This window comes from Lepus europaeus, chromosome 2, assembly GCF_033115175.1.
Source record: "Lepus europaeus isolate LE1 chromosome 2, mLepTim1.pri, whole genome shotgun sequence".
In the NCBI taxonomy this organism is placed as follows: domain Eukaryota; kingdom Metazoa; phylum Chordata; class Mammalia; order Lagomorpha; family Leporidae; genus Lepus; species Lepus europaeus.
Genome location: NC_084828.1, coordinates 169,868,876 through 170,157,233, shown reverse-complemented (window position 1 = coordinate 170,157,233; position 288,358 = coordinate 169,868,876). Strand labels below are relative to the sequence as shown.

The window sequence follows — 288,358 nt, the reverse complement described above, 5'->3', positions numbered from 1 at the left end:
CCACATATGTTATAGTTGTGTTGCCACAGGTCGTATGACTCATTCTTCAAATCCCAGCACATAAACCACTCTTGACCAATTTTAAAATTTCTGGGGGCCAGCACTGTGGTGAGGTGGACAAAAGCTGCCACCTGCAGTGCCGGCATCCCATGTGGGCGCCGGTTCCAGCCCTGGCTGCTCCACTTCCGATCCAGCTCTCTGCTGTGACCTGGGAAAGCAGTAGAAGATGGCCCAAGTGCTTGGGCTCCTGCACCCGCATGGGAGACCTGGAAGAAGCTCTGGCTCCTGGCTTCAGATTGGCACAGCTGTAGCCATTGTGGCCATCTGGGAAGTGAACCAGCGGATGGAAGACCTCCCCCTCCCTTCCCCCTCCCCTCCCCCTCCATCTCTCCCTCTCCTCCTCCCTCTCTCTCTGTGTAACTCTTTCAAATAACATGAATAAATCTTTTAAAAAATTTTTTTTTTAAAAATTTTTTCTAAAAGGCATTTTTAGAACCTCTCCCTCTATTCATTGTCTAAGAGATCTTAGTAGGGTGAAATTATTTCCACTTGCCAACTGTTTTCTCCTGGGATGTTTGGATTTTATTTTCTCATTTGATTTTAATTTCAGCTGGAATACAGCTGATTTTTATATCTACTTTTTAAAATCATATTTTAATGGGTGCCCTGAAATCGTTATGATTGCATTAGTCAGAATTCTTTCAGTTCCAAGTGACGAAAAGTCAACTCAACTTAGCTAGAATGGAAAAGGGCCGGGGCCGGGGGGGGGGGGGGGGGCTGTGTTGTGGCAGAGTGGACTAAGCCTCCATCTGCACCCCGGCATCTTTTACTGGCACCAGCTCCTGTCCTGGCTGTTCCTCTTCCAACCCAGCCCTCTGCTTATAGCCTGGGAAAACCGCGGAGGATGGCTTAAAGTGCTTGAGTCCCTGCACCTGCATGGGAGACCCAGAAGAAGCTCCTGGCTCCTGTCTTCAGATCAGTCCAGCTCCAGCCATTGCAGCCATCTGGGGAGTGAACCAGCAGATGGAAGACCTCTCTCTGTCTTTCCCTCTCTCTGTCTGTAACTCTACCTCTCAGATAAATAAAATCTGAAAAAATAAAGAAAAGGGCCTTGGTTACCTTCAGCTACAGTTTGGTTCAGGGCTCAAACACAGTAGTCAGGGCCTCGTGTTTTTCTCCTGCAACCAGAGGCTATCTGTGTCTCAGAAAAGTCTCTTTCCAACAATAAGCAAGAAAGCCCTGGAGAGCACTCCAGTGGATCCAGCTTGATTCACATGCCTGTGTCTGAACTGATCCCTGCTGCCAGCGAGATGAATGGCAGGCCTGGTCACTTGTGGGTGAATGAGCATTGAGAGCTCACTAGAACCGTAAGAAATGGCTCCCCCCCAGGAAAGAGGTGTCTTGACACCTGAGCGCCTTCCTGCACCAGGTGGCCAACAGGTGAATACCTACGGGTCTTGGTAAGGTGAATACAGAGGCACTAAAGTGGGGACCCCACCCTCAAGGGGCTCACTCTCCCCCATTTTTTTCCTTTTCTCTTCCTGGTTCCTTTGACAATTTGGTAAATCGCTTTGCCTCATTTGTAAGGTGATACTGCAGACATAGCATTCTGGTTCCAATCTGAACATCTTTGAGATCTGGGAGTTTCTGTTTCTGAATTATATCCAAGAAAAATTCCTGATCACTTCCAAACTTTCTCATTCCCGTGAGAACAAAAGCATTTAAAATTAAAAGCATTATTTATGCTTTTTTAAAAGATTATTTGTTATTTGAGAAGTAGAGGTACAGACCGTGAGAGGGAGAGAGAGAGAAAGGTCTTCCATCCACTGGCTCACTCCCCAAATGGCTGCAACGATCCAAATCCAGGAGCCAGGAGCTTCTTCCGGGTCTCCCACGTGGGTGCAGGGGCCCCAGGACGTGGGCCATCTTCTACTGCTTTCCCAGGCCAGAGCAGAGAGCTGGATTGGAAGTGGAACAGCCGGAACTCGAACTCGAACTGGGGTCCATAGGGGATGCTGGCCCTGCAGGCGGCGGCTTTCCCCGCTACACCACAGCGCCAGCCCTGAGGCTGCCTTTACTAAAAGAAGTAATGCATGAGGAAAGCAGCTCTGAGCAGATTTCCTGTGCAGTCCACCAGTCACGGCCTAGGTGTGCCTCTGGCGTGTCCACACATGTCCTGGGCGAGTCTTCCATGTGCACATCATTCATGCTCACTCCACCCATCCCAGGAACCTGTAGAGTCAAGCTCTGTTTCAGTATTACTAAGACTTGGATAAGGGATTGGGTGGGAAGTGTTCATATAAAACTACAAACACCAAGACCTGTTCTCTACTGGACTGCCTCCTTTGTTTTTAAGATTAACCATTTATAATATGACTATTTAGTGAGTTTATCAAAACAAGCAAAAAAAGATTGGGAAGATGGATTTGTCTCTTCTCTTGCTTCAGGGGCAAGTCTGTGCCTGATGCAAGTTAGGAATTTATCCTCGGGCAATACCATTCCAACCGCTCCTGGTAATTCTTTGCAGAGGCCCATCCCTAGTACCCAGCCCAGAAGGTAGTTGGCTTGGAGAACAAGATGGGCCATAAGTGGATGGAAGTACTACCAAGTGACAGAGGAAAAGAGCAAGCAAAACAAAAACAAACAAAAAATGTTTTTTTGAAATGAGCATAGGATTCTTTAAAACAATCCTATGTGACTGGATTTTCAGTTAACCATGGAGGATAAATCATGGCTGTTTCCCTGTTGCATCCTGAATCCCCACCAAAATGACTGTAGTTGAATTAAAAAAAAAACCTTGATAGAGGGGGTGGCATTGTGGCCCAGCAGGTTAAGCTACCACCTGTGATGCCAGCAATCCATGTGAGAACCTGTCTGAATCCCAACTGCTCCACTTCCAGTCCAGCTCCCTGCTAATGCACCTGCCAAACAGCAGGAGATGGCCCGAGTGCTTGGGCCCCTGAATCCACAGGGAGACCCGGGTGGAGTTCCCGACTTCTGGCTGGAGAGTGATCGAGCCCTGGCCATTGTGGCCATTTGGGGAGTGAACTAGCAGCTGGAAGATTCTCTCTCTCTGCCTTTCAAGTAAGTAAATACATAAACATTTTTAAAATGTTGTTTGTTTTCATTTTATTTAAAAGGCACAGAGACAGACTGAGACATCTGTTGATTTTCCATCTGTTGATCTACTCCACAAACGCCTGCAGTAGCCAGTGCTGGACCAGGCTGAAGCCAGAGGCCTAGAACTCAATCCAGGTCTCCTTTGTGGGTAGCAGGGACCTACAAAGCCATCACCTGCTGCCTCCCAAGATGTGCATTAGCAGGAAGCTAGAATTGGAAGCAGAACCAGGACTTGAACCAGGGACTCTAACATGGGATGCTGGCATGCCAAGTGGGACCTTAACCACTGTGCCAAATGCCCACTCATGTAGTGGGATTTTTTTTAAAAAAGAGGGCTGGTTATGCCGGCGCCGTGGCTTAACAGGCTAATCCTCCGCCTTGCGGCGCCGGCACACCGGGTTCTAGTCCCGGTCGGGGCACCGATCCTGTCCCGGTTGCCCCTCTTCCAGGCCAGCTCTCTGCTGTGGCCAGGGAGTGCAGTGGAGGATGGCCCAAGTGCTTGGGCCCTGCACCCCATGGGAGACCAGGAGAAGCACCTGGCTCCTGCCATCGGATCAGCGCGGTGCGCCAGCCGCAGCGCGCTACCGCGGCGGCCATTGGAGGGTGAACCAACGGCAAAGGAAGACCTTTCTCTCTGTCTCTCTCACTGTCCACTCTGCCTGTCAAAGATAAAAAAAAAAATAAAAAAAATAAAAAAAAAATAAAGAGGGCTGGCGCCACAGCTCAATAGGCTAATCCCCCGCCTGCGGCGCCGGCACACCAGGTTCTAGTCCCGGTCAGGGTGCTGTTTTCTGTCCCGGTTGCCCCTCTTCCAGGCCAGCTCTCTGCTGTAGCCCGGGAATGCAGTGGAGGATGGCCCAAGTGCTTGGGCCCTGCACCTGCATGGGAGACCAGGAGAAGCACCTGGCTCCTGCCTTGGGATCACTGCGGTGCACCGGCCGCTGCGGCCACTGGGTGGTGAACCAACGGAAAAGGAAGACCTTTCTCTCTGTTCTCTCTCTCACTGTCCACTCTGCCTGTCAAAAAAAAATTTTTTTTAAGAAAAAGATTTTAAGAAAAGATTTATTTATTTGAAAGGTATAATTACACAGAGGAGAAGAAACAGAGAGATCTTCCAACTGGTTTAGCTCCCTAATGGTTTAGCTCCCCAAATGGTTGCCATAGTCAGAGCTGGCGTCTGGATCTCCCATGTGAGTAGCGGAGGCCCAAGCACTTGAGCCATCTTCCACTGCTCTCCCAGGCACATTACCAGGGAGCTGGGTCAGAAGCCAAGCAGCTGGGACTTGAATTGGCCCTCATGTGGGATGCCAGCATTGCAGGCTGCGATTTAACTCCCTGCACCACAATGCCAGCCCCTGCTGTTGGATTTTTAACAGGTTTGTTGAGGTATGCTTGATCTACATTTAAAACACACAGTTCTGTAATGGTATGTACACACCCCCACCCCTGCACAGTATGTAAGGAACATGTTTCTCACCCCACAATTTCCTTGTGCCCTTGGTAATCTTTCCTTCCAATTCCTCCCTGCCCCACATCTTTCCCCCAGCAACCACTAATCTGCTTACTAGTCACTATATATTAATTGCATCCCATCATTTTATAAAAGTGAAATCATACTAGCTTTTTTCAATTCTCCAACTAGCTTTTTATATCTGGCTTCTTTCACTCAGCTGGATTGTTTTAGATTTATCAATAGTCTGTTCATTTTTGTAAGATTAATTATTTGAAAGCCTGAGTGACAGAGAGGGAAAGACAGAGATAGAGATAGATAGATAGATAGATAGATAGATAGATAGATAGATAGATAGAATCTTCCATTCACTGGTTTACCTCTGAAATGTCTGCAGTAGGGCCAGCTAGGAGCCTGGAGCTCCATCTAATTCTCTCAGGTGGGTGACAGAGGCCCAGGTACTTGGACCATCACCTGCTGCTTTCCCAGGTGCATTTATCAGGGAGCAGGATCAGAAGTGGAGACAGGACTCAATCCCAGACATCCCATGTGGGGCTTCAACCACTGCTCCACAATGCCCATCTCTCTCCATTATTTTTATTCTGGAGTACTTCATTGACCCACTACTTATTGATGGACATTTGTGTTATTTCCAATTTTTGACTATTAGATAAAGTTTCTATGTACATAGGAGTATGTACCATAGCAGTTGCCTTTGCATATTTTTAGAAAATCAGTTTTCTGCATATGTGTGGATCTGTTTCTCTCTCTAAGCCAGTTCCACGCTGTCCTAATTTCTACAGCTTTATCAGTCTTGAAGTGAGGTGGTGTCTGTCCTCCAGCTTTGTTGTTCCTGCTCAGTCATGTCAACTACCGTAGGACATTCACATTTTCGGTTGAGTTTAGAATTAGTTTGTTGATTTCTACACAAAGAGACTGCTGGTGTCTTGGATGGGGTTAGATTGAATCTACTGATCAATCAATTCTGGGAGAATTGATATCTAGATGCAATGACCCTATTTCCAAATATGGTCATTTTCTGAAACGTAGAGGGTGAGGACTTCACCATATCTGCTGGGGGATACAATTCAATCCCTAACGATATCCCAGCCAGGAGACTGGAGGACTACTCTCTGGGAAAACTGACCAAGTCAAGAGAGAAAAACCTGCACACACTGACACGTGGTAGAGCTCCAAACACCCAGCTCCCTCCTGATCTGACTCCACCATACACCGCTTTTTGTTATCTTCATTTTGGATAAACATCTGAGGAACCACTATCAGCAGAGACAGATATTTTAAAAAAGAGTAAACAGAATATGTAGGGAACTTGGAAAAAATCTTTAGAGAGATAAGGAAGATATTATGACACAAGGAGAACTTTCTTAAAAGTATATTAAGAATGCTAGAAAGACTCTTGGAAATTAAAAATATGAGAGCCAATTTTTTAAAAAAGATCTATTTATTTGAGAGGCAGAAGTAGAGAGGGAAGGAGAGACAGAGAGAGAAAGAGAGAGAGATCTTCCACCTACCGGTTCATTCCCTAGATGGCTGCAATAGCCAGGGCTGGGCCAGGCCAAATCGAGGAGCTTCAACTGGGTCTCCCACATGGGTGCAGGGCCCAGGCACTTGTGCCATCCTCCACTGCTTTCCCAGGTGCATTAGCAGGGAGCCGGCTTTGAAGCACAGCCTCTGGGACTTGAACTGGTGCCCACGTGAGATGGTGTTGGTGCTGCAGGTGGAGGCTTCAGCCACTATGCCACAGAGCCAAGTTTTTTACTTCAATAGACAATTTGTAAACTAAAATAGAGGAATTCTAAAAAACAAAAAGATATAGGAAATAGAGGAAAAAAAGATATGAAAATTAGTGAATGGGACTCGTCCAACATTCAACAAATAGAAATTCTAGAAAGAGAAAACAGAGCAACTAGAGGGAAAAATTTTTGAAAGAAAATAGATAAGACTCCAAATTAAAGAACAGTATTTCTGGGTTGTAAGAGTTGATGAGTGCCCAGCAAAATAAATTCCAAAAAAAAAAAATCATATGCAGACACATCATTCTGAAATTGTACTACCGTTGAAATGAAATAAGCATTCAAAACTTCTCAACAAAAGCACCAGAATTCAGAAGAACTTCGAGCAATACTTCCAAAAAATATGAGAAAATTATTTACAATGTAGGAGTCCATATCCAAACCACTAAAGTATCAGCATGGAATAATCAGAAATGCCAGGTCTTACAATAATTTATCTTATAGGATTTGCTTCACGAGACAAGGATGTGAATCAAGAAAAACAGATCTACAGTACCCAAGATACGAGGGACTGGAGAAGGGAATTCCTTTCTTTTATTTACTTTTTTTTTTAAGATTTATTTATTTATCTGAGAGGCAGAGTTACAGACAGCAAAAGGGAGAGACAGACAGATAGGTCTTCCATCTGCTGGTTCACTCCCCAGATGACCACAATGGCTGGAGCTGAGCCGATCCGAAGCCAGGAGCTTCTTCCGGGTCTCCCACAAGGGTGCAGGAGCCCAAGGACTTGGGCCGTCTTCTACTGCTTTCCCCGGCCATAGCAGAGAGCCAGACGGGGAGAGGAGCAGCCAGAACATGAACCAATGCCCCTATGGGATGCCAGCGCCACAGGCAGAGGCTTTACCTACTATGCCACAGCACTGGCCCCAGGAATTCCTTGAACCTTGGTGAAGTAAAGACACAGGACAGCTGTGTAGCTCCCCTGGAAGGTACCCAGCCTCAGCTAGAACAGGGTGAGGGATTCAAGAAGGAAAACAACTGCTCTGATGAACTGTGTGTTTATCAAGCATCGAGAAGAGCCCTAGCATTCTGACAGACAGTTGAGAATGAATTAACGGTAAGTATATACAAGTTAAATGATCATACAAAAAACAAGGCGGTTCTATGTCATAGGCTGAATTTAAAAATTGTACCAGAAACGATCAGTACTCACGATTTTCTATGTGGCTCGGTAGTAAACAATAACTACACAGTCTGGGATTTAATAAAAGCTGAATGTTGAAGTAACCACAACTGTGATCTAAATGTATCAGGGAAATGGGATGAGAGGAGGTAAAGACAAGGAGAGGAAGATAGGAGTGCAGGAAAATAAACTGTCATTCTGGGGGCACGGCACTGTGGTGTAGGGGTAAAGTCGCCACCTGCATATGGGCACCCGGTTCAAGTCCCGGCTACTCCACTTCCAGTCCAGCTCTCTGCTATGGCCTGGGAAAGCAGTACAAAATGGCCCGAGTCCTTGGGCCCCTGCACTTGTGTGGGAGACCCAGAAGAGACTCCTGCCTCCTGGCTTTGGATTGGCACAGCTCCGCCATTGTGGCCATCTGGGGGGTGCAGCGGATGGAAGACTTCTCTCTCTCTCTCTCCCTCTCTCTGCCTCTCCTTCTCTCTCTGTAACTCTTTCAAATAGCCGTGGCTCACTAGGCTAATCCTCCGCCTTGCAGCGCTGGCACACCGGGTTCTAGTTCCGGTCAGGGTGCAGTTTTCTGTCCCAGTTGCCCCTCTTCCAGGCCAGCTCTCTGCTGTGGCCTGGGAGTGCAGTGGAGGATGGCCCAAGTGCTTAGGCCCTGCACCCCATGGGAGACCAGGAGAAGCACCTGGCTCCTGCCTTCGGAACAGTGCGGTGCACTGGCCTCAGCGCACCAGCCGCGGCGGCCATTGGAGGGTGAACCAACGGCAAAAAGGAAGACCTTTCTCTCTGTCTCTCTCTCTCACTGTCCACTCTGCCTGTCAAAAAAAAAAAAAAAAGAAAAGAAAAGAAAAAAAAATCACTACAGTCCTAAACCTGGCTTTTCTACTGTCTTAAAGAACAACTCATTTTTGCTACAGTTCAGTTAGCCAGATACAAATTGTCTCAGCGTAGTGTTTCTGAGTTATTGCATGCTACTGTTTACTTTTGTTAAACTTTACAGGGTTCTAGAAACCTAAAATTAATAATGAAAGTAATAACATAGAGTGGTCACTTGACTTAGGTTAAGACACAATTGGGGAAGCCTGAACCCTGTATCTGAGGTCCTGGATTCAAATCCCTGCTCCACTTCTAAATGCAGCTTCCTGTACGTGCACCTGAGAGGCAGCAGATGACGGCTCAGCTGTTGGATTCCCAGCCCCCATGGGGGAGACCTGGCTGAGTGCCCCTTCTTTGGCTTCAGTCTAGCCTCGCTCTGGCCACTGGGGGCGTTCAGAGTGAATTAGCAGATGGAAGACCTCTATCTACCTTTCAAATAAATAAAATTAATTAGTTAATTGAAAGAAAGTAGTAACTGGACTACTGCTAAGAACATAGCTGTTCTAGACATTCGTCAACATCGTTTGTCTAGGCTCGGACTGAGCTGTAAGCTTTTTCCAATGAGCTACAAATGGGCATCTGAGAACTCTGAGGGCCCAGTACCTCGTGAGCTGCTCTGTTGCTGCTTTTTCTCCATGGAAGAGCCGCACAGCCTTGCCTGCACCCTAGAAGCACCAGGGCAGTTCCTAAATTCCAGTCCCCGGGCTGCTCCTCAGACCAGGAAAATCAGGATTTCTGCAGGCGAGACTCAGGTTTTGGTGCTATAAAACCCTCCCAAGAGAGGCCGGCACCGCGGCTCAATAGGCTAATCCTCCGCCTTGCAGCGCTGGCACTCCAGGTTCTAGTCCCGGTCGGGGTGCCGGATTCTGTCCTGGTTGCCCCTCTTCCAGTCCAGCTCTCTGCTGTGGCCCGGGAGTGCAGTGGAGGATGGCCCAGGTGCTTGGGCCCTGCACCCCATGGGAGACCAGGAGAAGCACCTGGATCCTGACTTCGGATCAGTGTGGTACGCTAGCCTCAGTGGCCATTGGAGGGTGAACCAACGGCAAGAGGAATACCACACCATCTTCTTACTCTCAGCCGTCTACTTGTGAAATATTCAAGCAGAATTTGATCTTCTACCTTCTTGATGAGATGGTGTTAGGAGAGGGAAGTTTGTGGGTTTTTTATTCAAGATGTATTTATTTATTAGAAAGGCAAAGCATCAGAGAAAGAGGAAGAGATAGAGACAAAGAGAATATTCCACTGCTGGTTCACTCCCCAGATGGCCACAACAGCCATATCTGGGCAAGGCTAAAGCCATAGGCATGGAGCTCTGTCCAAGTCTCCCACATGGGTAGCAGGGACCCAAGTACTTGGGCCGTCCTCCACTCCCTTCACAGGCACATTAGCAAGTCACTGAATTGGAAGAGGAGCAGCTGGGACTTGAACTGGCATTCAAATACGGGATGCTGGCATCACAAGTGGTGGCTTAACCCACGGCACCACGGCAGCAGTCCAGGATGGGAAAATTTTACCTTCCACTGCACACCAGCTTCAAAGGAGATGGTTGGTCCAACCTGTCACATAACCTTATGTAGGACAATAAAGATTGGTAGAAAGACATCCAAATGATACTGACCCCAGGTTCTTTGACTCTCTTGCAATGCAAGTCAACAAAAGATCAACACACAACCCAGACGAGGTTTACTGGGTGGCTTGTGCTCCAACACAGGGGAGATAGGATGGCAGGAAGGGGTTCGCCCAAGTGGCTTAATTAAGGGAGATGAACAGGGCTTCTAATTGGGTTTGGAGCCACGGTGGGGCCCCCTTGGCACACAGCACTTTGATATGCCCCTGACCCAGTTTTCTAGCTCATCCCCCTTGGCATATGGCACCTAGATTTGTACCCAGACTGGTATTCCGAGCAGGCACTGTTCCTGGTGCACACAACACACTGACAAGGGTGGTGGTGCTCGGTACCACCACCTCTGGACGTCACCTGTTGTTCACCCTGGTCTGTCCTGGGGATGAGTGCATGCTAGAAGTCCATAAACAGGCAGCAGAGGGCCTGCTGTGCTTAGGGTCTAGGTACTCCTTGCCCTGATTGGTTTGGAGGTGGAGCTGGAGCTGGCTATACAGGTTGGGAGGGGTTGACTGAGTGAGTCCTACTTCTATCAGTCTCATTTCCCCCTGGGAGATTTAGCCTCATTCTTAGGAGGGAGAGTGGGCCAAAGGGCTCGTGGTTGGCAGCAGCTCCCTGCTGAGGAGGAACAGTTGAACCCTAAATTCTGGAGGCATAAAACTCTCTGTTCCAAAGACCTGTAGGGACTCGGATCTGCTGATAGAGGGATGGTTTGAAAGCTCCAGGCCAGCAGCAGCCTGAGAGCTGTTGGAGCCTAGAAAATGTAGCTTTCACCAAAAAGGTAGTAAGACAGGGGCCAAAGATCAAAATGGCATAACAACCAGGAGTCCTATAAGGGGTTAAAATACAAGTAAAATAGGAGATAGTCTCTTTAACAGTTTCCCAGAGAGTGGAGGCTGCGTCTTTTTGTTGTCCACTTTAATGTTCATCTTGACTTCCCCCTAGTATTCATCCAGGAACAATGAGATGGGTTAGTCACTGCATGGATTCCATCCTGTTCTGCAAGCAGATAGCCCTAGGGCTAGGACGTGGTCTAAAACGATGAGTCCTAGGGCTAGGCCATTGTCTGAAATGATGTTGGCCAGGGGGTAGAACGATACTTCCGAGTTTTTGAGGGCTTGGCCAGTAATAGATGCTTGACTCTTTTTCTTTTAAAGATTTATTTTTATTTATTTTAAAGACAGAGTTACAAAGAGAAGTAGAGATAGAAAACAAGGGCTTTCATCTGCTGGTTCACTCCCCATGTGGCCACAATGGCTGGAGCTGAGCTGATCTGAAGCCAAGAGCTTCTTCCGGGTCTCCCACATGGGAGCCATCCTCAGCTGCTTTCTCAGGCACATTAGCAGAGAGCTGGATTGAAAGTGGAACAGTGAGGACTCAAACTGGCACCCATACAGGATGCTGGCGCTGCAGGTCAGGGCCTTAACCCGCTACACCACAGCACCAGCACCTGGATGCTACACTCTTTAGAGACTTGGTTAAGGCCAGCACTGTGGCTCAGTAGGCTAAGCTTCCACTTGCATTGCCAGCATCGCATATGAGCACCAGTTTGTGTCCTGGCTGCTCCTCCTCTGATCCAGCTCTCTGCTATGGCCTAAGAAAGCAGTGAAAGATGGTCCAAGTGCTTGGGTCCCAGCACTTGTGTGGGAGACCCTGAAGAAGCTCCTGGCTCCTGGATTCACATTGGCTCAACTCTGGCCATTGCAACCATTTGGGGAGTGAACCAGCAGATGGAAGACTTCTCTCTGTCTGTCTCTCTCTCTCTCTGTCTCCCCTTCTCTTTGTCTGTAACTGCCTCCCAAATAAATAAATAAAATCTTTTTTTAAAAAAAGACTTCCTTAAATTCTGGATAGTCACTTCTTCGTAAATGAAGCCCCTGAAGGGGCTGCTAACCCTGTTGTCAACCAGTTCCAATCAAATTAGGTCAGTGGTCTGTTTAGTCCTTTTTATTGAAGATCAGGGTGTTATAGTAGATAGGTTGTGAACAGAGATTCCCTGATGCCCCAGCATCCCAACAGTACATTCTCCTATGTATCAAGAAGTGTCAAGGCATTGATGGGCAGTTGATGAGAGTGGGAACCTACATGAGGCTGAGGCCTTTGTAATCTGGGGACTTGTTAAGAGGGACCCACAGTGCTGGCTCATGTCCCAGCTGCTCCACTTCTGATCCAGCTCCCAATAATGGCCTGAGAAATGCAGTGTCCGATGGCTCAAGTACATAGGCTGCTGCCACCCATGTGGGAGACCTGGATGAAGCTGCTGGGTCCTGGCTTCAGCATAGCCCAGCCCTGGCCACTGTGGCCATCTGGGGAGTGAACCAGCAGATGGAGGATCTGGAGGCCAGGAGCCAGGTGCTTCTCCTGGTCTCCCATGGGGTGCAGGGCCCAAGCACTTGGGCCATCCTCCACTGCCCTCCTGGGCCACAACAGAGAGCTGGACTGGAAGAGGAGCAACCAGGACAGAACCGGCGCCCCAACCGGGACTAGAACCCGGAGTGCCGGCGCCACAGGCAGAGGATTAGCCTAGTGAGCCGCGGTGCCGGCCCTGCCTTTAGTTTTTACAACTTTCTTCTAAGGTCCAGGGCTGACTGAGTAAGACAATGCACGGCTCAGCCCTTGGCAGAAAGCGGGTTTGTGTTGGTGTGTTCCCTGCCGGCCTCAGAGAGACAGCGGTTTCTCTTCCCTTTCCCGAGTGATCGCTTTAACTTTGTCAGAGCTGATGGGTTAGCACACGCTTCTCCCTCCCTCTGTTTCACGGGCAATCGCGTGTGCCCTTCTGGCTGTACCGGCCGAGTCTTCGTCAGCCCAGAGGGCCCCTGATCTGGGACTGCATCCGTCCCCACCTGGGGTGCAGTGACGGGAAACAAGACTTCTGTCCCAGGCCTTCAGTGAGAGTGACAGTGACATCCCACCTTGGAAGCGAGAAAGTCACACTGAGCTTGGTCCGTTCAGCCATTTGAGGAATGAATCAGCAGATAAAAGATTTCTCTCTCTCTCTCTCTCTCTCTTTCAAATAAGTAAAGAAAACTTAAAAAACAAATGACTACACAGGCTGGTGTTGCAGCATAGCTGGTTAAACCGCTGCCTGTGATGCCGGCATCCCATACGGAGCATTGGTTCAAGTCCCAGCTGCTCTACTTACAAGCCAGTGTCTTGCTAATGCACTTGAGAAGGCAGTGAAAGATGGTCCAAGTACTTGGGGCCCTGCACCCACGTGGGAGACCAGGATGGGGTACTGGTTCCTGGCTTTGGCTTGGCCCAGCCCTGGCTGTTGGGGCCATTTATAAAGTGAGCCAGGGGATGGAAAATCTCTGTCTGTCTCTCCCTCTCTGCCCCTCTCCTTCTCTCCCTCTCTCTCCCTTCTCAGTGTGTGTTGCTCTGCCTTTCAAATAAATAAATTTTAAAGAAAAGTATTACTGCAAAGTATGACTATGATTTTCTGAACACTTTAGGGGGAGCTCTTTAATTCATTTGTCCTTAGTCTACAGTATTTAGTTTGTGGTTAAACTTTGACAATTATTGGTATGAATTTCTCAAAATACTAGTTTATTTTCAAAGAGTGACCTTGCTATTAAAAATTTGTTGTATTTTTTCTTTGTCTTTTTCTTTTTTGACAGGCAGAGTGAGAGAGAGAGAGAGAGACAGAGAGAAAGGTCTTCCTTTTGCCGTTGGTTCACCCTCCAATGGCCACCGCAGCCAAAGCGCTGCAGCCGGCACATCGCGCTGATCCGAAGCCAGGAGCCAGGTGCTTCTCCTGGTCTCCCATGTGGGTGCAGGACCCAAGCACTTGGGCCATCCTCCACTGCACTCCTGGGCCACAGCAGAGAGCTGGACTGTAAGAGGAGCAACCAGGACAGAATCCGGCGCCCCGACCGGGACTAGAACCCGGTATGGTGGCGCCGCAGGCGGAGGATTAGCCTAGTGAGCCACAACGCCGGCCTGTATTTTTTCTTGAGTTTGTTCAAAATAATGATTTCCTATACAGCTAATGGATCTTATTACAAACACAGATCCAATCAAAGCTAAAAACACACACGGTTACATGCTGTGTAAACAGAAGAGGGGTAGATTACATTATTGTAAAAAATCTTGGCAATGCATCCAGCAAAGTTAATGACGAATGTTAGTCTTGGAGAGCTAACAGAACTATTGGCAAAATTCATTCATCAAATTGATATGGGGCTTGGCATGGAGACTGGAACACAAGAGCTGGAAGATTTTCTGCAATTAGCCCTGCACCCCAACTCCACGCCCTTACATGCCAATCCAGCACACCCACTTTCCCACGAGGCACCCGAGTCGTCTCAGGCTTGGAGAAGACACCATAACAAGCGCATGTACACTGATCTCCATGCAGAGATGCTGTGAAAATTTCCCAGAGGACATCACGTGCACTGAGCCCTGCCCAACCATCACCAAATTTGCATATTCAATTAGGGCACCACCCCTCCCAATAAAGGAGTCCACTAAGCCAGGGAGGGGGTTGCTCTCCCACCCTTTCCTCATGAGCCTGCTTGCACTCACAGCTGAACGTGTACTCACCCCTGTCTCTCTTTTTTAAGATCTGTTTATCTGAAAGGCAGAGTTACAGTGGGGGCATGGGAGGGATCATCCATCTGCTGGTTCACTCCCCAAATGGCTGCAACAGCCAGGAGCCTGGAACTCCATCCGGGTCTCCCGCATGGGTGCAGGGGCCCTAGTACTTGGGCCATCTTCCGCTGCCTTCCCAGGCACACTGGTAGGGAATGGATTGCCCACAATGCCAGCCCCATTTTTGCTCTGCTTTGTGTTTAAGATTTATACCCTCACCCTTTAAATAAATCCTGTTCCCATTATTGAATTTTACTTCGGTCCCTGCTTTGAATTCTTACCTCCCACGGGCCAGGAGCCTGGACTAGAGGCGGCTGGGGAACTCATCCCACCACAGAACAACGGCACAGGAAATAAATCCTCATACTGTGTGCATTCTCACAGGTACCCGCTCCTTTGTTGGACAAAACTGTTGCTTGCAGAGCAGGACTCACTTCTTGGCACATATGAGGGGAAATCGCTCTGTAACTTCTTGTTCTGTTTATAATGGAAAACCACCTTAGAGGGGAACAGTTTTGTTTTCCAAGTTTGACCTGTTTCATGTTGGTTCTCTTGCCTCCTGCGGGGACTGGAGAGCCAGCCAGAGTCACCTGCTGCTCTGCCCACAGCACGATCAGTGCTCAGAAGCTCAATGCCTGTCCCCATCCCCAGGTTTCCTCCTTGCAGGAGCACTAGTAAGGAAATCAAGGGAGGCCATATGGATCCATAGATTCTTGGTTGATTTTCACAGATGGTAGCTGTGTCAGTGCAAGAAACAGCAGGTGTGTGTGATGGCTAAGATATCAAGAATCGACAGGTATGGTGGATCCCTTTGATCTAAAATCTGTGTCAGATGATTTAATTTTTAAAACGCTTGTTCTCAAACTCCTTTTATGTTTTTTAAAGATTTATTTTTTTTATTTGAAAGGCAGAGTTACAGAGAAGCAGAGGCAGAATGGGAGAGAGAGAGAGGTCTTCCATCCCCTGGTTTACTCTCCAAATGGCCGCAACAGCAGGAACTGAGCCAATCCCAAGCCAGGAGCCAGGAACTCCCTCTGGGTTTCCCGTGGGGGTGCAGGGGCCCAAGCACTTTTTGACTACAATATGTAGAAACTGTATCAACTCTTTCTTATTGTCATGCTGTGCCTCGAAATGTTCTACCAAACAGAGCATACTCACCTAATTCTACTAACTCAATGCGTTCATTTCACATCAAACAATTCACAAAATATTTTTCAACAATTTTTCCTGACATACATAAGCACATTTTCTTTTCTAAATCCTCTGCTACATGTAAGTTGAATATGTATTAGCCAACCTAATAAATATCCCAAATCCAATTAAATGGATTATTAATGTGGGACTGATGTTATGGTGTAGCAGGTAAAAGCCACCGCCTGTGATGCTGGCATCCCATATTGGTGGTTTGAGTCCCCACTGCTCCACTTCCAATCCAGCTCTCTGCTAATGCACCTGGGAGAGCAATGAGGACGGCCCAAGTCCTTGGGCCCCTGCACCCACGTGGGAAACCCACGTGAAGCTCCTGGTTCCTGGCTTCAGCCTGGCCCAGCCTGGGCAGATGCGGCCATTTGGGGAGTGAACCAGCGGATGGAAGATATCTCTCTGTCTGTCTGTCTGTCTGTCTCTCTCTCTCTCTCTGTGCCTTTCAAATGAACAAACATAAATCTATAAAAATAAATTATTAATGAATAGTCAATATTATTTTTGATACTATTTTGAGTCTGGGAAATGTGCTTTTACATCCCTACCGATAGCATACAGCTATGCACTCATTACAGGAGGGCACTGATGCCAGGGAAATGATGGGACTGAATGTCAACGTTCGCTGCTTTATCCTGTCTTTAGATGGGAACAGTATGCTACTTGACCTTGAGTTAGTACTGAAGGAAATCAAGAAAATAAAATTGGGTGGTGGATGTTTAGTGTAGCTATTAAGACACCATTTAGGATGCCTATAACCCATATCAGAGTGCCTGGGTTAGAGACCCAGCCTGGCTTCTGATTCCAGTTTGCTGAAATGAGCACACTGGGAGGTAGCAAGTGGTGGCTCAAGTCCTGCTACCCACACGGGGGACCCAAATTGAGTTCTGGGCTCTTGGCTTTGGATGAACACAGCTCTGGCTGTCGTAGGCACTTGGGGATGGAACTAGTGGTTGGGAGGCACATTTCTCTCTCTCTCTCTCTCTCTCTCTCTCTCTCTCTCTCTCTCTCTCTCTCTTTCCCCCTCTCCCTTTCAAGTAAGATAAAAAAATTTTTTTTGAATTTTTAAAAAAATAAATGAAATAGAAAATGAAACACAGAGCCTGGGAGACTGGAGAAGCCAAAGTGTTTTACATCAGGTAGGCAGTAGACAGTCATTGTAGACTGCAGTGTCTCAGCTGTTCAGAAGCTATTGGCACACAGACAACTCAAACTAACATGTTTTCTCAGCAAAGTATCTTTGGTTTAGTGTCAGACTTTCAGCTACACAGCGTGTGGAAGTGAGCAGCTGATGCTACTCACCTGCCTGATCATATAAACTGTCAGCTGATCCTGGCCAAGCTTGATGGTTTTTCTCACTCCAGTAAAGAAGATGCAGTAGCGAACTGGGATGACCCTAAACATTTGCCAGTGTCGACAGCTATCTTATACAGATCGCAGGAGCTGGAATTTGTTCTTGTCCTACAAAGTGAGGGTTATCACTTTATATTTTGGTATTTTTTTGTAATTTTAAATTTTAAACTATTTCAAACTTACAGAAAATAGAGAGAAAAAGAGAAAATTAAATGGTACAAAGAACTTCTATATACTCTTCATTGCAATGCACCACTTACAAATATTATCTCACATTTACTTTATAGCCTCTCTCTCTCTCTCTCTCTCTCACACACACACACACACACACGTATTATTTTCTGAACTGCTTGAGAGTAAATTTCTGATGCCCCGTCTCTTTACTCCTGAATTCTTCCCACTTATCCTGAGCTATAATATCTTCTCCAGATCTCCATTGAAGGAAAAACTCTACTCATATCCACTATTATCTTTACATCAGAGTTAAGTTCATGGACAGCAGAATGAGATATTGTGGGAATCTGTGATTAAACATTTTCTTCTTCTTAATTGTATATTTTATTTTTAAAATTTTTATTTTTTTAAAGATTTTTTATTCTGCTTATTTGAAAGGCAGAGGCAGAGAGAGAGAGGTCTTGCATCCGCTGGTTCACTCCTCAAATGGCTCAAACAGCCAGAGCTGGGCCAATTCAAAGCCAGGAGCCAGAAGCTTCTTCCAGGCATCCCACACAGGTGCAGGGGCCCAAACACATGGGCCATCCTCTACTGCTTTCCCAGGCCAGAGCAGACAGCTGGATAGGAAGTGGAGCAGCTGGGTGTTGAACCGGCGCCCACATGGGATGCCGGCACTGCAGGTGGCAGCTTCACCTGCCATGTCACAGCGCTGGCCCCATGTTTTCTGTCCAGCAGCTATGTAGTGAGAGAACATTGTGTGGTATTTTTAAAATTTCCTTCTATGTTCCTTTATGTTTAGGCCAAGTAGTCTACCTGTAGCAATCCAACGAGCTAACAAAAGGATGGATTATTAAGATGAAATCAGGGAAATATGTCAGTGATGTGGTCTTTAAGATATTTTGGGCTGTGGTCAATGCTGTGGCTTAGCAGGTAAAGCTGCCACCTGTGGTGCCGGCATCCTATATGGGCATTGGTTTGAGTCCTGGCTGCTCTACTTTCTTTCTTTCTTTTTTTTTTTTTTTTAAATTTATTTATTTTTTTGACAGGCAGAGTGGATAGTGAGAGAGAGAGACAGAGAGAGAGGTCTTCCTTTTTGCCGTTGGTTCACCCTCCAATGACCGCTGCGGCCAGCGCATCGTGCTGATCCGAAGCCAGGAGCCAGGCGCTTCTCCCAGTCTCCCATGCGGGTGCAGGGCCCAAGCACTTGGGCCATCCTCCACTGCACTCCCGGGCCATAGCAGAGAGCTGGCCTGGAAGAGGGGCAACCGGGACAGAATCCGGCGCCCCGATCGGGAGTAGAACCCAGTGTGCCAGCGCTGCAAGGTGGAGGATTAGCCTGTTGAGCCACGGCGACGGCCCCTCATACATACTTTAAAAGGGCAGCAGCAAGGTCTATGAAAGGAAAACCACAAACCTGGGGTAAAGAAATCAAAGAATAGTGGCTAGCATTGCAGTGCAGCTGGCCAACAGTGGCTTGCGATGCCAGCTCACGTTCAAGATCTGCCTGCTCCAGTTCTGACCCAGCTCCCTGCTAATGTGCCTGGGAAAACAGGGGAAGACAGCCAAAGTCCTTGGGCCCCCACCATCCACATAGGAGACCCAGAGTACCTGAGTTTGAATCCCAGCTCCGGTTCCTGACTCCAGCTTCCTGCTAATTCAGACCTTGAGAGCAGCAGTGAGGCTCCAGTGGTCGGGTCCCTGCCACCCACATAGGAGAGCTGGATTGCGTGCCAGGCTCCTGGCTTCACCTCAGTCCAATCCCGGCCATGGCAGGCATCTGGAAATGGAGCCAGCAGATGAGAAAACACCCTCTCTTTGATTTCTTCCCCCAAAATAAATAAACAAACAACGATAACAGCTAAACATGCTTTCAGGCCTGATGATCTGGAGCAGAGCTTAAGGGCATCTACTTTAGTGATTATAACATTGGAAAAAAATGTTAAAAAAAAAAATCCCACTGGCTATAGAACCCGCATTTCAAGCTGTATGAAGATTTCTGCGCAAATGTTTCAGAGAGCGTCGGCTGCTTCACACATGCCCGTCTATCCATGATAGAAGCAGGGTTAGAGGTTTGGCCCTGTGGTCAGGCCCTTGGCTGGGGTGCCCTCATCTCGCGATGGAGTGCTCCGTGTCTAAGTACCCATCGCACCCCCAATTCCAGCTTCCCTCTAACGCTCTCCCGAGACACAGCAGGTGATGGCTCAGGCAGCTGGGTGTCGGCCACCTGCGTGGGGTCCTGGGTTAATTTCCCAGCCCTGACTCTTGGGAGCATTTAGGAATTGAACCGTGGTTGGGAGCTCTCTGTCTCTGCCTCTCAAATATAAAAAAATCATTTAAAACTGAGATGAATATTTAAAGAACGTTTCCTAAGTTCGCGACCCACATGTGCAAACAGCCACCAAGTAAACTATGTATACAGAGAGTTTGAGAATCTATGTTTAACCATGAGACCTATAAATATTTTAGTCTAGTCTCCAACATAGTTTGGGCCACTAGGGTTTTATATTTTAATACATTTTTAAATTTTTAAATAAAGATTTTACTTTAACATTTTTTAAATCTTAAATAATCTCAAACGTGCAGAAAAATTGCGAAGTAGTACACATACAAAGATTTATATATATTTCACCTAGCTTCCTTAATTGTCAGAATTTATCACAATAAATTGACTTAGTTTTGATTTTAAAGTTTATTTGGTATTTATTTTCATTGTCTTTGAAAGGCAGAGAGAGAGAGATCTTCTATCTGCTAGCTCACTCCCCAGATGCTCACAACAGCCAGGGCTGGGCCAGGATGAAGCCAGGAGCCAGTAGTCAACCTGAGTCCCACGTGGGTGGAAGAGGTCCAGCTACTTAACCATCACCTGCTGCCTCTCAGGGTGCACACTAGCAGGAAGCAGGAATCAGAAACAGAGCCAGGAGCTGAATCCAGGAATTCTAAGATGGGATGTGAGTCCCAGATGGCCTGTTAACAGCTCTGCCAGATGCCCTCTCCAGTTTTATTTTAATTATAAAATTATTATGTGTTCTCTGGAGGAAATGGTTGAAATACACAGTAGAATAAAAAACATAGATATCACCCATAATCCACTATGAAGGGATAACCAGTGTTAATATTTCTTATATGCTTTTGTCTGTGTTAAATGTGCAAAATTTTTATCATTAACTTTTTTAAAAAAATATTTATTTATTATTTATTTGAAAGTCAGAGTTACACAGAGGAGAGGCAGAGAGAGAGAGAGAGAGAGAGAGGTCTTCCATCTGATGGTTCACTCCCCAGCTGGCTGCAACGGCCAGAGCTGTGCTGATCCAAAGGACAATTCTATGAGAAACTCTACATGAAAAAAAAGCTAATGTGTTTGTCACACCTGAGCGTGTTCTCTAGGATTTGCAGCCTGCTGTGGTTTGGTTGTGCTTTGAGTGTGTGCCCCCCACCCCCGCAGGGTTCTTATGGGAGGTGGTAGAACTATGGGAGATGGGGCTTTGGTGGGAGATCACGGGGCCACTGGGGATGCTGCCCTCAGAAGGGATTGGCATGGTTCTCTTCTTAGGAGATCCCAGTTGGTTCCTACAGGCAGGGTTGCTATAAAGGAGCAACATCGGCCCATCTCTGCTCTCTGCTTCCTGTCTTGCCTTGTGATCATCTTGCTTCTTGCACACGCTACCACCATGATGACGTCCATCCCGAGGCTCTCAGCAGAGGCTGAGCTAACGGGGCCACCTGATCTGAGGTCCTCAGAAGAGTGAGCTTGACTGTCTTCTTCAGGCATCACCCAGGCTCAGGGAATCTGTTACAACAATGGAAAATGGACTAGCGCGTGTCCATAACACAAGCACAGAATGGCCTCCTGGTCTGATCATAGCATATGCCCATGGGACATGAGCGGCTGAGTGCACGCATGCAGCTCTGTGATGAGCTTTTTTTTTTTTTTCACTTTGATGATTTATTTATTTCAAAAGCAAGGTAAAAGATTCTCAAAAGTGCTATATGAAGTTTCTAATTTTTATTGAATTTCAATTTGCTTCTAATACCTTATAAAATTATATGAATATATAGATAATAAAATGAAGAAATTGCTTTTTTGGAAAATTGCAAATACAATTCTTTGTTCCCAAGAATATGTCTTCATAAAACAGATCATTTTATTTTATGCATTTTTAATTTTTTTCTTTCTTTTAAAGTCAAGAGTGACACAGAGAGAGGGAGAGACACAAGTAGATAAATCCTCCATTTGCTGACTCACTTTTTTAACTTTTATTTAATGAATATAAATTTCCAAAGTATAGCTTATGGATTACAATGGCTTCCCCCACCCATAACTTCCCTCCCACCCGCAACCCTCCCCTTTCTCGCTCCTTCTCCCCTTCCATTCACATCGAGATTCATTTTCATTTCTCTTATATACAGAAGATCAGTTTAGTATATATTAAGTAAAGATTTCAACAGTTTGCACCCACATAGAAACACAATGTGAAAAATACTGTTTGGGTACTAGTTATAGCATTAAATCACAATGTATAGCACATTAAGGACCGAGATCCCACATGAGGATTAAGTGCACAGTGACTCCTGTTGTTGACTTAACAATTTGACACTCTAGTTTATGGCCTCAGTAATCTCCCTGGGCTACAGTCATGAGTTGCCAGGGCTATGGAAGCCTTTTGAGTTCACTGACTCTTACCATATTTAGACAAGGTCATAGTCAAAATGGAAGTTCTCTCCTCCCTTCAGAGAAATGTACCTCCTTCTTTGATGACCCATTCTTTCCACTGGGATCTCACTTGCGGAGATCTTTCATTTAGGTCATTTTTTTTTTTCCAGAGCATCTTGGCTTTCCATGCCTGCAATACTCTCATGGGCTTTTCTGCTGGATCCAAATGTCCTAAGGGCTGATTCTGAGGCCAGAGTGCTGTTTAGGACATCCACCATTCTATAAGTCTGCCTTGCATCCCGCTTTCCATGTTGGATCTTTCCCTTTTTTGTTCTATCGGTTAGTATTAGCAGACACTAGTCTTGTTTATGTGATCCCTTTGATTCTTAGTCCTATCATTATGGTCGATTGTGAACTGAAATTGATTACTTGGATTAGTGAGATGGCATTGGCACATGCCTCCTTGATGGGATTGAATTGGAATCCCCTGGTATGTTTCTAATTCTGCCGTTTGGGGCAAGTCAGCTTGCGCATGTCCCAAACTGTACATCCCTTCCCTCTCTTATTCCCACTCTTATAGTTAACAGGAATCACTTTTCAGTTAAGTTTCAACACTTAAGAATAACTGTGTATTAATTACAGAATTAAACCAATAGTAGTAAGTAGGACAGACAGAAAAAAAAATACTAAGCGGGATAACGTATTAAGTTGTTCATCAACAGTCAGGGCAAGGGCTGATCAAGTCACTGTTTCTCATAGTGTCCATTTCACTTTAACAGGTTTCAGTTAGTTGTCGCTGATCAGGGAGAACATGTGATATTTGTCCCTTTGGGACTGGCTTACTTCACTAAGCATAATGTTTTCCTGGTTCCTCCATTTTGTTGCAAATGACTGGGTTTCATTGTTTTTGACTGCTGTATAGTATTCTATGGAGTACATGTCCATAATTTCTTTATCCAGTCTACTGTTGATGGGCATTTAGGTTGATTCCAGGTCTTAGCTATTGTGAATTGAGCTACAATAAACATTAAGGTGCAGACCGCTTTTTTGTTTGCCAATTTAATTTCCTTTGGGTAAATTCCAAGGAGTGGGATGGCTGGGTTGAATGGTAGGGTTATATTCAGGGTTCTGAGGAATCTCCAGACTGACTTCCATAGTGGCTTAACCAGTTTGCATTCCCACCAACAGTGGGTTAGTGTCCCTTTTTCCCCACATCCTTGCCAGCATCTGTTGTTGGTAGATTTCTGAATGTGAGCCATTCTAACCGGGGTGAGGTGAAACCTCACTGTGGTTTTGATTTGCATTCCCTGATTGCTAATGATCTTGAACATTGTTTCATGTGCCTGTTGGCCATTTGGATTTCCTCTTTTGAAAAATGTCTACTGAGGTCCTTCGCCCATGTGATGAGCTTTGATCTCTCAGAAGACAGGAGCTTCTTTCCAGAACATCTCTGTCACTGTAGCTTCCTTTATCTTCCTAATCTCCCAGTTAATACACCCTCTACTTCCAACTTTTGGAAATCTTATCCGCCTTCTAACAGCCAGTGCATAAGACCCACTCCAGGCTTCTCATGATGAAGCTGCGAGCACTCCTTCCCATCTCTTTGGGATTCCATTATGTGTGCCTAGAGGATACGCAGTATGTTCCGCACGAAAAAGGGACGTGTGGCCTCATATCAGACTCTCTCTCAGTGTTGGAACTAACTGGTTTGAACTTTTCCTGGGTGCATGAGCTGTATCATACACAGAATCATGAAAATGTCTTATTAGTACCATTGCACATAAGAGGGTTCAATGTGTATGAACGAATTCTCAGGTTTTCCACTGGACAAAGTGGAATACTTCAGTGTTAGGGAAAGAGTTGCAGATTGGTCCCTCCTCACACGGGGCACCAAAATATTAGGAAAAGGGTCATAGAATAGAGAGCAGGATGTACAAATTTACAGCCAGACCGAATTTATTCAGAGAAAATAAATCCGCAGAGGTGGGTGACCAGCTGCCTGTGTGTACAAGATGGAGCTGTGGCAGAAGGCCCCGACCCCAGGGGCTGGGCCTTTATAAGGAGGGGCCGGGCCTTTTAAGGAGGGCTAGGGCTGGGGTGGGGGTAGGGGTCAGCAGGAGGGGAATTCCAGGAACTGGGCGGGGGCTTAGGGAACCTGGAAAATAATGCAAGGTGGGGTGTGAAGGCAATAGGGTGTGAGACCCAATTGAGTTTCAAGGGCAAGGAATACATTCAGTGTCTGAGATTGGGTTCTCCCAGAATTAGATAGTGAGTGGAAGTGGTTTATTTAGGAAGCGATTCTAGGGCAGATGAGTGTGGTCCTGTGGGAAGCAGGATAGAGACAGGGAGGCAGACAAGCAAGGGTGTGCACTTACATTAATTCCGAGGCCCAGTCCAATCCTGTAGGGAGCTCCAGAGCGTAAGCTACATCTCCAAGTTCATGCAGAGTTGAAGTGAGAGAGCTGGGTACACCCTCATAGTCAGTGGCTAGCTAGCAGTCCCCTTGCAGGATGTGAGCACCCAGGCATCTCCACACTTTTCACTGGAAACGGTTCGATTACCCAAGAGCAGTCCTTTGAAGAAGGTGGCCAGCGGAGCACAGGCAATGCTGAGGCGATCTGAGCAGAGTTCCCGTGTATTCCCTGACCACAGATCATCTTTGATGCCTTGATGCCTGCTGGGCCAGAGGCTTCTGCTACTTTTCTTTTTCTTTTTTTTTTTTTCTAGTTTATATTCTACTTCTTTGTGTTGGTTTATACAAAATAATAAAAAATTGTATTCTTTAAAAAAACCCAAATACCAGATAATGCAGAGATTCATTTCTAAAATAGGAAACCATAAATATCTGCTGGCGGCTTGGCGCTGCTTGGCAAAGCAGGGGCTGGAGGAGGTTGACCTACACAAGGAAATGGAAGGAATTTGTTTTTTTAGGTTGGTTTTTGTTTTGTTTTTTTTTTTATTCTCAGCACAGAGGAGAGTGAAATACAGAAACAAGGGATGTAGCCAAAAGAATGCTGAAAACAAGGGTCTCTGACATTTGATTATAGGAAGCTTATGTGGCTTCACTTCCCTGAACATTTTTGCTGTAGCCCGCCACCTCCTCAGAACCTTGAGTACATAAGGGCTGTTTTTGGTATGGAAACCGAGGGACGGACCGGAGGCAGGGTAGAGGTTACGCTGCAGAGTGGAGAACAGGAATCCAGCGAGGCAGCCAAAACCAGAAAAACCAGGAGACCACGGCTCCTCGGGGAATACACAGAGACCTTGGCTGGGACGCCGGCTTCCTTTTCCTCAGGGCATGGAATATGAACTTTCCAAGCAAACTTCTCCAGAGCTTCCTGGTAACTGGGTTTTACTAAGGAAGCTAAAAGCACTTTATGAAGTGTCTTTATAAAACACCACACAACCATCATACGGGAGACGTTCATGTGAGTGCTGTGACAGGGTGAGGCAGAGACAAGGACAGAACCAGAACCCAGCTACTAAGATGCCCGCTCCAGTCTTCTCCTGCTGTATGCTATTATTTCCAAGAGCTGTTTGCATTGTGTGTCTGAAGCTTCTCAGAAAATCTTAATAATGAAACAGGGAGCCTGAGAAATGGGTGTGTTCTGGGCCCAAGTATCTTCTTTATTCCAGGGTTTGCCCCCACAGAGATAAGAATGCCAAGCAGACCCTAGACAGAGTGCACAAGTGAGAGCAGGATTTATTTAAGAGAGAGAATATATTTTAGTGCATGAGTGTGGGTCACCCCCCACGGAGAGATCCTCTCATGCATGGGCCAGAGTACCAACTATGAGGACAGAGAGGGGATGAGGAAGGAGAAGGACCCCAGAAGCACAGCCCAGAAGCCCAGGGCAAGAGAAGGCCCTTCCCATGGCGTCTGTCTCATTTATGAGGTAGGGATGCTTCCCTATTTGAGTCTACAAATGGGATGGGTAGTGCACATGAGGCTTTCTGGAAGTTTCATGATGCCTCCACAAGGAATTGAACTCCCATGTGGCCATCCTTCCTGGTCCAGCCTGTGGATATACTGGATATACCGGTGGGTATACCAGTGGGTGTACCGGATTGTCAGGCAAGGGGGTGGAGTTACAATCAGGGCTGGCAGAAATCCCAGCCCACCTGTTCCTACCTAATCTTCCTGGCTAGTCAACCTGTATCAAGCTCATTTAAATCCTGTCTGTCTCATCGCTGTCTGAGAACCAGTACCCACTTACACTGGCTCAAATCCCAGGTGCCCTATGCACTAGGTAAAATCGACTAGCTGAAGTTTCCAGTGTTTTGAAACATGAAATTTCTTCTCTTTCCTTCAAGGTCTAACAAGTAGGCTTTTGTACCAAGGAAAAGTGCTGTACTTTTTAAAAATGGTGCAGAGAATGATTGGGACCAGCGAGTTACTACACATATTCCAGGGGAGTAAGAAAGGCTTTGGGGGAGGGGTGTGCAGACACTCTAATGCAGCAGGTTAAGCTGCCACCTGTTCCTCCGGCATCCCTCACGGGCACTGGTTCAAGTCCTGGCTTCTCCACTTGCAATCTACCTCCCTGCTAATGTGCCTGGAAAAGCAGCAGAGGATGGCCCAAGGGTTTGGGCCCCTATACCCATGCAGAAGACCTGGATAAAGCTCCTGGCTCCTGGCTTTGACCTGGCCCAGCCCTGACTGTTGTGGTCGTTTGGAGAGTGAGCCGATGAATAGAAGAAATTCATTCTCTCCCTCCCTCCCTCCCTCTCTCTGTCTCTCTCTCTCTCCCTCCCTCTCTCCTTCTCTCTGTAACTCTGCCTTTCAAATAAATAAACAAATCTTTTTTAAAAATGGAAAGGCTCTGGGATTGTCAAGAAATAACAGCTAGTCCCCTATGATTATGGATGTACTAGTACTAAGGCTGGAGAAATCATAGTAGCCAAGCCAGAAATTTACAAGTATAATCTGTCTGTTGCAATGAGTGGTTACTGAAGATTTTTGGGTAAAGAAGTAGTGTTAGGTTTTGAATTGGGAAGATCACTGGTTATAAAGTGCAGAACAGGTCAAGGGAAGTGGGTGTCTTAGCTTGGGCTGCTGTATCATAGGCTGGGTGGCTTACACAGCAAAGGTTATTTCTCAAAGCTATGGAGGTTGGAAAGTTCAAGATTAGGGTGACAGCATGGTTGGCTTGTGGTGAGGGTCCTGTTGCTGCTGACGGCTGCCTTCTTACACGGGTGGGACCAGTGCTCTCTGATCTCTTCTTCTCCTTTCTTTTTTTTTTTTAATATTTATTTATTTTACTTGAAAGTCACAGTTACACACACAGAGAGGAGAGGCAGAGAGAGAGAGAGAGAGAGAGAGAAAGAGAGAGAGAGAGAGAGGTCTTCCATCTGCTGGTTCACTCCCCAGATGGCCGCAACAGCCAGAACTGCACCTATCCGAAGCCAGGAATCAGGAGTTTTCTCTGGGTGTCCCAGATGGGTGCAGGGACCCAAGGACTTGGGCCATCTTCTGTGCTTTCCCAGGCCATAGCAGAGAGCTGGATTGGAAGTAGAACAGCTGGCACTCGAACCGGCGCCCATATGGGATGCCAGCACTGCAGGCAGCAGCTTTACCAGCTACGCCACAGCACCGGCCCCTTCTTCTTTTTGATTATGAAGATTTATTTAATTTGCAAGTCAGAGTTATACAGAGAAGGAGGGAGAGAGAAAGAAACCTTTCATCTGCTGATTCACTCCCCAAATGGCTGCAACAGCCAGAGCTGGGTTGATCTGAAACCAGGAGCTTCCTCTGGGTCTTCTTTATGGATGCAGTTATCCAAGAACTTGGGCCATCTTTTGCTGCTTTCCCAGGCACATTAATAGGGAGCTGGATCAGAAGTGGAGCAGCCGGGACTCAAACTGGTGCCCATAGGGGATGCCAGCGCTGCAGTCAAAGGCTTAACCTCCTATTGACACAGTGCCAGTCCCTCTCATCTCTCTCTCTCTCTTTTTTTTTTTTCTTAAAGATTTACTTTATTTGAAAGATAGAGTTACAGAGAGAGGTAGAGACAGAGAGAAAGGTCTCCCATTTGCTAGTTTACTCTCCAGATGGCTGCAACGGCCAGAGCTGCACTGATCCAAAGCCAGGAGCCAGGAGCTTCCCCCAGGTCTGCCAGGTGAGTACAGGGGCCCAAGGACCCTTCCAATGCCCTCCCAGGCTACAGCAGAGAGCTGGATGGGAAGTGGAGCAGCTGGGACTAGAACCAGCACCCATATGGGATGCCGGCGCTTCAGGCCAGGGCTTTAACCTGCTGAGCCACAGCGCCAGCCCCTCTCATCTCTTTTTGTAATAGCAAAAACTGATTTTTTAAAAATCTCCTTCCCTAGGATCCCCAGTTATGTAACATTTATGCTGTATTTATTCATCTACCAAAGGGTGATGACAATAACCAAACGATAGAGTTGTCGTAAGCGTTCAATGACAGGTCAGTGCTGTGGCCCAGCAGAGTAAACCACCGCCTGTGGTGTCAGGATCCCATATGGGCGCCAGTTGGAGTCTCTGCTCCACTTCCCATCCAGCTCCCTGCCAATGCACCTGGGAAGGCAGCGGAAGATGCCCAAGTACTTGGGCCCCTTCCACCCACATAGGAGACCCGAATAGAGTTCCAGGCTCCTGACTTCCCCTAGTCCAACCCTGGCCATCATGGTCATTTGAGGAGTGAACCAGTGGATGGAAGATTCTGTCTCTGCTCTCTCTATCTCTCTCTCAATCTGTAACTCTGCCTTTCCAATAAGAAAACAAATCTTTTTTTTAAAAAGAATTATATGACAAAACACACACACATGTACCTGAACGCCTAGGAAATTTCAAGGAGCAGATTAATATGTTGTGATTATCATGTAATTGGTGGGATATTTATTAAGCTAATTTAAAACTTAATTATAATTACTTCTCTCATAATTTAAAAATGTCAAAAATACTTGACATTATGTGCTCTTTCCTTTAAAGCAACCTAAAGTTTTTTCCTCCTCAGCTTTTCCACTTCCCCAGTGTTTATGGTTGCAAACTCTCCTCTGTCGTTCATGAATATTGTTTCACTGTGTGGTCTTTCATTAACTGGGCTAATGTGAATTGTCTGGAAATTTCAAAGCTTTCCCAGTTAACACAAATAAAAACAAGCAATCACAATGCCTTTCACTTCACCTTTCCCAGAATGCCAGTGCAAAACATCATAAATATATTCATGTCTTCCAACCACACTATAGATTTCTAGGGATATTTCGCATGTATTTAACTGGTTTGCCTTGAAAAGTGCGAGTCTTTAATTATTTTTCTTGGTCTGCATTATCAACCAAGGTGTAACTAATAATTCAGCCTTAGGGATACTTTACTGTGCTTAGCGTTTGTGTGTGTGTGTGTGTATCAAATTCTGTTCTGCCGATCTATCTATGACCTTTGAATAATTCAGGACTACAAAATACCTTGCTCCTCACCAGCTTGCCAGTTTATATTTCTTTTTTTAAGTTGTATTTATTTATTTGAACGGCAGAGTTACAAAGAGGGAGAGGCAGAGAGGGGGAGAGGGAGAGAGAGAAAGAAGGAGAAAGGGAGAGAGAGAGAGAGAGAGAGCGAGCTCCTCCATCTGCTGCTTCACTTCCCAAATGTCCACAACAGCAAGAGCTGGGCTGGTCTGAAGCCAGGAGCTTCCTCTGGGTCTCCTTTGTAGGTGCAGTTGCCCAAGAACTTGGGTCAACTTTCACTGCTTTCCCAGGGGCGTTTGCAGGGAGCCAGATCAGAAGTGGAGCAGCCAGGACTCAAACCGGTGCCCATATGGAATATGCCACAGTGTCGGCCCCCAGTTTATATTTCTTTTTTTTTTTTTTAAGATTTATTTATTTATTTGAAAGTCAGAGTTACACAGAGAGAGGAGAGAGGAAGAGAGAGAGAGAGAGAGAGAGAGAGAAAGGTCTTCCATCTGATGTTTCACTCCCCCAATTGACCGTTAACAGCGGAGCTATGCTGATCCGAAGCCGGGAGCCAGGATCTTCTTCCAGGTCTCCCACACAGGTGCAGGGGCCCAAAGACTTGGGCCATCCTCTACTGCTATCCCAGGCCATAGCAGAGAGCTGGATTGAAAGTGGAGCAGTCAGGTCTCTAACAGGCACCCATATGAGATGCTGGGGCTTCAGGCCAGGGCTTTAACCTGCTGCACCAAAGCGCCGGCCCCAGTTTATATTTCTTAATTTCAGAATGATGCCTTAGACTGTGTAACTTATAGCCACCCAAATGACAGTTTTCCCACCAAAAGTTAACACCGCATTGTAGTTAAGGCTAAGGTATTAGGATCACTTGGATTCAAATTTTGGGTTTGCTATTTATTAGCTGGGTGAACACGGACAAGTTAGTCAAACTCCTTTTGCCTCTGTATTCCCCTCTGTACAGTAGGGATACTACTAGTAGCTACTTTGTAACTGTTCTGTGAGGACTGAATAATATCTGTAGTGCTTAAAACAGTACCTGGCTCTTCATAAATGCTAAGAATTTGCTAGATAAAAATAGAGAACTGCGTGTCTGTTGACTGTTTAACATTAAATATGTACTTTCCTTCTTAGGATTGGTGCTTTGTGTGGGTCAGGTTGACCAGAGCAGGAAACCACTCTTCTTTGTTGGTATCATCACCAATCCTTGTCCAGACCATTGCATTGAATTCCTATGGGGTTGTATCTCTGATTTTCTTGCTTTCCAATTCTTTTCAGACCACATCCTCTGGCTGTTAGTAGCTCTTGTCATGATTCTAGTCTTCGCAAAACTTTTAAATGGCTCTTCGGTAGTCAGGGTTCTTCAGAGAAACTGAACTGATGGTAGATTTATATATAACATACACATAAATATAAACACACACACATACAGAAGAGACCTTTGTAAAGTTCATGGAAAAAGGAATTAAAAGACAAGTTTATTTTGGTGCAAACTTTTTGAAATTCATTCATAATTTTTTCATAATATGCATTTTCCATGAACTTTTAAAAATATTTATGTATTTGAAAGACTAAGTGAAAGAGAGAGAGAAAGAGAGAGGGAGAGAGAGAGAGAAATCTTCTATCCTCTGATTCTCCCCAGTTGGCTGCAACTGGGGAGGCTGGGCCAGGCTGAAGCCAGGAGCCTGGAACTCCATCCAGGTCTCCAACATGGATGCAGGGGCCCAATCACTCAGGCCATCTTCCACTCTTTTCCCAGAAGCGTTAAAAGGCAGGCAGCTGAATCAGAAGTGGAGCAGCCAGGACTCCAACTGGTACCTGCTGTGCCACAACACTGGCTTGTTTATTTGGGGCTAGCGCTGTGGTGCAGCAGGTTAAAGCCCTGGCCTGAAGCGCCAGCATCCTACATGGGCTCCAGTTCGAGACCCAGATGCTCCACTTCCCATCCAGCTCTCTGCTGTGGCTTGGGAAAGCAGTAGAAGATGGCCCAAGTCCTTGGGCCCCTGCACCTGCGTGGGAGACCTGGAATAAGCTCCTGGCTCCTGTCTCTCCTGTCTTTGGATCGGCACAGCTTCAGCTGTTGTGGCCAACTGGGGAGTGAACCATTGGATGGAAGACCTCCCTCTCTCTCCTCTCTCTCTCTCTCTCTCTCTCTCTGTCTCTGTTTCTCCTCTCTCTGTGTAACTCTGACTTTCAAATAAATAAATCTTTTTAAAAAAAGATACTGTTTGTTTATTTGAGAGGTAGAGTTACAGACAGTGAGAGGGAGAGACAGAAAGAGGTCTTTGATCCACTGGTTCATTCCCCAAATGGCCACAACAGCTGGAGCTGCGCCAATCCAAAGCCAGGAGCCAGGAACTTCTTCCAGATCTCTTGTGTGAGTACAGGGGCCCAAGGACTTGGGCCATCTTCTACTGCTTGCGCAGCTCATAGCAGAGAGCCGGATCAGAAGAGGAGCAGCCAGGATTAGAACAGGCATCCTTATGGATCGCCAGTGCTACATGTGGAGGATTAACCTACCACGCCACAGCACCAGCCCTGCGAACTTTTTAAGATACTACACTTGATCTTAGCCAAAAGGCCGAGAAGCAATAAACTTTTTAAGATGCCTTATATGCATGTATTCAAATTTTTTTGTACTGAAATAAACATTTTAAGTCTACTTTCTGTGAATTTTTTGAAACTTCCTTTATTTATATACCTGATTTATTATAATAAATTGGTTCATGAAATTATGGAGGCTAAGAAGTCCCAAGATCTGGGGCCAGTGCCATAGTGCAGTGGGTTAAATCCCCTGCATCCCATATGGGCACTGGTTCAGGTCTTGGCTGCTCCAATTCCAGTCCAGCTCTCTGCTATGGCCTGAGAAAGCAGCGGAGGATAGCCCAAGTCCTTGGTCCCTGCACCCGTGTGGGAAACCCAGAGGAAGCTCCTGGCTCCTGGCTTTGGATTGGCTCAGTTCCGGCCATTGTAGCCATTTGGGGAGTGAACCAGTGGAAGCAAGACCCCCCTCACCCCCCCGTCTCCATCTCTCAAATAAATAAATAAATCTTTAAAAAAAAAAAAAAAAAAGTCCCCAGATCTGTAGTCCAAAGGCCTGAGAACCAAGTGCTAGCCCAAAGCAAAGGCCTGATAAGCAGCATAGCTCATGGTGTAAGCTCCTGTCTGGGCCTGAAGACAGAAGACCCACGTCTCAGCAGGAAGACCTCCCGATGGAGAGCTGGGCCTTGCTCAGCCTTTAGGCCTCCCGTAGACTGCGTGAGTCTCACCCACCCAGGGGAGAGCAATCTGCCTCTATCAATCTGCTCATTCAAATGCCACTCTCATCCAGACACACCTAACAGACATGCAGAGCAAAGTGCAGCTAAGTAGCTGAGGACCCCATGGCCCAGTCAAACTGACATATAAGGGGAACCATGGCAGACCCCCCCCATTTCTGTGAGTACAGGAAGTAGCCAAGGGAGGCCTGCATGAGGGTGGTGAAAGAATTCCCAGGTAGCAGAGCCAAACTTATGGGATACAGGGCAAGGGAACAGCAAGCCGGTAGGACAGCTGGAGGCTGACGACTGCTGCAACAGAACAGGAACCGAGGTGCATACTCGTTCCAGCCGTCCCTTCTCGGTCAGGGTGAGCTTTCACGGTCTCGGATAGACTTTTGCAGATGGCTGATTTGCATTTCTGGGTGGAACAGGGGAGCCTGCACCGCCTTTAGCTCTGGGACTTTCCCAGTACCCTGAGGCAACCCTCCACAAGACCTTGCTTCGTTTTGTACAGAAGTATTTTTCCTAGCTACGTAGGAAAATGAACTCAGACCCTGGCCTATATATAGCTGGCTGGTGCTGTGGCATAGTAGGCTAAGCCTCTGCCTGCAGCACTGGTATCCTATATGGGCACCAGTTTGTGTCCTGAATGCTCCACTTCTGATCCCGCTCCCTGCCTATGGCCTGGGAATGCAGTACAAGATGGCCAAAGTGTTTGGGCCCCTGCACCCTTGTGGGAGACCCAGAAAAAGCACTTGGCTCCTGGCTTCCGATCAGCCCAGCTCCTGCCATTGCAGCCATTTAGGGAATAAACCATTGGATGGAAGACCCTTCTCTCTGTCTCTCCTTCTCTCTGTATGTAGCTCTACCTCTCAAATAAATAAATAAAACCTTAAAAAATTATAAACTAAAACAGCTGGGCAAGTAAGCTAAGGGCTGGCATTGTGGTGTAGTGGGGTAAGCTACTGCCTGCAGTGCCAGCATCCCATAGAAGTCCCTGTCTGTGTCCCAGCTGCTCCACTTCCAATCCAGCTCCCTGCTAATGCACCTGGGAAAGCAGTGGAAGATAGCCTAGGTGTTTGGTTCTCTGCCACCCATGTGGCAGACCTGTATGGAGCTTGCCCATCCCCCAAAAAAGAGAAGGAAACGCCTTGTTCATTGGGGTGGGAGCTCAGGTTTGCCACTGGCTTCATTTGTGATTGTTTTCTGATCGAATGACCAGGGCTCTGGCACTCCATTTCGAGATCAGAATCTTCCTAAACAGTAATTAAGGTTGTGGTTGCAGGGCTGGTGTTGTGGCACAGTGGGTTAAGCCACCAAGAGCTGACGAATCCCTGCTGCTCCACTTCTGATCCAGCTCCCTGCTAGTGTGCCTGGGAAAGCAGCAGAAGATGGCTTAAGTGCTTGGGCCCTTTCCACCTTCTTGGGAGACCTGGATGCAGTTTCTGGTGCCTGGCTTCAGCCTGCACCAGCCCCAGCCAGAGCAAATATTTGGGGAATGAACCAGCAGAAGGAATATCTTTCCCTCTCTCTAGCTCTCCCTCTCTGTTACTCTGCCTTTCAAATAAATAAATAATAAATCTTTTTTTAAGGTGGTTGTAGGAAGTTGCGAAAATTGTAATGAGCTCATTTTTCCTATTGCCTCTGGCAGAAAAGTGCCAGAGATAGCCTAGTTTTTTTCAGACCCCTGTCTCAATCAATCATTGGGACCCAGTGGAGAGAAAGCAGTGATTGATCAGAACTTGATCAGATGCTCCATCCACAATCAGGGAAGAAAAGGGTAGGTTCGTTGTCAGACCTTTATCATCCCAAACCCCTCACGCCTAGGCTACCCAGTGCTTCCTGTTTTTGCTGGTACTGAGGGGTTTCCCTTAAACAGAACTTAAAGTGCTAAAACCAGAACAACTAGGGACAAACCAGCATGGTTGATCCCCTTGACGTCATCACCGGAAGGAGAAGAGGTGACTCAAAGGCAGAACAAATCTACGGTTACCACAGTGCACCACAAAATCAAGGGGCATGTGCCTTCTTGGCAGACCGATTGCATACTGATTACTCCACCTCCCTTATGAACTTAGGATACTGTCGAGGGGACTTCTTTCTGTACGGATGGTTTTTGTTTGAGGGCCACACTTCTAAATCTCGTCTGATATAAATGAACCAAAAGTCTCAGCCCACTCATGGTCCCACCACAAACTCTCTTCTAACCCAGAAACTAAATCTTTACTCAGGCAGTCTTGTCGTGTGCCCTGAAAAACATTAGTTTCACTTTGTAATGGTCATTTGAGAGGTTAACTTCTAAAATACAAGTTAGGGGCTGGGACTGTGGCATAGCAGGTAAAGCTGCTGCCTGCAATGCTGGCATCCCATATGGGTGCCGGTTCGAGTCCCAGCTGTTCCACTTCCGAGCCAGCTGGGGCAGGGCCCATGATTGGATCATGGTGGTTTTATAAAGAGACACACGTGGACATGGAGAATGCACGGGCTCCCTCTCTGCTCCCTGGCTTGCCATGCAACCATTTCTCTTCTTGCATTCTGCTATCCACAGCTCTCATCAAGGGGACACCAAAGGGGAGACCTGCTCTTGGACTGTGAACCTCCAAAACCATGAGCTAAGTTTGCCTTAGTAAGTAGTTCTGCTCAGATGTTACAGCAACGGTAACAAAAAGCTGATTAATACGTATGACAAAGGAAGAGACTTGGATTCGATGAATGCATTCTTTGTATGTCTATTTGTAGATAAAAGTGGCTCCCAAGGGCTGGCACTGTGGCACACTGCTGCAGCACCAGCATCCCATCCCATACAAGCACCGATTTGAGTCCTGGCTGCTCCACTTCCAATCCAGCTCCCTGCTAATGGCCTGGCAAAGCAGCAGAAGATGGCCCAAGTGCTAGGACCCTATGCACCCATGTGGGAGACCCAGATGAAGCTCCTGGCTCCTGGCTCCAGCCTGGCCCAGCACTGGATGGTGTGACTGTTTTGGCAGTAAACTAGTAGATGGAAGATGTTTGTTGTTCTGTAACTCTGCCATTTGAATAAACAAATAAAGCATTTTTTAAAAGTAGCTCATAATGTTGACTAACTTTTATTTCTTTATTTATTTTTAAAGATTTATTTATGTATTTGAAAGCCAGAGTTACTGAGAGGCAGAGGCAGAGAGAGAGAAGTCTTCCACCTGCTGGTTCACTCCTCAGATGGCCGCAAACGCTAGAGCTGCGCCAATCCGAAGCCAGGAGCCAGGAGCTTCCTCTGGGTCTCCCACGCGGGTGCGGGGTCCCAAGCACTTGGGCCATCTTCTACTGCTTTCTCAGGCCACAGCAGAGAGCTGGTTCTAAAGTAAAGCAGCCAGAACTCAAACTGGCGCCCGTATGGGATGCCAGCACTGCAGGCGGTGGCTTTACCTGCTATGCCACAGAGCCGGCCCCAAAAGTTTTCAAAATTGATTTTTAAATATCACATCAAATATAATGGTTTCAGGCAACGATTACTCAGTGGTCTCATGCTTTAGGCTCATTTACATATCTGCGATGATGGAACTTCATATTATAAGTAAACGTCTGAGCACACCGTGTACATTTTGAATGGATTTCGACTGACTGCAATCATCGGAACACATCCCTGTCAAAATAATTAGAGGAAGCTGTTTGTAGCCTCAACAACTTCCAGTTTTTCTGAGTTTCTTCTATTCTGTTTCAAACTGAAGATAAAAGCTTTGTTCCTTTCCCTAGTGACTCATGTTTCCATTTGAAAACACAACGTGAAATGCGTTACCATGAAAGATAATGTTCGGCCATTGCTCAATGGTCCCCATGTTTGCCTCCAGTTTCTCACATCTTTTTTTTTTTTTTTTTTTTTTTTTTTAATTTTTTTATTTTTGACAGGCAGAGTGGACAGTAGAGGGAGACAGAGAGAAAGGTCTTCCTTTGCCGTTGGTTCACTCTCCAATGGCCGCCGCGGTAGGCGCGCTGCGGCCGGCACACCGTGCTGATCCGATGGCAGGAGCCAGGTGCTTCTCCTGGTCTCCCATGGGGTGCAGGGCCCAAGAACTTGGGCCATCCTCCACTGCACTCCCTGGCCACAGCAGAGAGCTGGCCTGGAAGAGGGGCAACCGGGACAGGATCGGTGCCCCGACCGGGACTAGAACCCGGTGTGCCAGCGCCACAAGGCGGAGGATTAGCCTGTTAAGCCACGGCGCCGGCCCAGTTTCTCACATCTTAGTCAGCTTCCGTGTCATGAACACAGTCAGGACAGCCCCATGGAGGAGACCAAGAGGTGCAAAACTGATACCTCCTGCCGACCCCCATGGATGGGAATTTCAAGAAAATGCTTTACAGGTTTTTTTTTTTTTTAATAATTTTTTCTTTCTTTCCTTTTTTTTTTTTTTTAAAGATTTATTTATTTATTTGAAAGGCAGAGAGGCAGAGGCAAAGGCAGAGACAGAGACATCTTCCATCCACTGGTTCACTCCCCAAATGGCCACAATAGCTGGAGCTGTGCCTATCTGAAGCCAGGAGCTCTCTTTAGGTCTCCCATGCAGGTACAGAGGCCCAAGCACTTGGGCCATCCTCTACTGCTTTCCCAGGCCACAGCAGAGAGCTGGATCGGACGTAGAGCAGCTGGCCACATGGGATGCCGGCACTGCAGGCGGTGACTTTACCCGCTATGCCACAGCACCAGCCCCTATGGTTTATTTTCAAATAACATGACCAGACTCAGTCCAGCCATAACATAGACCTCCCGCTGCAAATACTACAGTTCTAGAAGAAATTGGGGGATGCAATCTGTAGCCCCAAGACTCCTATTCCTGGTCTGAACTATCAACTGTAACAAGCCTTCACAACTACCAAGTCTTCCAGTAGGTCAGTCCTGCATTGCCCTGGCCCCTAATCCCAGCCAGTCCCCAGCAGCTGGTCTGGGTACCCAGTCCCCTGCCCTGTCTTAGATGGTGTCAGGGAAGAGAGTGACTTTCAAAGTGTTCGGCCAGTGAGAAAGTGGGGGACAAGACCTGCGCCCTAGAGGGTAAAGGGTGCTGGCTGCTCTCAGGTGTGCCTGCCCCACACAGCCGCCCTACAAGCTCGTGAACAGAGCCTCGCTTCTCGTGTCTGGGTCCATCCCTCCCTCGGTGGGCAGGTGCCCTCAGGTGGACGTCTTGGCCACCTTGACCGTGGATTCACCAGCTCAGGTCAGGCCTTCAGATGAGAGGAGCCCTGGCTGATGTCTTGGTTGTCACCTCATGAAACAACCAGAGCCCAATCTTCCAGGGGAGCTGCTGTCAAACACTGCCGAAATCTGTGTGACGCAGCACAGATCCAAGACTGGGCTGATCTGTTACACAGCAGTGCGCAGCTCATACAGAAAATCAGACAGAAACCAAAACTGCACCACGAACTTTTCAGTTCTTTTTTCTTATCAGTAAACTGTGCTAAATTAAAAAAAAAAAAGAAACACACGCAGTATTATTGGAAACAAATATCCAGATAAGTGGGACAGGAGTTTATTATTGAGTGAGAGTTGGTGGGTGATGTGTTGTCACACTATTCCTAAAAGAGTGTTTCATCAGGTGGGACTTTTATTTTTTAAAGTACTAGCTGGCGGCCGCAGGGGCGGGGTCCCAGAGTGTTTGAGACACTGGTTGGGACGCCCAGATCCCAGGTGAGAGTGCCTGGGCTTCATCGCCAGCTCCATTGCTGACCCTAGCTTCCCGCTGATGTGAACCCTGGGAGAAACTGGAAATGGAAGGGGGGGGGGGGGGGACCGGAATTGAGCTCCTGTGGCAGCCTCAGCAGTCTTGCAACTGTTGCTGTGGCCGACATCTGGGGAGTGATCCAGCAGGTGGGAGCTCTTCCGGTTGTCTCCCTGTCTCTGAAGAAGGAAGAATAAAACGAGGAAGGCAGGAAGGAAGGAGAAGGGGAGGAGGGATGGAAAGAAAAAAAAACAGGGGCTGGGGGGGTCCTTGCTGTCCTACCGAGAAATCCCTGGTACTACCACGGGTCTCCGTGATACGTCGTGGTCTATCTAACCACAGTCTACCGTGTCTTTGACATATTTGAAAGGAAAACACCACCGGACTGCACGACAACATCAAAGCTCCAAATTTTCCTATCATTCATTGAACATACATTTTTCTATTTTTCCAGGCATTTATGGGGAAAAGATTGGCTGCTACAAAAACATGCTTTATTTTATGTCTTCCTTATTGAATGCATGTGACAAAACCTTTTTGGGACTTAACAACTTTGACGAGGGGGGAGGGCATTTTACCCAGGGGTTAGGTCGCCTGCCTCCCAAGTCAGAGCCCCTGGGTTAGAGTCCTGGCTATGCTTCCTACTAAGCTCTGGTTAATGCACGACCGGGAGGAGGCAGCAGCTGATGGGATAAGTAATTGGGTCCCTGCCACCTTTGTGGGAGACCCAGACTGAGTTCCAGGCTCCTGGCTTCAACTTGGCCCAGCTCTGGTTGTTGCTGGCATTTGGGGACTGAACTAGGAGATGGAAAACCTCTCTCTCTCTCTTCAAATAAATTTAAAAAAAAATTTTTTTAAACTTAAGACTGCCAAGATCCCCTGCATTAGAAGTCCCGTGAGTGCTGTCCCTGGAATTCCTTCCCTGCCCCACCCTGCTGAGATCATGCCCATGCTGCCCTTCACCTCGTTTGTACCCCTGTCATGGGGCTTCTCCCAGGGGGCCAGTATTGTGCCACAGTAGGTTAAGCTTTCACCTGCAACTCCGACGTCCCATATATATAGTCACCAGTTCAAGTCTCAGCTGCTCCACTTCCAATCCAAATCCCTGCTAATGTGCCTGGGAAAGCATCAGATGGTGGTCCAAGTGCTTGGTCTCTTCCACCCACATGGGAGACCCGGATGAAGTTCCAGGCTCCTGGCTTCAGCCAAGCCCCAACCATTGCAGCCGTCTGGGGAGTGAACCAGCAGATGGAAGATCTCTATCTCTCCCCATCTCTCTGTAACTCTTTCAAATAAATAAATCTTAAAAAAAAAAAAAAAAGAATGAAGCTTCTCCTAACTTTCCCATGTAATCTCTCCTGCTCCAGATCATATGTGTTCATGACTATTCCTGCATTTAGCATTTAAAATGCAGGATGAGCATCCCTATTCCAAAGATCCAAAATCCAAAATGCTCCAAATGTAAACGCATTTTGAAGAATGCCACACTTGACCTCATGTGAAGGGTGACAGTCAAAACACAGGCACACTAAAAATGTCCTACAAAATTACCTTCAGGTTACATGTAAGAGGCACATGAAACATAAGAGAAATGTGTGTTTAGACTTGGGTTCCATCCCCCTCATGTACAAGTCTATGCACATATTCCAACATCTGAACAATCTGCAATCTGAAAATGTTCTGATTCCAAGGGTTTCAGATAAGGGTGCTCAACCTACATGTATATTTTTGGAGTTGGAAATTTTGCATTAAATTCCTCAACCCTAGAAGAATGTAGCTTCTGCCTGAATTGGAATTATTCTGTATAATACATAATATAATATTCTATAGAAGTATTCAACTCAAATTCTTAAAAATTATAGGATGCTCAAAGGTATTTCTCAACTGAAGGGGGAATGGGGGAGAGACAGAGAACAGGGAGGGAGGGAGGGAGGGAGGGAGAGAGAGATCTTCCAACAGCTGGTTCACTCCCAGAATGGCTGCAATGGTTCAGGCTGTGCCAGACTGAAGTCACTAGCCAGGAGCTTCTTCTTCCACGAGGGTGGAGGGGCCCTAGGTCCTAGGTCATCTTATGCTGCTTTCCAAGGCACATTAGCAGGGAGCTGGATCAGAAGGGGAGCAATGGGGACTTGAACCGGCAGCCATATGGGATCCCTCCATCACAGGCCAGGCTTCACCCTCTACACCACAATGCCAGCCCTACGGGCTAATCCTATACTGCTAATGTTGGCACTGAAATCTATTTACTACACTTATGGGTTTGATTTGATCATTATCAAAAAAGCCTTTGGTGGTAGGAGATGGGCTTTGATTTTTTATTTATTTATTTATTCATTTATTTATTGCTGTTGACATAGTAATAATGGTCTGTTACTGTTTCAAAGATGCTCCCAGAATACCCAAGCCCTCCGAGCCAGGACCACTAGACTTTTTAACTCATGGCACAGCAAGCAACCTAAACTCCATTTTACACTGGATCCCTTTGCCTCGCAGACCTCACGGGGCTGCGTTCCAGAAAACACTGACATTGAGATGCTGCCATTCTGTGTCAGGCAGCAGCTCTTTGTCCTGGAGGGAGATGTTACTGCATCCCTCAAGGGTGCTTGCTGCAAACAACCCTGGGAAATAGCAGGGGTAAAGAGTGGTCAGGCCTTGTGCCTCAGGTTCGTGGAGGAGCACCCGTTATTTGGCTGAAACATGGATGCTCAGGGCAATTAGTGGATGGTTTTATTAAGTTTACAAAGCCAATAATATCAGAACCTGGGTGTTTCTAAGGTGTTTTTTACATTTTAATTTATTTATTTTTACTTTATTATTTGAAAAAACAGAGAGGGAGGGAGGAAGGGAGGGTAGAGAGAGAGAGAAAGGGAGAGAGAGATTCCATATGCTGGTTCACTCACCAAATACAACAGCCAAGGCTGGGCCTGGCTGAAGCCAGGCTCCCAGAACTTCATCTGGCAGGGACCTAGGCATTTGAGACATCATGAGCTGCTTCCCACTGAACACATTAGCAGGAAACTGGATAGGAAGGGGTGCAGAGAGGACTTGAACCAGGCACTCTGATATGGGATGCAGCAATCCCAAGCAACAGCTTAATGGCTGTGCCACACACTCGCCCCAGCAGTTTCCAAGTTTTAACTGGTATGATTTTATCCTCTAGAGATTTGTACTATCTGGAATATGAAATATTTCATTAGTCATTTAAATTTTTTATCACAGATCTAAACGATACTTAGACATAAATAAATACATGTAAATAACATTAAATGCAATATTTAATAAGGCATAAATATGTTTAGAAGATTATCCTCTATGGTTTTCTTAAATATTATTTATAATATATATCTAAATTAAATATTAATAAATATAATGCTACCTGTTTCTTTTCACTTATTAAAAAGTGGCTACTAAAACATTTACATTACATGATGACATGTATTATGTGCTCAAATATATGAGGAGACTTTAAAAAGTTTATGGAAAATGAAATAAAAGTTTATTTTAATGCAACAAGTTTTGAAATCCATGTATTGCTTTTTCATAATACACATTTTCTATGAAATTTTTACAAAGGTTTATTTATTTATTTGAAAGGCAGAGTGACAGAGAGGAGAAGGAGAGAGAGAGAGATCTTCTATCTGCTGGTTCACTCCCGCAGTGGCCACAACAGCCAGGGTTGGCCAAGCTGAAGCCAGGAGCCAGGAACTCCATCCTGGTTTCCCACGTGGGTGACAGGGGCCCAAGCGCTTGCACCATCTGCTGGTGCCTTCCCAGGTGCATCAGCAGGGAGCTTGATTGGAAGTAGAGCAGCCAGGACTGGAACTGTCACAAGCAGCAGCTTAACCGACTGTGCCACAACACTTGCCCATCCGTGAGTCTTTTTTATGACTTTATATTTCTGTTGGGTGGCACTGTAATAGACCATAGTTGTTCTATCATTCTTTCCCTTTCAAACCCTTGTTCTTGACTCCCCCCACCCCCTTTTATGAAATAGAACACACATATAGTAAACACAACATGCATTTCAGCGCAAGCTTGTTGAATTTTTACCAGTGTATAATCGCCACCTACATCAAGACACAGAGCACTCCTATTTCCGCAGGAAGTTCTCCCAGCTCCTTTCTTAGTCTACACCCACTGACTCCCTCCCTTTGTGACAGTCACTGTTCTGACTTCCATCACCAACAGCAACTTTTCCTGTATTCGAACTTCATGGAAATGTTAATCACACACTTTACTTTTTTGTGTCTAGCTTCTCCCACTCAACATGATGCTTTTGAGATTTTTTTCCCCTCATTGTTGAATTTGTCAGTAATTTTTTTTTTTTTATTGCTGTGTAGAATTCCACTGTGTGGCTACACCACATTTATGTGTTTCCCAGTTGATGGACACTGGGCTGTTTCCAGTTTGAACTGTTATGAATGAAGTTGCTATGAGGATTCAGGTACACATCCCTCTTAACATTTGGGATAGATCTTTGGTAAACCACTCCCACTCAAACCCCACCCCCATCCCAATACCTAACACAATGCCCCTCTTAATGAGGATTTGTTGAAGGAGGGTTTCGAATCAGCGGTGAGGTATCAGTCCGATTGCCTTTATTTGGAAAATAAAGTCCCGTGTCAGAACAAAGTCTACTCAGAGTTTCCACTATTATCACAAATAATGAACAAGCAGGTCAGGAAGTCAGACTCCTGTATTTAAGTGATCTATTTCAGTCTTGTTGCCAGCTAAAAATAGCCTAGCATTCCCAGATACATTTTGGTGACTGACTGTGAAAGAATGTAGATATTTTGTACACCACTTTCTTCCCTAAAATGCCTGCTTGTTTCTTTCACCTCATTACCCCTCTGCAGAGCAATTCAGAAACAGGCTGGGCCTCAGTGTAGGTAGAATACAAGAATTCAAAGAGATACAATGTGCTATATGAAGAGTGTTATTATCCTATTTAACTGGGAGATCTCTCTCTCTCTACCATCACCTGTTTGGAAGACCACAGAAGACAGATACACTGGGTTTGAATCGCCGATCTGAAATCACAAACAAGGCAGGGGACTTAAGCTCTGAATCCCAGTTTCTCATTTCTTTTTTTTTTTTTTTTTAATTAATTTAAGTGAACAGAGAGGGAGAGGCAGAGAGAGAGAAAGAGAGAGAGAGAGAGAGAGAGGAAGAGAGAGAGAGTCTTCCATCTGCTGGTTCACTCCCCAGATGGCTGCCACAGCTGGAGCTGGGTCAGTCTGAAGCCAGGAGCCAGGAGCTTCTTTCAGGTCTCCCACATGGGTGCACATGGGCCATCTTCACCTACTTTCCCAGGCACATTAGCAGGGAATTGGATCAGAAGTGGAGCAGCCGGGACTCGAACCAGCATCCAAATGGGATGCTGGCACAGCAGGCGGCAGCTTAACCCACTGCACCATAGCGCCGGCCCCCAGCTTTCTCATTTCTAAACTATGGATGTAATGTCCCAGAGAGGGTTGTTGGAGGACTGGAAGACTGAACACACAATGAGGCATGAGCCTCTGTGAGGCCAGTTCTCAGTGAAACCAAACCTTCTTCCTGCCTAAGCTGTTTGTGTTTCCTGTACTCTTTGTCTTTCTGATAACTTGGGCAGCCTTTGAGCACCTGTCTGTCAAAGTTCCTCACTCTGGGGCTTGGCAGTGGACTCACTAAGAGCTCTCCAGGATATATTTTTTTTAATTTGACAGAGTTATAGATAGTGAGAGAGAGAGAGAGAGAGACAGAGAGAAAGGTCTTTCTTCCTTGGTTCACTCCCCAAATGCGGCCAGCGCTGTGCTGATCCGAAGCCAGGAACCAGGTGCTTCCTCCTGGTCTCCCATGCAGGTGCAGGGCCCAAGCACTTGGGCCATCTTCCACTGCCCTCGTGGGCTACAGCAGAGAGCTGGACTGGAAGAGGAGCAGCTGCGACTAGAACCTGGTGCCCACATGGGATGCCGGCACGATATTTTAAAATTTAAAGGAAAACAACATACTTGACATCTGTCAGACATGAGGTGGCTCCGAGGAGTTCACAGTTTCAACATTAGAGCGTGGTGCATTTCTTTTATCAGTGTCTTAGCCTCGCAAAGATTGTGATTGATCAAAGATCTGTGATTGATGATTAAAAAGCAAGTAGCTTAGTCCTGGTCGGGGCGCTGGTTCTGTATGGGAGACCTGCATGGGAGACCAGGAAGAAGCACTTGGCTCCTGGCTTTGAATCAATGCGGTGCGCCGGCCGCAGTGCGCCAGCCGCAGTGGCCATTGGGGGGTGAACCAATGGAAAAGGAAGACCTTTCTCTCTGTCTCTCTCTCTCACTGTCCACTCAGCCTGTCAAAAAAAAAAAAGCAAGTAGCATCTGAAACTCAGCCTGCAACAGGATAACAATGGTGGCATTCATTTCTCAAGGTTTGCGAAATTGGTCAGAGACCAACCAGTACATCCCACTTCTAATTGTGGCTGTTTAAGAATGAAAAAAAATATTTTTTTCAATTTATATATATTATTTTTTCATAGGGCTGCTAAGTTTTTAGAACATGAATACTCATTAAGTTGTTTGGAAATTATTCGGTAGGTGTCATTTTTAAGGTATTTTTTCTGGTGCAGGTGACAGTGGACAAAGGAGAGTTCATTTGAGGTGTCAACAAACAGCCTTAGGTGGGAGCTGCTCAAAGGACAGCCTTATTTAACTTCTGGAAGTAAAGACAGCAGGAAGGTAGAGTTCCCTAAAGAAACTGTCTCCCTGCAAAGCAGTTTGCTCGAGTTTGTACAGCTGGGGTTAGGGAAGTGTCAAGCGCGTGGAAAGGGGGAGCATGCGGGCCCTTCGTGCTTCAACAAGGCATCTTCACACCTCGCATGTTAAAGACTGGGCCTGGTGGTTAGGAAGCCGTGTGCCACATCAGAGCCTGGGTTCGACTTGATGCCCTGCTCCTGACTCCAGTTTTCTTGCAGTGCAGACCCTGGGAGGCGGCAGTGAGGGCTCAATCAGTTGGGTTCCTGCCACCCGACGTAGTAGACCTGCGTTGTGCTCCTGGTTCCTAACTTTGGCTTCTGTCCAGCCTCAATTGTTGTGAGCATTTGCAGGCGTGAACCAGTGGATGGAGGCTCTGTCTGTCTTTCAAATAAATAAAATTTAAAAAAATTTTAAAAATCCGACTCAAATTGGTCTCTTACAACCTTAACTTTGGTCCATGTTGGTGGTGGTCCAGCCCCACCGTGACTGTAATGTTGAGCAGAGGCTTGGGGAACACTCGGGAAAAACAAGCTCAAGGGAATAAACTGTCTCACAGTTCCCGTGCCCCTCCTTTTGCCTAAATGCTGCACTCTTGGTGAGATAAGGTGCTGTGAACAAAATGACTAAGAGACTAACAGTGCCAGGAACAGAAAGCTGGGAACTTTGCGCTGTAACAATGCTTACCCTCCGACAGACAACAGTGATAAAAGGATGTAGATTTTGTAGTAGGCATGTAATGTGAATCGAAAATGCTGAATCAAATAGTCATGACTATATCTTGTAGGTAGACCTGCCAGACCTTAGGAAACCACTTCTTTAGTTAATTCCTACTTATCCTCAAAACTCAATTTAAATATAACTTCCTCCAGAAAGCCTTCCCTAGTCTACAAGCCTCCTGCCTCCATACTCAGTGCCCTCTAGATAAGAAACCGCTCGTCTATAATTTTAAAATTCTCATCTTAGCCATTATAGCATCTCAGAAGTGCTGATATTCTTTTTTTAAAAAATTATTATTGAGGCCGGCGCTGTGATGCAGCAGGTAAAGCCACCACCTACAGTGCTGGCATCCCATATGGGGGCCAGTTGGAGACCTGGCGGCTCCACTTCTAATCCAGCTCTCTGCTGTGGCCTGGGAAAGCAGCGGAGGATGCCTCAAGTGCTAGGGCCCCTGCACCCACGTGGGAGACCAGGAAGAAGCTCCTGGCTTCAGGCTTCAGATTGGCACAGCTCTGGCCATTGAGGCCAATTAGGGAGTGAACCGGCATATGGAAGACCTCTTTCTCTCTCTCTGCCCCTCCTTCTCTCTCTGTGTAACTCTGACTTTCAAATAAATAAATAAATAAATCTTTTTAAATTATTATTAGTTTAATATTTATTTATTTATTTATTTGAGAGAGAGAGAGAAAGAGAGAGAGAGAGAGAGAGAGCTCTTCCCTCTGTTGGTTCACTCCCCAAATGGCTGCAATGGTTGGGGGTTGGCTGAAGCCAGGAGCCTGGAACTTCATCCGGGTCTCCCACGTGGGTGGCAGGGACCAAGCACTTGGACCATCTTCTACTGATTTCCCAGGCCATAGCAGAGAGCTGGAGCTGGGACTCGAATTGGCACCCATGTGGGATGCCGGCACTGCAGGTGGCAGCTTTACCCGCTACGCCATAGCCCTGGCCCCCTATGTGCTGATATTCTTATCACTATTTGAGCTCACGGTCAAAGACCAGTACAGCTGAGCGTTGCATCTACAGAACCTGGCACACTGTCTAGCACATTACAGGTGCTCAGAAGATAACTGTTAATTAATGAAACACAGACAAGTTACATAGGTGATAGCAACTAGCGTTTACCAAAAATTTTATAGGTGCATCCAGGGTTACTCACATGCCATTGTATTTTTTTTTTTGACAGGCAGAGTGGACAGTGAGAGAGAGAGACAGAGAGAAAGGTCTTCCTTTTGCCATTGGTTCACCCTCCAATGGCCGCTGCTGCCAGCGTGCTGTGGCCAATGCACTGCCCTGATCCAAAGCCAGGAGTCAAGTGCTTCCTCCTGGTCTCCCATGCAGGTGCAGGGCCCAAGCACTTGGGCCATCCTCCACTGCACTCCTGGGCCACAGCAGAGAGCTGGCCTGGAAGAGGGGCAACCGGGACAGAATCCGGCGCCCCAACCGGGACTAGAACCCGCTGTGCTGGCACTGCAAGGCGGAGGATTAGCCTATTGAGCCGCGGCGCCAGCCCCATTGTATTATAAGTTGAGAGATTAGTTATAACTTAAAAAGACCATCTCGTGATCCTTAAGTTACCTAAATTCAGACAGGTAAATGCACACAACTAAGGGTGCAAAGCAGCCATCACTGCTCCTGGGGACAGCTTATGGGGAGGACAAGAGAGCTGAACCTAGACTTCAGAATCTCACATTTTATCTTTTTTTCTGTACCACATAGTGTACCTGGTCAACAGCAATTAAGAGTGCAAACTTCTTGTGGACAGGATCCTTTTTTTTTTGCATTTGCAGCAACACTTTAAGAATGCTGTGGTGCAGTGGGTAAAGCCTCCACCTGCAGCGCCGGCATTCCGTACAGGTGCCAGTCCCGGCTGCTCCACTTCCTATCCAGCTCTCTGCTGTGGCCTGGGAAAGCAACAGAAGATGGCCCAAGTCCTTGGGCCCCTGCACCAATGTGGGAGACCTGGAAGAAGCTCTTGGCTCCCTGTTTCAGCCTGGCTCCAGCCCTGGCTGTTGAGACCACTGGGGGAGTGAACCAGCAAATGGAAGATTTGTTTCTCTCTCTCTCTCTCTCTCTCTCTCTCTCTCTCTGTCTTCCTCTCTGTGTAATTCTGACTTTCAAATAAATAAATAAATCTTAAAAAATATTTATTAAAAAAAAACCAAAAAACAAAGGAAGAAAAAGAATAGAACTTTTAGACACCCAAGGCATTCTTACCACAGTGTGCTGGTCAGGGCTCCCCAGAGAAACAGACCCTCCTTCGATAGTACAGTTCTAACAAAAAATAAATCAAGCCAGATGTTGTGAAGGAAGGATGCTCAGGCGTAACAGCCTGATCATAACGATCACAAAAGACTGCCAGAACCACAAGCTTGCACGGAGGCCGCCCCACAGCCTTCTACAAGGACATTTGCCCAGCAACTGACTGTTCAGCCTCAGATTGACGTCACCCTGGCTGCTAACCACTGTGTAGATTATTGTTTCAAAATATCTGATGGAAACCTCCTCAGTTTTGCCTTTAAAAACTTCCCCTCGCCTCAACCTCTTTCGCCTATAGTTTACTATGACATGGATATTCTCATTACACTGCTCGACCATTTCCAAATAAATATCAGTATTCTTTGGAGAATCTGAGGGTTTTTTTTTTTGGTGGGTTGACAGTCAAAATAGAAATAGGTTTATCACTGGACTTGCCCAGCGGTCCTTACAATCTGCTGTCTGCGAGCTGGAGACATGGGAGAGCTGGTGATGTAATGTGCTGTCAGCCAGTCCTGGTCTGGGGCCAAGTGTTTGACGACCAGGAGCACCCCCGGCCCAGGGAGGAGCAAACGGCCATTGCAGCTCAAGCCAAGGAGTTCTGATTCGCCTTCCTTCACACCGTGTGCAACTCAGGCCCTCGAGAGGGGAACCAATTCAGGACAGAATTTTGCCCACGCACTTTGGAGAGGGCCTTGGCTTTCTTCGCCCACACAATGATGCTAATCTCCTCCAGGAATAATGTTTTACCAGCTCCCTGGGAACCCCTTTGGCCCGTGTGACACGTGAACCATAATGCATGGTTTGCTTGATTGAGGAACATGCTCAGGGAAATTGAAACCAAAGATGCAAGAATCTTTACAACTCAATGTGAAACACAGAAATATTGGGGGGAAAACCTTCACAGCACAGAAAACGGTCAAGTTTCTTTGAATGTGGGAAGTCTTATTATTTTCATTTAATCCTTCACTCATTCAATTTAGATTGATCGAATGCTATCACTTGCCAGGCGCCATCCTAGAGAAAACAGAAATGTTTCTGGAGCTTTTGAGTGTCAGAGACTGATGCTATACAGATAATCTTTTAATTGTTGTTGGGTCTAACTGGAACATGGTGCCTTTAGAATGTGTTATAGACCACTTTACTCGGCCAGAATGGTCAGGACTATTAACCCTGCCTATACCGAATGTTGTGAAAGATATACAGCAGTTGAAGGCCGTGGCTCAACAGGCTAATGCTCCGCCTTGAGGCGCCGGCACACCAGGTTCTAGTCCTGGTTGCCCCTCTTCCAGTCCAGCTCTCTGCTGTGGCCCGGGAGTGCAGTGGAGGATGGCCCAAGTGCTTGGGCCCTGCACCCCATGAGAGACCAGGAGAAGCACCTGGCTCCTGCCTTCGGATCGGCGTGGTGCGCCGGCAGCAGCGGCCATTGGAGGGTGAACCAACGGAAAAGGAAGACCTTTCTCTCTCTCTCTCTCTCTCTCTCTTACTGTCCACTCTGCCTGTCAAAAAAAAGAATAAAAAAGATATACAGCAGTTGAACTCCCAAGCCCAGCTGGTGAGAATTGAGCACCATCCGGCCACCCTTGGCAGTTCCCCCAAAGACCTAGCAAGTCTAGTTCTTGGTAATTGAATCAAGATAAATAAAAACGTGTGTCAAAGACATGTCCCCCGAGCTTCCTCGCAGCTTTATTTACAACCACTGACACTGTGGAGCCACCCCAAATGTCAACAGGTGAACGGGTGAGCCAATCAGGCACTTGATAGGTGCAGCGGAACAGCACTCAGCAATGGAAAAGAAGGGACCACAGCACTCTTAACACATCAGCCGAAAGAGAAGGGAGCCAGCCTCAAAAATATAAATAAATAAAAAGATAAACAAGTAATCCACAGGTAAACCATCAAGGTGGCGTCGCCTGGGGAGGCGGCGTTGCGTGGCGGGGAAGTGTCCGGGCCTTCCCGGGGCGGCGGACACGTTCGCCGCACTTACAACTTGTCTGTTTGGCTCCGTGTAGGTCAAACCTCGGTGGTTTTGTAAAGCGCTCCAGCCACTGTGGCGGTCCCGGAGCGGGGGCCGCGCTGTATGTTAATGAGGGAGGATACTCCAGTGTATTATAACTTTTTTCCTTTTTTTTTTTTTAAGGCAGTGGGGGTGGAGCGGGGAACTCCAAGTACCGGAAACTCTCCCTAGTACGGACTGCGGGCGGCGGAGGGCTCGCACGCCACGCCGGGCGACAGCGCCCGCGGCGACAGGCTCGGCCAGCTCGGACCCCAGCTCGCCCCGCCGTCCCGTGACCCTCAGCGGCCGGCGCCGGCGCCGCCGCGACCCGGGAGCCGGGGCGGGCAGGCGGCTCTGCGGCGTCGCGCTGACGTCACGCGCGCGCTGACGTCGCGGCGGCCGCGGCCTCTGAAGCGGGCCGGGGCTCGGGGGGCGCCGAGTTTGACTCGTGTGGGGGCCCGGCCGGGCGCCTTGGCGCCGCTCCCGCCGCCCGCCGCGCCCCGCGAGCCGGCCCTCGGGCGGGCGGAGCGCAGGCCCGCCGGCTCCCCGCGCCCCGCGCCGGCGCCTGGGCGCGCGTCGGCCCCCGCCGGGCTGCCCGGCGGCCGCGGCCATGGAGCCCCGCGGCATGGACTACTTCAGCGCCCAGGTGCTGCAGAAGGACGTGGGCGGCCGGCTGCAGGTCGGCCAGGAGCTGCTGCTCCACCTCGGCACCCCCGGCGCCATCCCGGACCTGGAGGACGACCAGAGCCGCCTGGCCAAGACGGTCGATGCGCTCACCGGCTGGGTGGGCTCGAGCAACTACCAGGTGGGCGGCGGCCCCGGGCCGGCCCTCTAACCCCGGGCGTGCGCGCCGGGCCCGCGGGGGCTGGGGCTGCGGCCGGCGGGAGGCCGGGGGCGCCCGGGACCCTCGGGGGGCTGGGGCTGAGGTCGGGGGCGCCCGGGGCCCGCCGGGGGCTGGGGCCGCGGCCGGGGGCGCCCGGGAGCCGGGGGCGCCCGGGGGGCTGGGGCTGAGACCGGGGGCGCCCGGGGGGCTGGGGCCGCGGCCGGGGGCGCCCGGGACCCTCGGGGGGCTGGGGCTGCGGCCGGCAGCAGGCCGGGGGCGCCGCCCGGAACCCGCGCGCCTCGGACGGTGGTCCGCGCCTGGGACTCCAAAGAGATGTCAGACCCACTTCTTAATTATTATTTGCTGTTAAATCCTGAAATCCTGTCTTTAAGCTAGTTCCTGCTTTGGTCTCCCTCCCCGCCCCCCCCGCCCCCCCCCCCCCGTCTCCAATTTTTATAAAACTGAAAGTTGCAGTCTTCGTCCCAAACTTTCCTGGGGTCTGCGTTCACCCTTGCAGCGGACGACAAGGCGCTGACTCCGTGGCTTTTTTTTTTTTTTTAATTATTATTAAATTTAGCTTTTTTGTTTGTTTGTGTATTGACGACGGGAAGCCGCCGAACGTCCTCCATCCTTTTGTCTTGGCTGCGGTGAGGACCGAGTCGGGTTTGAAAGCGTGCGCGCCGGCAGGCGTGGCTGATGCCGCGTCTACGCGGAACCCCCGGGTGTTTGGGCTGCGGAGGCTGTGCCCGGCGGGCTGTAGAGCCGGCTGTTCTGTGAGCAGCGGGCCGGCAAGTTGTGAGCTCACTTTCCTTTCCAGACTCCTAGTGGCACTGTTGCTTTAACAAGCTGGCCGGAACCGCCCGTGGATGAAATAAGTTTTCCTTAGTAATATCGCTTTGTAACTCAGCAAATAGGCAGTACTCTGAAAACTTTTTTTTTTTCCATGTAGAGGAGAAAGGCAAACTGCGGAATTCTGCGTGTGTGAAGTGAATTTTGGGAAAGTGTAGGCTTTTAGAAAGATAAGAAGCCGTTTGAGAACTAACCACCTCCCTTACGGACAGTGTTTTTCAGATGTTTGGGGGAGATTAATATTTGATGTATCGTCACAGTTTGGGAATTTTTCTTTGGGAGAAGTAAGCTGCATTCGCTTACTGTGTAAAAGGGGTCTGCGTCATCGAGTTGATTGTATGTTGCGCTAGAGGCTGTTGTGGAAAGCTCTTTGGCAGTGTTGCTCTCCTCAAGTGAAGGCTGATGTGCCTATTTTTGTTTTTTTTTTTTCTAAGATTTATTTATTTATTCGAAAGGCTGAGATACGGAGAGGAGAGGAAGAGGCAGAGAGGGAGAGACAGCTTCTATCCGCTGGTTCACTCCCCCAAGCGGCCACAATGGCCGGAGCTGGGCCAATCCCAGGAATCAGGAACCAGGAGCCAGGGCTTCCTCCCGGTCTCCCACGTGGATGCAGGGGCCCAAGAACTTGGGCCATCTTCCGCTGCTTTCCCAGGCCATAGCAGAGAGCTGGATCGGAAGTGGAGCAGCCAGGACTAGAACCAGTGCCCATATGGGATGCTGGCACTGCAGGCTGGGGCTTTAACCCGCTGTGCCACAGCACCGGTCCCTTATGAGCCACTTTCTTGCACACTGGCCACAGAGAATTGGCTTTGGGACATTTCACACCCAGAAGTGCAGCCCCATCTCTTGGAACACACTCTGATACCAGAGGATCTCGACTTTCCATTATGTCTCTTTGCTCCGTTTCCACTCAGTGCCGAGCTTATTTCTTTTAACTGGATGTTGAGCATTAGCCTCCATCAGGGTCTGAGCCAGGTTCTCATCTGTTACTACTGCGCATGCTCTGTTCCTCCCTGGAGCCCGCACCCTCAGAAGAGGACCGCCACAGGCTCCCATCACCTGCTGCACACACGCCCATGGACATGCGCTCATACGGTCTAGCAGCGTATTTCTGAGTGTCATGTCAGTGCTCACAGATGATGCTTAAAATGTGACGTGAAAGGAGGAGGATCGGAGTGAGATGGCGCCCGAGTGCAGCCGCTCAGAGGGAAGTGAAGAATGGCTCAGGCGGAGCAGAGAGCGGATCTGAGGCCCTGGTTCTGCTGAGGAATGGAAAGAGGGGCAGCGGGGCTAGAGGTTGAGTGACTGAGCTGTTAGGGTATCTGGGGAGGGGACCGCGGATGGGAGATGTCTCTCTCTCACTCTGCCTTTCAAGTAAATTTAAATAATAAGGCATTTAAAAAGGAAAGTGAAATCGAGGAGGCAGTGGAAACAACCTTTTTGGATTTTATTGTAACTATGGTGGAGGGTTTTTTGCAGGGGGAGTGATCGGTCCACCAGAAGTCACCTGTTGGATTGGATTGAGGGTTGAGAGAATAGAGCATTTAGGAATAAATTGCCTTGGTTGAGCAATAAAATAATGCTATTTACTGAAATGGGAAAGACTAAGAGAAAAACAAATTAGGTGAAGGAAGTTAAAAGTTTGGTTTTGACTGTGTTAAGATTAACATCCAAACTGAGATGTTAAATGCATACTTTGAGTCCTTAGTTCAGTGGAGAAATCATAATTTGAGATTAAAAATATGGGAATGGGGCAGGTATTTAATATCGCAGTTAAAGATGGCTTTCAGATAACCTGTGTCTCGTATTGGAGTGCCTCTATTCAGTGTCTGACTTCAGTTTCCTGTGAATGCATACCTTGGGGGCCACTTGGTGATGGCCCAAGTGATTGAGTTCCTGCCACCCAGGTGGCAGACCTAGATTGAATTCCTAGCTCCTAAGGTTGGCCTGGCCAGCGCTGGCTGTCACATTTAGGGGAGTGGATCAGCAAATGGCAGCTGTATCTACATCTCTGCTTCTGTCTCTGTCGCTTTTTTTTTTTTTTTTTTAAAGATTATTTATTTGAAAGAGAGAGAGAGGTCTTCCATCTGCTGATTCACTCCCCAATTGGCCACAATGGCTGGAGCTGCGCCAATCCGAAGCCAGGAGCCAGAAGCTTCTTCTGGGTCTCCCACATGGGTGCAGGGGCTCAAGGATTTGGACCATCTTCTGCTTCCCCAGGCCATAGCAGAGAGCTGGATTGGAAGAGGAGCAGCCAGGACTAGAACCAGCACCCATATGGGATGCCGGTGCTTCAGGTCAGGGCGTTAACCCACTGTGCCATTGCTTTACCTCTCAAATACATTTTTTTGTTTTGTTTTTGAATTTTCTTTTTTATGATTATTTTTAAAATTTTATTTAAGGCATATAAGCTTCATTGCATTTCATATATACAAATTTAGGAACATAGTGATTCTTCCCTCCTTACTTCCTTCCCACCCATACTCTCATCCTCCTTTCTCCTCTCTCTCTCATTTCCATTCATTTTTTTTTTTACAAAAATCTGTTTTCAGTTAACTTTATACTCATAAGATTAACCACACTAAGTAGAGAGTTCAACAAATAGTATGAAGAAAAAACACAAAACAAAAATAAAAAACATTCCTCAACAATCAAGACAAAGGCTGTTCAAAATCAAATAAATAGATACATTTAAAAAATTAAAATATGGGAATAGGCATGTAATATATGTGCTCTGGTATTTGGTTTTTGCTAAGGATGGTTCTGCAGTTTTAGTAGTCCTCTAGTTTTAAGTGATACTATGAAAAGAACATTTCCTTCATAAAATGCTGTTAAGTGTGGTACCCACCGTTTGAAGAGGCTTTGGTGAGTAATCAGGCATTGTCTCAAGCGCTTTATTTGCATTATCTCATATAATCTTTACGCTATCTTAGGAAGTCCGTATTTTCCTCCTGTTGTAGAAAAGACAGAGTATCTTGCTTTAAGTCAGAGGCTTGGTCAGTCATTGTAGTGCCTGAGCCCACAGAGATTAGCATATTCAGATTCCTTTCATCTACTTTTATGAGCTTCTTCAGTATGCTGTTATTTGTCAGCTCGGCTTTCACTTTATTTTGAGGATTATTGACATTTGTGTTGCATCTACAAGCATAATAGTTAACTCTAAACATGGAAAAAGCAATAATTAGTATTTATAACTATGTAGTAGTGCTGGACTAAGTAATTTACTAGGATTTCATGTCTTGTCTTCGATCTAACATCACAGCCCCTTTGATGTTCTAAGGATACTTTCCAACGTCATTATTACCTCAGTTATATTTCCTCTAAGCTACTTGTTTCCTTTTTTTTTTTTTAAAGATTTATTTTATTTATTTGAAAGACAGATTTACAGAGAGAGGTAGAGACAGAGATATTTTCCATCCGCTGATTCACTCCCCAGATGGCCATAATGGCTGGAGCTGAGCCGATCCGAAGTAAGGAACCAGGAGCTTCTTCTGGGTCTCCCACACGGGTGCAGGGGCCCAAGGATCTTGGCCATCTTCTACTGTTTTCCCAGGCCATAGCAGAGAGCTGGATCAGAAGAAGAGCAGTCAGGACTAGAACCGGCACCCATATGGGATGCCGGTGCTTCAGGCCAGGGCTTTAACCTGCTGCGCCATAGCGCTTGCCCCTAAGCTACCTGTTTCTTAAAGTGTACCATTTTTCAGTTTGCCACAAAAGTTCATATGGATGGTATATTAATAGTTACAGCATAACAATAGTATATGAATGTGTGCATGTATTTATATATGGATCTTGCCTGTTCCTCTTTTTTTGCCACAGAGCGTGAATACCCAGATTGTTTTCAATTTTCTGCCATTGACATTGTCCTTTCTTATTGTCACCTCTGTACATATGCATGAGAATTTGCCCAGGTCAGTGATTCTCATTCCTTTCAGATTCAGTGCCCTCTTTACAATCTTGAAATAAAATTTCTGGAAAATGCCCAATACACATAATTTTTAAAAATCCCTGTAGTGTCCCAGCTATACCATAAAGGAAACTTACACATAATTTACTGTGAGATGAAATATATTTCCATTTATAAATATGTCAGCCTGACTACCCAAGAAATGTAATGACAGTCATATCACATCACTACTAGGACATTCTGCTATAAATGCTATTGCTATCAGTTAAGACCACTGATCGGTTGTGTGGTTGTTGGCAATTCAGACGTTGCAGTAACATTACTGTTGGTGATTGTGATATTCTGGAACTCTAAATTCTGAACCTTATCTCTTTGATATCCATTTAATGAGTTTGAGTACCCTACATGATATTCATTTCATTAAGCTTTTAGCTTCCCACTCTTGCTTGACTGAGCAAATAACATTAATCACAGCTTACATTCATTCTTTTTTAAAATTTTGCTTATTCTATTTATTTAAAAGGCACAGTGACAGAGAAGGAGGAGATCTTCTGTCTGCTGATTGACTCCCCAGATGCCCAGCAACAGCCAGTGTTAGGCCAGGCTGAAGCCAGGAGCCTGGAACTTCTTATGGGACTCCCACATGGGTGGCAGGGATGCATGTGCTTGCGCCATCACCTGCTGCCTCCCAAGGTGCATGTTCGCAGGTAGCTGGGTGTGAAGAGGAGCAGGACCTGTGAGCCAAGCACTCTGATGTGGGAGTCAGGCATCCCAAGAGGCATCTAACCACTCTGGCAACCTCCCGCCCTTTGCATTCATTCTTAATTCTCTCTTGCTTTATGGTCTTCATTTGGTAAAATGTAACACTGGTTAGTTCAACTCTGCCTAGCCCCATACCTGCACCAGTGCAACAAAGGGTGAATGGAGAAAAAAAAACAGAAGGCCTCTTTTACAGGCTTCATTTTAAACTCTTGAGCGTGAAGATGTTCATGCTGCCTAGCAATTGTGCTGTATTTTCTTGGTTCATTTTCTCTTTCTCTGAGACAACTGTTTCACCTTTTCTTTCCTCTCAGACTGACCAGTATCTCTCGTCTTTACCACTGTGAGCTGAGGTCTTGCTTCCCACATCACTGACAAAATTCTAAGAATTGAAATTTCTTGTTTAAGATGTATTTAGGCGGGCGCCGCGGCTCAATAGGCTAATCCTCCGCCTGCGGCACTGGCAGTCCGGGTTCTAGTCCCGGTCGGAGTGCCGGAGTCTGTCCTGGTTGCTCCTCTTCCAGTCCAGCTCTCTGCTGTGGCCTGGGAGTGCAGTGGAGGATGGCCCAGGTCCTTGGGCCCTGCACCCACGTGGGAGACCAGGAGGAAGCACCTGGCTACTGGCTTCAGATCGGCACAGTGCACTGGCCGCAATGCACCAGCCCTGGCGGCCACTTAGGGGGTGAACCAACAGCAAAGGAAGACCTTTCTCTCTGTCTCTCTCTCTCACTGTCTAACTCTGCCTGTCAAAAAAAAAAAAGATGTATTTATTTATTTGAGAGGTAGAGTTACAGGCAGAGAGAGGGAGAGACAGAGAAAGGTCTTCCATCCACTGGTTCACTCTCCCAGTGGCCGCAACGGCTGAGGCTGGGCCAATCCAAAGCCAGGAGCCAGGAGGTTTTTCCGGGTCTCCCACATGGGTGCTGGGGCCCAAGGACTTGGGCTGTCTTCAGCTGCTTTCCCAGGCCATAACAGAGAGCTGGATGGGAAGAGGAGCAGCCAGGACTCAAACCAGTGCCCATATGGGGTGCCACCATCACAGGCAGAGGCTGAGTCCACTATGCCACAGTGCTGGCCCTAGAATTAAAATTTCTTAGGACTCCCATTACTGTACCTACTCATCTGTCAGCATTTATACCCACAGCAAGCTCTCAATATTTGTTGGGTCAGTAAGTGAACACATCTGTAATTTGTCTGATGATTTCATTTCTGGAAAACTCTTGTATTAAAACCATGCCACCACCACTAAAGGAATTAAACTTTAGGCTCTTACAACTTCAAACCAAGTTGTCATCTACTTGAATGTCTGGCTGCAGGGTATCGCCATGTACTTTTGGGCTGTAAATCTCCAGGTAGTAATGTTGTTTTACCCTCTTCCCCACCCCTGGTGACAACCAGTATTCTTGGGTGCACAAGGATACTTCAACAAGTTAATGGAAAATGTAATTAAAAAATAAATTTGAGGCAGGTGTTTGGCTCAGCAGCTTACGTCTTGGGACACGTAAGCCCAAATTGGAATGCCTGGTTCAAGTTCTGGCTTCTGTGCTTCTAATCCAGCTTCCTGCTGGTACTCATCCTGCACGTAGCAGATGATGGCCAAAGAACTGGAGTCCCTGCCACTCACATGGAAGACCTAGATGGAGTTCTGGGCTTCTGCCTTGCCACTGCTTGACATTAGGGGAATGAACCTGCAGATGGAAGATATCGCGCTCTCGCTCGCTCTCTTTTCCTGACTCTCTCTCTCTCTGCCTTTCAAATAAAAAAATAAATAAATAAAAGATGCTTATTTTGGTGCAAAAGCTTTTTTGAAATCCATGCATAAATCCATAAGCTGTACTTTGGAAATTTATATTCATTAAATAAAAGCTTTAAAAAAGAAATCATGCATAACTTTCTTTTTTTTTAAAGATTTATTTATTTATTTAAAAGTCAGAGTTACACAGAGAGAGAAGGAGAGGCAGAGAGAGAGAGAGAGGTCTTCCATCCGATGGTTCACTCCCCAATTGGCCGCAATGGCCGGAGCTGCGCCGATCCGAAGCCAGGAGCCAGGAGCTTCTTCAGGGTCTCCCACACGGATATAGGGGCCCAAGGACTTGGGCCATCTTCTACTGCTTTCCCAGGCAATAGCAGAGAGCTGGATCAGAAGAGGAGCAATCGGGACTCGAACTGGTGCCCATGTGGGATGCTGACACTCAGGTGGCAGCTTTACCCGCTACACCACAGCGCCAGCCCTGCATAATTTTTTCTTAATTACATTTTCCATAAACTTTGAAGTACCTTTGTATGTCTGGAAGTGGAGGTATTGGGTTATACTTTCATTTCCTTTTCATGTCCCCCGCATTCTTTCTACAGCTAATCACTATGTGTAGTTTTATGTCACATATGTAGTTTTATGTATCCTTTTAAAAAATTACTTGAGAGAAAGCAGAGATACTGATGGAGCCCTCCCCTCCGTTGGTTCATTCCTCAGTACCACACAGCTGGGGTAGGGCCAGGCTGAAGCCAGGAGCTAGAAACTCAGTCCTGGCCTCTGCTATGGTGGTAGGCACAGGTACTTGAGCCAACGCTCCTGCCCCTCAGGGTCTGCATTAGCAGAGAGCTGGAGTCAGGAGCCAGAGCCAGGGATTGAGCTCAGGTTCTCAGATATGGGACATGGGCATCTTCACCACTGCCTGCTTCCCTTATTTTTTGAGGGGAGTTGTTTTATTGTTTATATATAAATAACCTGTTTCTTCAGGTTTGTAAGATTTTGCTCATTTAATCTGTGCATACATGCTCACTTACCATTCTTTTACCAAGTTTCTTAGATAGTTTAGTTTTGTGGAAAAAATGTCTGTAAGCCTACATTATTTCCTAAGAGGGAAGATCGCTATAGGAAATATGTTTGTTATGTTTAAAGATATGTGTTTTTTTCTGTTCTCCTTGTGGTGGAAAAACATTTCATGATTGTGAGTTTTTATTCTTCCTGGGGTCAGAAAACTCTTATTGTCTGGCTTTCTGACTTTTTCTTTTAAGGTATATTATGTATTTTATTTGAAAGGTAGAGTTAGAGAGAGAGGGAGGAAGAGACAGGTCTTCCATCTGCTGGTTTGTTTCCTAAATGGCTGCACTGGCGGAGTGGACAGGTTGAAGGCAGGAGCCAGGAGCTTCATCTAGGTCTCTTATGTGGATGGCAGGGGCCCAAGCACTTGAGCCATCCTCCACTGCTCTCCCAGATGCATCAGCAGGGAACTGGATCAGAAGTGGAGCAGCAGGGACTTGAACCAGCGTCCCTATGGGATGCTGCAGGCAGCAGCTTTACCTGCTGTATCACAACACCAGCTCCATCAAGGAAAGTTGTTAGTTGTGATTCTCAAATTGAGTATACTCATTACCACTGCATATAATTACTTACTTCTTGTCTGCTGATGAGGTTTCTGTTGACAACATTTCTGATCTAAACTATCTGGAAAATTATATATTCTACTGAATTGAAGCTGTAGCCAAGGTGACACAACTTCCATATGAATGTATTGGAATCAGATTACTGAAATGAGTTCTACCACCTGTGATTCAGCAGTGAAGAGACAGAATGAGAGAGAGAGAAAGAAAAGGCCTGGGGGAAATAACCCTTCAGTTCTGGGACTTCTTAGAGTTAGGTAGATTTTCATTACATTCTTAAAAAATTCAGTTTCATTATTTAAAAACACCCTACAATTTAAGATTAGTCTTAGCCCCAGATTTGCTTTATGGAGTTTGTTTTTCTGCTTGTTAGAAAGTATATTATGCATTCTTTTAGGGAAAAATGTGTTATATTTTAAAGGATCTGAGCCAGAGGCATTTTGATTCCTAAGGAAGTGGTGAAGAGCAAAGTGGAATGTTGCTCTAATTTCCTTTAAGGCTTTGTAATATTTTACTACTGAGAAGACTTTTAGCTTAGTGGAAAGATGTCCATATGGGGATTAAGGAAAGTTATTCATAATTCCATATGTAATTTTAAAAAAAGATTTATTTACAACCTGTGATGCCTGGGTCACGGCAGAGGTGCAGCAGGCGTCCAGGGTGAGCTGGCTGGGCCCAGGGCTCCCGTACCACCACTTCATCTGAACCAATGAGTGTTGGATTGGCCCCAAGCAAAGGCACTGTGTGTGTGTACAGCTTGCCCTTTTCCCTGATGGACAGTGACCCATACGGAATATTTTCCAAGTATGGCAGTGTTGTAAAGGTTACTATATGAAGACAAAGATATTTTGTTTTTGGATAAAGATTGCACAGAACTGCACCAGGGTGATAAACAATAAAGAGTATTTGGTAGAGTGAAAAAGCAAAAGCATCGCTGTCGACAATGGAAGAGCAGCTGAATTCACCCGAAGACGAAACTACTTTGAGAAATCCAAGTGCTACGAATGTGGGGAAGGTGGACACTTAAGTTATGCCTGTCCTGAAAATATGCTTGGAGAACGTGAGCCTCCAAAGAAGAAAGAGAAGAAAGTTCCTGAACTAGAAGAAGGAATTGAAGAAGCAGAAGAAAGTAAAGATGAAGGGGTAGACCCTGCTCTGGACAGCCTCACCAGGCCATAGCCTTCCCGCAAGCCCAGCTGAAGACCAACAAAGAAGATGGAGACCGGTCCAGGGGTCCCTCAACATCCGATGACTCAAGACGGCCGAGGATGAAGAAGAGCACCTACTTCAGTGATGCGGAGGAGCTCAGTGACTGAAGTGATGTTTACTGTGTGAATGTCCCTAAGACAGAAAAGCCCGGGAGCACACAGTTCAGCTGAGGGCCACGGTTACTTTTAGAATTTGAGATAAAAACACTTATACCAAACAGTGTTGTACTAGAAAACAGTTCAGCCGGCGCCAAGGCTCAATAGGCTAATCCTCTGCCTAGCGGCGCCGGCACACCGGGTTCTAGTCCCGGTCGGGGCACTGGATTCTGTCCCGGTTGCCCCTCTTCCAGGCCAGCTCTCTGCTGTGGTCAGGGAGTGCAGTGGAGGATGGCCCAAGTACTTGGGTCCTGCACCCCATGGGAGACCAGGAGAAGCACTTGGCTCCTGCCATCGGATCAGCGCGGTGCGCTGGCTGCAGCGCGCCAGCCACGGCGGCCATTGGAGGGTGAACCAACGGCAAAGGAGGGTGAACCAACTGTCCACTCTGCCTGTCAAAAAAATAATAAAAAAGAAAACAGTTCATAGGAAATTTAAAAATAGATAGAAAGTATTATGTTTCTCTCTTGCCTTGCACAGTACAGTTTGAGCATCCCCAGTCTGAACTCCTGAGCACTGCACAGTCTGAAGCCTTGTCAGTGCCAGCACAGTGTCTCAGGTAGGGCATCGTGACAGTGTTACACATCCTGTGTCCTGCTACCTTCAGGCTGTGTGCATAAAGCTTGATAAAACCTAAATGAAGTTCATATTTAGGCTTGGTTCCCATCCCTGTGATACCTTATTATGTTTGTGCAACTACTGGAAAATCCAGAAAAACCTAGAATCCAAAATACTTGTGGTCCCAAGTATTTCAGATAAGAGATACACAACCTGTACTAAAAATCAGAACTTACTAATCTGAAAAGAGCTAATTTTAATAAAAATAAGAAAATATTATAATAATACTGTTGTCATCCCATGAGAAAAGTGGTATTAAAGTGATTTATTTGAGATGTTCATCACAAAACTTTACTCATGTCTGATTGGTTTACATAGCTTTCAAAATTTAATCTTCAAAACAGATACTTCATAAAATGTTAATAAACTTTTTCAAAAGAATTTTTGTCTGTAAAAAAACAGATTTACTTATTTGAAAGGCAGAATGACAGGGTGGTTTGCGGGTGAGGGGGGGAGAGTTGGTGAGGGAGGCAAGATTGCTCTTCCATCTGACAGTTCAGTCTGCAAACGGCTGGAACTAGGCCAGGTCAAAGCCAGGAGCCAGGAGCTTCATCCTGGTCTCCCAAGTGTGTGGCAGGAACTCTAGTACTTGACCCGTCATCTGCTGCTTCCCAGGTGCCTTAGCAGGGAGCTAGATGAGAAGCAGAGTAGGCAGGACCAGAAGCAGGAGCTCTCATGTGGGATGCAGTTGTCCGAAGCAGCAGCTTAATCTGTGGTACCACAGCCCCCATCCCACATAACGTAGATCTTGATACTGCAATGTCAGATACACCTATCAGATTCTTTAGATTGCATTGGCTATTATTGGGTCTTTATTATCCCAAATAAATGTATTCATACAATTAAATATATTTATTTATATCCCAATTACTTATGTAACAAAAAAAGTTTTTGGTTTTTTTTTTTTAATTAGAATTACATCGAGTATCTTTTTGGAAAGAATCAGTGTCTTTATACTATTAACCTGTTTTTATCCATGAAAATTAAATTGTTGGTTTGTGGGTTTTTTTGTTTTTTAATTTTTTTATTTTTTGCTTTTATTTAAAAGACGGTTACAGTGAGAAAGGAGAGAGAGATCTTAGATCTTCCATCCTCCGGTTTAGGGTCACAGTGGCCCTGGGCTGGGCAAGGCCAAAAGCAGGAGCAAGGAGCTTCATTCTGGTCTTTCATGTGGGTGCAGGGCCCAAGCACTTGGGCCGTGTTCTACTGCTTTCCCAGGAACATTAGCAGGGAACTGGATGGAAATGAAGCAACTGGGACTCAAACTGATGCCCATTTGGGATGCTGGTGCTGTAGGCAGTGGCTTAACATGCTGCACCGCAGTGCCTGCCCCTAGGTCTTCTTTAATGTCTTTCAATAATGTTTCGTTATTTTCTCCAAGTAATTTTTGTTAGGTTTACTTTTAGTTAATTTATCATTTTTGAGAGTGTTGTAACTTTATACTTTTTAAATTGTTTTTTTAAGATTTTTATTTTATTTGAAAGGCAGAATTAGACAGATCTTCCATCTGCTGGTTCACTCTCCACATGGCCACAACAGCCAGTGCCGGGCCAGTCTGGAACCAGGAGCTTCATCTGGGTCTCCTATGTGGGCGCAGAGGCCACTGCATTCCCAGGCACAATAGCAGAGAGCTGGATTGGAAATGGAGCAGCCGGGACTCAAACCAACACCCATAAGGGATTCTGGCATTGGAGGTGATGGCTTTAACCCATTACGCCCCAACACCAGCCTAAAATTGGATTTCCCAACATAGAAAAATGAAACGGCTTTGGTGTATTGACCTTTAAAAGGAAAAAATGATTTATTTATTTATTTATCTGAGAAGCAGAGTTACAGAGAGAGAGAGGGAGAGACAGAGAACTGTTCCATCTGCTTGTTCACTCCCCAGTAGATAAACGGTTGGAGCTGGACCAATTGGAAGCCAGGAGCCAGGGCTTCTTCCTGGTCTCCAACTTGGGTGCAGGGGCCCAAGCATTCAGGCCATCCTCCATTGCTTTCCCAGGCACATTAGCAGGGAGCCAGATTGGAAGTGAAGCAGCTGGGTTTCGAACCACTGCCCATAGGGATGCTGGCTCTGCAAGCAGAGGCTTAACCTATTACACCACAGAACCCAACCAGTATATTGATTTTTATAGCCAGCCTATTTCTTACTGTGTAATTTAAAACTTCACCTCCAATTTGTGATTTTTTTTACATTCTTCTTTACATACAGTATCAAATAATAATGACAGTTTAAAAAATTATTTATTATTTGAAAAGGAGAGACAGAGAGACTGAGAGATGTTATGTATGCTGGTTCACTGCCCAAATGCTTGTAACAGCAGAGGTTGATAGAGCTTAGCAGAGCTAAGACACTGAACTCAATCCTGGTCTCCCATGTGGTGGCAGGGACCAGCTGTTTGAGGAATAACCTGCTGCCTCCCAGGATACACGTTAGCAGGAAGGCAGCTTGAAGCAGAGTCAAGACTCAAACCCAGGAACTTCAATATGGGATGCAGATGTCCCAGTTGCTGACTTAATTGCTGTGCCAAATGCCTACCCCATGGCCATTTTGCTGCTTTTCAGTCCTATAGTGGTTTTTTTTTTTTTTTTTTTTTAAGATTTATTTATTTATTTGAGAGAGAGAGGGAGAGGCCTTCCATCTGCTTGTTCACTTCCCAAATGGCCACAAGGGCCAGTGCTGAGCTGATCTGAAGCCAGAGGCCAGGAGCTTCTTCTGAGTCTCCCATGCAGATGCAGGGGCCCAAGCACTTGGGCCATTTTCTGCTGCTTTCCCAGGCGCATTAGCAGGGAGCTGGATTTGAAGTGAGCAGCCGGGACTTGAACTGGCACCCATTTGGAATGCCAGCGCTACAAGCAGAGGCTTAACCTGCTGTGCCACAATGCTGGCCCCTAGTCCTTTAGTTTTGCTTGATTTTGATATATTGGCCAGTGCCCTTAGAATGAGGAAAAATAGGGGCCAGCGCCATGGCTCACTTGGTTAATCTTCAGCCTGCAGCGCTGGCATCCCATATGGGCGCCGGGTTCTAGTCCTGGTTGTTCCTCTTTTGATCCAGTTCTCTGTTGTGGCTCAGAAGGCAGTGGAGGATGGCCCAAGTGCTTGGGCGCCTGCACCCGCATGGGAAACCAGGAAGAAGCACCTGGCTCCTGGCTTCGGATCAGTGTAGCTCCGGCCATAGCGGCCATTTGAGGGGGTGAACCAACGGAAGGAAGACCTTTCTCTCTGTCTCTCTCTCTCACTAACTCTATCTGTCAAATTAAAAAAAAAAAAAAAAGAATAGGAGAAATAAGAAAGTAGATATCCTTGAGTTGTTCCTGGGTTTTAAGGGTGTGCTCTAACATTCATTGTTAGGAGTTGTGTTTACTATAATTTTTCTAAAACAACTTTATTGTGGAGGATTTTGAACGTATGTGAAGATAAACAGTAACATAAATTCAGCCACAACACTCTCATCATCCCATAACGAGTCCATCACTGTCACAAATCATAGATATATCCCTAAGGCTTTTTAATTAGTGTCTCAAAGATAAGTGCCTTTTAAAAATGTAGCATAACTTTAGTATTACAATTATTACCACAGTTACAAAATAATAATTGTTTGATATCAAATATTCAGGGTTCAAATTTCCAAAAATTTTTATTCTTATTATAAATATATTTTAAAGATTTATTTATTCATTTGAAAGGCAGAGTGATAGATTTTCCATCCACTGGTTCACTCCCCAAGTGACTGCAACAGCTGAATCTGGATAAGGCTGAAGCCAGGAAGGAACTAGGAACTCTGTCCTGGTCTCCTAGTGGGTGGCAGGGACCCAACTTTTTGAGCCGTCTTCCTAATCCACTGTACCACAGAGCTGACCCTTAGTTCTTTAAGAAAAATCAGGATCCTAGTAAGGGCCACACATTGGGAATAGTTTCCTATTGCTGCAGTAGCAAATCAGCACACATTTACTTTCTTGCAGTTCTGGAGGTCAGAAGTTTGAAATGAACTTCACTGGGATGAAACCAGTATGTCAGCTGGACCAGATTCCTCCTGGAGGATTTAAGGGAGACTTGAGGACCGCAGGCTGCCTGCATTCTTTGGCTTATGGGCTCTTTCTCCATATTGCAGCAGTGTAGCATCTTCAAGCCTTCCTGGCCTCTGACTTGTCACATCTCCTTTGACTATGACTTTTGACTTCCCTCCAGTAAGAACAATTGGAATAAGCCAACATATACACGGTCAGCTAGTCTGGCAAAGGGGCCACGCGTATACAATGGGGAAAAGGGTAATCTCTGGATATCCAGTATAGAAAATGAAAGTGGACCTTTGTCTTTTATCAAAAGAAAATAGCTAAAGACTTAAATGTAACTGAAACTGTAAAATTCTTACAAGAAGACATGGGGGAACTATCCTTCACATTAGTCTGGCCAATGATCTTTCAGATTTGACATAAAAGCACATCAGCACAAGCAAAAATAACCAAGTGGGACTACATCAAACCAAAAATGTCTGCACTGCAAAAACAAAAAGACAGTCTCCTAGTTAGGAGAAAATGCAAACCATATATCTGATATCCATACATTAATATCCAAAATGTATAAGGAGCTTATACAATCCAATAGCAAGAATGTAACCAAAAACAAAAACCACCTAAAAATCCCACAGTTAAAAAGCAGTCAGAGGTGGGCATTGTGGCTCAGCAGGTTAAGCCACCACCGCTTGTGATGCCCACATCCCATATTAGAGTAACTGGTTCAATCCCAGCTACTCCGCTTCTGATCCCGGTTCCTTCCAGTGCGTTCTTTTTTTTTTTTTTTTTGACAGAGTGGATAGTGAGAGACAGAGAGAAAGGTCTTCCTTTTTGCTGTTGGTTCACCTTCCAATGGCCGCTGCGGCCGGCGCATTGTGCTGATCCGAAGCCAGGAGCCAGGTACTTCTCCTGGTCTCCCATGCTGGTGCAGGGCCCAAGGACTTGGGCCATCCTCCACTGCCTTCCCAGGCCATAGCAGAGAGCTGGCCTGGAAGAGGAGCAACCGGGATAGAATCCGGCGCCCCAACCGGGACTAGAACCCGGTGTGCCGGCGCCGCAAGGTGGAGGATTAGCCTGTTAAGCCACGGCGCCGGCCTCCAGTGTGTTCTGAGAAGCAGGAAGCTCAAGTGCTTGGGCCCCTGCCACCCACACAGAGGACCTGGATGGAGTTCCAGACTCCTGTCTTCGGCCTTGCTCTGCCATATCTTTTGTGGACACTGGGGAAGTGAGCCAGTAGGTAGAAGAGATCTCTTTCTTTCTCTGCCATTTTGCCTTTCAAGTAGATGAGAATAAACATTTTTTTTAAATGGACAAAAACCTGCATGGAAATTTCTCAAGACATGTAAATGGCCAACAGGTATATGAAAAGATACTCAATATCAGTAGTTATCAGGAAAGTGCAAGTTAAAGCCACAGTGAGACATCAGCTCTCACCCATTAGGATGTCTATTATCAAAAAGTCAAAAGATAATGAGCGCGTGTGAAGATGTGGGAAAAAAAGGGCATTCTTGGGGCCAGTGCTATGGCATAGCTTGTAGTGTCGCCGCCTGCAGAGCCAGCATCCCATATGGGCGTGGGATTGAGTCCCAGAATCTCCACTTTGGCCCAGTTCTCTGCTATGGCCTGGGAAAGCAGTAGAAGATGGCCCAAGTCCTTGGGCCCCTGCACCCACATGGGAGACCTGGAAGAAACTCCTGGCTTGGTGCAGCTCTGGCTGTTGTGGCCAGTTGGGGAGTGAAACAGCAGATACAAGATCTCTCTCTCTCTCTCTCTCTCTCTCTCTCTCTCTCTCTCCGTAACTCTTTCAAATAAATAAATTTTAAAGAAAAAAAGAAGATGGGGAAAAGGGGAGCTACTGGTCAAAGGGTACATATTTTCAGTTATAAGTGCTGGAAATCTAATTTACAGAATTGTGAATATAGTCAACGACATATTGTACACTTGAGCTTTGCTAAGAGAGTAGATCTCTGTTGGGAGGCTATTATTTTACCTCCTAAGAGGAAACATGCTTATTAACTCTCTTAATCTGTTTTCCATTCTGTAGTCTCTCTCTCTCTCTCTCTCTCTCTCTCTTTTTTTTTTTTTTTTTGCCAGGCAGCATTAGACAGTGAGAGAGAGACAGAAAGGTCTTCCTTCTGTTGGTTCACTCCCCTAATGGCCGCTACGGCTGGCGCTATGCCGATCCGAAGCCAGGAGCCGGGTATTTCCTCCCGGTCTCCCATGCGGGTGCAGGGACCCGAGCGCTTGGGCCATCCTCCACTGCCCTCCCGGGCCACAGCAGAGAGCTGGACTGGAAGAGGAGCAACCAGGACTAGTACCCGGCGCCCAACTGGGACTAGAAACCGGGGTGCCGGCGCCGCAGGCGTAGGATTAGCCAAGTGAACCATGGCGCCAGCCTCTCTTTGTTTTGAACAGTTGAATTTTACTTGTGGTAGAGTTTCCTTATAATCTGGATTTAATGACATCATTACTGTAATGACTTTTGACTGTTCCTTCTGTATATCCTATTATAGCTATTGCCAATTCTGTTGGATCTAAAACTTCTTTAGAGTCTGTCCTTTCCTAAAAGCTGTGGCAAGACTTCTTTCCTATTAATGTTCTCCCTCCCGTCAGAGGGCACATAAGATCTAGAAGACACATTAAGTCTGAGTCTCTTTTTGGTGACGTTGGCGGCCATTAATGTTCATTGTCCAGGTCTATTTGTTATGGTTTACAAAATGTGATATTACAGTTCTGTGATCCAAGAATACTTTTATAAACAGAAACTTTATTAAATCCTTAACTATTTGGTTACGTAGTAGTACAGTTATTACAGAATGGTAGTTATGTTTATATGGTTCTTTTTACTTACTGATTGTAAAAATAAGTTGGCTTTCTAGCATCCTCTAATGTTAACCAAATAGTTTTGGTTTTTGATACCATTATGAACTTGTGTATTTAAATATATCTAATGTGTTTCAGTTCAATGTGGTTATTATCCTTTTGTTATTCAAACTATCCTTTCTTAACATGACCCTAATATTCTTTGATAGTGTCTTTACTGTCTCATATCATAAGATATTGTCATATATGGATTCTTCAAAAAATTTGTGGAAAATAGAATTAAAAGTTAATTTTGATACAAAAAACTTTGCACTTGATCTTAGCCAAAAGGCCAAGAAGCAATACAAAAAACTTTGAAATCCATGTAGTTTTTCATAATACAGATCTTCCATGAATTAATTTTTTAGAAAGCTTTTATTTAATGAATACAAATTTCATATGTACAGCTTTAGGAATATAGTGGTTCTTTCCCCCATACCCAACCTCCCACCCCTACTCCCATCCCTCCTCCTACTCCCTCTCTCATCCCATTCTTCATTAAGATTCATTTTTAATTAACTTTATATACAGAAGGCCAACTCTATACTAAGTAAAGATTTCAATGGTTTACACCTACACAGACACACAAAGTATAAAGTACTGTTTGAAGACTAGTTTTACCATTAATTCTCATAGTACAACTCATTAAGGACAGAGGTCCTACAAATGCACAGTGACTCCTGTTGATTAAATAATTGACACTCTTATTTATTACATCAGTGGTCACCCAAGGCTCTTGTCCTGAGCTGCCAAGACTGTGGAAGCCTTTTGAGTCCACAAACTCCGTCAGTATTTAGACAAGGCCATAAGCAAAATGGAAGTTTTGTCCTCCCTTCATAGAAAAGTACATCCTTCTTTGATGGCCTCTTCTTTCCACTGGGATCTCCTTTACAGAGATCTTTCATGTAGGGCATTTTTTTGCCACAGTGTCTTGGTTTTCCATGCCTAAAATGCTCTCCTTGGCGTTTTAGCCACATCCAAATGCCTTAAGGGCTGATTGTGAGGCCAGAGTGCTGTTTAGGGCATTTGTCATTCTGTACTTCTGCTGTGTGACCTGTTTCCCATGTTGGATCATTCTCTCCTTTTTAATTCTCTCTATTGTTATTACCAGACCCTCTTATTTATGTGATCCTTTCACAGTTAATCCTATCTATATGATCAGTTACACACTTAATATGATCACTTTAACTAGTAAGATGGCATTAGTACTACCCAGCTTAATGGGATTTCCTCCATGAATTTTTGAAGACTCCTATACATAGATTTCAAAAAAATTTTTTGTACCAAAATAAACTTTATTCCATGAACATTTTGAAGTCCATTTTTGTTTCCTACTCCAGCCCCAGAATCAGCCATTTTGCTGATAAACTCTGGTCCCTCTTTGTGGGAAACAATGTCTGGAAACCGCTGTGTGGTTCTCGTGGGACTCAGTGTTACTTATTTGGCCATTGATTCTAGATTATTTTCCAGTGGACAGTCAGATTTTAATTTTAAATATATCATGAGTTCATGCTATTATTTCCAATTCAGATTTAAGACTATAGTTTAACCTCACTTCCATCTATCTTCCATCTGTACCTCATTCTGTCATCAAGATGATTTCTAAAAATAATTAACAGATTCTTTTTTGGAGTGTTTTATTTTTGTCTAGAGAGCATATACCACTGAGCGACTGAGTCAAATTATTGTGTTTTATAGTCACTTGAAATAAGTTTTGTGTGGCAATGCTACTAACTAGATATAAATTTTAGTTCACTAATTTTCAGTGAGAGCAGTTTCAAGTTTTTTTCTTAAAGATTTATTTATTTAAAAGTCAGAGTTATGGGGGGCAGCGAGGAGAGAGAGATCCATCTATGTTCCATTCGCTGATTAACTTCTCAAGTGGCCAAATCAGCCAGGGCGTGGCCTGGTGGAATCCAGGAACCAGGAGCTTTTTCTAGTCTCCCACATGGGTGCAGTGCCCAATCACTTGAGCCATCTTCCCCTGCCTTCTCAGGCCATTAGCAGGGAGCTGGATCAGAAGTGGAGCAGCTGGGACATGAACTAGCACCCATATAGGATGTGTCATCGCAGGCCATGGCTTTATTCGCTATACCACAATGCCAGCCCCATGTTTTATTTTATTTTTTATTTATTTATTTTTAATTTGCAAGAGTTACAGAGAGAGAGGTCTTCCATTCGCTGGTTCACTCCCCAGATGGCTGCAACGGCTGGAGCTGCACCGATCCGAAGCCAGGAGCCAGGAGCTTCTTCTGGGTCTCCCACATGGGTTCAGGAGCCCAAGGACTTAGGCCATCTTCTACTGCTTTCCCAGGCCATAGCAGAGAGCTGGATCAGAAGAGGAGCAGCTGGGACTAGAACCAGCATCCATATGGAATGCCAGCGCTTAAGGCCAGGATGTTTTAGGTTTTATGCTTATGTCTTTAATCCATATTTATTTTGTTTTGTAAATTATGTCATATATAGATTAAGGTTCTTTTTTTGTATATGGATGTCCAGCTATGACATCACCATTTTTTAAAAAAGATTTATTTATTTATTTGAGTGGAATAGGGGGCCCCGGCACTGTGGCATAGCCGGTAAAGCCGCCACCTGCAGTGCCGGCATCCCATATGAGCACTGGTTCAAGTCCCGGCTGCTCCACTTCCCATCCAGCTCTCTGCTATTGCCTGGGAAAGCAGTAGAAGATGGCCCAAGTTCTTGGACCCCTGCATCCCCGTGGGAAGACCCGGAGGAAGCTACTGGCTCCTGGCTTCAGATCGGTGCAGCTCCCTCCATTGTGTCCATCTGGGGAGTGAACCAGCGGATAGAAGACTTTTCTGGCCGGCGCCGTGGCTTAACAGGCTAATCCTCCGCCTTGCGGCGCCGGCACACCAGGTTCTAGTCCCGGTCGGGGCACCGGATTCTGTCCCGGTTGCCCCTCTTCCAGGCCAGCTCTCTGCTGTGGCCAGGGAGTGCAGTGGAGGATGGCCCAAGTGCTTGGGCCCTGCACCCCATGAGAGACCAGGAGAAGCACCTGGCTCCTGCCATCGGATCAGCGCGGTGCGCCGGCCGCAGCGCGCCTACCGCGGCGGCTATTGGAGGGTGAACCAACGGCAAAAAGGAAGACCTTTCTCTCTGTCTCTCTCTCACTGTCCACTCTGCCTGTCAAAAAAAAAAAAAAAAAGAAGAAGACTTTTCTCTCTCTCTCTCTGGCTCTCCTTCTCTCTGTGTCACTCTGACTTTCAAATAAATAAATAAAAATCTTATGCCGGAGACCAGCTCCAGCCAGTCCAGGGGCCCCAAGGTGTGAGAGGTGTCCATGCTCGAAGAAATGAGAGACACACTCTCAGGCTGATGGCATGGCTCTGGCTCTTGAGCACCAGACTTTATTTTTATATCATAAGTTAAATAGTGATTCTTTTTTTCTCAAATAAGAAGTCTGTTGTCCATTTTTTTCTAATTACAATTTCTTTGATTTTCAAGGGCATATTCAGAGCCTGGGTTACAATCACAGACAAGGTGTGCGATTACGGGCTGCCCACACAAGCCAAGGCCTGGAGTGCTGCTGAACTATGCAGAAATTGGCTGGCTACACAAGCTAGAATATACCTTCCTAATCTAATCTTTACTGGAATCCCCAAGGTCAAAGCAGACCCTTTTTAAAATGTATCCCCTCTTTGTAGTTCTTTCTGTAATTCTTTAATTTCTTTATTGTACTTATTTAAAGGTTCACTTAGATCTGTTCTACAGTTTTGACATCCTAACCATTGTAGTATTTGTAGCATATATTGAATTAAAGCTTTATTTATTTATTTATTTTTTTCGGGAGAATTAAAGCTTTATTAACATGTGTCTTTATTTTAGTGGGGAGTATATACCAGGGAGCCTGTTGTCTTTTAATTCTTTTCCACAAACAGCTCAACTTTACATAAAGCATTAACCTCTTCTCCTACACTAACATTCTGCTTGATTAAAATTCTACAAAGCAATGGACATTTTCGAGGTTATGAGACTAAGTGCTCTTCCCTAAAATTAGGAATACAGCAGTCATTAGCAGGACCACCAGGAAGCTCTGGCTTTCTTATGCAGAGTGTAGTTCCCAACAAACCTAGAACCACCAAGAGGACCGCAGCTGTCCTTTTCAGTGCCTTGCTGAGACAGACCTTCTGCTGTGACCTTGTCAGCCAGCTGAAGTTGCCTTGGCCTCACCATCTCCCCCTTTTTTATTTTTAAATTTTAAAGCCACTAGTTCCAGGTGAGCTGCTTTGAATCTTAAAAAAGTGGAACAGCCAGGACTCAAACGCTGGCCCTGACATCACCATTTGTTAAAAGACTTTTTTCTTTATTGAATTGCCTGTGCATGGTTGCTGAATATCAGTTTACTATGTATGTGTGGGTTTGTTTTATTTTTTATTTTTATTTTTTTTTTAAGGAATGAGCTTTTAGTCTAACAGTTAAGATGTCAGCGTCCTACATCTAAGTACTTGGGCTTAATTCCTGGCTCTAGCTTCTGACTGCAGCTTCCTGCTAATGCATTCTGGGAGGCAGCCATGATTGCTCAAGTAATTGAGTTCCTGACCACTCCCTCGCCACCCTCACAGCACCCACCTGAGACATATATTGTGTTCCTGATCTCTGGTTTTTTGCCCTGACCTAGCCTTAGCTTTTGTAAGCATTTGGGGGAGTGAAATGGGTGGCAGGAAAGTGCTCTCTCCCTCTGTTTTCCTCTCCTTCCCGTCCTTCCTCTACTCTCTCCCCCCCTTCATTCCTTCTCCCTCTCTGTCTCTGCCTCTCAGATGAGTCCTTGCTGCTCTGCTTCCAGTCCAGCTCCCTGCTAATGTGCCTGGGAAAGCAGTGGAAGGTGACCCAAGTGCTTGGGCCCTGCACCCACGTGGCAGACCCAGAGTTCCAGGCTCTTGGTGTTGCATCCATCTGTATATCTACCGTTTTTATAAATATCACATTGTTTTGGTTACTGTAGCATTATATTAAGTGTTGAAATCAGGTCATTTGACTAAACTTTGGTTTTCTTATTCACCAACAGTATATTCTAATTTATTTATACTTCAAGATCAGTTTGTTGGTTTTGGCAACAAATGTTGCTGAGATTTCGATTAGGATCACATTTACTCTACAGAACATTTTGTGGGTCTTTTTTTTTTTTTTTTTTTTGGACAGGCAGAGTGGACAGAGAGAGAGAGAGACAGAGAGAAAGGTCTTCCTTTGCCGTTGGTTCACCCTCCAATGGCTGCCGCGGATGGCGCGCTATGGCCGGCGCACCGTGCTGATCTGAAGGCAGGAGCCAGGTGCTTCTCCTGGTCTCCCATGGGGTGCAGGGCCCAAGGACTTGGACCATCCTCCACTGCACTCCCTGGCCACAGCAGAGAGCTGGCTTGGAAGAGGGGCAACCGGGACAGAATCCGGCGCCCCAACCTGGACTAGAACCTGGTGTGCCGGTGCCGCAAGGCGGAGGATTAGCCTGTTGAGCCACGGCGCTGGCCTTGTGGGTCTTAAAATTTAAAGTTCCAGGACTTGGACCATCTTCCTCTGCTTTTCCAGGAGTTTTAGCAGGATCTGGATTGGAAGCTAATTAGCCTGGACTTGAATTGACCCTCCAATGTGTGATGCTGGTGCCACAAGTGGTGGCTTAACCCACTGTACCACAGTGTTGGCCCTGTATCATATGATTTTTAATGGGAAGCTGGACAGACTAACATTTAAGACTGCATTGTGGAGCCAGCGTTGTGGAGTAGCAGGTAAAGCTGCTGCCTGCAGCACTGGCATCCCGTATGGGTGCCAGTTCGAGCCCTTGCTGCTCCACTTCTGATCCAGCTCTCTGCTAATATACCTGGGAAAGCCACAGAAGATGGCCAAGTCCTTGGGCCTCTGCACCCATGTGGGAGACCTGGAGGAAGCTGTTGGTGCCTGGCTTCACCCTGGCCCAGCCCTGGCCATTGAGGCCATTTGGGGAGTGAACCAGGAGAGGGAAGATCTCTCTCTCTCTACCTCTGCCTCTTTGTAACTCTGCATTTCAAATAAAAAAATTTTTTATAAAGACTAAATTAAATTTAATTTGTGCCTGGAAATAATACCTTTCTTCTGCTAAGCTGATGGTGTGGAGCTAATGTCGTCATCCTGGTCAGGGTGAGTCAGGTTTGGATGTCATGTTTGCTGCAGTTACCTCTGGTTCACTTTTGCTTCAGAGCCATTAGGTAGTTGGCTTTCTTCTCGCATTCTCTGTGCTTCTCTGATTTTAGGTCTTCCCTAGTTTTAGGTCTTCCTTCATTTTCTGTGCTTTGTGGATTTTTTTTCAGTCTTGCCCCTTCCCTGGGGGTGGACTGCTGTTGTAGGCAGGAGGTTCCTTGGTCCTGAGTGTCGAGGTGAGGCTTTACCAGAGGCACCCCTTCTTCAGATGGTGCAGCGTGGGTTTCTGCTTCTTCCCCGAGATAGAAGAGTTTGTATGTTTTTCCTTTGCCCAACAGCAGAACATTTTACCTGTTATGGGGTATCAGTGTTTGATAGGCTTTCCTCAGAAAGCTTCAAACTTCTGTTTCTTCCAGGACAAGGGTCCTGAGAGCCTTTGCCTTTCCTTGAGGGGCAGCTGCTTCCTTCCCACAGAGCTGTAGCACCAAGAGATGTATTCTCTCTCTCTCTCACACACACACACTTGTTTGTTTATTTGAAAAGCAGAGTTAGACAGACAGACATGGAGAGTGATTTCCTGTCTACTGGGTCACTCCCCAAGTGGCCACAATGTCCAGGGCTGGGCCAGGCTGAAGCCAGGAGCCTGAAGCTTCATCCGGGTCTCTTGTGTGGGTGTCAGGAGCCCAAGTATTTGGACCATTTTCTGATTCTCTACCAGGCATGTTAGCAGAGAGCTGGATCTGAAGTGGAACAGCCAAGACTCGAACCTGTGCTCACATGGGATACTGGTGTCACAGGCCATGGCTCAACTTGTGGCACCACAACATCGGCCCAAGATTATTTCATTTTCACTTATAATTATTTGGTTTTCACTTACTAGAAAGGGAGCGATATTTTGTTTGTTTCTATATCCAGGATAGGAACTAAAATTCCTTTGTAATTAAAGGTACCATTTAAAATTTTCAACTGTTTCACTTAGGAAACATTTCAAAGTTACAGGAAGGTTTCAAGTATAGTCAGAATTACTGTGCAGCTTTCACCTAATTTACCAGTTAACATTTTTGCCAAATAGGCTCCATCAGTGTCTCCCTATCTATTTTTAAGTCATTATTATTATTGAACCCTTTGAGAATGGTATATTCCAACCTCATGACTATTTACTCTGGAATGCTTCAATCTCAGTTTTAAAAACCTGGTACTGTATTATATGAAGATCTTTGTATATCAAAATTATAAACTGATTTTAAAGTCTGCGTCAGTAATTTGTATTCATTAAAATTTCTTTCTGTTGTAGGTATCATTAATGGGATTGGAAATTTTAAGTGCCTTTGTGGATAAATTAACAACACGATTTAAATCTTATGTAGCAATGGGTAAGTTAACTATTTAAAAATCACTGTAGTGTTTAATATAGTGAATGTTTTTTTTCTTTCTTTTTTTTTTTTTTTTTTAAGATTTACTTATTTAAGAAAGTTACAGAATAAGAGAGGTAGACAGAGAGGTCTTCCATCTGCTAGTTCACTCCCCACATAGCTGCAACAACCAGAACTGGGCCAGGCCAAAGCCAGGAACCAGCAGTTTCATCTGGGTCTCACACATGGTTGCAGGGGCCCAAGAACGTGAGCCATCTTCCATTGCATTCCTAGGAGCCTCAGCATGGAGCTGGATCCCAGCGTCACAGGCGGCAGCTGAATGCATTATGCCACAAGACCCTGGATGTTTTTCTTAGTTTTTATCTAACAGAATTAACTTTCTGAAAATTCAAACATTCAATTTTGTACAACCTAGAGATCTGTTACTCAAAATATTTAAACTTATTTTCAAAGGTAATTATAGTTTCTTTGAAGTTAGAAAAAAGAAACACAATGTAATGATAGTAGATTTTTACTTCACATTTTCAAACTTTTTGCTGTATTTTTTACTTTTTTGTAAAATACTACTATTTATAATATAACTTATAGTGCCAATTTTCAGACTATCTGTGAGGAAGGAATAGTTCGATTGCCAGCCTGTTGTACACCAATATTTTATAAAATACTGTAGAAATAAATTACAGTACAATGAAATGAAAAAACCACAGTCCAATTTTTTATTATTAGATTCAACAAATGAAACCATTTTACTTAAATTGATTCAAGATACCTCATAAATACTCTGAATTACTTTATCACAGATAGTTGGTAGAGTGGTCCTGGGCTGCTGGCCATACTTGCAGTAGTATTTATAATGTTTGCTGTACAGTAAAATATGCTAGTATAATGCTCTTCTTTGTACAGTAGTTAGGATTAGAAACTTGACTGTGACTTAGTTTCTAACTAGACATGCCTTTCAGAGTGCTTTATGATTAGATTTGGCCCTATTATTTAGCATCATTATAGAAGTGTAACTTCAGAGGTCTGTGAGTTTCTTTTGTGGATTGAATTAATGTCTCATATTATCAATGTATCATCACACTTATTTTCAAATCTTTGGTCAACTTTCTTCAGGTTTGGTATGCCACCAAATTCTGTGAATTCTTTTCTTTTTCTTTCTTTCTTTCTTTCTTTTTTTTTTTTTTTAAGATTTATTTATTTGAAAGAGTTACACAGAGAGGGAAGGAGAGGCAGAGAGAAAGCTAGGTCTTCCATCCGTTGGTGGCCACAACAGCCAGAGCTGTGCCAATCCGAAGCCAGGAGCCAGGAACTTCTTTTGGGTCTCCCATGTAGGTGCAGGGGCCCAAGGACTTGGGTCATCTTCTACTGCTTTCCCAGCCATAATAGAGAGATGGATGGGAAGTGGAACAGCCGGGACTTGAACCAGCGCCCATATGGGATGCCAGCACTGCAGGCAGTGGCTTTACCAGCTGTGCCACAGCGCTGGCCCCAATTCTTTTATTTTCTAGCTGTCTTTTCAGCAGAAGTATCTAATAGCTTTCTCTTGTCTGTTGTAATATCTTAAAAGATTTTTTACTGTCAGTTTCCTGCTTACAGACCTGTAGTAGATGATAAAAATGTGCTCTGTGAAAATATTTTCCTTGCTTGTATATTTTCTAATAATTTTAAATCAGCATTTAAAATTGGGAAGTTTTGGGGCTGGCCCTGTGGCATAGTGGGTAAAGCCACCACTTGTAACCGTGGCATGCCATATGGGTGCCAGTTCGACACCTGACTGCTCCACCTCTGATCTCCCTCTGCCCCTGCCTCTGCCTCTCTGCAGCTTTGCCTTTCAAATAAATAAATAAATCTTTCTTAAAAAATTGGGAAATTTTAAATTCCAATTCCTACTAATGTGCCTGGGAAAGCAGTGGAAGATGGCCCAAATCCCTTGGGTCCCTGTATCTGCATGGGAGACCTGGAAGAAGCTCCTGGCTCCTGGCTTTGGCCTGGCCCAACTTTGGCTGATAGGGCCTTTGGGGAATGAACCAGTGGATGGAAGATCTCTCTCTCTCTCTCTCTCTTTCTCTTTCTGTTTCCTTCTCTCCCTCGCTCTCTGTATCTCTGTCTTTCAGATAAATAAATAAATCTTTAAAAGTAAAGTAAAATAAGGCCGGTGCCGGGGCTCAACAGGCTAATCCTCCGCCTTGCGGCGCTGGCACACCGGGTTCTAGTCCCGGTCAGGGCGCCAGATTCTGTCCCAGTTGCCCCTCTTCCAGGCCTGCTCTCTGTTATGGCCCGGGAGTGCAGCAGAGGATGGCCCAAGTGCTTGAGCCCTGTACCCCATGGGAGACCAGGAGAAGCACCTGGCTCCTGCCTTCGGATCAGCACGGTGTGCTGGTCGCAGGAAGACCTTTCTCTCTGTCTCTCTTTCTCACTGTCCACTCTGCCTGTCAAATAAATAAATAAAAAGTAAAGTAAAATAAAATTGGGAGGTTTTACATAAAAATTCATATTTCTGGATTGTCTTGAGGAATTGACCTATGGAGCAGCCATTTTAATTTCCATTCCCCTGTTTAAATATTGGCTGAAACTGTGTTGTAGCTTCTCTTTTGACTGGGTCATGAGCTTTCCAGTTCCTGAGTCCCTGTCTCCTCTTGCCTCTTCAAATGACAATGTTGGGCTAACCATGCTTAGGTTTTTTTTTTTTTTTTTTTTTTTTTTTATCTATTTATTTGAATGTTAGAGTTATAGAGAGGCAGAGGCAGAGAGAAGTCTTCTATCTGCTGGTTCACTCCCCAGTGGCCACAATGGCCAGGGCTGTGCTAGGCCAAAGCCAGGAGGCTGGAGCCTCATCATGGGTGCAGAGGCCCAAGGACTTGGGCCATCCTCCACTGCTTTCCTAGGTTCAGTAACAGAGGATGGGAAATGGAGCTGGGACTTGAACGGGCATCCATGTGGGATGCTGGCGCTCAGATGGTAGCTTAACGTGCTGCACCATGGTGTCAGCCCCATGTGTCTCTTCCACTGGCTCAATTTTGACACTTCTGGCTCTGAGTGCTTGTGTTTGTGACCTCTGTCCTGTGTCACCTCGCTGTTATCAGCTGTCACAGATATTTAACTTCAGAGGCATTCTAGATATTATGTGTCTCTAATTTGTCACCATAAGGAAGGTCACATGGGACTTGAAGAACTGAGAACTGCTGTTGAGGCAGTAGGAATAGTGGGCCAGTTAGCTAGTCGTGGACTGCCAGCAGCACTCTCCTGCCACACGAACTTTGCCCGGTTATGCTGTCCTTGATGTTCCAGTTCTCTCAGTCTGTCTCAGACTTTTTCTTCATACTCTTCGGCAAGTAGCTTCCTCCGCTGTAGCTAGGCACACATTTGTTTCTTCTTTGTAAGTGTAGCTTACCCTGTTTATGCCTCTGCTGTGCTATTTCTTCTTTTTGAAATCCTCTCCTTTTCTCCATGAACTTTTTTTTTTTTCAAATGTGTTTGATGGCGCCAGTGCTGTTGCTTAGTAGGTTAAGCCTCTGCCTGAGGCTACAGCACCCCATATGGGTGCCAGTTCTGGTCCCGGCTGCTCCACTTCTGATCCAGCTCCCTGCTGTTGAGCCTGGAAAAGCAGCAGACGTTGGCCCAAGTGCTTGGGTCCCTGCACCCATGTAGGAGACCCTCCTGGCTCCTAGCTTCGGTTTGGCTCAGCTCTTGCCATTGCAGCCATTCGGGGAGTGAATGTCTCTGTCTCTCCCTCTCTTTGTCTGTAACTCTGCCTCTCAAATAAATAGATAAATCTTTTTTAAAAATTATTTGAAAAGCATTACAACAGAGAGGTGGAGAGAGAATGAGATCTTCCATCTGCTTGTTCAGTTCCCAAATGCCCACAGCAGCTGGACTGAGCCAGGTTAAAGCCAGGAGCCACAAACTCTGTTTGAGTCCTCCACATGGATGGCAGGGACCCAGGTATTGAGCCATCACCTGCTGCCTCCCAGGATGCACATTAGCAGGAAGCTGGATCGGAATGCAGGCATCCCAAGCAATGGCCCAACCTGCTGCACCACAGTGCTTGCCCCTGCCCACATGTTCTGTTCTTTTTCCTTCTAAAATGTACTTCGGGGGTAGGTATTTGGCCTAGTGGTTAAGATGCCCACACTCTGCCTCAGACTTGCTGGATTTAGTACTTGGCTCCACTCCTGACTCCGTTTCTTACTAATGTAGATCCTGGGAGGCAGTAATGATAGTTCATGGTTGTATTTCTGCCACCCACATGGGAGACCTGGATTGAATTTGTGTGTATTTGGGGAATGACCTGGTAGAAGGGAACTCTGTGTTTCTCTGTCTCTCAATTAATAAATAAATTTAAAAAAGAATTTTTAACTTCCCTAATGTACTTCAGATTTCAGTGGGAGGTTTTCAGATAACATCATCCTACACTGAATTTTTCTCCCCTCCCTTCCCCTCCCCTCATCTCCTCTCCCTTTCTCTTCTTCCCATTCTCCCTCCTTCCCTCCCTTTCTCTCTTTCTTTCCTTTCCCTCCTTCCCTCCCTCCCTGCTTTCCTTCCTTCCTTCCTTTTTCTCTCTTCCTTTCCTCTCCTCTCCTTTTCTTTCTACCTACCTACTTATGTATCTATCTATTGATCAATCAGAGTTACAGAGAGAGAAGGGGAGACAGAGAGAGAGGTATCTTCCATCTGCTGGTTCCTCCCTAGATGGCTGTAACAGCTGGGGCTGGGCCAGGGCCAGGCCAAGCCAACACCCAGTAGATTTTTCCAGATCTCCCACATGGGTGGCAGTGGCCCAAGTATTTGGGCCATCTTCTGCTTTTCCCAAGCCATTACCAGGGAGCTGGATTGGAGCAACCAGGACAGGAACCAGCTCCCATGTGGGAAGCCAGCTTGCAGGTGGTAGCGTTACCTGCCATGCCTCAACACCAGCCTCTGAATTTTTCTTTACTTCATAATTCTTACACCCCTAATTATTAATATTTTTTTGAGAGGCAGAGATACGCAAGGAGGATGTGAGGATGGGGGGAGACAGAGAATTCCATCTGTGGGTTAGTTCCCCAATGCTTGCGAAGTCCGAGGCCAAACTCAGGCCCGGAGCGGGGAACTTCATCCTGGTCTTCCGCTGGTGGGCGACAGTGATCCAGTTGAGGCATTACCTGCTATGTTTCAGGGTGTGCATTAACAAGATCCTGGGAATTATTGGGAATAGAGCTGGGACTTTACCCTAGGCGCTCTGATATGTGATATGGGTGTCCCAAATGATGTCTCGACTGCTAGGCCAAATGCCTGCCCCTACCTTTAACTACTTAATAAATTGCATCAGTTTGCTTGTGGTAGTGTTTCCAATGTGTGTTTCCAAATTAGATAGCATACTGATCACACATCCTCTTTTGTGTAGCATTTCTCTTATTTTTTAAAAGTTATTTAAAAGGCAGTTAACAGAGAAAGAGGGAGATTTCTTTTCATTTCTTCCTCTTTCTGGTTATCCTTGTGCATTTACCGTTAGTCAATAATTTTTTCATTTTGAACCATAAGTGCTTATCGTTATTAGTGAAACATGGTACAAGAGGTTTTTGTTTGTTTGTTTGTTTGCTTTTTTTTTTTTGGAGAGAGCGTGAGCATGAGTTCCGATCTGCTGATCACTCCCAAGATGCCTGCAGTGGCTCTTGTCTGGGTCTAAAGCCAGAAGCTGGGAACTCACTCGAGGTCTCTCATGTGGGTGGCAGGAACACAACTACTTGAGCCTCACTGCTGCCTTCCAGGGTCTGCATTAATAGGAAGCTGGAGTCAGGTGCTGAGGCCAGGTATCTAACCCAGGTATTCCGATGTACAATGCAGATGCCTTAGCCACTAGGATAACTGCCTGCCTCTGCAGGAAAATTTCATCAGAACGTTAATACCATTTATTGAACACCTACACTAGATCCATTTCCTGGGCCAATCTACTTTACATGTATGAAAGACTATCCTCGTATCATTTCTGATTTGGGTAACAGCTTTGCATGATAGGAAATATATCTCTGTACTCTTTAAAGAAGTATAGAACTGGACTAAGAGTCCATGGTTAGCTTTCTTGTTTTAGCCTTGTCATAGAGTTTAGACAGCCCCTTCAGGATCTTTTTTTGGTAAGCAGAAGGAATTGAATTATGTTTTAAAGATGTTTTGTACATAACTATAGATATATGTATAACTCTAGTGCATGTAACTTGAGTGAGTGAGTGATAATGTTTTGTTTGGCTGTACTTAGACTGTTAACTATCATTGTAAGTTATTCATGTCTTTTGTATTAAAAATGAAGAAAGGTAGGGAAATTGTCATGTTGAGTTTTAGACGCTAATTCAGAAAGTATAGAACTTACTAATGTAATTTTTTTTTTTTAAATTTATTTGACAGATAGAGTTAGACAGTGAGAGAGAGAGACAGAGAGAAAGGTCTTCCTTCCATTGGTTCATCCCCCAAATGGCTGCTACGGCTGGAGCTATGGCGGATCCGAAGCCAGGAGCCAGGTGCTTCCTCCTGGTCTCCCATGTGGGTGCAGGGGCCCAAGCACTTGGGCCATCCTCCACTGCCCTCCCGGGCCACAGCAGAGAGCTGGACTGGAAGAGGAGCAATCAGGACTAGAACCCGGTACCCATGTGGGATGCCGGCACCGCAGGTGGAGGATTAACCAAGTGAGCCACAGCGCCAGCTCCCAACTAAAACAATTCTTAAATATAAAGTCTACATATTGACGTACTGTGGACTGAGCATTCCCTGATCTAAAAATTCAAAATCTAAAAAACTCTGATATCTGAAACTTCGTGAGTATCATGTTGGTATTTCTGATTTTAGTTTTTCAGATTAGGGGTGCTCAGCCAATAAACTCTATTCCAAAATCCTAAAAATTCCCAAATCTGCACCACTTCTGATCCCAAGCCAAGGAGTATTCAATCTTTAATATAAAATATTTTAATTTTCTTTTGTGACACATATATGAGCATACTTCAGAAAGCACATGGAAAATGAAATTAAACAATTTTAAGGGCTGGCCTTGTGGCATGGTGGGCTAAGCCTCCTGTGATGTTAGCATTCCATGTATGTGCCTGTTTGAGTCCTGGCTGCCCCGCTTCCAGTGCAGCTCCCTGCTGATGGGCCTGGGGAAGCAGTGGAAGTTGGCCCAAGTATTTGGACTCCCACACTCTTGTGGGAGACCCAGATGAAGCTCCTGGCTTCAGCTGGCTCAGCTCTGGCTGTTGAGGTCATTTGGAGAGTGAACCAGCAGATGAAAGATTTCTGTCTCCCTCTCTGTCTCAGCCTGTCCCTGTAAATCTGCCTTTCAAAGAAATAAATCTTTAAGAATAATAAAAAAGATTTTAAACAGATAGTTACAACCCAAAATGATACAGCACAAAGAGAACTAGAGTAGTAAGGATTCTAGGACATCAATTTTGCGTCTTAGATCATGCTTTGTATCTTGTGCAATGCTGGGAGAATAAAATATACTAATAGTTTTGGTTCGACCTTCTCCTATGCTTCACTGTCCAAATCCAGTCTAATTTATTAATTTATTCGTTAAACATGTTCTTATATTGTAGACAAATACATCGGCATCAAATTACACATACATTTATTTACACGTACCTGTAAATAAGCTAGAAAAATAGATTTTCTTGATCTCATTTCTTCCACTTTCCCTTGTTGAAACTAGACCAAGTCCTTCATTGCCCCAGAGCAAGCTCTATAGTTGTATGTCAAAAGAGAATTGAAAGAAGTGTGTTTGCTTTTGCACATTTGGGATATTAGTGAGATGGTAAGAGTTGGCACGTTCCTTTTTTTCTTTTAAAGATTTATTTATTTATTTGAGAGGCAGAGTTACAGACACAGGGAGAGACAGAGAGAAAGGTCTTCCATCTGCTGGTTCACTCCGCAGATGGCCACAATGGCCAGAGCTGTGCCAATCTGAAGCTAGGAGCCAGGAGCTTCTTCCAGGTCTCCCATGGGGTGCAGGGGCCCAAGGACTTGTGCCATCTTCTGCTGCCTTCCCAGGCCATAGCTGAGAGCTGAATGGGAAGTGGAGCAGGTGGGACTCAAACAAGTGCCCATGTGGGATGCCAGCCCCGCAGGCAAGGCCTAGCCCACTACACCACAACGCTGGCCCGGCACAATTCTGTGTGGAGTGCTTATTCTGTGCTCTTCACTCTGTGTTGTGCACAGACTTTTCAGTGATCCTGGGAGGTGAGTGTTGCTGCCTACGTTTATGATTGAGGAAATAGACAAAACTGGTTTTATTCAAGGTCACACATCTAGCAAAACTGCCATAGATGGTAGTGATAAGGGACTCTAGGAAAGAATTTTGACTATAGTTTGCCCTGTAAACTGACTTTAGAACCTGTTCCCTCTGACGTCCCTTTCTGTCCTGTTGCTCATCAGTCCCCTCCCCCCGAATATTATTTTGTTGTGGCGCCTTGTTGATTTACAGTTACAGAAACCTTGATCATGAAAACTCCCAGGAATGGCCTCTAACCTGCCTTTCCTGTGCCGAACTTTAGGACAGGTTGGAGAAAAACCCCAGCCTGGGGCACCTAGGGATTTTGTTTTTGTCAGTTATGTCATACATGCAAAATAATGCATATCAAACATGTACAGTTCAAAGAGTAATTACAGAAACCAACACCTGACTATGCTCAAGTCAGGAAACTAGAACTCTCTGACAGTCCTTTAGATGTTCCTCTCTGCTTTTCCCCAGGACACCTTCCTTCTTCCAGCTGTAGTTACCTGTCGTGACTTTTGGCCTCATCATCCTCTCACTTGTCTGTGGAGCTTGACCATCTGTATATTTCTATAAGTAGAATGATGTTTACTTTTGCCTGCTTTTTGAACATCATTGTAAGTGCATATCAATCATCCTGTATGTATTTTTGAAATTTAGCGGCTGGTGCTGTGGCACAGTGGATTAAAATGCCTGCCTGCAGTGCCTGCATCCCATATGGGTGCTGGTTCAAGTCCCGGCTGCTCCACTTCTGATCCAGCTCCCTGTTAATGCACCTGGGAAAGCAGTAGAATATGACCCAAGTGCTTGGGCCCATGACCCATGTGGGAGACTCAGAAGAAGCTCCTGGTTTCACATTGGCCCAGCTCTGGCCTTTGCAGACATTTGGGGCAAGAACCAGTGGATGGAAGACCTCTCTCTCTCTCTCTCACTTACTCACTCACTCACTCTCTCTCTTTGTCTCCACTTCTCTCTGTAACTCTTTCCAATAAATAAAATAAATCTTTCTTTTTAAATAAATTTAGTTTTTTGTTTTTTGTTTTTTGATTGGACTCATGAATAAAGAACGTAAAGTTTTTAATTTCTTTACCTCATGAGTTCACTTACGGAAATGATTGCTGCTTATAATTTTGTACAGCATAATTTGTTATGGAGATGAGATGTAAGTATTTACTCTTCCCCCCACCCCTTTCCCTTTCTTTAGTTATTGAAGCTTTAATAGACAGAATGGGAGATGCCAAAGACAAAGTTCGAGATGAAGCTCAAACACTGATACTGAAGTTGATGGATGAAGTAGCACCACCTATGGTAGGCGTACATTTTAAAATTCAGTATTGCTCATTGGTGATAAACTATCAGTAAAGATAGATGGTAATCACAAAAAGTCTTTAAAACTTTAGGGGCATGGCAGCTGAAATTTTAAACAATGAATTACTGCATATGCCTTAAAGAAGTTGAAATATAAGGTAAAGTGTCAATGTTTGACTTTCTTGGATTTTGCATTTTATTTTTCTTATTTTCTACTCTGTAATGCTATTTTTATAAAAGGTTGATTTATAGGATATTTCTGATTTTCCCTACTTGCAAATTCTAAAATATTTCATGAAAAAAGCTTCTTTTGAAAATTACTGTTAAAATCTGCAACTCTTGCAGAACTAGGTTAAAATTTTTTTTTAAATTTTAACTGGTGTTTTCCAATTGTAATCAGGCATACAATTTATGACAACACCCTGTTTTATGTATACAGTAGAAATAATTTGCCTTATATAGGAATTTTGGAATGGAATAAAAAAAGAAATTGACATGTGGAGAGTAGTTCAAGTGGGAAAAAAAATCAAAATATATAATATGCATAGTGATAGCATGTGACTTGAAAGTGGAGCTTTAAAATGACAATAGTATGTGTGTTTTATAAAATGAAATCCAAAAAGTACTGGATGGTAAAAGTGAACTGTTTTCTCAAGTATTTTGTATCTCAGAAATAAATCCTTATTGATAGTAAGGTGGGTATTTTTTCACACTTATTTATTGATTTACATTTTAAGTTGTTTTTGGTTTTCTATTATTACAAACAATACTATAAAGGACATCCTTGTATGTATGTCATTGGGTGTAAATACAAAGGTACTTCAAAAAGCTTGTGGGAAGTGGAATGAAAAAAATAAGCTTATTTTGGTACAAGAAATTTCAAAGTCCATGCATATAAGGGGTCATTAAAACGATTCATGGACATTTCATATTATGAAGAAAAAGTATTTGTGAATTTCAAAAATTTTTACACTTTTAATTCCATTTTCTTTGAATTTTTGAAGTATCCTTCTGCAAGTATTATATATAATAAACTTCCAGTGATGTTACTGAGTCAAGTTATTCACATTTAATTTTTTTAGGTCAACTTTTTTCAAAAGAAAATTAATAGTAGGTAACTAAAAAATGACTTGCTCAAATATATTTCTGTTTTGGGGACCTGTATTAAAAGGAGAAAAGCCTTAGTTATACAGTGTTGAAAAAACTTGTTCCATTGTCAGTCTGTAATAGTTGCTAGGCAATGCTGGACCATTTAAATGTTTACTGGACTACTGGGCTTATAATGGTAGCATTGTTATTCAAGGTTTCTAATGCATAAAAAAAAAATCCCGGTGTCCTTAGTAATTCTGTGTTTTTAAGGTTTTAGACATACCCATTCTGAGAATAATTGAAATCTGAAGTGAAGAAAAGCAAATAAAATATAAAAATGTGATTAAGATATAAGTAAGAGCAAATGCAGTGTAAATTTGGCTTGGAAATATTTGTAAATACGGGTTGAGAGCATCCCTAATTTGAAAATTCAAAATCCTAAGTGCTCCCAAATCCAAAACTTTTGGAGGGTCGACATGATGCCACAGTAGAAAATTTCACACCTGATCTCACGTGGTGAATTGCAATAAAAATGCAGTCCACTCAAAATATCATGTAACATTGCCTTCAGGCTAAGTAAATAAGATATATGCGAAACATAAATGAATTTTGTATTTAGGCTTGGTTTCCATCTCCAAGATATTTCATTATATGTGTATAAATATTCCAAAAATCTGAAAAATATCTGAAACCTGAAGCAGTCCTGGTCCCAAGCATTTTGAATAAGGGATATTCAGCATGTAGTAGAGAAATAAACAATCTAATAAAAAAATTCAATTACTAGTAAGTTGGTAATAAGGTTAGGTTAAGATAAAAGATTATAAATGCATCATTTAATTTTTCGTTACACATGTTTACTTTTCTTTCAAATAGTATGTGTGGGGACTGTTGGCTTCTGGTTTTAAACACAAGAATTTTCGATCTCGAGAAGGCGTGTGTCTGTGTCTTATTGAAACATTAAACACGTAAGTTTATGATTACTATAAGTAGACTTGCTTTTTATTTCTTCAGAATAATTTATTTCACAAAGTCAAGGAAAGTTATGGTGGTACAAATTTTAAATAGTTATTGATTTGCAGCACACACATTTTTTATACCTTTACTCTTAATTGTGTATGTTATCTTCTTGTTAATTTTAAAATTATCATTCAGTGATAAGAAGTTTTCCTTTTCTCTTTAGTATGTTAGTAGTAACCACTCAAAATATATTGTCATAGAACTGATATAGGGATAACTTAGGATCTATTTCTGTGATGGAACCAACTTGAAATGGTTTGTAACTCAATAGTATTTCATGTATTATCAACCACTTTGCCACCAGCTCTTTTTCCAGTTGGCCCTAGGCTTCCTGTAGAGCAGTATGAGTAGCTACCAAAATCATGGACTAATAAGCCACTCCTTGCTGTGCCCAGATAGGAGCACTGGTTCAAGTCCCAGCTGCTCCACCTGTGATCCAACTCCCTGCTCATGCACCTTGGAAAGCAGTGGATGATTGCCCGAGTGCTTGGGCACCTGACACCCACATGGGAGACCTGGATGGAGATACAGGTTACTGGCTTCCACCTGGTCTGGCCTTGGCTGTTGTGGCCATTTGGGGAGTAAACAAGTGGATAGAAGAACTGTTTCTTTGATTCTCCCCTTTTCTCTATCATTCTGTCTTTCAAGTACATAAAAATGAATGTTTTGGGCCAGTGTTGTGGTGTAGTAGGCTAAGCCTCCACCTGCGGCTCTAGCATCCCTGATGGGTGCCGGTTCAAGTCCTGGCTGCTCTTGTTCTGATCCAGCTCTCTGCTTATGGCCTGCGAAAGCAGTTCAAGATGGCCCAAGTGCTTGGGCACTGCACCTGCATGGGAGACCCGGAGGAAGCTCCTGGCTCCTAGCTTTGGATTGGCCCAGCTCCAGCCGTGTAGCCATTTGGAGAATGAACCAGTGGATGGAAGACCTTTCTCTCTGTCTGTCTCTCTTTCTATCTGTAACTCTACCTCTCAAATAAATCTTTAAGCTGATGAAACTTTCCCAGGTTATTCAGGAGTCCTGTAGCATCTTGCAGAGTTCTGAAAGCACGGCTGCCACAGAGCCAAGACTCTGGTCCGAGACGTGTAAATTGGGCCTTTGTTCTCCTGAATTATTTTTCAGGTTCTGTGCAATGTGATAAATGCTGTGTAGTAGCTGAAAGCTGCTCCTGTCGTGCTCCTTCCTTTTCTTAACTGTGCTTTCATTTATTTCCTTTTCCTGCTCTGTGGTCCTTTCTGCCATCTAGAGCTTGTAAGTGCATTCAGTCCGCACAGCCTCTGTGGTTTTGGGCTCTCATGTCATTTGTTTCAACCCATGACCTCATCAGAATGTTAATAAGCATAAATAAAGACCTTTTAATTATCCCATTGGGATGCAAATTTATTTGAGACCCAGTCTAAAAAAATCATTATTTTAAAAATGAAAGTTCAGATTTTCTTAAGTAATTGATAGATTTTAGGTTTAAGAGTGCCATTGGTTGAACATTTTACCCTGTTTTATCATTTGTTACAATTTTCATTCAGTCATGAGTTTATTCAAATTTGCATAGTACATTATTTAGAATTATTTTTTGCTTGTATTTCATATCCTTCATGTTTTAATGATATGTGCTCATCTTCTCCACCATATTTGTTAGACTGATATTGATAAGAAGATACAAGTACATTTTGTTTGCTATTCTATTAAAGCTAAGTAATTCTTTTTTTTTTTTTTTTTCTTCAAATTATATTTAGTTTTGGGACTCAGCCATTAGTCCTCAGCAAGTTGATACCACATTTGTGTGTCCTGTGTGGAGATTCTAATAGTCAGGTAAGAATTTGTATTTGAGCATTTAGTAATTCTTTGGTTTCCCTTTCTTTTCTAGTGCTTTTATCCCACATTACATAAAGAAAGAAGGTAGAAAAGGGGTAGTGAAATCAAGATTTTTACCTCCTTTTTTATTTTTATTTTTTAAAGATATATTTATTTTATTTGAAAGAGTTACACGGGAGAGGTAGAGAGAGAGAGAGGTGTCTTCCATCCGAAGGTTCACTCCCTAATTGGACGCAGTGGCCAGAGCTGTGCTAATCCGAAGTCAGGAGCCAGGAGCTTCCTCCCAGTCTCCCACATGGGTGCAGGGGCCCAAGGACTTGGGCTGTCTCCTACTGCTTTCCCAGGCCATAGTAGAGAGCTGGATCGGAAGTAGAGCAGCCAGCTCTCAAACCGGCAGTGCCCATAAGGGATACTGGTGCTTCAGGCCAGGGTGTTAACCCGCTGTACCACAGCGCTGGCCCCATTACCTCCTTTTTTAAAAAATCCTCTAAAGTTATCTTTTAAAACCCTAATATTTGCCAAAGTTGTTTACATTTATTAGTTGTTTGGCTAGTATTAAGGACAGATGAGACTTAATGGCTTGTTCTTACATTTGAGAGATAAACAGAAACCTGTATTCCTTTTATAACTGTCATGTATGTTAATTGTGAAGACAGGTTTTCAGCTTCCTTTCTTTACTCCTGAATACTATTGGACAACCACTTTTTGCAGTAGTCATCATTCAACTTAAAGGGAAATTTGCATCAGTGGTTTATCATTCAAAAGAAACTTTACTGAGCTGTCTACACTCTAGACGTAATACAAGAATGTATTTCCTGTCCCTTCTGGTGAAGTTGAATCATGGCTGTAAGCTTTTTGGCAGAACTTAGCCATTCGGAGTGGTGCAGATTTACAGTTTTCTCTCCTTTCAGGTCCTCGCTGTCTTTGTAGAGGTTTGTGCTGACCCTCTGAAGGCTTAGAAAGCTTTTTTATCTCTTGAGTTGCTTTTTGACAGTGAGCTGTGTAAGGGAATTAGAGCCATCTTTTAAATTCCTGTCTTCAGACCAGATTTTTAAAAAAAATTTTAATTGTAGTGAAATAGACAAGACATAAATTTACCAGTCCAGCCGTTTTTAAGTGTACACTTCAGTGACATTAAGTATGTCCACACTGTTTTGCAACCATCTCCACCACCCATCAGCCCAAAGTGAAACTGTACTCACTGGACAGTCCAACTCGCCATTTCCTCCTTAGCTCCTAGAAACCACCATCCTGCTTTTTGCCTTCATGATTTGGCTGCAGCAGGTACTACTCCAGAAGTGGAATCATGGAATATCTGTCCTTTTCTGGCTGGCTTATTTCATTTAGCATAGTGCCTCCAGGTTCATCTGTGTTACCAAGTGTCAGAACTTCTTTCTTTCTAAAGCTGAATAACATTCCATTGTATGCATTTATACACACATGTGACACGTTTTGTCCTTCAGTTCAGCTGTGGGTAGATGTTTGGTTTGTTTCCACCTTTTGGCCATTGTGAATAATGTGCTCTGAACATAGGTGTAAAAATATCTCTTCAGGTTCAGGCCATATTCTTTAAAGACAGCTTTATTTTTGGGAAAATATATTAACTATGATAATTTGTATCAGTGCATTTATTGACAGTTATCTATATAATCTTATTACAACGAGATTTTTTTTAAAGCCAAATCAGTAACTTCTATTTATAGGTTTCTTAGACTTCTTTAAAACCTTCTTTTACTAGATTTCTCCAGAGTTTTGTTGGCAGATCTTCTTGGTATTTTGCCATTGACATGCCATAATCTCCAAGAAGTTTAGAATGATTAAAGTCAACTTGGAACTTGAAATTCATCTGCTAGTATAATACTACTTTGAGGTGAAATATTTAATTGTATATAAGTTTAGTAAAAAGTTCTAAATTCTTTGACAGGTGAGAGATGCTGCAATATTGGCTATAGTGGAGATTTATAGACATGTGGGAGAAAAAGTGAGGGTAGATCTTTATACAAGAGGAATTCCTTCTGCTAGGTAAGTCTTTTTGTTTATTTTTTCATCATTAATTTTAAAATTTTTCATTGGTTTTACAAAGATTCAAATTTTTTAAATGTTCTTAAGATTCAAAGACATAAAATGACATTTATATAAGTTATCACTGTTTAAGGAGTTCTTTAAGATCTTATTGATTTGTTTTGTTCACTGATTATATATCTGTTCATTATTTATTATTTAATATGTAAGTAAATACTATCCATTGATACCAGCTGGCAATAATTTGGAAGATGCTTAAGCAAGGGTTTTGTAAAATATTAACTCATGCATTAAATAAATGTTTATTGAATGCCCACTGTTGGAAGTGTCTATGCAATTTACTGGGTAACAGGCAGCTTTATAAGAATCAAGTACTATTCTTAAAACTTAGTCAAATAAAAAGGAAATCAAGAATATGGCCTAGATCAGATTAATAAAGGTCCTTTTAATAAGCTCCATGTGTATCAAAACACATTATAGTTCAGAGGTACTTTTTTTTTTAACATCTCAGAGTTTATGATTTTATTGAATATATTCCAATTTTCCTTACTTTTTGTAATGAAATTTTAGTGTCCATCTTAAGGAGATTCACTGAAAGGATTTTTTCCCTTTTTGTTATGGTATTTAGCGTTTTAAGTATCTCATAAAGTAGATGAAATAATATAATGAACCTTCACGTTGTGGCCTATTTTATATCTTTTATGCCCTGGATTACTTACTTTATTTTATATTATTTTGAAGCAAATCTAAGTCATCATAAAATTTTATCTGGAAATTTGTTGGTATATGCCTAAAAGATAAAACACTTTTTTTTTTCTGTTACAACCACAAAACTGTCTGTCATGACACTTTTTTTTTTTCCTCCAAATAATTTTATAATATCAGCTTTCTAGTTAGGGTTCAAATTTTGAGTTATTTCATAAAAATTGTATGTTTTTAAAAAGGTTTATTTATTTATTTGAAAGGCAGAACAACGAAGAGAGAGGGGGAGGAGAGAAAAAAAAGAGAGAGGGATGTTTTCTATGGTTGGTCATACCCTCAAATGACTCTAACAGCCAGATCTGAGACAGGTTGAAACCAGGAGCCAAGAATTCCATCCTGGTCTCCCATATGGGTACTAGGGGCCCAAGCACTTGGGCCATCTGCCATTGCCTTCCTGGGTGCATCAGTACGGAACTAGAAGCTGTCTTAGAAGCAGAGTAACCAGGACCTGGGACTCAAAGTGGCACTCCGATTTGGGTTGCCGGTTTCACAGGTGGTGGCTTAATGTGCTGCACCATATTGCCAGCCCCATTTGTATGTTTTGTTTTGTTTTTTAAAGGAAAGGTTTTATTTTCTGGGGGATGGGGGCAAGAGGGGGACCTGACTAGCTGGAGAGAGAGGGCAAGAGAGCTGTTTGTGTTTTTATTAGTTTGTTTGAATCCAGATCCAAGTGAAGTCTGCACTTTACAGTTGATTGATGTATCTTGTAAGTTAAAAAAATTTTTTTTAAATTTATTTGAAAGAGAGAATCTTCCATCTGCCAGTTGACTTCCCATAAGTCTACAACAGCTGGGGCTGGGCCAGGTGGAAGCCAGGAGCCAAGAACTCCGTGTAGGCCTTCCACCTGGTTGGCAGGAACCTAAGTATTTGTGCTGTCATCTGCTGCCTGCCAGACGCATTAGCAGGAAGCTGGACTGGAAGCAGAGGCAGGGATGGAACTGGATTGATCCCAGACACCCTGGTATGGGATATGTGTGTCTTAAGAAGGGGCTTAGCCTGCTGTGTCACAGTATGTGCTGCTCTTGGCCATTTTTTTTTTTTTTTTTCAAAAAAAAATTTTTTTTTCTTTCATTAATTCACTCATTTTATTTTTATATATTTGAAAGACAAAGAGAGAGGTAGAAACAGAGAGAGAGGTCTTCCATCGCTGTTTCACTCCCCAGATGGCTGCAATAGCCGGAGCTGAGCGATCTGAAGCCAGGAGCCAGGAGCTTCTAGTCTCCCACATGGTGCGGGGTCCCAAGCATTTTCCGCTGCTTTCCTAGGCCACAGCAGAGAGCTGGATGGGAAGAGGAGCAGCCAGCACTAGAACTGGTGCCCATTTGGGATGCCAGCACTTCAGGACAGGGCTTTAACCTGCTGGGCCACAGAGCCAGCCCCACTCTTGGCCATTTTTAAATTGGGTTGTTAATTTTCTTAATGTTCAATTTTAAGAATTCTTTGTATATTTTGCACAGCAGTAACTTATTAAATATATCCGCCTTAAATGCCCCCCCCCCCCATCTGTGGCATGTTCCTATTTTTTTTACAGTGTCTTTCAGAACAGAAGTCTAGAGATTGATGAAGTCTAGCTTACCAGTTACTTCTGTCATGGGCCATGCTCTTGGTGTCACGTTTTAAGAAGCCATTGCCAAACCCAGGGTCAACTAGGTTTTCTCCTTTATTATTTTATGTGAATCTTAAGTTTTGTGCTTTACATTTAGTTCTGTGATCCATTTTGAGCTAATTTTTGTGAAGAATACAGGATCTGTATCTACATTTATTTTTGTATGCGGACGTCCAGTTTTCCTACTCCTATTAGTTGAAAAGACTATTATCTCTTTATTGTATTGCCTTTACTCCATTTCCAGAGATCATAGATTATACTTATATGGGTCTATTTATTTATTTATTTTCATTTTATTTGAGAAAGAGAGAGATCTTCCATCTACTGATTCACTCCCTAGTGCTGGGTCAGTCTGAAGCCGGGAGCCAGGAATTCAGTCAGGTCTTTGTGAGTGACAGGGACCCAGGTACTGAGCCCTTGTTGGCTGCCTGCCAGGATAAGCACTAGCAGGAAGCTGGAATTGGAAGCAGAACTGGGGCTGGAATCTAGGCCCTTCAGTATGAGATGTGGGCATTCTGTGGCATCTTAACCATTGTGCCGAATGCTCACCTTTATGGAGGTCTTTGTCTGAGCTCTATATGCTGTTCCGTTGATGCATTTGTCCAGTCTTTCACCAATATCACACTGCCTGTAGCTTTATAGTAAATCTTCCAACTTTGTTCTTTTTCTTCTATGTTATGTTAGCTATTCTGGATCTTTTACTTCTCCATATTAACCTTAGAACTGTTTTATTAATATCTACTTATTGTTTAGGAAATAATGGCAAGAAAAATAGTTTGGGATATTGATTGGAATTGCACTTGATCTATAGAACCAATTGGAAAAAACTGACATTTTGACAATACTTAATCTTCTTTATCCACAAACATGGAATATAATCTCTATATCTCCTCTTTCTTTTTTTTCTGAGTTTTCTTTTCCTCATATTGTCTTGTACATATTTTGTTAGATTTATAATTAATATTTCATTTTTGGGGATGTAAATATATGTATTTTTAAAATGTCAAATTACCATTCACTGCTGGTTACATTTGGCCTTCTGTATCCAGGAGTTACCCACCCACGAATTCAAGTAACTGCTGATCAGAAATACTGGGAACAGAAACTGCATTTCTATTGAACATGTGCAGTCTATTTTTTCTTATTATGCGCTAAACAATAGCAGCTATTATATAGCATTTACATTGCCTTAGGTATTTATTTATTTGAAAGGCAGAAAGACAGAGAGAGAGAATGAGAAACAGACAGAAAAGGATTTTCCATCTGCTGGTTCACTCCCCAAATGGCCACAATGACCAGGGGTGGGCAAGGCCAAAGCCAGGAGCCCAGAACTCCATCTGTCTCCCATGTGGGTGGCAGGGGCCCGAGTACTTGAACTATCTTCCACTGCTTTCCCACACACATTAGCAGGGAGCAGATTGGAAGTCGAATGGCCAGCCCTTGAACCAGCTCTCACATGGGGTGGCAGCATCACAGGAAGCAGCTTTACCCACTGCGTCACAGCACTAGGCCCTGTATAGTGCATTATACGTAATCTAGAGGTGATTTTGAAGCATGTGGAAGATGTGGAAAGGTTATCTGCATAGATTAGGACGTTTTCTATAAGGGACCTTTTCATCTATAGATTTGGATATATGCAAGGCATTCTGGAATCAATCCCCTACAGATATAAAGAGATAACTGTATGGAAGAGCAGTCAGCTTTTGAAGGTTAACCTTGTGTCCTGCAGCTTTGCTACATAATTGCTTATTCTAGGAGATTTTTTGGTTGTTTGTTTGGATTTTCTCCTTATATCATCAGATTCTCTCTGAACAAAGACTGCTTTATTTTTTCCTTCCCAGTCAATGTACCTTATATTTCCTTTTCTTGTCTTACTGCATTAGCTTGGACTTCTATATGACGTTGGAAAGGAGGGCAAGAAGGGACATTCTTGGCTTGTTCTTGGACTTAGAAATTTGCTAGTTTCTTACCGTTAAGCATGATGTTAGCTTAATATTCTTGTTAGCTTAGATGTTCTTCAATTTGAACAAGTTCCTCTCTATTTCTGGTTTACTGAAAGTTTTTAAATCATGAATGGGTATTGTATTTTGTCAGTGCTCTTCCTGCATCTATTGATGTAATCATTTATCATTTATTATCTTTCTTTAAAGATATATTTAAAGGCAGAGTGGCAGTTGGTGGGGAGGGAGGAAGCTTTTGATCTGTTATTTTACTTCCTAAATGCCTACAGCAGCCAGGGCTGGGCTAGGCTGGGAAGCCAGGAACTCCGTAGGTTCTCCCATGTGGTGACAGGAGCGCAAGTACTCGGGCATCCTCAGCTGCCTCCCAGGTGCACTAGCAGGAAGCAGGATTGGCAGCCTGGAGTGGCCGGGCTTGAACCAGGCACCTAGATGTGGGATTTGGGCATTCCAAGCAACAACTTAACCTACTGCATACCACAACACCCACCACTATATTATCTTGAAATGTATATGGGATCTATAGTGATAGCCTCTCTTATTTCTGTTAACTACAGTTGACCCTTGAACAACACAGGTTTGAATTGTGCTGGTCCACTTACATGTCTGTATTTTCTTTTTGAGATTTCCCAGAATGTGGAAAAACTCATAGGTGAATGAAGTAGCTCAGAAATGTCAAAAAAAAAAAGAAAAGAAAAAGAAAAATGATGCATAAATATGTAGATGTCTTATCATTGACTCTAAAATACAAATAAAAATATTATACAAAGTTAAATTTTATCGAAACTTATGCATGCAAACAGACTACACATGGTGCCATTCATGATCCAGAGAACTGTGAAGATGCAGTATTAAATCGTAACTGTATAGCATTTATATCCTGTGCTACTGTAAGGATTTGTAGCCCCTCCTGTTGTTGCCTTGAGCTCAGGTCTTGTTAGTGTCTGCTTAAATGCCCTGAGATGCTGATCATCTCCGCCTTAGCAGTTCCCTCACAATTAAATTGTTCATAGCAGTGAAAAGTGATTTTGTGATTCTTGCATATTTTCCCCACATATAATACATACAATATGCAAAATGTGTGTTAATCAGCCTGCCCTATGACATTAATTTTAATTTGGGGAAATTCTTGATGATTATTTGAAAAATATCTGTCTTTTCTCTTTCTTGCTTTGGCATTTTCACTATGTGTGTTATCTCTTTTGTAGCTGTCCCATAGTTCTCATACATTCTGTTCTTTTTAAAATTTTTTTTTCAAAGATTTTATTTATTTACTTGAGAGGCAGAGTTACAGAGAGAGGGAGAGACAGAGAGGAAGGTCTTCCATCTGCTGGTTCACTCCCTAAATAGCTGCAATGGCTGGAGCTGGACGATCCAAAGCCAGGCGCTTCATCCATGTCTCTCACGCAAGTGCAGGGGCCCAAGCACTTGGGCCATCTTCCACTGCTTTCCCAGGCTATAACCAGAGAGCTGGATTGGAAGAGGAGCAGCCAGAACTTGAACCGGCACCCATATGGGATGTGGGCACCACAGATGGATGCTTAGCCTACTATGCCACAGCACCAGCCCCACATTCAGTTCTGAAAGTCTCTTTCTTCTTTGTTTTTCAGCTTTTAGAATTCTACTGAGATATCCTCAAGCTGAGAGATTTTTTTCCTTTGCAGTGTCCAGTCTACTAATAAGCTCATCCAAAGGCATTCTTCACTCCCGTTACTGTGTTTTTGATCTCTGCCAATTTGGGGGGAGACCATTTTTAGAATTTCTTTCTCTCTGCTTACCTATCTTTAAAAATTTTTTTTTATTTGAAACACACACACACAGCACACAGGAGAAAGATCCTGCCCACTGGTCTGTTATCCAAAAAGGCCACAATGGTGGGGGTCGAGACAGCTCACCAAAGCTGAGTGTAGGAACTCAATTCAAGTCTCTCACATGGGTGGCAATGGCCCAAGCACTTGGCCGTCTTCCACTGCTTTCCCAAACGCATTAGCAAGGAGCTGGATCGAATGTGGAGCAGCTAAGACTCCAGCTGGCCCCTGGGTGGCAGTGGTAATACAATGCTGCCCCCCCCCCCCCCAATAAAATTTGTGTGTGTGTGTTTTACAAAAACCTATATATGGGTGTTCAAAATTATTCGTATTGGCCAAAAAGTATTAATTTCACAGTCATGTATGTTTTATCCACTGCTGAATGGGGCAGATAAAATGTAGCACATCTATATAATGGAATATTATTCTTCCATAAATAAGGATGCTCACAACATGCATGCATCTTGAAAATAAAACAAACATAAAAGTTGCCTATTATATGGTTCTATTTGTGTGAAATGGCCAAATGGCAACTCTTAGGCCAGTAGAAACAGGAAGCTGATTAGTGTGGTTGCCTAGACCTAGGGGGAGGGGAAATGAGGAAGAACTCGTAGTGCACACTCTTAGGGAATGATAAAGTATACTAGAACTGTCTGTGATACTAGTTGTACAACTCTGGATATACTGAAAACCACTGTGCACTTCAAAAGGGTAAATTGTATTTTAAGTGAAGTCTCTCAATAAAGCTGTTACTGAGAAAATATAAGCTCTGAGGTAACTAGTTGCAGTTTTCATAGTGTACTTGTGGCTTACTGGTCTTACTCTAAACTTATGCATGGACTTGGGTTAGACTTCCTTTTCCAATTCTGTCCTTAACCAATGAGTCAGAGTCTCCCTACGGCTTTCCTGCCTTTATCTTATCCTCCCGCAGACCCTGCCTAGAGCTTTCCTGACCTCCTAAATTGTGCTTACCATCTTTTTTTCCTACATGCTAATCACAGAGTATTTTACTGAACAGTGTTATAAGTTGTATGAGCAGAAATCTGTAATCAATTACTTACAGGCTGGTTTTAACTGTTTTTTTTTGTGAATGTAAGAATTTGTACTTGAAAAAGTGTAGGCTCGTATTGAACAAGATGTATCTAAATTTTATAAAATTCTGTTATTTTTAATATGAAATATACTTGAGTATATGTTTTAAACATAAATATAATTGATTATAAAAGCTTATATTTCTACTCAAATGCACTTGTGAAAAGGAATTACAGAGGCCAGCGCTGTGGCACAGTAGGTTAATCCTCTGCCTGTGACACCAGCATCCCATATGGGTGCCGGTTCTAGTCCCGGCTGCTCCACATTTTTTTTTTTTATTTGACAGGTAGAGTTATAGTCAGTGAGAGAGAGAGAGAAAGACAGAAAGAAAGGTCTTCCTTCCATTGGTTCACTCCCCAAATGGCCACCATGGCTGGCACTGTACCAATCCAAAGCCAAGAGCCAGGTGCCTCCTCCTCGTCTCCCATGTGGGTGCAGGGGCCCAAGCACTTGGGTCATCCTCCACTGTCCTCCTGGGCCACAGCAGAGAGCTGGACTGTGAGAGGAGCAATCAGGACTAGAACCCGGCGCCCACACGGGATGCTGGCGCTGCAGGGAGGATTAACCAAGTGAGACAAGGCGCCGGCCAAGTCCCGGCTGCTCTACTTCTAATACAGCTCTCTGCTGTGGCCTGGGGAGGCAGTAGAAGATGGCCCAAGTCCTTGGGCCCCTGCACCCACATGGGATACCAGGAAGAAGCACCTGGCTCCTGGCTTCGGATCGGCACAGCTCCGGCTGTCACGACCATTTGGGGAGTGAACCAATGGAAGGAAGACCTCTTTCTGTCTCTCCCTCTCACTCTCTGTTACTCTACTTCTCAAATAAATAAATACAATTCTTTAAAAAAGAAAGGAAAAGGAATTACATCTTACCCATAATAATTTAGAATTCTCTAATAGTATCTAACTTAAATAATGAAATAAAACATCTTTTGTTTGAGAATTTAATTACAGTGCCTCATATTAGCATTTTGTGTCCCAAAGGTTATTAAAAGTTTTGAAAGGGAGACAAACTCCAAGATGCTGGCAGATTTTCTATTCTAAATTGTTTATATACTCATATTGATTACTATCTCTTACTTTAGAAAAATATGACTCCTCCTAATCTATGATAATTAAAAAATAAAACTTAGATACTGTTAGCATATTATTTCATGATGAAGACAGTTTGTATATGAATATAATAAAGGCATAAAAAAAGGTACAATTAAGTAAATTCTCTCTATGGTAGAGTTTTTTCCTTTGATCCCATTTGTGTTTCCTCATTTCTTTTTATAATGAGCCTGTTACTTTCTTAGTAAGAAATGTTTTTAATTTTTTTAAAAGATTGATTTATTTATGAGAGAGAGAGAAAGAGAGAGAGAGGTCTTCCATCTCCTGGTTCTCTCCCCAAATGACTGCAGCATCCAGGACTGTGCCAATACAAAGCCAAGAGTCTGGAGCTTCTTCTTGGTCTCCCATGTGGGTGAGGGGCCCAAGGATCTGAGCCATCTTCTACTGCTTTTCCAGGCCAGAGCAGAGAGCTGGATTGGAAGTGGAACAGCTAGGACTCGTGCCCATATGGGAATCTGACACTGCAGGCGGCAGCTTTACCTGCTACACCACAACACCGGCCCCTGTTTTTAACTTTCAAAAAGTGATAATAGATGTATAGAAAGAGAAATTATCTTACATATAAAGTGAGACATAACAGAGGAATTCATATTGCATGAAAATAGGTCAGTAGCAAAAACAGATTATCAGCATCACTTTAAATTCTGATGTTTTACATTTCACTATTTTTGTGTTTGCCCTGAGGTTCCTCAGCATGACTTTTGGGCTTTTTAAAGATGTGTTGGTGACCGAATGGATTTATTATAAGACTGGAACGAGAATATTTTTGATGAGTTTGTAAAATAATTTTATGATGAAACATGGGAACATACTTTGTGTGAAAGTTGTTTCACAAACTTACCTGCCAAGTATGTAGTCTGGCCTGTGTTTCATTTCTCCTCTCAACCAAACAGAAATGGCTTTTGTGTCTTCTTCCAGTGAGTTAGTTGAAAAGAGAACTAACTGAATCCCTAAAATTGTTTTTTCTAAGGGAGGTGGTCAAAGAAATTGTGTCTGTGTATCTATATGTATAAACAAACAAAACAATTTATTCTTTATTCCCAGATTAAAAATGATCTTTGCCAAATTTGATGAAGTGCAAAATTCAGGTGGTATGATTTTGAGTGCCTGCAAAGGTAAGAATAATTAAATTATTCCTTTTCTCAAACATTTTTAAGATTATTTGGAAAAGGTTTAGACATTTAAATGTGTTTTTAAGCCAGCTATAATATCACTGATTCAGAAAAGTTGATTTTGTTGTGTAAAATGTTAGTTGGGATATAGCAAACTATTTACATTGTTTTGATTATTACCTATCTTCGGACTTTTTGGAGTGGGTGAACATTTAATGATGGGTCTATAGTGTAAAATGATATTGTTCATTTGCTTTATTTTTTGTCTTCTGTATTGAATGATGACCGTGTTGCGTTCAACATTCCACAACATATGTGGCTTTTCTGTGCAGCGTGTTTGTCTTGCTTGGTTAATGGTGGGGGTGATGGGCTGCGTCCTCCTGTGTGTGGACCCTCAGTGGTGACAGTGACACAGAGACGTCTGCACAGGAGCATCACCAGCACTGTCATCTTTGGCTCCTTTGGTGGAAAGGGACTGGGCTGGAATTCAGGGAGGTTTGGATTTGGCATCTGGTGTTTATTTAGGTCTGTGGTTCCTTTTTTTTCTGTAAGGTTGATATTGAGTAACATTACTTAGATGTTAGCCTTTAAGTATTAACTAGTTAAATATGGGAAGAATAGATTCTGTTTCCAGAGATAATACAGATGTTTCTTCCACTGAGAAAGTAGCCTCAAAGAGAGTGTTGAATTAGGTTGGTAATGTAATGATGTTGGAGGATTTATGGGTTTGTAGTCAAGTAATAGGAGAGCATGTTAGAAATATAATATACGTTTTTCCTCTAGGTTAAACCAAGACTAAATTTTGTTGTGGTTGCAGGAAGTCAGAAAAGTTGATGTATGAAAAATTATGTCTATCTCATTCTACACTTAGTTCCATTAGCATGAATTGACTTCTCACCTTGACTGCCACTGTTTCTCACTTCTCTGAATAGAAGGTGTTCAATACCTAGTCTTGATTTTCCCAGCAGTTACCTCTGTTATTTCTGTAGAAACCAAAAACAAGAAGAAGAAGGAGAGTTGTTAAAAATTGCTTGAACTGAGACTTGTGTGTTTTCATAATGTTCTCGTTTGTGTATCCCAGACTATATTTTGTTACAACTCTAAGGGGAAGAAGTGTAATGCATATTATAAAATTTAAGATGTTATTTGGATATGGTTTGTTTTGAAAGCAGTTGTTCTTCTATTTTGTGAGATTGTTTCTGTTACCTTTAAAATGTAAGATTTTTTTTTTAATTTTTATTTATTTATTTATTTATTTATTTTTGACAGGCAGAGTGGATAGTGAGAGAGAGAGACAGAGAGAAAGGTCCTCCTTTTTGCCGTTGGTTTACCCTCCAATGGCCGCTGCAGCTGGTGCATCGCGCTGATCCAAAGCCAGGAGCCAGGTGCTTTTTCTGGTCTCCCATGCGGGTGCAGGGCCCAAGGACTTGGGCCATCCTCCACTGCCTTCCCGGGCCATAGCAGAGAGCTGGCCTGGAAGAGGGGCAACCGGGATAGAATCCGGCGCCCCAACCGGGACTAGAACCCGGTGTGCTGGCGCCGCAAGGCGGAGGATTAGCCTGTTAAGCCACGGCACCGGCCATAAAATCTAAGATTTTTTATCCTCCCTGTTCCATTTCTTTTTCTCTTGCTTATCTCTCTAAAAGCAGGGATATTTGGGTTTGAACCTGGCATTTATTTTTCTTGGAGGGAGTCTTCAGAGACTGTATTGGAGGTTATAATCTGGATATTGCAAGTATGGTCAAATGTTCAAACTAAAAGCCTGTAACATACATATTAGGGCATAGAACACAATTTTTTTTTCTTTTTTAAAGATTTGTTTATTTGAAAGGTGGGGCTACAGAGAAAGAGAGATATCTTCCACCTGCTAGTTAATTCTCCAAATGGCCACAACAGCCAGGTCTGCGCCTGGATGAGGCCAGGAGCCAAAATGGCATTCTGGTCTCCCACATAGGTGGAAGCTCCAGGTGCCTGGACCATCTTTTGCTGCCTTCCCAGGCACATTAGCAGGAAGCTGGTTGAGAAGCAGAGTGGTCAGGACTTGACCAGTGCTCTGATATGGGATGCTGTCAGCTTAACTTTGTGAGCCACAAGTCTATCCCCTGGTTGTGACCTATCTGATGACAGTACAGCTGGCCGTCCATGTCTGTTGTTTTTGTATCTACATATTCAACCAGCTGTTGATCAGAAATATTGTTAGGCCCACAATGGTTACTTTTGTACTAAAGTATGCAGGCTTCTTTTTTTTTTAAACTTGGCATTATTCTCTAAATAATGCAGTATAACAACTATTTACATGGCATCTACTTTGTATTAATAAGTAATCTAAGGATGGTTTAAAATATAGGAGGGTGTGCATAGCTGTAGGCAAATAGTGCATCACTATGTGTGAGATTTGAGTATGCACAGATCTTGGTATCCTGGATAAGCAGGGCTTCTGCAGCCAATCCCTTGTGGATACCTAAGGATGACTGGATTGTGCCGTCACTGAAAAACCCTTAATATGGGGGCCACCATCTGGTGCAGCAGATTAAGTTGCTGCCTGTGGGGCTGACGTCCCATCCCATCCACCTCCCTGTTAATGTGCCCGAGAAAACTACAGAAGATGGCACAAGAACTTGGGCCCCTGCATCCACGTGGGAAACCCAGACAGAGTTCCTGCTCCTGGCTTCATCCTGGCCCTGTCCTGACCATTTCAGTAACCAGTAGGTGGAAGATGTCTTTCTCTCTCTCTGTTACTCTACCTTTCAAATAAATAAAATAAATCTTAAAACAAATTAGGAATTCGTTAACAAGGAATGAGACTGGAAGAAGGAAGCCCATTTATCCAGGTTGGCAAGTCCTAGGGCCAAAGCCTTTCCTGCTTTTTTATTCGTTCCACTCCACTCCCCCTGCAAACTTATACTGCCTGAGACTCTTTAAAAAAGTATTTGTTTTTCTTTTGTGACCTCAGTGACATCTGGGTGCCTAGTAGGCAAATGAAGCTTCATAGGTCCAAAATGATACCCCGTTGTCTCTTGTTTCCCCTCAAACCTGTTCCTCCCCTGTTCTTAGCAATTTCAATCAGTGGTACCACCACTAGCTTACGCTAGAAACTGGACTTGATTTCCCATTCTAAAAAATCGTTTCTACTTCTGAAATACTAACATATCCCCCATTTTTTTTCAGCTTCACTGTTAACATCCTACTCAAAGTCTCCTTTAGCTTTTATTTGAACTATTGCAGTTAACTTCTGTTCCATTTGCTAGCCTGAAGTCAGTTACCTTCATACAAGGTAAATTAGATTATGTCACACAAGTGAAGAAGACAAAGTTTCTGTCCTAAAAGAGGCTGTATTTAGTAAGAAAGAATGATCATAAATAAGGAGACAGAAGAGTAGAGAATGCATACAGTGGGTATTGGAGTAACTGTAACTACTCTTGGTTTAGTAAATTTAGTCTCTAAATAGCCCTGCTAAATGGAGGACTGTTAAATGAAAGAATTATTTCCTCCAATATGAATGCAAAAATCATGGTGTGTTTCATCCCAACTCCAGACACTTGAATAGTTTTCTCAGGTAGAAATATTTCTCAGTTGAACACTGAAAACAACTTTTTGTAAGTAACAATTTGAAGACAAATAGTTTATATACAAAGTAATGTGATAAAGATTTGTTCAACGCCTTTTTTTATTTCTGCACAATTTTTTCCCCACAATTTCTGCCTTTTGTTGATTCATCACACACTCAAACCGAAACTGTAAAATAAAGTTATGGAACAGCAAAGTATTTAGGGGACAGTAAAGGCCTAGCGTGAAAGCTTGTGGAACTGTTCCGTGCATACAGCAGACTGAAAAATTATTATTAAAGGTACCACTTCTCCTCTCCCTTAGTACGCTTCTACAAAGCAAATAGTTTTGGCTTCATCCAAACATGACACAAAGTTCAAATTTGTTCTATTTGATAGTCTGTGACTGGAATCTGTTAAATAAAAATTAATGAATATTTTCCTGAAACCATAATAATGAGACATCATACTTCTTACAGCTTATTGATTTACTGTTTTGTTATTTTTTTTTCTTATTTTATTTTTTTTTTTATTTTTGACAGGCAGAGTGGACAGTGAGAGAGAGAGACAGAGAGAAAGGTCTTCCTTTTTGCCGTTGGTTCACCCTCCAATGGCCGCCGCGGTAGCGCGCTGCGGCCGGCGCACCGCGCTGATCCGATGGCAGGAGCCAGGTGCTTCTCCTGGTCTCCCATGGGGTGCAGGGCCCAAGGACTTGGGCCATCCTCCACTGCACTCCCTGGCCACAGCAGAGAGCTGGCCTGGAAGAGGGGCAACCGGGACGGGATCGGTGCCCCGACTGGGACTAGAACCCGGTGTGCCGGTGCCGCAAGGCGGAGGATTAGCCTAGTGAGCCGCGGCGCCGGCCTGTTTTGTTATTTTTTAAGTAAATTTTATTAAATAGATGGGAAAAACAGGATTTGATGTAAAAGTAGTATAATTTTTTTAGAGCCATTATAGTTGAGCAGTCATTAAGTGAAGTAAATATGGTGTTGAGGTGGCGGATAACTCAGTGATTCACTTTATATGACATAGTATGGCACAGGTGTCTCTGGGAGGTGTCATATTTGAATTGAGACCTAAGAATGAGCCAGTTAGGGATAAATGGTCAGAAGAAAGAGTGACCTTAAAACTCCAGAGTTAGACATGGGCTTGGTATATTTGAAAAGCAGAATGGAAGCCAGGGCTGCTTAGAGCCCAGTGAGGCTGCAGGGAAACTCAGGAGACCATGGAGGTGCAGTTGGAGAACTGAGCAGGACCCCTGACCCAAGGGCCTCTTGTAGGAGTTCTGATGGACTGTAGGAGTAAGAAGTCCAGGAAGGGTTTTGGGCTAGAGAGAGAGATGCTAAGTGGGAATGATATGGTCTTACAATCTCTTATTTGCATTTATTGTTCAGAGAAATAGTGTTTTCTTATTTTCTTCTTATTTTACCTTTTCTCCCCTTATGTATTGTATTTTTGTCTGAACTCTACTGTAGTTGTCACGTCTGTCCTCCTTTGAGTTACATTCTGAGTTCTTTGACTTGATCTTCTAGATCATTATTTCAGCACACTTAAGAACACAGAGTAAATTATATCATCAGAGATTTGAGTGTACCATTTAGTTTAGGAATAGTGGGAAATGCATCAGTTTTTCTCTTGAGAGTGTTTCGAGCTTGACTTTAATTCTCAAATTGTGAAAGTGAGTTAAAGGAGCGTCCCCCTAAGAGCAAGGAAGGAATCTGGATTTAAAATTAAGTAGATTGTGGCTGAAAGGAGGCAACACCAGCCTAGTAGGAAGGAGAAGACTGAAAGTTGGAAGCCCCCATGCTTATGGCAGAGTCTGGTGTTGTCGTGGAACGTTCTAGACAGTTCTCCTACGCTAACCGAGATGTAAACACCAACAGTGTTGGTGGCTGTGATTGTGGGTCTTTTTCTCTTTCACTGTGAAAAGAAAACACTGTGCATAATAGTGATTTGCCTAGTGTGTTTACGCGGTCTAATGCCGTCTTGGCATATAATCTTTGTAAATTGTCTTCCAGTTTCTCTGGAACAGTTGCTAGGAAAAGAATTATTCTTGAAGGCTGACAATAAAACAAAGCATAGAAATTAGGCTTTGGATTACCTTTATATTTGGTTTGAATGAGTCAATAAGGTAGCTTCTAATCTAGTTTTATATATTTTTATACCGTTTCCTTTAGTGAAAAGCCAGACAGCTCTTTTCATAGGTTGGTTTTGAACGTATCTATTTGTGACCATGAGCCCCAGGGCCTTCTCTGAGCTTGACCATGTGCTGATGATCGTACAGTTTGGATAGAGGGTGCTCTGCACCTCTGCAGCTGCGCACTGGTTAGATTCTGTTTCCTCCACCAGCAGCAAGCTTTGTTCCGTGTGGCCCTGCTGTCCGCACACAGAGCAGCCTTTGATGGGCTGTCTTTGACGTGATTTGTTTACGGCAGCCAGAAATGCTTCCTGCATAATGGGAGCAGTTAATCATGGAAACTGGGCTATTCCTGTGTGTGCACTTCTAGCGGTCTTCCGTTGTAAATATTAAAAGGTAATGACAAAAGGAAGAAAACCTTTTTTAAAAGGCACAAATCAGTTAATCCATCAGATCATGTGATTGCTACTGATTACATGGATATCTTTAGGGAAGCAGAAAATGATTGCTGAACACATGCCTTGTGTTTTGATGATTGCATTAAAAGTCCCCCCGTGGGCTGGCATTTGTTGGCTTTCAGAGCTTTTCTTAGATTAAATTTCAGGCAGCCAGTGCAAGGAGAAACATCGTAAGCTGTATCTAACAGGATGCGTACAGTTAAAGAACAATCTTGATCAAGCCCTGCCAGGCTTTGCCAAATAAACGAGGGTTTTCAGCAAGACCCCAGACTTTTATTTTGAAGTGGAGTAGCAGCTGTTGGCTATTGCGGTGCAGAGCTGCAGCGCGGCCTGGGTCACACAGTGCTCCGGGTGTCTGCAGGCTGCAGGCCGAGCCCAGTGGCGCAGGCACTGAGCTACGCTTATTTGCTGTGTTATTTGACCTATTGGTTTGAGAGAGCTCCCTGGACCATCTGAATGGCTATGGGAGATGGTGAGTACGATTTATTTTTCTTCTTTTACTGTGATGTACACTTCCTTTTAAGGTGACGATCATTTGCTGTGTAAGAAATCTCTCTCCCTAAAGAATGAAGGACACTTGCATGTTTGTGTATGTGTACATTCATGTATGCATTTATGCATGTGTGTGTTTGTCAATGGTTGTCTCATTCCACTTGATACATCTGTATGGGATCTGGCAAACATAAGGTGACAATTTACCTTGCAACCCAAACAAGCCTTCAGCCTTTGGTGCTGAATTGGAAGGGATACTGGAAGAAATATGAGAAATATGCAAAAGCTGTGGAGGGAGAACATGGCCTTTGGCGGAGTGACACATTTTGTCAAGGTTTGGTTAGCTGGCTTGACATCTTTCTTGTTGTATTTGACACAAGTAGAATTCTATGCCAATAAAATATTAAAAGAATCAAAATGGCTTGCCATTTTGTTTAATATGCTTATGATTTGTCCATGTCAGTAGTAAACAGTACTCTAGAAAATATTTAGCCTTTTAGGAATTCTGTACAGGTTGTAATTTGATTAAGAACTGATTTTTCCTAGTTTCTTATTTTGGGAAAGATAATTTTAAAAGCATGTGTTTCTGTAGTGCTTTATGGTTTTTCAAAGCACTTTCTTATACTTAATATACATGAACTCCTCAGGCACGTATAACTCTGTGAAGTGCTGAGAGTATTTGATATTTCACGGATTGGGAAACTGAGGCTTGCTGGGACGATAGGTGTCAGATCCCAGCATAGAAAGCAAACCAAAACCAAATCTAGAATCCCAAGTATGCATTTGGTACTGTCCTTAATAACACTTAATATTTGAGCCTTTTTTCACGATTAAACCTTTGTTAAGATACTTAGAGATATACTTTGTAATCGCATGATCATCAGAGATGTGTATAAGGAAGAATTTGAGCTTCTTCAAAAATGTATTGTGAGGTTTTTTTTTTGTTTGTTTTTTGTAAACTAGGTTTTTAAAGAGGACTTTCATGTATTTGAGGCTTTTCACGCTCACTTTCAGCCTTCCTATTACTGTGTAACGACCTCCTCTCTCTAAGGAATTTGTCCTCTGTGGGCTGTGAGGAATAGGCTGCAAACTCACCAAAGTGATGGTGTGGACAGAGTCACTTAAATCATCATGCACATTTAGATGGAAATGTGCTCATAAATTTGGTTTTACCTGCTATGATTTATACCAATAATGTACATAACTGGTTTATGTGGCCTTATAGAAGTAAATAAGAGTATAATTGTAACTACTGAGTTTTAAGGCAGAAGGCATCAGGATTAACATAGGATTTTTTTTGTACACTTAAAGGCATTACAAAGTTTCCTTCTGTCCTTTTTTTCAAACCTTAATCTGCAGGCAGCTCTAAATCTTAGATTTAGTTTGAGCTATATCCAGATTTAATTTTCTTTCTGAAACATTTTAGGTTCAATGACTGTTAGTATACATTTACTTAATTTTTCTTTTCTCAAATATTACATGAAGACATTCAGATTCTTTAGGAATATGCTGACTTTTTTTTTAAATCAAAGTAGTCTTTTATAAAGCTCAGCTGATCTCTTTAAAATAGGGTTTTTGTGGGATTAAAATATACCTTTATAAAAATAAAAAGTAAAGATGTATGTAGTGACAGGTTACTTTGGGTAGTTCTTAATAGTTTGATATAAACTCTTCTTTGTATATAAGTATGCTTACATAACAAATGGATAATTCTATTCCTATTTTATATTGTTTTTAATTATGAACGTAATATATAATTACCACCTCCTTTTTAATAAAATAATACTGCCTTCAAAACCATCTCCAAGCCCCAAACACAGGTATAAGTAAAGGTAAACAATTAATATGGAATATGTGTTTTCAGGAATATGTGTTTACTATGCCTTTACATACATTATATGCCATTACATACATGTGTATTCGTGCACATCATGTATATATTTCATACAATAATCTCAAGTGGAATTTCTGGTTCAGCATTTTTGTTTCAGTTGTATTAGCCGGGCAGGTGTTCGACCTGGTGTTTCAGATACCAGTGAGACAGTCATATCCCATGTCGCAGTAACTGGGATCAATCCTGACTTGGATGAAGCCCTGGGAGGCAGTGGTGATGGCTCAAGTGCTTGGGTTCCTACCAACAGTGTGGGAGACCTGGATTGGGTTCTCACCTCCTGGCCTCAGCCAAGCCCATTCCTGGCCATCACAGGCATTCAGGAAGTGAAACAGTGGCGAGGAGCTCTCCATCTGTCTGTGTTCTACCTTTCACGTAAATAAATAAATAAATAAATACCTTTTTAAAAGGTGGGCGGGAGTGTTTGAGGAGGAAGTGTTTGGCCTAGCAGTTGGATACCTGCATCTCACATTAGAAAGCCTCGGTTTGGTTCCCACCTCAGGTTTTTGATTCTGGCTTTCTGCTGGTACGGACCCTGGGTGGCAGCAGTGATGGCTCCAATAGTTGGTTTTTTGTCACCCACATGGGAGACCTGAATTGAGCTCCTGGCTCCTTGCTCCCAGCTCCCTGGCTGTGAGAGGCATTTGAGGAGTGGGTTGGCAGATGAGAGCACACGCATTCTCTTTCTCTTTGTGTCTGCCTCTGAAATAAATAGGAATTTTAAGTAAATGAATTCGATTAGCTATAATCAGCTTGCTCCAAAAGCGGCTTTACCATTTACATTCCCACAAATAGTGTCTGCTATCCTGTGCTCTTTTCAGTTATTGTTATTACTATTCTTTTAAAATTCTGCCTATCAGATGGGTGAAAAATGTAGAATATCTGTTTTCTGATACAGTTGGTAATCTTTGTGTGCTTGGTTATTCGTACTTCCTTTTCTGAGACTTGCTTCAGCATTCTTGGCGAACTTTTTGGCTGTTTGACTTTTTGTTGCTGTTGTGTATTTTTAGTTTCTCTTTGTGTATTCCAGCTATTCTGTTATCTCTTGAATATGTTATATAAGTTAACTTCAGGACCATATGAGAGAGTAGGAATTTCATTTCGAGACAGATTTGTGATACATTACAGTGGCTATCACTCGAAGAGTGTTAAGGCATGGTTCTGAGTGCATTTTGGTTTAGTTGTCTTCATACTTACCCAAGAGCATGCAAGCAAGCAGTCATGTGGTTATGTACTAACTCAGGGCCGTCAAGCCAGATAGAGTTAAAAACCTGTAGGATTATTGTGTAGTGCTGAGCCCTGCAGTCTGCCACAGAAGTGCTCCGAGAGGAATTTGGCCTTTTGTTGTTGCTGCAGAGTGGCTGGAAAGAAATAAGGTTTTGTGTTAAATAGACTATTAACATTTCAACACAGGCTGTTATTCCAAAAATGAATTTTTAAAGAATATATGGAAATGGTAGTCTAATCCTGGCTTCCCAGAGATCACCCTTCTAGACCATTCCAAACTAACTTATAGCTACTGATTTCGGGGAGGTATTGGAAAAACCAACATTTTTTCCCTCTTTTATACCAATACGGTCAACACTCCTGTGTTCCCCAAAGGTGTGGAGATTCCTCCTCATCAGCAAACAAGCAGTCAGTTCTGTATCAATAGCAACTGGGTTCCTCTAATTCCATTTAATTTTTTTTAAGATTTATTTTTATTTATTTGAAAGAGTTACAGAGAGAGAGAGAGAGAGAGGTCTTCCATTCTGTTGGTTCACTTCCCAAATGACTGCAGCAGCCAGAGCTGAGCTGATCTGAAGCCAGAAGCCAAGAACTTCTTCCAGGTCTCCCACAGGGGTGCAGGGGCCCAAGCAATTGGGCTGTCTTCCACTGCTTTCCCAGGCCATAGCAGAGAGCTGGACTGGAAGAAGAGCAGCCGGGACTTGAACCAGCATCCATATGGGATGCCAGCATTGCAGACTGGGGCTTTAACTCTCTGCGCCACAGTGCCAACCCCCAAATTCCATTTTACACGTTGAAGGCTAATCCTCAAGAATGCCCCTCTCCTTTAGATGCCAATCACAAGTCCCAGGTTGTTTTACTTGTGCTTCTGTAAGTTGGGATTCCTATAACACAGGTTTGATTGATTTGCCCGAGCGGCTCATAGATCACAGGGAGACGCTTATGTTTACTGGTTTATGATAAAGTACATTACAACACATACAAGTGAAGAGGTACATAGGGTGAGGGATGGGAGAAGGGAAATGGTGCTTCCATGCCCTTTCTAAGTGCACTGCCCTCCAGGAACGTTTGAGAGTGTTCAGCTGTCTGTAAGTGCTGCAAACCCTGTAGTTTGGATTTTTTTATGGAGACTTCATGGCATGGGCATGACCATGGATAGCCATGTAGAGATGTGACTGGACAAAGACAGTATGATGTGGTGCCAGAAAAGGGAGTCCAGCCAGGCCCATATGTTTGGATTCCTCTTGGCCTCTCTGTGCAGCATTCTTTCCTCCAGATGTGGAGCAAAACTCCTCAGATGGAGTTTTTAGTTGTTATCAGGCAAGGTAGGTCAGAGAATTTTTTTTTTATGGCCAGCTTAAAGATAGAAAAGTAGAGGAAGAGCACAGTATATTTTTAGTTTCTGTATCTGAACATCACAGGAGGTATGGAATAATAGCAAAAAAAAATAATGCTCAGTAGATCTTACTTCCATATTTGTGAATATTCTTTGTGATACACTCACATTTGGTAACTGAAATCACAGAAAGAGGGTAACCCAGCAGCGGAAAGGCCAACCTTTTCTTGTAGGAGTAATAATAGGAAAGAAAGAGTTTACAAGAAGAAAAAGAGAATTAAAAAAGACAAAAAGATTGGGTAATGGCAACAAAATAGATAGTAAGTAGTCAACACTTCAGATTGGAAATAGCCAGTGACTAAAAAAAGCAGCCTTGTAGTAGCCCCCTGCTGTTGCCATCAAAGACCCTAGACTGCCATCCTGTGGGTTAGTTCTGTGTTAAAGGTATCTAGTCTCTCAGTGCTGTACCGTTAAGTAAACAGTAGGCTTCTTGAAACAGCCTCATTTATTCCTCTGGGGCAAGGTGTTGGACATCAGTAACAACATATCCTCCAACCTAATGTTGTTAATGAACCTGAGTCTTCAAGAGAACGTTTACATCTTTTCCTTTGTACACGTGGATTAATACAGTTCATGTCATTAACAAGTGTTAGGATCAGCCTGTAACTGTCTTGAAAATTTAAGTACCAGAGATGATATGTTTTGCAAAGGTTTTACATGAACCTTATCATGAGCCTCATTTATTACTTAGTTGGATGTTAGGTTATCATGACATGTTATATACCGTGATAACCATGTGATTGTCCCATAGCTTCATTGAAGTAATTGATGGTTGGATTTTTTTTTGAAAGATTTTTTTAAAGAGGAGGATAGAAGCCTTCAAATGTATTTTTAACTAATCAGTTGTGTTTATCTTTGACAAGATATTTTATCAAATTTCTTGGCTTATATTAATCTTAGTATGGAATGTACTTATTTTTTGTAAATAAAATAATTATTTAGATTTTTTTTTTTAAAGCTGGGTTACCATGACAGCAGACCATTGGAGACACTGTCTGGTAGCCCGACCTCAATGTTTGTTTGTTTGTTTTTGTTTTTTTTTTTTTTTTTTGACAGGTAGAGTGGATAGTGAGAGAGAGAGAGAGACAGAGAGAAAGGTCTTCCTTTTTACCGTTGGTTCACTCTCCAATGGCCGCTGCGGCAGGCGCATCACGCTGATCCGAAGCCAGGAGCCAGGTGCTTCTCCTGGTCTCCCATGCAGGTGCAGGGCCCAAGGACTTGGGCCATCCTCCGCTGCACTCCCGGGCCACAGCAGAGAGCTGGCCTGGAAGAGGGGCAACCGGGATAGAATCCAGCGCCCCAACCGGGACTAGAACCCAGTGTGCTGGTGCTGCAAGGCGGAGGGTTAGCCCATTAAGCCACAGCGCTGGCCAATTATTTAGAATTAACTGCTGCTAAGAACACAAAAGATCTTATTTATTTATTTATTTATTTATTTTTATTTGACAGAGTTAGTGAAAGAGAGAGAGAGAAAGGTCTTCCTTCTGTTGGTTCACTCCCTAAATGGCCGCTACGGCCTTCACGCTGCACCAATTTGGAGCCAGGAGCCAGGAGCCAGGAGCTTCTTCCTGGTCTCCCATGCAGGTGCAGGCGCCCAAGCACCTGGGCCATCCTCCACTGCCCTCCCGGGCCACAGCAGAGAGCTAGACTGGAAGAGGAGCAGCCGGGATTAGAACCCGGCGCCCATAGGGGATGCTGGCGCTGCAAACGGAGGATTAGCCAAGTGAGCCATGGCGCTGGCCTACACAAAAGATTTTATCGTGAATTCTAACATTTATGCATCTTATTTTCAATTTCTAATAATTTTACAGAAATTTTTTATTTTAGTTTTCATTGAAGACTTAAATTTTTTCATTGACTTTTATTTTTGAAAGCTTATCATTTTCTTTAGCTCTAGAGAAATTTTTATTTTGATCTGTTTCTCCTCTTTATTAGCTTTGATCGCTCCTCATAGAATTGTTGTTAAATATTGAGCCTTCTGGGTTGATCCATTGTGTCTTGTAGTTTGTCTTCCTTCTCAAGTTGTATATCTTTGTCTTTTATTCTGTATTCTGGGAGACTTGGCTTCTATTGTCTCTTCTATCATTCTGCAAGGTAGATGAGGTCTCTGCTCTTCCAGCCAGCTTCCGAGAATTCTAAGTTGCAAGTTTGCTGTGATGTCATTCCTCAGTTGCCTTTCATCCTTTATATTTGCATTTTGAAAAAGAATTTGTTGTTGATCTTTTAGATGCTGTTTTCACAAATTCTCTGGCCCACCTCATTTTCTTGGCCCTTACGGTATAGATGAGAACTCTACTGCCGGGAAAAGCAAGGGAGTAAAATGATTCAGAGTAATGCTTTTTTAACAAAACATTGTAAACATACTCAGCTTCAAGAAGGTATCAATACACAGCAAATCTTTATCCATCTATAGTCCTACCCCTTCTTCCTCCAGTCCAACTTTCCTACTGGACTGCAAGGGAAGGAGTGTGTGTGTGTGTGTGTGTATGTGCTTGGACATGCACTTACACATATGCATAAATGTCCTTTTCAAAGACAGTCACAATACCTTTGTCACAGCTAAAACAAAATTAACCCTTAGTGTTAAATAGTGTTCAGAATCTCCTTAGTTGTTTTGTAAATATATTTACACTTTGAATTGCAATTCGCTGATGTATGTCTGATTGCTGTATTCGTCCATAGTATTGATCTCCTTTTTTTTTCCCCCTCTTGTCATTTATTTGTTTAAAAAAAAAAATCTGTTAAGTAAAGTTTTCTCACGGGGGCCAGTATTGTGGCGAAGCAGGTTTAAGCCACCGCCTGGGACACCGGTATCCCCTGTGAGTGCCAGTTCGTGTCCTCGCTGTTCCACTTCCAATCTAGCCCCTTGTTCATGTGCCAGGAAAACAGCAGAAGATGGCCCAAGTGCTTGGGTCCCTGCACTCATGTGGGAGACCTAAGTGGAGTTCCAGGCTGCCGCCTTCAGCCTGGCCTGGCCCCAGCCTTGCGGCCATTTGGGGAGTGGACCAGGGAATGGAGGATCTCTCTCTCGCTCTCTCGCGCTCTCGCGCTCTCGCGCTCTCTCTCTTTCTCTCTCCATCCATCTTCCTCTCTCTAACTCCGCCTTTCAAATAAAATAAAATAAAGCTTTCTCACATGTTAGATTTTCTTGATTGCATGGTCCTCCCCCACCCCATTGGTCCCTATATCCTCTGTTTCCTGAAAATTGACTTCCCAATGCATAGATGCAGTGAGCAGTTGGATACATAGGTTTAGAACTCAGAGATGAACATTTAAGAATTGTCAGCGTTAAGAGATATGCAAAACTGGGGTCAGCTCTGTGGTGTAGCGGGTATGGCCGCCGCCTGCAGTGCCGGCATCCCATATGGCGCGGGTTAGAGTCCCGGCTGCTCCACTTCCGATCCAGCTCTCTGCTATGGCCTGGGAAGGCAGTGGAGGATGGCCCGGGTCCTTGGGCCCCTGCGCCCGCGTGGGAGACCTGGAAGAGGCTCCTGGCTCCTGCCTTTGGATCGGCCCAGCTCCAGCCCCGTCTATTTGGGGATTGAACCAGTAGACGGAAGACCTCTCTCTCTCTCTGCCTCTGTAACCCTGACTTTCAAATAAATAAATAAATCTTAAAAAAAAAAAAAAGATATGCAAAATTGTCAAGAATGGATGAGGCAGGGGCGGGTGCTGTGGTGCAGTAGGTTAATCCTCGTCCTGTGGTGTCAGCATCCCATATGGGTGCTGGTCTAGTCCGGTGCTCCTCTTCCAGTCCAGCTCTCTGCTATGGCCTGGGAAAGCAGTAGAAGATGGCTCAAGTCCTTGGGCCCCTGCACCCGCATGGGAGACCAGAAGAGGCTCCTGGCTTTGGATCGGCTCAGCTCCTGCCGTTGTAGCCATTTGGGGAGTGAACCAACGGACAGAGGATCCTTCTGTCTCTTCCTCTCACTGTCTGTAACTCTACCTCTTTAAACAAATTAATAAAATCTTTTTTTTTTTTTTTGTAAGAAAAGAATGGGTGAAGCCATTTAGAAACAGAGAGGAGGAGGCTGATCAACAGTGCTTGGGTGAAGGAGGGACAGTCAGCAGAAGGGCCTGACCCAGAGGGGTCTGCGAGGTCACTGGAGAGCTGTGGGAGAATTTGGACAGAGCAGGAACCAGCTCAGGGGCCCAGAGTCCTCGTGTGCTTTGTTTTTAGGAGAATAAGGAAGGGTATAGCTTGCAAGTGAAAAGGGGAGCTTTGATATCAGAGCTACTTAATTGCAAATGGAGTATATTTTATGCATGAAAAACCATGGTGCTTGGGGTTCTTACTGAACTTGTTATTTCACTGAAGAAAATTCACATAAAATGCATCCTTTCCTGTGAGACATGGTGTAAAGTTTTGGCTTGTTCTTTTGTTTGCCATGTAAGATAGAGCAAATTTTCATCTTTTATATGAACTTTTGAAGCAGAAGTTTCAGGTTTTGGAATATATACACCTATAAAAATGAAGTGAAAAATTTAAAAAGCCACTTGAATATATGGTCTTGTTGCAATGGAAGAGAGTTGAAAAAGGGGTGGAGCTTGGTTACAGTGACATAAATTCACAAATCCTTATCTGAAGCCTTCTAGGCCAGTTGTGGTTTGGAATTCAGAATGTATCAGGTTTTAGAAAAGTAATATAGTCATATTCTTGATGTTACATAACAGTTCCTACTGGGCCTGGGCCAGCACTCTACAGTCAAGCACATTCATATTTTTGTAGCTAAATGTAAATAAATAGCCCCATGTTAATTCACATCATTGTTTTGCTATAAATTGAGTTCAAATAAGTTCAGATTTTGCTATCAAATGAATTTAAAAGACAAACGCTGGGTTTTCATAGCTTTTGACTTTTTGGTATGCAGATATGATATTGTGGGCATGTAGTATCTCAGTGTTTGCTGAGGACAGTTTCCAAGTGTTATTTGAAGGCAGCAAAAGGTAAACTATCCTGTTTGCCCTTTTTTCTCCCCCTCTTCTTCTCCCAGACCCTTTCTCCCCCGTCTCCTCCTCTCCATTCCTCCCTCCACTGTTTGCCTCTCTCCCTCCCCTACTTACATCTCTTCCTTTTGATCTTCTCCAGTTCCTCTTCCTCTTCCGTCTTCTCTTCTCCATCTCTGCCTGTGCCTCTGTGCCTCCATTTCCATCTCTACTGCAGCCTACTGATTTATTGATTTCTCTCCTCTAATACCCTTAAAGAAATTCTGTACTTATTTGAGAGACATGGAAAGGGGGGAGGGGAAACCTACAGAAGGGGGACAAAGACAGAGATGAGAATATGTTGCCAACCACTCGTTCACTCCCTAAATGCCTGTAAGGTTGCAGGGTCTGGATTAGCAGGAAGGAAGAATCAGGAGCTGGACCTAGGGATAGAACTCGGATACTTCCCTGTGGGGTGCAGAGTCCTAACCAGTGTTTTTAACTTGAGACCAAATGCCTGGCCGGCCCCTCCTCTAATATATTTGAATATACTTATTTTGTTGCAACATCTGCATCCAACCATAGTACTCTCTTTGTGAAACATTTGAGTAAGAACAGAAGTGTCAACATAGTCTTAACTTAGTTTCCTTTTCGTGTTTAGTCCTTGTTTTGTTTATTTAGTAAATATTACAGCATCTACTATATATCCTGGGTGATGTCTTCTTATTTATCTTTCAATTCACTGGAGATACCTTGAACTCTGTCTAATCTGCTATCAGGCCTGCCCACTGAATTTAAATTTAACATATATATAAAATATTTATTTAATATATGTTGTATATATTAAATACATATATTTAAGATTTATTTATTTGGAAGTCAGAGTTGTAAAGAGAGAAGGAAAGACACAGAGTGATATTCCATTTGCTAGTTCCCTCCCCAGTTGGTCACAATGGTCAACGTTGGGCCAGGCCAAAGCCAGGAACCAGGAGTGTCTTCCAGGTCTCCCATGAGGGTACAGGGGACCAAGCTGTTGGACCATCTTCCACTGCTTTTTCCAGGCCATTAGCAGGGAGCTGTATAGGAAGTGGAGCAGTTGGGATACGAACCATTGCCCGTAAGGGATGCTGGCACTGCAGGTGGCGGCTTTAGCCACTGTGCTGCAACACCAGCCCCTCAACTACTATATTTTCATTTGTAGAAATTCTTTTGGTGATTTTAAAGTTTGTCATTTTTCATAACTTCTTGATTCCCCCCAAAATTATTTTCCAACTTGCCTAGTAAACAATCATAGATGCTTTATAGTACATGCCTGGTTACCCCATGGAGCTATGTGCGCTTCAGCAGCACATATACTAAAATTGGACCGATTTTAATTGGAGCTGTTGCTATTGTCTGTTTCTCTTTGTTCTTATTGTGGTGTCTTGTTTCAGGCTGTATCTGATGACGTTATACAATTATCTGTGGGGCTTACTTGATTTGAGGCCGGAGACCTTCCAGGAAATTTTATATTTGCTTTCTCTGTTGATTAGAAATATCATCGGTCTGAGCCTGTAGTTTAAGATCTTCCGTGTGCTGCCTTTGCACTCCATTTGATTCACTTCCCTTTTGCCCATTTTAGAGAAAAGTTAGAAAAGAATAGACAGTAGGAGGATAAGGGCTGGCTTACAGGTCACTTTAGCCTCGGGAGTTTCTTAGATATACCAGCTCTTGGGTAGAAAGGGTCTCCTGCTAGACTGTGCTATCTTGTCTGAATTTTGAATTCTGTTCTCTTTGCTCCAAAAAACCCTTCAGAATAGAAGTTCCAACATATGATTTTGTTTTTATATTTCTTACAGTCTTATCAAGTATGTATTGCTTATAATGTTTTTAAAAGTATGTTTTTGATCCATTGTGTATAGTGGTTTACCTTCAGTATATGTTCTTTTCTGAAAGTCTCCCTACCAGGTAGTGTGCCACACCAGCATTGGACAGTGTGGATACAGGGAAGAAGAGCATTCACAGCACGGAGGCTGACAGGGCTGGATAGGAGAGAGAGGTGTGGAACAAGTAGGTGTGGGTCCAGAGGCAAGGTGGGGAGACCTCTGAGATCTAAGATCTTAGCGTCCTGGTAGGTCTTCAAAGTCATAGGAAGATTTTGAGTAGTGATGGATGTGATTTTGTTCAACTCAGGATGCTGTGTCTTACGGGACAGTTATGCTTGGGTTGTTCTAGGTAATGGAGTTAAAGCACGAACAAGACAAAGTTCCTTCTATTAAGAAGCTTCCAGGCCGGCGCCGTGGCTTAACAGGCTAATCCTCCGCCTTGCGGCGCCGGCACACCGGGTTCTAGTCCCGGTTGGGGCGCCGGATTCTATCCCGGTTGCCCCTCTTCCAGGCCAGCTCTCTGCTATGGCCTGGGAAGGCAGTGGAGGATGGCCCAAGTCCTTGGGCCCTGCACCCGCATGGGAGACCAGAAAAAGCACCTGGCTCCTGGCTTCGGATCAGTGTGATGCGCCGGCCGCAGCGGACATTGGAGGGTGAACCAACGGCAAAAAGGAAGACCTTTCTCTCTGTCTCTCTCTCTCTCTCACTATCCACTCTGCCTGTCAAAAAATAAATAAATAAAATTAAAAAAAAAAAAAAAGCTTCCAATCCACTTATAAAAAATCAGTGTCGGGGGCAGGTGTTTGGTGCAGTGGTTAAGGTATCACTCAGGGAACCTGTGTCCCACATTGGAGTGCCTGAGTTTGAGTCCCAGTTCTGCCTCCTTCTAATGTACATCCTGGGAGACAGCAGGTGATGATTTAAGTAGTTTGGTTCCTGCTACCTTTTGAGTTCCCAGATTGTGTCTTTGGCGTGAGCCAGCCCCACTGTTGGGGGAATTGGAGGAATGAACTGGTGGATCGATCTCTATCTGCCTTTCAGACTGACAAAAACACCTTCAAGTAAAGAACATGCATCAGCTCTAGAAAGCAAGTCCCCTGTAGCATCAGAATTTGGGGGGAAAAATCAGTGTCTATTACTTTAGGAAGCGATAGCTAATAGTAGAGTTTTGTTCTGATATTTAATAATTATTAAGAAAAAATTTTAATCCCCAAATATTTATAACCTCTATACACTTCCAAAACAAAGCTGTAATTTTAGGCCTTATGATGGTTGATAATTTTTATGAATTATTTTATATTATGGCCAATAAGATAATCTATTTTGAAATTATAAAAATTTACTTCCTCCTTGGGGCCGGTGCCATGGCACAGTGGGTTGGTCCACTACCTGCGGTGTAGGCATCCCATGTGGGTGCTGGATCTGGTCCCGGCTGCTCCTCTTTCAGTCCAGCTCTCTGCTGTGGCCTGGGAAGGCAGTGGAGGATGGCCCAAATGCTTGGGCCCCTGCACCCACATGGGAGACCGGGAAGAGGCTCCCCAGCTCCTGGCTCCTGGCTCCTGGCTCCTGGCTTCAGATTGGCACAGTTCTTGCCATTGCGGCCTTTTGGGGAGTGAACCAACAAAGGGAGTACCTTTCTTTCTGTCTCTCCCTCTCACTGTCTGTAACTATACCTCTCAAATAAATAAATAAAATCTTTTAAAAAATTTTTACTTCCTCCAATGTTTGTGGATTTATTTTTCCTTTTGGCTCTTCAACTTTTATTTTCTGTACTTGAAGCTCTGTTACTGGATACATATCTATTTAGGGTTCTGATTTTTTTCCTGTTGGTTGACCCTTTTGTCACTATTAAATATCTTTGTTTCTTGTAATGCTTTTCCCAGCTGCTTTGTTTGAAATTAATATAACTACAACAACCTCCTTTTGGTTGGTGTTCGCTATGTTTTTTTTTTTTTTATTATTATTATTTTACTTTTAACTGTCATGTAACTATGTATGTGTCTCATTTAAGAAGCTTTTTGATTTTCCATATAAGCACTTTATTTAAAAAAGATTCATTCATGGGGCCAGTGTTATGGCACAGTGGATTAGGCCACTGTCTGTTTGCAATGTCAGAATCACTTATGGGTGCCAGTTCAAGTTGGCAGCTGCTCCACTTCCTATGCAGCCTCTGTTGATGTGCCTGGGAAAGCAGCAGAAGATGCCCCAAATCTTTGGGACCTTAGACCCACATGAGAGATTCAAATGGAGTTCCATGTTTCTGGCTTTGGCCTGGCTCAGTCCTGGCTGGTGAGGCCATTTAGGGAGTGAACCAGCAGACAGAAGACCTCTCTCTCTGTCTCTCCCTCTCTCTCTCTCTCTTTCTCTCTCTCTCTCTCTCTCTCTCTCTCTGATAACTGTGCCTTTCAAATAAATTTTTTTTTAAAAAATCATTTTTTATCTTTTACTTGAACTGTTTACTTCATTTACATTTCAGATGTTATATATTTGCCTTTTTATATTTCCCATTTTATTTTTATTTCCTATTTTATCCACTTGTATCCTCCTTTAGTGCTTCTTTTTATTTTTCTACCAACTTATTTATGTGTACATTTACTCCTTTCTTTTATATATGAATATATGTATTTATTTGAAAGGCACAGAGATAGAAATCTCCCACCTACTGGTTCTCTCCCCAAGTGCCCACAACAGTCAAGGCTGGGCCCAGGCTGAAGCTAGGAACCTGTAACTCATTCTGGGTCTCCCATGTGAGTGGTAGGCACCCAACTACTCTCCATTTCTACCTGCCGCCTCCCAGGGTGCACATTACCAGGAAGCTAGAATGGAGAATGGAACTTGGACACAAACCCAGGCACTCTAATATGAAACGCAGATGTCTCAAGTGTGGTGGCTTAACAACTGCACCAAATGCCCATCCCACATTTGCTCACTCTTTAATGCTTACCCCAGAGCAGAAATTGGCAAACTGTTGCTTGTAGACCATATCCAACTGCTCTCCTGTTTTGTATATAAAATTTTATTGAAATAGTCACACCCATTTTTTCACAATCATGTATGTTTGCTGAAGTGTTATGTTACAGTGTCCTAACTGAGTAGTTGCACAGAAAGACCATATGTATATAGTTGACAAAGCCTACTCTACTCTTACGGCACTTTATGAAAGATGTTTGCCAACCCTAGCCTAGTTGGGTGGTAAGGGCCCAAACACTTGGGGCTATCTTCTGCTGCTTTTTCTGGGCCGTAGGCAGGTAGCTGAATCACAAGTGGAGCAGCCAGGACATGAAGCAGCACCCATATGGGATGCCAGCGTTGCAGGTAGCAGCTTTATCTGCTACGCCACAATGCCAGCCCAACTTGATTGCATCTTGAAGAGTTTTGGTTCATTAGGTTTGGGTGGAACCCAAGACTTTATATATTTAGCAAATTGCAAGTGATGCTCAGCTGCTAGTCTGGGGACCACATATTGGTCATTTTTTCGAGATATTACAGCGTGCATCTTTGAATTATTATATTGTAAAATTACTTATATGTTTAATATCCCTGAACTAAAATTTTTAGAACTGAAAGTATTTCAGATTTAAGGATATTTGCATAGACTTTCACCTGTTGAGTATCCCTCACCCAAAAATCCAAAATTATACGTCTTTTCAGAATTCTGTACTTTGTATTTTAAAGATTTATTTATTTATTTGAAAGTTATACAGAGAGAGAAGGAGAGAGAGAGAGAGAGAGAGAGAGAGGGAGGAGGTCTTCCATCCAATGGTTCACTCCCCAGTTGGCCGCAACCCCCGGAGCTGGGCCAATCCAGAGCCAGGAGCTTCTTCTGGGTCTCCCACGTGGGTGAAGGGGCCCAAGGACTTGGCCCATTTTCTGTCTTTCCCAGACCATAGCAGAGTGCTGGATAGGAAGTGGAGCAGCCAGTACTTGAACTGGCACCCATATGGGATGCTGGCACTGCAGGCAGTGGCTTTACCCCCTATACCACAGCACTGGCCCCTGTACTTTCAGTTTATTGATAAGTCAACCTGTATTGCGTTTACTACTCCCCCAATAATGCTAGAATTCCTAGACCTGTTTTATTTTGTTTACTTCTGAGGAGCAAAGTGGCAATAAGTCCAAATGCCTAATCAACAATGGGGTAGCTATTAATAAATTGTGATGCATTCAGATGCTTAGAAAGCTATAAACAATGAAAATGAATGAGTGTTCCAAACGTTGTCTTCCAACATCAAGTGAAAAGAACTAGATCCCAGAGTACATAATGTATGGTTCCTTTTTATATAAAGTTGAAAAATGAGCAAAAATCATTTCTGGTGTTAGAACTCAAAACTAGTTAGCTTTAGTAAGAAATAGTGACTTTCAGAGGGTGCCTGTAGGGTGTAGGTAGTTATTTATTGGTCTGGATACTGATGTGTTTGTTTTGTGAAATTCATTGAAGTGTGCCTACTTAATGATTTGTATATTTATCTCTGCTCTAGATTTTGCAAAAGCGTTAAAAATTATTTCCTTGTAGTTTGAGGTTGTTTAAGAGTTAATTTTTCTTAAATGGTAAGGACACTTACTCTCTTCAGTTCTTGTCTGTGTATAGGAACAGAGCAGTGTTGCCATGGGAACTTCTGGCTGGTCTGTGTTTGAGTGTCTAACTTTCTGTAGATTTGTGTGTCTACTGTGCCTCTGTTGACTGCATGTTTTCACATGGAGTGACAAAAATTTATTTGGAATTAGTGTTAAATAGAGCAATCATATAAAGCATAGGTCTTAATCCTATTCATCCAAAATTGCTCCCTAACAGTGTTATGATTAAAATTTTTTTAAACTATAAGATCCTTTTTCTCTACAAGTTGTGTTATTTGAGAAAAACACTATCTGAAATAGAATATGGCTTTATATTACTGTCTATTTGATTATCTTTTTTCCCCAATAAATAAGTCTTAGAACTTGTTTGATGTATTCTCTTTCAAATATATTCAGGAGTTGCGCCATCCCTTTTTAGGGCTGATTTCATTCTAGGTGATTGAGTGTTTGTGTAGGTGAGGCAGGGGATTGAAAGGAGAGTCTGGTATGTTGATCTGAAGCTTTGGTACAGCTGCTGCTTTGCCTCGCCCATCTTGTTTGTCGTGCTTGGTTTGTGCAGGGTCCTAGAGAAAACCATCTTCTCCAAAGAGTAAACTGCATATTCCTTGTGGGATTTTTTGGAGGGGGTTGGGTAGTGTTTCATTGGCATATAAGTGGATAATACCAGTGTGTTCATTCATATTGCAGAAGGATCCTTGTAGAATATTACATTTGTTCTCATAATGAGAACAAATTGTTGAGTCTGGTGTCTGTGGTCTAAATAAGCATCACATCGTGAGATTCTGGAGCTAATTACATGCTTTAATGAGCACTGTGATAGCCCATGCTTTACTGATGCAGTAATAAGCAGCCCAACAGGATGAATATTGTATAAAACCTTATTTCGTAGTCTTAGAAATCTTCATGTGACTTAAGTGAGAGAAAGCAAATTTAGATTTACAAACCTTTAGTATTGAGTACCTTTAAGATTTTGATAGAGAATAAGGAGTGTCGTTGCACAGAGAATGTTTTAGATGCATGGAGAATTTTTACCTTTCATCTAGCAGTAGCTGCCATAGGATGATGTCACCTTGCTGCTGATTGGCTGTTACAGCACCTAGGGCAGGGAGGAGAAAGAAAAATGCCGGCACAAACCTCAGTGGTGGTTCTGTGGTTGTTTCTATCTGTTTTTGATAGAATCTTTGATTAGTATCGAATTTACAGTGTTTGGCCATGTGAACCATTGGGAGCATCCTAGGGTGAGGGAAATTAAGAGCTTTCAGAGGAATGAGGCGACTGATTTGCAAACGGATCTGTGATTGTAAGTTGCAGAATCTGGGTATAAGGAATAAGACAGGGCGTGTTGGAAGATGCACTATGGGAGGAGCTGGTGGAATATGCTTGTATGAGTGGCAAGAAAATGAAAAATGCTTTTATTACCCTTACAGTTAATATGCTTGGTTTGGTGTTTTGTTAGATATATATATGTAGGAAATATGATAATACTGAATTTTGATTTTAAATTAGAGGGCTATGTAATGTTAGCCAATATATAAATACTTATTCAAAGGACTTCTATTTTGTATTATGTCTCTTACCAAAGTAATGATTTTTATATGGCTTTATACAATTTCTGAATCTTAACAAAAAATGCAGCAAAGCTTAGTTCTCCTAAATTCATTCTCCTAATGCTTGGTACAGATAAAAGCTTTGATGATGAAGAATCCGTGGATGGAAATAGGCCGTCGTCAGCTGCCTCAGCCTTCAAGGTTCCTGCACCTAAAACGTCCGGAAACCCCGTCAATAGTGCGAGGAAACCTGGTTCAGCAGGTGGCCCCAAGGCTGGAGGTAATGTAAATCCTCTCAGCGGGGCTGTGCCTGCTGCATGCCCCTGAGAGGGGAGGGCTATGTTTATTCATGACTGCAGCAGGATTGCAGATCTGGAGCGGCTGTTGCAACACGCCAAGACTAAGCTGCCTTCCTGAAACCTTGGCATGTTGGGGTCAGTGTGTTCTGAAACAGCGTGTCAGAATCGGTGTTTTCTTGGGAGTATTTACTTTTCAGATACCATTTTTAAAGGGAAGGATTTAAGAGTTTTTCATGGTTTGGTTTTTTTGTTTGTTTGTTTGTTTTTTAAGGATAGATTTTTCAGGATTTGGCTTTCAGTTTTCAGGTGATATAACTGTTACAGCTGTGAAATGTTGAATTCTGTAATGTATTTACACATTCATCTAGGTAGTTAAATGTGAAATATCCCAGTGTTTAAAAAATGATGAAAGATACAAGGTCTTGAATCATTTGTCACAATAGGAAATGGGTGGTGGTCAAGTAAAATTGCCTCAAAAATGGTTTTATATGTTAGAGAATAATATGAAATCAAGAAAAAGCAGCTTTTTATGTAATAATAAGACAGTATATTCTTTGATCATATTAGAACTATTTGTAGCATATTGTTTATCTTTAAAATTTTTAATGGATATTTCTTCATATGCTAATCTGAAAGCCATTAGTACATTTCTGGTGTTAGTTTCTGTTGAATCTTTCTGGGTAGGGAAAAAACCTATAATAATAATGATAAATATTTAATGCTAAAAAGTCAGTAATCTTCTTTTTTCTTAAAAATAATTTGTGTTTTAGTTATGATATTTGGGGAAAACAGATCTTTCCTTGTTTACCATATGTGGTGAGAGAATCATGGTCTTGAGGTTTTTTGCGTTTTCTATTTTTGTCTATAGTACTTTTATGAAAAACAAGGACAGAAAAGTGAGCTGTATGTCTTGACCAGGTTCTGTAAGAAACTGTGTTCCCTTGATCTTTCTATACAACCCCACATTTTCCTAAGTCATATAGTATTCTAAAAATAGGAAAACTATCATAAGTACTTTATTTTAACTACCTTTAACACTGCTGTGTATTGTGTAAATAGCAACAAAAATTATATAATATATATACTGTGACATATACACACATCCATGTATATAAATAAATACAAATAAGTAAAATTAAAATGTTTTACTTCTCTAGATGTTTTGAATAGTTTACATTTTAGAATTTTAATTATTTTCCTTTTTTATAATTATAGGATTGTGTTCTTATCCATATGTTAGTTATGATAGCTTAATACATGGTATGTTCTATCATACTTTTTTATCTCTAATAAAAAATATCATTCTTTGGTTTCTTTTGTAATAAATGACTGTCTTCAGTCATTACGAAGGAAATATTTTCTCTTGATTTTGAATTATAGAATTCCAGTCTGTATTACAATTTTGTGAAACTCTTATTTCACTTAAGATGTTAATATTTTAAGTACATGGTGATGATTTTAAAAAATTTTGTAAACCTGATCAGAATTTATGATTAGCTATTTTTTCATGATTTGCTTAGTTGAAAATTGAGATCATAGTATACCTATCACAAGTCATTTAATACTAATATTAACCAAATTAATATAATCAGATACTCTTTTTTTAAAAAAAGGAGAGACTGGGTGGGTGTTGTGGCTTAGTGGCTTAAGCTGCACTGTGGGTTGCCTGCATCCCATATCATAGTGCCAGTTCAAGTCCTGGCTACTCAGCTTCTGATCCAGCTTCTTGTTAATCTGCCCAAGAGACAGTGGATGATCACCCAAGTACTTGGGTTCCTGCTTTCCATTTAGAAGACCTGGATGGAGTTCCTGGCTCCTGGCTTTGGCCTAGCCCAGCTCTGGTTGTTGTGGGCATTTGGGGAGTATATAGAAGGTTGCTCTCTGACTCTTAAACTCTTTCTCTCCTTCTGTTGCTCTTCCTTTCAAGTAAACGCCCCTCTCAACACTGCCACCCAAACCCCAATAGCTGTAGTCCTACTGGGTACAAAAAATGTTAGGTGGCTGTCTTGACTGCAGTCATCCATTTAGTGAGCAAATTTTTGGATAAAAATGAAGGAAAGATATTGTTTTTTTTTCTCTTTATTTTTGCAATTACAATTTTTTTTTTCTTGCTCCAGCTCACTGAGGCTCACTGCCCATTTTTTTTCTATCTAGGAAAAGAACTACTAGCCAATGAATATTGATATTTATTCTGAAATTGATGCTATTCTTGGCTGTCAGTCTTTGAAAATTTACTTTTAGGTCTCCTAGTCTTGGCAAGCAGCCTATTGACTTTTAAAGTAGTTGTAGAAAGTTTTCTTAGAAGTGTAGACTCCTGGCCGGCGCCATGGCTCAATAGGCTAATCCTCCGCCTTGCGGCGCCGGCACACCGGGTTCTAGTCCCAGTCGGGGCACCGATCCTGTCCCGGTTGCCCCTCTTCCAGGCCAGCTCTCTGCTATGGCCCGGGAGTGCAGTGGAGGATGGCTTGGGCCCTGCACCCCATGGGAGACCAGGAGAAGCATCTGCCTCCTGCCATTGGATCAGCACGGTGCGCCGGCCGCAGCGTGCCTACCACGGCGGCCATTGGAGGGTGAACCAACGGCAAAAAGGAAGACCTTTCTCTCTGTCTCTCTCTCTCACTGTCCACTCTGCCTGTCAAAAAAAAAAAAAAAAAAAAGAAGTGTAGACTCCTTTGAGTTGGGAGGTACCTTACGGAGTCATAGAGTCCCTTCATAATATTCTTGACAGATAATTATTCAGGGTCTGATTAAAATAATATGTGCTTGGGATTAAAATTTATAATAAAATTCATCTGTGATATCATTGCATCTAGATATAATCAGCTAATAAATTTTGATGTACTTTCATTTGAGTACTTTTTATTACCACTTTTACACATATGATTATTTTCTTGGGAGAAACATAAAATTGACACTGTTCATTATGTAGTTTGGTTTACCTTTTTTCCAGTTAATATTTTACCTTAACCTTCTACCGTTATAGACTGTGTCATCATTTATATATATATGTTATATTTGTTATCTATTATTTCTAAAAAAATATATATTACAAATAATATATACATATACATTTAAAATATGTCTCTCAACACATCTCCAATCACTGTTTTGGAATAAATTTCTGAATTTTGCAGAGTCCAGAAGGTGCATGATTTTATAGGTTATTTCCATTTGGTAAAGTGTCTTCCTGAAAAGTTATAAGCTCATTTCAATTCTGAATAAATTAGTCATTTTTTATGCAGCATTAAAATCTACCTCCTTGTAACTTACCTGGGAAAAATCAGTTATTTGTTAATATGATACTTTAAAATATGTGAAGATTACTCTTTATAGAAGTGGAGCTGTATAATAATGTTACAATAGTGATGTAAGCCCACTAGGTTTGACAGATTTCTTTCCATGTAAGACTATCAGAATAATAACTGAATCTCTTTTTCAAGTTTTGAATTTACTTTTCAGAGATATATATGAAGATTTAAGAGAGGTGTGCTATTTTTAGCAAAGTATTCCATCCAATTAATGAAAGCTAATAAGACCTATGTTTAATCTTTAGTGGATATTAGTTTGCTTTGTACTTTGGCCTTAATGTGCCAGGCCAGTCCCATCATATTGTGACTGTGTGGCCTTTAATCCAAAGAGAATTGAAAACAGGACTGTGGCCTAGGTCCGTGCCTTTATGTCATTGCTGCAAAAATTCATATTATGTGGCTGTCATGTTTGCTTTACTATTTAGAATAGTGATAAGATGAATTCTCTTCAGTAGTCCAGTTCCTGAATGACATTGGTAATTTGATAAAAAGAACTTCGATAAACACATGTTGCTTGCTTTTGGCTTAATGGTTTAGAATATAATTACTAAAGGTATTCGTTTGTTTAAAATACTTTTATCTCTTTAATATGCTAGGTAACTTTTTTTTTTCAAAAGTTCTTCGCATATTCTCATAAATGGGGTACTTAAAAATTTGTGGGAAATGAAGTTAAAAGAGAAGTTTATTTCAGTGCAAAAAATTTTTGAAACCCATGTATAGTTTTCATACAAAACACATTTTCACAAACTTTTTGGAAAACCTGATTTCAGATTTTAATGATGAGAAAACCAACTTGGAGAAGTTTAGTAACTTGCCCAGGGTCACCTATCTATTATTACATTAAGCAAAGCCCAAAAATGACCTGGTTGTCCTGCTGTTCACAAATAAGGAATCTGAAATTGGCATCTAATGACCACAACGTTTGGCCTCCCCAGACCAGTAATTTTTAACCCCAACCAGTAAGATTCCCAGCAAAAATACATATTTGGAAATAAGCCTATAATTTTCACATTATACGTGAAAATGGTGTTTAGTATTTTCTTTTAGAATTTACCTTCTTGAAGTATATTACAATGTCCCTACTCTAATGTTTTTGAAAACTTATTTAAAACTCAATGAATAGCTTTTTTTTTTTTTTTTTTTTTTTTGACAGGCAGAGTTAGAGAGAGAGACAGAGAGAAAGGTCTTCCTTTTTCCGTTGGTTCACCCCCCAAGTGGCCGCTACAGCCGGCACATTGTGGCCAGCGCGCTGCACTGATCCGAAGCCAGGAGCCAGGTGCTTCCTCCTGGTCTCCCATGCAGGTTCAGGGCCCAAACACTTGGGCCATCCTCCACTGCTCTCCCAGGCCACAGCAGAGAGCTGGACTGGAAGAGGAGCAACCGGGACTAGAACCTGGGGTGCCGGCACAGCAGGCGGAAGGTTAGCCTAGTGAGCCGCCGTGCAGACCTCAATGAATAGCTTTTTCATACTACTCATCATTCTTGTATTATGAAAAAAAGATTTTTTGCATGAAAATAAACTCAAACTTTGAATTCTGTTTTTCCACTAACTTTTGACTGTAGTTGTTACTGAAAGAGAGAGTCAGAGAGAGATCTTTCATCTACTGGTTCATTCCCTAGATGCCTGCAAAGCCAGGTCTAGGCCAGGCCAAAGCCAGGAGCTGGGAACTCAGTCCGGATGCCAACGTGTGTGGCAGTGACCCAGGTACATCAGCCATCTCAGAGTGTGCATTAGCAGGAAGCTGGAATTAGGAGCAGAGACAGGACTCAAACCAGACACTGATATGGGATGTGGGTGTTCTCACCATGGTGCCAAATGCCCACCCCTCCATGGACTTTTTGAAGTACATGTGTGTTTACAATCTGTGAGACATATTGCTAAACATAGCAATTCTCAAAGTGTTCTTGTTTTCATTCAAGTAGACTATTTTCTTTCTATTGACAAAGACTACGTTAAAATGATTTTAACTTTGAATTCTTATAATACGGTAATTAACACAGCTTCAAATCCAGTAGTATTTAACTCATTTTAGGACATACTACATTTGTTTAATTTCTCTTAAATATTTTTTATTGCTTTATTTGAGAGGGAGAGTTACAGACAGTGAGAGGTTTATATAGAGAGAAAGGTCTTCCATCCCCTGGTTCACTCCACAGATGACTGCAGTGGTCAGAGCTGTGCTTACCCTAAGTCAGGAGCCAGGAGCTTCCTCTGGGTCTCCCATGCGGGTGCAGGGGCCCAAGGACTTGGGCCATTGTCTGCTGCTTTCCCAGGCTATAGCAGAGAGCTGGATGGGAAGAGGAGCAGCCGGGACTAGAACTAGCGCCCATATGGGGTGCCGGCGCTGCCGGTGGAAAATTAACCCACAGCACTGGCCCCCACATTTGTTTAATTTCATGTCTGTCTGACCTGAGAATGTCCAAATATCTGTTTTCCACAAATAATGCTTATCAGCCCATTTTCCCCACTATGCAAACAATAAGGTTAATTTTATTTATTTATATACTTTTAGATTTGTGTTTGAAAGTCAGAGTAGTAGAGAGAGAGGGAGAGACAGAGCTCTTTCATCTTCGGGTTCACTCCCCAGGTGACTGCAGGCTGAAGCCAGGAGCAAGGAGCTGCATCCAGGTCTCCGTGTGGGTGGCCAGAGCCCAGACACTTGAGCCATCTCCCGTTGCTTTTTCCAGGCAATTAGCAGAGAGCTGGATCAAAAGTGAAGCAGCTGGGACATGAACCAGCACCCATATGGGATACTGGCATCTCAAGGGAGGCTTTACCCATTATACCACAATGCTACCCCTAATTTTTCTTTTAAACAAATAAAGATCACAAGAATCAACCTGTATTTAATGAAACAGATGTCAAGAATTTGTTGTTTAATCCTGGAATCAAAACTTTTGAGTAATAGACCTCAATTTCTTCATTTTTTTACTCTATATAAAACCAAGTAATGTTTCTCTTTCTGTGTTTTGGTTTTGTTTTGTTTTTTTTTCCTTTACTTCTCTAGCTGACAGATGATAAAACCAGATTTTTTTTCCCCTGAAGAGGTCTTATAGATGATCTGACCCTGATTCGTAGACTGAGCCTGGATCAGTTGAGTGATATGCCAGAGATGAGTTAGTGATTAACAGGAATGAGATCAGAGCCTCAAGCCTGGCCCATCGTCAGGGAATTCCTCTTGAAACGTCTCTGGGTCATTTCCTAAGTAACAGTGCATTTGGTATTTATTTCTTATTTTTAATTTCATACAGCAGAATAGTATTATTGAAATATAGAATCATTCTATCTTGGCCGGCGCCGTGGCTTAACAGGCTAATCCTCCACCTTGCGGCGCCGGCACACCGGCTTCTAGTCCCGGTTGGGGCGCCGAATTCTATCCTGGTTGCCCCTCTTCCAGGCCAGCTCTCTGCTATGGCCCAGGAAGGCAGTGGAGGATGTCCCAAGTCCTTGGACCCTGCACCCGCGTGGGAGACCAGGAGAAGCACCTGGCTCCTGGCTTCGGATCAGCGAGATGTGCCGGCCGCAGCGGCCATTGGAGGGTGAACCAACGGCAAAAAGGAAGACCTTCCTCTCTGTCTCTCTCTCTCTCTCACTGTCCACTCTGCCTGTCAAAAAAAAAAAAAAGAATCATTCTATCTTAAATTACTGTGAATCTGCATCCTAAGATGCCCTGAGGCTTTCTTAATTTGGGTGGTAAATATGATTGCATAAAAGAAAAATTATTATTCGTAAGAAATCAATAAGTCACCTCACATCTATTTTACTTTGGTTATTTTCTTTAATTTCAGTTTTGTTTTACTGGCTTTGCAAAACATAAAATGATAAATTTTATTGTGACATGTTCATTTTTTGAGGCATTCAGAATGTTTAAGAGAGGAAATATTATAAACAGTCTTGATTGAATTTGACTAGGCCAGCTGAAGCCTCATTCTCTTCACAGATAAATCATTGTCTACATCTGTGTGAGAGAGCTTGCTGTATACAAGGCTCCATGTTACTCACTGAGAGGATCATACAGAATATTCAGCGTTTTAAAATTGGGAGAAAATTACAATATCTGCTCATTATTCTACCAGCCAGTATTAAATTTTTTTTTAAATATTTACTTATTTATTTGAAAGTCAGAGTTACACAGAGAGAGAAGGAGAGGCAGAGAGACAGAGGTCTTCCATCCGCTGGTTCACTCCCCAATTGGCAGCAATGGCGGGAGCTGCGCCTATCTGAAGCCAGGAGTAAGGAGCTTCTTCTGGGTCTCCCATGCGGGTGCAGGGGCCCAAGGACTTGGGCCATCTTCCACTACTTTCCCAGGCAATAGCAGAGGGCTGGATCGGAAGTGGAGCAGCCAGGACTCAAACCGGCGCCATATGGGATGCTAGGACTGAAGGCGGAGGCTTTACCCGCTACACCATAGCACCAGCCTCCAATGTTAATTATTGTTAGCATTCTGGTGCTCCCATACTTGATTTGCCTATACCTTTAGGTCAAAATTTAGGTATTAGAAAATTGTGAAGTCTTGGGGCCGACATTCTGGCATAGAAGATTAAGCCTCCATCTGCAGTGCTAGCATCCCTTACGGGCACTTGAGTCCCAGCTGCTCCACTTCTGGTCCAGCTCTCTGCTAATGTGCTTAGGAAGGCAGCGGAGGATGGCTCAAGTGCTTGGGCCCCTGGCTCCTGGCTCCTGACTTCGGATTGGCCCAGCTCTGGCTGTTGCAGCCATCTGGGGAGTGAACCAGTAGATGGAGGATCTCTCCTCTCTTTCTCCCGTCCCTTTCTCTCCTCCCCCCCATCTCTACGTTTCAGATAATTAATCTTTAAAAAGGGGAAAAAAAAGAAAAACTGTGGGCCGTCGCCATGGCTCACTTGGTTAATCCTCCGCCTGCGGCGCCAGCAACCCATATGGGCTCCAGGTTCTAGTCCTGGTTGCTCCTCTTCCAGTCCAGCTCTCTGCTGTGACCCGGGAGGGAAGTGGAGGATGGCCCAAGTGCTTGGACCCCTGCACCCATGGGAAACCTGGAGGAGGCGCCTGGCTCCTGACTTCGGATTGGAATACAACTTCATGTATTTAATGTGTCTCTCTCTCTCTTTCATTCTCTCTCTCTCTCTCTCTGTCTGTCTACAACTCTACTTGTCAAATTAAAAAAAAAGTAAGAAAAATTGTCTCATGTTGGAACACAAATTGATTCAAGGTTTGCCTCAGAAAGAGGGAAATATCATTAACATAGATCTCACTTATGAGAAATTTTCCATTAGACTGCTAGACTGCACTTGATTCATACAAAGCAGAAGTTTGTAATAACAACTGCAGTCCCAAGCTTGTGTTTTTTACAAGTGTTCTAATCGAATTGAATGAGTAAGAATCTTATTTCTATATTGGGCATGTTGTGAATTCAAACCTTTTTTTTCTGTTAACTTGTCATTTGTCTTAAACAATTTTATGTTTTTTACTGATGAAAAGAATTGAAAGACATAATTAGATTTTTTTAAACTATGAAAATCCTGCTCGTCGTTAAACAGTACAAATTTAGTTCCTGGTCTCTAATCCCATCACCCTGAGCTAACCAGTGTGAAACTGGGCTATCTACCATTGAGAGGAGTGTGTCCTTCCATGCATTGTCCCTTGCTCGTTTATATGGGTATCATGTTGGGTTTCTTTCCCCAACATTGAACGGACTAGCAAACATTTTACACCATTGGATTTAAGGAGCATATGAAGTTTCCAAAGCATGAGCATTTGGAGAACACATTCAAACCATAGCAACTGTATTCCCAATTGTTTTTGTTTGTTTTTTGTCTGTTAAGATTTATTGCTATATATTAAATGCATGAAGTTGTATTCCTTAAACAGATGTTAAAAAAATTGAAAAAAAAAATTATTGTACTGGGGCTGGCACCGTGGCATAATGTGTAAAGCTGCTGTCTGTGGTGCCAGCAAACCGTATGGGCCCCAGTTCAAGGCGGACTGTTCTACTTCCAATCCAGCTCCCTGCTGATGCGCCTGGGAAAGCAGCGAAGGATGGCCCAGGTACGTGGGCCCTGCCCCCACGTAGGAGACCTGGATGAAGCCTCTGACTCCTGGCTTCAGACCAGTCCAGCTTTGGCCACTGTGGTCATTTGGGGAATAAACACACAGATGGAAGATATATATATATATATATATATATATATATATATATATATATATGTTTTTCCCTCCCTCTATGTAACTCTACCTTTCAAATAAATACATAAAATATTTTTAAAAAAGATTTTATATATTTATTTGAAAGACAGTTATATATAGAGAAGGAGAGATACAGAGAGATCTTCCATCCACTGGTTCATTCCCCAAATGGCCACAACAGCTGCAGCTGGGCCAGGCCGGAGTCAGGAGCCTGTAACTCCGTCTGGGTCTCCCACATATAATCCACATTATCGATGCAAAATGATTTAATAAACTATTTCCCCATCACTGTCATTCAGGGTGTTGCAACTTCAGGCTGTTACAAAGAATACAAATCTCCATGTACTTACATATTTTGGCATGCTAGTTCTTCGGTTGTGTAGAATTGATTCCTCTCAATGGGATTGTTTACTTGAGGGTTGTTAAATATTTTTAATTTTAATAAAGATAGTATAGCCGGCGCCTCGACTCACTAGGCTTATCCTCCGCCTTGCGGCGCCGGCACACCAGGTTCTAGTCCCAGTCATTATGACACCGGATTCTATCCCAGTTGCCCCTATTCCAGGCCAGCTCTCTGCTGTGGCCAGGGAGTGCAGTGGAGGATGGCCCAAGTGCTTGGGCCCTGCACCCCATGGGAGACCAGGAGAAGCACCTGGCTCCTGCCATCAGATCAGCGCGGTGCGCTGGCCGCAGCGCGCCAGCTGCGGTGGCCATTGGAGGGTGAACCAACGGCAAAGGAAGACCTTTCTCTCTGTCTCTCTCTCTCACTGTCCACTCTGCCTGTCAAAAAAACTAACTAAATAAATAAATAAAAATATAGTTTACCTTCTCCTGTACTGAATATACAGATTCATTAATTATTTTCATTTTTATGGCTGAGGGATTTTATTTTTCCTTTTAATTAACATTCTTCTCTCCACCCATCCGTTTGGCTAACAGCTAGCAAATATTTACTAAAGACTTTTAGTGTCCTGTTAACTTTTGTAATCTCTGGGAAATGTCATTGAACAAAAACAAAGACTTTGTCTTCCTGGAGTTTATATTCTAGGGAGGTTCAGAAAATCTAAATGCATTGATAGGAATTAACATATCTTCTATTAATTATATGCTATTTCATCTTATCATAATTTCTTAGGTCTTTTATTGAAGCATTTAACTATTTCCTCAGTCTCTCCCTTGTGGCATTTTTGCATCAAACTGTAAAGTTTTTGTTGCGAGAGAGGGGAAAAAACCATCTGTCCTTTTCACATCCAAATTTACTGTCTTGAAGAAGGACTACTCCAGTCCAGGTCCAAGGTTATAAAAACAGTCTCACATGTTTTAAAAATTGTTTTACATTTAGCTTGGTCATTGCGTCTCGAGTTTTTGGGTTTTTTTTAAAAAGGGGTGATATATCCATTTTTATTTCTTCTTTATGCATCACTAGTTAAACCTGTGCAATGAAATAAAATGTTCTTTTATTGCGTTGAAATATCACCCCTCATATTTGATCCTTCTCTGGAGTTTCTCTCCTTTTTTTCTGACCGAATTGTACCTACTCTGGCTGTAGAGGAGTGATTTCCCATGCTCATTATGAAAATTTTGTGCCTACATCTGAGTTGATAATTAGTAAACACTCATCACCAAATTTATAACAGTGATTTCCCATATTTGAATTTAATCTATATAGATTTATTCCTACACATTTTTTTTAAAATCTCAACTACTGGATAGTAAGTTGTGGACATTATGACATTTCACTTACAAATATTTAATATGTACTCCCTAAGACTTACAAATATTCTCTATTACAACCACAACACCATTATTATATGCAAGGACATTCTGTCCTGTAATCTGTAAAACCGTCCCATAACCATTGTTTATCTCCATGACATTGACTTTTTGAAGACTGTAAACCAAGTATCTCTTTAGATTGTCCCATGTTCTGAATCTGTCTGATTTCTCTGTGACTTTCTTTAGCTTGTTCCTTTAGCTCTTTTATTTTCTGTCACTTTATTCTTAACCTATATGTACTTTGTTTCTATATTCCTAAGAATATTTTTATAGTTTCCCATTTAAACCAGGTTGTATGTATCCTGTCATGCATAATTGACAATTTAGTATTTATTTTTCAGATGTTTTTATCTTTTTCTAATAAAATTCTATCCTGACTTCAGCCAGCTGTCTTTTCATATCTTCTGTATATATTCAGAGTTTTTGACAAGTCTGAGTTATCTGGTTTTTTTATACCTACATTTTCTTCTTAATTGTATTGAATTCATGTTGGGGTATTTTGTTGAAAATTTTTTTTCTTGATGATTTGTTTTTTGGTTTTGTTTTTTGAGGGTGTTACTTTACTTTAATAAGCCACAGAACCTTTCAATCTTTGTTGTTTTCCTGTTGTAGCCCAGTGTAGATGTTGGGTTATTTATTGTGTTCGTGGGGGTGTACTGGATCTTCCTGGGCCAGGTAACAAGTCGTACTGAGAACTCAGTTTCTTGGTTCGAGCACGCCCTCTTCTGTTGGTAGGGTGAAAAAGCAGCTTCCTGACTGAATGTAGTTGGGAGGCTTTCTGCTTCCGGTTCTGAACCAGTGTCTTGCTTTGGTAGTGGTAGTGTTCTTTTCTTCGTTTTCTTTATCTTCGAGATTCAGAGGGATTCCTCTCTCTTGTATGTCTACTTATGTTTGGTGTTAAAGGAAACCTATTTATGTCCTTGTTGCACAGCTTCTGGGATGATCTTCCATACATTTTCCTCTGTTTTATCTCCATTAAAGCCTCTGTGTTGACATTGCTGGTTTGGGATGTTTGTATTCCCCCATTTACTTGTATATTGAAAGTTGAAGTGTTGTTTGTCTTTTAACTATCTGCAAGTAATTTTAAAAGTTTGTGGCAAATAGAATTAAAAGATAAGTTTATTTTGGTGGAAAATTTTTTTTGAAATCGTATATATGGAGGACCTTCAAGAATTTGGTGGAAAATGTGATTTATGAAAAAACTGTGGATTTCAAAAACTTTGCATCGAAGTAAACTTTTAATTCTATTTTAATTATTTTAATTCTATTTTTCCATAGACTTTTTAAAGTATCCTCATACTGCAAGCATGGACCATCGATGGTTTCATTTGCTGTTCTTAATCCCTGTTGGTTTTTCTAGTGTTTATTTGAGTTTCAATACCTGTCATTTTCACAGGAATCGGAATGTCTACTATAAGTTTTAATACCATGTAGGAAATGACCTTTTTATGTTTCAGCATTTTGTTGAATTTGGGAACACTGTTGTGGAATAATTCCTATATTCTCCATCAATACTGCCACATATCACGTATTTGTATGTCTATTTTTTTCAACTTCCCATTTTATTCATTTAGTTAGTTGGTCTGTCCTTACCCTAAAACTTTGTTGTGGTAATTATCTTAGTTTTAAGTAAATTGTAACATCTGAGATAGATATAGGTTAGCATTTCGTGATGTTTGTAGCCTTTTGTATTTGCAGCTTCTGTAGGACTTCTGTTTTCATCTTATTGTAAAGGCAGAGACACAGATCTTCCATCTACTGATGCATTCCTCAAATGCTGGCAGCAGCCGGTTGGGGGCCAGGCCAAAGCAGTAGCCTTGAACTCTCTCTGTAGGTCTCCCACAGGAGCAGGGGTCCAGGTGCTGGAGCCTTCACTGCTACCTCGGCAGGAAGCTGAATTGGAAGCACACTCAAACCAGGCACTCTGGTATGGGAGGCAACCATTCCGGCACCAGCTTGACTACGGAGCCTGTTGCCAGCTCCTGTGGGACTTTTAAAAGCCATTTAATTTCTACACTCCACCCCCGCCAACTCTTCTCTTACATATTTGGCCCCACTCAGAAGACAGAACTCAGTGGACTAAAAAGACATTGTGGTTAAAGAGAAAACAAAACAAAACAAAAAAGTGAACTGTGACTTTCAAAGTCAGCCTTCCCTATGCGTGTCTTTAATCAGTGAGACATTTTCCTGGCCCTGTTTAGGATTTTTTTTTTTTTCCCCCCAAATCTTTTGCTGCTTCTTCAATGCGTAGATGTTGTGTTTGTCAGGCTGGTAGGTTAGGCTGTTGATATTAGAGTCAAGATTCTGTTCTATGTATGATATTTCTTGTAAACTTCATATACTGTAGTAATGCTTCAAACTGATCTCCCCTTCGCTTGTCCATTCCTCTGTAAAAGGTCTGGTTTCTGCCCTTGAGCCCACTGAAGTCCTTATCTGTCTGTGCTCTGGTGTATCTGTACAAATCTCCAACGCTTGAAACCTGAGTGTTTCCCAGGAGTCAAATTATTTCTTCTTTTATTTGCCTATAGCTTGCTCTAGTTATTATAACAAAATCATTTTGCAAGAAAGTAGTATAAAAACAAACAAAATACAAATGTGGAAAGGAAGTTTTTTTTTTTTTTTTTTTTTTTTTTAATGAAAACTGTGTTGAATGTTTAAGAACTACTTGCTGAAAACAAGTCCCTAAAAGAAAGCCTATGCAAGACAACGGTGAAAGACAGGGAGAAAATGTAAAAATCTGGGCCTTTGTATGCTGTGTTACAGAGACCTGGTCAAACAAAACAGTAGACCCCAGCCAAGAGGTTGTCAAATGAATGTGTGTTTTGAGATGTTTAGTTCAGATAATGTGGTTATGAATCTTATTTTGTGTTTCTTTATCAAAATTTTTCAGCTAAGCAGTTAGGTACATGGGAACAGAGTTGAAAATATAGATTTTTTTAAATGTAAAAAAAAACTTTATAATTCATTATTATATTTGAATTTCCTACAGCAAATATGTATTAATTCTCCTTTCTGTTGATAAAACTTACTATCCTTTTTAATATTTATTTTATTTATTTGAAAGACAGTTACAGAGAGAGGTAGAGACAGAGGTCTTCCATCCGCTGATTCACTCCCCAAATGGCTGCAATAGCTGGAGCTGTGCCAATCCGAAGCCAGGAGCTTCCTCCAGGTCTCCCACGCGGGTGCAGGGGCCCAAGGACTTAGGCCATCTTCTACTGCTTTCCCAGGCCATAGCAGAGAGCTGGATCAAAGAGGAGCAGCCAGGACTAGAACAGGCCCCTGTTACTATCCTTTTAACTTAACAGTTTTCATTACAACTTTGTTGTCTTGTTCATTGGTCCATCTCTTACTGCTGTTAAAACTCACAAAGATCTTCAAAAGTTTTTTGTTTGTTTAATGTTTATTATTTCCTTCTATTGGAAAGGCATTGCCACAAAGTGAGATAAATTGTGTTCTCCTCTGCTGGTTTATTCCCCAAATGTCCACAATAGCCAGGTCATGGCTAGGCTTAACCCAGGAGCCAGTAATTCCATCTGGGTTTCACACATGGGTAGCAGGGGTGGAAGGACCTGGGCCATCATTTGCTGCCTCCCAGGATGCATGAGCAGGAAGTTGGATTCTAAGCAAAGTGGCAGGGTCCTAAACCTGCACTCTGAAATGGGCTAGAGGCATCTGAAGAGGTAGCCAAGCCTGCTGGGCCATAATGTCCATCTACCAAAGGTTTTTTAGGATAAGAAAACAAAATATTTCTAAAATACCTTTGGAAATCTTAAGTACTTTTTATTTGATACTGATTTTTTAGAATCATTTTCTTTGCTGGTTTATCAGACTTAAAATTGAGGAGATTTTTTTCAATTTAATTTTTAATTGCAGGAGTCTTGAAGTTCATTGTCCATGGTGATGTTCACTTAAATAGTTGAAGTTCATTTTATATGTTAAATTCTTACCATGAAGGGGCCAGTGCTGTGGTGCAGCGGGTTAACACCCTGGCCTGAAGTGCTGGCATCCCATGTGGGCACTGGTTGGAGTCCCAGCTGCTCCACTTCTGATCCAGCTCTCTGGTATGGCCTGGGAAAGAAGTAGAAGATGGCCTAAGTCCTTGGGCACCTACACCCGCGTGTGAGACCTGGAAGAAGCTCCTTGCTCCTGGCTTCAGATTGGCGCAGCTCCTGCCATTGTGGCCAATTGGGGAGTGAACCATCAGATGGAAGAACTGTCTCTCTGTATCTCCTCTCTCTGTGTAACTCTGACTTTCAAATAAATAAATAAATCTTTTAAAAAAAGTTCTTACCATGAAGAAATAAATATGTGAAGTAGAGTTAAAATTTAATATCACTTATCAGCCAGAGTTCAGTTAGGAGACAAATTAGTAGTTACGTTTTTTAAAAGATTGATTTACTTATTTGAAAGGCAGAGTTAGAGAAAGAGAGAGATCCTCCATCTGCTGGTTCACTCTCCAGATGGCCCCACCTGCTAGAGCTGGGCTGATCCGAAGCCAGGAGCCAGGAGCTTCCTCTGGGTCCTCCACATGGGTGCAAGGGCCAAGGACTTGGGCCATCCTCCGTTGCTTTCCCAGGCAGATTAACAAGGAATTGGATCAGAAGTGGGGAAGCCGGAACTTAACCAGTGCTGGGATGCTGGCACTGCAGGTAGTGGCTTTACCTATATGCTATATTGCATTGAGTGAACGTGGTGATTTGAGGATCTCTTTTTTTGTAGTTTGAGTTTTCCTACCCCTCTAGCCTACTTCCTTACTAAGAGTTAATACGCTGTAACATATATGCTACCTATACACTCTGCCTGTGTGAAGAACTATCGATGAGTTTTGATGAATGAATGGGAAAAGAGAGCAAGAGACTGTCAGGGAGGGAGCAATGATGTGAAGGAGCCACCACCCCCAGGTTTGTTGACAGTAGAAATTTGTGAGGCATTCATATAGAAGTAATTGAAACAGAGTGGACATTTCTGTAAATAAGAATATTTTTCCATGCCTTAAAAAGACGAATTATATATTGTACACATATTCTACAGCTTGGCTTTTTACTAGATATTTTTTATTTTTGCCCAATGTAAAATCTGTAAGCTTGCTTCATTCCTTTCATAGTGCCGGTCCCTACTGCAGGTATTTTTACAGAGAATATTTAATATAGGATGAGTATTCCTTGCTTGAAATGCTTGGGACCTGAAGTATTTTGGATTTTTAATTTTTCAATTTTGGAATGTTTGCATATGTGTAATGAGATAACTTGGTGATGAGACTCAAATCTAAACTTCATATCATCTGTTCAGACTTCAGATACACCCCATATGCACAGCCTGAAGGTAGTTTTATGTAGTATTTTGAATAATTTAAAATTATTTTGTCCCTTTAAAAAAACTTTCACTTTTGTGAAATGACTTGCATGAAACAGTTTCGTGATGCAGCATCTTCCATTTGTGGTGTCAGAAGTGCGCAGAAAGTTCCAGATTTCAGAGCGTCTTCGGATCAGAAATGCTCTGCCTGTGTGAAGAACTGTCAGATCAGTTTTGATGAATGAATGGGAAAAGAGCATGAGACTGTCAGGGAGGGAGCAATGATGTGAAGGAGCCACCACCCCCAGGCCTGGAGGACAAAATGAGGAGGTTAGCATTAGAAAAACCTAAAGGTGTACAGGAAGGAGCCCTGCAGATCTCCGACTAGACCTCCAAGGAGAGGGTACCAGCTACTGCTGCTGGTGTTTCTTGTGGGTGCAATGAGCTGATTCAGTGAGTGCTAGAAAACCTGTAAGTTAGATGCAGGTGCTGCTGCTGGAATGATCCATCTGTCAGAGTTGCTAGGATATTACTAACCAAATCACGAAGCAGTGAACAAGGAATAGGTCCCTTCTTCATTCAGATTCTGTTGTCTCTCCAACACCCCTCCCCACCACCAAGACAAAGCCTAACCAGAAACAACTAGGGTCAGTAGACAAAATGGTCTAAGCACAACGTCACAAGGAAGAGTAGATTTGTGGCAGAGTTAAGCCACTGCTTGGGACAGCTGTGTCCCGTATCTGAGTGCCTGAGATGGAATCCTGACTCCTCTGCTTTCAGTTCTGTCTTTCTGCTAGTCTGCACCTGGGGGGCAGCAGATGCTGGCTCAGATTCCCGGGTTCCTGCCACCACCTGGGAGAACCAGCTTGAGTTCTAGGCACCTGACTTTTGGGCCTGGCCTGGTCCAGCCCCAGCTGCTGTGGGCATCTGGGCAGTAAGCCAGTGGATGGAAGATTCTCTCTCTCTGTCTCTGTTCTGTATGTGCGCGTGATCTACATTTCAAATGATATTTTTTTATTTTTGATGAATTTTTTAAATTTTGATCTGGAGCTGAAATTCAGTGTTTAATTACTAACTCTTAAATAATATTATTTATACTGTTTTATGCTATTATTTATACTGTTTTATTGTCTATGCAATAAGATATTTGCATAAATAAATTTAATTTCCAGATCCTCGTTTCTCTCACCTGTGCCTTCCTGACTATAGCAGCATAGATAGATCCCCTTTGCCACTTATTTGCTGTCACTTATTGTTTCATTTTTCTCCATTTTAATAATTTGTTGTCATTTCTATTGAAATATGTTGTCATTTTAAATTGCTGTTTTTTCTTTTAAGTGTTTATCCTTTCACATGAATATATTGTGACCTTGCTCTAGTGCATTGAGTGAGCTGGGTGATTTGAGGAGCTCTTTTTTTGTAGTTTGAGTTTTCCTACCCCTCTAGCCTACTTCCTTACTAAGAGTTAATCAAATGGTCCTGTGTTCCTGACTTTATGAAAGTTTGAAGTGTTTCTTAATGCTTTACTATAAATTGGAATATCCTTAAAAATTTTGTTTTTACTGGTACCATGTGAGTTATATTTTTCATGTTCTCCATTAATTTTCTTTTAATTAGCAGGTGCTTCTAAAGAAGGAGGTGCTGGAGCCGTTGACGAGGATGATTTTATAAAAGCCTTCACAGATGTCCCTTCTGTTCAGGTAAGGCTGCCAGTAAAGTGAGCTCCTCCTGAGTAGCACCTGCGTGCCTGTTGCTGTCATTATCTGGTTTTGTTCCTTGTTGAAATTTCTTTGTCCTTAAGTGATTATGTAAATGAAATATTTGACTTACTACTACCAAGTAAGTATTTCTTGGTATATCTAGATTTTGAAGTGATTTTTTTTCTCCAGTGAGGCTGAAATAAAATTGAATTTTTATTATTGAAAAACATAACAGTGCAGTGTCCAGCTGAAAGTTCACATTCTTGAATTAATGAGTTTAGAGCCTAGAGAATGTTGGAGGTTTGTTGACAGTAGAAATTTGTGAGGCATTCATATAGAAGTAATTGAAACAGAGTGGACATATCTGTAAATAAGAATATTTTTCCATGCCTTAAAAAGACGAATTATACATTGTACACATATTCTATGACTTGGCTTTTTACTAAGTATTTTTTATTTTTGTCCAGTGTAAAATCTGTGGGCTTGCTTCACTCATTTCAGTGAGTAGATGGTTTGTTATTCTGTGTCATGCTGCAGTCAAAAGTTTTCTACATATGTTCATGATTACTTGTGGGAGTTTCTTTCGAGTGTAAACATAGGCATGAAACTGCTAAGTAATAGGAAAAATATATTCTTCTTCTCCCTCTTTGTATTTTACAGGGAAATATCAGTGTTGTAGAAACAATTAATAAAACTCAGTTGAACTTACACATTTTTCACTGTTCACCATAGTCATATTAGAATGGTTAACATCATAGTATCAGTGAAGCCAAGTTACCCATTGCAGCCTTCAGCCTTGCAACTGACTCTCCGCTACCTCCCTGGCTTGCAAATGTTCCATCCCTTTCATTGTGCCCTCTGGAATCTGGAATATCTGTTTCAGAAGCAACACCTCCCCTAAATCCTTTTTTTTTTTTTTTTTTTTTTTTTTTGAGGGTCTCTCTCTCTAATTTTCTTGCCTTAATTAAAATCTGATTTTTTTCCTTGAAATCCTTTAAAAAAGAGGCTGTTTATTCTCTTGACTCACATGCTGTTAGTAGTTTATAGAAGGTTTACTGTGCCTGCTCCCCTTGTAGTCACGTGGTGAGCATTGTTTCCACACATACTTACATGAGGGTTGTGCTCTGTGGTCAGCTTCTTCATTATTGCCATGTACCGAGGTGGACAACATCCCACAGCTGCCGAGATTGGAATCTAAGCTCCACCACACTAGCTGAATGACCTCGAACAAATTACTTAGCTCTCTGTGCTTCAGTTTCCTCATCTTAAAATAGGAAGTATTACCACATACTCAGGGTGATTGAATTGAATATGATAGCAGATAAAGTATGTGCCAAATACATGCTAGCTATTATTATTATGCTAAAGTTTGATGATTCTTGGTCAATGCTTCACTTGAATGACCCATCATATTCCTCCGTCTCCTCCCCACCTTCACCTTAATGGGATTTTTGATGTTACTTACAGGAGAGGGATTCATGAAACTAATGGGTGGAATGAATTAAACACTGGTGGTTAAGATGCCTAAGGGCCACATCTAAGTGCCTGAGTTTGATTCCCAGCTCCTGCTCCTCTTAACTTCTTGCCAGTTAGACCCTAGAAGGCAGCAGATAATGACTCAAGTAGCTGGGTTCCCGCCACCCACATGGGAGACCTGGATTGTGCTCCTGGCTTCTGTCCTGGCCTAGCCCTGGCCACTGGGGGCATTTGGGTAGTATCTAATGACTGGGTGCTCTCTCTTTCTTTCTCTGTCTCTCTACCTCTCAAATAAATAAAATATATGAAAAGTCTCAGAGGGACAATCTGACATTCATGCCCTGGCTTCGTTCCCCAGGGTAGCTTCCTGCTATGGCATACCCTGGGTGGCAGCAGGTGCTGGCTCGTGTAGTTGGGTTTCTGTTACCCATGTTGGAGACTCAGAATGAATTTCTGACTCCTGGCATCAGTCTTGCCCAGCTGCTTGCCTTCACATGCATTGTAGGAATGAACCAGTAGATGGGAAAGTGCATTTGTGTAGGGGGTGTGGGGTGTGTGTATGGATGTGTGTCCTCTCTCCTCTTCCTCCACTCCCTGTCTCTCTCTCTCTTTGCCTTTCAATTAAGTAAAACTAAATATTTTAGGAAAATTATGGAAACTGTATTATCTTTTAATTCCATTTTCCATGAAGCTTTTAAAAATATTTAATTGAAAAGCAGAATACAACAAAGCTGGCCCCTCTGTGAACTTTTTGAAGCCTTTCGTATGTTATTACTCTGTTTCCAGAATCGTTAATGAAACGAAACATCTCATTATTGACCCATGATCTCTGCTTGTTCCGAGTGCTCTTCAGAGATCCCCAGTCTAGTCTCTTCTACTCGGATTTTTTCATCACTACTTTCCTTCTCATCTAAGTTTTGATACCAGAAGTTTCTTTTGGTATGGTAGGGTTACATATAATGTACTAAATTCAGATCCCTTTTTTGGGGCTGGCACTGTGGCAGAGCAAGTAAAGCTGCCGTCTGCAGTGCCGGCATCCCATATGGGTGCCGGTTCAAGACCCGGCTGCTCCACTTCCGATCCAGCTCCCTGCTATGGCCTGGGAAAGCAGTAGAAGATGGCCCTGCACCCGCATGGGAGACCTGAAGGAAGCTCCTGGCTTCAGTCAGCACAGCTCTGGCTGTTGTGGCCATCTGGGAAGTGAACCAGCAGGTGGAAGACCTCTCTCTCTCTCTGCCTCTCCTTCTCTCTCTGTGTAACTGTGACTTTCAAGTAAAATAAGTAAATCTTAAAAAAAAAAAAAAAATCCCTTTTTTATTTAAAAAAATTTTTTTTGTAAAACTACAACTCTGATTTCCAACTTTTTATTTTGTCTGTGCTCAAAGCCAGAAATAGTCCTGCAGTAGAAAGTCACATATCAAGGCCCATAGTTTTTAATGGAATTCACATAAAATAAGCCGTCACCCATCTGAAATCCTTACTGTGTTTCTCTGGTCAAATTACTTCTCTGCTCTCATTAGTTATCAGGCATGTTTCTTTCCTCTCTAACCATCAACCTGGCTCTCTCCTCTTCTCTTGTCCTAATAAATAGTATTCTCGTCTTAATTTACTGAACTTGAGAGTATTTCAAAATTAACAGAGTGCACATTGTGGTGAAGCCAGTTAAGCTGCCCCTGGGGACACCCGCATCTCATACTGGAGTGCCAGTTCAAGGCCTGGCTTCTTTGCTTCCAATTCAGCTCCCTGCTAATGTGCTTGGAAAGCAGATGATACCTCAAGTATTTCAGTTCCTGTCACCCACGTGGGAGACCTAGATGGAGTTCCTGGCTCCTGGCTTTGGCCTGACCAACCACTGGCTGTTGCTACCATTTGGGGAGTGAGCCAGCAGATGAGAGAGAGCTCAGTCTCCATCTCTCTCTCAATCTCTCTCTCTCTCTCTCTTTAAAGATTTTTTTTTTTTTTATTTGAAAGGCAGAATCACAAAGAGAGGTGGAGACAGAGAGGTCTTTCATCCGCTGGTTCACACCCCAGATAGCTGCTATGGCCGTAGCTGCGCTGATCAGGAGCCAAGAGCTTCCTCCGGGTCTCCCACGTGGGTGCAGGAACCTAAAGACTTGGGCCATCCTCCACTGCTTTCCCAGGCCATAACAGAGAGCTGGATCGGAAGAGGAGCAGCCAGGACTAGAACCAGCGCCCATATGGGATGCCGGAGCTTCAGGCCAGGGCTTTAACCCGCTGCTCCACAGTGCCGGCTCTCCATCTCTCTCTGTTTCTTCCTCTCTCCCTCTCCCTCTCTTTCTCTGTCACTCTGCCTTTCCATTAAAATTAATGGAAATGTATATTATAAAAAAACTATGCTGGTTTTGAAATAATTTTTGCATCAAAATAAATTAATAATTTAACTTTCCATGAACTCTCTGAAGTTCCCTTGAAATAGATGCCATCAAATGGGAGCACCACCCTTCTGGTGCTTTCTTGTTCTCTCCATACCCCTGTGCCCTATGCTCCAGGTGCAGAGTACTTCTCCCAAACCAGTACCTTCATCAGTGTTCAGCTATGGGTTCAAGTTCTTGCTCTTTTCTAGAACCTTCCCACTCTGTTACGTATGGCTGCATTTCTTAAAAACTAACGGGACACTATATCCTCCTGATATCCAGATACTCTGTCTTGGCCTTCTCAGTAAGACTTACCAAAAGAGTTGTCTGACCTTCATCCGCTCCTGTGCCAGCTTCTTCCTCCATTGAAGTAGGTCTTGAATAGATCACTCATCATCTTCATAGCACCAGAATCAACCAATTTTAGTTTTCTCTGAATCTTTTTATAATATTAAACACTGTTGACCACACCCACTGTTTTGTAAATTTTTTAGGTAGTTGTGTTAAAATGTTCTGCCATTTTGTTTCCTTCTACCTCTATGTCCACTTCATCTGTCTCCTTTATAGACTCATCCCTCTCTACTTGGGTAGTAAATACTGGAATTTAATAAATGTTGAAAGTGAAAGATACACGCAGGCTGTTTGTTGAGGGCTGCGCAGTATCACTAGGACCCTGCTTCTCTCTCTCACTTCTGATTCCTTAGGATTAGCAACACACCTTCACTGCCTTCTGCCTCTCTTCAGGTGATCCTGTCAAACTTGCATGATTTGCCTAACGCCACAGATTTGGAGGGCAGATGTTTGGCATGCAGTTAAGACATCGTATCCCATATCGGATTACCTGGGTTCAAGTCCCAGCCTGGTTCCTGATTCCAGCTTCCTGCTAACACACACTCTGGGAAGTAGCAAGGGATGGCTCGCGTGCCTGGTTCCTTGTGGCCTGTGTAGGAGACTCAGAATGAGTTCCTGGCTTTGACTTCCTCCTCACCTAGCCCTGGCCTTTGTGTGCATTTGGAGAGTGAACCAGCTAATGGGAGTGCGCTTGCTCGCTCGCTCTTTCTCTCTCTCTACTTTTCAAACAAATAAGAATAAATGGAAAAAAAATCTTTAAACATTTAGGTCACATGCCTACCTCTGAACCTTGACTGTGTTGTAAAAAACATGTCTTGCACTGATTGCCTTAGGCCTGGGACATTGGCTCTCCTCAGTCCCCTTTGCACTCTTCACTCCTACACCACCGTTCAGTTTCTTTCGCAGAACTTTGCACATTGCCATTCATCCTCCAGGGAAAGCCAGGCTTTTTCAGCTTTGCCTAGGATGTCTTACTCACACATTAGCTCTCAGCTCAAGCTCAACTGTCCTGGCTAGATGTAAACCCTCATTCTGTGTAGGCTTCCCTGGGACTTCCCTTCCATGCTTCTTCGTGAGCTTCTTATTTTCTTTCTTTCTTTTTTTTTTTTTTTAAGATTCATTTATTTTACTTGAAAGTCAGAGTTACACAGAGAGGGAAGGAGAGGCAGAGAGAGAATCTTCCATCTGCTGGTTCACTCCCCAGATGACCACAGTGGCTGGGGCTGAGACAAATCAAAGCTGGGAACCTGGAACTCTACCTGAGTCTCCCACATGTGTTCCCGGGCCAGGGCCTAACCACTTATTTTTAAATTACAAAGCATTTTTTTTAAAAAAGATTTATGTATTTATATGAAAGGCAGAGTTACAGGGAGAGGTATCTTCCATCTGCTGGTTTACTGCCTAAATGGCTGCAGTGGCTGGGGCTGGCCAGGCAAAAGCCAGGAGCCTGCACTCTATCCAGGTCTCCCACTTGGGTTTGGGAGCCCAAACATTTGGGCCATCTTCCGCTGCTTTCCCAGGCAAATTAGCAGGGATCTGGATCAGAAGTGCAGCAGCTGGGACATGAACTGGCACCCATAGGGGATGCTGGCGTCAGAAGTGGCAGCTGAACTCACTGTGCCAGCCCCAAATTACAAACATTTCAAGAGTATATTGAAGTTACTCCTGGGGTTGGAGGTAGTGGGGACAGGGAATAGCAAAAAGAATAACAAAGAAGAAAAGCCCCATTTTATTATTGTGATAATGGATTTTCATTGTCCATTTAAAAAATTATGCTAGAATGGGAAATAACCCTATTAATTAAAAGATTATTTTACACAATAGAGCCTAATTTTGAATTCTGCATCTTTTCTTTAAGATCTATTCTAGTCGAGAACTTGAAGAAACATTAAATAAAATCAGGGAAATTTTGTCAGATGACAAACACGACTGGGATCAACGTGCCAATGCAGTAAGTTTTTTGAAATGCCCATGTATATACATGAGGAGAAAGAGCTATTTTTTTTTCATAAAGTGTGATAATGGTAAGATGGACATGATGATGGCTTATTGATTGTTTATTTTAATTTTGTACTTACTAGATTGCGGTAGTGGTTGCATATTATGAATTACTTAATGCCACTGAAATGTACAGTATACTTTACAATGTTTCATATGGTAAATTTTATGTTATTACGTATTTTACCATAATTTAAAAATGAGAGATTCCCTTAAAACTTGAAAGTTTACTGATCTGCATGTTTTTGTTCTGCTTCTAACTACATCTGTGATGCTGCTCTCCAGAAGGCCTTTTTCTGCATATCTATTTACCACATACATTTATTGGTACTAAAATAGCTGAATGTAGTTATGTAAATATAGTGAAACATTTTGTATTTAAGTTTTGGAAATTTTGTGTGAATATTTTAATTTAGATAGCTTTTTCTCCCCACTATCAAGTTTTATATCAGTAACGATAATCCTTTTTTTTAATCAGCTTAAGAAAATCCGATCACTCCTGGTTGCGGGAGCTGCACAATATGATTGCTTTTTCCAACATTTACGCTTGTTGGACGGAGCACTTAAACTTTCAGCTAAGGATCTTAGGTCCCAGGTGGTTCGCGAAGCTTGCATTACTGTCGCGTAAGTAAATCCTTTTGGAATTAGTATTTTTTATGAATGGGTTGAGTACTCATTGATTCAGTGCTCTTTGAGTAAACCAGTTCCAAGATGACCCCCCAAAAAAAGTATATATGATCCAGAAATAATTTGTATTATACATAGGATTCAATTTTTCAATTTGTATTATTATTATTTTTTTAATCTTTAACTCTTACACCAACCTTAAAGTGTGTTGTCCGTATCTGCAACCTACTGGTGGAATTTTACTCATTAACTCTACCTGCATAAGAAGAAAATAAAAGGTTTGGAAACTAGCTATATTCATTTTTATCATCACTAATTTGGATATTAAATATTCTATTTCTGATATTTTAGAGATTATCTTAGAATTATAACATGCATTATTAACTTGCCAAAATCTATATGTTTATATTCTTCCACAGAGCACTTAATTGACAGAACACTTGAAATTCCATTCACCACTAGATACTGTTATTATATATATTGTTGTTTAAGGTCTTACAAGATCAAGTACTTTCCTTTGAAGATAGGGGACACAAAGGTGCCTACTCTTGATACTTTTAATCAGGACTGTGTTAGATGTTCTAGTAAATAAAAAGTATGGTGATCGCAAGAAAAAGAACAAAACTACCATTACTAGCCAGTGGCATAATTAATTATCCTTGCAGGAACCATAAGAAAATGTATTATAAATGATATTTAGAAAGGTTGGTAGATAAGTTAATATACTAAACTGATAGAATGGCTTTAACTAGCAAAAAACCCAAAGTCCATAAAGTGTAACCTTGAAAAATATACTTAAAGCAGGACTAGCCCTCTTTCAGACAACTGGACAAAATATCTAAAATATTGTCCAGATAATGGACAATAGACAGGCAGGACTGGAACTCTTAAAAGCACAAATGTGTTGGACAGTATAATCGGCAAGGTTTTAAGCCAAGGCACTCTCTAAGCCATGGGCAATGGAGAGGAAACCTAAGCAGAGCAAGGCAAGTTCACTGGCTGAAATTTGCAGTGTAGAATACTACAAAGAAGAGAGACACATAGAAAAAGAGGTATAGAAAGCTGTGTGATCCCAAGTTAACTGAATACTCATTTGTGCATGTGAAAGGCATGGAACAATTCCCAGAGCTGATACACTGCTGGGCAGTGTTCCAGGTCTAACCAGCCAGGAAGAAGATCCCTTACTCAATACCATGACTGCAGAGAGGCCATTGTGAAATGGGAATGGTACTAACCCAGATGTAAACCAAGGCTACTCTGCTACCCCTCCCCTCCCAACTAGTTACAGAGATCAGACTGGTACCTGAGTTCATTACCTGTCTACCAGAACAGAACTCACACTCTTTAAAGAAGGACAACATCTAGATACCGGCAACACCTCTCTGCTTTTGATTTGAGGTTCCTTTTTGCCTGTGAGTTTAGACAAGGGAGAATTAATACTATAACTGAACACTAGTCATGGCTCTAAGTCGGATTACCTGTTTGAATCCAGGACCGAATTTTTGGAACTAACACTATCCTAACTGTATATTTTAAATAAGATATATCAGAATGTACCAATGCTGCAGTCATTGTCAGATCTAGAATCATACTATTAAAGGCTGAATTAGTTGTTCTGGTACAAATTCAGAAAGAGACAAGCAACTGTGCTTAAAATCACTGAACTCACTAGCTTATGATAGAGTTGTATTTTCAATCATGGTTTCTGAAGTCCTACCCCAAAGATATTGGAGTATTTGTGACTACAAATGCGGTGGTCCTGTTTATAGAATAAAGAATGTCATTAGGAGCATTGATTTCAGAGGATTTCAAACTTGTTTGTAAAAGATGCTGAATTTAAGATTAATTTTTAGAGCATCACAATGGAAATACTGATGGATAAAGATGAAGGGTCAAGAAGTCAGAGCTGGTTATTTCACCTGGCGTGTACTTAGCATTTGTAGTTGAGTTCTCAAACCAGATGGCTTCTGCAAGTGCCATTGCAAAGAGAGGAATACAATCCCAGATTTCAGCTTTGAACTATCAAGTTAAAGGATGAGGAAAAGAAGGGAATAATTGTGTTTGGACTTCCCTTTCTCATTTTTCTGCCATTAGAACTCATTAAGATAAAAATTCCTAAATTAATTCAGTATTTTAAAATTATATGGTCCTGCCTATGTTTAATGTTAAACTTACACTTCTTGTCTCCCTTTGTAGCCATCTCTCAACAGTTTTGGGAAACAAGTTTGATCATGGCGCTGAAGCCATTGTTCCTACACTTTTTAATCTTGTCCCCAATAGTGCAAAAGTCATGGCAACTTCTGGATGTGCAGCAATCAGGTTCATCATTCGGGTAGGTCCCCCCGCCCCTGAACTTCAGTAAGTTGTTGCCAGGTTTTATTAACCCTGAGGAAAATTGTTTTTAAATTATTTTTCTGGTAGTAGAAAGCAGTATATGCTCATTATAATGCAGAAGATGACAAAGGAAGCATTCTTGTGTATGGACCACAATACATATGTGCATGTACGTGTGAGTACATGTCTGTATGTGCTCCTGTGTGTGTGATCACAGATGCTACAAACAGCAATAAAAGGTGACAGATTCGGGTGACCTTTAGGACCACTCCCTGCTGCTGGGAGTTTTCTCTGTTTCTTTGAATAAACTTTCTTCGCTTTGCTCACTCTTCATTGTACCAAAAAATAACACAAATTCTTAGTATTTGTAATTGTCCGTATTTTGAGGATGCCCAAAAGAACAATTAAAAAAAAAAAAACCCTTTCCCCTTGAATTCTCCTCTTCTATAACCTATCACTTATCACTTTAGCCATTTAGTGTATACTTTTCCAGACTTTCATTCTGTGCCCAAACAAATTTACTACACAATAAGCAGTTTGTGAATACCCCATGTTATGGTGTGTGTGTATGTACGTTTGTGTGTGTATAACGGTCTTTAACTTGTTTGTTTACCAATATTGTCTTATTATCCGTTTCTTTAAAGTCTTAAATTTAATAAATAGAATATTATTATAGTTTGTATCTCCTGAATCATTATTTTTCCCTTTTAGAATTCTTCTGTAGATTGTCAGTTTATACTCTGCATTTTTAAAATTTATATCTAAGAACTTTTTATATACCATAAGGATATTATATATGTTGCAGGTATTTTCCACAGTTTATTGTTTCTTCAGATATCATTTAAGCTATCTTTTGTATATCAAAACGTTAAATTTTTATTTATTGAGGTACTACTCCTTTTGTGATTTTTGTTGTCAAAATGGCCTGCCTCATTTTATAGTTACAAAAAACATTGAATCATTTAGAACCCATATCATTTTTTTCTTAGTTCTTAGGTTTAGATACAGTACACTTTATTTTTGTGTGAAGTATAGATACCAGCTTCATATTCCCAACTGAATGCCTCTGATGGTTTGTAATGCAATCTTTCTGGAAACGTCCATGTTCGTGGAATAAATTTCCATAAATATGTGGTTCTGTTTTTAAATACCTTTTCAATGTTTTTCATCAGTTTATCTTTTTCTGTTAAAAAAAAAAATGAAGTTTTTTTCTAATACTGTTTACCAGAAGGTATTCTTTTTCAGCAATAAAATTCAGTGCTTGTTAAAAATTTATGAATATATGAAGATTGTCCTATTTTCTTGATTTAACTTTTTTTTAAGATCCTTTATAACCTAGAATCTTTGTTAACAATATTAGAAAAGAATGGAAATTATTGAAACTTGTTTTATCCCTGAGTGTGGTGGGATCATAGTTAACATTAACGAATTATGATGTTTGAAATGGGTGACTATGGAATACTCCATGTTAGATTGTGAAAATGCCCTTCTATTCATATTTTGGGAAATTTTTATCAGGAGTAGATGGTAAATTTTATCAAGCATCCTTTAATATCTTTAGAATGATTATGTTTGATTTTTTTCATTTGTCAATTGTATTGAACTAAATTCTGTTTGACCATTGTACATTATAATGCTGGTAAAATTGTTTAGCTAGGTTTAGTTAAGATTTTGGCATTCATCTTAATGAATAAGTCTGTTGTGGAATATATTTTAGTTTTCCTGTTTTACATATTTTTCTAATACATTACTCTGTTATTAGGGTCTGATAAGCTCTGAAATTATCTAATAACATTTCCAAAGTTTTGTACTCTGGGCATCTTTAACCTCTTTTTGAAATGTTGGTTATTTATATATTTTTTTAAGAATATCAGTTTCATATGGATTTAAAGAACCTTTGGTATAAAGCTTATTGTTGTGTTCTTTTAATTTAAAAAAACCGTACTAATTGTTTATATAACCATTTCTTCCTTATAGTAATATTATTTTTTACATATTCTTGGCTTTTTATTTTTCTAGACTAGCCTTGAGTGACATATTATTAGATACTTCATGACAGCTTTTTATTATTTTAGTATTATAAAGCTAGTGGAATATATCATCATTTTATATAGGTAGTCCATTAGCATTTGCAGGGAACTTCTTTGATTTCCTTTTTTTTTTTTTTTTTAATTTCACTTATTTGAAAGGCAGAGTTATATATAGAGAGAGGTAGAGAGGAATATATTCCATCCCCTGGCTCACTCTCCAAATCCTGCAATACCCAGGGCTGAGCCAGGCCTGCTCTCCCACATGGGTGGCAGGGGCCCAAGGACTTAGGCCATCTTCCACTATTTCCCCAGCCCATTACCAGGGAACTGGATTGGAAGTGGAGTAGCAAGAATTCAAACTGGCAGCCATATGGGATGCCAGTGCTGCATATATGGGGTGTTGGTGCGGCAGGCAGTGGCTTAACCCATGATGCCACAACACCGGCCCTGAACTTCTTTGAGTATGGAATTACTTTGTTCAGTACCAAATCTAGCTCTTGGGTTTTTTGTTTTTTGTTTTTTGTTTTTTATGTTATTCAAGTTCTTTATCTTTTTTTTTAAGATTTTTACTGGGGCCGGCACTCTGGTGTAACATGTAAAGCCACTGCCTGCAGTGCTGGCATCCCATATGGGCACCGATTCGAGTCCCTGCTGCCTCTCTGAAACTCTGGCTTTCAAATAAATAAATAGATCTTAAAAAAATAAAAAAGATTTTTATTTATTTATTTGAGAAGTAGAGCCACGGACAGAGGGAGGAAGAGACAGAGAGAAAGGTCTTCCATCTGCTGGTTCACTCCCTAAATGGCTGCAACGGCCAGAGCTGGGTCGATCTGAAGCCAGGAGCCAGGAGCTTCTTCCAGGACTCCCGCATGGATTCAAGTGCCCAAGTTCTTGGGCCATCTTCCACTGTTTTCCCAGGCTGTAGGCAGAGAGCTGGATCAGAGGAGGTGCAGCTGGAACAAGAACCAGTGCCCACATGGGATGTCGTTGCCGCAGGTGGAGGCCTAGCCTACTATGCCACAGCGCCAGTGCCTTTCATCTCATTTTTTAAAACAATCTATCTGGAAAATTCTAATTCTATTTTTATCAATTTCATTATCCTATCAGTTCTTGCCTTTAATATTTTATGTATGATCAGAATTGTTGATTGGTATGTTTGTCTTTTTTTCTATTTATTGTGCTTCTTACCTGTTTCTTTTTTCTTTCCTCCCCTTTTGTAATTTAAAAGTTCTTTATCAGCATCAAGAATAAAACCTTTGTTTCACTCCTCCCTGCCTGCCTCTTAAAAAGTGTACTTTTTTTCTCATTTGTGTAATTTTTCCTGCAGCCATTGGATTAAATTTAACAGATATTTTCAGCAATTTTAATCAATTTCATAGTTTTTTACTGCTTTTATTCCTGACCAGTGCTTATTTGTATATTCACACTTTTCATTTTTCAGTTGGGTTCAGTCCTTCTTGTATGACTTTAGTATTTTCAAGTTTTTTTTATCTTTGAATATTTTGAAATGGCTTTTCTTTATCCTCACAAATAAGGACTGAAAATTTGATTGTTAAACTTTGCAGTCACTTTCTTATCCCTCATAATTGTTTTCCTGACTTAATTATTGTCTGTAAATAATGAGGTATTATTTGATTGTTTTATAATAAGAAAACATGCTGAATGTAAGGATTGAATGCAAGCAGATCCCTCTGTTATATACATAATCCTAGACTTAAACAGCTGCAGATCTGTGGGTGTTTTCTCTCTGGTGGCTTAAAAAAAATCCTTTTTATTTTGGTTCAGTTAGTTGTGGCATGCAACTATTGTGTGTGCACGTCTGTTTTCCCAGCGCTGGAAGCATTGTTGGCAGCACGTCAGTTTTCAGGCTCTTTAAGGATTGAACTGGCATTACCATGATCTTGCCCCTCCCCAGTAACACCCATGTCTAATAACTGACTGATGTAGCTGTGTAACGGTTTGGCCATCTGGGGCCCATTCGAGAATATTCTGAAGGACCTTTTGAGCTCCAGAGCTCCTTAACGATATCCTGGGGTCTTGATATCCTGGGGTCTTATCACGATGTGATTTCTTCCTCTGTCCACGCCTACTTCCTTCTTCTTTTCCTAGTTTTGCTCTCAAGGGCACTTTTTAATAAGTGTTCTACAAACTACTGTCCATCTTAGAGCCTGCTTCCTGGGTAATGCAGCCTGTATCATTAGCTTAGAAGAAAAATGGGCATTGAAGGCATAAAATACATATGCATTGGTTATTGTTTTATTCTTAAGTCTGTTACGAGCTTTTTAGTGTTTGCTTCACTAAAGAAGAACAACATGAGAGTTACTCACAGAAATCCAGATTGTGCCTGTTGGACTTTCAGTTGAATTCTAGAGAGGTATTATTCAGCCAGAATGAAAAGTTCTGTTATAAAATTACCATTTCGAGGTGCACTCCCAGTGGTTAGGGATTTACAGTCACTCTGATCACCTGCTTTGATGGCATTGCATTACTCGTTTCTGCCAGAAGTAGTCATGGTGCTTGAGAAAATGCATCTGATACATGTCCAGTCCCTTCAGTTATCCCTGTCTCCAAAATTCTACTGTCAAACATGTTTTTGCTGCTATTCAGTTGTCTTTGTTACATATTACTACATCCACAGCTGTCCTTTTTGAATATTATCATCATTACTAATACCTAAATTTCGGAAAACATTTCAACAATGGTGTTAATTTTTTCAAATTCTGAGTTTTGAAGTGTTTTTGTTGTATTTTTTCTAATATGGCAATAAAAGACTACATGAAGTACACAGTATTTTTCAGCCTTTTCCAAAACATCTTTTTCAGCATACTCATGTACCCAGACTTATACCTTTAATAACAAGCAATTGCACATCAAAATCAGTTCCTGTGAGGAGGTAAGTTGTCCAAAAAAAAAAAAATTGGGGTGGGAAGGAATAACTTTAATATTGTCTTATGTTTAATTCTTTGGTATAAAAAATTGATTGTGATTAATTTCTTGCCCTCCACAAAGCCACAATAAAATATTCTTACATCAGTATCAAGAAAAATGAGTAAAGGAATTATTATGGCCACCCACATTTCTCAGTTTTATCATATTAAGCTTTCGTCTATTTAGGCTTGCTTTGCTTTGGAGAGAGTCTAGAAGGAGGCCTGGGCTACAGTCCTACAGCTGCCATTGCCTGAATATCCTGCCTGAACCTCATGTGTACATGTGTTAGTCAGGCTGATAATGTCGAGCTCACGGGGTTTAAGGAGCAGATGAGATACGTCCTAGTGGAACCCAACCTAGTGTTTGGGACAGGCCCAGTCGATCTGATCCGCCGGTCCATCAGTTTTCCCCATCACACCACCTCGCTGTGTCTGCCTCTTGAGGCTTCTGATGTCACCACTCTCACCATCAGTAATGAGGACAGGAAAAACAAGATTGTGCATTTGATGTTTAAGAAATTTGTAAGGAACTCTTTTCCTTTCTAAAACAGAATTGATAAGTAAACTTACTTAAATACCTTGAGTGTTAGGAAGAAGCTAAGTAAGATTTGATCATTGCCTTTCAGGGATTCAGTTTTGGCAGCAGTTCTCACTCACCTCGATCAGCAAACAATAGCCCACAGCTCAAATCTGAACAATAGCTTGGTTTTATAAAGCACAAGCTAAGAATATTGTTTACATTTGTAAAGGGCAGTAAAAAAAAGAGTGGATGGGGAAGAAGTAGTCGACAAAGTCAGCCTTTACAGAAGAGGCCTGTTTTACATTGAGAAACAGAAATATGATAGAGAAGAAGGAATCAGGAAATGCATCATAGAATTGCTTGAATATAGGGAGCAGGCCATGAATGGTAAGGGAAGTGGATCAGATACAGCCTGTGTAGATTTAAGGCTGTGCCACATGCTGTGGAGCCATCAGATAGGCCCCCGAGTCCAGAACACGGAGTCTAAAAGGTTTCTGTGGGAAGAGGCTGGTTGCTGGGTGAGTAGATTGAGGTGGTATTGTGGAGGACATTGAATGTCATGAAGAGGAATTTTGACGTTGTCCGTGGGGGATAGGAGTCTTTGACAATTGTAGATTTTTTTGTGAACTCAAAGATGTGATGTCCTCCGGCACAATTGTTATAATTTACCTAAGGGAGAGGCAGAGTATGAACTAGAGCTGTATAAATGGTAATTGATTGAAGGAGATTTTGTTTAATAAATGAAAAATAAATTTCATGTGTATTAAATGAATCTTAAAAATTGGGTATGAATAATGGGGTGGTGTCAAGTCAGACTGAGCTCTGGAGTCAGAGTGCCAGGGTGTAAGTCCCACTCTGTCACTCAGCCCGTCTAATGTGGGCTAAAACAGTGGATTTCACAGGGTAAGAATCAAGTCTTTGGAATGTTATGTTTGAATTCTCAGTCACTGCTTGTATGGAGATGTCCATAATCTGGTTGAAGCTTTGAACACCTGAAATGAAAACCAGTGCTTGAGATACAGGACTAGTTGTGAGAATTGTGTCTGATAATTGGAGCTAAGGGTACAGATGATGTTGCCCAAGTCAAAAGAGAAATGGACTAAGACTGGTACCAACCAGGTGAACACCAGTTTAACGTGGAGAAAAAAATGTTAATAAAGGAAGAAAATTAAGACAGAAATATGTTATTAAATGCCAAGAAAGAAGAGCTCAAGAACACGACAGTTAAAGAACTTGAGGACTGAAGGGCTTGGGAGAAATGATATGAACTTGATTTACAGAAACAAAATGTAGAAATTAAAGATCCAGGCTGTCATATCTTTCTCACTCACCATTGTATATCTTCAGTGCCTAGTGCACAGTAGATGTTTAGTAGATATTTTTTAAATTAACAAAATTTGTTAAATTTTCTATTTGACAGACATTTTTAGTTAAAATTATGGGGGGCTCTTAAGATCTTTATGAATTATTTAGCATAGGAATACTTGGATCCTTAAAGTGAGTCAAGAATTCCACAATTAAAATATCTAAAAGCATTTCTTATGGTTTAATTTGGGGGTCAAAGTTCAATATTAGGAATGTTAGTGTTAATGCATTTGTCAGTACAACATTTAATTAAAATTCACGTTTATTTTGCAGGCGTTCATTTGAATTTTTAGATTTGTTGTTGCAAGAGTGGCAGACTCATTCCTTAGAAAGGTATGCATAGCTGCTCCTTCCCTTCCCCGTGGCCGCCCTCAGTGTTTGAGAAGTGGGTAGTGGTAGTTATTTCTCATTTGGCCATAAATGTTATTCATGTTGTTTTTCCTTTAAAACTGTAGGCGTGTGTTCCTCTTTTTCACTGCACCTATGAATGATCTGATTTTCTTTGTGGAATCAGTGAAAGTCTCTTAAGTAGAATGGGTTATGTAACATACTCCGAGCTGAACTGGGCAAAAATTTGAAAATATATCTCTAGTCATGTGAGATTTCCTGAAGTGCCGTCAGTGTTTAGTGTGTGTTTTAAAGATTTAGGGAAGGGAAAGAGTTAGCCTTTTAGATTAAAGAGATATTCTTTATTAAAGAAAAAAAATGTGGTCTAGCATGGGGTAGTGGATAAAGCTGCCACCTGCGATGCTAGCATCCCATATGGGTTCTGGTTCAGGTCCTGGCTTCAGCCGTCTACAGAGTGAACCAGCAGATGGAAGATACCTCTCTCTGTGTAACTTTTTCAAATAAATAAATGGATATTTTAAATAAATAATTAAGTTGCTTATTTATTTTATTTTGTTTTATTTTATTTGAGAAACAGAGAAGCCTCCCGTCTACTGGTTCATTCCTCAAATGCCTGATAGCCTAAAACTCAATCTGGGTCTCCCACATAGGTGGTGTAACCCAAGTCCTTGAACTGTCACCTGCTGCCTCCCTGAATGTACATTTGCAGGAGGCTTCAGCTGGAAGCAGAGCTGGGACTTGAACCCAGGCACCCCAATACAGGATGTGGGCATTCCAAACATTATCTTAACCACTATGCCAAATGCCCGCCCAGAGGAAAGAGATCTTAGAAGAGATTTGTGGCCGGCGCCGTGGCTTAACAGGCTAATCCTCCGCCTTGCGGCGCCGGCACACCGGGTTCTAGTCCCGGTTGGGGCACCGGGTTCTATCCTGGTGGCCCCTCTTCCAGGCCAGCTCTCTGCTATGGCCCAGGAAGGCAGTGGAGGATGGCCCAAGTCCTTGGGCCCTGCACCCGCATGGGAGACCAGGAGAAGCACCTGGCTCCTGGCTTCGGATCAGCACAATGCGCCGCCCGCGGCGGCCATTGGAGGGTGAACCAACGGCAAAGGAAGACCTTTCTCTCTCTCTCTCTCTCTCCACTCTGCCTGTCAAAAAAAAAAAAAAAAAAGGTATAAAAAAAGAAGAGATTTGTTAGAAAGTTTCTCCATACTGGCAGACAGGCGTTGTAGGTCTAGTATTTATTGGGCAGATTTTTTTAAAGATTTATTTATTTATTTGAAAGAGTTACACAGAGAGGGAGAAACAGAGACAGGGAGCTTCCATCTGTTGGTTCGCTCCCCAGATGGCCACAGCAGCTGGAGCTGGGCCAGGCCAAAGCTGAGAGCTTCTTCCAGGTCTCTCATGTGGATGGCAGGGCCCCAGGTAGTTGGGCCATCTTCTGTTGCTTTTCCCAAGCCATTGGCAAGGAGCTGGATTAGAAATGCAGCAGCCAGGACTCAAACAATTGCCCACATGGGATGCCAGCGTCGCAGGCTCTGGCTTTTCCTGCTACGCCACAATGCCGGCCCCAAGGATAATTTCTACTATAAATGAAAGAGGCAGATGTGAGCAGCTGGTTAGTTGGTCCCTAACCATCAACATGGCTGTATTTTGTATTTGTTTCAAATTTGAAGTTTGGTATACTGTGTACTGTGTAATGATTTTCCATTTTGATGGAAATCCTTAAAACTGTCCACAGCTAATTTTTTTAAATAAAATTTGTTGTTTGATTATGTATAGTACGATTTCAAGTTTTCTTTAGGTTCTCTTGTGGCAGATGCTGTTGAGTTTAGTGAGACCATTACTGATCACATTCTCAGCAAGTAGTAGTTCAGCAAAGAACCGCACGGAAGATTTTCCTTTTTACCCTCTAATTCATTAAAAATTAAAAATTTAGGTACTGTATGCTTATGCACTATCTTCATTCCTTGTAAAAATAGTCTCCTTCAGATTTATAGTGATTGGATTATCTGAAGGGGGACCATACGTGCATGAAATATAGGGCAGATCATTAGAAAATCCTTCCATCTCAGATTTATTATTGTTCACTAATCTTTCTACTTCACTTACCCCTTTGTGATTGATATGTAGCATATAGACAATAAATACTATTTTTGGTGAAATACACAGCTTTATATGTGAATCTAAAGATGTGTTTATTTAATAGACATGCAGCTGTCTTGGTCGAAACTATCAAGAAAGGAATTCATGATGCTGATGCTGAGGCAAGAGTGGAAGCAAGAAAGTAGGTCTTAATGTGTTTTTGTGCCTTTTAAATATATGTTGGTCTTTTTTTAAAAGGAGTTGTATACAGAGAATGAAAATATCAGGCATGCACCATATATTCTACTTGACTAGCCCTTCAGTAAAATTGAGATGATTTTCTCCAGTAAGTCTATTCTAGACATCTAACAGCCTGCTTTAAATTGTCATTTTTATACTCATCAATATTCCTGTTTCATTATAACTGATCCACTTTCATTGTGAGTACAAGAAACTATGATTTATTGAGGCATGTTGTGCACCTGACACTCTGTGAGGCACTTGGTATGCATTATTTTCTAATACTAACATGGCCCTATGGAGGTGATATTAACTCCATAGATGGCAACCAAAGTTTGGAGAGCTAGGGATTTACCCAAGGTTCCATAAACTATATTTGGCACAGCCAGGTTTTGAACTGAAATTGCTTTTTTGAAAGGCCTGTTAAATTTATTTTTTCCCCAAAGAAATCTTTTATTTAAGGAATACAGATTTCATAAGTACAGCTTTAGGAATATGGTGATTCTTCCCACCATACCTACCCTCCCACTCCTACTCCCACCCTACCTCCTCCTCCCTTTCCCATTCCAAGTCCCATTCTCTATTAAGATTCATTTTCAGTTAACTTTATATGCATAAGACCAACTCTAAACTAAGTAAAGATTTCAACAATTTGCACACACAAACACATAAAAAAATGAGACCAAGTTTACAGTTAATTCTCATAATACAACTCAGTGAGGACAGAGGTTCTGCATGTAAGTAAGTGCACAGTTAATTAAACAATTAACACTCTTATGTATGACGTCAGTGATCGCCTGAGGCTCTTGACACGAGCTGCCTAGGCTGTGGAAGCTTCCGTCAGTATTTAGACAAGGCCATAAGCAAAGTGGAAGTTCTCTCCTCCCTTCAGAGAAAAGTACATCCTTCTTTGATGAAAGGCCTGTTAAATTTAAAAAGTATTGACTTGACACATAGCACATATATTAAATGCCTATTCAACCTTCTCGAATGTGTACATATTCTGTACTGTCTAATCATATAAAGCTATTTCTTCATGTGTTTTAATTTCTTTTCTTTCTTTTACAGGACATATATGGGTCTTAGAAACCACTTTCCTGGCGAAGCTGAAACGTTGTATAATTCCCTTGAGCCATCTTATCAGAAGAGTCTTCAAACCTACTTAAAGAGTTCTGGCAGTGTAGCATCTCTTCCACAATCAGACAGGTCCTCATCTAGCTCACAAGAAAGTCTCAAGTAAGAGCAATAAACAATAATTACTGAGTTCTTTCTTTCCCCGTCTTTAGTTCCTTCAGTTGGATGGTTGAGTATCTGCTTGATTTCCTAGAAAACCTTGAAAGAATGGAGGAATCTAATGTACTTGTTTTCTTTGGTCTGTTGTGTCAGGGGTCCAATTGCATGCTAACGTTAACTTACTGTCTTTGAGTAAAGAGTATAGTTATTCACATTTGTTTCTATTGTTCATATCTGTGAAAGTCAGCTAAGTACTGATTTATGTGCATTTTTTAAGTACTGCAAAAATAATTCATACAGTAAGTAGCCCATTTCCAAGGTATTTTAATGGATGAACTGTAATGGAGGTTCAGAAGTCATCTTCAGAGTTCAACACTGTGCAACTAGGAATGGTGTTATAGTGCAGCAGATTAAGCTGTAGCCTGTGACGTCAACATTCCATGTGGGTGCTGGTTCAGCCAGTTGCTCCTCTTCAGATCCAGATCCCTGCTAGTACACCTGGAAAGGCCGTGGAAGATGGCCCAAGTGCTTGGGCCCCTGCACCCACTTTGGAGACCTGAACGGAGTTCCTGGCTCCTGGCCTCGACCTGCCCTAGCCCAGCCATTGCAGTCATCTGGGGAGTGAACCAGTGGATGGAAGATCTCTTCCTCATTCTTTCTCTCTAACTGTGCCTTTTGAATAAATAAAATGAATCTTTAGAAGAGGGGGGAAAAAAACTCCTCTGTATGCGTGACGTAACAATTCCAGAAATCCTTGAAAGGAGCAAATTGATCTAGCTTCTCACTTTTCTGTAACTCCATATGCATTGTGGTATGGGTTACCTTAAATCCTTGTTGCTTTGATGTCTGTAACCCTATTTTCTATCTCTCTGGATTGATGATATTTCTAAAATCTTTGATGCATTTTTTTGCTTCTGTCCATTTTCTTGGCCTCTTGCCTCTGTCATCTGTCTGAAGATTTCCCCAGGGAAGGCCAGCTCACAGAATGTCAGTATGCCTTTCTGTAATGATTTCTCTTTGGGACCCTGCCCCCTGTGAAAATTGCTCGTTCCCTTGGCAGCTTTGCTGCAGAACTGGATTGGGGTGAACCAAGTGAGATACATGCATCGCAGAGTTGAGGGAGTTGCTCACAGGGTCTGAATCCTATACTAAAGTTCGGTTTCTTGTAAGTTTTCAGAATAAAAGGAGGTATTATTTGACTTCAAAAAATAATTATTGTAGGAATAATGACTCATCTAAACTTACATCTAAATTCCTACTTAAACTTCTGTTTAAATTTGCAGTAAGCCCCTCACCTCAAATGAACTCTTCGTTGCTTTTTTCCCCGATTTTTTTTGTTTCTTTTTGTGTTGAGACTTTAAAGTGCATGCATACAAATCACCTCAAAAATGATGTTAGATTACAGAATCTCATTCCGTGGCTCTGAGGTAGGCCTGAAATTTGCACTGTTTACACACTCCTGTATGATATCAACGCTGTTTGTCCATGGGACATATTGGAGTAGCAAGGCTCTAAGGAAGATATTTTATCTGTCTCTAATATCTTTAAATACAAACATCCCTAAATTCAGTAAACCTTGATGTGATCTGCTTCAGTTTAATAGGATAATAATTTTAGGAGAAAGTTCTAAAATATAGACTTAGTGACCACTCCTGGAGCCACCATTGTGGCACATGAGTCCAGCTGCCACCTGTGATGCTGGCATCTCATATGTGTGCTGATTTTGATCAGCTCCCTTCTTGGGGCACCTGAGACAGCAGAAGAAGATGGCCTGAGTGACCCTCATGGAGTTCCAGCCTCCTGACCTCTGCCTGGCCCAGCCCCCAGCTGTTGTAGCCATTTGCGGGGTGAACCAATAGATGCAATCTTGCTTCTATCTCTGTTTCTCCTCCCTCTCTCTCCCTCTCCCCTCTCCCCTCTCCCTGTCATTCTGCATTTAAAAAGAAAAAAAAAAAAAAAAAAAAAACACTACCAAAGTTGTCACTGTAACTTCTATCTACTGGTTCACTTTTTTTTTTTTTTTTCCCCCAAGATTTATTTTGTTTGAAAGAATGACAGAGAGGGAAAGACAGAGAATATTCCACCTGCTAGATCACTCCCCAAATGGCCACAACAGCCGGGGCTGAGTCAGGCCCAGACAGGAGCTCAGAGCTTCTTCTAGGTCTCCCTTGTGGGTGGCGGGACTCAAGCACTTGGGCCATCTTCCACTATTTTCCCAAGCGCATTAGCAGGGAGCTAGATTGGAAGTGGAGCAGTGGGTCTCAAAGCAGTGCCCATATGGAATGTTGGCATTGCAGACAGCAGCTTAACTCACTACACCACAGTGCAGGCCCCATCATTTGTAACTTGAGGAATATTTTTCTATATCTGGCATTAACCTGTTGGAGAATTTTGAGTCTCTCCCCTTCATTACCCTTTAAAACTTACAGGTACATGTATACTTTGCAAATATCTGCTGCTTACTTAGATGAATTATTCTCTGTGGGCAGTTGAGTACTACTGTAATTAAAGATAAATAAGAAAGTTGTTTAGACAGATGATAGATCCTTTGAGTGCCTAGAGATGTTTTGCTAACATCATTCTTTAATCATATATGTTATCCTCAGTAGTGCTTCATAGCATTATTTTTATTGTCCCACACGTAACAGTCAACAGCACTGTGTGTGAGGAGTGTGATGTGTACCTGGGAACTGCATGGATTTCCAGTGGCCACAACCATTATGGCTTATCTGGGAAGGACTTTGGCTACGCTTAGTTGCCTATGTGCTAGTAATATCATTGCCTCTTTCTCCTTCTAGGTAAAATATCTCAGGATACACAAAGTGCTGACAGTGCTATTATTGAGTCCTTTGTGGTGCACATTGTGAGGTGGCTGAGACCCAGAGTGAACTAAAGCTACCTGGTTCCTGTGTCTTAGCGCTTTGCAGACTCTGTTCATTGCCAGTTATTTAATTGTATCTCAAGGCTAATTGAGAAGCCGTTCATATGTGATGTCATACATATGTTTGAGAACTATTCTAACATGATTTAAAAACTAAACTTAAAATTAGAAGTTCCTCAACTTTTAAGAAAACTCAGTAGTGTGTCTAGTTATTATCAAAGGAATGACAAATTATCTTCTTGTATCTTCCAGTCGCCCTTTTTCTTCCAAATGGTCTACAGCAAATCCATCAGCTGTGGCTGGAAGAGGTAATTGCTTTTGTAAATAAGAATCATAACCCATTTTATCTCTAATGTAGTAACGTTTAAACTGTTTTGATGTGGTCCACAGTGGGAAATAATTCTGTGTGATAACCCAATACCGCACACGCACACTCCACCTTTGAATGTACAGTGCATACGTAGCAAGTATAAGCCAAAGTTCTGTGGAGTCGCTGGTGACATACTCTTTATCTTGCATTTCATTTCTTTAAAATTCTGGTCATTACCTACTCATGATTTAATGGATTGCGACAAGAGTTTGTAAAACTCCTCTTTTTTAAAATTAAAAAACTAGGGGCTGGCACCGTGGTACAGCGGGTAAAGCCGCCACCTGCAGTGCTGGCATCCCATATGGGCACCAGTTATAGTCCCGGCTACTTAAGTCCCAATCCAGCTCTTTGCTGTGGCTTGGGAAAGCAGTAGAAGATGGCCCAAGTCTTTGGGCCCCTGCACTTACATGGGAGACCTGGAAGAAATTCCTGACTCCTGGCTTCAGATTGGCACAGCTGCAGCCGTTGTGGTCAACTGGGGAGTGAACCAGCAAGTGGAAGACCTCTCTCTCTCTCTGCCTCTCCTTCTCTATGTGTAACTCTGCCCTTCAAATAAATAAATAAAACTAAAGACCAGGAATTTAATGACTTAATTTGCATTGCCTGAGAGCAGCAGAACCTCCATTATGTTTGAATATCCCTACTCCTGGACTACTTTTCCAACTTTTAATAGTAAAAAACAATAATGCTCTCATGTGTTTATCCTCTGTAATGCTTCATTTTCACAAATCAGTCAAAAACATCTCCTCCTCCTCTATGAAATACTCTTGTGAACTTTTAATCAAAATGTTATCACTTTCCCACTTTATGGGAGAAGAAAGTGAGGCAGGGAGATAGATAATTGCCCAGGAAAGCTTAGTTGGGCCAACATTCGGGGATGCTGTCTTCAAAGTACTTTATGGCACTGTTCGTTTGATCACTGCTTCCTGTCGTTGCAGATTATTGCAGGATGATTTCAAGTTTATAGAATTTTCACACTGTTTACGGTGATTTGAGTACTAAAGATTAACTTTGCTTATTTTCCCTAGTATCAGCAGGTAGCAGCAAAGCCAGTTCCCTTCCAGGAAGTCTGCAGCGTTCACGAAGTGACATTGATGTGAATGCTGCTGCTGGTGCCAAGGCACATCATGCTTCCGGACAGTCTGTGCGAAGTGGGCGGTTGGGGGCAGGTGCCCTGAATCCAGGTTCCTATGCTTCCCTAGGTAAGACATCTAATTATGTTCCTGCTTGCAGTGTTCTCTCCTTGGTCTCTGTAAAGACAAGAGCTTAGTCATTTCTAGTTCATTCTTCCTAAAGATAGTCCCTGTGTGTTAATATGATTCTTTATGGGGGCACAGTTCTGCGGTAACTGAGCTGCTTTGTGTTCCCTTTTTGCCATGTCCTTATAATCATCTTGGTCAAAGAAACGACGTTGACTCCATGACTGCTGATAGAATGTTTATGCCTGCACTTCTGCCCCATCCAGCCAGTGGTTACTGAAGGAGTTTGCAACGGGCTTGACTGTGCATCTAACTTCTCTGTTTTCTTCCTGCTACCCTTACTCCTTTACCAAAAATGTAAAGCCTTTGGGGGATATGGTAGAGCCGAAAAGCTCTTCTGTGTCTAATCCAAGCTTAATATTCCAAAAACTATTCAGAGTTTGGTTTCTTGATGTTTTTTCTGTCTGTCAATTTAAAGTTTAAGATTGAGTATCTGTCTTGTTTTTCTCTGTTTCATGCTTCATTTTTCTTTCTCTTGGGTAATACTGCTAGAACACTAAGTAAGCAAATCATTGGAACACAGAGATTTTAGGTATGAATGTAATATTTGATAAAGTTGGCATAGGGGCTGAGGAAGGATAGATAAATTCTTTTGTGAATGATGTTTAGACACATGAACCTGATATAAAATTAAATTAAAACTGTTTTATACACCAGGTAAAAATATATTTTAGTTGACTAAGATGTTGAACAAAAATATAAAACAACCTGAGGAAAACTTAGATGACTATTCATATAATCTCAAGTTAGGGAAGACATTTCTAAGCACAAAAACAAACAGTGAAGGAAAAGTCTCTTGAAGTTAAAGTCTGAAAATTTGAAGTCAAGCTGTTGAAAACTTAAAAGGAAAAAGTTTTTGCCACATACTACAAAAAGTTACGATGTCAAGAAGTTTTTCAAGTCTGTGAAGAAATAGATGAACTTTTTTGTAAAAATTATTTATTTTAAAGGCAGAGTGATAGATAAATATATTCCATTTTCTGGTTCACTGCAAAAATAGCTGTAAAAGCCAGGGCTAGACCAGGCCAGAGCCTGGACCCAGGAACTACATTTCAGTCTCCCATGTGGGTGATGGGGACCCAAGTACTTAGGCCATATTCTGCTGCTTTCCCAGGTGCATTAGCAGGGAACTGGATTGGAAGCAGATCATCTAGGATTCAGACTGGCACTCCAGTATGAGGTGCCGGCATCACAAGTGGCAACTTCACCTGCTGTGCCACCACACTAGCCCCATGCTTATTTTTATAGAGCAAAATTCTACATATGTCAAGAAAAGCTCATTCAAAATTGCAAGTAAACATCAGAACAAATGTTAAACCTTCAGCTGCAAACAAATACAAATTGGAAGACCTATATATTTAACAAGAAGGTTAAGGTCAAAGGCAACTACTGACAAGAAAGTAAGTAGAACCTTATCAAGCAATACTGATGTGAATTAATTATGGGACATCTTTTGCTACATGACTACTTTGTAATACCCATGGGGAAATTTATAATGCTCAGGATTTTTAACCAGGGAATCCAGTGTCCAGATAATTATATCAGGAAAGTTAAAAAATTCATTATGTTTTTCATAATATGTTATTAGAGTTAACTTTAGTACATAACAAAGACCAAATGATCAAATTATGATATATCCTTATGTGTGCTGTGTAGCCATTAGCAAGTTTTCATTTTCCTCTTTTTTTTTTTTTTTTTAAGATTTATTTATGGCCGGCACTGTGCCTCAATAGGCTAACCCTGCGTCTACGGTGTTGGCACCCCAGGTTCTAGTTCCGGTCGTGTTGCCGGATTCTGTCCCAGTTGCCCCTCTTCCAGGCCAGCTCTCTGCTATGGCCCGGGAGTGCAGTGGAGGATGGCCCAACTGCTTGGGCCCTGCACCCGCATGGGAGACCAGAAGAAGCACCTGGCTCCTGGCTTCAGATCAGCACGATGCGCCAGCCGCAGCACACTGACCACAGCGGCCATTGGGGAGTGAAACAACGGAAGAGGAAGGCCTTTCTCTGTCTCTCTCTCTTGCTGTCCATTCTGCCTGTCAAAAAAAATAAAAATAAAAATAAAGATTTATTTATTTGAGAGGCAGAGTTACAGACAAAGAGAGGGATAGAGAGAGAGGTCTTCCACCCACTGGTTAAGTCTCTAAATGGCCGCAATGGCCAGAGCTGGGCAGATACGAAACCAGGAGCTTCTTCCAGTTCTCCCGCGTGGGTATAGGGACCCAAGCACTTGGGACATCTTCTGCTGCTTTCCTGGGCCATCAACAGAGTAGAGCAGCCAGGACTCGAACCAGTGCCCATATGGGTTGCCTGCACCACAGGTGGAGACCAAACCTACTAAGCCACAGCACCGGCCCCAAGTTGTATTTTCAACAGTCCTCAAATGATAGAGGCTACCAAATAATGTGTGGTAATTTCACCACTTTTGTGTAAAATATTCATTGACGAAGAATTAGAAGGATGTATACAAACATGTTAACAGTAGGTTGATTAGTGCTTTTAATTTTAAGAAAAGTTTTCTATTTAAAAAGATTACATTGTTAGGAATACAATATGTGAAAACCTAACAGTGTCAGACACCATACTCGAAGACAGAGGACAAAATCCACACGATCATCTCAGTAACCACTGAAAAACCATTTGACAAAATTCAACACCCTGTCATAAAAAACGATACTCAACAAGTGACAAATAGAAGGTACCTTTTTCTGAACCTGATGAAAAGCCTGCCTCTTTGAAAAATCCACAGCCAGAGTAATACTTGATAATGAAATACTGACTACTCTTCCCTAAGGTGAGTAATGAGACAAAAACTTCCGCTCTCAGCCTTTGTAATCCAGCGTTATCATGGAGAGTCTAGCCTGGAGAATTAGATAAGCAAGAGAAGTAGAAGGTTATCCAGGTTGCAAAAAAAAAAAGAAGGAAAACATGATCTTGTATATGGGATTCTAAGAAATCCCAGGATTCAAGATCAGTACAGAAAGATTAGTTGCATTTCTGAGCACTAGCAATGAACTATTCCACAGTGAAATAAGGGAAGCTGTTACAGTAGCATCCAGAAGAATAGAATACTTAGGAATAATCACAGAAGATTTGTTTAGGACTTGTACACTGAAAACTACATGACATTCTTAGAAGAAATTAAAGAAGACCTAAATAAATAGAAAGACATCCCAGGTTCATAGATTAAAACTTATTAAAATATTATTTTTAAATTAAATTTAATTAAAAATTAAGATTGTTTTGGTGGCAAATCTGTCTGTATGGTCAATGCAGTCCCCATAGGTTGCCTTTGTATATAAATTGACAGACTGATCCTGAGCTGTCAGGGGTGCAGAATAGCCGAAGTAAGCTTGAAGAGTGATCATAGCCAGTGGAGGACTCGACAGTTTCAGAACTGACTGCAGAGCTCAGTAATCAGGTCCTCGTGGTGCTATGACTGCAGAGCTCAGTAATCAGGTCCTCGTGGTGCCAGTGTTAGACCTCGACCGGCGAGAGAACCGAGAGTCCGGAGAGAAGCCTACACGTTCATGGACAGTAGATTTGCAGCAAGAATGCCGAGACTGTCAAGTGCAGAAGGAGCAGTCGGATGCAGAACTATTAATTTGGACTCCTGCCTCACAAACTCCAATGTCAGAACTAAAACTGTGCACACATCTCCATGACTTTGAATTAGGCAGTGGTTTCTTAGATATGACTGGGCCGAAGATGCAGGTAACAACAACAACAAGAAAGATAAGTAGATTGGACTTCATTAAAACTAAACGCTTTGGTGCTTCAAAGGACACGTGAAGAAAGTGAAAAGTCAGCACACAGAATTAGACAAAATATTTGTGGAACATACAGCTGATGAAGGACTTGTATCCCAAATGGTGCAAAGAACTCTTAGAATGTATTAATAAAAGACAACCATATTTTTCAAATGGGCAAAGAATTTTAATAAACTTTCCTTCCAAGAAGATAAACAGATTAAGTAACCACACAAAATATGTGTTGAACACATGCTCAACATCATTAGTCATTTGGGAAATGCAAATCAAAAGTACAATGAGATAGCACTTCATACCCTTTAGCACAGCAGCAATCAAAAAGACAGTAACCAATGCAGTGAGGGTGTGGAAAACCCTCATACACTGCTGGTGGAAATATGCTGTCACTTGGGAAACAGTTCGGCAATTCATCAAAAAGTTAAATATAGGATTACCATGTGGCCCATCATTGCTACTCCTAGCTGTGTACCCAAGAGATATGAAAACATATGTTCTCACAATAACATGGATATGAATGTTCGTAATAGGCAGCAATTGGAAACAACCTAAATATCCATCAACTGATAACGTATGCTACAAGATGGGTTAACCTTGACATCACTGTGAAACTAGACACCAGCAGCACATGGGTACTCATATTACGTGACTGCAATTATTTGAAAGGGCTAAAATATACAAATCCCAGAATCAAAGTAAATATATTATTTCCAGTAATTAGAAGAATGAAGACTAGGATATGATTATGTGATGAAAATGTTCTAGAATTAGGTAATATTGAGGGTTGTACAATCTTATAAAGATGTTAAAAATACCAAATAGTATAAAAGGGTGGATTTTATGGTACATGTGAATTATATATTAAGTTTTTGATTGACTTACTTATTTTGGTTCTTTGAGATTTGAATTCAGGTTTGTTGCATTACAGAAGGGAAAGGTGTCCCCCTTTCTAGTTTTCCTTATCTGGCCAGGTTCACAGTCAGGGGCAGTCAGCTATCCTGTGTCCGTTTCCAGGATCGCTCCCTTCCTTCACACCACTCCACCCTTCTGTGTCTCATGCAGCTTTCTTACACAAGTATACCTGGATTCCAGTGTTTTTTACCAGAATAAACTATTATTATATTAATTTATTTGAAAGGCAAAGAGGAAGAGAGGTCTTTCCACTGTTTTCATCCCCCAACTGCCTACAACAGCTAGGGCAGAGCCAAGCCCAAGACTGGAGCCTGGAATTCAGTCCTGGTCTCCCATGTGGAGGGCAGGGATCCAAGTATTTGAGCCATCACATGGCCTCGCCGGGTTGGCAGGAAGCTGGGTTGGAAGCAGAGCTGGCTCTTGAGCCCAGGGACTCCCAGTGTGCAGTGAATGCATATGCATCAAATGCCTGCCTAACTCCCTCTTAACAACATGCTCCACAGGTGTTTTTGAGGTGCTCTCGTGGACGTGCATCTGGTGGGCTCTGTTTTCTTCCACGTTGCCTCCCTCCCAAAGGTGGTGTTGGGGAGTCTTTGCATCCTTCAACAATGAAATGCAGCAACATTTGCATGGACCTTCTGCCAAGGGAAGCCCAGTTAAGACACAAGACTAGGCCGGCGCCGCGGCTCAATAGGCTAATCCTCTACCTGCAGCGCCGGCACCCCGGGTTCTAGTCCTGGTCGGGGCGCCGGATTCTGTCTCGGTTGCCCCTCTTCCAGTCCAGCTCTCTGCTGTGGCCAGGGAGTGCAGTGGAGGATGGCCCAGGTGCTTGGGCCCTGTACCCGCATGGGAGACCAGGAGAAGCACCTGGCTCCTGGCTTCGGATCAGTGTGGTGCGCCGGCCACAGTGGCCATTGGAGGGTGAACCAACGTCAAAAAGGAAGACCTTTCTCTCTGTCTCTCTCTCTCTCTCACTGTCCACTCTGCCTGTCAAAAAAAGGAAAAAAAAAAGACACAAGAGTAGGGTTAGGAAATGTGTATGGATCAGAGGGAGCCTCCCATTCATTTCTAGGAAGTTTTTCCCAGGCATCCTGCTACGTACCAAATATCCAGAGGTATATTTTTTCTGTACAAAGTCTCTGTTTTTTTAAAAGACTGATTTATTTGAAAGACAGAATTACAAAGAGAGGTAGAAACAGAGAGAGATCTTCCATCTGCTGTTTCAATCCCCAGATGGCTGTAACGGCCGGAGCTGTGCTGATCCGAAGCCAGGAGCCAGGAGCTTCTTCCAGGTCTCCCACATGAGTGCAGGGGCCCAAGGACTCGGGCCATTTTGTACTGTTATCCCAGGCCACAGCAGAGAGCTGGATCGGAAGAGGAGCAGCCAGGACTAGAACTGGTGCCCAAATGGGATGCTGGCGCTTCAGGCCAGGGCTTTAACCCGTTGCGCCACAGCGCCACCCCATGTTTCAATCTATTTATAGATTGTTGAGGGATGAACTGAAGAAACTTTGTTGTGTTTTATGCATTTTGAGTTTGACTTCCCTGTGAGACATCAAACTAGAAGGGTTTAGGAAAGAGTTAAAATACAGTGCTACATGTAGAGCTTGGGAGAGATAGGTAGTAGGCAGCCAAATAGGTAGATTAGGGTGAAAGAAAGCACACTATGCTGGAGATTAGATTTAGAACTCATTACAAATTGTTCTTACTCTAATTTAAATTAAACTCAGTGTATTTCTTAAAGCAGTTGCCACTGATTTGTTTCTGCTTTCCCTAAAGTACTGAATCTCTTGGCAGCAGGAGTATCATAAATGTTTTTATGATTGCCCTGTAACGTCAATCTGCAGAGAAAGTTTGGTGTGTTATGAGACAGTCAATAATTTAATTAAGGAAACCCTGATATATATTTGCATATTTATGAGTATTTATTCTTAACTGAGTCTATAGAATTGCTAGAATTCATGAAAATAGATGGTTTCAGTGAGGTTATATTGTATACGAGTCAGATTTCAGTTGGTTGAGGAGCAAGTTGAAAGGTGAATATTGTTTTTTAAGATGAGAGGAGTTAAATATGTTTATATACTAAGATGGTAACTAGTGGAGAAGGAAAAGCTAGAAGTGAAAGGATGAGGAAAGTTAGTTCATGGCCAGAGTGCTGTGGAAGCATGAAGGATGGGGTGCACAGGTGTAGTGAGGGGATTAACCTTGGGTGTGGAAGCATCACCAGTTCCCCTGAGCTATGAGGGAAGGAAATGAAGGACATGGCAGGTTCGGATGGGATGTTTTGGGAGTGTGGGTATTAAGAACAGTGTGATTGAGAGGTCATTGTGATTTTCTGCCTGAGGATTCAGAGTCAAGATCATTTGTTAAGGGATAGCTTGAGGTTTAGAATAGTCATTGAGTGGGTACAAGAGGTAGGACATGGTTTTAGGCTTCCCACAACTATGCTCACACCGGGGGACTTGCTTGCAGGACTCAGAAGTAGCTGTACTCATGGCCAAAGTTGATTAGAGCAGAAGGATGCACAGCAGAATCGGGAGGGCGAAATGGTTTACTGTGTGGCCTGACAAAGTCCCAAGTGCAGACCCAAGTTCTCCCTCCCAGCGGTGGTGTTGGGGAGACTTTGCTTCCTCCAGCAACCAAGTACAGCAGCATGTGCACAGGCTGTCTGCCTAGGGAAGCTCACCTACGACACAGCAGGGCTAGGGAACGCAGCCCTCTGCTTGTACGTGCAGTACAATTAACAAATTCCAGGGGGAAAAGAAGCAAATGTTCCCCATAAATCACACTGCAAGAACAGTTTAGGCAAAGTGATGTAGCAGAATTCAGTGTCATTGCCCCTCCACACACACAGACTTAAAATAATGTTACCATTTACAAAGAAAACATCCAAAACTAAATTACTAGATGCCACCCCCAGAGGCAAGCTTTTAAAGAACAACATCAATCCACCCCCCCCCCTTTTTTTTAAAGACATTTATTTGAAAGGTAGACTGACAGGAAGACACATACACATACACACACGCGCGCGCACACACACACACTGGGGGGGGGGGGTAGAGAGATCTTCCATCTATCTTCCATCTGTTGCTTCACTCCCCTAATGGGGCTTGTCAAGGCCAAAGCTAGGAGCCTGGAACTTCATCCTGGCCCACCCCATGAGTGGAAGGGGCCCAAATATTCAGGCATCATCTGTTGCTTTCCCACGCATGTTAGGAGGGAGCCGGATCAGAAGCAGCAGCTTAACTTGCTGCACTACAGTGCTGGCCCCAATCCTGCTGTTAAGACTGTCTAGCACTGGTACTAAAGATCAAGTCGGATAGTTATCCCAGTTTCCAGTAGAGCCAGTATGTATGACTTCACAGTTACAAACTTTTCTCTATCGGGACACCTTGAGTAGTAGAGAGGGTTGTTATTTATCCGATGTGGAGTTGTATAAAGGATGAAGTGTTAAAGGATGGGGATGGAAAAGCAAAATGGAGAATCAGAAGGCTATGATGTGGAATTTGTGGGTGCACTATGGGCTAGGGAGGACAACAGGCAAGACCGAGGAACTCCCTGGGAGGGAGGGACTCAACAGGAAAGCACAGGAGTCACCTGGTGATGGCAGAGGTCCAAGTTTGGACATGGATCTTATTAACTTTTCTCGCTCTGCACTATTGAAAAGTCAGACTTATTATTGATTTTTAAAAAAAAGTCTCTACTTAACCTTTTAGGTATCAGTCTATCTCATAGGAGAACCTCATCTTGTTTAATCTCATGTTTCAGATGAAAACAAGTGTGATATTTATGTCTGTTTTAGGTTCTGTCTTTAAAACAATGTTTTCCAGGGATTATAAAATCATGTTTTCTAATATACTAAGTTCTCCTCTGTTCTTTGCTTGCTCTTTCATCAAAGAGGATACTTCCGACAAGATGGATGGTAAGAACTTCCCTTTCTAATTCTTAAAATTTTTATGGCTCTTGAATTCTGTAGAATTTCCTTGCTCATTCTTCTCTTAATTTCTCAAAGTATATTGTTTATTTAGCAATAATCTTAATATGAAAATAACTACATAATTTCCTGATTAGATATTGGTTAGGCTTATTATATTCTTAGATTTCCTGATCTACTCGAATAGTAGCTTACTGTTTTTGTTGTGAGTTAAATCAGTTATCTTAAACATCTTTACCTGATCTCTTAGAAGTATGCCTCTGAATATATGCTCAGTTTCTTACTTAGATCTTCCCCTAAAATTGGATTCAGAAGAATGGAAAGGAATCTCATATATCATTTGATTCAACCCTTTAGTTTACTAACTCTAATACAGAGTTTGAAAAATGACATTTCACAGATTCGTATGATTGTTTATAAAAATCAAATGCATGTTACAGAAACTGTCTTTTTAAGGGTGAATTTTTGAACTGACATATAATCAAAACTGAATTTAAGCTTTGCATTTTTAATTTCAATATTCATTATTTCAAAATAAAATTTTACCTGTTATATCAGTAACAGCTCTGTGATATTTTTGTCTGAAACAGTAAGCAGCAAGCATAGTATCCACACTTTCCCTTTCATCTGGTGCCATAGTGTTCTATAGGAGCTGGAGCTTTTTTTTTTTTTTTTTTTTTTAGTTTCTTTTTATTTATTTGAATGGCAGAGTTGCAGGGTGGGAAGTGGAGAGGATGAGGGGAGAGGGAGAAAGAGAAAAAGAATCTTGCATCTGCTGGTTTACTCAATAAATGGCTGTGACAGCTGGGGCCAGGCCAGGTGGAACCAGGAGCCTGGAACTCACACCAGCACTCGTGGGATTCAGGTGACTGCTAACTTGCTACAACACAACCTCAGCTTTTTCAGAGACCTTGTAGTAAGGTACTAAATCTGTAAATCACATTCTGAGATCTGGGAGATTGCTGATTTTGTATATTTTTGTTAGCTATTACCTATACTCCAAAAATTGATCTTAAGTATCTTCTATTTTAATGAAATGAAACATTTAATCTTGTTTTGGATACAGGAGTGTGAGTTATGTTAGTCTCTGCTTTTGTGTATTTCATAAATGAAAAAGTATGGAATGAAATGGCAGTATTAAGATGGTTTTTGTAACTCAGACCCTTTGCTATCCCTTCTAATACTGATATCCTAAAACTGGTTAAAAAAAAAAAAAAAAGATAAATATTTTCTTGCTTGGGTCAAAAATATCCAGCTCTATGAGGAATCAGCTGTGCTACATGATATGTTATGCTCACTGATTTTTTTAAAAAAAGATTTATTTATTTATTTATTTATTTATTTGAAAAAGTTACACGGGGAGAGGAGAGACAGAGAGAGAAAGAGGTCTTCCATCCGCTGGTTCACTCCCCAGTTGGCCGCAATGGCCAGAGGTGCGCCCATCCGAAGCCAGGAGCCAGGAGCTTCTTCCAGGTCTCCCATGTGGGTGCAGGGGCCCAAACACTTTGGCCATCTTCCACTGCTTTCCCAGGCTATCAGCAGGGAGGTAGATCAGAAGTGGAGCAGCTGGAACTTCAACCAGAGCCCACATGGGATGCTGGCCCTGCAGGTTGCGGCTTTACCCACCACACCACAGCGCTGGCCCCTCACTGATTCTTAATCCTGTATTAAAGAAAATACAGAGACATGGATAGTATTGCCCTTTATTAGTAGCAAGGTGTGATATTAGTACAGGGTCTTTTTTTTGTTGTTTTTTTGAGTGACAGAAAAAGAGATAGAGATCTTCAGTTCTCTGGTTCATTCCCCAAATGCCTTCAAGAGCTAGGATTGAGTCAGGCTAAAGCCAGGAGCCAGGAACTCAATTCACATCTCCCATGTGGGTGACAGCAACCTAACAACTTCAGCGATCACCTGCAGGATGAGGTAACACGTTAGCAGGAAGCTGAAATAGAATGGAACGGGGACTCGGGTGCAGGCATTCCAGTGTGGAGTGTGGGACGTCCCATGTAGGGTCTTCACCGCTGTGCCAATGCCTACCCACCCATGGACTACCTTTTAAAAATGCACGAAAGTATTCCTACTCTGCAAAGGCCTATACATTTTTAGTTTGCAAAGCACGGTAAATAGAGTTGAATTTTCCTTGAGTGACTAATTTCTGTTATATTTTTCATCATTTCAAATTTTAAGATTAAAATATAGCAGTAAAAGTATCCACTATAGGATTTTGTCATTTTCAGTTGTCTTGTTTTAACTGTGTTGTGTGTGCTATGAATCATCAGGTTACCTCGATTTTCATCTTCTCAGAATAAACCTTTCTGAATTCAAGGCTCAGACTATGAATTATTTTTTATTTTCACCTGTTCCTTTTAGTCTTGACTGGGAGTTGTGAGATAGTTTTTAACTTCAGTCCTGGCAGAATTTGTTGAAATACTGTTTTATTTCTCTTATTTAGGAACAGCATCTGAAGATGGTAAGAATGTACATTTTGTTAGTAATACAATTACATTTATGTTACTATTTTCATTGGTAGAAATTAAATATTAAAACTAAAACCAACTAATTTTTTTGCAAACTTTTATAGTTTACCAGCTGTGGTGCTTCTACATTTCATGTTTGGTTGTATTCATTATGTGTATGAATTCTTTTAATTGTTAAACCATAAGTTTTGCTTTGTATCTTGAATCATCTCATGGTGGAAAAACAATTGCTTTCTTAGTAATATGTAGTACAAAGTTAATAATTTCATTTTTTCTGGTAGTGACATTAATGCTTTGCTTTTATCTTTTGTGTTTTTATTTTCTAATTAATGCCAGTTCGTTTATGCTTTGTAGCAACATATATCATCACTTTATCGTTGGACTTTAAACACTAGTGGACTTAAAATGTTTGTCTGCTTTTATATGTATCTTTAGTTAGGATTCAGTGACTAGACCATCAAACTGAATATGAGATTACAGAAGAATACTTACATATGTTTTACTGAACCAGTTCACTTCAAAAATAATTATTTATTGCTTTTGAATTTGTAGAAAGGAAAATAATTCAGTTTTTACATTTATCATACCTATCAGCTCTTTTTTAAACAAGTTGTCTTTTTAAATCCTCTGATTTGAAGCACATTTTCCTGGTCTGAATTTTACATGAATGACATTTTCTTATGGTATAAAACCAAGTAGATTTAACCATGGTTTTTTTGGACTCATATTTACTCTGACATATTTGAACTAGGTTAATATTTTAAGTTTTATGTCAGAGAACTCTATAAAAATATGATTTCTGGTAAGTGGCATTGTAATTTAAAAAATTTGTTATATAGATTGTGGATAAATTCTTCATTTCGGCCGGCGCCGTGGCTCAACAGGCTAATCCTCCGCCTTGCGGCGCCGGCACACCGGGTTCTAGTCCCGGTTGGGGCACCGATCCTGTCCCGGTCGCCCCTCTTCCAGGCCAGCTCTCTGCTGTGGCCCGGGAGTGCAGTGGAGGATGGCCCAAGTGCTTGGGCCCTGCACCCCATGGGAGACCAGGAGAAGCACCTGGCTCCTGCCATCGGAACAGCGCGGTGCGCCGGCCGCAGCGCGCTACCGCGGCGGCCATTAGAGGGTGAACCAACGGCAAAGGAAGACCTTTCTCTCTGTCTCTCTCTCTCACTGTCCACTCTGCCTGTCAAAAAAAAAAAAAAAAAAAAAAGTAAAAAAAAAAAAAAATTCTTCATTTCCAAAATAATAATTTGATCTTTTGGGTTTACTTCTAAGTCAAGAAAACATAGTGTGTCTTACTTAAAATAGACTCTGTAAGAGGGTCAGAGTTCTGAACTAACGGCTCTGTAGGGTTTTTGCTAGGATATTAGGACTCCACCAAGTATATTTCTGTTTTTGCTTCTGTTTACATTGTAGTTCTCAACAATTCTTTTCTTTCCTCAATTCTTAATTTTTAAGTTTCTTCAGTATTTTTTGTCCTGTTTAATTTGACCATTTCAAGGCTAGCCCTACAATTTGTATGCTCTTCAAATTGTACCTTTTAACTAAAAAGAATTCTGAGCCTTTCTGTATGAGAATGTTTGGTATTGGTTCTGATTCAGTTGATAGTGTTTCTTGAGAATACTAAAATACCTGCTAGAGGTATATTCAATGGCTGCTTATATAAGCACTTTGATCTACATCTCCTTTGGTTCAAGAACTCTAGGAATAGAGTGAGGATGTTGTCTGAGTTTGTGGAGGGGACTGGAAAGTGGTAGAGAAGAAAGGAATGTAGCTGTGAGAGAAGGCAGGAAACACATTGAAGGGAATGTCTACCTGACAGCTATTTCCTCAAGTCATTTCACAAATGAAATTAGCTGGAAGAAGACAGCAGTAAACAAGTCTGTGTATCTGTAGTGATCTGATACAAAAAGATTAAGTATTTTGCTTAATAATAGCTTTCCTGAAGTCCCTTTAGAAGTACATTTTCAGTCAAAAGGATTATTTGAGTTGTTGTTTCTAAGATTAGTGTTACAGTCAATACCACAGGTTAGATTTAAAAATAAGTGATGTACCTGTGTCATTACCTTTATTATAAGTACTAGACTAATAATACCAAACTAAGAATGAAATGTTTTAGTTTGTTATATTTTATATTATTTTTATCATTTTTTACTTTATTTTTATACTTGAAAGAAAAGTAGTTTACAGGATCACACATAAAAACCAGTATATATTTTTTAATTTTTAAGAAAAATATAACCTGTACCTGACTGTTATTACAGAATTTAAAAATATCTTACAAACTTAAATATTATAGAACAATGTCTTTATTTATCTAAATATTTTCTTCCTCAGGCCGGGTGAGAGCAAAGCTGTCAGCACCTCTTACTGGCATGGGAAACGCCAAGGCGGATTCCAGAGGACGAAGCCGAACGAAGATGGTGTCCCAGTCACAGCGTACGTCCTGCTTGTCAGTCCTCCTGTGTTTGCCACTATCTTACCAAGTGTCTTTCTTACATATTACTGTGTTGGGAGATCGACCAGTGGGTAGACAAAGCTAATTCTAAAAAGAAAAGCCACATACTGAGTTCTTGTTCTGCACTTTAGGTTCATCATCACCTGACAAAAATGAAGGTATTTTCCATGTTTGGGGTCAGTTGTTGTGCATGTTTTGAAATTTTATGAGTGGATGTTGTCTTGTCCTTGGTGTGTTATTAGGGCTGCATCATTGGTATCTGCCACATAGAAAGAAGAACTTCATGTGCTGTACAGACTGCATGGAGAAATTTTACATAGCACAACTCCTTAGCATTTGGCTTTTCATACTCCACTCAGAAACTTGCAAATGTGGAAAATTGTGCCTTTTAGAGGCAAAATAATTTCCATTGTATTAACAGCAAAATCTAGTTGTGTCTTCCTGATGCTGTTCAAGGACAGATATGTGATAGCCTCTTACTCTCCCCCCAAATTCATTGGAATATCTTATTTTTGGTTAGCATTTTTGGCAGGTATATAATGATTTATAGTGAGGACACATAAAATGAATAGTTTTGTTGTAGTCTTTGTTAGATTTAGTAGTTAATGTTTTGTTATTTGTTGGAAGTTGTGTTCCTCAAAAGAGTAGTTAGTAAAAAGCAGTTTTGAGTCCTGGGTAAAATGAATGACCTTTTTTACATGTTCCAGAATAGTAACACTATATTTATGACATTAATAATCTAAGATAATTAATTTCCATTGCTTCTTTACCAAGAGCTATTAATTTTTTTTTTAATCAGGAAACTTTTCTAGGGAAGTAATTGTGAGAGTCTGTGTATTTGGCTATTTTTGAAAGAAATATGTCTTCCAGTGTTGTTCAGGTGATTTATTAGGCTATGGGTGTCCTGTTTGTTTTTAACTTGATTTCTGGATCTTGACATGCGCTTGGAGGAGACAGGGTAGTGATTACCCAAATCCTACCTAGCAGATTCTCCTCTTTGAAAAGTCAAAAATCCAGGCAGAGTAACTATGGAACACTCAACATGAGTACTAAAAATAAGCAGAGGTACTCAGGAAAATTAGTTTGCAAATTGAGGGTTATTTACAATTGGAGTAATCGCAAGCATATTCTAGAAAAGAGATTTTCCCTCAATGAAATCAGATATGCCTCACGTTCATCCCTGACCGTGTTTATTTCTAAAGTGACTTCATCTTTAGCAGTATAGTAGAATAGTTGGGAACTTGCTCCTCTGTATGTGCTGCCTAAACCAGCAGTAGCGTCACCTGTAAGCTAGTTGGAAATGCAGACTCTGACATGCCATCACAGAATTATTGATTCTGATCTTTAACAAGATCACCAAGTGATTTGTGTCAGGATAAAGTTTGAGAAGTACTGGTTCAGATCATGGCTTAGTCGTATACTGCCCAGATCTGAATTCTGGTACTTCTAGGTTTCTTGAAATTGCTGTATTTCTGTATCATACCTGCACAGTAAAGAGGATGATAATAGCTTCTACCTCAGAGTTATTATGAGGATTAAATGATGTAGTATATTTGATACACTTCAAGCAGTGTCTGACCGTAGTAAGCACAGTGTCTCTTAGCCAATGAAACTGACTTCAGCATTGTATTCAGGGGTCAGCTGAATCTCACACTGCTTTAACTTGCTGTCATTCTTGCCCAGGAAACAGCAATAATGATGCAGGTAGAAAATCGAAGCAGAAAGAAAACTAAAGACTGAACAACTTGAAACAATCTCTGGTCTTATGTGAGACACTAGTTTTCTTTTAAAATAATACTAAGGTGACCTCAGAGTAAACGTTCAAAGGACTCTTCTGTTTATGTTAAAGATGTTGTTTGAGACCTCCTGTTCAGGTTCATTAGAACTACAGATCCCTAGGAAATAGAATAATTTTTTTATTTGGTTTTCACTTTGAAACTCAACCCACATAATCCAAAGCCTCTTCTAAAGTGTGAGAACACCATGATTGGCTCTTGAGCTCTGTAGGACTTTAAGGTCAGAAGGCTTTCCAACTATAAAATCACTTAAAATTGAATCATTAGAGGGGTTTTGTTTGCTTGCTTGCTTCTTTATTTGAATGACTATATGTTCCATCCCAAATTGTTTTGTAAAAAAGGTATTATGTAATTTGTATGCAAGTTTCTTGAAAACATTTCCACAAAAATATTTCTGTGATCTCCATCTTCACTTTGTAATTCACTAGGGTTTGCATGGTCTTTCCATTTTTGTGTTGCTTTTAGAAAAACAAAAGATCTCTTGAATCAAAGCAGGTGTGTTCTGATGCTAACAAAAATAAATAGAAGCAGACCCAATGGAGAGACTTCCAGATTTATATTCATTACAGAATTGTGTCCTTTTTTTGTGGGTAGTGACTGGTTGTGTGCTGATTATCGTACAGCCTGTCAGAAACTCCTATCATTTTTTTCTTTCTGTGTCTTAAGAAAGATGAAATTTGTGGCTATTTCATGTAATTTTTCTTCAGCTATGATATTGTTGTTATTCCTTATGGGTAATTTTAAATTAAATGTTTAAATTAAGAAAGCTTAAACATTTAATTATTCTGATTTTGAATTGTCAGTGATAGAAAAGCTGAAGAATTTACTTTCACAGCTTCATTTCATCTGCTTTGTACATGAGTGTCTGATTTCTGTTTATCAGCTGCAAAAACTACTAAATGTACTGCTTTTGTTACAGACATTGTGCTTTTGGGACTTTTTAAAGTTTGCTTTTTTTGCTTTAGGATTTTTTTTTCCCTGAGAACTGACTAAAGCTTTCTTATTTCCATCTTCCATCCATTTTAAAACTGCTCCTTCCCTCTTCATGGATTATAACCCTTACCCTAATTCTGCCTTTACACTTGTTCAGGATCACAATCTGCTAATACCATTGGTGGTAAGAATCTATAGACCTTTATGTGTGCATCTATTGTTGATCACCTATTTTCATTACAAGGAATGGGTTCTATTCAGCAGAAGTTCTTACACGTTGTATAGTCATAATTCCACATTGTATAGTCATAATGGGGCAAAAATCACCAATTGTGAATTTTCTTTGGCCTGTCGTTTTTAGCAAAACTCAGAATTTTTAAAATTAACCAAACTGACCCTATGGATAAAAACATAGAGAAGAAAAAGAGCACTAGTAATATCTTGAAGTGTCATTAAAAGTATAAAATGGTGATTTGAAAACCTCAGACAGTGCAGGAAAGATTTCAAGTCTTGCAGATAAGGGTGTTTTCTGGTAGCGTGCCATTCCCTGGGTATGTCGTGTCCTTGTCTCATCAACTCTGTGGTTTTCCTAAAGCACATGGTTAGTCTTGGTGGCTCTTTGCTGGGGAAAGAGCCTTGGTATTGTCTTGTAAACGTAAATAATTCTAAAATGCGTCACAGGCACTGGAATTATCACACTCTCTTTGGGGTATTAGAGAAGAAAGGGTAATGATTAAAGCAAAACAGACACTGCCAACTTTATTCCCAGGGGAGGACATAAGTGACTATGAAGAGTGGGCTTGTATGATTTTAATGAATTCAATAAATCTAGAAGGGAAAGAACAGTTACTCGGCTTCTAGACTGCATGTTTCCAATCTGCTGAATAGACCCACATCGTGAGGAATTTTCTAGTCTCTCCCACCAACATCACCATTCCCCACATTGATGTTGTTTTAACAGAACACCATACTGTATGTGCTCAATTCATTATTTATACTTTTTACATTGTTGCAAATTGTCCCATAATATATTCCATTAGCCTATCTTGCATTGTGAGTTTGTGGCATGTTGGGTGTTTGGATGTTTTGGTGTGTATGTTTAGTGTAGACTTGCATGGAGAAAACAGGTGCCTTGTAGGCATTCTTAATATTTTGATGGAGAGAAACTAGAATTAAAGAATCTTCACCTGGAGTCTGGCATTTGGCTTGACAGTTAAGACATTGGTTGGGACACCCAGAGTGCCTGAATTTGAGTCCCATCCTTGTTCCGGATTCCAGCTTCCTGCCAGTGCACACCCTGGGAGGCAGCAGGTGATGGCTTAAGTGATTGAGTCACTGCTCTTCATGTGAAAGACCCAGATTGAGTTCCTGGTTCCCAGCTTTGGTCTGGTCACCCTCAGCCTTTGCAGGCATTGGGGGGCGGGGGGAGTGAACCAACAGATGCGTCTCCCTCCCTCTCTCCCTCCCTCCCTCCCTCCTCTCCTTTCTTCCTCCCTGCCTCCCTGCCTCTCTCCCCGCCTCCCTCCCTTCCTTTCTTCCTTCCTGCCCGCCTCCCTCCCTGCCTCCCTTCTTTCTCTCTCTCTCTCTCTCTCTGCCTCTCTCTCTCTAATAAAGATAAATAAAAATTTTACTAAAAAGATTCTTCAACTGAAACAGGACAGATTCAAATGAATAATGAATTTTAAAGACTTTAAATTTCCCCATAATTTAGAATTCCTTCTACTTAGTAGTAATTGTGAATTTCATTGGAACTTTGCTTTGTTTTAGAATGTTGCTATCAATAATGAAGATAGGTTTCATTTTGTGTGTTGATAAAACTTTAGAATTAAACAGGAGTATAAATTATACTCAACAAGACTATGCCAAGAGAACTGTACCAGAGTTCACAGATCAGCCACCTTTGGGCTATATCCAGTCTGTTAATGTATTGTTTTGGCCTACCCAATGCAGTCAGGTAGTTTAAAGCCTCATTTTTGAAAAATCCCAAGACTCAGCCAGAATTACCTCAAGGTAGAATGTCTGGAACCACGGAGTCACTCCCCTTAATCACAGTCTCTTGTCCCATCCCCAGGGCTCATCCCTTTTTGACTCCTGTGCTTGTCCCCCTTGGCATTTGAGTCCTTAATCTTTCCCTTGTGGAAATGAAGCATAGTTGGGTCATTTTGTTCAGTGTGAGCAGTTAACCCCCTGTGGTAGATGGAAGAAGTATCCATTGAAGGAAAAGGTTTCCTTTCATGACAATTTATTTAAAGGCAAGTTTAATTTTTCTACAGAGTGACCATTCAGAGTTAGATTCTACCTGGAGTTATCTAGTCCCATTCTCCCGTTCTGTGTACACAAGTGCTTTGATTAACAGGGAACGCATCTCTTTAAAGGTTAATGCATGTGTTTCTAGTTTAAAACCATGTTTCTTAGCTTTTTTAAAAACTCAAGCTCCATTATCTAGCTCCCTGATCACATTTCCTTACCTTCCAAAACTGAGAATCACTAGTTTGGAAAGGGTCTGGATTCTTTGACATCTGCCCCTTAGTCCTGTTCTATCCTCAGTACTTACATATCCCACAGTGTGGCTACCCAAAATCCCTTTGCTATTTGAAGGCAGATAACACAGACAAGTTTCTTTTTCATTTGGCCCAATTTTAATCAGTATTGAAAATTTAATTTTGTAAAATTTAAAAATACACATAGTAGCAAGATAATAACTTTTCTGTGCCCACTTGGAGACATCTCAGCAGACAACATGTTTTAAGATAAAGCTAATTAACATTATTACATGTTTAACAAAAAATTATGACAGTAATAGAATCATTAAGGTTTTCTTTTTAAATACACAGCTTTTCCACTCAGAACAATTTAACTATATTAAATGTATTGCTGAAATAATTATTTCTTTGGAAACCTTTTTTACTAATTGTGTTCTCAAAATCATGGTAGTGTTATCATTATTAAACAGGGTGTCTGTGACCCCCGACACTGAATGTATACTCTTAAGTGATTTATCGTTTAGTGCTAGTATATGTAGTATATTTTTTTCCAGATTATAGCTATGTCTAAATCTTCCTCAGCCCATTTCCTTTGAACTTAAAACTTGCCATATTACCATAATCTTCAGAGATATATTTCTTGGGTTTTTATCCTTTCTGCAAGTTTTCTTGGTATTCATGTCTTAACATTTTTCTGTGTGTTTGGTGTTCAGCTGGTAGCCGTTCGGGGTCTCCTGGAAGAGTTCTGACCACAACAGCCCTCTCCACTGTGAGCTCTGGTGTTCAAAGAGTCCTGGTCAATTCAGCCCCAGTGCAGAAAAGAAGCAAGATACCGCGCAGCCAGGGCTGCAGCAGAGAGGCTAGTCCATCGAGGCTCTCAGTTGGTAAGATTGTGTTATAGCAGACTTGCAGTCTTTTTATTTCTTTTGTATTGTAAATTTTTGCTAACATTTAAGCACTTATAATTTAGAGGAAAGCAACTTAAAAATTCATGGAGAATTGAAATGTAGTTTTTGAGTTGATTAAGTGTCTTATCTTGAAAATGTAATTTACAGGAACTTTGAAAAATGTAGCTAAGGTTGGGCAGATGCCCACCTAGCAGTTAAGACATCTGTGTTCTGTATCACATGGCCTGGGTTCAGTAACCGCCTCCAGCTTCCTGCTAATGCAGAGCCTATGAGGCATTCATGTTGGCTGAAGTGATTGAGTGTGTTCCTGCCACCCATGTGGGAGTCTGGACCAAGTTCCTGGCTCCTGGTTTTGGCCTGGACAGTTCTAGCCACTGTAGGCATTTGGAGAGTAAGCACTCTGTGTGTGTGTGTGTCTGTCTGTCTGTCTCTATGTCACTCATTCTTTGTCTCAGATAAATGTAAATTAAAATATATATATAGTATTTTAAAGCACAGTATTACTATAGAATTTTATATATGTATTGGCTGCTTGTATGGGACATTTTCATTGTAGGTCAGTCCTATTCACACAATAGTAAATGTCTGTTTTCTCTGATGACTGTTTCAGTAAACAGAAATTATAGCTGAAGCCAGTTTAAACAATAGAAGAATATATTAGCTCTTTTAACTGGAAAGTTTAGAGATTGTGCAGTCTTCAAGGTTGATTGATTGACATTGCTGGCTTGGACCCAGATTCTCTGTTTCCCCTTCCTCCCTCCCCCTTTTGCTGCAGCAGTCATGGTGCTGACTTTGTCCTTAGGGTAGCTTAGCTACTTGATCTGTCATTCCCAGAGCAGAAGTTACTGCAACTTCATTTTCAGCATTTGTTTCTCATAGCATACCTGTGTGACTGTACAGATTACTCTATTTCAGTTTTTTTTTTTTTTTTTCTGGTTTTGTCCATCAATCAGTATCTCAGCTCCATACGTTTCCCTTTATCTTCTACTCTCTTAAAGTCATCAGTTTTATTTTTCATTATTAAAGTTTACACATGTGTTCTCGTGAGCATCTACAAGCAAGTCATGTATTTGTTCCATACATTGACTTTAAAAGTGGAAAAGCTATAGATAACATTTGCTGTGTTATGAGGTAAATAAATGTTGTTTGCTGCCAAGACACATGGTATGCCAAAACTTCATTTCTTCCCAGAGCGTTAGGGACACTTGAAGGAAAATGTTCCTATTTTAAAGATAAGAATTCTCTTTCCATTTAGTCCTACTAGCTGCTTACAAGTATGGAACATTTTAGTATGCTTTGTATTTGGGAAGTGACTATCAATATAATTTTTTCAAGTTTATATATATATATTTAGTAGTTGGTAAAATAACAATATACTCTTTTAATGTCCCCAATGTTGCTGTCTCTCAGTTTTACTAACCGTTGTATGAAGTTCATTATCTTCTGAAAACTTCACGTACGCTGAATTGATGGCTGGCTGGGGATCTTACTCTGTTAGCATCTTGAGATCTCCAGTTAACTCCTTTCTTGGATTGAGTAATCTTTCTTGGATCCTCTTTTTTCTTAATTTGCTCATACACATCCTCAGATTCCTTAGAAACTGTGTGTAACAGTCAAGCTTTGTGGGGCCAGGGCCATGGCTCACTTGGTTAATCCTCCACCTGCAACACTGGCATCCCATATGTGTGCAGGGTTCTAGTCCCGGTTGCTCCTCTTCCAGTCCAGCTCTCTGCTGTGGCCCAGGAAGGCAGTGGAGGATGGCCCAGGTGCTTGGGCCCTGCACCTGCATGGGAGACCAGGAGAAGCACCTGGCTGCTGGCTTCAGATCTGTGTAGCTGCGGCCAAAGCAGCCATTGGAGGGGTGAACCAGCGGAGGGAGGACCTTTCTCTCTCTCTCTCACTGTCTTAACTCTGTCAAATTAAAAAAAAAAAAAAAAAATCAAGCTTTGTAAAGCTTGGTTTGTCCAGGAATGTCTTTATTCAGTAGGTCTCACAAATTTCTTTCTGGCTTGAATACTTTGAATTAACATCCTTTGTAACAGTTTTCACTAAAGTTGTACCTGAATTTGATGCTAAAGTCTCTGAAGTTTGCATCTAAACTGGTTCACTTGTTTTTGTTTCCAGACATTTCTCTACTCCACTTCTAGTCATATTCACTCCTAGGTTTTCTGTCATTTGTTTAGTTATTTCTGTATTTGTGTTTATTTGTGAGGAGGGAGAAAAGCAATGAAATTTGAAAGTGTTAACTCATTTTTTCCTTTTTTATCTTGAACTAAAAATGTAAAAATGGACATTGTACTTTAGATTATATTTGATGTATATACATTTTTCTTTTAAAAATAAGATTTTGAGAGCAAGCATTGTGGCACAGCAGGTAAAGCTGGTGCTTAACATCCCATATCAAGGTGCCAGTTTGAGTCCCAGGTACTCCACTTCCTATCCAGCTCCATGCTAAAACGCGTGAGAGGCAGCAGATGAAGGCTCAAGAACTTGGGTTGCTGCCACCCATGTGAAAGACCCCAACGGAGTTCTTGGCTTCTGACTTTGGCCTGGCCCAGCCCTGGCTATTGTAGCCATTTGGGGAGAGAACCAGTGGATGGTAGATCCCTCCTTATATCTTACTCTTTCTCTGTCATTCTGCCTTTCAAATTAATTAATTAATTAATCTCCTTTTTGTGATTTTTTAAAAATTTATTTGAAAAAGTTACAGTGAGAGAGGGAGAGACAGATCTTCTATCCAATGGTTCACTCCCTAGTTGGCTGCAACTGCTGGGACTGAGCCAAGCCGAAACCAGGAGGCTATAGCTTCCTCTGGGTCTCCCACATAGGTGACAGAGGCCTAGGCCTGTGGGTCATCTTCTACTGCTTTTCCCAGGCCATTAGCAGGAAGCTGGATCAGAAGTGGAACAGCAGGGACATGAATCAGTGGCAATATGGGATGCTAGTTTCACAGGTGGCAGTTTTACCCACTATACCACAATGCTGGCCCCCAATAAATAACTCTCTTAAAAAAATAAGACTTTGACCTAAAATACCAAAAATGATAAATGTGTAGTTCAGTCAACATCCTCTACTGTGCAATATTTTGAATCTTCTTTTTAATTTAGACCTTTTTATTTTCGTAAAGCATTGATTTACCCTTCTAGTCTCATACAAACCGGAGAACCATATTCAACAAATTTAACTGTATTCTTGATAATGCTTTTTATCAAGAGTAATTTCTTCTGAACCTTAGGAAAACAAAAGTTATTGATCAGTTTTTAAGAAAGAAAAACAAAATCAAATTTTTAAAAATGCAAACTGTCTTCTGTTTTCTCCCTGATATGCTGTCACCAATTCACACCAGCCCGGAGTAGTCGTATTCCTCGACCAAGTGTGAGTCAGGGGTGCAGCCGGGAAGCAAGTCGGGAGAGCAGCCGGGACACAAGTCCTGTTCGCTCTTTCCAACCCCTGGGTAAGTATTTGGGCGGAGTGAGATAGATGCATTTCCTGCAACCTGCTAGCCTCAGTGTACCTGGGCTTTCGCTTTCTTCATTGACCGAGGCTTTGCCCTTTCTCTTTTCTGTTATTTTAAGAGTAAGAAGGAAACTATTTGGTAAATATCTTTGACTTGAAATGTGCAAGTTAACCATAGTTTCAACAAATTGCTGTCATAATCAAGTAAATATCACACAGATTTAAACTTGAGAGTATGGAATTCAAGGTTTTTCTGGACAAGTAAACCTATAACATTTAAAGATTTAGATATTCTCAAGTGAAATATGTGCTATTTACTTAGTCAAATAAGTACTCTTATCTTTTTCAGAAGAAATATTGACCTTTTAACTTAGATCACTTGTGTTACTTGATGGCATGCTATAAAACAATATGTGAACTACTAATTATCAGTGTGAATGATTTTTATAGTATCTTATAGTTTAAAGGTCATTTCCTATGTGTTAGCTCCTGTCGTGTCACTGCTATAAAACTTGTTCATCCCTGATTACCTCAATAGAGATTATATTATAACCTTAATTTATAACCTTGTTTCTCAATTATAAAAATAGCAGATGATTTTTAAACCTTTCATAGTTTTTAGAAAATTGGTGAGATGTGATATTTTTTTTGTTGAGAACCTTTAGAATTTCTATGATTCTTTAGCGTTTTAACTGGTACTTCTTTCATGTACCCAAATCTGTGGCCAATACAGATACTTTTCCTTGACACATGTAGTTTCTTTTTTTTCTTTTTGACAGGCAGAGTAGACAGTGAGATACAGAGAGACAGAGAGAAAGGTCTTCCTTTGCTGTTGGTTCACCCTCCAATGGCAGCCGTGGCTGGCGCGCTGTGGCTGGTGTACCGCGCTGATCCAAAGGCAGGAGCCAGGTGCTTCTCCTGGTCTCCCATGGGGTGCAGGGCCCAAGCACTTGGGCCATCCTCCACTGCACTCCCGGGCCACAGCAGAGAGCTGGACTGAAAGAGGAGCAACCGGGACAGAATCCGGCTCCCCGACCGGGACTAGAACCCGGTGTGCCGGCGTCGCAAGGCGGAGGATTAGCCTAGTGAGCCGCGGCGCCGGCCACATGTGGTTTCTAAAAATGCTCAGAGAGTTGTTCTCAGACTATAGAATATGTGTGTGTGTGCAGACACACAAGCACATTGTGCATCCTCATACATGCTTGTTTGAAGAAACAATAAATTCTCCGTTTCTGTCATGCATGGCACCTTGAGCTGAGCAAAGTGGAGACGAGGTGTAAAACTTTAAGACTATACATTTTGGAACAGGTATTGTGCAACCGTGGGTTAAGCCACCACCTGTGATACTGGATCACATAAGAGTGCCAGTTCTAATCCTGGCTGCTCCACTGCTGATCCAGCTCCCTGATAATGTGGGTGGGAAAGCAATAGAAGAGGTCTCAAGTACTTGAGCCCCTGCCACCCACATGGGAGATCCAGATGGAGTCCCAGGCTCCTGGCTTTGGCTAAGGCCAGGTCTGGCTATTGCAGCCATTTGGGGAATGAACCAGCAGATGGAAGATCAATTGATTCTGTCTATCTCCCCACCAGTGCCTTCTCCCTTCCCCTCACCCCCCACCACCACCGGTAATTCTGCCTTTCAAGTAAAAGTGAATCTTCAAAGGAAAAGGTCCATACATTCTGGGGTCTGACAGCTTGGGTTCGTACCTCAGCTCTGTAACCAAGAACGATGACAGTACATAACTCTTGGGATTGTTTTGAAGACCGTAAGTGAGAAAACACATGAAAAGATCCCTTAGAGCAGTGGCTCGCACCCAGGCACCCAGTGAGCAGTCATTTGTCTTGGTCACTGTGGGGTCGTTACTGCCTTCTCCACCGCTGCTGCTGCCACTGCCCCCATCCCCTGGAGCCCTGATTGCTCAGTTCCACTGCAGTGTAGTGGCCAGCAGCCAGGTTTAGTGGTGTGACACCTGCACTGACATAATCCTCATACAGCGCCACAGAGTTTCTAGAAAACCTGCCAGGAAAAACCAGAACATGTTCTGTACCTTTTAAGCCTGTACAGAGTCAGAGATGGGAGGAAATTGAAAATTCACTACCAGATACTTAAAATGTAAATACTAATATCCCTGTATTTAAAGAGAGGTATTATCTAGCCATTAGTTTTCTAGATTCACTCCTTTGACAATTTAAATCGATCCTGTTTTGATGGGCATTGTGCCACAGCGGTTAGTGTGCCACTTGGGATGCCAGCATCCCTGTTGGAATGCCTACAATCAAGTCCTCCTGCACTTTCTATCCAGCTTCCTGCCAATGCACCTGGGAGGCAGCTGATGATGGCCCAAGTACTTGAGTTCCTGCCACCCATGTGGGAGACCTGGATGGAATTCCTGGCTCTTGGCTTTGACCTGGCCCAGCCCTGGCTGTTGTGCACATGTGGGGAATGAATCAGCAGATGGAAGGTTTCTCTCTGTGCCACTTTGCCTTTCAATTAAATTTAAAAAAAAGAAAAAAGAAATAAACTACTCTAATTTTATTACTAAACAATTGGGACGGGCAGTTAGTGTAGCAGTTGACATCGCTCCTCCACTGCTGGTGCAGCTTGCTGCTGATGCACGTCCTGGGAGACAGCAGATGATGGCTCTGACACACAGGTCTCTGCCACCATGTGGGAGATCCACCTGGAGTCTGGGCTCCTGGCCTTAGCTGGCCCAGCCCTGCCTGTTGTGGGCATCTGGGGAGTGAATCACTACATGGGAGAGCTCTCTCTCTCTGTCTCTGTATCTGCCTTTCAAATGAAAAACCAAAAATAAATAAATTCTAAAATTTTTTAAAATTATTTTTAAAAATTAAATAAAAGAAGCAGTTTTCCGAATTTTCATGAAACCAGATTTGGCCAAAAGATGATCAAATCTTTAATCATAATTTTGGGAGGTTTGATTTTTATTTTCAGATATTATGTATTAGGGGCTGCCGCTGTGGTGTAGCATTTAAGCCACTGCCTGCAGTGTAGGCATGCATATAGGCGCCGGTTCGAGTCCTGGCTGCTCCACTTCCGATCTAGCTCTCTGCTGTGACCTGGGAAAAGCAGTAGAAGATGGCCCAAGTCCTTGGGCCCCTGCACCCGCGTGGAAGACCCAGAGGAAGCCCTGGCTGCTGGCTTTGGATCAGCACAGGTCTGGTCCTTGCGGCCATCTGGGAAGTGAGCCAGCAGATAGAGGACCTCTCTCTGCCTCTGCCTCTGCCTCTCTGTAACTCTATCTTTCAGGTAAATAAATAAATCTTAAAAGAAAAAAAAAAGTTATGTGTTTGTTTGAAAGACAGAGTTACAGAGAAAGAAGGAGAGAGAGAGATTTTTCCATCTGCTGGTTCACTCCCCAAATTGTCATAACAGCCAGTGTTGGACCAGGCCGAAGCTAAGAGCCAGGAGCTTCTTCCAAGTTTCCAATGTGGGTGGCAGGGTTCCAAGGACTTGGATCAGCTATGCTGCTTTCCCAGGCATATTAGCGGGAGCTAGATCTGAAGTGGAGCAGCTTGGACTCAAACTGGTGCCCATATGATTGATGCTGGCATTGGCTTTACCTGCTGTGCCACACCACCAGCCAGAGAATTGGTTTTTTAAAAGCCCTTACGTTTACACATGGTACTACATGTTTGGCTCTGGGGTGAAGTTTCCCATGGAGTGTGTTTTCCTTACCACTTGCACTGCGTCCTGAGTCCTTGCTGCGTTTCTTACTTGGTGAGCTCTTTCTGATGTCTGTGACTGTGCATGTTGGTATTTAGCGGCGAATCCTGCAGCTTGTTGTGCTTTCACTTGTATCACCGGCAAGGGCGGGGCCTAAAAATAAGGCAAAGTTGAACTTCTCTGGAACTTGTACTCTGCCTTTACATTTATTTCTGAAACCAATATTCAAGAAAAAGATTTACTTTGTTACAAACACAGGAGTGGCGCCTCTTGCCTGTTATCTCCAGACACAGATAACTATTGGTTCCATGATGTTTTGCAGAATTTTTTATCTTCGGAGCATTTCCAGACATGCTCAACTCTTTCTCACCGTCTTATCAATTGATTCTGTTAGGTAAAATTAAAATTAAAATTAAAATTAGCTATCTATTTACATATATTATTATAAAGCAATCACCTTTCAGAGCTAATTAAACATTTTATTATATAAACATTCTATTAAATCCTTCTTTCTCTCAAACTTTTTTTTTTTATCCTTTTCTTGTTCATATAGTTGTCCTGTAACAAAGGAAAGAGTGATTCATATTTTTAAAAGAATTTAAGCTGCTCTAATTATTAATCTGAGGAAGAGTAACTTCTAAAATACTGTAGTTCATAGCATGTTAAAATACATATTTCTGACTATTCTATATATGAGAAAGATTGACTTTATGGTATTGTGAAATGGATTTTAAATCTAAAGTACAGCATATGCTAAATTTAGATTCTAGCATAATATACAGAGCAACATCTCAAACGTCTAGGTTTTTTGTTAAAATATTTTTTGTAGTCATATGTGCTTTGATATTTAAATCATCTAGTTAGTGCAGAACTTATGTTCTGTGTTCCATTAGGAAAAAATACTTGTTATCCAAATCAGGTATGTTATCTCTTAAACAATGTTGAGTGGTATATGTTCTGTTGAAGACCAGAGGCCTTGAAAAAGTACGTATATTAAGGTGTGTCCCAGGTTTTGTGACTTTGATCAGATCAATGAACTTCTCTTTATGCTTTTATAGTTTCCCCTTCTACTTCATTCAGGCTGCTTTGATGAAAGACAGTGGGCTGCCTACTTAGAAGTGACAGACATTTGTTTCTCGTATTTTGAGGCTAGGAAGCCCCAGGTCAAGGTGCCAGCAGATTGACTGATGAGGGCCTAGTTCATGGTTCTCAGATGATTCTCCCTGTGACCTCACCTGGTAGAAGGACCAACTGGCTCCCGGAGTCTTTTGTAGGGGCACTGGTCTCAAGGTCTCTGCCTCTGATGCCATCAGCCTGGGGATTAGGATTTTAATATGTCAGTGGGAGTGTGGGGGCGTACATAAACATTAGACCATAGCACCACCAGTAAACTGGAATAGTGTCTCGCTGGGTATGGGGTCAAAGAAGATAAGATTATTATTAGTCACTAGTTACCATAGTGGTTTTTTTTTTAACCACAATGTTTGTTTTTTGTTTCATGCTTGTACTTTTGACATTTCCTTCCATTTGAATATTTGCCTCCCCCTTTTTTTCCTTTGGGTCTCCCGCAGGCCTGTGTCTGTCCACTTAGGTGTAAATTGTGTCTGTGTGTTGGGGATGATGTTGTAGAGCTAATCTTTAGTTGCCATATGTGGCGATATCCTGACCGTCAACTGTTAAAGTTACACCAGTGGCAGCTCCCTCTCCTTGCCTGACGGTAGTGCTGCCACCTCCTTGTTGCCATGGTACTAGATGAGGTTTGTATGGTCCTGTTATTGCAGCCTCCAGACACCATTCCAGATCCACTGGTGCCCTCTACGCCCCCGACGTGTACGGGGCCGCAGGTGAAGGATGAGTACACTCTCATTACCGTCTCGGATTTTGTCCTTTTCAGTTCCCATTGAAAAATGTTCATCTTTTAAGTTGGTTCTTGTTTATTTAATTTGTTTTTTCTTCCCAAGTAATTTTTCCCTTAGTATCCTTACTGAGCCTTTTTCTCACTGGCACAGGAAATTTTTATTTTATATAACCTGTTATGTCATTTTAGACTGTAGAATTGTTTTATGTTTGTTATGTATTTCATCTTTGTATATATGTTTTAAAAAAAAAAAAAACCAAAATGGTGGATGAAGTGTTTTAATTGTAAAATGATGGTGTAGAAAGCAGTTGAGGGGGAGAATTCATCTCTGGCTTGTCTGGACATACTTTGGAATGTGGGCACATAATAGATATCAAATGATCTGTCTTAGTTATGCAATGACATCAACCTATCTTGAAGGAGAGGAGATAATAATTGGAGCCTTTTACAAGGGAACCTTGTAAATTCCTGGTGTGGATTTATTGATCTTCCTAACCTATTTTTTGAAAATTGGCCTTTGTTCTGAGTTCCTCTGTGAGTTACCCGTAAGATGAAATGTGTCTGAACTGATAGACTGGAATAATTACAGGGCTGTAGATTTGTAAACTCTTATCTGCAAGCCCTGCTTTTTAGTGGTCATAAATTGTTCCTATTCTTTAAATTTATTTTCCACCTTGTCAGTAATTTTAATTGCCTCTACTCTTCCTTTGGCCAAAAACTGAATGTGCCCAGAAAATACAATATTGCTTTTAAAATGCTTTGCCCCATTGGTTTTTTTTCCCCCTCCCTTAAGGATCTTAAAATATCCCAAATTGACGCTTTTACTTTTGTGGCTGTCTCAAAGCTATATTCCTTCTTTTGATGAATTAGGTCCGGGCTATGGGATGAGCCAATCAAGCCGACTGTCATCCTCTGTCAGTGCCATGCGAGTCCTGAACACTGGTTCCGACGTGGAGGAGGCAGTAGCAGATGCCTTGGTACTCTTCTCCATTTCTTATCATTATGACCTTCCAGTTAGGATACTAGTGAGTGAACTAGTCCACCCATGGAGGAAACGAGATGTGAAAATGCTTGTGAGTTAGATACAAGAGCATAAAATGTGGACAATGTGAAGAGCAGAGCAGAATAATTAATTCTTGATCTTGATTAATTCAGAATTTTAACCCAGGGCCAATAGTACTGACACAGTGTCAGTATTTTATATGTTAATGTATTTTATACACTGCAGTATACTGAATGTAAGGGCAGATAGATTAATATATAAATATATACACTTCCAAGAATTTGATTTCAATGCTAGCTTAGCTTTGAGTATTTATTATTTGTTTTAATTTGGGGTCCCATTTTGGTTAGCCGTATTTTCTGAGCTGAGAGAAAGTACAAATTAAAATTAAGGTGCCTTCTTGGTTCTTTATAACTGGCACATTAAACAGTGAGGTTAAAAACAAGGTGCAGATTTATATTTTGTCAAGAGTCCTGTACATATTATCAGTGTTGTTTTCTTAAAATTATGGAAGAAGTATCATTTGAAACAATGTCTATAACTGGCTTTTGCTGATTTCTCATGTCAATTTGGTATGACACTTCTTTCAGATTATTTTATTTATCCTGTATTTGAGAAGCATTTACTCAGTTTCTTAAGTAGACCTTATAAATGGTCTCGTCTTTGTTTTGAACTAAAAAATGTAGTTTTGCTTCTGAAACTGTATCACATCTTAATTAGTGTTGAGATATGATCTTTGCTACATAGATTTGAAAATATTTTAAAATATTTATTAGTAGTTGCTGTAACATTGAATATTATCACAGTGGATAGTTCTATTTTAACAGTCTATATGTGCTGAACTTTTCCCTTTACCTCAGCCACTTTATGATTTTAAGTTAGTATACCTGGTAGGGACTTTGTTCTCCTGGGCATGAGGTATGTTGATGACATCTTCTGATGCTATTAAGTCAATCCAGTGTTTTAATTTACTATTTCTCATCACTATTAATTTACTATTCCTCATTGATTTCTCAAATCATATTTTCTAATTTTTTAAATGATCATTTAAATTTCATGTGCATAAATTTTGTTAAATGAGCTATTATTATATGAAGATGATATATTTTAATTATATGAGGAATATATATAGTCCCCAAGTCTAAAATCTGAATCCCAATAATTCTGTCTGCTTCCATTATGTGCATAGCACAGATACTCCATTTACAACTGTCAATTTTTAGGGAAATACGTTCTAACTATTAAGCCTAGTTTGGACCTGAGGAAGATCATAGCAGTAAGATTAATTAACTTTGGAATTGTCAAGAATGATCCAGTTAGGAAGAACCTTTGAGTTTCTTTGGGAAAATTATCTATTTTTATAGCCTAGATATTTCTCTTTGAATTAAAGGATACTGACAAGATTAAAGATGTAGCCTGCTAATAAGCAGTTCTTTTGTATCTATATGTTAAAAACTTAATGTTTCTGATCATTGGCATTGTTAATGCCTACTTCACTGTGCTATTTAGCAAAATGTTCTTCATTATTTTCAATTTTTCTCTTTAAAAATTTACTGCTCTCAGCTCTTAGGAGACATACGGACTAAGGTATAGACATCACTATTTTCTGACATCTTATGATACCGTAACTTTTTTTTTTTGCTTCATCAATTTAACAGATGGTCTTCTATAAAAAATTAAAGTGGAAGTAATAAATCCCTTAGACTTACATCTATTTTTCTATAATTAAGATTATGAAGAGCGAGATGCCACTTGAATAGAGTGTATTAGGAGAGTGCTAATTCTTTCACCCTGACTACTTAATGCAAAATGAGATGAGGAAATTCACACTAATGTCTGTGAAATTTGTCCTGGAACCCAATACAGGAAAATATCACAGTAATGCCATTCTAAATTATGTTGATATTTCTAAATCAATATGAGTCATTTAGTGATGGAAATGTCATTATAAACTCTTTTGAGTTCAGTTTAAGTCACGTTCCTTTTAGATTTTAGACTTTGGAGAACTTACAGCCACTAGGAAATATTTTAAACTGTTGTGACAAAAATGTTTAATAGAATTATCATTACCACTTATCAACCAAAATTCATATATTAGATTACATAAAGATTTGATTCTAACCCTTTCAAGGAAATCTTAAATAAGCTATTTATCTTCTCATTTCACTTTTAATATACAAAGTATAATTGGCAGTTATATATATTAAGTGTTAACATGTAAAGAAATAGCAGGAATCTTTGCTTTCTCATATTTAGTGCTATCAGTGATGTACAAAAGGTCTTCAAAAAAGTTTGTAGAAAATGTATATTATGAAAAATAATGCATGGATTTCAAAGTTTTTATCATCAAAATAAACTTGTCTTTTAATTCTGTTTTCCACAAACTTTTTGAAGCACCTTTGTATACACATTGAGAGAAGTGTGAAGCTCTCCCCTATAAATAAGTGTCTAAAAATAACAGTAAACAAAGCAGTTTCTCATCATTCTTTGTGTTTTAGTCCTCTAGGAGACATGTGGGTTGGGTACAAGGGAAGGAAGGTTAGCAAGAGAGGTATAGTGGATTTGAAAGGAAGGTAGCAAACTGGAGGTAGAGAGGATAAGAGGATAATAGAACTCTTTGTAGGGGAGAAAATGCATTTTTATTATCCATTGTACTACTCCATTAAGAAGGTAATGTTTGCTTCTCACCCAGAGTCTTCAGAAAGCTTATGAGAAATGTGTGTTATCTTTTAATTCCTTTTGTTGTTGTTTTGAGAATGAATATGGCTATTAAAGCCATAAGGCAGACTTTTGTATTTTTTAATGGACTTTTCAAATACCCTCCTGTAGTTTCTGTTCATTTACTTGGTTTTCCATGAAAAGGAACATAGCTTAACTTCTGTGTAGTCATAATCTGTTTCTGCTACTTCTCATAGTTAAATAATAGTTCATCTTCTACTAACTTTTCAAAACATTTTTTCTGAAGAATAACTAAATATTGACATTTATTATTATTATAATGATTAGCAGCATGCTTTGCATTGATTTGAAAACAAAAACCAGTTGTTTTGTGGTGAGTAGATGTTGCAATATACTAGTCTGTTCTTAGCTACTGCTAATGCGATTCTTTATGTACAACAGAAAAAGCCTGCTCGAAGAAGATATGAATCATACGGGATGCATTCTGACGACGATGCGAACAGCGATGCGTCTAGTGCTTGTTCAGAACGCTCGTATAGTTCTCGAAATGGTAGTATTCCTACATATATGAGGCAGACGGAAGATGTCGCAGAAGTCCTTAATAGGTGTGCTAGTTCCAATTGGTCAGAAAGGAAGGAAGGACTCCTGGGTCTGCAGAACTTGTTAAAAAATCAGAGAACCTTAAGGTGAGATGTGTTGTCTTAGAATGATTGTCCTGTCAGGCTAGCATTTTTTAGCTTGGCTTTGTTTCTGTAATACTTTGGAGACACTAAGACAGAAGCAGATTTGTCTTGAATTCAGAAGGTTGCATCAAAGTATTTTTCCCAAGCCTCAGTCCTGTAGGACCATCTATGTAGGACCATCTATGCTGTATTTTACTAAACATTTTTTTTATTTCACTTGTATTTTTTGAAACATTTTAAAAGAATACTTTTATCCGGCCGGTGCCGTGGCTCACTAGGCTAATCCTCCGCCTTGCGGCGCCAGCACACCAGGTTCTAGTCCCGGTCGGGGCACCGATCCTGTCCCGGTTGCCCCTCTTCCAGGCCAGCTCTCTGCTGTGGCCAGGGAGTGCAGTGGAATTTGGCCCAGGTCCTTGGGCCCTGCACCCCATGGGAGACCAGGATAAGCACCTGGCTCCTGCCATCGGAATCAGCGCGCTGCACCGGCCGCAGCGCGCCTACCGCGGCGGCCATTGGAGGGTGAACCAACGGCAAAAGGAAGACCTTTCTCTCTGTCTCTCTCTCACTGTCCACTCTGCCTGTAAAAAAAAAAAAAATACTTTTATCCACAAAAGTATCCTTTTAAATAAAATACTATTGATTTTAGAATACTAAAATGTACATGCTATTAAAGCTGACAAGTTTATTACAATTTATTTCTGATGGGTTAAGTGTTCCATTGAAAGGAAGGAGTGTTTATGCTTATTCAGAAATGAAGGCATATTCTTAGTGATCCTTTAATGTGTAAATTGTAGCAAAATATGAGGAGAAATTGGAGTGAATTTCTCTAAGGACAGAAATTGTTTTGATTTTTGAGTCTGATATTATTTCCATTCCAAATGGCTTTAACTTGCTTTTTTCTTCTGCATCCTTCATTGTTCTTGTCTATGTAATCTTTTAAACCTGTGTATTTGACCCCTTTAAGAATCTAACATCAGATATTTCGTAGGATTAGATGTTACTTGGCAACCTGTGAAATCGGGGTTTGATGTATATTTATTTTTGAAAGTATTAGATCTATATAATTTAATAAATATTTGTACAGTACCCAGTGTATTTTCATGTATACCTGTCATACTTCATGAGTCACAGCACCTAAATCATTATACTATTATCCCCAGCCCCATCAAGATTACGTTTATGTTAGATCTAGTATATCATTTTCAATAGCGAGGGAGTAGGCGTAGTTTAGAAAGGTTTTAGCTCCTAAGTAGCAAAATTTCAGGATAAGATTCATTTGCTGGTAATGTCTTATGTATAATTTCCCAGCATGCTTCATTGATGAAATATAATTGTTTCTTTTTTTATTTATAAAAAAGGAACAGATTACATGTGTTTCATACATACAGTTTTAAGAGCATAATATTGGCCAGTGCCGCAACTCAGTAGGCTAATCCTCCGCCTAGTGGCGCCAGCACACCGGCTTCTAGTCCCGGTTGGGGCACCGGATTCTGTCCCAGTTGCCCCTCTTCCAAGCCAGCTCTCTGCTATAGCCCAAGAGTGCAGTGGAGGATGGCCCAAGTGCTTGGGCCCTGCATCCGCATGGGAGACCAGGAGAAACACCTGCCTCCTGGCTTCGGATCAGCGCAATGCGCCTGCCGCAGCGAAGACCTTTCTCTCTTTCTCTCTCTCTCTCTCTCACTGTCCACTCTGTCTGTCAAAAAAAAAAAAAAAAAAGCATAATATTTCCCACCCTACCCTCAATGCCACCTTCCTTCCTTCTTATTTTTCTTTTTTTTAAAGATTTATTTTATCTATTTGAAAGACAGAGTTACAGAAAGAAGTAGAGACAGAGAGAGAGAGAGGTCTTCCGTCTGCTGGTGCACTCCCCAAATGGCCACAATGGCCAGAACTTCGCCAATCTGAAGCCAGGAGCTTCTTCTGGGTCTCCCATGCGGGTGCAGGGGCCCAAGGACTTGGGCCATCTTCTACTGCTTTCCAAGGCCATAGCAGAGAGCTGGATCAGAAGAGGAGCAGCTGAAACTAAAATCGGCACCCATATGGGATGCTGGTGCTTCAGGCCAGGGTTTTAACCCGCTGCTCCACAGCGCTGGCCCACTTTTCCTCTTTTTCTTTCAGTTTTTACGATGTCATGCTTTCAGTTTTTTTATAGTCACAGGCTTAACCCTCCACTAAATAAACTGATCAAGTAGTAAGTAGAAAAATCACTGTTCCTCAGGAGTATAGAGAAGTGCTATCAAATCTCAAAATGTCAGTTTTGCTCATTAGTTACCACAAATCAGAGAAACCATATTTGTCTTTTTGGAACTGGCTTATTTCATTAAGCATCGTGGTCTCCAGTTGCATCCATGTTGTTGTGAAAGACAGGATTTCATTTTTTTATAGCTGAGTAGTGTTCCATCATATATGTATAGATCATAATTTCTTTATCCAGTCATCAGTTGATGGACATCTGCTTTGATTCCTTCTTAGCTATTGTAAGTTGAGTTGCTATAAGCATGAGGGTACAGATAACTCTTTTATATGCTGATTTCATATCCTTTGGGTGAATTTCCAGGAGTGGAGTGGTCATAGGGTTTGATCTGTTTTCAGATTTCTGAGGATTCCCCGTACTGTCTTCATAATGGTTGTAATGGTTTATATTCCCACCAGCAGTGGATTAGGGTACCTTTTCCCCTACATCCTCACTAGCATTTGTAATTATTTGATTTTTTGGCTGATGGCCATTCTAAATGGGGTGAGGTGAGACCTTATTGTGGTTTTTATTTGCTTTTCCCTGATGGCTAGTGATCCCAAGCATCTTTTCATGTGTCTGTTGGCTGTTTGTATTTCATCCTTTGAACAATGTCTGCTCATATTCTTAGTCCATTTCTTTGCCTTTTTTTTTTAAAGATTTATTTATTTATTTTAAAGAGTTTACAGAAAGAGAGGGAGAGGTGGAGGGGTGGGATGAGCAGCCAGGATGCAAACCAGCACCCTTATGAGATGCTGGTGTCACAGGTGTTGGCTTTATCTGCTACGCCACAACACAACCCTAGCCCATTTCTTAACTATATTCTTTGTTTTCTTGTTGTTGAGTTTCTTGAGCTCATTATATATCCTGGATATTAATCCTTTATCAAATGTATAATTTGAAGGCTGGTGCTGTGGCTCACTAGGCTAATCCTCCACCTGCGGTGCCAGCATCCCGGTTGGGGTGCCGGATTCTGTCTCGATTGCCCCTCTTCCAGTCCAGCTCTCTGCTGTGGCCCAGGAAGGCAGTAGAGGATGGCCCAGGTCCTTGGGCTCTGCACCCGCATGGGAGACCAGGAGAAGCACCCGGCTCCTGGCTTCAGATCAGCGCAGCGTGCTGGCTGCAACACATCAGCCATAGCGGCCACTTGGGGGGTGAACCAACGGAAAAAGGAAGACCTTTCTCTCTGTCTCTCTTTCTCTCACTGTCTAACTCTGCCTGTCAGAAAAAAAATCTATAGAAAAAAATGTATAATTTTTTGAAAATATTTTCCCCATTCTGCCAGTTGCCTCTCTGCTTTGTTGAGTGTTTGCTTTGCTGTCCTTAGCTTGATGTAATCCCATTTGTCTGTTTTTGTCTGTCTGCACTGCTAAGGTCTTATCCAAGACATCTGTACCTACACCAGTGCCTTACAGTGTTTCCCCCATATTTTCCTCTACTAATTTGGTGGTTTTGTGTCTTAGATTTAGGTCCCTGATTCATTGCAAGTTGATAATTATATTTCTTTTCATAACTGTCAGTTGCTAAGATAATGTTGGTTATAGCAGAATTGTTGCATTTTGTAACGTTATTTAGCCTTGACTAGTAAATCCAAAATCTCTCAATTGCGAGGGTTTTTTAAAAACCTGTTTTTGTTAAGAAATTTAATTATATATAAGCAAGGTTACTTTTGAATGACTTCTTTCTACAGCAAGATATTAATCAGCCACTTTATTATTTTGGCAGCCGAGTTGAACTGAAAAGATTATGTGAAATTTTCACAAGAATGTTTGCTGATCCTCATGGCAAGGTATGTTTTAGTATTTAAGATTATTTATTCCTATAGGATGTCGTTGTATGTTACTCTTCCAAAAAAAATTAAAATAGCAGAATACTGTAAAAAATTTTCATAATATTTTGGAACATAATTGAAATCACAGCATTCTTTTAAAAAATTAAAATTGAGTGGTGTCATACATAATTTCAAAATTGCAGTAACCATTTGTGTTTTTCAAATAAAAGATTGACTAAGACTGAAACTGGAAGGTGCAATTACAAGCACGGTTCTTATGTAATTTAGTAAAGATTGGTGTATTTTGTTACTAATGATATTTTACTATTTGAAGGACATAATCGGGGTAAGTTGAAAGAAGTTTCTGACATCTTATTTGGTTCCTGATTGTTACAAATGATCATTTAAATATATTATCCTGAAAGAAGAGTCTTGTAGAAAAAAATGACCATTAAGTAACACAAAAGCCCAGAAAATGACTGTAGCCATAGTTTGGTAGGAATATGAAAAAGGAAAAGCTTCATGCAATAAAATACTCAGTAAAATTGTTCAGATATTTATTCAATTTTAATGTTAAGATGTGTTCGATTGCGTGCTAATGGGTAATCTGCATGTGTATTGTGAAATTTTGGTTTACCTTGATACTTAGTACTGTTACAGAAAGGTACTCACCTATTCTCTTTCCAGCAATATGCTTGACAATGGTAAAACTTTCTCAGGTATCTTCCTTTAGGACACCAGGTGTCTACAGAAGAATTTCTAACCTAAGAGAGGGGGATGTGGCAAGGAAATTATAAGAAAAATATTAACGAATTTCACCTCATTTTTTTTTATTGTCTTCACTTACTGTTATACATATCATGTCCTCATTTTTTTCTATTTTCAGTATTTTCATTACTTACAACATTATTTAAAATCCCATCTTATGCATAAACTGAAATCCAGCTAAAGATTTAAATTCAGTGGGGTGTAGACTTAATTACTTAAATAAATTGCTTATACTTTAAAAAAGTGTTTTCCAAAGGTTATCCTATGTCAGAATATGCATTTATCTTATCTAAGAATGAAAGATCCCATTAAAAGACAAAGATGCTGACCCTCTTCCAGGCCAGCTCTCTGCTGTGGCCAGGGAGTGCAGTGGAGGATGGCCCAAGTCCTTGGCCCTGCACCCCATGGGAGACCAGGATAAACACCTGGCTCCTGCCATCGGATCAGCGCGGTATGCCGGCCGCAGCGCGCCTACCGCGGCGGCCATTGGAGGGTGAACCAACGGCAAAAGGAAGACCTTTCTCTCTGTCTCTGTCTCTGTCTCTCTCTCTCTCTCTCACTCTCACTGTCCACTCTGCCTGTCCAAAAAAAAAAAAAAAAAAGACAAAGATGAAAATACATTTGGTAACCAGCTTGTTTCAGGTTCAATATATAGTTAACTTTATCACTTCTATTGAAATTCCTATCATCAGTTACAACTGTAGATCTTGCTTTGCAGAATTTCTGTAAATTCTGAATAAACTAATTTTGGATATTTTTAGTTGGCAATATAGGTCAAAAATAAGACACTTATCTTCTCAGGCTGTATTATTAAATGTCATTTTTATTAATAGTCTATTTGGCTTTGAAAAATAGAGTTATTAATCATCTTCAGTGATACAGCTTTCCTAGTAGAAGGTATTAGACCGCAGTCAGATTACTTCTGGAAATCATCATTTCTGACCTTTTGTTAGGACAGAAATGCAGTTTAATTGATTGTGGGATCTATGCAGTGGTAAAGAGAAGCATTTTTTAAAACATTAAATAGGAAGCTAAATTTGACATTGGTAAAGGAACTGAACTGAGGGCAAATGATTGGCCTCCGCTGGCGCCGCGGCTCACTAGGCTAATCCTCCACCTTGCGGTGCCAGCACACCGGGTTCTAGTCCCGGTCGGGGCACCGATCCTGTCCCGGTTGCCCCTCTTCCAGGCCAGCTCTCTGCTGTGGCCAGGGAGTGCAGTGGAGGATGGCCCAAGTGCTTGAGCCCTGCACCCGCGTGGGAGACCAGGATAAGCACCTGGCTCCTGCCATCAGATCAGCAAGATGTGCCGGCCACAGCGGCCATTGGAGGGTGAATCAGCAGCAAAAAGGAAGACCTTTCTCTCTGTCTCTCTCTCTCACTGTCCACTCTGCCTGTCCAAAAAAAAAAAAAAAAAAAAATTATGTTGTTATAAAACCCTAAGAAGTAAACCCAAAAAGTCATCTTCCTGATTCAATTTTAGGGAGCAGTATATCTGGTTTCCTACATCCATTAGGGAGGCCAATCATTTTTTATTTTTTATTTATTATTATTTTTTTTTTGGACAGGCAGAGTAGACAGTGAGAGAGAGAGACAGAGAGAAAGGTCTTCCTTTTTGCCGTTGGTTCACCCTCCAATGGCTACCAGAGTAGGCGCGCTGCGGCCGGCGCACCACGCTGTTCCGATGGCAGGAGCCAGGTGCTTCTCCTGGTCTCCCATGGGGTGCAGGGCCCAAGCACTTGGGCCATCCTCCACTGCACTCCCTGGCCACAGCAGAGAGCTGGCCTGGAAGAGGGGCAACCGGGACAGGATCGGTGCCCCAACCGGGACTAGAACCTGGTGTGCCGGCGCTGCAAGGCGGAGGATTAGCCTAGTGAGCCGTGGCGCCGGCAACAACATAAAATTTTTATTGACCCTTCTGGTTTTATTGGTATGTTTTGATTTTTGGTTTTTTGGTCAGTTCAGTCAAGATAAATGTAACTGAAAATTCCTGTTTGTTTCATTTGGTTTTTATTTGCTGACTCCATCAGAGATTCTGTCAATATTGTAATTAGTTAAGAATATACTGGACATGTTACCACACTATGCTGAGTTTAAAATGCCAAGATTTGATTTGAGTTTTGCATTATATCCTGATATTAAAATGACAGATATGCTTCTCCTTACTTAATGTATCTTTATAAGGTACCAGCAAGTCATCTTCAGGATCACACGACTCTTGATATGTGCTTCTCTTGTCTTTTCTTTTCACAAGCAATTCTGTCTTACATCAGGGGTCAGCCATTGTATTCTGTAATATTTATGGCTTTGCAGGCTAGTGGTCTCTCTCTTCTGACTACTTAACTCTGTTGTTACAGCACAAAAGCATCCAGAGTGGACAATCAGTACAAAAATGACTGATTTTGTTGCAAGAAAAATTTAATTTGAATGTCTATGTAATTTTCATGTGTCACTAGTCTTGGTTATTTTTTAATTTATAAAATTTAAGATGTTTAAAATTGTCAAAACCATTCTTAGCTTGCAAGCCATAGTCTGCTGACCACTACTCTATATGATGGACTCTGTCATTGACACGAAATAGAAACATGTTCAGGAACCTGGACTCTGGCAGCTCATGCCATGAGTTGAAGTGTGGGAGTGTCCAAGGGAAAGAGTGGTGGGGTCACACGACACGGCGTCTACCTGCCAGTCTCCACTCCAATCTGTGCTTTGTCTAAGAGCTCAGGCTTGCCCAATGCTCCTCTTACTTTCAGTTTTCTCTTTTGTCCCCCATCCAAATGTTGAAAATATTCTCTCAAAACTCCCATCCATGTTTGCCTCCCCCCATCTCCTGCCCCAGCACTTCCTAGATGCTCAGCTGACCAGGAAAGTATAAACCGTCAAGTAGGATGCCCGTGTTCTGCCTCCAGCCAGCAAGCTTAACATCAGCCATTCCTCTCCTGCTTGATTGTCTGGGAATGTTTGGTAAATTCTGTTTTGCTGACTTCTCACTGTGAATTTACCAGTGTGTCTCTTCTCGTGTTGAGGAGTGTGCTGTGGTAGACAAGGAAGCGTGCGCTGGTGGTATTCCCTTACACCATGTCTTTCACTTCTAACTCGGATTTCTCTGCTTGTTATCCTGATGTTAGTGTTGTGTCTTGCCCTACGCCTCTTCTTTCACTCCATCTTTTTCTGAAGCTCCAGTTGCACGTTTTATCCTAATAGCTCCCAAATGTGTATTTCCAAACCATGGTTTTCTCCTATACTTAGTTAAATAATCACTGGCCAGTTAGTTATTTTCAGCCTCAAAACTACTCTTCATTGCTTTTACTCATTAGATGATTCCCTTCTCCTTTGGTTGCTCAAGTGGGGAATTTTGGCATTATCCATTGACTCAGTCTTCTGAATGTCCCCATTCTCACTGTGAAACCAGGGCACAGTCTGCTTGGCCTGTCGCTTTCCCTCCACACCTCACATCCCTCAGTTCTTCACCCAACTTGCATGCTTGAAAAGTCAGTTTACTCGTTGCCCTCATGGAAATGCCCAGACAAAGCCCGTTGTTTCTGCATGATCCTCCCTCCTCACTTTCAACCCTGCCCCAACTGGTCTGGGCACTTTTTCCTATAAGCCTTGAAGTGTGGTATCCAGGACACCTCCCTTTCTCAGCCTAGCTTCCTTGGGCCTGAGCTCCGATAGCACGTCTTCAAGCCTGGGTTAGATCTCTGCTTGGAATTGGAATGGCTTTTCTGTAACAGCAACTGCCCTGAAAGCTCACAGGATGAAAACTAGATGAAGCCTTGCCCCTAGAAGCTACCTTTGTGTTTGGGAGACACCCGTACTGTGAGCGCTGGTTGGGTGGTTTTCCCATGTCCTTTGAGACTGAAGTCAGCATCTCATTCTCCGTGTTTATAACTTTGGGATGGTAGCTGACTTCCTTGATTCTGAAAGTATCTGACATGCTGTAGCATACAGTAAGCCATCCATAAAAGAAAGGCTGGAAGAAGACTCTTTGTGAATACAGTTGAAGTGATGCTAGACCTTTTCTGGAGTGGGATAATATGATTGATAATATAGCTTGCAAGCTGCAGTTACTTGGTGTCTACAACTTGATAAGCAAGACTTTTGCTTGGTAAATGGTTGTTCCTCAGTATCACAGCAAGAGCAGCACAGTCACTGGTGCTCAAGTGCCTTCTGTTTGTATATAACCTACCCAGACCCCTCCACAGTCACTGAATCACCTCTTCATTACTTATAATACCTAATGCAATGTACAAGCTGTATAGATAGTTGTTACACTGTATTTTTAGGGAATAATGACAAGAAAAATAAGTCTACATTTTTAGTACATATACAATTTTTTATGAATATTTTTTATCCAAGATTGGTTGAATCTGAGTCATCAACTATAGATGGCCAGCTGTACCACTGTAGCAATAAGTGATCTAACCATGATATGACAGTAATTTTAGACTACACAGCAGCAGTATATAATTTAAAGTCTTTTTTTTTTTTTTTTTTTTTGACAGGTAGAGTGGATAGTGAGAGAGAGACAGAGAGAGAAAGGTCTTCCTTTTTGCCATTGGTTCACTCTCCAATGGCCGCTGCGGCCGGCGCATCTTGCTGATCCGAAGCCAGGAGCCAGGTGCTTCTCCTGGTCTCCCACGCGGGTGCAGGGCTCAAGGACTTGGGCCATCCTCCACTGCCTTCCCGGGCCATAGCAGAGAGCTGGCCTGGAAGAGGGGCAACCAGGATAGAATCTGGCGCCCCGACCGGGACTAGAACCCGGTGTGCTGGCGCCACAAGACGGAGGATTAGCCTAGTGAGCCACGGTGCCAGTCTTTCAGTGTTTTCATTAGAGAGGCAGCACAACATAGTAAGACCAAGTATGAAATAGTTGAGCCAGATAACTTGGATTCAAATTCTGTCTCCAGTACTTCTTAACAGTGTATGATTTGGTTCTTTTTTTTTTTTTTTTTTTTTTTTTTTTAAATTTTTGACAGGCAGAGTGGACAGTGAGAAAGAGAGAGACAGAGAGAAAGGTCTTCCTTTTTGCCATTGGTTCACCCTTCAATGACCGCCGCGGCTGGCACACTGCAGCTGGCGCACCGCGCTGATCCGATGGCAGGAGCCAGGTGCTTCTCCTGGTCTCCCGTGGGGTGCAGGGCCCAAGCACTTGGGCCATCCTCCACTGCACTCCCGGGCCATAGCAGAGAGCTGGCCTGGAAGAGGGGCAACCAGGACAGAATCCGGCGCCCCAACCGGGACTAGAACCCGGTGTGCCAGCGTCGCAAGGCGGAGGATTAGCCTGTTGAGCCACAGCGCCAGCCAATGTATGATTTGGTTCTTAATCTGTAAAACAGCTAATAAGAATACGCACCTCGTACGATAATGGTGATGATTAAATTGGTTAATACCCGTGAGGTTCTTAGAACATACCGAGCACTGTGTATCTTAAATGCTTTAAAAATTGAGAGGGTCAGGGCAGATTTTTTTTTTTTTACTCCTCTGGGCCCATTTTTGCCTGTCAAATATAAGCCTGTCCAATGCCAAAAGCTGTCCGGTGTCATTGCTGCGTTGACTCTGAAGGAACTCTTTAAACAGAGCCTCCTTCACTGACCCTTGTGCTTTAAATTGACGTTTCATGGTCTTTGTAATCCTACTTAGTCTGTGGCTGTAGACAAACCACCTAGGAGCTCAGCCTCCATGGTCCTTGCGTCAGGAGACCGTAACACACATCTTACCTGAAGAAACTAAAAAGTTGTGGTGCAGCCAGTTACTTTTTACCTCCAAATGATAGTAATTGTTCCAAATCCTCAGAGAAACCATTTAAGTTGTGAAGTATAGCGTCTGAGGGGAAGGGAAAGACAGGGAAAGAACAGGTGAAGCGGCTCCAGGTGCTGTTGGGAACCAGATGTTGCACTGTGCAGAAATGGAACTGAGTGTCTGGAATCTCAGGTCCTTTCCAAAGTGGAGCCTTACGGATAGTAGGCTCTGGAGAAGAGCTTTCATTTTCAGTTCTTCAGTTTCCTTGGCGAGGAGGTGAAAGGGAAACACAGGAATATCATCGTATGCTCTTTTCCCATTCTATTCATTTAACTCTTGTTTTAAAAACTGTTTTGAGTTTATCATAAAACCTTAAAAAACATTTGTCACTTTTATTTTCTATTTCTAAGTGTTTTTCTTCCATACAGGAACTTTGCATTGATGGCGACTAATTTGTGTGTTTTTCTTTTTTTTCTTTTTTTCTTTTTGCATGCCGTCCCCTGTGTTGGAACTCTCAATAGAGAGTAAGTTGGTTCAATATTTGTTGGAAACCTAACTTTACTGCATGACTGTGAAATTAACCCTTTTTCTCTATTTTCTCTCCTGAAGAGCTCATGCAGTGTTGGACCCTTTGCAATCCACGAAATGCTATTTGCAGTTATGCAAACTGTCATTCTGTTTGGAGATGTGCTTTTTAATCTACTAATTAATCTAATTTGATTATGTTCTTCTGTTCTGTATTTGATGACTGGCACACCTAAGATACAAGTGAGTTTAGGAAAAGTCTGCCTTAACTGTAGTTGCCCAAAAATCTAATTGTTTTCCCAAAAATTATAATGCTGAGATATGTAAGGTTATAAATTGATTCGATTGAATAATATGTGCACTGAATTTTTAAAAAATCATTCCTAAGTTTCACAATTACTAAAAATATAGCCCCTGCTTCTCCATGTGAACTTTCTAATTTACTGTTAGTAGCATTCCATAAAAGCAAACAGAAGGTTATGGAACAGTGATTCGTTTTTTAAATGTTTTATTTATTTATTTATTTATTTATTTATTTATTTATTTTTATTTGAAAGGCAAAGACACAGAAGCAGAGGGAGAGAGAGACAAAGATCTTCCATCCTCTGTTTTCATTCTCCAAATGCCTGCAATAGCCAGGGCTGGGCCAGGCAAAACCAGCAGCCCAGAATTTCATTCAGGTTTCCCATGTGGGTGGCAGGGACCCAGGTGCTTGAACCATCACCTCCTGCTTCCCAGGGCATGCATTAGCAGGAAGCTAGATTTGACACACAGGGTACCCAGGACATAAACCAGGAACTCCTGTGTGGATTGGATGCATCCCAAACAACTTAACCCACTGTGGTGATTCTTTTTTATTTGATGTTTTTAAGATTGATTGATTTATTTGAAAGGCAGAGTGACAGCGAAAATTCTTAGATCCACTGGCATCCTGTGCACCCCCGCCACTGGCCAAAACATCCAGGGCTGGTCTAGCCCCAAAGCCAGGAACCCAGAACTCTGTTCTGTATCTCCCAGATAGGTAGCTGGGACCCAGATACTTGGTGCATTAGCAAGGAGCTAGATCAGAAACAGAACGGTCAAGGCTCGAACCAGTGCTCTGACATAGGATACCCACATCGCAAGCAGCATCTTAACCTGCTGCGCCCTAACACCAGCCCCTGTGGTGGTGTTTAACTTTGTCTTATGCAATAAAATATTTGTCCCTAGATTTATATTAGCATAGCCACTCCCAGTTTTCTCCTTTAATCATAAGTGAGGAAATAAGAAAATAACTAACATCTGACAGGAGCTGTTTGTGATAAGGCAGTCAAGTGAGAAAATTTGCATAGAATTTCCAACACATTTGGTGATACATATGTATATATGTGTGTATATAAATATATAGTCACATATATATGATCATTTAGCAAGTACTGTTGGTAGGATGTAAGTACTTTTGAAAATTGTTAGTACAGTCCTATATGTCAAACACGTCTAGATTTTTATTCAAATTCTGTTTAACCAAAAGAAATTTCTACTTAAGACACTCAGAGAAGTGTTCTTGAAGGAGATAGCAGTTCAGATCTTAACAAAAACATGAGCTTTAGAAAAGTCAGCATGCGAAGAAAAGGCCTCCTAATAGCTAGTATGAGGCCAGAAAAAGAAGTGAGAGATGCCAGAAAGTGTGTTGGGAAGAAAAAGAAGTTGATCTTGGCTAGAATGATGTGAAAGTCTTTATGTCTTCATCCTCGGAGCAGAAAGAGCTGACTGTCAGTTACAGGGACATTTTACTTAAGGGAAAATTCTTATAATTTTTCAACAACTTTTTACTGGGTCTTAGCCTCTGGTAACTTTGAACTTGATTCTAGTTGGTGATACAAGGTAGCTAGTGTCATTATGGTTTATACATAGGAAACAATCCGTTGCTATTATCTAAAGTTGTCCAAGAAGCTTCTTGACTAAGACTTCGGAGGAATTACATACTGTATATAAGTGATCTGGGGGGGAGGCGGTAGAAAATCAGGGGTACTTGAGATGTGTTCAGGGGTAAAGGGTTTATGTTGCCAAATAGTGCAACATCAGTTAGGAGAGTAGAACCTTATCTGAGTGAGTGGGATGTCCTAAAGACAGTGAAGGGACGTGGAAGGATTTTGTTTTTGTTTAAAAGAAACAATCAATCAGTAATCTAATGGTGAGAGAGAAGTGTGAATTGGCAGACTCAGCTGCAGGCCAGATCTGCCCAGTTAACCTTTTTTATTTTTTTTCAAGAGTTACATTGGAACACAGCCATGCTCATCTGTTCATATAGTGTCTGTCTGTGCTACAGTGGCAGAATTGAGTAGTCGCAGTGGTGACTATATGGCTTGGAAAGCCTAGGATATTTACTTTTATAAGTTACCTTTATATAAATGATTTCCAGGCTCCTGGAAAATAAGTACAAAAGACTCTTGTATAAATGTTTAAATTTATAAAAGACTTGTGTAAATCTAGACCTGAGGTCAGTAAAGTTTGGTGCCTACAACAATGGTGTGGCAGACAAATTTTAGAAGGATTCTGAAGCCTCATGTGATCTATCAGAGAAGCTTTGTCAAAAGGAGCTCGAACTTGTGGTAAGAAGAAAATCCAGATGAAGACATTTGAAGATGCAAATTAGAATTCCTGGCAATAAGACAGAGGGGAAATGAGGAGAGCACTGTTAAGCCACAGAGTAGCCAAGCATACTGAATTTATGAAAAAAGCTATTAAACATCACAATTGGAAAATAAATGGTGGGAACAATAGGTTGGAAGCTTTAGAAGTTCCCAGGATGCTGTCTTCTGCATCAGCAAGCAAAGGACTTGGGGAGTGAGTAAAAGAGTAAGATAATAGAGGCGATCATACTTTAGAGAGCAAGGGTACAGAGTAGTTAGCTTAGCCTTAAAAAATAATAAAATTGTCTCTGCCTTGGAGAATTGATTATTAGAAGGATAGGTATAAAGGAAATCTGATTGAGGGAAAAGGCAATGGAGGCTGACACATTGAGTGACAGTAAAGTAGATGAAGTTAGATGGGTAGAACACAACTGGCAACCAAGTGGCCTAGCTTTAAATCCTAATCGAGCCACTGGCTAGCTGGGAAATATTGAGCAAGCCATCTAATTAATTAGCTAGCTTTCTGTTTACTTGTCCACAAAATGAGAGCATTGACTTAGTCATCTTTTTTTTTTTTTTTTTTTTTTTTTACTTTTTGACAGGCAGAGTGGACAGTGAGAGAGAGAGACAGAGAGAAAGGTCTTCCTTTTTGCCGTTGGTTCACCCTCCAATGGCCGCCGCGGCTGGTGCGCTGCAGCCGGTGCACCGCGCTGTTCCAAAGGCAGGAGCCAGTTGCTTCTCCTGGTCTCCCATGGGGTGCAGGACCCAAGCACTTGGGCCATCCTCCACTGCACTCCCTGGCCACAGCAGAGAGCTGGCCTGGAAGAGGGGCAACCGAGACAGAATCCGGCGCCCTGACCAGGACTAGAGCCTGGTGTGCCAGTGCTGCTAGGTGGAGGATTAGCCTGTTGAGCCACGGCGCCAGCCGACTTAGTCATCTTAATGTCCATGTTGTGTAAAAGATTTTCCTTCTTTCTTTTTTTTTTTTTTTTTTTTTTTTGTTTGTTTGTTTTTGACAGGCAGAGTTAGTGAGAGAGAGAGACAAAGGCCTTCCTATCTGCTGGTTCACTTCCCAAATGGCCGCCACAGCCGGCGCGCTGCATTGATCCGAAGCCAGGAGCCAGGTGCTTCCTCCTGGTCTCCCATGCAGGTGCAGGGCCCAAGGACTTGGGCCATCCTCCACTGCCTTCCCGGGCCACAGCAGAGAGCTGGACTAGAAGAGGAATAACCGGGACAGAATCTAGCGCCCCAGCTGGGACTAGAACCCGCAGGTGGAGGATTAGCCAAGTGAGCCGCAGCACTAGCCGTAAAATAGATTTTCATATAGGGAAGTTCAAAATTGCAGTCTTCAGGATAATAGGCAAGAGTTGAAACAAGTATCCAAAGAGTAAGAGAGTGGCGTGCTGATAAGCCAGTTTTGGAGACAGAAATCTCTGATCTGTAGTGTTTTCCAGTTTCTGAGATGTAAATACTCCTGCCGTGGCTGATTTTAAAGCCACCAATGTGGTCTGGCATGCGGCATAGTGGGTGAAGCCACTGTCTGAGATGCTGACATCCCATATGGGCACCAGTTTGTGTCCTGGCTGCTCCACTTCTGACCCAGCTCCCTGCTAATGGCCTGGGCAAATCAGAGGAAGATGGCCCAAGTGTTTGGGCTCCTGGCTTTGTCCTGGCACAGCCCTGACAGTTGCAGCCATCTGGGGAATGAACCAGCTGATGGAAGATCTGTGTGTGTGTGTGTGTCGCTCCTTCTCTCTCTCTCTCTCTCTCTCTCTCTCTAACTCTGACTTTCAAAATGAGTAAGTAAATCTTTAAAAAAAAAATGCCACCAAATACCTCATAGCATTATTTTACTATTAATCAATTCTCGAGGTAGATATAAGCTGACTCTGGTATACCTCTGTACAGATTTGCCAGGTAGCTGTGAGTACGTGATTACATCGATCATTCATTCGTTACAGATAGGTCTAGTGAAGCTTCTTAATATTATGGGCCAGGCCAATGAGTTTAAGTGAAGTAGTCAACCATGGTTGAAATCTAAGGGAAGCCAAGTTTGATGGGAGCAGTTAGGATCAGGGTGGACCAGGATTCTGTATTGGTGACTAAGAGTATGATCAGTGTTGAAGCAATTACTGCGTAGGGACCAGAGAGTATGGAAAGTTTAAAGTAGTCATAGTTTGTGCTTTGACGAATACAGAGCATCTTAAGCAGGTAGCTAAAATATGTATTTTAAACTCATATTCAAATGTTACAGCTTTGTTGTAATTCTAATAGAGAACCTTTCATTTCTAATATAAGAGAAAATATGGAGTTCATATATCACTGTATAAAGGAAATTTTAGAAATATACATTGAAAGCAAGCTCTTTTTTTAATTTGAAGACAAAGTGACCGAGAGACAAAGCAGAAACCTTCTATCCACTGGTTCTCTATAAGTGCCCTGTACTAGGCCAAAGCCAGGAGCCAGGAAAGTGTCCACACATGTGGTAGGAACCTGTGTACTTGAGCCATCTGTACTGCTTCCCAGAATTGCAAGCAGATCAAAAGTGCAGAGTAGCCTGGATGCAAACCAGGCACTCCAGTGTAGAATGTGTAGAATCCCAAGTAGCAACTTAAACCATTGTGTCCCAGTACCCTCCCAGAAAGCAAAGCTCTGAATTCTCAGATCAGCCTAGTTTTTATCATCTGTTGTAACTGTAATTTTTCTCATAATACAGCATGACTGGGGGTGTTTGAGAGTTTTCTCTTTACCTATAAGTAAATTTTGCAGTATGGTTTTAAATTTCTTACAGAGATACAATGTTGTGGTATGTTATTTGTCAGGAGTATTTTAATGAGCTGCATCACTTAGGAATGTTAACTTCCCTTTACCCTAAAGAACTTTGCACCTTATAAGAATTTTAGACTAGTAGATTTATATTGGAGCCAAAAACAAAACCCATCAATAGAAATGGAGACTAATAGACTGCTATCTAGGACTTCTTGGAAATCACTAAAATTTAGATTCAGACTTTTATCCTGCATTTATTTTAGTTACAGTTTTACTTATTCCAGATCATGTACAATTACTGGAAGGGAAAGAGAGACAGATGTCTAGTGCAACAGACAGGCTGCTGCTTGGAACCCCCACATCCCACATTGCGGTGTCTGGTACAGAGGCCAGCTACTTGGCTTCCAGTCCAGCATTCTCCTAGTGCACAGCCTGGGAGACAGCAGGTGATGGCTCAAGTGCTTGGGTCTGCAGCCCACCCTGTTAAATGGTCATTGGGGGGCGAACCAACACATGGACGATCTTTGTCAGTCTGTCTGTCTCTGTCTCTCTGTCACTCTGTGTGTGTGTGTCTCTGCCTTTCAAATAAATGTTTTTTAAAAATTTAATTATTTTGGGGGCAGTTTTAATAAATTGTATGTCTCATACCATAGAAGTTTCTGACAGTTTTACTTTGATAAATCTGAGGATTCTGTAATTATCCCATTACGTTAGGTAAATTATACTTTAAGTTAGTTATCAGTAGTCATCCTAATTTACTCACTACCAGTCTCCCTGAGGATCCATTAAACCATTAATAGTTCTTTTGCCTGCATTTCAAATAAAATGGATTTCAGTATAACCAGTTTTGGTATTATTGATAACATTAGGTGTGCCAGCCATTATGGCCGAAGTTTCTTTACCAAGTGATGCTGCATGGAATAGCTAATTGTCGAACTTCTGCAGAAGTTGGATAACAATTCAAATGTACTCTTGTATCACAGAGTCCAATGAAAAGCAAGAAAGATTGTTTTTCCGCTTGGCTGCCAATCGCTGTGCCTCTGATTCCCGTACTCCTTTCTATTTCAGTTTGGGATTGAGCACAGAGGTCAATATTTCCTCCTTTTCTTCCCACCTTTCTCCTCTATCAACTGCAGGTGTTCAGCATGTTTTTGGAGACTCTAGTGGATTTCATACAAGTCCACAAGGATGATCTTCAAGATTGGTTATTTGTACTGCTGACACAGCTACTAAAAAAAATGGGTGCTGACTTGCTTGGGTCTGTTCAGGCAAAAGTCCAGAAAGCCCTTGATGTCACCAGGTAATATTTTCTTCATATGTTTTTCAAGTATACCCAAGAGTAATCAGGAATATTTAGTCTCTGAATTAGGAGTTCTGATTTCTTCCAAAGCAGTTTGGACTGGAGGGGCTTTATTTAAAAATCATTAATTTTGCCAGTTTACATTGTATACTTAGTATAACATTATTCCTTAGATCAAACCCTATACTTTTATAAAAATTTTATTTTATAAAACTTAAAAAATAAAAATATTTATTAATATTGATTAAGGTGATATTTTATCTTTGTTAAGATAGATCTGCAAGGTAAAGCTGAAGCTTTCATTTTATTTAATGTAAAAGTATTTTCTAAGTTTTAAAAGATTTTTTAATACATTAAAATATCCAGAATCTCTTCATAATATTCTGAACCAATGATATAATTCTGCTTTCTGATGTAGATTATTGAAGTGATCTATTTCAGGTAAGTATTTACTAAGTTGAAATGAGTCCAGAATTGAGATTTTAGGTGTGGGGAAACATCTGGAGAATGTTGAACTTTTTACTATTATTCTGATAAAATCTGTGGATGAGGCAGGATAGGCTGTTATTTACTGTCATGTTGCTTTTTAATCCTACACTGGATATAACTTTCAAATATTCTCATTCTGGGAGTGTGTCTGTTGTACAGTGTACCATGTAGGCTTCTTGACCCACAGTATCTGCATGGTGCATGCTTTTTTGGAGGACAGTTGTTTTTGTTAAATTTTCAAAATGCTTAATGACTTTATTTTTGCTTTGTTCTTATTTCAGAGAATCTTTTCCAAATGATCTTCAGTTTAATATTCTAATGAGATTTACAGTTGATCAGACCCAAACACCAAGCTTGAAGGTAAAAATTTAAAGTCTTTTGAAGACATTGTAAGGAATATTGTATTAATAACGTTGTATGGATTTTATTCCTGTCACATGAAGAACTGTTAAATCAGCGGGTTTTGTTTTTATAAACTTTCAGACAGTCAAGCCAGCACTTCGGGACCAGCTTCACTCTTTTTGGAGCTCTAAGGTTTTTTGTTCTTGTTTTAATCTGCATCTTTTCTTAACTCTCCAGTTTTTCAGATAATGTTTGTATGCATCTCTATTCAACTACTAACCTTTGCAAACCCTTTAAGCATGCACCTATTTGATTTCCAATGGCAGACAATCCTTTGGAGAAGCTAACTGGGGATCCACGTGCAGGTGGTGTCACAAGTATGGCCATCTAACCCTAAGCTGGCAGCGCACACTCGCTCTGTGGAGTCCTCTGATTTTATGTTTGTAATTTCCCAACCCTTTTTTTTTTCTTTTTTTTAAGTTTTATTAGTTTCAATAGCCGTTTTGAGTGAAATACCAGTTTTGCCTGTATTTTTTTATTAGACAAAAAGTTTTAAGTCTTATCTCAGTGTTATTCTCCAAATCGCCTTAACTGAAATATTAACTTTTTTCCTGATCATGTGATATTGCTGATGTGTGTATAAAATTTGGAATCAAGGTTAGCTTTTTCAATTATTTGCACACATTTTCCAGTTAATTTATGTTAACTAGGTGGATTAAACATGATTATTAAATTTATCACAAAAGAACAACTTAATGTAACAGAAAAACGCCTGAATTTTTTACCAAAGATGTTTTTTAGTGAACTTATGAAATGAGACTAAAGTCAGGGAAATAACAAGCATATGTGCTTTTATAAGTCTTGTATTTTTCTGCTGTGTTCTGCACGAGATATATTTTCACAAGTGTTCCTGCCTAGGTTTCATTTCCCTTAAGTTCCTGAATGTGTTTGTCCCTCAGGCTCATTGTTAGTGCTCCTTACCAAGGCTGACTGGCACTCGACACGGCATCCTCTCAGAGCTGCTCTGTGGAAGGGCTTTCATCTGCTCTGATTCTGAAAAGAGACCTACAGAAGGAGAATAAGTTACTGCATGTTACTTGGAAACATTGTTAGCTCATTTTCTGTCCAATGCTTTGTACTAGGTATTCCTAGAACTTACAGTTTTATCATTGTTAACTATAAAACATGATAGACCACAAACTGTAATTGAGGCTGTTTCATAAATATGTATAGCGATGTCCAAGTACTGTCGAAAATACATGTAGAGGTGGTTGATGGACCAGGGCAAGTGAAGGCCTAAACCGCCTTGAGAAACGAGGCTGTTAGAAGGGCTGAGAGTAAGTCGCTGAAGACTTGAAGAGAATGATGATCAAAGACGAGAGCGAAGCGGGGAGCAGACAGGTGAAGTTAGACTCCTAGGGGAAACATCCTGGAGATGAGAACACAGAATTCCGTGAAAGTCTAACTCACCCAGGAATTTGTACTTTTTTTTTTAAGATTTATTTATTTACTTTGAAGAGTTACGCAGAGATAGGAGGAGAGGCAGAGAGAGGTCTTCCGTCCACTGGTTCACTCCCCAACTGGCTGCAATACCAGAGCTGTGCTGATCTGAAGCTAGGAGCCAGGAGCTTCTTCTGGGTCTCCCACGTGGGTGCAGGGGCCCAAGCACTTGGGCCATCTTCTACTGCTTTCCCAGGCATAGTAGAGAACTGGATGGGAAGTAGAGCAGCCGGGTCTTGAACCATTGCCCATATGAGATGCCAGCACTGCAGGCGGCAGCTTTACCCGCTTCGCCACAGCACCGGCCCCTAAATTTGTACTTAATACAAGTACAGATATTGTAGCAAAGCCATAAGGAAAATAATTCTTAATTTCTTTAATCAGTATTAAGACATGAGGGAGAAGTTATTTTGGAGCCGTGCGCTTATGTTTAAATTAAAAAGTGATTTCCAAGTGGGTGACAGGATTAAATATATAAAAACTTAACAGGCTATACAAACAATCTGAGAAAAATATCTAGAAAATAGATGGATATTTTTGAAAATAGATGGATACTTGTATAAAATTTTACATCTTGTAGAGTGTTATGTATTTAAATGTCTCCCATCCAAGTGCTAAGCAGGCCGGACCCTGCTTAGCTTCCTCGATCAGACAAGGTTGGGCACATTCAGGGTGGTATGGCCATAGATGTGATTAAATGTCAAAAAGGAAACAATGGGTAAAGTAGCGAAACAAAGTGATTTTATTTGAATTAGTAACACTTTTAAATAAATGATTTTTGTTGGCTTCTTTTTCTGGGTTCACAAATATTTTGAACAATTGCACATACGTCAGTAACTAATCTTTTTCCTTCTCTGAAACAATGCATGTTTGGATTATTAAAATTATAGACTACGTATAACCTTGTAAAATATCTTGCTGACATGTAAGTGTTCAAATAATTATATGTGAATTCTTTCTCACAGTACAGTAAACTCACCTACTTTATAAAAACTTTGCATTAGTCTATAAATTGCCAAGACACTGCACTAAATTGAATCTCATGTAGTACAAATGAATATATTCAGCTATTTTTAAAAAATATTTATTTATTTATTTATTTATTTGAAAGGCAGAGATATATGCAGATATAAAGGCAGAGAGAATGGGAGAGAAATGGCTGCAGTGGCCATGCTGGGCCAGGCTGAAGCCAGGAGCCAGGAGATTCTCCTGGGTCACCCACATGGGTTCAGAACCAAAGACTTGGGCCATCAGTTTTTGTTTTGTTTTTTTAGATTTATTTTATTTATTTGAAAGAGTTACAGAGAGAGGGAGAGGGAGAGAAAAAGAGAGAGAGGTCTTCCATCTGGTTCACTCCCCAAGCTGAGCTGATCCGAAGCCAGGAACCAGGAGCTTCTTGCAGGTCTCCCACGTGGGTGCAGGGGCTCAAGGATTTGGGTCGTCCTCCACTGTTTTCCCAGGCACATGAAGAGGGAGCTGAATCAGAAGTGGAGCAGCCAGGAGTCGAACTGGTGCCCATGTGGGATGCTGGTGCCACAAGCCTGGGCTTTAACCTGCTACACCACAGCGCTGGCCCCTACTTGGGCCATCCTCCACTGCTTTCCCAGGTGCAAGAGCAGGAAGCTGGATGGGAAGTAAAGCAGCCAGGAAATGCTGGCACTGCAGGTAGAGGCTAACCTTCTATGCCACAGTACCAGCCCTGTATTTAACTATTAATAGTGACAGATTAAAAACTAAATACACTGATCTTCATTTTTTGATTTAGTACACTCATCTTTCAGCTATTCACATTGATAGAAAGTAACATGGCTTCCAAAATCCACAATATGATATGTTTCCATAACTTAGTTTGGCCTGCTATTGTAAAACTGACTGGAATATTCTTTCTCTGTCGTTTTTGAGAGCTAATAAGTTAACTCTTGGTTTTTGCAATGTATTTATTTACAATTATAATTACTTTTTAATTGATAAGACTATATTTAGAGTGTGCAGCTTGATGTTTTCAAATATGTCTGTGTATTACCTCACATACCATTTTTGTGGTGAGAATACGTAAAATATACTCTTAGCAATTTGCAAGTTTATAATATGTAAATTATTATAACTGTAGTCACCATGATACACAATAGATTTTTTAAGATTTATTTTATTATTTATTTAAAAGTTAAGAGTTACACAGAGAGAGAAGGAGAGGCAGAGAGAGAGGTATTCCATCCGCTGGTTCACTCCCCAGTTGGCTGCAACGGCCAGAGCTGCACTGATCCGAAGCCAGGAGCCAGGAGCTTCTTCCAGTTCCCCCACACGGGTGCAGGGACCCAAGGACTTGGGCCATCTTCTACTGCTTTCCCAGGCCATAATATAGAGCTGGATTGGAAGTGGAGCAGCCAGGACTCGAACAGGTGCCCATGTGGGATGCCGGCACTGCAGGCAAACGCTTTACCTGCTACACCACAGCACTGGCCCCTAAGTCAAACATTTAAACCTTCCTTTATCTCAGTCAGCACATCAAACCTAATATGTATTTAGCATATGCTGATCCAGATACTGTGCACTGTCTCAGGTGCCTTGCCTCAAGTACAGAGCTCAAAGGATACAGTGTTGCAAATATATAGGCTGAATAATTCTAAAGGTATGGTGTACAGAATGAAGACTGCACTTACTGTTTTGGGGATTTTTGCTAAAAAGTGGATTTTAAGTTTTTTTTTTTTTTTTTTTTTTTTTTTTTTGGACAGGCAGAGTGAACAGTGAGAGAGAGAGAGAGAGACAGAGAGAAAGGTCTTCCTTTACCATTGGTTCACCCTCCAATGGCCACTGCAGCTGGCGCACTGCGCTGATCCGAAGCCAGGAGCCAGGTGCTTCTCCTGGTCTCCCATGGGGTGCAGGGCCCAAGCGCTTGGGCCATCCTCCACTGCACTCCCGGGCCACAGCAGAGAGCTGGCCTGGAAGAGGGGCAACCAGGACAGAATCCGGTGCCCCAGCCAGGACTAGAACCCAGTGTGCCGGCGAGCGCCACAGGTGGAGGATTAGCCTATTGAGCCATGGCACTGTCCTGGATTTTAAGTGTTCTTTTTTTTTTTTTTTTTTTTTTTTTTTTTTTTTTTGACAGGCAGAGTGGACAGTGAGAGAGAGAGACAGAGAGAAAGGTCTTCCTTTTGCCGTTGGTTCACCCTCCAATGGCCGCCGCGGTAGCGCGCTGCGGCCGGCGCACCGTGCTGATCCAAAGCCAGGAGCCAGGTGCTTCTTCCTGGTCTCCCATGGGATGCAGGGCCCAAGCACTTGGGCCATCCTCCACTGCACTCCCTGGCCACAGCAGAGAGCTGGCCTGGAAGAGGGGCAACTGGGACAGGATCGGTGCCCCGACCGGGACTAGAACCCGGTGTGCCGGCGCCGCAAGGCGGAGGATTAGCCTAGTGAGCCGCGGCGCCGGCGGATTTTAAGTGTTCTTACATGCACATGTACAAGGGAATAAATATGTGAGGTGATGGATCTGTTAATTTGCTTGACTGCAGTAACCATTTCACTGTGTATGCATATCAAAATTTCATGTTATACACCTTAGACATATACAATAAAATTTTTTAAGAAGAAAATCACTGAATTGCTGGAGCCAAGTGGCCACATGGCCCTACTACCGGTCTCAAGCTCCATCCCCATCCTAATGGGATTCCCTGCTCCTACTTCCCTGGCCACCCGTCGGCAAAGTTTTAAAAGGACCTGCTCCTGAACACGTGGCGCTCTCTCTTTCTCTCGGTCTCCTGATCTCTCTCTCTCTCTCATGCTCTCCTTCTCCCTCTTTTCCTTCTTCACCCTTTCCCTCCAGTCTGTCGGGTTTCCCCCAATAAACTCTCTGCATTAAAAAAAAATGACTGAGTAGATTTTATGTGTTCTTACCACAAAAAAAGTGTGTGAGGTAATACAACTCCATGTGTTAATTAATTAGCTCGATTTATCCATTCCACAATATGTATATATTTTAAAACAAGTTTTATACCCTAAATATATAGTTATTTGTCAATTGAAATCAATTGAAAGAATAAATTATTTTTTAAAAACCAAAGAACGCAGAAAGTCTGGGAGGACCATTATTTAGAAATCCTAGGATGTTGTAATTGTACAGTGATTCTCTGCCTTTTTTTCTGCCCCAGCAAACCTGTGGAAGGGCTGTCATTTAACAGTGGTTATAAGAATAAAAATGGTTGGGGCCGGCACTGTGGCGCAGCAGGTTAACGTCCTGGCCTAAAGCACCGGCATCCCATATGGGCGCCAGTTCTAGTCCCAGCTGCTCCTCTTCCGATCCAGCTCTCTGCTATGGCCTGGGAAAGCAGTAGAAGATGACCCAAGTCCTTGGGCCCCTGCACCCACATAGGAGACACAGAAGAAGCTCCTGGCTTCAGATTGGCACAGCTCTAGCCGGGCATTGTGGCCAATTGGGGAGTGAACCATCAGATGGAAGACTTTTACCTCTCTCTGCCTCTCTTCTCTCTGTGTAACTCTCTGACTTTTGAATAAATAAATAAGATCTTAAAAAAAAAAAGAATAAAAATGGCTGAGTCTAGAAAGAAGCATATGTGCTTTGGAAATAGCCCCCCTCCTGCTGATTTTGAAGCCTATATTCTACCACTTACCTACCTTCCATGCACCCTCTTTGTCAAGAATTACTGAGAGTATAGTGAGGCTTTTTAAACCGACATGAAACTTTTTTATATAAATAAATTCTAAATGTGGGTCTATTATATAACATGATTTCATTATGTCTTAACCTATGTTTGATCAAAAACTCAGTTGCCCACTTTATCAACTTGATTTACCAATCCTTATTTCCAAAATACTTTGGTTTGTTTTCCATAAAAATGAAATTATGCTGACTTAATAAAGACTGACTGTTCAGGGGTCGGCACTGTGGTATGGCGGGCTAAGCCTCCGCCTGTGGTTGCAGCATCCCATATGGGCACCAGTTCAAGTCCCAGCTTCTCCTCTTCTGATCCCACTTTCTCCCGTGGCCTGGGAAAATAGTAGAAGATGGCCCAAGTTCTTGGCCCCCTGCACCCACGTGGGAGACTTGAAAGAAGCTCCTAGCTCCTGGCTCTGGGTTAGCTTAGCTCTGGCCATTGCAGCCAAATCTGGGGTGAATCAGCAGATAGAAGACCTTTCTCTCTGTCTGTCTCTATGTAGCTCAGCCTCTCAAATAAATAAATAAAGTCTTTAAGAAAAAAAAAGTAACTCTTCATGAGGTGAGCTAAGAGTCAGCTGTAAATTCTGAAGGCAGATTCAAGAAGTTTGTAATCTTGTCAAGAAAGTCTTCAGCAGTTCAGACTCGGGGAGTGAAATGCCTGGGACTAAAAAGTTCTGGCACTTGGGAAAAACAAGTCTTCCCTACTGTCATTATTCTTGTACCTCTGGTAGGTAAGTGGTTGTATAATTTCTTTTCTGTTGATTTGTTTGTTCATTTTCTTTTTGTCAAAATACGATCACTTGAATACTTCTGACATGTTTTTCCATGACTGCAATAACCATCTCCTGTCCTCTCTCCTTGTGCTCACCTCTGCAGGTAAAGGTTGCTATCCTTAAATACATAGAAACTCTAGCCAAACAGATGGATCCAGGAGATTTTATAAATTCCAGTGAAACTCGCCTGGCAGTGTCTCGAGTCATCACTTGGACAACAGAACCCAAAAGTTCTGATGTTCGGAAGGTGTGTTTTAATATAAGGTTTAAAAGATGAGTGGTGGGAGGAAAGACAGTAGTTTTGGATTGCCAGTGAGGGAAGTTGATATTTACAAGATGTTACTTTCTTTTATCATTTTTAAATTACTTAAAATTTTATCCAATAATATGAACATAATTTTAAGTTAGAATCAAAAATAACCATCTTTGATCTAGTCCTCTCAACTTATAATCTTCTAACCATTCAAAAATATTCCACATAATTTTCGTTGCATTTACCTGTGAGTTTCAGATAAGAAGAGCTTATACCATGTCTTGATTTGTCAATTTTAGGCATTATTTACTATCTATTGGTAAGTGTTAACATGATATATGTCTACCTGCCTTGGTAAGCAAGGACTTAGCTTTTCCACGCATTTCCTCTTCTTTTCCTGTGTCCTTCCCCCATGGTCTCCACAATATTTACAAGTCAGTTATTGGTAGTCATTTGACTCTGCAGGTGTTGCCTCCTAAACCAGTGAGTTGCTTCTACCTCCTTTCTTATACAAACTTCATTTGTTCTGGAGTTAATGATTTGCCTTGGTTTTCATTTGTTTGAATTTTTAAATTGTTTTTTAAAAGTATCTTAACATGTTCAACATCTCTGCCACATGCCCACGGCAGATGTTTCCGTGTGCTCAACAACATAGCTTATTCGTTTTCTGGAGCACTGCTTCCTGGACCCCGTTCTCTTCTCCAGTTTGGGCATGTTCCTCCCGAAGCCTGCTACACAAATACCTTCTGGGAACTTGTGTTCAGAATTTTCATGAGATGACTCCTGCTCACCCCTGATTATTCATTTCTTGCATCTTCCAGCTACTTCCACTCAGTGTCTTTGATGAGTCATTTCTTCCTATGTTTGCTGCAGAGCAGTACATAGAGGGATTATTTTGTGATTTTATTCTAATGATAAACACTGTATGCAACAAGAGCAGAAAGTACATTTTTCTCAAGTGAACATGGAACATTCTGCCTGCTAGGCCAAGAAACAAACATCCATAGATTAAAATGTTAGAAATAATACAAAGTGTGTTCTCTTACCACAGTGGACTAGAAGCAGTAACAGAAAGAAATTTGAGAAACTCACAAATAAATGGAAATTAACTTGCTCCTAAATAACCAAGTGGTGAAAGAAGTCACAAAGGAAATTAGAAGCTACGCTGAGATGAATGAAAATGGAGATGTAACATACCAAAACATGTGGTGCAACTGAAAGTGTATTTAGAAGGGAATTTGTAGCTCTGCATGCCTGTCGTAAGACAAAGATCTCAGACTAACCTAGTAAAACACCTGTAAGACATCAGAAAAAGAAACTAAACCTGAAACAACAGAATGAGCAGCATAATCAAGATTAAAGCAGAAATTAGTGAAATAGATAAGAAAACAATAGAAAAATCCAGTGGAACTTCACGCTGATGATTTATGTTTTTAAAGATTACAGTGGCTAAAGCAACAAAAATGGACTGTTGGCGTGTTGTATGAAAGAGAAGAGAGTGAAAAGAGTAGGGCTGATACTGAAAGGAACCTAAACCCTCGTGTATTGTAGTAAGAAAGCTCTAGAAAACACCTTGAGCTGATAAATCAAGAAATAATTACATAACACTGAGGATGCCCAACTATAAGTAAAAACAGGCAGTACAAAGGGGAACTCAAAACCTTTTTCTAAAACGGTTTGGTTTTTAAAAATCTATGTGTGTGAATTACATTGATTTAAAGACTCAAAAGATTATTTTAAAATAAATATGAAGTGTACCTAGTTGAACATTTGACAATAGAAAATATAAAAGTCAGAAATGAAAGACTTGATCAAAAATGAACTAAAGCTATAGCAATTTAAACCATGTGGAATGTGTACAGAAATAGACAAATAGATCGTTGAACATGAAAGAGGGCCTAGAAACTCTGTGTGGGGTACAGATCAGTTCCTGCGGAAGGTGGCGCTTCAAGTCACAAGGAAAGGACACACTCAGTGGACAATGGCCTGGGGAAGCTGGGCTGTCTGTTCCTAGGGAGAAAATAAGGCTTAGTCTCTTAAACCAGAATAATTGTAAATGGAGTAAGTTTATGTAAATAATTACTAGTTCATTTGTTCAAATTAACTTAAAGTCCTTTCAGTGTTTGATTTCAGAAAGGACATAGGATCCCAAATTTTTGTTCTCAACGTGTACTGTCAACATGTTAGGGTGTATACTCACCAGTGTGGATTTTGTTGTTTATAGCGAAGTGTGCTGCTTCGGCAGAGCTTGATAAACTTCTCTCAGTGTGTACAGTTACACCGTCTCCCAAGACTGTCGTGTACTAGTTCATTTTTCCAGTCTAACATGTTTTAGTCATTTGTTTAGTGTTGTATGTTCAAATCTCAAACACGGAGCACTTAGGTTTTCATGGCGGGGAGTCAGAAAAGGTGGAGCGCAAGTCATGCACACATGTGTGCAGTTCATGTGATCATGAACATCGGAGGTTGTCCTCTCAGCTGTGTTCTGCATGTTCTTTTTTTTTTTTTTTTTTTTGACAGGCAGAGTGGATAGTGAGAGAGAGAGACAGAGAGAAAGGTCTTCCTTTTTGCCGTTGGTTCACCCTCCAATGGCCGCTGCAGCCGGCGCATCGCGCTGATCTGAAGCCAGGAGCCAGGTGCTTTTTCCTGGTCTCCCATGCGGGTGCAGGGCCCAAGCACTTGGGCCATCCTCCACTGCCTTCCCGGGCCATAGCAGAGAGCTGGCCTGGAAGAGGGGCAACCGGGATAGAATCCGGTGCCCCGACCGGGACTAGAACCCGGTGTGCCGGCGCCGCAAGGCGGAGGATTAGCCTGTTAAGCCACAGCGCCGGCCTGCATGTTCTAAATTCTATTGCAGTTGATTATTTTAGAAGAAGAAATTTGCTTTCTTAAATGATCTGAGTAAACTTTATCTTGTTCTGTTTCTTAAAAATCATTAGATTACTTTAGCTTTACATTGTAGAGTGTTATAGCAGCTTGAGAGGAGACGAGATATTATTGGTAAATCTAAGAATTGCATATTGAGAAGGTGGACGTTGACTGTTAAATGCTTGGATGAGCTTTGCAAAGCAGTCCTTTCTCCTCGTAATCGTTTATTAGGAAAACTAAAGTAGTGGTATATGTTGACAGAGTAACCCTAGAACTGTCAGGTTGATTTTTGCCACTGTCAGATCTTGTGATAATTTTCATATTCCCTTCTTGAAGAAATAAATGCAGGTCACATAATTTTAAGCCTTCCAACAAAGTTCAAAATCAAGGGAGTTCATCCTCCTTTCTCCTGGGAAAGGTGGTCAGACGTTGTGCTTTGAAACGGGAAAAGCAAGGACATAATCCAGGTCGCAAGACAGTGGGAGAAGAAAGTGGTTTCCTTTGAGTAACCAAAGTATGTTTATTTACGGCTTGCATGCTTTTGTTTTCCAGGCAGCACAGTCAGTGCTGATTTCTTTATTTGAACTCAATACTCCAGAGTTTACAATGTTATTAGGAGCTTTACCAAAAACTTTTCAGGATGGTGCTACCAAGCTTCTCCATAACCACCTTCGAAACACCGGCAACGGAACCCAGGTATTTCTCACATTCCTGACCGCCATATAGCGCCATCACTGGTTTAATAGTGAGTCCTTGCTTTTACATGGAGTAAACTTGATCCTAGTGTATGCTTTTGGTACTTACCTTTGGTGGCATTCCCTGAGCAGATGCAGGCGCAGTCTTGGAAAGCATGGAGCCCCCGTTGTAGTCTCTGTGGATTGGGGGCCAAATGTGAGCAACTTCAGATGAAGGCAGCAGCTTTGGAAGCCAGCAGGGTTAGGACATGCTCGTTAGAGGAACCCATCCTTGTTTGAGATCTAAGAAAGCTGCTCTATTCCAGGATAAACAAATAAGGTTCAAAGATGGTAGTAATTTAAAAATATGTTCACATATAATGGTTACAGGCTTATCAATATCTATGTGCTTAGATATGTAATATTTGGGTTTTTGTGTGTGTGTGTGTTTTGTTTGTTTTGTTTTTTTTAAGATCTTTCAATTTATTTGAAAGACTTACAGAGAGAGAGAGAGATCCTCCATCTGCTGGTTCACTCCTCAGATGGCCACATCAGCCAAGGTTGGGCCAGGCCAAAGCCAGGAGCTAGGAGCTTCTTCTGGGTCTCCTACATGGGTACAGGGGCCCAAGGACTCTGGCCATCCTCTGCTGCCTCCCCCAGGCCTTCAGCAGGGAGCTGGATCGGAAGTGGAGCAGCCAGGACATGAACTTATGTCCATATGGGATGCCGGCACTGCAGATGATGGCTTTAACCAACTACACCACAGCTCCAGCCCCACGATTTTGTTTTGAAGAAATAAGATCTGAGTAATGAAACATTGCATTGCTGTTTTTTATATATGTATATACATACAGGAGTACTAAATAAATTATTAAAGCCACATAATATGCCTTAAGAGTTGGATCTTAAGTTTGTTTTTTTAAGAGGGGAGAGATGGAGAAAAAAGAATCTTGTGTCCACTGGTTCATTCCCCAAATGACAACAACAATGAGGGCTGGGCCAAGCCAGGAACCTGGAACTCCATCCAGGTCTCCCATGCTGGGGACAGGGTCCTAAGTACTTAGGCCATCATTTGCTGCCTTTCCAGGTGTATTAGCAGAAAATAGAAGTAAAATACCCGTGACTTGAACCCATGCTTCGTTATGGAATGCTGGCATCACAGACATACTGCTGTGCCATAGCTGGCTCCCATTCAAGGTTTGGAAAAGAAAGAGATTTTTGATGACAGATAAAGGAGCTGGTAGAGGCAGTGATGGCAGGCTTAAGGTAAACTCTGAAGGCTAAAAGTTAATCTGAGAACAATTCCTGTGAACCAAAGTCAGTTATATATATATTTTTTTAAAGATTTATTTATTTATTTGAAAGTCAGAGTCACACAGAGAGGAGAGGCAGAGAGAGAGAGAAAGCGAGAGAGAGGTCTTCCATCTGATGGTTCACTCCCCAATTGGCCACAACAGCTGGAGCTGCGCTAATCTGAAGCCAGGAGCCAGGAGCTTCTTCCTGGTCTCCCACATGGGTGCAGGGGCCCAAGGACTTGAGCCATCTTCTAGTGCTTTCCCAGGCCATAACAGAGAGCTGGATCAGAAGAGGAGCAGCCGGGACTCGAACCAGCGCCCATATGAGATGCCGCGCTTCAGGCCAGGTTGTTAACCTGCTGAGCCACAGCGCCGGCCCCCAGTTATATTTTTTAAAGGAGAGCAGATTATTTCATTATATCATAAGAGATGGACAAACTAATAAGATGACAAGGGGACAGGTATTTGATGTAGCAGTTAAAACGCCACTTGGGATTTGCATGTCCAGTATCAGAGAGCCTGGGTTCAAGTCTAGCTCTGCTTCTGATTCTCGTTTCCTGCTAATGTACACTCTGGGGGGCAGCAGGTGGTGGGTGAAGTACTTGGATCCCTGGCCCCATGTGGAAAACCTAGATTAAGTTCCTGGCTTTGGCTTCAGCCTGACCCAGCTCTGCCTGGCTTTTGGGGATTGTACCAGTGCATGAGGGAGATCTCAGTCTATCAATCATTCTCTCTCTGCCTTTCAAATAAATTTTAAAAATTAGAAAATAGAAAAAATCATAATATGACCAGATTTTACTCTTCTCTCTTGGTGTCTGTGAAAGTCATTTGCAGAGCAAACTTGAAGAGGAGTAAAATTTACGTATTCATAATAGCTGGAAGAAGGCAATGGGCTTAGAACTGTAAGCTATTATAAAATATTAGTTTAAAATTATGCTAGGGCCATGAGGAAAAGGGTGTTGATAATATTTGAGAACAAGAAATAAGGTGAGAGAACAGAAAAAGACTGAAGAATTAGATTTCTGGGACTGGCGCTGTGGAATAGCTGGTGAAGCCACTGCCTGCAGTGCCAGCAGTCCATATGAGGCACTGGTTCGAGTCCTGGCTGCTCCACTTCCAATCCAGCTCCTAGCTAATGTGCCTGGGAAAGCAGTGGAAGAAGGCCCAAGTCCTTGGCGGCCCTGTACCCATATGGGAGACCAGGAGGACGTTCCTGGCTCCTGGCATCTGATCTGGGCCCAGCTCCAGCTGTTTAGGCCATTTGGGGATGAACCAGGGGGTGAAAGAGATCTCTTGCTGCCTCTGCCCCTGTCTTTCTGTGACTCTGCCTTTTAAATAAATAATTCTTAAAAAAAATAATAAATTTCTGAATAGGACATAGTGCATAAATGTTTAAAGTACTACTCTGTAAGCATCATTCCTTCATATGGTTCAACCCCCATGATTATATGGCTTTTTTTTTTTTTTTTAAAGATTGATTTGTTTGAAAGGCAGAGTTACAGAGAGGCAGAGAGAGAGAGAAAGGTCTTCCATCCGCTGGTAGCCACAATTGCCAGAACTGGGCCAATCAGGAGCCTGGAGCTTCTTCCAGGTCTCCCACCTGGGTGCAGGGGCTCAAGCATTTGGTCCATCTTCCACTGTTTTCCCAGGCCATAGCAGAGAGCTGGATTGGAAGTAGAGCAGCCAGGACAAGAACCAGCGCCCATGTGAGATGCCGGCGCTGCAGGCAAAGAAAGGCTTTACCCGCTACGCCACAGTGCCAGCCCCTAAATAAATCTTAAAAAAAAAAAAAAAAATGGAACCTTTCAGTTGAACTCACTTGCCATGGTTAATGTTAATTTGACTCACTCCATTAGAATTCCATGGGGAGTCCTTTGACGAGACCAACACCACGCTCACCAGCCAACTGGTCCAGTCCTCTTACTTCTCCTACCAATACATCACAGAATACTTTATCTCCAAGGTAATAAAAGATAATTTTCCATAGTGATTTGTATGTGAAAATTACCATTCTTAAAAAAGCAGATGTTAATACAAGGGAACTTCGAAAAGTTGGTAGAAAATGAAATTAAAAGATAAGTTTTTAAACTGGTGGCTCATCTTCTGTAATACACATTTTCTGCAAGCTTTCTGAGGACCAACCCCAGATTGATCTCCACTTGACATGAAAGTTCTTAGAAAAATGGAAACTTGGCGAATTTTTAAAAAATTATAATGTTTTTCAGAAGCTAACCGTTTCAGTGATAATAAATATGTTGGATGTGGAACTTTTTTATACATGAAAAAGCCTGATATAGCTTTTATAAATTACTGTTGCATTAAATAGTATACTCATGTTTTTCAGAGATGCTATATAAATCGAGTAAGTTATAAATTGCATCTTTAGTTGTATTATTCTAAGTAAAACTTACAAAGTTGATCTTAATGATCGATATTTAGATCTAATAGTGACCAACCACCTCTAACAGTAGAACAAAATAAGCTTAGAGGAGGATTAAATACAGAGTGATGTGTAATGGCCTTATATATGCTTCAAAGGAAAAATGGGACTAAAAGATTGGTTCTTAATACAAAACGTGTGTAATTTTCACACACTTTTGCAATGAAATTTGTATGTGGCCTATATTTCAGATGCTCTTGACTCGTTTATAGACTAATATTTCTCCTGTTATCTTGGCCTTTTGAAAATAGTTTGAATAGTAGCTTCTATTTAATTATCAGCTTGCTTTTTTATTATTAGCCATATCATACTTCATTTGGATTATTAACATTATAAGATTCTGCATGGAAGAAGGGTGCTATAAGATATAAAAATGTATTGCAAACTCACTTATGGCCTATTTTTCCCATATTATGCATATTTAGATGACTCAATTCTAGGCTCAACTGAATTTCAAAATTTGATTATAGAATCCATGTCAATAACATTTATATTCAGTGGTAAGAATTTTCTACCTTATTAGGAATCTATGTAAAATACACATATCTTCTTGAAGCAGCATTGTTATGAATTAATCACCAGAATTTCCAAATCTTCTGTAAAAGCCACATGAAAAATATCTCGGGCTTTTTGAGCCCTGTGGTCTTTATAATCACTACTCAAATCTGTTGGTGTAGTATGAAAACAGCCACAGGCAATACCTAAATAAATAAGCATGACTGTCCAATAAAATTTTATTTCTATACATTGAAACTTGAATTTTACGTAATTTCAGATGTCACAAAATACTCACTTGATCTTTTTTACCATTTAAAAATGTAAAAAATATTCTTAGTTTTGAAGCCATTCATAGTTTGCTGACCTCTGGTTAATTAAACATTTTTGAAGAAAGGCAAGCCAGTTGTTAAAGGCTGTGCGTGTTCGAGTCGTTTCAAGCACCCTTGGTGAGAGGATGTTGAGAGCAGGGGACATGCACCTTAGCCATTTATAGCTATCACGTTCAGTTTTCCTAATTGTGGTTTGGGAAATAAACATTCTCTAACCCTGTCTTTATCTTATATAATCTTTAAAGAAGATTTATTTTAAAATTATACATAAAGAAAAGTTAATGTTGTCCTTTTCATAGTGCATTTGATTATGACACAGAAAATATGAACTCTGAAGATATTTACAGCTCTCTTCGAGGTGTCACTGAAGCAATACAGAATTTTAGCTTCCGTAGTCAAGAAGATATGAATGAGCCACTGAAAAGGGATTCTAAAAAAGAGGATGGTGACTCAGTGAGTATTCAGTGTTCTTACATTACAGGCTGTTTCATTTTCTACTAAAAATATGACTTTTAAACTTTGCTTTCTGTCACTTTTAAATAATTTTTCTTGAGTCCTTCTACACATATTTACTGAATGTCACATGGCACACACCACATGGCAAGACGTTGTCTTTGGTGTTATATTTACAAGACAAAGTTGGTGCTCTCAGATTCCTTGTAGATTGTCTCATAGAGGTGACTACTATGGAGATTTAGTTAGAATGTACATTAGAGGAAAGCGAGTCTGTTTCGAATTCTGTGACAAAGGAAGGCCTCTCCGAGGAGGTGACATTGCGCGGAGACCTAACTAAAGCAACTGAAACTACAGGAGAATTCCATGAAAGATGTAGCAACGCGAAGACACTTAGCTGGAAGCAGACTTGGTATAGTTCAGGACTAGGAAGAAGGTGTAGTTGGAGCATTATCCAAGAAAGGTAGAACATGGGCCACGTCATGTGAACCTTCTAAGACAAAATAGGGGGTTTAGATTTTCCCCCTGTTAAGTGCAGTGATGGTGGGGTGCATCACCATTTCATGGGGCTCTAATGAAGAATGTTATAACCTGTCTTTCTGACATATGAGAGTACTGTTGTTCAGTTTACTGTTTCTGTTACTATGCTCGGTGTAGTTGCTTTTTTACTTAGAGCTCAGACTTTCAAACCAAGCGATCCTGCCATTTCCTGTGCAATTTATTGCTTCCCAGCATTTGCAAAACTGTGGAACACAGGGGGTGGGAGTTGTGGTGCAGCAGATCAAGCCACTGGTCGGGCCACCGCATCCCTTGTAAGAGTGCTGGTTCAAGTCCCAGCTGCTCCACTAGCAGTCCAGCTTTGTGCCACGCATCCAGGGAGGCAGCAAATGAAGACTCATGTGCTAGAGCCCCTGCCCCCAAACAGGAGACCCACATGGAGTTCTGGGCTCCTGGCTTCAGCTTGGCTGTTGCAGGCATTTGGGATATGAACAGTGTATGAAAGATATCTCTGTCTCTCTCACCCACTCACTCACTCTGCCTTTCAACTAGATGAAAAATAAAGATTTTTTAAAACTGTTTTTCTCATTGTGGACCACTGTACTGCTGCTTCCTGCCTTCCTGACTGTGGTCAGGGAGTGCAGTGGAGGATGGTCCAAGTGCTTGGGTCCTGCACCCCATGGGAGACCAGGAGAAGCACCTGGCTCCTGCCATTGGATCAGCGTGGTGCGCCAGCCGCAGCGCGCCAGCCACAGCGGCCCTTAGAGGGTGAACTGACGGCAAAAGGAAGACCTTTCTCTCTGTCTTTCTCTCTCACTGTCCACTCTGCCTGTCAAAAAAAAAAAACAAAAAACAAAACAAAAACTCCATCAGCATCCTTCCAAAAGTTGTCAAACTCATTAAACCTTTTTTTTAAGAAAGCCTTTATGAATTTGATTTTCTTATATTTGTGTTGACGTACTATCATTGTATGATTTACTGTCTTAATAATGGAATCTGGGGGCAGATGTCTAGCCTAGCATCTGAGGTGCCTGTGTCTGAGTACCTCGGTTTGACTCCAGGCTCCAGCTCCTGACTCCAGCTTCCTGCTGATGTAGGTGATGACTCAAGTGATTGAGTTTCTGCCACCCGACTGGGAGACCTGGATAATATTCCCAGCTCTGCTTTGGCCCGGGTCATTTCAGGAACCAGCAGAAGGGATTTCTCAGGGCTGCTACTGTGGCACAGCAGGTTAAGCTGCCACCTGTGACGCTGGCATCCCACATGAGTGCCGGTTCAAGTTCTGGGTGCTCCACTTCTGATCCAGCTTCTTGCTAATGCACCTGGGAAAGCAGCACAAGATGGCCCAAGTGCCTGAGCCCATGCACCTGCATGGGGGAACTGGAAGAATTGCCTGGCTTCAGCCTGACATTGCCCCCAACCATTGGGGAATGAACCAGCAGATGGATGATCTCTCTCTCTCTCTTCTTTTTTCTCTGTAACTCTTCCTTTCAAGTAAATGAGTCTTTAGAAGGAGGGGGGAATTTCTACCCACCCCCCTTTGCCTCTCTGCCTCTCAAATAAATAATTTCTTTTAATAAAACCTGACAACTTTTAGTTTCATATTGCTAATGAAAGTCCTTTTTATGTCTTTAGCTGTCAGGGAGAAGCAATCCCTAATCACACTCGTTTATGCTGTTTGGTCAAGCCATGGCAAGGGAACCATGATATTCACTAGAGACAGCCTTCTTGTCTGATTGCTGCTTGCCCTCATAGCTGTGGGTTCTTTGCGTCTTAAGCTTGAACATTTTGAATAGAGATTTTAACTATCATGTTGATTGTCATTACTTAATTTTTTCAGCTAATCACTGCCACCTTTTCAAAAAATACCTTTTAAAAATAGGAAAACTGGCTGGCGCCGTGGCTTAACAGGCTAATCCTCCACCTTGCGGCACCGGCACACCGGGTTCTAGTCCCAGTTGGGGCGCCGGATTCTATCCTGGTTGCCCCTCTTCCAGGCCAGCTCTCTGCTATGGCCCGGGAAGGCAGTGGAGGATGGCCCAAGTGCTTGGGCCCGGCACCTCATGGGAGACCAGGAGAAGCACCTGGCTCCTGGCTTCAGATCAGCACGATGCGCCGTCCGCAGTGGCCATTGGAGGGTGAACCAATAGCAAAAAGGAAGACCTTTCCTCTCTCTCTCTCTCTCACTATCCACTCTGCCTGTCAAAAAAAAAAAAAAAAAAAGGGAAAACTTATTTTAGGATATTTGAAAATGAGTTAACTTGCTGTGCTTTCCCCTTCCCATCAATAGATGTGTGGTGGTCCTGGGATTGCTGACCCAAGAGCGGGAGGTGATGCTACTGACTCAAGCCAAACAGCTCTTGATAATAAAGCTTCGTTGCTCCATTCGATGCCTGCTCACTCCTCCCCGCGCTCTCGAGACTATAATCCATATAACTATTCAGATAGCATCAGTCCCTTCAATAAGTCTGCCCTCAAGGAAGCCATGTTTGACGATGATGCCGACCAGTTTCCTGATGGTATGTTCTGGGCCACACTGCTACTGTTGTGTTGGGAGGACTGGTAATCAATGAAGCAAAGAAACGTGTGCTCTTGTACTGTAACTCCCTGAAAAGGAAAAGTCTTTGGGTGGGAATTTCTCCCTCTTCTAGGAGCTCATTACTGGTTTGGGAGTTTTCTTCCCCACAGCAAGAAACAGGGCTGTTATCTTGAGATCCTACTCAAAAATCAAGAAAGCTGTAGTGACCTCCCAGAAACAGCCATAGCTGATGAATGTTATTTCTAGACACTATTCATTCAGTCATTAATTTTTATGCTGGAGTGACAAAAGCCTTTGAAGAAATACCCGTTCTTTATAATGCGCCTTTAAATATGAGGCCATACACTCTTAGTTATAAGATACATCCATGGGCTGGGCTTTGTAACATAGCAAGTTAAGCCCCAGCTTGGGGCATTTGCCTCCCATATCAGTGCTAGTTCGAGTTTTGGCTACTCTGCCTGTGACCCAGCTTCCTGCAGACGTATTCTGGAGGCTTAGGCCCCTGCCACCCACATGGGAGACCTGGGTGGAGTTCTAGGATCAAGGCTTCGGCCTGGCCCAGCCCTAGCTGTTGTCATTTGGGAAGTGAACCAGCAGATGGAAAATCTTTCTCTTTTTCTCAGTCTCTCTCTCTCTGTCTCTCTCTTTCTTCCTTTCAAATAGATGAAAATAAATGAATAAACATTTAAATTTTTTAGAAAGGTATATTCAGGGGCCAAATGTGGCAAGAGAAATCATTAGTTGTCATTCACTTGGAATCAGATGAAATGGGCTTAGGTCTGAACTCCAGTATACTTACTGTGTAGCCTCGTAAGGTGGTTGACCTTGCTGGTTCTCAGTTATCGTCTCTAAAAGAGCAGGTGATGACTGCACTACCCACTTCTGATCTCACTGTAGAGTCAAGGACAATAAAATGATGGTAAACACTGCTGCCTGTAATACCAGCATCCCCTATGGGCTGTTTGTGACCCAGCTGCTCCACTTCTGATCCAGCTCCCTATTCAAGGCCTGGGAAAAGCAGTGGATGATGGCCCAAGTGCTTGGGCCCCTGCTATCCATGTGGAGATCTGAAAGAAGCTTCTGTCTCCTGGCTTCAGCCTGGCCCAGCCCTGGCCATTGTAGCCATTTAGGGAGTGAACCAGCAAATGAAATTCTCTCTCTCTCTCTCTCTCTCTCTCTCTCTGTGTGTGTGTGTGTGTGTGTATATATATATATATATATATATATATATATATATATATCCCTGCCTTTCAAATAAATAAATCTTGAAAAAAAGAAGAAAAAAAGGATTATAGAAAGTGATGGTAAGAGGTTGCATTTGGCCCATCAGTTAGCTGCAGGTGTAACGGTTGCACATCAGTGTGCCTGTGTTTGCTCCAGCTCCAGCTCTGCTTCCTGCTTCTTAAGAGGCAGCAGATGGTGGCTCAGGTAATTCCTGCCACACGTGCAGAGACCCAGATTAGCTTCCTCAATCCCAGCTTCAGCGTGGCCTATTCCTGGCCATTGCAGGCCTTTGGGGGAGGAAATCAGCAGATGGGAACGTGTCCCGTTCTCTCTCTCTCTCTCTCTTCTGCCTCTCAAATAAATACAATTTAACAAAAAAGCTAATGATAAAACATAAAATGTTTTCAAAGAGAGACTCTCAAGTTTATCTACATTAACTTAAATACCATTATATGGTACTGGAATCTTAAAAGAATGGATTACTGTATTACATAATTCATAAAAGAGTAGCTCTATCCCTAAAAATAACTAAAACTATCCCATGATTATACACTTAGGTAATTTCTGCATTTTCTTTGGTCCCATAATTTTGTTGTTAGTGAATGTATTTCTGTATAAATTTTTATATAAATATACATGTAATTCACTCTTAAGAGATTTCTAGAGAGAAAATTGCCCAATTAAGGGGTATGAGAATTTTAACTTTGAGAACTATTTACTGCACAGTTACATCTCAGAACACTTGAGGGAAAGTGGTTTAGCCTAGCAGTTAAGACAGCCTCATCCACATCAGTGTACCCGAGTTTGATTCACAGCTACTGGCTCGGCTTCCTCATAGAGCAGACCTTTGTGGGCAGGAGTGACGGTTCAACAACTTGGGGTCCTGCTGCCCACTGTAGAGACCTGAACTGTGCTATAGCTTCAGCCTCAGCCATTGTAGGCATTTGGGGAGTGAATTAATCAACAGTTGGGAACTTAAGCTTTTTTTCTCTTTCTCTCGCTCTGTCTCTCTCTCTCTCTTTGTATTTCTGCCTCTCAAATACAAAATTTTTTTTTCAATTTTTAATAAGAAAATCTTTGGCCAGCTTAAGTAGTGATTTCCTCATCATCATAGAATGTTAAAATGTTTTTAATTTTGTGATTGTGATGAATACAAAATAGGTCATCCTAATGGGCATTTTTATTAATAGAATTGAGAAATTAAATATTAGAAATCTATATTAATTTTTAAAATTTTTATAGGTGGGAAAATAACTTCATTTGTATTTGTTTGTTTACTAATGAGTTCCAGAATCATGTTTTTACCAACCTCTCATGTTAAGAAACTCAAATATATTACAAATATCACAAAACTAACATTATGACAATATATCAAACTAAATCTAAATTGCATACAAATCTATAAAATTGCCATAGATGTAGACTTTGATGTTTTTTAATCATGAATAGTTGAATGTGTTGCTAAGGTGTAGTCATGATAACAGTGCAACAAGAGTGAATAAATTGAACTTAGCTAGAAAGTATCCTTTGAACACTGTGTAGTGGCAATATTGAGATTTAGCTTTAACATCTTTAATCAGTTAAAAATTTTTTATGCATATGTCATAAACTGAAAGAATAAATTGGGTCCACTAACATTTCTTGCCTCAGTTGTACTGAATGTGTATGTGTGTGTCTATTTCGTTTTAAAGTAATCAAAGAGCTGTCCCTAGTGGTTGGGACACCGTGTTCTGCATGAACGTGCCTAGATGAGATCTCTGGCTGCAGCTCCTGACTTCAGCTTCCTGCTGATGTGCACTCTGGGGGCCACAGTGGTAGCTCAAGTGACTGGGTTTCTGCCACCAAAAGGCAGACCTGGATTGTGTACCCAGCTCCTGACTTTGGCCCAGCCTGACTCTAGCCATTGTGGGCGTCTGGGGAGTGAACCAGTAGATAAGGGTGGTCTTGCTCCCTGTCTGCCTCTCACATTCAAAAAGTTTTTGAAACACTTAGCCAATTTAAGTGATAATTTCCTCACTATCTCTCTGCCTCTCAAATAAATTATTAAAAATACATGGTAGTGTCTGTTTCTTTGAGAGAAAGTAATAAAAGCTCAAAAGTTGGGGGTACAATAAAAGGAAGTTATCAACTTAATCTACCCATATTACTACAATATACTCAACAAATTGAGGACATTATTATCAGTATATTAATAACCACCAAATCCTCAAGCAAGCATCTAGCGTATCAGTAGAGACACTGGTTAAGATGCCCGTGTTCCATATCGGTGCCTGGGTTCAACACCAAGCTGTGTTCCTACTCCAACTTCCTGCTAATGCAAACCCTAGGAGGCAGTGGTGACAGCTCAAGGAATTGCGTTCCTGCCATGCTTGTGGGAGACCTGGACTGAGTTCCTGGCTTTAGCCTCCAACTCAGAGCCATGGTGGCCATTAGGGAAGGCAACCAGTGAATGAGAGCTCTGTTTCCCTCTCTGTCTCTCTTGCTTCTCAAATAAGTAAATACCACCTGCTCTTCAAAGCCATTAGAATTGTCCAATATAATCAATTGTCCCAATATAATCTTTTTCTCCAGTTTTTATTGTGCTAAAATACACATAAAATTTGTCACCTTAACCATTTACTATACAGTTGGGTGGTATTAAATATAACCATACTGGCCAGCACCACGGCTCACTAGGCTAATCCTCCGCCTTGCGGCGCCAGCACACCGGGTTCTAGTCCCAGTCGGGGCACCGATCCTGTCCCATTTGCCCCTCTTCCAGGCCAGCTCTCTGCTATGGCCCGGGAGTGCAGTGGAGGATGGCCCAAGTGCTTGGGCCCTGCACCCCATGGGAGACCAGGATAAGCACCTGGCTCCTGCCATCGGATCAGCGTGGTGCACCGGCCGCAGCGCGCTACCACGGCAGCCATTGGAGGGTGAACCAATGGCAAAAGGAAGACCTTTCTCTCTGTCTCTCTCTCTCTCTCACTGTCCACTCTGCCTGTCAAAAATTTAAAAAAAAAATAAATAACCATACTGTTCTAAAACCATCACAACTCTCCTCCATAGCTCTTTTCATCTTGTAAAACTAACACTCTGTGCCAATTAAATACAGTTGTCTGTCTCTTTGGAGGGTTTGGTTCCAGGAACCCCAATAAATACCATAATTTACAGATGCTTAAGTCTCTTACATAAAAAATGCATTTGGTATTTGCATATAACTTATGCACATTATTTAACTTTCTGATCTGTGACTACTTTAAATTCCTTGTGTAGGTGGTATCATGTGGTTCTTTGTCTTTTTGTGACCAGCTTATTTCATTTGGCATAATCTCAAGGTTTGTCTAAGTTACAGCATACATCAGAATGTCCTTTCTTTTAAGACTAAATAATCTTCCATTTATGTATCTGCTGCATTTTGCTTATCCATTCACCCATTGAGAGACACTTGGGTTGTTTCCACATTTCAGTTATTGTGAATAATGCTGTGTGAATATTGGTGTACAGATGTCTCTCTGAGACTGTTTTCAGTGCTTTGGGGTATATACTCAGAAGTAGAAATTGCTAGATCATATGATAATTCTGTTTTAATTTTTTTTCCTGTTTTAATTTTTTGAGAAACCTCTATACTGTTTTCCACAGCCACAGTACCAATTTATGTTCCCATCAACTGTGCAGAAGGGTTCTGTTTCCCATATATCTTCACCAGTAGTAACCATCCTAATGGATGCGAGATGATATCTCCTAGTAGTTTGGATTTGCATTTCCCTAGTGATTAGTGATCTTTTCAAGTGCTCCTACCCATTTGTTTATTATCTTTGGAAGAGTATCAGTTCAAATCCTTTTCTCATTTTTGGATCAAGTTGTTTTCCTTGTTGAGTTGTAAGGAGATATTATAAAATAGTATAAATGTACTGTCCTCATTAAACTTAAATTCACTTTAAAATATTGATGTATGTATTTATATCTCTATGGACTCATTAAAGTTAAATTCACTTTAAAATATTGATGTATGTATTTATATCTCTATGGACTCATTAAAGTTAAATTCACTTTAAAATATTGATGTATGTATTTATATCTCTATGGACTCAGGGTTTCTGGTTGTATTCACTGAGCTAAAATATATAATTTTTTATTTTTTTGTTCAAATTGTCCTTGATTTGAACACCAAGAGCCCATTCAAGCTGACTTTTTGTGTCCTTTTGACATGTCTCCATCTTTGCATTCTGGCACAACAAAATGTTGTACTATCCCATTTCAGTCCTAGAAACCACTATTTCTCCAAGGATCCATTGGGCCTTTTAATGGAAAGTTATTTTTAAAGACTAAGGTCTGGACACTAGTTATACTGACAGGGAGCGTGTACGTCTGTGTGTGCGTGCAGGCATTGATCTGCATCGCTGTTTTATCTATTGAAGTCATATGGTTGCACCACTGGCTCCAGGCCCAATCTGGCATTCCAGTTTCCTTTTTCATACTGATAACCCTTTTACTGACAGTGAGAAATGCAGCTGCTGTCATCTTTTTTTTTTTTTTTTTTTTTTTGAGATTTTTTTATTTGAAAGGCAAAGTTAGAGAAAGGGAGAGAGAGAGAGAGAGAGAGAGGGAGAGATCTTCCCTCTGCTGGTTCACTCCCTAAATGACCACAACAACCAGAGCAGGAGGTCCAGTACTTGGGTCATCTTACACTGCTTTCCTAGGCGCATTAGCAAGGCGCTGGATTGGAAGTGGAGAAGCCAGGACTCGAACTGGCACTCACATGGGGTGCGGTGCGGCAGGCGGCAGCTTTACGCACCACGCCACAGTGCCAGCTCCTGCTGTTATCTCTAATACATGTACTTCCTTGATCAGTCTTCCTGCATACAACCAGTTTTCCACCTCTACCACCACTTCCTCACTTTGCACACATCTGCTCCTCAGCCTGCTGGGCTGTGCCCTTCTGCCTTCACCCACTGCATGGATGCCTTCTCGTTTTGCTTTGGCTCCAACAACTTAACACCCTGACACCTACTTGGCTGGGCTCTGAAAACCCATAGTTTCCCATGTGGTGGTGTGCTGACCCTCCTTTAGTAGGCTGAAGAACCTGTGTCCCCATGCCATGTCTGAGCTTCGTAATTTTGATTAATGAAAAATATCTTTGTATTTCTTTGGTCACCAATGAGATTGGAAAATCATGTTTTTACCAACTTCTCCAGTTAAGAGCCTCAATATACACAACTGTCACAGAATTAAAACTATGATAACTTATAAAATTACTGCCATATTAATTCTTTCTCCCTTTACTAAGGCTCGTATATTTTCCATTTGCTCAAGGACATCCTTGGAAACTATGTAACTGAAACCTGAACCGATAGAGTATTTTTGAACTTGAGAATACCTTATTTCATCAAAGCAAAATGCTTGATTGACTTCTGAAAGGCAGCCGTTTTTGTCAAGTCTTTGACGATAGTTAAGCCCTCAGTTAAACCACAGTAGTAGTTTCAAGCTTCATACGACATTTGTTTTTTGCTATTGTCTCTTCATTTTTAATCCTGAGATGGGGAAGACTTTGACGTTATTTTATTGTGAATGTTGCTAGCTTTGCCTTTTGTTATTGTTAGTATCCTCTCCTGCTATTCTGATCTTTCTTCCCCTCAGTACAGAAGTCCTCTTTTTGTTTGCTTTATTTGAGAGATGAAAGAAAAAGAATGCACTTCCATCCAGTGCCAGCCAGGAGCCGAGAACTCAATCCAGAGCTCCCACATGGCTGGCAGGAACCCAGCAATTTGAGCCATCACCACTGCTCCATTGGGTCCACATGAGCAGGAAGCTAAAATCAGGAAACAGGACTGGGAATTGAGCCGAGGCACTGCAATTTGGGTTATGGGCATTCTAACCAGTGTCTTAACTACTGGGTCAAATGCCCACTCCCTTTTATTGTTTTTAAAATGTAAAACTTGGTGGAAGATAGTTATTTTGTTCAAGTCAAAATTTCTGTAAAAGGAAATTACTCCAAAATTCTGAGATTTATTGCACATGTCCCTTATCCAGGTGTTTCTACATACATTGCAGACACACATTTATCAAAATTAGTAAGTCTAAAACAACCCCACTTATATCCACATCTAATGATGGCCTCTGTAAGGTTTGCTGGGGACTATAAGAGTCTGATATACTACCTCTAGTAAGGATAATACTGTTAGTCAAGAAAACACAAATCACAATTTACCAACTGGAAAGAAAGACTATCCAGTATTTTTGGAGCACTGCTACAAAGATGTTGTTAGAATAGTGGTTATGCAAATATTAATATTAGTTAATTAATTAATTAGTTAATTAGTTAATATTAGTGAGTTTACTGTGTTCCGGGCCCAGGTCTTCGCCATGGCCCCAGAGGTGGATGTTGTTTTCCCATTGTACTGTTGAGAAAACTGCGCCTCGGCAGTAACTCAGACCATGCCCAGGCACACAGAGGGTAAGAAGCAGAGGCTTGGTGATATTACAAAGCCCGTGTTCTTTTCACTTGACAACAGTGCCTCTCTGTGTCAGAGCAGGAAAGATTCAGTACCTTACATTGATCTAATTTGTGTGCTATACATAGTTCAATTTTCTAACAAACAGTTCATTCCCTTTCTCTGGCAGAAATTATTTTCCTGTCAATCATCTGTCCAGACCAGGCATTTCTGATTATCTGCCGGAGCAGTTACAAAGCCTGCTTTCATGGAAAAGAGAACAGACTTTCTCTGAAATGCTCTCATAAGCTGAAATGAAATACACTCTTAACAGAGTGCTCCTGTGACATCTGTGGAAGTCTGATTACTTACGACTTCCCGGGTGATCTCTGTGGGGTTGTAGAGATGCCTTTATCCTGCTGCAGTAAGTTCTTGTCGCACCTGCAGTGTTGTTTGAATACCAGTCTGCAGCTCGCTTTATGGTTATTTCATTTCAGAAAAGGACTTAGGAAGAAAATGAGTCTGTGACAAAAGCTCCAGCTACTGCCTACTCAAACCTCTGAAGGCCTGAATTTATCACTTATTTGGTCATCAGAGGAATGTAGGAGAAACTCTGGTATTTTGTAATGTTCTAACATAAATTTTTTTATTTCACTCTGGCCTTTACAAAAATTATTCAAAGTACCATCTGATAACTTGTTGAAAAATAAGCAATAAGTGTCCTTTAACCCTCATAAAATCCATGAGTTCATGATTATACTTGTAAAAAGTAGGCACGGTTGACTGGCATAGCAGCCAAGATGTTGCTTGGGACACCTGCGTGCCCTTATCTGAGTGCCTTGGTTCGCATCTGGACTCTGCTCCCAGTCCAAGCTTCCTTCTGCTATGCACCCTGGGAGGCAGTAAGTGATGGCCCAAGTAGTTGGGTTCCTGCCACCCTTGTGGGAGACTCAGATGGAGTTTCTGGCTTTGGCCTGGCCCAACCCCAGCTGCTGCAGGCATCTGGGGAGTGAACCAGCAGATGGGAGATTATATTCTCTCTCTCTCTCTCTCTCTCTCTCTCCCTCCCTCCCCCCTTTCCTCCTCCCCTTCCCCTCCCCCTCCCACCCTCCCTCCCCCTCTCCCCCTTCCCTCATCTTCCTTCTCTCTCTCTCTCCCTCCCCCTCTCCCTCCCTCCCTCCCTCCCTCCCTCTCCCCCTTTCAAATAAGCAATTTGTTTTTAGTGAAAGCAGAAACGAAACTCCTTGGTAACCAATGGGCCCAACCCCTAACTCCTACAGTATTTTAAAGATAAATATATTAGGTATTATTCTGCTTTTTCTAGCAAACCTCATTTCAGGATAATCAAAATAGCCGTGGTTGCTAGTTACTCTACAGAGGAATTCTAGCCCATGGAAGGAGTGGAATGAGTAGATGATTACAGTCTTTACTATTAGTGAAATAACTGATTCAGCAGCAAGCAGTGAGCCAAACCATTGGTTTAAAGGTTAGTGGGGAAGTTACTGTGGTGGGATCAAGTTGTCCCCACTTAGATCTAGTGATCATTCATGACATCACTAGAAGTGGGGTACCCAGACATTGTAAACCTCCTGGAATGACACCACAGCAGTGCATACTGAAGTGTGTGGGAGAAATGGCACATTTGGGATTTGCTAGAGATACTTCAGAGAAAAGGAGGAACAAAGATGAGGTGAGAATGGCAAAATCTTAGTCGTCGTCGAAGCTGGGTGATGGGTACCTGGGATTTCATTAAACTGTTCTCTCTTTTGTGTGTTTTTATTATGAAAAAGTTTAAATCGTCTTGATATTTTGGAGTTGACGGAATAGAAAAGAAAATTGGTGTCTTTTTTCTTCGTGTTTCACAACCGGTGTTGCTATGTCTGTTTCATCATGTTAGAAATTCTCGTCCATAGCTTGCGAGAGTGGACCTGTAGAACTGCATAATTCACTTTGTGTCCCTTTGACAGATCTCTCCCTAGACCATTCTGACCTAGTGGCAGAATTACTGAAGGAGCTGTCTAATCACAATGAACGTGTGGAAGAAAGGAAAATCGCCCTCTATGAACTCATGAAGCTGACACAGGAAGAATCCTTCAGTGTTTGGGATGAACATTTCAAAACAATATTGCTTTTATTGCTTGAAACCCTTGGGGATAAAGAGGTAAGTGGCAGAAAATGTATTCAGTAACCTGGCCTTCCTATCTCTCTTAGATCTCCTGTTGATCGAGTACTACATAGATTCAGAAATTGGGAAAACAAGTCTATTTCACTGCTGCTTTCTGCATGAAATTTTCATATTAAAGTACTTTTTCTTCTAAACGAAGTAGCTCCACAGTTCTGAGCAGCTGAGAGCAGGAAGAATGAAAGGTTGCAGGGAAGTCCAGGGCATTAGTTTTTCATATTTTAAATTAGTTTTCATATTTAAATTAAAAACAAAACTTCCTTTTATGGTCAAAATATAATTGGTTCTTTACTTCCTAGAAATCAAGAAGTATGATATAGATTTTCTGCTAGAGATGTGAAAATATCAGTATATAATATACTGTGTATTTTATGCAGTTGTCTGCAGCTCCCCCGTTAAGACCCTTAAGTTACAGAAATTGAAAATGTTAAAGATTTTCTTCAACCCAAAGTATTAAAAATATTTAAATATTCCTTCTTAGCCAACAATCAGGGCCTTGGCGTTAAAGGTTTTGAGAGAAATCCTGAGGCATCAGCCAGCAAGATTTAAAAACTATGCAGAACTGACTGTAATGAAAACACTGGAAGCCCATAAAGATCCTCATAAGGAGGTGAGTTGCCTGGCAGTTAAATTCATATTCTATTCTCATTTTATTTCATGAAATGTGAATGCTACATAAAACGTACCCTTATTCGTCATTTCTTTGTTGAATGAATTATGGTAATAACATCATGACCTTTCCCCTGAAATAGACCAGCTGTAGGAAATAATTTATCATTTTCTACTTCATTTGGTTATTGGTTTTCTTGTTTTTTTTAATATGTACTGATTTATTTACGTGAGAGGCAAAGTTAGAGAGGAAGAGAGAGAAATCTAATGTCTGCTGGCTCAGATGGCCTCAATGACTAGTGCCGGGGCTGGGCCAGGCCGAAGCCTATATCCTCAAACCTCCATCTGGGTCTCCTAAGTGGATGGCAGGCCCCGAGCACTTGAGCCATCTCCTACAACTTCCCAGGCACATTAGCGAGGAGCTGGAATAGAAGTGGAGCAGCCAGGACTTGAAGCAGCCATATGAACTCATATGGGATGCCAGCATGGCAGGTGGTGGCTTAAGCTACTATGCCACAACAGTGGCCCCTCACTTTTAGTTTTCTACTTGATACTTTTGCATTCCATTTCACAGTAAAAATTAGATTGTTTTGCTAACTAATGAAGACAGGGAATCACTGATGTTTATGTTAAATAGTATATTGCCTATGAAAATGTCTGTTGAAAGAAATTGAACCTGTCAGCATGACTTGCTTTTTTAAAAGATTTGATAGGAAAATGAATCATAACATCTAAATCTATCTCGATTTTTAGGCAATTTTCATTTTTTTTTTAATCCAGTTAGGGTTTAATAATGGCACATTCATAGCATCTCACTGAAGATTTAAAAACAGTGTCTGCCAGTGCTTTGGCTCACTAGGCTAATCCTCCACCTGCGGCGCCGGCACACCAGGTTCTAATCCCTGTCGGGGCGCCAGTTTCTGTCCCGGTTGCCCCTCTTCCAGGCCAGCTCTCTGCTGTGGCCCAGGAATGCAGTGGAGGATGGCCCAGGTCCTTGGGCCCTGCACCCCATGGGAGACCAGGAGGAAGCACCTGGCTCCTGGCTTTGGATCAGCGCAACGCTCCAGCCATAGCTGCCACTTGGGGGGTGAACCAATGGAAAAAAGGAAGACCTTTCTCTCTGTCTCTCTCTCTCTCTCTCTCTCTCTCTCACTGTCTAACTCTGCCTGTCAAAAAGTAAAATAAAAAAAAATTAATAAAAATGAAAACAGTGTCTGATATTTGCTAATTGGATATCCACCATCTGGCCCAAATAACTCCTGTTGGCCTGTTGTATTTCTATTTTCAAAATATAAAATTGGGGCCAGCACTGTAGCACAGCAGGTAAAGCTGCTGCCTGTGACACCAGAATCTCTTATGGGCACCAGTTGGAGTCCCAGCTGCTCCACTTCCTATCCAGCTCCCTGCTAACGTGCCTGGGAGAGCCGCAGTGAATGGCCCAAGTCCTTGGATCCCTGCACCCACATGGGAGGCCCAGAAGAGCTCCTGCTCCTGGCTCCTGGCTCCTGGCTTCTGGCTCCTGGCTCCTGGCTCCTGGCTTAGGAGTGGCCCAACTTCAGCCATTGTGGCCACTTGAGGAGTGAACCAGTGGATGGAAGACCTCTCTCTTTGTCTTTCTCTCTGTGACTCTGCTTTTTAAATAAATAAATCTTAAAAAAAAGAAAAATATATACAATTGACATTCCTAAGGTGTTACAGCTGATATTAGCCCTGAATCTTCTGACTGCCAGTATATTTTCCACTATAGCTTTCAAAGCATCTTTTTACTAGTTGAGATTATAAGTTAAAATACTGCCAAACTAACATAAAAAGCAATTACTTTTATATATTTTTATGACCCACTTTAGAGACTACTGCTTCTAGTAAGATGACATCCACAACTTCTTTTCATTGTAAAACCAGTGTTTTGCCCTCCCCAAAACCAATACAGAAGGAAAGAAGATCATTATGAGTGGAAGAGGAAATACCTCTTCGTGCCATTTTCCATGGCACCATGATGCTGCTCTCAAGAGTGTCAGCAATGCCAGGCTCTTAGAACTGCATGCTCCAAAGTCTTTGTCCGGTTCCTAACCACGGTGGTGAAGCGTGGGCACTTCGGAAAATTTAACACTGTTGATGATCACAGAGCTCACTGAATTGTGAACCTCACAGGCAGGCCAAACTAGTGAAAATGATCAGTGTCAATGTTTTGGTGTGTGGGGTTTTTTTTGCTTTGTTTTGTTTTTGTTTTTTAAGATTTATTTATTTCTTCCTTTGAGAGGTGGAGTTACAGAGAGCTAGGAAGATCTTCCTACTGATTCACTTCCCAAATGTCTACAATGGCTGGGGCTGGGCTGGGCCTAAGCACTTCCATTGCTTTCCCAGGCACGTTAGTAGGGAGCTACATTGGAAGTGGACAGCCAGGACTTGAACTGGCATCCATACTGGATGTGACTATATCACAGCACCAGCCCCCAGCCTCAGATCTGATGTAAAGATGTAGAAAAATGGTAGAATAATCTCCCATTTTATCAGTTTGATTTGACTGTATGAGAAAACGTCGAAAAGTTCATAGAAAATTGAATTAAAAGATGAGCTTACTTTGAGGCCGGCACCGCGGCTCAATAGGCTAATCCTCTTCCTTCGGCGCCAGCACACCGGGTTCTAGTCCCGGTTGGGGTGCCGGATTCTGTCCTGGTTGCCCATCTTCCAGGCCAGCTCTCCGCTGTGGCCCAGGAGTGCAGTGGAGGATGGCCCAGGTGCTTGGGCCCTGCACCCGCATGGGAGACCAGGAGAAGCACCTGGCTCCTGGCTTCGGATCAGCACAATGCACTGGCTGCAGCGCACTGGCTGCAGTGGCCATTGGAGGGTGAACCAACGGCAAAGGAAGACCTTTCTCTCTGTCTCTCTCACTGTCTACTCTGCCTGTCAAAAAAAAAATAAAAAGATAAGCTTACTTTCGTACTAAAAAAAAAAAAAGAAACCATGAAATCCACTTAGAGTTTTTCATACACATTTTTCATTAACTTTTTGAAGACCCCTCTTATTGATGTCCTCAGCTGGTATCATGGGCCACAAAGAAACAAGACAAAAACACACCAGAGAAGATTCTGGGATCCTTTTTCTAGGGATATACTCTTTCATATGAGGGTACTTTGAAACTGCATGGTTTCAGAAATTTTTACACCAAAATAAATGCTTTAGTTCCATCTTCCACAAGCTTTTTTTTTTTTTTTTTTTTTTTTTTTTTTTTTTTTTTTTAACAGGCAGAGTTAGTGAGAAAGAGAGACAGAGAGAAAGGTCCTCCTTTTTCCGTTGGTTCACCCCCCAAATGGCCACTACGGCCGGCGCGCTGCGCTGATCCGAAGCCAGAAGCCAGGTGCTTCTCCTGGTCTCCCATGCGGATGCAGGGCCCAAGCACTTGGGCCATCCTCAACTGCCTTCCCAGGCCACAGCAGAGAGCTGGACTGGAAGAGGAGCAACCTGGACAGAACCAGCACCCCAACCGGGACTAGAACCCGGGGTGCCAGCGCCGTAGGTGGAGAATTAGCCTAGTGAGCCGCAGCGCCAGCCCTCCACAAGCTTTTTTTAAAAAGATGTATTTATTTGAAAGGCAGAGTTATGGAGGGGGGGGAAGGGTCTTCGATTTGCTGGTTCACTCCCCAGATGGCCACAATGGCCGGAGCTGCCCTGGTCAGGAGCCAGGAGCTTCTTCCAGGTCTCCCATACTGTGCAGGGGCCCAAGGACTTGGGCCATCTTTTACTGCCTTCCCAGGCCATAGCAGAGAGCTGGATCAGAAATGGAGCAGCCAGGACTGAAACCAGCACCCATGTGGGATGCCGGTACTGCAGGCGGCAGCTTTACTCACTATGCCACAGTGCCGGTTCCTTCCACAAATTTTTTGAAGCACCCATATACATACAAATAACAATGATTCAATGGACCAAAAAAATAAATAAATGGAAAAGGGGGGGAGATAGTTTGTTAACTTTTTGATACCACCTTAATGAAATGTTATTTCCTATTCCTGTGAAACAAGGACTTGTGGAGTGGAGGGAATCCAGTGCAGGGGCTCCATTCAAATCTCAGTCTGGGTTTAGAGTCTCTACATCCCAGGATAGCGGGGCCATGGTTAGATTTTTTTTTTTTTTTTTGGACAGGCAGAGTGGACAGTGAGAGAGAGAGAGAGAGAGAAAGGTCTTCTTTTTGCTGTTGGTTCACCCTCCAATGGCCCCTGTGGCCGACACGCTGCGGCCAGCACACCGCACTGATCCGAAGGCAGGAGCCAGGTGCTTCTCCTGGTCTCCCATGGGGTGCAGGGCCCAAGCACTTGGGCCATCCTCCACTGCATTCCCGGGCCACAGCAGAGAGCTGGCCTGGAAGAGGGGCAACTGGGACAGAATCCGGTGCCCCGACCGGGACTAGAACCCGGTGTACCGGCGCCGCAGTCGGAGGATTAGCCTATTGAGCCACAGCACTGGCCCATGGTTAGATTTTAAAAATGACTATAGCCAGGGGCCGGCTCCATGGTGCAGTAGGTTAATCCTCTGCCTGCGGTGCTGGCATCCTATATGGGCGCAGGTTCTAGTCCCGGCTGCTCCTCTTCCAATCCAGCTCTGTGCTGTGGCCTGGGAAAGCAGTAGAAGATGGCCCAAGTGCTTGGGCCCCTGCACCCACATGGGAGACTGGGAGGAAGCTCCTGGCTCCTGGCTCTTGTTTTCAGTTCAGCACAGCTCCGGCCATTGCAGCCATCTGGGGAGTGAACCAGTGGAAGGAAGACCTTTCTCTCTCTCAATCTGATTCACTGTCTGTAACTCTATCTCTCAAATAAGTAAATAAAATCTTTTTAAAAAGGAAAAATGGCTGTAGCCAACAACAAAAGAACACAAACGAAGGGAGAGAGAACTTAATAAAGCCCCATGTATCCATCAACTGGCTTCAACAGCTGTGGACATTTTGCCTGTCTTTGCAAAGCAAATCCCAGATGTCACGGTAAATGCTTCATGAAGTTTATACATCTGAGACATAGTGTGACGTTTAAAAAACTACTTCCTGACTTCATCTGTTTCAGGTGGTGAGATCTGCTGAGGAAGCTGCATCAGTACTGGCCACTTCCATTAGCCCAGAGCAATGCATCAAAGTGCTTTGTCCCATCATCCAAACTGCGGATTACCCAATTAACCTGGCTGCGATCAAAATGCAGACAAAAGTGATAGAGAGAGTGTCCAAGGAAACCCTTAACCTGCTTCTGCCAGAAATTATGCCAGGTCTGATACAGGTAAGCAGTCAAGCTTGGAAGGATGAACAGACATGTCAGGGGTTATTGAGACACTCTCCAGGCATTCCTAATGGCATGTGCAAGCCTTCCTGCCTCTGATTTTCACAACAAAAACTCCGTAACTCTCTGGGTATAGGTGCAGGCAGGTTGGTGTGAAAGTTAGAATTTAGTGGCATTAAACAGACGTCACACTGTTGCATAACCACCACTGCTGTCCGTATCTGAAACTGTCATTATTCCACACTGAAATTCTGTACCAGTAAGCACTAACTTCCAGTCCCCTGCTGCGTCCCAGCCCTTAGTAGCCCCTGCCTTCGTGTCTCTAAAATTTTCCTGTTTTAGGTTCCTCAGGTAAGTGGAATCACACAGCATCTGTCCGTTTGTGTCTGGCCTATTTCAGCTAGCATGGTGTTGTCAGCGTGCATCAGTGTCGTCACGGGTATCAGAATTTCACAACAGCAAGGAGAGAAATTAGGGATGTACTCATATATATGAGGGTACTTCAAAACCTGCATGGACTTCAGAGATTTTTACCCCAAAAGGAATTTATCTTTTAATTCCATTGTCCATGAACGTTTGTAGTACCTATATACATTCATTCTAGTTTGTTTGTTTTTAACTGAATGATATGCCACTTAAGTATGTTCCACAGTTTGTTTATCTGTTGATGAGTATTTGGGTTGTTTCCTCTTTTTTTTAATTAAGGAAATATTGCAACAAACTTCCTTGTAATAGCTTCCTATACTTCATATACTTCTAGAACTGGAGTTTTGAGATGTTGCCAGATTGCTCTCCAAAGTGGTTATACCAATTTATAGTCACAGACGTGCTCTGTTTTTGTCTGTCCACACAAACCCATGTTTTTAAGATTTATTTGAAAGGCAGAGTTACAGAGAGGGAGAGGCGGAGAAAGTAAGTTATTCCATCTGCTGGTTAACTCCCCACATGGCTGCAACAGCCAGGGCTGGTCCAAGCTGAAGCCAACAGTCAGAAGCTTCATCTGGGTCTCCCACCTGGGTGGCAGGGGTCCTAGCACTTGGGCCATCTTCCACTGCTTTCCCAGGCACATCAGCAGGGAGCTGGATCGGAAGTGGAGCAGCAGGGACATGAACCAGCACCCATATTGGATGCCAGCTCTATAGGCAGCAGCTTAACCCACTGTAACACAGCACTGCCCCCATTTGACAAAATGGGATTATACTTTGTAACATGCTTTAATTAGCTTAACTATATATTGTGAATGTTCCCCATTGAATAAATAATATTCTAGAACATAATTTTAAGATCATATAATATATATATATTAAAATCCCTCCTAAAGAGAATTAATCACCCATTTCTTTGTGTGTATGTCCTTTGTGAAGTCCATGGTGAGGTCCTGAGAGAAGATCCAAGTCTCAGTGCTTTGGTACTGAGGAGAGTAAGTTTGATGAGTACACGCTGTACATGTAATGGGTACCGCGTAAATGTTTACAATCTAAGGATACTAATAAAGGGCCGTTGTGGCTTTGAATTCTTAAAAACTTACTTCTCTGATGTTAGCTTTGTGTAGTCTTACAGCATACGTGATTGTTGGGAAAACATATCTTACATGTCAGAAAAGCCCAAGGATTCTAGATCGCTATCCAGCAAGCCAGTGGCAGAGTTTCTGAGAGTGTGGGCGCTCAGTGAGTCGCAGCCCTCAGCTTCACACCCTGTCCCAGGATCTGCACACTGCGCTCGTGTTCGGTGCTCGTGTTCCTGCTTGGTGCCACCTTCTACCCGCTGTACTCCTGGCACCTACTGAGGCTGGAGGACCACCAGGAGGAGCAAGCCATAAACCAGGCTGGAATTGCACGGGGAGATGTGTAGCCACTCGGGCTAAAAGTGCAGTGTGATGCATTGGGCAGAAAGTGAGAAGGCTGTCGCCAGCTCAGATTACGGTTAGATAGGTGTATATCTCACCTGTGCACTGAGCACAGGGCACCACCTCACTACAGGGGGATGGCCGAGAAGAAAGCTCTCATGCCTCAGTCCAGGTACTTGTTATGAAAGACTGCACAAGGATGACTGTTGCCCTTCTCACGTGCCAAAATAACGCTGGAGCAAGTCACACACTTAGGAAGGTTTTCATCATGATCCGCTTTCCAGAAATGAAGCTATCTCAGACAGCTGTGTTTGGAAGAGATCCGCTTATCATTCAGACTTTACCATTTACCAAGCTGTCATGTGAATAAACAGTAAGAAAGCCCAGCTCCGTGTTACCCTGAGAGATCTCAGTGAAAACCACCCTGCTGAGATGCCTGCTAGGGCCCTTGAAAATGCTCAAGTTAATAGACCTCCTTAAAGGTCAAGGTGCTTTGTTCTGTTTAACAATAAAGAGTTCAGCTCAACCATTTCTTGCTTTGTGTTAGAAAGTAAATAAATGTTAAGTCAAATAGGTGTACATGCATAGGATAAATAAATGGTGAAAAACAGAAGTAAAAATATGTATATTAAAATAGTTTATATTTTTAGAAAAGCACAAGAACTCTATTACATTTAAACAGTAACATTTTCATCTTTTGCTGTAAATTATTAAAATTAGGAGATAGAGGTTCATATTAAGACCAGAACAATGAGAGGCAAGAAAGCAGTGGCACTAGAATTTTTGCATCCTTCTAAATTTTCTCACCAAAAGTTATCTCACTGAGCAAGTAAAGTTGCATTTAAAACAGATGAAAAACATCCTCAATGAAACTAGACAGGTGTCCCAGCAAACTGCAGAAACATGAGCACGTGGTTAGCAGCAGCAGGTCTCCCTTTGGGTCTCAGTAGGATGAGAAAATATAAAGAAAAGTCAGAGGCTACTTGGTCAAGACCCTGGAGCCAGAGAGTCACCCAAGCGCTCACCCATGAGAGGGGTCCTCGCACTAAGAAGTGGCCCTGTGTACATAGCTGAGAAGAAATTGCAAGTCAAGAGGTACTGCAGAAAGGCCTGGCCACGCTGGGATGGCCGGGATCTTCAGGGCTCTCAGAAACACTTTGGAGCAGTTCCCTTCCAGAGAGAGCTCCTCGTTTAGGAAAATTCCCTTGGGAGAGTAAACTGAACATCATAGCAATACTACAGCAAAGCCATATTTTTTAAAATAACAAGAAGAGGGAATCCTGCAGCAAAGCATAGAGAAACATGTTCAGTTGCATCTTACTGATATGTCAGATCAAACTCAGAATATAGGATATTCTGCAAGAAAAATGACCAAATTCTTTCCATAAAGTAGTGTCATTCATGAAGGAGGGAAAAGAGGTTAACGACTGTTAGAAATGTTAGTAAGGTCTCAGCAGTCAGTGTGAAAAAGAACAAAATTGGAGGACCAATTTCAAAATATACTGCAAAGCTAGCAATGAAGACAGTGTGGTACTATTCAAGGATAGACTTATGGGGCTAACACTGTAGCGTAGCGGATAAAGCCGCCACCTGCAGTCCCTGCATCCCATATGGGTACCAGTTTGAGTCCTGGCTACTCCACTTCCAGTCCAGCTCTCTGCTATGGCCTGGGAAAGCAGCAGAAAATGGCCCAAGTCCTTGGGTCCCTGCACCCAAGTGGGAGACCCAGAAGAAGCTCCTAGCTCCTGGCTTCGGATCGGTGCAGCTCTGCAGCACCGATTGCAGCCAACTGGGGAGTGAACCAGTGGATGGAAGACCTCTCTCTCTCTCTCTCTCTCTCTCTCTCTCTCTCTCTCTCTCTCTCTCTCTCTCCCTCTCTCTCTGCCTCTGCCTCTCTGTAAATCTGCCTTTCAAATAAATGAATAAATCTTAAAAAAAAAAAAAGATAGACTTATAGATCCTTGGAATGGATTCCAAAAATAGCTTTCACATTTACAGTTTGCTGATTATCACAATTTTTAGGGGGAAATAATGGTGTTTTTAACCTGGTGCTGGGATGACTGGATAGCTTCATGCAGAAGAATAAAATTGAACCTCTACCCCATACCATATGTAAAAATAAGCTCAAGGAATTTCACAGATGATGGCAGAGTTGGGAGCTCCTAGAATTGATCCCTTCACTGAAGTAAACACTAGATAGAAGCAAAAATGGATAGAATCAACTTTTTCAGAACTCCAGGGCCTAATCAAAATGTCCAGCAGCTAAGGGAGTGCTTAATGAAGGAGAGGCTGCTTAAATCCAGTAACAAAGTTATTTAACTGCATGCCATTCCTCCTGCTCACCAGCCTTTGGGTGACCCACTATCCTGGTGCAGCTTGATGGGACAAAGGGAAACAATACAATAGTTAGTCTGCAGAGAGTGGGAGAGTTTTTGCTTTTGTTTTAATTTTTTTTGTTTGTTTTTTGCTCCAAGCATTTAAGGAAATCTCTCAGGCTTGCTGACTGCTGAGATAACAGAGAAACTTCAGTGTCCACACACTGGGCACAAAAATTAAGTGAATCAGTCACCTAAATCTAGGAGCTAAAACTATAAAATTCTTGGAAGAAAATATAGCAATGAATCCTTATGACCTTGGGTTGGCAGATATGATACCAAAAGCATCAACAAAAAGAAAAGGTGACCATTGGACACCATCAAAATTAACAACTTTTATTTATAATCACAGGACATTATCAATGATGTGATGAAAATTTTACAAATTATATGTCTGATAAAAACCCACTATCCAGAACAAATGTAAAGAACTCTTCTAACATAAATATATATAAATAATTTTAAAATAAGCAAAGGATTTGATTAGACATTTTTTCAAAGGTATACAAACTGCCAATAAGAACATGAAAAAACTTCTTGGTATTATTAGTCATTGAGGAAATGCACATCAAAAACAATGAAATGCCATTGGGGCCAGCGCCACAGCTCACCAGGCTAATCCTCCACCTGTGGCGCCAGCACCCTGGGTTCTAGTCCCAGTCAGAGCGCCGGATTCTATCCCAGTTGCTCCTCTTCCTGTCCAGCTCTCTGCTGTGGCCGGGGAGGGCAGGGGAGGATGGCCCAAGTGCTTGGGCCCTGCACCCGCATGGGAATCCAGGAGGAAGCACCTGGCTTCTGGCTTCAGATCAGCGCAGCGCGCTAGCTGCAATGCGCTGGCCATAGCGGCCACTTGGTGGGAGGGGTGAACCAACGGAAAAAGGAAGACCTTTCTGTCTCTCTCTCTCTCTCACTGTCTAACTCTGCCTGTAAAAAAATAAAAAGAAATGCCATTGGATGACTATAATCAAAAGAACAGAAAATAACAAGTGTTGGTGAGAATGTAGAAATTGGAATGTTCAAACACTACTGGTATCAATGTGAAATGCTGAATGGAGCTGCTGTAGAAAGCAGTTCCTCAAATTAACATAAAATTATCCTAGAAGGTAGCAGTCCTACTCTTAGATAGATACCCAAAAGTCGTCAAATACTTAAATAATATGTCAGTGTTCATAGCAACAGCATTCACAATGGCCAAAAAGTAGAAATAATACAATGTCCACTAACTGACAAGTTATAAAAATGTTTTGGGATTGCATTGAATTAGTGATTGGATAATCCTGGGTTATTTGAGGGTGATCCCTGCGTGCTTATGACAGGTGCCCATGTAAAGGTAAATGGAGGTTACATGAACACATGCACACACAGTAGAGAAGGCAGCATGGAGACCGGGACAGCTCTGGGATGATTTGGCTTAAGACAGGAACACTGGCTTGAGCTTTGTGGTCATTTCCCCACAGCCAGAGGAAACCACTGTAGACCCGTTAGACACCTCTCCTTCGTCATCCTCCTGAGTGCAGCTCTAACGTCATGTCCTTCTGAAAGCCCTTCAGGGACTCCCACGGATCTTGCTGCACTTCTCCCAGCTGGCTCCAGCCTGCCTTCTCCTCCTACAGCGTGCACACCACTGTAACAAATCCGTTTCATTCTTAGAAAGTATTGATCTAGGCTCCCTCTCACGTTGACCTCACTGCACATGTACTTCTGTCTGTCTGGTGCACTCAGCAGCATCCCTCTTTGGCTCAGTTCATTCTTGTGATCCTCCAGGTCTCTGCTACAACCCTTTATCTGTCAAGTGTTTTCTGGCCATGACATTCCTATCCACTTTTCGTAATGTCTCTTCTTCCTGCCACGAGGTTCTGTAACTGTTCTAGGATGGGACTGTGTGATTGGACACTGAACGTTATTTACCTGGGCTGTGCTTGTCATGTAACAGGCACGTAGTGTCTGAGCGCTGCATGCAGTCTGCCACGTCACCTGCAGTAGGGAACATGTGGCAGGAGGGATGTGGAGGGGCGGATAAGACTTCAGCGTAGACGAGTGCAGGGGTAGAACACTGGGGAATGCTACGCGGACACTTCACTTCGTGATCATCATGTCCATGTAGGAAATTCATTTCCATCAGAAAAACAATTCTGAAATAACGAGGGGGAACTAAAATGAGTATAGCTTGGTTTCATTACTTTTATTATGAAGAATGTACTTCTCTCGGTTGGATATCTGGTGATGTTTTAATGTCTTTGCAGTCAGAGTTTCAGTGGAAATGAACACTTATTTTGCCCTAGGTAAGAGGTACACGTACATTCAGATAATTGATTCAGAAATACTTGTAGACAAGATTTCTGTGTTGGAAATCAGGAGGCACCAGGGAAAGCGCTTATGTAGACTCAGGTTACTTGAGAAAGTAATGGCAGGGGGGTAGGCGCCGTGGCTCACTTAGTTAATCCTCCGCCTGCAGCGCCGGAATCCCATATGGGTGCTGGGTTCTAGTCCCAGTTGGGGTACCGGGTTCTAGTGCCGGTTGCTCTCTTCCAGTCCAGCTCTCTGCTGTGGCCTGGGAGGGCAGTGGAGGATGGCCCAAGTGCTTGGGCCCTGCACCCACATGGGAGACCAGGAGGAAGCACCTGGCTCCTAGCTTCGGATCAGCGCAGCGCCAGCCGTAGCGGCCATTTGGGGGTGAACCAGAGGAAGACCTTTCTCTCTGTCTCTCTCTCTCATTGTCTAACGCTATCTGTCAAATAAAAATTAAAAAAAAAAAAAAAAAAAAAGTATTGGCCGGTGGCACCGGTGTGAAGCATAATTAGGCCTTCATTCCAGGAGTCCCTGGACTTCCACAGCTGAGAATGTAGGTTCTGTCAGGTGGCGAGGAGCTGCTGCCTGCCTTCAAAGCGAAGTCTGGGTGAGGAAGAGGTGTACGACTCACCAAGCTAAGAGAGAGTCTGGGCCGGCGCCGCAGCTCACTTGGCTAATCCTCCACCTGCGGCGCTGGCACCCTGTAGCGGCCATTTGGGGAGTGAACCAACAGAAGGCTTTTCTCTCTCTCTCTCTCTCTCTCTCACTGTCTAACTCTGCCTGTCAAAAAAAAAAAGAGTCCGATGAACAGAACCAGCAGAGCAGGGCACCACTGGGAAGATGGAGGGGAGGAGGGGAGCAGGGCCGGCTGTGCCTGAGCAGGCTGCAAGGTTAACAGGTCAGCAGAGCCTTCTCCTCTGAGTACGGCAGAAGTCGCATCCTGTGTGTCTGTTGGAAAGTTATTTCTTGGATCGCTCGGAGCGCTAACAATGGCCTCTTCTCTCTAGGGTTACGATAACTCCGAGAGCAGTGTTCGGAAAGCTTGTGTCTTCTGCCTGGTGGCTGTTCATGCGGTGATTGGTGATGAACTGAAACCACATCTCAGTCAACTCACCGGCAGTAAAGTAAGTCATGCTGCTTTGTTCCAATGTACTGACCACAGTCCATTCCAAATGTTAATTCTGTGTTGTGTCAAAGGTAAGTTTGTTGTTCAGCTTTTTTAAAAAACATACCTGTTTGAGAGTGAGACAAACAGGGAGCTCCTGTCTGCTGGTTGACTCCGCAAATGCACACAGTGGCTACGGCCAAGGCTGGAAGCCGGGAACACAGTCCATCCTTCCAAGGTGGGTGACGGGAGCCCAATTACTTGAGCCATTGCCACTACCTCCCAAAGTCTACATTAGCAGGAGTTAGAAATTGGAGTCAGGCATCAAACCCAGGTACTCTGGTGTGGGTACCCAGCCAGCATCGTAACCACTAGGCTAAATGCCTGCTCCCTGTTCAGTGGCAGTAAGTCAGGCTTTGAGTAACTAACTTGCTCTCTTGTTCCTATTTTGCATTTTAGCTGTTTATACTCTAACATTTGTCACTCAGGTGAAGTCAGCAGTTTGATAGGTGATTGGTAGAGGGCTGTGAGAGAAAACACCCAGGTGTCTAGTTTTTTGTAATAACCAACCATTCTTTTCCCTCTGCCACACCTCAAAGACTGTGTAATTAAGAATAAATTGTTGGGGCCGGTGCTGTGGCATAGTAGGTAAAGCCTCCACTTGTGGCACTGGCATCCCATATGGGCCCTGGTTTGAGTCCTGGCTGCTCCACTTCTGATCCAGCTCCCTGCTATGGCCTGGGAAAGCAGCAGAAGATGGCCCAAGTGCTTGGGCCCCTGCACTCACGTGGGAGACCCAGAAGAAGCTGCTGGGCTCCTGGCTTCGGATAGGCCCAGCTGCAGCCATTGCAACCATCTGGGGAGTGAACCAGTGGATGAAAGACCCCTCTCCCTCCCCCTCTCCCTCCTCTTCCCCCCCCCCCCTTTCTGTTTGTAACTCAGCCTCTCAAATAAATAACTAAATCTTAAAAAAAGTTAATGGGAGATTAAAACATAAATTTATTTAAAAAAGAATAAATTGTTGTGGTATATATTCGTGGATTATCATATCTCGCAAAATATGTGATAACTTTAACATTTTTAAATAATTTTTCCTTAAGAAATTTGATAATCAAATATTTATCCTCCTCCTTTTCTATTCTCATTATTAGGATCCAGATTCAAATCAGCCTTGACTTGGCATGTTAATAAGAATTCTGGTTGCCCTTGACACCTAACAAAATCAGGGCACACATTTGGACAGTGGTCACGTTCTCCTTGAGATGCGCACACCCATGTGGAGTCTGCTTTCACGTCCAGCTCCTCCTTTTCTGATCCAGCTTCCTGCCTGAGGCCGCAGATGGTGCTCTAGTGTTTGGGTTCCACAGGGAGACCCTGGTGGAGTTCCAAGCTCCTTGCTTCAGCCTGGCCCAGCCCTGATAGGGTTGTGTGCATCTGGGGAGTGAACCAGATGATGGAGGATCAATACATCTCTTTCTGTCTCTCCCTTCCTCCTTCCCTCCCTCTCTCTCTCAAATGAAATGAAACATTTTTAAAATTTTAACTTAAAAAAAATAATTGTTTTCCTCATTTCATTGGTACTACCAGCACTTGGTAATTTGTGCCAGGGAATGCAGGTAAACTATGATTGTTCAATGACAGCCTTTGAACCAGTTAGCAGTAAGAACTTACTTTCGTTCAAAGAGTGTCCCAAAATTCTGTGATTGTCATTACTATATTCAAATTATTTTTAAAATAGCAAAAAGGCAGAATAAAATGCATACAAATGAAAATGAGCTCAGCTACACATCTTATATTAAGTATCCTCACCTTGAGATTTAGGTAAAATCTCACCCCAAAATATATACAGAACACTTCACCTGTAATTTCAGAAGGTTGAGTGGTCCCCTGAATCCCATTGACACCAGGTTAAAAACTTCCTATCAACAGAAGAGTTAACCTCAAAAAAGCAAACCTTAATTTAAGTGGTCAGAATACTGGATAGCCAGTCATACTGTTACATATAGAGGCAGTAGGTAGGTAGAAAAAAATGTTTTAAAATAGTATAAGATGAGAAAAGTAAAATATCTCATCTTGTAGATAAACAGTGCACAATGACACAGGGAAATCAAAGCATTTTTGTCAGAATGCCAGCGGCATTGTGGGCTAAAATGTTGGGAGCTGGATTCCTGCCCTGGCCTACTTGGTACCCGCCCTTGTGACATTAGGAGTGACGTAGCAGAGAGAATGCAAAGCCATTAACACATTGTATAGCACATCGTGCTCAAATGTTTGTCCCATTATTTTAATGATGAATTCCTTTAAATTTACTTTCACATTTTATGTGTTGTTATTACAACCTTTTTTGAAAAGGCATAAAGCAGTCATGAACAAATTAGGACAGATTTTTTCCCTAATTGTTAATTACCAGCAGTAATCCCCATCCCCTGCCTAAATCTTTCAGAGTGTGCGTGTATGTGTGTGATTTTGTAGGAGTGTCTTCATCACTCACAGCGGCTTGTTGCAGTGACCTGTGTTTGGCTTCCATCTGCAGATGAAGCTACTGAATCTTTACATCAAGCGTGCACAGACAGGCTCTGGAGGAGCTGACCCCACTGCTGACGTTCCTGGACAAAGTTAGTGAAGCTCATCAGCGTGACCAGGTCTCTCCCGAAAAGGACAGACTACCCTCGCCAGTGAAAGGGAATTCTCAAACACATCTTTTGGAGCTTAACCATTGTTTCCTAGTTTTAGTTTTTCGTTTTGTTTTGTTTGTACTTTCTGTACCAGAGGACTGTCCTCAGTCTGCATGTAACTTTTACGATAGTTATTCCAGATTCATGAAGAAGCAGTATTAACATCAGTTGATCAGTACACGGTAATTTTTAACCTAATTCATCATTTCACATGTTTGTACTTCTTTGTCTTCCCGTTAACCTTTGCCAGTGTTATGATTGTATAAATTTTTTTTAAATGCTGGTTAAACAGGAATGCTTAAAGCTTTAAAAGTTAACAGTCTAAAACATCTTTTGCCTTTATTCCACTGCAGAATAATATTTTTATTGCTACTTTGAGTTTTGTTCTGTATCATGTCCTATGCTAGAAATACTTAAATGATGTGAAACAGTGCAGGACTAAGTTGAGCTTCGGCTGGCCACTGTCGGTGTGATGGTGACACGTGTCATTAGTTGCCACTTCTTCGGGGTGATCTGTAGTTTGAAAACTAAGACCTCAGAGAGAAGTGTTACAGAATCATCCAGTTCTGTAAAACTGATACTGTTTGTTTGTTATTGATCTTGCCATCTTTATTTAAAGCCGTGTCCCTTCTACGATCCCGTAAGAAAGCGGCACCAAATCGTCCCCCTGTGGTTTTCTTGATTCTTACGAGAGAGAAGGTTTCATTGCAGGGTTTTTGGTTTGTATCTTTATTGTGAATGATGCTTTTTTTGTATTTATTAATATCAGATTCACTTATGAATAAACTTGATAATGGAAACAGACAAGAAAAAAATCAAGTGCGTGTGTGTCCTTGGCCGTGTTCTGTTCTCATGTACTAGACAATTACTGAGACATGGGAGTCGACCAGCACCTTTTTGTTCAGTGGTGGAACCTGGTTTCCTTTGACCGTGAAATTGTCTTACTTGACAACGTTGATCCTGATGAGAGAGAAGATGGTGCCAAGGCTGTCTTCAGATAATGCGCTCAAATTCTCTACCTCTTCAGGGCTGACACTTCTAACTGAACTGCTGCCTATAGTGTCTTTTGGAAAACTACTTCAAGGTGATTTTCTGTTAATTTTTAACAAAGTTTTTAATCACCTTCTGCTACACCTGTTCTTTTCATGTGCAGCAAAACTTCAAAAATTACCAGTTTTGGTGAAAGGCCAAATTAGATCATTTGGAACCAGGATGCTAATGGTTTCTCACCTTGACTTTTATTTTATTTTTTTTTAATCCTAACATAAAGTGAATTTGACTGGAAAGGCAAATAGCTATTAGGGAAGCAATTTGCTATTGTTACAGAATGGTCTGTACTTCCTTTGTTTAACTTGTAGAAATGTATGTAAAGAATTGAAGACAAGAGTACTGAATGGCTGACTCGTCCTAGGCTCCCCCCTTGGTTTCTGTTTCAGCAGCAGGAAATAGTTTCTCTATGCCCTCTCCCCATTACCTGTAACAGTTTTATTTTCTAATGTTAATGACATTGTGTATTTATAGTTCTACGCTTACTGTTGTGCATATACTGGCAATAAAACTGTACATAACATTACTTGAAAAGTTAATCATGTGTATCAGCTGTTTTTCTGTCTCGCTGTGTAATAACTTTAGAAGGTCTCATAGCAGTGGTGTTCCATGAGTTTTGTAAGTGCGTCTGGGGAGAAAAGATTCACACAGTCCAGTGTGTATAGATGGCTGTGTACATATGTACATGTAACAGCTTATCTTTAAAAAGAAAAGACATTACAAACATCGAAACATTATAAACATTTAAACTCAACACTTGCTTATGCACCATGACCGCTGGTGTGTTTTACATTCATTTTAAATCAAAATGTTGGTTTAATTTTAACCTCTGCTTTAGGATTCTGCTTTCACTACCGTTGACAGTTCACTAGAGTGACTTAAGCCGAATGATAATTCTACCTCTGGATGAAGCACCTGGCATTGAATAAGCAGGCACTCGAGAAGTGGGTGAACAACGTAATAGAAAAGTACGGTTTAAAGTGTCTAGGTGAAAGCTAATTTATATAAGCATTAAAGATGATGTTTGAAGTTCTCTATTTTCAGCTGACAAGACTATGATAAAGTTATTGCTTATTCAGTTCACCATGGGCAGTACACCCTTACCTTGTTCATTCTAGAAACATACTTCAATGTCAGCTATTAAAGAATTATTCTGCAAAACTGTTGTTTATATTTTTTCCTCTCACTTTTCTCTCCCAAACTAATTCATTGTCATTCATTCACTGCACTGCTCAAAACTAAAAGCATCTCATTCCAGGTAATAAAGCATGTCTGTATCTTCTGAGTTTCAAAATCTGTAATAAAATTTGGGCATCTTCCAAGTAAGATATGGTTCAGCTTCCAACGTGGAGTTAATCTGCTGTGTGCTTTCCTGTTTTATTTTAACACACTTTAGATCAAAATGACTATACCATTAGGCTATGTCTTTTTTTTTTTTTTATAAAAGATTTATTTATTTGAGAAGAGAGAAAGAGAGGTCTTCCATCCGCTGGTTCACTTCCTAAATGGCTGTAATGACCAGAGCTGGATGGATTGGAAGCCAGGAGCTTCCTCAGTGTCTCCCATGTGGGTGCAGGGGCCCAAGCGCTTGGGCCGTCCTCTGCTGCTTTCCCAGGCACATCAGCAGGGGACTGGATTGGAAGTGGGCAGCTGGTGCCGTATGGGGTGCTGGTGCCACAGGCAGAGACAACCTATACGCCACTGTGCCAGCCCCTATGCTATGACTTAACAGTAAAAACAATGGAATTTTATTATCAGGCAAGACTGACTGTCTTAGAGTTGTTTACTTAAGTATTGGAGAACTAGTATATTGCTCCATAGTATGTGAGAAGTGGTTTAAAAAAAAGGTTTGTGTACTTATTTGAAAAGCAGAGTTATACAAGGAGAGACAGAGTTCTTTGTCCACTGGTTCACTTCCCAGATGGCCACAATGGCCAGGGGTTGGCCAGGCCAAAGCCAGGAAGCTAGAACTGCCTCTGCGTCTCTCGTGGGTGGCAGGGGCCCAAGTACGTGAACTGTCTTCCCGTGCTTCCCAGGCAGGCTAGCAGAGAGCTGGCTCAGAAGCAGAACAACCAGGACTCCAGCCGGCCTTGATTTGGGATGCCGACATCGCAGGCAGCGGCTTACCTGATGCACCCTGGCACTGGCTCCGATGTGACAGGTTTGTGTCTTCGTCGTCATGTCTGCTTGTTTTAGTTCATTTTATTGTTTTGCAGCTACATATAAAGAAAGGCCTGGAATCCAGCTAGTGTGAAAAATACAAGCTATCGGGTAAAAAGTTAGGTTTACTGTGGATTTGGGGAAAATAATGAAAAGCTGAAGAAAAAATTACCTCTAATGTTACTCCTTGAAATAGTCATGCTATGTTGTGGAATATGAAGGTAATTAGTTTAATTTAATAGTAAAAATTGTGAGGAAACATTAAGTTTTATCAGCCAGAAGAGTGACAGGATTATAGCTAATTATAATTAGCTGACATTTTGAATACTTCAGTTCTTGTATGGGTTATTCAGTGCTTTTGGATTTATTAATCTTTTCCTTAATCTTCTAAAAGTCAATCTCTAGTGGCAACAAAGTATAATATCATATGCATACAGGGTAGTCCTGGGTGGTTGATAGTCATTGAATATTCCCATCAGCAAATCAGCTATTTCATACTCGGCAACTATAAATAGCTTTCATGTGAAATTGCTAGTAAACTAGTTGCTTAAATGGCTGGGATTAAACTACTCCTGGTCTGAAATACAACAGGATCTCTTCTCTTTTCGTTATATATACCAGACCTTCAGTATTTTAACTTTAACTGCAGTTATCTGTGTAGGAGGTACCCAAACACCTGCCTTCGGGGAGCACAGTACGGCAAGTCCTGTAGTGTGGCCAGTGGTGAGCCAGGAGGGATACACCTAAGGTGTTACCATGGAAGAGAGCTGGAGTAGAATTACCATTGGCTGGTTAACTCCCCAAGTCCCTAGAAGAAACCAAAAGCCAGGAACCCAGTCCAGATCACCCACGTGGATTGGAGGAAACCAAAAACCATCACTTGCTGCCTTCCAGGGTGTGCATTAGAGGAAGCTGGAACTGAAAGTGGAACCAGGACCCAAACCCTGGCATTCTGATGTGTGTGCACTTTTTTTTTCTTTTTAAAGATTATTTGAGCCGGCGCCGTGACTCAACAGGCTAATCCTCCACCTAGCGGCACTGGCACACCAGGTTCTAGTCCCGGTCGGGGTGATGGATTCTGTCCCGGTTGCCCCTCTTCCAGGCCAGCTCTCTGCTATGGCCCGGGAAGGCAGTGGAGGATGGCCCAAGTGCTTGGGCCCTGCACCCCATGGGAGACCAGGATGAGCACCTGGCTCCTGCCATTGGATCAGGGCGGTGCGCTGGCCGCAGTACGCCGGCCACAGCAGCCATTGGAGGGTGAACCAATGGCAAAGGAAGACCTTTTTGTCTGTCTCTCTCACTGTCCACTCTGCCTGTAAAAAAAAAAAAAATTATTTGAAGGAGTGAGAGAGATCTTCAGTCCTCTGGTTCACTCCCCAAATGGCTGCAATAGCCAGAGCTGAACCAGGCCGCAGCCAGGAGCCTGGAACTCCTTCTGGGTTTCTTGAATGGGTGGCAGGAGCCCAAGGACTTGAGCCATCTGCTGCTGTTTTCTCAGGTGCAATAACAGGGAGCGAATTGGAAATGGAGCAGCTGGGCTCAAGCTGGCACCCATAGGGGACGCCGGCATTGCAGGTGGTAGCTTAACCTGCCTCACCACAGTGCCAACCCCATTGTGGGCATCCTAACAGTGCCTTAAACGTAAGGCCAAATGCATGTACTTGAAATGTGCAGTTTCTTTTTTTAAAGATTTATTATTTGAAAGGCAGATTTAGAGAAAGATCTTCCATACACTGGTTCAGTCCCCAGATGGCTGCAACAGCTGGAGCTGGGCTGATCCGAAGCCAGGAGCCAGGAGCTTCTTCTGGGTCTCCCATGTGGGTGCAGGGCCCCAAGCACTTGGGCCACCTTCTGCTTTCCCAGGCTATAGCAGGGAGCTATATCAGAAGTGGAGCGACTGGAACTTGAACCAGTGCCCATATGGGATGCCAGCTCCAGACTTTACCTGCTATGCCACAGCGCCTGCCCCTGAAACTTGCGTGTTCAAACTAAACCTATCACTTTGTGTCTCTCCAGTTGGCCATAATTACCCAGCTTGGTTTGGCTGGAACATGAGATGCTGGAGGGAGAATGACCCAAGAAAGAGTAATGGGTATTCCAAGAATGAGTTCTGAATGAAGTGATTGGATGACCAAAGCCTTGGACAGAAGAACCTGGTGATTAGGGAGCAGGTGACTGGCGCAGGTGAACAAGCTGCTCTGGACCTCTGGGTCTTGTACAGAGCACCAGGCGTTGAAGCCCAGCTGCTCCGCCTCTGTGTCAGCTTCCTGCCAATGCCCACGCAGGTGCAGAAGCCATGGCTCAAATACCTGTGTCCCTGGCAGCCGTGTGGGAATCGAGTTGGAATTCCCGGCTCCTCAGCCTGTCAGAGGGAATGTATGGCTCGCTCGCTGGCTCCCTCTCTCTTTCTCTCTCTCAAATAAAGAATAAATTTTGAATTTCTTTAATTGTGTGAGTAGAGTTAACATCTCAAGCATCGGCTTACAGAATCAAAACTTGAGAAGTGAGGTATTTTTTGCGACAACTCTTTAACACGTCCGGCTCTGCTAACCTAGTTCTGGTTTCCGTTGTTCACTTATTAAATGTTTGAGCACCTGCTTTGTGTCCGAGAGCCCTGGAGCCTGTGTGCTGTAACTACGTAGCGTGGGTCTGGTGACTGGAGAGGTGCATTCTTGTGCCTGTGGACGTGGAAGTGCTACAGGACTGTCCTGCTCCCTGCAAGCTGTTGTGACCAGGGTGCTCTCTGCTGCCTTGGTATCCCCGTATTTTTCCGGTGTTAATAGCAAACACATAAAGGACAGGATTCCCCCCCTCTCCCCCCAGTTAAGAGAGTCTAAATCTGTTATACAAAAAGATACGGTTTGATAATTGGCTTTGGTAGTTTTAGTCTGAAACCAAATTTACAGTGTGCGTAACTGTCCAAGCTTAGGTCAGAGGAGAGATTTAGAATCAGAGCTGCATTGCTTCAATAAAGCAAGAAACTGGCTTTTTCTTCTCTAGCTTTCTGAAGCACCACTCTCCCCTGGGCGTGAATTTGCCAGCTCCAGGACGTCGGCAACATATGGAGACCTTGATTGTCACAACTCGGTGAGTGCAGTGGGCCCAGGCCAAGGATGTCTGACAGCCTGTGGTACACAGGCCAGCCCCAAGGCTAAGAATTCCCCAGCCCTAAGTGTAGGTAATGCCCAGCTTAGGAACCCCGCGCTACAGCATGGCAGTTGCCACGCGCAGGTCTCCAGCGGTGCCTAGCCCCAGTTTAAAGGTAATCCATGTGCTTTCCACACGTGGAATACAGAGGTGAGCAACCCAGAGCTCACTTCTCACTGACACATTGTAGAATAGATTTTCTCATTTTTAAAAGTTAATGTTTGGGGGCTGGCGCTGTGGAGTAGTGGGTAATGCCACTGCCTGCAGTGCCGGCATCCCATATGGGCACCAGTTCATGTCCTGGTTGCTCCTTTTCCAATCCAGCTCTCTGCTGTGGCCTGGGAGAGCTGTGGAAGATGGCCCAAGTACTCGGGCCTCTGCACCCGCGTGGGAGACCAGGAGAAGATCCTGGCTCCTGGCTTCAGATCAGCTCAGCTCTGGCTGTTGCGGCCATCTGCGGAGTGAACCAGCAGATGGAAGACCTCTCTCCCTCCCTTTGCCTCTCCCTCTCTCTGTAACTGCCTCTCAAATAAATAAATAAAATATTTTTTTTAAAAAAAGGTTAATATTTATTTGAAAAGCAGAAAGACAGAGATCTCCTTTCCACTGGTTCACTCCCCAAATGCCCACCACAGTCAGGGGTGAGCCAGGCCAAAGCTGGGGACCAGGAGCTCCCATGTGGGTGGGAAGCAGCTGTGTTGAGGGCTAACAGCGGGAATTGTGAAATCTTGATCTCTGCTTCCTCTCTCAGTTTCTGCTCCTTTTGTCCCTAAAGTCCATTCCATTAACTTCATCACTGATCTTTGTTTTTCTAAATTTAGCACAGAGCTCAGACCCTTGTTATTCAAATCCTCCCCCTTTAAGGCTTACACCATAGGTGGATTTATCTCATCATCACCCTTGCCATCTGCTGTTACAACAGGGACTTACATCAGGCCTACAAATGTCCTCACCTCCCCAAGGGAGGTGATGGCAATGGTTAAGAGGCTGGGTTATCAGGGCTAGCATTGTGGCATAATAGGTTAAGCTGCCACCTGCGACACCGGCACCCCACTTGGATGTGGGTTCAAATCCCAGCTGCTCCAGTTCTAATCCAGCTCCCTGATAGTGCTCCTGGGAAAGCAGCGAAAGATGACCCAAGTGCTTGGGCCCTGTACCCATGTGGGAGTCCTGGAGGAAGCTTCTGGCTCCTGGTTTTGGCCTGGCACAGCCCCAGCCATTGCAGCCATTTGGGGAGTGAACCAACAAATGGAAGATTCTCTCTCTCTCTTTCCCTCTCTTTCCCCTTCTCCCTCCCCCTTCCCTGTGACTCTGTCTTTCAAACAAATAACAATAAATCTTTAAAAAGAGAATAGTTTATGCAGTGAAATGGCTGTAGGATAAGTCAGTGTTCATATCACACCCGAACTGTTCCATTTTAATCATCACAGACTCAGCGTTGCATTTGCAATTTGCAGCATTTAATTTTTTATTTAAAAACAACATTGAATTTACATCATCTCAAGGTGGGCACTGTGGTACACTGCAGCAGATTAAGCCATCCCTTGGGAACCCACATCCCATATCACTCCCAGCTCCTCCCCTTCCAATCCAGCTTCCTGCTAATGCATGCTGGGAGGCAGCAGCTGGCGGCTTAGCTGTTTGGGCCCCTGCCACCCACATGGGAGACTGGGAGGAAGTTCTGGCTCTTGGCTTCAGCCTGGCCCAGTCCTGGCTGTTGGAGGCATTTTGGAAATAAACCAGCAGATGAAGGATCGATCTCTCTCTCTCTCCCTCTCTCTCTACCCCCTCTCTCTCTCTCCCTCTCCCTCTCTCTCTCTCTCACTTTCTCTCAGGGTGTGTGTGTATATCACTCTCACTCTGTCTTTCAAGTAGAAGAAAATCAACATTAAAAAATTTTACATCCAGGGGCTTGCGTTGTGATTTGATAGGTTAAGCTGCTGCCTGCAATGCCAACATTCCATATGGGCGCCGGTTCAAGTCCTGGCTGCTCCACTTCCCATCCTGCACCTGGGGAAGCAGCAGAAGATGGCCCAAGTTCTTGGGCTCCTGCACCTACGTGGGAAACCCAGAAGAGACTCCTGGCTCCTGGTTCCTAGCTTCAGCCTGCCTCCCCCACCCCCACCCCCCGGCCCCTGTAACTCTGCCTTTCAAATAAATAAATAGGGCTGGCGCCATGGCTCAACAGGCTAATCCTCTGCCTTGCGGTGCCAGCACACCGGGTTCTAGTCCCGGTCGGAGTGCCGGATTCTGTCCCGGTTGCCGCTCTTGCAGGCCAGCTCTCTGCTGTGGCCTGGGAGTGCAGTAGAGGATGGCCCAAGTGCTTGGGCCCTGCACCCCATGGGAGACCAGGAGAAGCACCTGCCTCCTGCCTTTGGATCAGCTCGGTGTACCGGCTGCAGCGCGCCAGCCGCGGCTGCCATTGGAGGGTGAACCAACGGCAAAGAAAGACCTTTCTCTCTCTCTCTCTCTCTCTCTCTCTCACTGTCCACTCTGTAAAAAAAAAAAAAAAATCAAATAAATACTTTTAAAAATTTTACCTCTTAGCCATTTAAAAAGTGTTTAAGCTGATTTGAGAGCAGAGAGACAGAGAGCTCCCATCCACTGGTTGCCTGCCATGGCCCCAGCTTGAGAAGCAGGAACTCAATCCAGGAAATCCCACCTGCAAGGCAGCGCCCAGTCACTTGAGCCATCATCACTGCCTTCCACAGTCCGCATTAGCAAGAAGCTAGAGCCAGGAGCGGAGCCGGGCACTCCAGCGAGGGACACTGACATCTTAGCCCGTAGGCCACATGCCCAGCCCCTAACCACGTTTCTCTGTGCGGTTCAGTTGTGTTGTGACTACGTCGTTATGAACAGATCTCTAGAACTTTTTCATCGTGCAAAACAAACTCCTAAAAAAACAAATTGTTCTCTACCTTGTCACGTGCGGACTTTGGTTGTTGATCTATGTTTCGGCGTGAAAGCATGTAACATGCGTGATGCTGGCTGTTCTTTGTATGCACCAGGTTTTGTACTAAACACTTTAGATGCATTACTTCTTATTCTAGCCCTCAAGGTATCATTATCAGCCTGTGGTTTGAATCTTCCCTCCAAAAGTTACATGGGAAGTTCGTTGCCATGGTAACTACTGCAAGGCTGGGCCGTCCCTGAAGGGTGAGCAGGTCATGAGGACTAATCCATCATGAATGGACTTGTGTCATGATGGGAGTGGCTTTTATGACAAAGCTCTCTCACATAAGTCTCTCGGCTTAAATAATCTTAAAGGTTATCTAAAGAGAAGGAGAGGCAGAGAGAGGGAGGAGGTCTTCCATCCAGTGGTTCACTCTGCAATTGGCCGCAATGGCCAGAGCTGCACCGATCCAGAGCCAGGAGCTTTTCCCAGGTCTCCCACATGGGTATAGGGGCCCAAGGACCTGGGCCATCTTCTACTGCTTTCCCTGGCCCCAGCAGAGAGCTGGACTGGAAGTGGAGCAGCAGAGACTCAAACCAGTGCTCGTATGGGACAGGGCGCACAGGCCGCTGTCTAGCCCACTATACCACAGTGCCAACTCCTTGACTGAGTTCTTGTAGCTTGTAAATTATTATTTTTTTACATTTTAAGTTTTTATTTAGTGCAAAAGGTGCATAGGAGAGTGAGGGCTTTATCTAAGAGAGAGGGATAAATCTGAATTCATACTGAGTACCAGGAACCAGCTACATGGAAGAGCATCGTGGCTGGCACCGTGGCTCGCTTGGCCAATCTTCCACCTGCGGCGCCAGTATCCCAGGTTCTAGTCCAGGTTGGGGCGCTGGATTCTGTCCCGGTTGCTCCTCTTCCAGTCCAGCTCTCTGCTGTGGCCTGGGAAGGCAGTGGAGGATGGCCCAAGTGCTTGGGCCCTGCACCTGCATGGCAGACCAGGAAGAAGCGCCTGGCTCCTGTCTTTGAATAGACACAGTGCGCTGGCCATAGCGGCCATTTGTGGGGTGAACCAACAGAAGGAAGACCTTTCTCTCTGTCTCTCTCTCTCTCAATGTCTAACTCTGCCTGTCAAAAAAAAAAAAAAAAAAAAAAAAAAAAAAAAAAAAAAGGAGCATCCAGGGAAAGGAAAAAGGGCAAAAGGGGCCAGGCACACTGTGTCCCAGGCTTTTAATCCACTTCCAAAGGGGAGTGGTTAATTAACATGATTGGCTGGTGGGCACTCAGGTGTGGCCAGGTAGGGGCATGAGGTCACACAGGGGCATGGTGAAGGCGTGGTCTTCCAGCTCACAAACCTAATCAAGTTTAAACTGTATGCCTGCCTACATCATTCCCCCCTGAGAGACTCCATCCCCTTAATCCTAAGGGGTGTTGATAGATGTAGAATCATCTTTTCTGTATGGCTCATAAATTATATAACCAGGTTTTAAACGAAGATTGTTGGTGGCCAGAAACAGAAAACCTAGTGTCTGTGCTATAAATGCTTTAATTATCCACCTGAGTTTTTAAGATTTTTTTCTCCCTTTTGGAATGAATATGGGTGTCCCTTAAGGCCTTAGAAGAAATCCTATGGCATTTCTCAGTTGCTTTTGAATAATTGGTGCATAAAAATTTTAAAGACTTATTTATTTATTTATTTGAAAGGCAGAGTTAACAGAGAGGCAGAAGCAGAGAGGTCTTCCATCAGCTGGTTCACTCCCCAATTGGCCACAATAGCCAGAGCTGGGCCAATTAAAAACCAGGAGCCAGGAGCTTCTTCCAGGTCTCCACATAGTGCAGGGGCCCAATATCTTGGGCCATCTTCCACTGCTTTCCCAGGCCATAGCAGGGAGCTGGATCGGAAGTGGAGCAGCCGGGATTCGAACTGTCACCCATATGGGATGTTGACACTGCCAGAGGCAGCTTTACCTGCTACACCACAGTGCTGGCCCCTGGTGCATAGAAATTTTGAGTTTTCACACATCTCACCTGGGGGAGTTCTTAACAGTATTCAGAGGAAGGAAGGAAATGCCCTTTCTATGTCCCCTTTTGTACTGAAAACATTGATAAAAGGAGGCCTCCTACTTCAAGGCCAGCTGCATTTGTCCGGGAGGTGCTAAGTGACCCCTCCTCCATGGGCCTGGGCTGGGAGCAAGAACTCCATCCCAGAGCTGCAGCCCTGCCCCCTCGCAGAGACTGCTGGTCCTTGGGGGTGTCCTCTCTCCCACCTGCGGTCGCCAGGCCCTCAAACCTGGGGGTCAAGCAACGTCTCAGGGAGTCGTGGAGGTGGGAGAATGATGGGGCGGGGCAGGGCGGGGCGGGAGGGGGGGGGCCTCTATCCTCATCTGTGCGATAATTTGACACGTGTAAGGGTCATAATGAAAGCCAACTTAATGGAAAAGCTCATGGAGCTGTGATGAGGCAGGAGGCAGGAGGCAGGGGGAGCTGAAGCCCTGCTCTGCTGGGAAGTCAACAAACGTCACCGAGCTCTGAGGATCCAAGGGAACCAGGCAGAGTGGCAAGGAGCAAGCTCAGAGAGGAGACTGGGGCAGGGGACAGCTGCTTGGGCCGAAGCTTGGCCGTGTCAGGGGATGTTCCGTCCTGACAGACGAACGCGACCATCTCTTCCAGACGTCTGTCGTTCGTCTGGCAAAATCAATAAGCAAGATAGGAATGCACAAGGGAGTGACATGATTGTGACGCCCGGGGGGTGGGGGACACAAGGACACGTTCGAGGTGGCGCACATGGGCAACAGCGTCGAGGAGAAGGAGGCAGCACGTGGGAGATGAATTCATGCGGGAAGACGTAGGTGTGCGCCTACGGAAGTCTTACCTTTACCTCCAGGTCCTCCCTGTCCCCCCAGGCCCTCGCCATCCCTTCACCTGCTTGCCACGCCTCCCTTCCCATCTCCATGCTGACACTGGGTTTATACATCCAAACGCCCGTCTTCAGCGCCTGCTGCTTGGTCAGAGGAGAGTGACACCGCACCGCCTTGCTGACCTCTGGTCCCAGCCCTTATCTCCAGGTCGTATCAGGTAGCGTCTTGCCAGCAGAAGTCTGGAGGTGATCCCTCCGGGCTGGCTAGGCAACAAGAAGGCAAACGATAGGTCTGCACACACAGAAGCTGCAGTGCAGTGGGTGGGGACTCACTGGAAGGAGGGCAGGAATAAAGCCAGCAGCAGTGTGTTGTGAGGACCACACTGGGCCCGAGGCGGGGGAGGGGCAGCTCCTCGGTTTTTCTCTGTAGCACCTGGCTTTGCTCCTGGGCGTTCCACCACGTGTTTCTCCAAATCCAAAACAGGTGCTGGGGATACCCCCTGCAGCTCACTTCCGGCCCCAAGGTCATTAGAAGGCTCCCCAAAGCCTTGTTAGTCTCACCTTAAGGTGTTTTAAGCAGCTCAATTTCATCAGCAACTGACTCCTCTCCATTAATTAATTCTGTGTGCCAGTAGCCACGGTCAAGTTTCTTTCCTAAGGCCTCATTCGCACATCAGCTGGGTTTTTTTGTTGTTGTTGTTGAGGATTCTTTTTTTTTTTTTTTTTTTGCCAGGCAGAGTTAGACAGTGAGAGAGCGAGACAGAGAGAGAGAGAGAGTTGTAGACAGCGAGAGAGAGAAAGGTCTTCCTTCCATTGGTTCACCCCCCCAAATGGCTGCTACGGCTGGCACTGCGCAGATCCGAAGCCAGGGGCCAGGTGCTTCTCCTGGTCTCCCATGTGGGTGCAGGGCCCAAGGACTTGGGCTATCCTCCACTGCCCTCCTGGGCCACTGCAGGGAGCTGGACTGGAAGAGGAGCAACCCGGACTAGAACCCAGGGTGCGGGCGCCGCAGGCGGAGGATTAACCAAGCGAGCCGCGATGCTGGCCAAAGATTCTTGTTTGCCGCCTTGTCTTGTTGCCCTGCGTCCTCTCTCGACTCACTGGAGAGAGTGGGCGGCGGTTGTCTTCCTGGAGGTGGAAATCCACGCTCAGGTTCGCCCAGCTTCCGCCACCAGGTCAAGTGTGAATCGGCCTGTGGTCCTCGGGAGCTTTCTCGGTCTGTTCTCTACTCTGTGGCTTTCGCCACCCCCTCGCGTCCCTTTTCTACTCTTCCTTGTTTCCACGTGCACAGTGGCCAGCGCTGGGCAGCACAAGTCTTTCCACTTTTCCTGGAACCCCAGTTTCCCGGCCCCTGAGGTCTGTCTTCCGGGTGACAGCAGGTGCTAGGCTTCCTGCACCTGGCCCCAGCCCAGAGCCGGGCCCCCTCCTGCCCAACCTCGAGCTAAGCCAACGCCAGGCGTCCTCGTCGTGGAGTGGTGCCCCCCCCACCCCGCCAGGCACACACTTGAGGTGCTGCTGTAACAGAATCCCCACTTCTGGCCGGCGCCGCGGCTCACTAGGCTAATCCTCCACCTGGCGGCGCCGGCACACCGGGTTCTAGTCCCGGTCGGGGCACCGATCCTGTCCCAGTTGCCCCTCTTCCAGGCCAGCTCTCTGCTGTGGCCCAGGAGTGCAGTGGAGGATGGCCCAAGTCCTTGGGCCCTGCACCCGCATGGGAGACCAGGAGAAGCACCTGGCTCCTGCCATCGGATCAGCGCGGTGCGCCGGCCGCAGGGCGCCTACCGCGGCGGCCATTGGAGGGTGAACCAACGGCAAAAAAAAAGGAAGACCTTTCTCTCTGTCTCTCACTGTCCACTCTGCCTGTCAAAAAAAAAAAAAAAAAAAAGAATCCCCACTTCTGTGCAGGGTAATACACCGAGGTTCTCAGCCCCGTGCAGATTACTGGGGCTTGGGGGAGGTCATGGCACTGCTCTCTGCAACTGGTGCACAAGGACAAAGAGAACACAAAGGGTCTAATGAGAGATTTGCAGATGGCAAAGCCTGGAAGAAGCTTATGTCTCTCTCTCTCTCTCTCTCTCTCTCTCCCTCTCCCTCTCCCTCTCCCTCTCCCTCTCCCTCTCCCTCTGTTTATTTATTTGAAAGGCAGAGTGACAGAAAAAGAGGGAGTGAAAGATTTCCCATCCACTGGTTCACTCCCCAAATGGCCACAACAGCCAGGTCTGGCCCAGGCCAAAGCCAGGAGCTTAACCCACTGCGCCACAATGTTGGTCCTTTATATCACTCCTGTCTGTGTTCCGTGAGTCAGAACTCAGATATGTGACCACACAAAACCACAAAGGGACCTGGAAAATACAGGTTAGTTATTACGTTCAAGAAGAAGAAAGAAGCTCAAAAAAAAAAAAAAATCTCATCATCTGGATAAAATTTCTCTTTCCCAAGTGAATTTATTTTGCATGCGCACTCCTAGCCCATTTTACTTTGTGAGTGCTGCACTTGTCCGTGCCTTTCTTGAAAGATACTGAAGGGAATACTAGTGGGTGCACGGAGACCTACACAAGCAACGTGGAATAATAGAGAGGCTGCTAGCATGTAGACCCTGCCTGTGCTGTCCCTGGCCAGATCTACCCCACAGTCCTCATTATGGGTTTGCCGTGAAGTGGAGAAAGTGAGCTCGGGACATGTGGGAGCAGAAGGAAGGTCTTGCTGCCAGCCACAGGGAGTGTGGTCAGCACGAGCCCCTCCAGCCTCCGCCTGTACGCACCTTTCTGTCGGCTCAGGCCTGCAGCTGTGTCGAAGCCCTGGGCCGGCAGCCGAAGAAGCTGGAGTTACCAGGCTTCGTTCAGGAATGGCTCATTTTAGACCACAGTACACAATGCACACTCACTCAGGAGTGGCTTTGAACTTGCTGGTGAGAGAATCCTCCCCATGGGAAGAGCTGCGGGTGGGTGGCGTTTCCATTCTCCTGTCTGACTGTAGATTGGGGTAACAGGGAAGGGAGTAGAAGCAAAAATATTAAAGCGATTGATTGATTGGCAGGTGGTGATTGATTGGCAGGTGGGCAGTGTTAAGATGCCCTCAGCTGGGGCCCGTGACCTTGGGCCCCTGCCACCTACATGGGAGACCCCAGGTGGAGGTCCAGGCTCCTGGCTTCAGCCCTGGCTGTTACAGCCATTTAAGGAGTGAACAACAGGATGAAGATATGTATCTCTTTCAGGTAAGTCAAGAAATCTTTTTAACCATATATATGGCAAATCTGAAGATAAAGGACAAGGAGGTTTTGGGTGGAGAGGCGTCAATGGACCTACGGGAGTCAGTGCTGAGAGCCAAGACCCTTGTGTGGTGCAGCTGTCCCCACCGGAGAGTTTGCACCCAGAAGAAGCACTAAGAAACCCAGTGGGCCAAATGTCTCAGGCAGCAATGCCAGTTAGCCTTTCTAGTGCTGAGCTTGTGGGCACAGGACAGAGGGCCATGGTGGCCAAGACCAGCTGCTGTAGCTCCCCCGCCACTGAGCGTGCAGCCTGCCACAGAGGCTGGCCTGAGCGTCCATTAGGGCGTCTTTCACTCAGGGGACCATGCAGACACTTGCTGGTCCATTGAGTCCTCCCGTCCTGGAATGGCCAGAAGTTTGTACTCAGAGAAATGAACACGTATTCTGAGGATGGTTGGCCTTCCCTACTAGGGCCCCAGCCAGCATCGCTGAGGTCCCCCAGCACAGGGAGCTAACCCACATTGCAGTCCCCCAGCACGGGAAGCTAGCCCACACTGCACAGGTAGGAGAGCTCGTGTTAGGTGGGGAAGAGGGCTTGTGACTACGGGATCTGCTGGTCACACGACGCACCTCTCCATCTACAGTGCAGGTCTATGCACGTTATGAAGCAGCTCCCGTGAAGATGACTTTCTTTGGGATCTATCTGACATTTCTCTTCTTTCTTTGCCTTCTCTCAAGATTTATTTTATTTGAAAGGCAGAGTGACACACAGAAGGAAAAAGAGATAGAAAGAGATCTGTCTGCTGGTTCATTATTCAAATAGCCATAATGGCCATGATGAAGCCAGGAGCCTGGAGCCCCATCCAGGTCTCCTATGTGGGTCAGCCAGGGACCGTGCACTTCTGCTGCTTTCCCAGGCGTGTTAGCAGGGAGCTGGATCAGAAGTGGAGCAGCTGGGACTCACATCACAGATAGTGGCTTAACCTGCTAACCACAATGTCAGCCCCTACAGAGTGCTTTTCGGTTATCACTAGACAGTATGCAATAGCTTCTACTGGATGTAAGTTCACACACACACACACACACATTACAGATATAAAGAATATCTCGAATAAAAAAACCCAAGAACTCAAAACATAAATGGATATAAAATAGGAAAGCATGAAATGAGAGTTGACAGAACTCAGGATGACGATTTAATAAATAATTCAAATCAACTCAGAAATAAAGACTAAATCACAGAGCTTCTGAGAGAAAAGAAATGTTATGGGGCTGGCGCTGTGGTGTAGCAAGTTAAGCCACCCTCTGCAGTGCTGGCATCCCATATGGGCACTGGTTCAAGTCCCAGCTGCTCTACTTGAGATCTAGCGCCTTGCTAATGCACCTGGGAAAGCAGTGGAAGATGGCCCAAGTGCTTGGTCCCCTGCCCAGGTGGGAGACCCAGAAGAAGCTCCTGGTTCCTGGCTTTGGCCTGGCCCAGCCCTGATCATTGTGGCCATTTGGGAAGTAAACCAGCAGAAAGAAGATCTCTCTGTGTGCCTTTCTCTCTCTAATTCTGCCTTTCAACTAAATAAATAAAATATTTTTTAGAAAAAATAAACTTTACTGAGAACTATAACGAGCAGCAACGAGAAGATAAATGAAAACAACCAAGGGAGTGAATTGAAATCCAGAGTAAATGATCAGACAAATTAATGGAAGACAGGCAAGGATAACATAACATCTATATAACTGGGGCTTCTAAAAAAAACCAAAAGGAGAACAGAGTAAATATTTGAAAGTAGACTCTATGAAAATCATTTAAAGGAAAACAAAGACTTAAGGGGCCAGCATTGTGGCACAGTGGGTAAGGCCTCCACTGCAATGCCAGCATCCCACATAGGTGCCAGTTCAAGTCCCAGCTACTCCACTCGAGATCCAGCTCCCTGCTAACAGCCCGGGAAAAGCAGCAGATGACCCAAGTCCTCGGACCCCTCCCTACACCCACATGGGAGACCCAGATGAAGCTCCTGACTCCTGGCTTTGACCTGGCCCAGTCCCCGCAGTTCCAGCCAACTGGGAAGTGAATCAGCAAATGCAAGACCTCTGTCTTTTCTGTCTCTCCATCTCTTTCTCTTTACTCTTTCAAATAAGTAAATAAATCTAAAAAAAAAAAAAAGAAAGAAAAAAATACATAGATCTACATATTGAAAAGGTCCACCATGTTTCTCAGGAAAATTAATCTGAAGTGATCAGTTCTTAGAAGTTATGACATAAAAAATAATTTACTTTAAAGGAGCCTTAGTGGCTATAATAAGTCACCTGAGGCTGGGTCCTTTATAAATAAAAGATTTACTTAGCTTACAGTTTCAGAGACTGAAAGTGCAAGGCCAGCCTGTGGCAAGGGTCCCTGGGCTGCTCCACAGCACGGATGACACCCAGCATGGTGCATGGTCCCGGTGGGGGTGTGTGCAAGGAAGGAGAGACTGCGTGGGGGGACAGGGAGCCAGAGAGCCTCGAGGGTCAGTCTCGCTCTTTCACACCAACTCGCTCTCACAGGAACTCTCTCTCTGAACAACCAGTATTAATCCCCCAGTGCCCCAACCACTTTCCAGTAGGCCCCTCTAGAATGTCCTACCACCTTTAAATGTTGCCATGATGGTGACCATGCCTCCAACAGATGAACCCTTGGAGGACAAACCACATCGGAACCACAGCAAAAGGCAATGGAGAAAAAAAATCTTCAGGGCCTGGAAGCTAATAGATCAATGACTCACAAATTTAAAAAAATTGAGAGAAGCATTAGTCATTTTTAAAAAATGATTTGTTTATTTATTTGAAAGAGTTACAGAGAGGCAGAGGCAGAGAGAGAGAGAGGTTTCCCCAGTTTGCCACAATGACCAGAGCTGTGCCAATCCGAAGCCAAGAACCAGGAGCTTCTTCCTGGTCTCCCATGTGAGTGCCGGGTCCCAAGGACTTGGGCCATCCTCCACTGCTTTCCCATTGGAAGTAGAGCAGCTGGGACTGGAACCAGAGCCCATATGGGATGCCAGCACTGCAGGCGGTGGCTTCACCAGCTATGCCACGGTGCAGGCCCCACATTAGTCTTTTTTTTTTTTTTTGACAGGCAGAGTGGACAGTGAGAGAGAGACAGAGAGAAAGGTCTTCTTTTTGCCGTTGGTTCACCCTCCAATGGCCTCTGCGGTCGGTGTGCTGCGGCCGGTGCACCGTGCTGATCTGAAGGCAGGAGCCAGGTGCTTCTCCTGGTCTCCCATGGGGTGCAGGGCCCAAGCACTTGGGCCATCCTCCACTGCACTCCTGGGCCACAGCAGAGAGCTGGCTTGGAAGAGGGGTAACCAGGACAGAATCTGGCGCCCCGACCCGGTGTGCCGGCACCGCAAGGCGGAGGATTAGCCTAGTGAGCTGTGGCACCGGCAAGTCATTTTTCTTAAGATTTATTTGAAAGAGTTACACAGAGAAGGGGTGGGGGGAGAGAATATCTTCCATCCTCTGGTTCACTCCCCAAATGGCCACAAAAGTCAGGACTGGTCCAGATGGAAGTCAGGAGCCAGGAGCTCCATCTCCTCTCCCAGGTGGGTGGCAGAGGTCCTGGCATTTAGGTCATCATCCTCTACTGTCCAGGTGCATTACCAAGGAGCTGCATTGGAAGTGTAGCAGCCGGGACTCGAGCGGGCAGCCATAAAGGATGCTGGTGACACAGAGGTAGCTTTCTTGCTATGGCACAACGCTGGTCTTGAGCATTGGCCTTCATGAGAACAATGTACAAAGCAAGAAAACAGTAGGGGAAATTTGCAAGACAGTAAAGACATAAAGTGGGAGCCAAGTTATTCATCAGTGAACACTATAGGAAAAGTCGTTCACTGTGCAAGAATGCAGAACGTACCGCTAAGTCCACCCTGAGGAACCTGCTACAAGGTGAACTTCCACTAAGATATCCTGGAGAAGCCACAGCAAAGGACTGTGATATGTGTTTAAAACTAATGCATGGGGCTGGCCCTGTGGCGTAGCAGGTGAGGCCGCCGCCTGCAGTGCCAGCATCCCATATAGGTGCCGGTTCGAGTCCCGGCTACTCCACTTCTGATCCAGCTCTCTGCTGTGGCCTGGGAAAGCAGTGGAAGATGGCCCAAGTCCTTGGGCCCCTGCACCTGTGTGGGTGACCTGGAAGAAGCTCCTGGCTCCTGGCTTCAGATTGGCGCAGCTCCAGCCATTGCAGCCCATTGGGGAGTGAACCAGTGGATGGAAGACCTCTCTCTTCTCTCTCTCTCTGCCTCTCCTTCTCACTCTTTGTAACTCAAATAAATAAATAAATCTTAACAAAAAAAAAAAAAAAAAAAAAGACTAACGCATCTAACCAATCCATGCCCGAAAATGCAGAGAACATTTCCTAACTCACTTTAAGAGATAACGCAAAATAATCCTGTGTAAACGTTTGAGGCTCTGACAAAGTAACAATCATGCAACTTTTAAGAAGGGAGGAAAATTTAAAAAGAGCAGGAAAAGTGGAATCTGCTTTCTATTTTTAAAGTGTCTCCCAAAGCTCACGTGCTAGAAACTTGATCCCCCACGCCATTTGCTGGGAGGTGTGACCAAGCGGCTCTGCCCTCCAGGGGACAGATGTACTCACAGCTGGAGTGGGCTCCTGACGACAGCCCCTCCTCTCGTCTCACGTGCCCGCTCTCTTGCCCCTCTGCCTCCTGCCATAGGATAACACAACAAGATCTTTGTTCCATGTGGATCTTTGGACACCAGGCTTTCCAGGCTCCAGGACTGCAAAAACACAGAACTAAACATCTGTTCTTTATACGTCCCCGTTCTCGCGATATATTACAGCAGGACAGAGCACACGAAGACAGTCGTTAATAAAAGCAGGCGATAAGCGCAGGCAGACACTTGGCCTGGCTTGATGGTTGCAATGTTCATGTTGAGAGATGGGTTGCGATGTTCATGTCCCCTGCTGGAGGACCTGGCTTCCATACCCACTTCTAGCTTCCAGCTAACACGTATCCTGGGGGCAGTGGTGATGGCTGAAGTAATTGGGTTCCTGCCAGCTCCAGTCTCATCATTCGGGAAGTGAACCAGTAGGTGAGAACTCCTCTCTTACCCATCCATCCATCCATCCATCCACCCATCCATCCACCCATCACCTAGGTATCTGCATATCATGTGTCTTCTGGCTACATACGTAGCTGTCATTTATATCATCGTCATCATCTATCTCGCTCCTCCTCTTTTTGCCTCTCAAATTAAAAACACAGCCACCGCGTGGTGGATCAGAGTCAAAAGTAGAAGTTAAAGTTGTGAAATTAAAAAGTACGAGCTTAAGGCAGGCAAAGGAATCCCGGGATATCATGGAAGGTGCTGGCATAGAGCCGTGGGGTTTCCGAAGCCTCCACCTGCCCCAGAGATACCTGGCGGACCGGTGAACGAGGAGAGAAACTGGAAGGATGCGTGTTTTAAAATTGTTAAGCAACCGAAGGCCATCCGATGGCACTCGTCAGCATCTTGGAAGCCCTGCCGCTTATCACGCACTTTGTCTTGGAGAAAAGTTCACTGCTCTGCAGAGGCCCGAGCGGCAGTCAAACCTGAGCCTGTGTGGCCAAACCGCCGTTCTCTGCGAAGAGCTCTTGCCGCAGCTGTACTGACGGCGTCTCCTGCTCTTGGGGCTCTCCGGGGGGAGCGGCTGTCCCTTCGGCTGGTCCTCAGCGTCACGGCTGATGCGGACTCGTGATGCCCCCGGTCTCCAGCGGACGTGCATTGTCTGTGCTCTTGTATTTTTGGTTTCCCATCTTGATGATTCCTCTCTTGTCAGCCCTTGGTTGCTATGAACGAGACATTTTCTGGATTTGGTTCAACTTTTTAGGCTGTCTTCAGAGGAAGTGCTGTTCCAAATCATATATTCCACCATTATCAAGAAAAGACATTCTCAAAGGTAGTATTTTGCATATTATTTTGATTTTTTAAAAGTTTATTTATCTGAGAGTTACAGAGAGAGAGAGAGAGAGAGAGAGAGGCCTTCCATCCACTGGTTCACTCCCCAGATGGCTGCAATGGCTGGAGTTAAGCAGATCCAAAGCCAAGAGCCAGGAGCTTCTTCAGGTCTCCCACGTGGGTGCAGGGGCCCAAGCACCTGGGCCATCTTCTACTGCTTTCCCAGGCCACAGCAGCGAGCTGGATGAAAGAGGGGCAGCTGGGACTCCAACCGGCATCTGTATGGGGTGCTGGTGCCGCAGGCAGAGGCTTAGCTCATACACCACAGCGCTGGCCCCTGCATACTGTTTTCAAGTTCCTCTAATTTCTGTAATTTCCATTGAAATTGTACCCAGTCATATTATTAGCTATCTTGCATCCATGCTGACAGGTCAAATGAGTTTTGTGTGTGTGTGAGTGCTGTTTAGCTAGTTTTAAAACCAGAGCTATTCTGGCCTATTAAAGTACGGGGGGGGGGGGGGGGGAGCAGCTTTTGTTCACCTTGTTAAACTGTATTTATTTATAATGCCCAAAACGGGAGGGGCTGAAGCCAGGAGCTGGGAATTCAATGGAGCCATTTCACAAGGATGGCTTGAACCCTCGCTACTGCCCCCCGGGGTTCACATTGGCAGGAGATTGGAGTCAAGAGTCAGAGCTGGGAATTGAACCCAGGCACTCCATGTGTACGTGGGCGTCCTGGCCAGCATCTTAACTAGTAGGCCGAACGCCTGCCCCTTGTGCTTATTAATTTTCTAGAAACACTTACATGTCAGAGGGAGCATCTTTCCTTGAACACGTGATGGAACTCACCAGTTAAGCCAGCTGATCTGACCTTTGAGTTGATTTTATTCCAATTTCAGTGAAGGGTATCCAACTGTCTGGGCTCAAACACTGGCTTGAGAGCTCGCAGACAGGCTGGCCGCTCCTCTAAAAGGTGAACGTAGCAGTGGGCATTCGGCCTAGCAGTCAAGATGTCCACATCTCATCAGAGCACGGGGTCTGACGCCCGGCTCCGGCTCCTGACTCCAGCTTCCTGCCAATGCAGACCTGGGAGGCAGCAGCGATGGCTCACGTGATTGGGCTCCTGCCACTCATGTAGGAGAGATCTGAATGGAGTTCCTGGCTCCTGGCCTCAGCCTAGCCTAGCCCTGGCCATTGCAGTCATTTGGGGAGTGAACCAGCAGAAGAAAGATCGTTGTCTCTCCTCTCTTTCTCCATCTGTTGCTCTGCCTTTCAAATAAATACATCTTAAAAAATAAAATAAAAATAAAAACAGGGGTTGGCGCTGTGGTGTAGAAGGTTAAGCCTCCACACAGAGTCCTGGCTGCTCCTCTTCTGATCCAGCTCCCTGCTAAAGGCCTGGGAAAGCAGCAGAAGATGGCCCAAGGGCTTGGCCACTCGTAACCACAGGGAGGACTCAGAAGAAGCTCCTGGCTCCTGGCTTCAGATCAGCCCAGCTCTGGCTGTTGAGGCCATCTGGGGAATGAACCAGCGGATGGAGGACTCTCCTTCTCTCAGTAACTCAGCTTCTCAAATGAATAAATTTTAAAAAAATCGAAACAGTATAAAGCACTCACACAGGGTACAACATGTATGAACTTTGAAAACAGAAGTGAAAGGAAAGATAATAAGCCAGACACAAAAGGCCAAATATTGTATTTGTAGAAATACGCAGAGGCAAATCCATACAGATATAAAGTAGATAGATAAATGGCTGCAGGTGAATTAGGAGCAGTGAGATTTAAAGTAACTATTAATAGGGGATGTTGTTCGGAGGTAATGTTAATGTTCGGTAATTATATAGGTGCACAACACAGAATTGTTGATATCCTCAGACTACTGACCTGTGCAGTTTTCTTAAGATTTATTTATTTGGGGCCAGTTCTGTTGCGTAGCAGGTAAAGCCGCTGCCTGCGGTGCTGACATCCCATGTGGGTGCTGATTTGAGGGCCAGCTGCTCCACTTCAGTCCAGCTCCCTGCTCATGTTCCTAAGAAAGCAGAGGAAGGTGGCCCCACCACCCACATGGGAGAGCCGGAAGAAGCTCCTGGCTTCTGTTCCAGCCCTGGCCATTGTGGCCATCTGGGAAGTGAACCAGCAGGTAGAAGATCTCTCTCTCTGTAACTCTGCCTTTCAAATAAAACATAAATAAATCTTTAAAAATATTTTATTTATTTGAAAGGCAAAGTATGAGAAAGAGAGAGACATCTTCCAGTCCTTGGTTCATTCCCTAAATGGCTTCCATGGCCCGGCTGGGCGAGGCCAAAGCCAGGAGCCTGGAACTCCATCCAGGTCTCCCATGTGGATGGCAGGGGACCATGTTGCTGGGCCATCGTCCCCCGCCTTTGAGAGCACATTAGCAGGAAGCTGGCTCAGAAGTGAAGCAGCTGGGGTTCAAAACGGCTCTTACATGAGGAGCCAGTGTGCCACAGGCTTACCCCGCTGCGTCACAATGCCGGCCCCAGACTGGTGCATTTCAAAATAGTTACAATGGGGCTGGCGCTGTGCATAGTGGGTAAAGCTGCTGCCTGCTGTGTCAGCATTCCATTTGGGCACTGGTTCTAGTCCCAGTTGCTCCTCTTCCAATCCAGCTCTCTGCTATGGCCTGGAAAAGCAGTAGAAGATGAGCCAAGTCCTTGGGCCCCTGTACCCATGTGGGAGACCTGGAAG

At 42.7% G+C, this 288,358-nt stretch overlaps 1 protein-coding gene and 2 pseudogenes across 6 annotated transcripts; 2 read left to right on the top strand and 1 right to left on the bottom strand.

Moving 5' to 3' along the window:
* Positions 1-31,906: 31,906 nt before the first annotated feature.
* On the bottom strand, positions 31,907-31,993 carry LOC133752523 (U2 spliceosomal RNA; annotated as a pseudogene).
* An 18,655-nt stretch (positions 31,994-50,648) lies between these two features.
* On the top strand, positions 50,649-266,164 carry CLASP2 (cytoplasmic linker associated protein 2). Of its 6 annotated transcripts, none has more exons than XM_062215821.1 (37): positions 50,649-50,843; positions 76,036-76,114; positions 85,552-85,655; positions 87,618-87,709; positions 89,492-89,567; positions 91,495-91,592; positions 100,975-101,045; positions 125,235-125,381; positions 143,560-143,642; positions 149,703-149,795; positions 150,321-150,466; positions 152,666-152,801; positions 157,656-157,726; positions 159,919-159,978; positions 162,200-162,277; positions 163,384-163,551; positions 166,682-166,737; positions 167,828-168,001; positions 181,482-181,583; positions 187,528-187,698; positions 191,069-191,176; positions 197,592-197,698; positions 200,845-201,089; positions 205,045-205,108; positions 218,642-218,805; positions 219,576-219,654; positions 219,778-219,828; positions 226,685-226,828; positions 230,255-230,398; positions 233,528-233,634; positions 235,238-235,391; positions 238,180-238,408; positions 248,033-248,226; positions 248,729-248,857; positions 253,908-254,114; positions 261,632-261,748; positions 264,263-266,159. In XM_062215821.1, exons 1-37 carry the CDS (start codon positions 50,649-50,651, stop codon positions 264,347-264,349), a joined length of 4,530 nt encoding a protein of 1,509 aa, XP_062071805.1. In that variant the 3' UTR covers positions 264,350-266,159. The 6 variants fall into 6 exon arrangements, with proteins under 6 accessions (XP_062071805.1, XP_062071815.1, XP_062071823.1 ...); XM_062215831.1 differs by having other exon boundaries at positions 143,563-143,642; positions 264,263-266,158; XM_062215839.1 differs by lacking the exon at positions 219,778-219,828 and having other exon boundaries at positions 264,263-266,156.
* Positions 60,422-61,110, top strand: LOC133750115 (zinc finger CCHC-type and RNA-binding motif-containing protein 1-like; annotated as a pseudogene).
* Positions 266,165-288,358: the final 22,194 nt, after the last annotated feature.

Excerpts from the sequence above, each read along its gene's own strand:
- CLASP2 (XM_062215821.1), top strand. The coding sequence starts at position 50,649 with ATGGAGCCCCGCGGCATGGACTACTTCAGCGCCCAGGTGCTGCAGAAG. Across the intron at positions 152,802-157,655 it reads CAATCAGGTTCATCATTCGG|CATACTCATGTACCCAGACT; the intron begins GTAGGTCCCCCC and ends CATCTTTTTCAG. Across the intron at positions 163,552-166,681 it reads AGCTCACAAGAAAGTCTCAA|TCGCCCTTTTTCTTCCAAAT; the intron begins GTAAGAGCAATA and ends TGTATCTTCCAG.